The sequence below is a fragment of the Maniola jurtina genome, chromosome 1 (assembly GCF_905333055.1).
Source record: "Maniola jurtina chromosome 1, ilManJurt1.1, whole genome shotgun sequence".
Taxonomy (NCBI): Eukaryota; Metazoa; Arthropoda; class Insecta; order Lepidoptera; family Nymphalidae; genus Maniola; species Maniola jurtina.
Window position 1 is genome coordinate 15,212,755 of NC_060029.1, and position 247,041 is coordinate 15,459,795.

A 247,041-nucleotide genomic window follows, 5' to 3' on the forward strand; every position below is an offset into this window, starting at 1 on the left:
GAATTTTTTTGCTATTGTATCGAGTGGGATGTCAAATGAAAGAGGAGAAAATTCTTAGTTCATAAATATAGTACAATGTTAAAATACACCTAGGGACAGAAAAAGAATTTCAATAGGTAAGTGCTATAATAAGTCTCTATCGCTAAGTATTGGCAGTTCACAGTAGCAGCCGGGTTTTAGTGCTGTTTAATTTTATAACGGACTTTAGGTATTTTTGAAAGTGAATGCGATATAGGTAGAAATACCTAAGATATCTTTTTTGTGAAAATTAATATTCTAAACTAGGTATAATTATGATGCCCGTGACTTGGTCTGCGTGGATTCAGTTTTTTGAAAATCTCATGGGAACCCTTTAATTTTCCGGCATAAATAGTCTATGTATTAAATCAGGGTTTAATTTAAGCTTTGAAGATAGGTAAATGGGCATCATCTGACCCGCTTTGCCAAAAGTGGCTGACATGAACCAGTTGTACTTACGAGTAAGTAGATAAGTAGGTACCTACATCAAAGATAATAAATATTGTAACCAGTATACTTAATTACTTACTTAGATATTTGATTCAAAATCGATGTGTAAAAGTTATTAAACATTGAAAGGAGTGTGCACATCAATATTTTTTCTTTCATTGTACTTATAAAAATTATTTCAATTTTTTCGTGTTTCGCATGATCCACAACAACGCGACCTAAGTAAGTACCTAAGTAGGTACCTATGCCATTGCAGATCAGAGCCATACCTATTTGGTAAATAGTTAATAATTCGCTTGTGTTCGTCACCGTGGTGGGTATGGTTTCCATACTAAAGTGCCCATTTATCATTCAATCAAAACGGTTCGTTATTTTGGCGTGACGGAGTAGGTATTCAACCTTCCAAATATCCAAACTTTCTCATTAAAAATAGTACTATAATTATTATTATTAAGATTTATAGGTAAGGTTGCCTACGGGCATAGATATAGGCAGGTACCTACTAAGTAGGTATATACCTAAGTACTTACCTAAATTACAGGAGGAACAAAATTTATTTTACAGATGTAGGTACCTACTTACCTAGGTAATTACTAACAACCGGTCAAGTGCGAGTTGGACTCGCTCACGAAGGGTTCCGTCAATGCCATCATACAAGATATACCTACCTAAGTACGTACCTAACACTATGTAAGTACAATTTTTTTAATTTTCATGACGGCTGGCCTCTCTACCTACGCCATCCTACGCCGTGATAAGTACGGTAGGTACAGCCCGCTAACAGACAAACGGACGTCAGACAGACAGGCAGATGTGTCTTTCCGTCAGTCTGTCTAAGTACCTACCTATCTCATGGACCGTACCTACTTAGGTAAGTAGTAGGTAGAGAGGACGGACAGACCCACGGACGGACACGGGATTTTTCATGTTTGTGATTACAAACCAATAAAAAATAATCTTATCTACCTACTTATTTCGTAGCCGATCATGAAACAGTTAGCTACGAACCAGAATTACTTAATTAATATTGTTTAAGTAGTAGGAACCTAATCTTATTTCGTAGCTGGCTACGAAACAGTTAGCTACGAACCAGGATTAGGTAATTAATAGGTACCTACTTTTTATTGCATTATCACGTCAAAAACCTTCATACAAGTTTCAATAACAACTGCACAAAGAATCCAACGTAATCGAATGAACGATGCACAAACGCATTTTGCCTATAATGACTAGGCATAGAGTCCAATGCCAAATTGGGAAACTGAAGTTTCGGCTTCGGACTAGGAATAGAAGCACTTCTAGACTGGCCAGAAAGCTGAAGTTTTGGCTTCCGACTAAGCTCTGGCTCCCGGTCATTTCTGAGGATTGGCTAGGCCACACGCTATTGGCCAGCTTCGGCTTTCGACTATGAAAAACCTCAAACTGAGGTAAAAACTAGAAGCTACGAGAATAATATTATGTCGTAGCTTTATCGTAGCATCCATAGCTACACTAGGGAAGTTGTATCTACTATGCTACTTACCTACATACGTACTATACCTACTAGTTTTAATGATATTACCAAGTAGGTATTACCTAGGTATCTAAAGGTTGTAGGATTTCGTACCCGAAGGATGCCATGTATAGCCTCCGCTGTCCATACATCTGTCTGTCAGCGGGCTGCATCTCATGAACCGTACCTAATAAATAGGTAGAGAGTTGAAATTTTCACACTTACTTATTTTGTATTGCCGCTGTAATAACAAATAATAAAAATTTCAAAATGGCCGCCATGTAAATAAAAAAAAATTAAAAGTGTTATTTCTTGTGCGATGGTACGGAACTCTTCATTCAACTCGAACGAGTTCGACTTGCACTTGATCGGTTCTATTTTTATTGATTGATGTAAGTTAACGCTTACCTAATTACCTACTGTGATCTCACCTGGTGGTAAGTGAGGAAGCATAGTCTAGGATGGAAGCAAGCTAACCTGGAAGGGGTATGGCAGTAAAAAAAGGTACCCAAGTAGGTACTGTACTAGGTAGCCTACCAAAAATATTTTCTTAACTTTTAAATCTTAAAAATATTGTAATTTTTTTCTTTCAATAATTTAAACTGACTAAAGCAGCTCATGATTGGTAACTTAGGTACTGATAAGATAACATTAGACATTAGAAGAACTAGATATCAGTCGTCAGTTAAAATTCATTCGATGACTGAAAACTGATTCCATAATTGTCAATTTTAAAAAAATTAGAGTTTTCTTTCAACCATTTTCCTAAAACCTAGCCTACGCCGCTACGCCTCTACGCAGAGGCTACGCTCAAGGGGGGTGCACACTGCACAGTGGGCGGGGCCAGCCAGCCTTCAGCCTTCGCGAATTGGCACCTCCCGCCTCTAACCAGTCGCGACCCGACCGCCGAACGAGTCGGACGTGCCAGTTGCAGTGTGAAGTTTGCCAGGATTTTATCGTGAAGTGTTGTGTGTGACATGTGGGGACAAGGAGCCCGGCGCTAGGACATGTCGCGAAGGAAGCAGAGCAACCCCAAGCCTTTAAAACGTAAGTTCCGGCTTTCCCTTAGGTAACACTAAAGATAGGTAGAGCTGAGAACAACCTTGCTGACTAGTAAAACTTATTGCACATCTTAAACTAAGTTTAACTCATTGCTTAGAAAAGCAATTTAAAATTTTGACAAATTATACAGGAATTCTAGGCAATGGTACCTACCTAGAACTTACCTATTATACCTATAATGAGAATGATTGGTCTTATAAACTACAAGAGAAAGGAATAATAAGTTAGTTCCAAGTTAATAAATTGTGGAAATAGAGTCAAATAAGTTTCAAACTCTGCCTCTCTATCTTTCTCTATTGACGGTAGAGTTTTGCACTGATTTGGGTCTCTACAAAAGAAAATTGACAGGACCAACAGCTGTAGTACCTGGAAATGCACATACACATTTACCTATGCACTCTATTTAAATGATAAGAGGCATGGATTGACACCTACTATCTTCACTCATAAATGTAATTTAATAATTATACCTATCTTCTATACGTCGTCGTCTCCTACGAATAACGCCACAACGGTCGGAGTGGCGTTTTTTTTTGCTGATTTGAAATCTACTCTCAATTATACATCATCAAAACTCATAAAAGTTTGAAAAAATTTGACTTTGTTACCTTGAAATTAGCTTTTGAAAATAAGCCACAATAGTAGGTACTTGCGGAAAATAAAAGAAGAAAAGATAAAAAATAAAAAGAAAAAAAAGATAAAATCAAAATTTAAAAAACCCCCGTCACACAAACTATATAAGAAAACTAGAAAAGAGCTGATAACTTTCAAACGGCTGAACCGATTTTCTTCGATTATAGCTAAGAACACTCTCGATCAAGCCACATTTCAAACAAAAAAAACTAAATTAAAATCGGTTCATTCGTTTAGGAGCTACGATGCCACAGACAAATACACAGATACACACGTCAAACTTATAACACCCTTCTTTTTGGGTCAGGGGTTAAAAACAGTCATCACGGCCGCAGTGTCAGACTTTTACCGGCCAATCAGGCATAGATCATGCTCGAGGTCAGGCCAAAAGCGCCACTCTGTCACTTTTCATTGGATCAGCGTGGGCGTCATTCTTATAATATGCTTAAAATACTCTTATCACATCACACTAATATTATAAAGGCGAAAGTTTGTATGTGTGTGTGTGTGTGTGTGTATGTTTGTTACTCCTTCACGCAAAAACTACTGGACGGATTTGGCTGAAATTCGGAATGGAGATAGATTATACCCTGGATTAGCACATAGGTTACTTTTTATCCCGGAAAACCAAAGAGTTCCCACGGGATTTCGAAAAACCTAAATCCACGCGGACGAAGTCACGGGCGTCAGCTAGTAACTAGTTAAATATTTAGTTATTTCATTTAAGTAGTTGTAATTCAATCTAGCACTTATAGATTTGCACAACTCCGTGGAAAACAGCCGCTATGGCATTTGTGGCTGTTTTTAACCCCCGACTCAAAAAGAGGGGTGTTATAAATTTGACGTGTGTATCTGTGTATCTGTCTGTGGCATCATAGCTCCTAAACTAATGAACCGGTTTTAATTTAGTTTTTTTGTTTGAAAGGTGGCTTAATCGAGAGTGCTCTAGGTAGCTATAATCCAAGAAAATCGGTTCAGCCGTTTGAAAGTTATCAGCTCTTTTCTAGTTACTGTAACCTTCACTTGTCGGGGGTGTTATAAATTTTTAATTTACACTTGTCATAAAAGCTTTTAACACTTTTACGACAGCATTTCCAAATCAAAAAGGACATAACCGCACTTAGGTATGACCCGACAGAAACGATTCGTTTCCGTGGAATAAAGTCCTAAGGGACAATCTTTTAGATTGCTTTCATGTTCATTAGTATTAAAATAAAACTCAAAAATGCTCCATCTGAAAAGTAGGCTTAGGCTAGGCCATAGACACTAACAAATAAGTTCTGTCTATGACCTGCGCAAATTGCCGTGCAACTTCAGATTGGATTACTTATTTTGTGAGCTCTATTATGGAAGTAGAATAGAATAGAATAGATTTTTATTCAAATAAACTTTTACAAGTGCTTTTGAATCGTCAAATAACCACTGGTTCGGAATGCCGTTCCTACCGAAAGAACCAGCAAGAAACTCGGCGGTTGCTCTTTTCAATTATTCAATTTATAATTATATTATTTTTAATTATTAATTATATTAATATTCGGATAATAAGTGTTCGGAATTGGAACTCACAGGATATGGATAAGTATGGAAATAAATTATTATTTTTATTGACGCTGGTTTTAGGCTTAGGCTAGGCCATAGACAGAAACAAAAATGTTCTGTCTATGACCTGCGCTAAATTGCCGTGCAACTTCAGATTGGATTACTTACTTGTTCTGGAAGTGTTCGGAATTGGAACTCATAGGATATGGATAAGTATGGAAATAAATTATTTTTATTGACGCTGGTTTTTTTTTTCTATGAAAAGGCATTGTCCCTTAGGACGGATAATTATCATAGTAAAAACATAACAAAGTCAGTTAAGTACCTACCTAACTTAGATGTTTGCTTAATTTAGCACTTTACAGGAATAGCGATAACCGGGCATCGAACCTGGCCACAATTTCCTCAACGGCGCGCGTGCGTCAAATACGGGCGCTAACTAATCACAATACCTATTCGGTTTCGCTATGACTTGTAGAATTCGAATGAACAACAAAAATCCCCTCGGGATATTATGGAGTCATCTTAAAAACTTTAGTAATTCTATATTTTCCTTTCTTCTTTAAGTTACCTACCTTATATTATTACACCTAGGTATGTATAGTTTTCCTCTCAAACTACTGAGATATATATCATAATATTTTGAAATGAATTATTGTATTTTCTTCTTATCAACATAAAAAATAAATACGTTCTAAAACGATCAGTACCAAGAAAAAGTTGTCCCGTTGTCATTGTTTGTATTGGAAATCTGATAATAAAATTAATTTGGCAATTGAAACAAGACTCATATACAAGCACAAAATTTATTTAATTAAACTAACTTGATTAACACACTATGGCCAAACTTCGTACAGTTTTCATAAGTACGACTTTCATTTGATCTTCCAACCCTAATTTTATCTTCTTAGGGGTGGGGTTTTGTAAAATCTTTTTTAGCTGTTTTCTAGAAAGCCCTACGCTCTACCTACCTTTCAAGTTAATAGTAGCTTAGATAGGTACTTACCTAGCTTATAAATTTCAAGTTTGTAGGCTTTTAAATACCTAAAGTAGTTCCTGAGATTTCGTGAGTGAGTGAGTGGTATTTCGCTTTTATTTATATAAGAAAATAGATTTCCCAATCTTTACAGTGACTTTAAAGGTTCAACAGATTTTTGATCACACTAAATATTATGTTAGTTAGGTACATAATATTACAACAGTATTGTGTTTCCAATATTTTTAAAATATATTCGTCACTGTTTATAAAAGAGAAAGTTCTCTGATAACCGTTTGGCTCTTTCACGAAATGTCAAGGTGATAATATTATAATATTTTACATATATTTTTAGGGTTCCCTTGTTAAACAGTGAACTCTTGCCTATGGTCACACAAATATCAAACAAGGTTAACTAATTGATAAGTAAATTGTCGTATTTAAACCGCTTTTGCACAGGAAATCTATCAGGATTTTGTTTAATTTTTAACCCCCGACCCAAAAAGAGGGGTGTTATAAGTTTGACGTGTATCTGTGTATCTGTGTATCTGTCTGTGGCATCGTAGCTCCTAAACTAATGAACTGATTTTAATTTAGTTTTTTTTTTGTTTGAAAGGCGAGAGTGTTCTTAGCTATAATCCAAGAAAATCGGTTCAGCTGTTTGAAAGTTATCAGCCCTTTTCTAGTTCCTAATGTAACCTTCACTTGTCGGGGGTGTTATAAATTTATAATTTACACTTATAAATTTATAATTTACACTTATAAATTTATAATTTATAAATTTATTACATTTATAAAATAATTTACACTTGTTAAAACTCTCAAAACCTCAAATTTATTCCTCTGATAAAAGTTTATCGGACGATTAAAAAACCAGCCCATAAAAATACCTATTTCTAGTAGTATTTTCAAAAATACTATTTAAATAAAGCTAATACCTATTTCTAGTAGTATTTTCAAAATTTGAAACATGACAGGGATTTTGAAACATGACAGGGATTTTGAGTCAGATAACTGAAAAATCGGTGCTAAATTAGGTATATGAACAAAAATATCACGACGGCAATTACCTACTTCTTATGCAGTGAGAGACAAAAGTTTACGCAATAGAAAGAGAGGCGTTTACTAAATTTTAAGCCGCAGCGCTGTGCGAGCTGAATTGCACTTTACTGCGTCGTAACAAGAGTCGCTATTTATTTAAATGTCTTTGCGGAGCGAGACTTCTGCACCTGGAAGTTACTATTAAGTATTCTGTGCTTGTAGTTTACAACTAGCGGATGCCTGCGACTTCGTCCGCTTGGCTTTATGTTTTTAACATCCCGTGGGAACTCTTTGATTTTCCGGGATAAAGGCCCATGTTACTCTCTAGATGTATAACTATACTCATGCAAAAATCACGTCGATCCGTGGTGACGAAAAGACTAACCAACAAACCAGTAAACTAACAAACAGAATGATACACTTTCGCATTTATAATCAGTTTTATCGCTAGCATGAACACGGAACCCCACCTTATACGTGTTATGAGTTGCGCTTGACCAGTTTTTTAATTGTATGCGGTACGGGTTCAATACACTGTTATCACGAATTAATGTTTTCTCTGATTGTTTGTTTATCACCGGGTGATATACTGAGTTATATATCGTGGAATCCTCCAGCAACGGCTATCTATCGATCTTTGATCCGCTCATTAAGTCATCATCATCATCATCATCATCAACCGATATACGTCCACTGGTCTCTAGTAGGGACTGTCACACGCCACGGTCTTGCGCTGCCTGAATAAAGGTGCCCACTCACTAGAACTGAACTGCAACTGAACTACGCGTGGCGGCAGCGCCCCGCACGATATTCTCTCCAGCCGCGACGCGCGGCAGTGACGTACGCGCGTACGGCTGGAGAGAATATCGTGCGGGGCGCTGCCGCGACGCGCAGTTCAGCTGCAGTTCAGTTCGAGTGCGTGGGCACCTTAAGGCTCCCTGCGACTCGCCTGATGTTGTCTTTTCACCTAGTGGGGAGTGTTCCAACGCTGCGCTTTCTGGTGCGAGGTCGTCATTCCAGCATTTTTGGACCCCAACGTCTATACTCTATCGCTCATTAAGTAATGGGTAATATTTATTGTGCAACAAAGACGAAAAAGAGACGACCCTCCAAACAAACGCAAGTTTTCCTTCAAAATATTTAGTTTCAAAGTAAGGGCTCAAGGATTTACATACAAATCTTTGTATGAAAAGAGGGAGAGTGCTAGGGAGACTTCTCTTAATTCTTTTATGCATAAATCTAAGAGGCTCATTGTTTTCATGCATTAGGTATAAGAGGTTCTGAAAATTCTTCCGATAGATAGCTACATTATCTCCGAATGGTACTTAATATGTGCTAAAAATTTTATCAAGCGAAAGAAGTCGCGGGCAAAAACCAGTCTAAATATATAAAAGGATAAATATATAAAAGGAAAAGATACCTATTACGCAGACGTAGAATCAGCTAAGAAAGGATTTTTTGAAATTCAACCCCTAAGGGGGTAAAATATGGGTTAGTTTGTGTAGTCCACGCACGTTGATGAAGTCGTGGGCAAAAGCTAAAACTTAGTAAATAAAATCTTTAATCTGTTAATCGCAATATCTACATCCTGGATGATAACCTACCTAAGTGTGAACTTACGCCATTTGATGTAATATTTCATAGATGATACCCACCTAGGTACCTATGATGAGATTAAGTGGGAGCAGAAAATATCAAGTCGTTGTTATAAATAGACGATAAGCGGACAAATAAGATATCACAGAGACAATTATAATATAATTGGTCACTGTTTGTTTATCAGACTGTCACTGTCTCTACCTCTAAATAAAAATATCTACTGTTATCTACATAAACATATCTAGGTACTGGTAGATATGTAGGTATGTCTATAATATTATGTACTTTAACATGAACATTGAACATACTCTGTATTGTTACATATGGGAATTTAATTGTATTGGATTCGCAAACTAATATCCATACTAATATTATAAATGCGAAAGTGTGTCTGTCTGCTATCTTTTCACGGCTCAACAGTTTAACCGATTCTGGCGAAATTTGGTACAGGGTTAGCTTATATCCCGGGGATGTAATCCATGCTTCGGAAAAAACAGTTAAATATTAAATACTGACCCCAAAGAACAAATACTAACTTTTAAATTGTACGTACCCACCTTTTACACACTTAAAATTTTGCGAAACGATTTTAAGGTTAAAACAAAAAAATAACCAGTAATTAAAATTTCGAATTTTATAGTTTACGCGGATTTTATTGATCGGGATCGTGAAATTGTCTGATAAACATTAAGAAAAAATGTAGAAAAGAAAGAAAGAAAGAAATGTAGAAGTTGTGTAGAAAAATCTGCTGAAATCACTAGATTAGAATCAAATAGAATCAATAGATTAGAATAAAAGAAAACTTTAAACTTTGTATGCCTTAACCTTCTGTAATACAGGTAGGTATTTCCTAGTGCAGAAGGTAGGAAGGTAGTGCGGAAGGTAGGAAGGTGTCTTGCTGTGTATGTAATCAGACAAAAAAAAAGTACCAATTTGTAGACAAGTCTGAACAAAGTTGAATAAATTGTGAATGATGATGATCTACGATTTTGCCTCAAAAAAAAAACAGAAAACATTTCTGTGAAGGTCTAGAAGATGCCATCACCGTATAGGTTGAGCGGGACTCGCATTGCAAGCATGGCGGGCAATAGTGTTAGATAAATCTAGGATACTTTTTTTGGATTTATACTAGGATTTTTGCTTAAATTACTTTTAGAAACTACTTATTTATTTCAATTATAATAGAATATGTTATGGAAGAGCGGGGCCGCCCGCCACAAGTACTAGTTTAACACTAGTCACTTACTGGGACGGTCCCAATTTCTATGTTATATGTAAACTTGTTTTTTACCGAAATAAATATTTTTGTATTTGTTTTGTAGGATACAAAACGAAAATGTCCTTTCAAAAGGTCTAGACCCTAGAGTCGCCATTACCACGACATTCAAATCTCAAAGACGCGACAGATAACAGCCCGTGTTAGTGGCCTGGTGTAACAGATTTGGTTTGTCGCTCGCACAGATAGTGGCAAGTGCAGCACTTGACTTGAGTAATGCAAGATAAGGGTTCCCACACGCGCACAGACAACCGATTTATTGACTCATCAATCTGTTTCACGCGCTAATTTGTTATGGATTTTACGATTGCCACTTATTATAGATTCTTGACTCTACATTTTTATACAGTGTGTTGTGTTAAATGAACGATTTTTCTTTACAGAAATTTAGGAAAACAGGGCAGATTTAAACTGTTTTAACATAATCATAGAAATGAAAATCGATCCTATTTAAGAATGAAAATATTATTTCATAATTATTTTTTAATTTTAAAATAAATCAATTAAATATTGAAGTAAGGTGTTATTTGTAATTATGTAGTTGTTATTCTAAACACTTTTCTAAGAATAAACCAATTTACCCTAAAATGGTGATGATTTGGTAAGTTTCAAAAGCGTCCAACTCATCAGGGTATATTGTACTATCGTTTTTTATATTATAAAACTTAATGTTTGTCTGTCTGTTCGTTACGTATGCGTTCACACTTCACGTATCGTTCATCCGTCGAGTTGAAACGTTGTGAAGTTGTTGTTGGCACTTGCGTGAGAGTTTCTGTCATAGTGTCATCAACGCACAATAGGTGAGGCGCGGATCGCATTGCAATACATGCTGATTGCTGGGCAAAAGCTAGTATACATTACATCTTTAATAATGTTAAAAAGTGGTAAAGTTTGTAAATTTGTTTGTGGGAAGTAATCTCTGGAACTACTGATTTTGAATATTCTTTCACCACTACAAAGCTACATTATTCCTGAGTGACATAAGCTATAGTTTATTTTCAAAAAAATAGAGATCCGTACAAAAATTGTAATAGGTAAGCTACCCCTGCGAAGCAGAGGAGGGTCGCTAGTAATTTATATTAATACAATGCGTGGTAAATATTTCTCTACTCAGATCTTCTCAATAAGAAGTTCGAGAGGGTTTCTTTCAATGCAAAACCGATAAATATCGCCGATCAACAGATCATAAAGCAACCCACAAAGGGCCATCCCATCCAATAATTAATCCTGTTTAAGGAAATATGTTTAAGGAAATACAGAAACAAAATGAGCAGGAAACACAATCTTCATGGAAAGCATAACTTTACGCACAATAGAACACCCGTCAACAGCGTTTTGCTTGACTACCTCCTGCGCCCGCGCACAATAAACCTTTGATCTCGCCGAGCCGATATTAAAGTTTAGCAACCGTACAGTTCGAAAATAGCCAGAGTCCAACCATGTCAGTTATTAAACATTTCAGAACTCTCCTAATAATACCCCACAAGTGCAATCCGTGGAAGCATAAGGACCTGTTTCATTTTGGCATTAAAATCTTAATCTTAATTGGAAATGCATTTCGAATATTATTTCACAAGTTGCAAATGAATGAAAATCATAACGAATAGTTCTTGTCATAAAATGTTGAAAGTGTGCTAAAGTCCATTTTAACGCGGTACTTACAACAGGCGCAATTATGCAAGCTATTTTGTCAGGACCTAGTCTTGAGTAATGTTATGTGTACTGTAGTTATTTACCCTTAACACATGCCATCTTTACATAAAATGGACCCAATACAACAGATATACAATGTATTTTTTTAGTATCTCTAACAATAAATGTTCTAACAATAATCAAAGTCAAAGTCAAAATCATTTATTGTACTCTTTTTGATGGTCGAAATTGTTAAATTTGTACGATATAGTGGTGATAATTAACTTAAAACTAAAGCTACGAGGGTTCCAAACGCGCCCAAGTCTGAGAAGAGCCCACAACAAACTCAGCCGGGTATTCTTTTAAATATTTCTTTTAATTATTTAATAAACGAAATATCCCTAACAATTGCTATCATTTTGCGGACTTAATAAAAAACTGTGGCACCCCTTTCCATAACGCCCTGTGACTGCAACGCAAAAATACGTTTGTTTCAGAACTGTATGATTGCTAATCTGCGTTACTATCGAATATGTTTACCGTGTCTTGAGTGGTGTCGCCGGCTGTCCCGGTTTATGCAAGACGTTCCGATATACGGGGATCCGATCTGATTTGCAACTCTTTAGAGGCGTTAGTTGCTATGCTATCTAGAAAATTGTACTCGTTTGTCATTATGATAAACGGTTCTGAAAAAGTACCAATAATAAAATTTAAGGACTTCGTCTGTGGTGGCGTTTGCTGGCGCGCGTGTTGTGACTTTTTGGAGTGTTTTTTTTTTGTTAAAACTGACTGGAAAGCGCTCTAAGGGGGTGCCGTGCGTATGTCGGTGAGCGCCGGCACAGACGGGGTCCATACTTGTATAGTTTAACTAACTTGTTACAAATAACTACAAACTTGACATTGGCTAATCATTGTAAAAGCCAGACGAGAGAGAAAAAAAAAAAAATTTAACTATCCATACTAACATTATATGTGTCGTACCTGTGATGGCGTATGGCGCTGAAACGTGGACATTGACAGTTGGCCTTGTCTACATTCAAAGCCGTTCCAGCTGAAATGGTAGTGGGCAGGCCACGTCTGCCGCAGAACCGATGGTAGCTGGGGCAGACGTGTTCTGTAGTGGAGACCGCGTACCAGCAAGCGCAGTGTGGGACGACCTTTAACCTGCTGTACTGACGATCTTGACGATATTGGGAAGTGGGTGGATGAGGAAGGCGGAGGATCGTGTGTGGTGGCGCGCTCTTGAGAAGGCCTAAGGGTATATGTATAGCTGCAGTCGACGCAAATAGGCTGATTGATTGATTGACTAATATAATTATTATCCATAGGTAACGAATAATTCCTTTTTTAAATTGTTCTAGATTATGCCCGCAACTTCGACCGCGTGGTTATAGATTTTATAAAAATCCTCTTAAAATCCTAAAAATTGGGAACTCTTTGATTTTCCGAGAAAAAAAGTAGCCTGTGACGACAGTAGCCCCTGTAGTTCAGGGTATAAGCTTTCTCCATTCCAGCCAAATCATACATGCAAACATCCAAACTTTCACATTCATAATAATGTTAGGATATTTACTTATACAGTTTTATATTATATTGTAATTAAAATTGTATGTACGTACACTCATTGCTTGTAACATCATGATAGCTTATCAGTTACACAGTATTACTGAGTGTTCTCCAAATTATTGCAAAACCCGTCTTATCAGTACATGTTACGAAATGGAGGTGTAATCAGGCAATTTCTAAATGCTATAGAAATGTGGAAGAATTGTTATTGTATTAGAGAGCCAGCGCGTGCAGACCTTGGTGATTTTATAAGCCGAAAGTTTCTCTGCTCAGAGATACTTTCAGCCTATAATAAAATAACGAAGGTCTGGTACGCGCTGGCTCTTAGTCCATATAGTTAATAGATGATGCTTGCAACTTCGTCCAATTGGATTTCGGTTTATAAAAAACCCGAACTGTTTGATTTCTCAGGATAAAAGTAAAAAGAATAATAATTTGAATAATTTAAAAAAATCAAGAGATGAATATCTACTCCATTCCAAACTATCGGCTTGACACCTTAAATGGTATTTAAATTTTAAGCGCAGGCAAAAAATGGCACGCAGTTTTTCTATTTTTTAATTTTTTACATGGATCAAAAAAATATTGCGGCAATTTAATTCCTAAATACAATATCAATCGTCTTGACACCCTACTCGTAAATGGCAATGGCTTTTCCATGCCAAACAACAATCTTATAATACCGACTTGACACCCCAAAATGGTATTTAAACGCAGTCAAAAGTGGCACGCGCGACCCCGTGGGAACTTGCTGCAGAAAGAGGGTTAACACCCCAACGCAACAATATGGTCGCAATGACCCTCGGTGTTAAGCGTTTTGAGATACGTGGGATTAAAGATTCAAAAAGAAGCAGTTGGTTAGGGTTATGGAGAGTCAAATGGATTTGTTTGTTTACTTCAACTATTTACCGGTTAAGTTTTTTAGAGTTCCGTACCACAAAAGGAAAAACGGAACCCTTATAGGATCACTTTGTTGTCCGTCTGTCTGTCCGTCCATACGTCGTGTCTGTCAAGAAAATCTATAGGGTAGGTACTTCCCGTTGACCTAGAATCATGAAATTCGACAGGTAGGTAGGTCTTATAGGACAAGTAAAGGAGTAAATCCGAAACCCGTGCATTTGCGGTTGTATCAAGTTATCGGTTATATATTGCGGTTTATCTGTTGGTTGAACTTATGTGTTAGTCGAATAGTATACCTCCTCACAGCGCCTTGCATGTCGCAGCCCGCGTGGCTTGCAGTCTCCTTGCCGCCGCGTCGCGAGCACAGGCTCATCGAAAAAGGACCCCGGGTGGGTTTGAAACTAATCGAGCAGTTTACTAACACGTGAGTTCAGCTGACAGACAGACATTTATATTTTTATAGTCAATTCACTCACGATAATCCATACTTCCATACTAATATTATAAATGGGAAAGTGTGTCTGTCTGTCTGTCTGCTACCTTCTCACGGCCCAACTGTTTAACCGATTCGGACGAAATTTGGTACAGGGTTAGCTTATATCCCGGGGACGGACATAGGCTACTTTTTATCCCGGAAAATCAAAGAGTTCCCACGGGATTGCTAAAACCCATCCGCTTAACCGATTTGTTTGAAATTTGGTACCGAGGTAGCTTGCATCCCTGTAATTGACATAGGCATTTTATCCCGGAAAATCAAACGTTCCCACGGGATCTTTAAAAACCTAAATCCACGCGGACGAAGTCGCGGGCATTCTCTAGTTAAAAGTATAAACGCTAAAATAAACCCATTTTCCTTCATGCTATTTTTTTTTTCAAAAATGGATAAGCCCTTAAAAATGATGTTTGGTGCTTTATCTAGTGCAGAGATTGACAAGATATTTTTGTTTAATTCGGTCCACCTATCACACCGTAAATCTGTGGTAAGTATATGAAAGATCGTGGGATACCTATTCAAAAATTAAAAAAAAAAAGTGTTTTAACAGTATTTATTATGAAATGAATAATAGAATAGAATAGAATAGAATGAAATTTATTCATTGGATCATCATACAGGTAATACAAAAGACGCTTAAAATATAAAACTTAAAAAATAATTAAAACTTAAAATATAAAATATAAAACTTAAAAACTAACTTAACTTAAACATAGTGTTGTGGTACTACTATATGTTGTGCCAACGAAAAGGCCCGAATCATTGATACTTTGCTAAACAAAATAAAGCAAAATCTGTTTAGGCTTCAGTCAAAAGCTAACGGTAAAGTAAGGTAAGATTACTTATTATTATTAGTAACTTTTTGCGGCTTACCTATATAGATAAAGACAGCTAAATTCCTAGTACCTCAGTATCTGAATTCAATAATATTATTTTATGGAAAATAAAATAACCTCAATTTATTTATCCTTATTCCATATTAAATTGTTGTTAGTCACTAGATGTGTTGATTAATTAATTACTCATGATTTAGTCACAAGTGTTATATATACTAATTATAATTATAACTAATTATAACATGGAGGTTAACGGTTATATACCTATTGCTAATAGCCAACCTATGCAATAAATGATTAAATACATTTTTAGACAAATAATTATGTATTTTATTGTTTATCACATAACTTAAAAAAAAATAGTTATTTCGGTAATTAGAATAGAATAGATTTTTATTCAAATAAACTTTTTACAAGTGCTTTTGAATCGTCAAAATACGTCACTGGTTCGGAATGCCGTTCCCACCGAGAAGATCCAGCAAGAAACTCAGTTTACTTCTTTTGGTTAAAATGTGTGGTAACAGATTTATGTACTTTATCTAAGTTGATTTTTCGGTTTTAGAGTTCCTTAATCTTATATAAGTCGATTGTAATAAGAATCTTAGTATGTAACAATCAACAATCTAAACAATATGAGTTTTCGGTTGTTACACACAAAAATACTTTTCCACAATGCTTCAGTTTAAAAAAAATTATCGTCGTTATTATTATCATCATGATCAACCAATCACCGGCTCACTACTGAGGACAGGTCTCCTATCAAAATAAGAAAAGTTTGGCCATAGTCTACTACGTTGACTAAGTTCGGATTAGCAGACTTCACATGCCTTTGAGAACACTGTGGAAAAGTCTCAGGCATGCAGGTTCCTCACGATGTTTTCCTTCAAGGTTAAAGCAAGTGATATTCAATTTCTTAACCGCACATAACTCCGAAAAGCCGGTGCATACCCAAGAATGAACTCCGGATTCCCCGACTAGCAGGCCGTCGTCTTAACCACTAAGCTATCACCTATAGTGTCATCATAATCATCATCATCATTATAATTATCAACCGATAGACGTTCCTCGTCTCTTGTAGGGACTTCCACTCGCCAAGGTCTTGCGAATTAAAGATAAATAAAGTGTAATAGAAAGAAAGTAAGTTATATAAGAGTATGTGTATAAAACGTAGAAGCTATTTATTTTTATTTATAAAAAAGCAACTAATAACAATTAGGTAAAAACGAAAAGCAAAAATAGCACGTCAATAAATAATACTTATTGTTTTAATCCTACATTTTAATCGTTGTTAAATCGTTGAATAATTAAATATTTAACGCGACCAAGGCCTTACCTAAGTACAAAACGGCATTCCAAAAGCGAAATAAACATGAAAATAAATATGCCACTGTCATCCTTTCTGCTATTGAAATAAGGAATAAATTCGCTTGCATAAATATTGTCATAGTATTCAATTATGTAAAGATAGATTAGTATGTATCCCATCTAGATAAGAGTTTAGCGAACTGATATGGTTATCAAGTGGATTAAATCGCTCGGATATTCTAGTGATAACGATCAGGAGATAAGCTCGCGCTGATACGCGGATTTAAAATTGAAATCAAGTACAGGTACAGGGTACAGCCGAAACAAAAATATAACATTAAACGACATGTTTTTCTAGTCATTACTTTTTTGTTGTAATCATAATAAGGAAAAAATCCATCCAATGAGCTCACGTTACGTTAAAGTTAATTAAACAAAAACACATACAGAACTGCAAAGATTTTGCTTAAAATAATTGTTTTATTTATTTAATTTATTTGATAATTTTTATTGCACACAAGAGGAAATACAGACATATTTTTAAGGAAAAAATAATTTTTTTTTTTCATTTCTAGGTTGTGTTAATCGAATAAGTTGATAACATTTAAGGATAATTAATGATGGGTAGAGGATGATGGTAAGGATAAATAGGCTGATGGTGAGGATTATAAAACACTTTCTGTGTCTGTACGCTCTGTAATCTCAGAAAATACACCAAACACGATTGTAATTTGATCAATATCCACTCCTAAAACTGCGCCAGAAGGGATTTTGTGATAGTCCGTGTGATCGATGTTTTTCGATATCTATTAAGATAAGGAAACTTTATCAGTTGGGGAGATATTACGTTTTGGTTCACGACATTGATATAAGTGCCTGCGTAGACCCAAGATATACAGATTTGCTTGAAAAGTATCCATTAAAAGAAAATTCGGAAAAATACGTGTTGAATTGAGAACCAGCATCTTTTTCGAAGTCTCAAGCAATTACACTGACTGGCAAGCCCAAAATGAAAAAGTTTATAATTATGTTTCTTGCGAAGTAAATTACCTAGTTATTGCTTGTTATAAGAACCTATAAAGAATTTGACTCTTTAGAAGTAATCTATGTATGGGTGGTCAATCAAAAAAAAAAAGCGATTGTGGTAACGTGTTATCATAACGTCGTCTCTACAAAATATTTAATATCGATGGCTATCGATTCCAAAATTCCTGATTCAGGGATTTGGGTGACGTCCGTGAATGATTATTATGCTGCTGCTGATAACATCGAATATCTTATTTTTGGATTAAAATTTTATTAGATCAGAATTTTTGATAACGTAAAAATATAGCTCCCTTCTAGGCTTATCATTTTAATGGTAGGTATTTTACAAAGCCTGCTCATTATTTTAGCCCAGGTTTGGTATGCTCCTATTGAATGATTTTCTGTTTAGAAAATAATTCATAATAATATAAGGTAAAAAAAGTCATCCACAGCACTTAAGTTTTAAATAATTCAATGTAATTCTAGAATAGTTGGATTAGAAACTAACGTATACATACCGACAAAATAAGTAGCACCAATGATTTTTCTATGTATCTACTACACTTCAAATTGAGGTGAGGTGACGTTATAAATTGATCGACGTCCCTAGTTTACCGGCTTATAGAAAAAGATGTTTTAGGAATAATTATTCTATACTTAACGGAATAGCTATTCTATACATGGTTTTCAAAAAGTAGCTTAGAAAATAGGCTGCATTTTTGAAAATGTAATTTAAGCTATTTATGTAGCAAAAGTACTTAGGTATCTACTCAATATCGACACCTTCAAACATATTTTTTAACATAATTGCTTAAGATACAAAAAAATGTTTTTTTTTTTTTTAAACGAGGCGAAAGCCCGAAAAGATCTAACCAATTAAAAATTGAGGGTAAATTTTTCGCGTTAATTAAATAAGGACCCTGTAACAAAATTATATTGCGATGCCAATTAGAATATCGTCCCGATCTCGAGTGCGATATGTATAATTTATTTGTTTCGGTGTGATAGACGGCTTGATTTAATCAGATAATATAGGTCCTGAATTTATTGCATATCCAAAAGATGTACTTACTGAGTTTTTTATTCAAAGATAGATTATGCCATGATTGAGATCTTAACTAAGTAAAGGTAGGTGGAAAATGCAGTCTAAAAAAAACTAGAAAGGCGATACCCTGCGCCAAGATCTTCTATAGGTATAGGGGAAACTTGCCTAATTCGTACCCCCTACGAACAAAGGCATATGATTTCAAATTTATTAATAACTAGAGGATGCCTGCGACTTCGTCCGCGTGAATTTAGCTTTTTGAAGATCCCGTGGGAACTGTTTTTTTTTCTCTCTCTCGTCTGGCTTTACAAAGATTAGCCAATGTCAAGTTTGTACTTATTTGTAACAAATTAGTTAAACTATACAAGTATGGACCCCGTCTGTGCCGGCGCTCGCCGACATACGCACGGCACCCCCTTAGAGCGCTTTCCAGTCAGTTTTAACAAAAAAAAAAAACACTCCAAAAAGGCAGAGCACGCCCGCCAGCTAACACCAACACAGACAAAGTCCTGGGAACTGTTTGGTTTTCCGGGATAAAAAGTAGCCTATGTCCGTCCCCGGGATATAAGCTAACTCTGTACCTTTCGTCGTTTATCAGAATCGATTAAACTGTTGGGCCGTGAAAAGGTAGCAGACAGACAGACAGACACACTTTCGCATTTATAATATTAAGTATGCATAAAGTCTTTTTGTATTAAGAAACTTTATTCTATGAGTAAAAAAAAACTAAAACAATTTCAATGCAAACATTAATTAGTATAACTTTTGAGAAAAAATAAATAAAAAAAGGACGATTTAAGACCAATGATCTTACTCTTACTCCCTTATGCCTAAGTCTTACTTTGAGATTTTATGTTCATTTTCATGTTATAGTAATTTAATTTTTGCATTTTTACTATAGTAATTTAATTAAATACTGTACTGATGGTACTGACAAACGTTCGCATTTATAATATTAGTATGGATGATTTGGTTCTAGAATCTAGATTGAGGTTAGTATGTTACTATTATCGCTATTTTCTATCAATTTATCAGTGATCGATGTGATTTCAAGATTATTATACTTATTTAGTCTTTTGTTTATCTTTTAGCACTTTATTCGACAGTAGGTGCCTACACTATTAACCATTTTAATTAGTAAAAAATAAAAAACAATTTAAAAGTAGGATGCCCGCGACTTCGTCCGCGTGGATTTAGGTTTTTAAAGATCCCGTGGGAACTGTTTGATTTTCCGGGATAAAAAATAGCCTAAAGTCAATTACAGGGGCGTAAGCTACCTCGGTACCAAATTTCATACAAATCAGTTACAGCGGCAATAGAAATAAATACACACACATTAACTCTGTGAAAATTTCGATTCTCTACCTACGTTTAATGAGATACAACCCGCTGAGAGACAGACAGACAGGCAGACCGACAGCGGAGGTTTAGAGCCTCCCGACCCCTAGCTACACTCATGGTTCCAAGTAAATTTGTATGTTTTCCATGGGTTTCCATAGAATGTTCTCAGCTCTATAATATTGTGGTAGGAATCAAATGATAACGATAATACCTTATCAATCATGTAAATTGTTATCAGGGCACCGGTAGCAAGCAATAAACTGATAGAGATCGCACCGAGTCATTACAAATACTTAATGACATGTTTGATGTAATGTTTGAAAGTGGTGAGAACGTGATAAAATAACTGTGGAAGGTTGTGTATTAGGAACTATCCTTTTTAAGGCTCCGTATCCGTAGAGTGCCAACGGTACCCTATAACGTGCTATTACTAAGCCTCCGCTTCCATCCGTCCGTCTGTCTGTCAGTGGGCTGTATCTCATGAATATGTAGAAAGTTGAAGTTTTCACTGATTGTATAATTTTTATAACTGCTGTTTAAATACTTATAAAAATTTAAAAATGGCGGCCAATTTTTGCAACGAGAATAGGTTCTTTAAATTCAGCATCACAACAATTGCGATTGTAATAATGATTGACGCAAGTTTTACAGGTCAAGCCACTTTCCTCGCGACTTTCAACCGCTATGAGAAAAACTTAGGACTGAACAGAGTGGAGGTCTATAGGTACCAACGTTACGAAGACTCGACATTCTGCTTATAGAATAGTACCAAGCAGACAAAAAATTTAAAGGGTCGAAGGTCATGAAGAGACTTGGATACAAAGAACTGTGAACAAAAACAACTAATCAAACAAACAGAAATTAAACAAACTGTGCACAGTTTTATCGACAATCGCTCACCCGATAACACCATGCGCCCATCACGCTAACCCCGTCTCTTTCCCCCCAATTGCAATTAGCATCTCTCTCCCTCTACTTCTACGAATAAAAAAATAAACTAATGAGAGATATCTCGTTATCACTGGACGCCATATCGCACAGCATCCGCTAAGTTATCGCATGCGATAAGAGTACATCTGTCAACGTACTACTCCAATTACTTGGTCGCTTAATTGGGCTCTTGTGTGACCTTTGATCGTATAAAGATTTGGAATAAGATCAATGATCTAATGAAAGTTGGCATATCAGCTGCTGTTTTTTAACCCCCGACCCAAAAAGAGGGGTGTTATAAGTTTGACGTGTGTATCTGTGTATCTGTCTGTGGCATCGTAGCTTCTAAACTAATGAAACGATTTTAATTTAGTTTAGTTTTAGTTTTGAGAACTGAATACGAGGGAACACCTGACTGGGCAAATCGCTTCACTTGATGATGATGATGATGGAGTCCTTTCATTCCTTCGTGGAACTTGGGCTGCAGCAGTTGTGTGTGTTAGACCCATTGACAATATACTGCCACAGTTGATGATGGTAATGATGTAAGAGATAGGTAGGTATGCGCTTCGCTTTATCTTTTATCGTTACCAATACCGACTTATGTGTCTCATTAGTTACACAAACAAATACTATGTAACGTTACATTAGCGATAATTCCCGATAAGCTTGCAACCTAACTGAGTTCTTTGTCTAAGTCGCTGATAGGACACGCTTGCCGCTTCGTGTGTTGCGATCCGATTGGCTCTACTATTTAGAGGGTTCCGAACCTGAAAAGGAAAAACGGAACCCTTATAGGATCACTTTGTTGTCTGTCTGTCCGTCTGTCGTGTCTGTCAAGAAAACTTATAGAATACTTCCCGTTGACCTAGAAACATGAAAGGCAGTTTGGTAGATCTTATAGCACAAGTAAAGGAAAAAATCTGAAAACCGTGAATTTGTGGTTACATCATTAAAAAATAATTAAAATATGTTTCATGGGGACAACGGGACTGATTTTTAATAATTTTATTCCAATCCCGTTGGCCCCATTAATGGGGACACGGATAATGGGGCCAACGGGACTACACGTCGATTTTCAAAGTAAAATAGCTATACGAAGAGGGGTATCATATGAAAGGGCTTTACGGTACATTCTCAAACAGATTTTTATATATTTTTATGCATTTAATAGTTTTTTATTTATCGAGCAAAATGTTGGAAAAATACCCGAGTACGGAACCCTCAGTGCGCGAGTCTGACTCGCACATGGCCGGTTTTAAGTAGAGGATTCCCGCGACTTCGTCCGCGTGGATTTAAGTTAGGTTTTACAGATTCCGTGGGAACTGTTTGATTTTCCGGAATAAAAAGTTGCCTATGTCCGTCCCCGAGATATAAGCTAACTCTATATCCGTCAGAATCGGTTAAACTGTTGACCGTGAAAAGGTACCAGACGGACACATTTTCGCATTTATGATTATTAGTATGGATCTGTAAACTTTTGGCTGAATAAAGGATATTTCATTATTTATATTATCTCGTTTGAATTTTTAAGAGTGTTTGCTTTACGGAAAATACCCGAGTACGGAACCCTCGGTGCGCGAGTTTTACTCGCATTTGGCCGGTTTTTCCTTTTGAGGTATACGGAACCCTAAAAATGCCCAAGATCTTATCGTTTTGCGTTCAATATTTCATTATTCAAACTCACAATACCTAGTATTAATATTTCATGTAACTCGTATCAATATTTCCACATCACAGTGGGTATGGTTATCAGATTATCAGCGCCCATGTTATCAGGGTTCAAGAGGTTATTCCTTATCGTGCATTAAAAATACCAGCTGTGACCATACTGAGGAAATTTCGTTACTGGTTTCAATTGAAATCCGTACTTTAGTCACACTAATATTAAAAACTAGCTGATGCCCGCAGCTTCGCCCGCGTGGATTGGTCAGATCCCCTGCAGCATCAGGATTGAGAAGTTGGACTCCAAATTTTTTATGAAACAATGTCGCAAAGTTCCTCTATCGATTAAAAAAGAAATGACGCAAATCGGTTCAGAAATCTCGGAGAATTCGGTGTACATAGGTAGAAAAACACAACCCTCTTTTTGAACGTCGGTTAAAAAAGTAGCCTATGTTACTCCCTGGTCAATTCTCTACTTGTCTGTGAAAATCTCGTCAAAATCAGTTCAGCCGTTCCCAAGATTAGCCTTTTCAAACAGACAGACAGACAGACAAAAATTTTAAAAACGTGTGATTCAGTTATAGTATCGTTCAAATAACCATATGAGCTTAATATGCGGTAGTTATTTCGAAATTACAGACACACACTCCAATTTTATTTATTAGTAAGTATAGATGCGAAAGTTTCTGTGTAACTTAAAGTCACGCGGACGAAGTCGCCAGCGTCAGCTAGTTTATACTTAATCCTATTACTATACTTAATATTACTAGCTGATGCCCGCAGCTTCGCCCGCGTGGATTTAGGGTCTGAAATCCCGTGGGAACTTTTGATTTCCCAGGACAAAAGTAGCCTATCCGTAATAGCCCGATCCCGGGATGCAACGTGTTTCTGTATCACGTAAAAACATTTAAACGGATGATCCTGCAAAAATCCCGAGGGATCCACCAGGATTTAGGAATGTAATTCTATATTCTCTATCGATTAAAAAAAATTACGCAAATCGGTTCCGAAATCTCGAAGATTTCGGTGTACATAGGTAAAAAAACACAACTCCCTTTTTGAAAATCGGTTAAAAAAGTTGTCTTTGTTACACCCTGGCCAATCCTCTACTTGTCAGTGAAAATCCTGTCAAAATCGGTTCAGCCGTTCCGAAGATTAGCCTTTTCAAACAGACAGACAGACACAAAAATTTTAAAAACGTGTGTGATTCAGTTATGGTATCGGGCAAATAACCATAATATGAGCTTAATATGAGGTAGTTATTTCGAAATTACAGACAGACACTCCAATTTTAATAATTAGTAGGTATAGATTGACGAAATTTTATAACAAGTGTAAATTAAAAATTTATAACACCCCCGACGATCCAAAGTATTTGAGTTTTCCAAAACATCGTTTTCAAATAAATAACATTCATTCATTCATTCATCTAACCTTCTTTTCTACAAGAAAACTAGAAAAGAGCTGATAACTCTTAAACGGCTGAACCAATTTTTTTAGATTATAGCTAAGAACACTCTCGATCAAGCCACCTTTCAAACAAAAAAAACTAAATTAAAATCGGTTCATTCGTTTAGGCGCTACGATGCCACAGACAGATACACAGATACACAGATACACCGATACACAGATACACAGATACACAGATACACAGACACACAGATATACAGATACACACGTCAAACTTATAACACCCCTCTTTTTTGGTCGGGGGTTAAAAAGGTAGCGAATATAATACTTACACGTGTACACACCAGTGTGCTTATAGGCTACTTTTTGTTCCGGAAAATCAAAGAGTCCAAACAATCACAAATAAAACTGTTTTCTAATGGAATTTCGAATATTTTTTTGAAAACATTTTTGAATTGAATTACGAATGTTTTTTGAAAAGATGTTTGTGATTGATTGGTTGGTGACTCAAAATGGTTAACGCCCCTGATATTTTTGTCTCGATCATTTATATGGGATTGCATAACAGAGAGAACACTATACTTCCTTCTTTCCGCAGATAAAGTATAGTAGATACGTACTTAATATTTTTGTAAGTAACATTCCCAAACATCAATCCGACCACTCGAGCGCAGCCGATAGCTCTATTTATCAATAGTTGGATAATTTTAAAACAGAGATTCATTAGCTGCTATCTTATCTGTCAAAACGGAGTCCATTAAGCGAGCTATCTGCCGTTATCGCACTCTTATCACTCGGAGATGAGCGGGACGGCGAAATCAGTCCACCATTTTAAAATATGACGTCTAAATTCGTATTTAATTTATCGGAAAAAATCGTTTAATTAATGTTAATGTTTACGAGGTTTATTTTCCTGTTTATTGACATATTTTTATCGATATGCGTATTGATTTAGATCGTAATTTGTTGTCCCTGCTCCAGTTAAGTTTATTCTACTTAGTTTAATTAGTTTATCACATTGGTCCATCTGGGGACTCGGTCCCGGAAGCTCTAACTTTTCGGAGTTATACTTATGTGCGTTTTTATCAGGACTCTCTCCGTCACTTACTCCATACAATCGTAGTTCCAATTTCATTTGAATACTAAGCAACCAAAGCCCATGAAATTTTGTAGACATATTTTAGAAACTAATATCTGTGCCTGTGTTGTTTTAGATTTTTCTAAAAATATGTAGTTTCAAAATTATAGGAGCTCAAAGATTTGTATGTTAATTTTAAGACCGCGTACCTTTGAAACCGAATATTTTAACAGAAATCTGGAAAACCACAGGCATAGATATTAGTTTCTAGAATATGTCTGCAAAATTTCATGGACTTTGGTTGCTTAATATTCAAATGAAATTGGAACTACGTTTGTATGGAGCGAGTGACGGAGAGACCCCTCTTTTAAGCAATAAGGTCTTGGACTGTAGTAATAAAATGATGTGATGTTTTGTATAGCAGTAGTTTATGGGGCTGGAATTCATTATAAAAAAAGAGAATAATTGAATAAAAATCATGATTTTCATTTATCTTTAACATAATTAATAGCTAACGTCATGCTGTACGGAACGCGATCAATGACCTCACAAGGCATAAACGACAAAATACTTTTCCATTTTTTTAAGGAAATGAGGATAGATCTGACAGGCTCTAGCCATCAGTTTTAGTTCTAAGTATTCTGTACCAGCTATACTGACGTATTATGTCGATATCAGCCCGACTAGTTACGACATTTCGAACCCATCCGTTCAGTTCACCCATCAGTATTAGTTCTCTAGCTAAAATTGACACTGTCCTTAGTCCCTAACCACCAGGTTAACACTGCTCTCCAATTGTAGGTACCTACTAGGTATTTGTTGCTAAACATGGACTGAGTACAAGTTTCAATATCAGTCATATCGCCAGACGGCGCAATTTAAAACGGTTAATTTAATTTTCAATCTATAATGGGATGCCCGGCTGATATGCCGCGTTATCTGTGTTTTAGTTGTAATAGCTTCGATGCGATCCGTACATAATCGGATCGATTCAATTATGTAGCAACGCCATCTGTTGTTAGATAGGTACAATAACATATTTAAATACAAAAAGGTGCTAAGTAATTTGTGAATAATTAGGTAATCTTTACTATATGTAGATTCTGGGCTTTTGATAGGCAACTATAGGCTAGGCGAGAATTTGTTGCTTTGCCGATTTCTTTTACCTTTTTATAATTATTAATTCATGTATCGTTAGGTATCATGACGCATCGCAAGGTATCATGACATTCACATCATCAGGTAAGTATTAGATAACTATTATGTTACGTGTTGTTTATTTAATTTTCAATCAATAAGGGGCTACAATGCTGCGTTTTCTATGCTTTTGCTGTAGGTAATAGCTTCAAGCGATCTCAGAATAATCGGATCGATTCAATTATGAAGCAACGCCATCTGTCGTTAGGTCGGTACCATACGATATTTAAATACCAAGTGGTGCTAATTTGTGGAAAATTAGTATATTTTATATCTTACCAACGATGACAGTATTCGAGCATCGAAATACTTCACGGTTAAAGTAAAATAGACGTTAACCATATTAGTCCATATATTTACAACCAGCGCGCGGTCCAAGTGGAACCATTGCTAAATTAAAATCTATGGCATTCAATTTTGACTTTATATCAAGGATATTTAGGGTTATTTTACTTTGATGTTATTTTGTTAAGACTCTCGAATTCTATCAACTTTGGTGAAACTTAAAATCTCATACTAAGCACACCGGTAGATGTTCAAAATTAGAAACTTTCGCAAAAAGCTAACTATAATCGTGAGTGATTTCCATGATTTTAGAGCCAGTGATTAAATCAAGTATAAACTGTTACGGTTGTATTCATACTAACTGCATCAGTAGAACATATCGTAGGTTTTAACGTGTCTATTGTGCTACTTTTCTTGTTGCCCAACGTAACACAAACATATTAGGAGCTTGATAGCGCGATTGTATCTCGCCTATTAGCGCTGAGATTAAACAATGGGCTGTAATCGAAAAAATAATGCGACCAATACATCTTCCTGGCTACTGTACACTCGGCCACAGAAATGTTTAGCTGGATCATCATCATCATGACCAACCCATCGCCGGCTCACTACGGAGCACGGATCTCCTATCAGAGCGTGAAGAGTTTAGGCCTAGGCCATACTCCACCACGCTGGCCAAGTTAGATTGGCAGATTTCTGTAGAACGTAAAAACATTTTGGTTGTTCTGCCCACCACCAAAAACGTTGGCAATGAGGTAATTTTTTTTTTTGAATGGCTAGTTTTCAAATATGACCTGAAGAGTGACACAGGCTTTTTAATCCTGGAAAATCAAAGAGTTCCCACGGGATTTAACTTTCTGGAGCAGGTTTCTTATTTTTCGGTCTAAAAATCTCAGTTTACTGTACTTTCAAAGGTTTTTGTGGCTGCGGTGAGTAAATGCGTGTGCAGTAATTAGGGTTATTTGTAGTGTCGCTATCGACGTCCGCATCGCCGCAACAATGGGGAATGGCGGGCGGAGGTAATCATTCGATTAAGACGGCTTGATTTGTTCCTGCCAACGATTTTTGGTGAGCTGGGCAAGCACCCAAAATGTGTTTGTGAACTTTTTGATTAAAATTGGGAGTATAAGAGAGTAGAGAGGTCACCTCACACTGGAATCCCACTAGGTGGACAGAGGACATGAAACGAGTCGCGGGGAGCCGCTGGATTCAGGCGACGCGACGCAAGACTGGGGCTTGAAAATCGGACTATTTTTCACCTCCGGAGTCGGGTTTTGATGCTCAGCGTTGTAAGTCCGGAGTTCTGGAATTTTGAAGCTTCCTTTAAAAAATAATGTGTTTAAATAATGGGTTTAATTTTAATATTTCATGTGCTTAAATGAATGTTAAGTTATTTAGTAGTAAGTTATGTCCGCGGGAAATCCAGTTGTACAAATAAACCTGTAATCCATCGAAGCTCCGGAGTTACACAAAAACCGGAACTCCGGAACTCAAGCCCTCTGACCGTGGTGTGTGGAAGTCCCTACAAAAGACCTATGTCCAGCGTGGACGTCTATCGGTCGACGACGGTGATAATGATGATGATGATGATGATGTCTTTGATACTTACTATCAAATGAGAGGCTGCTGTTGTTTATCGTAAATAATATACGACGGAGGGCGAGCAATTTTAATTTGGAATACCTCGACCATATTGTAAAACATAAAATTTATTGCTTTGCGTAGGGCAAATTCTTATTAGAACCAGGAAAATAAGACATTCGTTCAATATAACAAATGATTCACACCTAACGAACATAAAATACTGTTGTACATTGCTTCCCCGCTATTATCTAAACGAAAATCGCCCTGAAGAGAGTCCACAATGTACGCCCAACTTTATTAAAGTACGCTTTTGATTTAATGCAGCACTACCCTGTCTAAGGTACGATGTACGTAACCTAATCACTTGTCCCATCTTACTTAGTGCATTGTTGGTTACAGCCAAATGAAATTCAACTCTTTGACTCCAATAAAAAGAGTTGATTTTCGATCGAGACAAATTTTCGTCCCGACCTACGGCCTCGCGATCCATTTCATCTCAAACATAAACTACAGAACAGGCGTCAATTGTTAACAAGTTTAACAACTCTCGATTCTCGTGAATCGATACCAATCGATTTCGTTTATTTTCTCGCACTAAACTCGATTGTTCCACTCGATACATTACGCCCGCGGCGCGTATAGTATGTCAAATCCTAACTGACATTGCATTCGATTTTACTCTCTAATTGTCGATAGTTTGGGATCAGTTTTGTGGTTATGATTTTGACACATGAATTGATTCATCTATGGATTTTATCTTGAGCAATAACACGCTTTATTTGTCAAGTAATAAGGTTACAATTTGGGTGTAGGTGGGGAGATATATGTGGTTTTTTGTATGGGTATTGTATAGGGACAGTCATTTGTTTTGACAGACTGTGTATGGCCACGGTGACTAAGATCGTACGATTGTAGAGCGTTTTAGATCGGGAGATAATGGGAACTGACACACGAACACACGGCCGCCGCGGAACGGGAGCTGAATTCATCTTCGTGCCTTTTGTTCGGTGATGGAAAGTTGACGCGATTGTTTCTTTGATTGGGATGTGTGATGGGGTCTATTGTTTTTGTTTACATATCGTGGGACAGTGTTTTACGGGAAGATAAAGTGGTGTAGTTAAGATAAATAATGTGTCCTATACGTATCAATTGCAGTAGATACTTATGTAACTTTATAAGGTTTAGCGGGAACAATGTTTTATGATTTTTCAGATATTTTGTGAGTGTTACCGTCGTGGATAGCATAGTGGTTAGGAATTCGGTCTCCTATTCAAGGGTATACCCGGGCTTTGATATCCAGCACGCTCCTTTTTGCGAGTTATGTATGTGCGTTTTAAGCAATAGGTAAGTATCACTTGCTTTGACTGTGAAAATATTCTGAAGAAACCTACATGCCTGAGAGTTCTTCACTGTGTTCTCAAAGGTGTGTGAAGTATGGGAATTACGCTAAGTAGCCGGAGTGGTGGACTACGGCCTAAACCCTTCTCATTCGGGAGTAGATCCTTGCTCTGTAGTGGGCCGGAGATGAGTTAAGATGATGATGCTGATATGCAGCAAATAAATATTGTACAGAAGCAGGCGTCATTTTGCAGAAGTTCATGATAGTTACCTATACTTACAAGAATTCAAAGGCTTAATTTGCTGAACTAGAAATTTAAAATGAGCAAATTAAACTTTTCGTCCCTTGTAAATAAATGATACGTTTGGCGGCGACAAAAATCATCTCTTAATATTCTGTTTTTAACCCCCGACCCAAAAGGGGTGTTATAAGTTTGACGTGTGTATCTGTGTGTCTGTGTATCTGTGTATCTGTGTATCTGTGTATCTGTCTGTGGCATCGTAGCGCCTAAACGAATGAACCGATTTTAATTTAGTTTTTTTTTGTTTGAAAGGTGGCTTGATCGAGAGTGTTCTTAGCTATAATCTAAAAAAATTAGTTCAGCCGTTTAAGAGTTATCAGCTCTTTTCTAGTTTTCTTGTAGAAAAGAAGGTTAGATAACCGTTAGGTTCATAATATTATGTCAATAGACAAATGTCAAGCTGTCAAGATGGACGTTGCCTAAATACATAATTATTTATTTGAAAATGATGTTTTGGAAAACTCAAATACTTTGGATCGTCGGGGGTGTTATAAATTTTTAATTTACACTTGTCTTTTCTTTATTGTTCACAAACATCCAATCACTTGCATTAAATATTCACAAAAAGTTTATGTGAGGAATTAGATTAGTAGAACATTAGTATCTATAAAAATACTAAAGTACTTAATCTAAGCTTGACAAGCATGCCGCCAGTGTGTGCCTAGATTTACATAACGTTGTTTTATTCGGCTTATAATGTGTGTTTGTGTGTTTTTTGTGTGGCTCCGTTAATGGTCCGATGGAGAGATTAGATAACTGGTACAAGCTGTTTCAGTTTAATTATACGTGTGTAATATACACTTTCTACAGTTAAGCGTCAGTCACACAAAAGCACGGTGGCTGCGACGTGTGACGGCAGCGGTTTCAAAGAGTATGCTCAAGAAGTTTTTGACCTGGTTCCTCCTTCTCCTTTATACCTACTATCGTTCCTCTAGGCATCGTCAGGATCCGCACGTAGTCAAAATTCCACAGATATTTACGAAGCGATTTGCCTCCTCGTTTCTAATTCGAACCGCTAGGATATGGAACGCCCTTCCGGCATCAGTTTTCCACTCCACTTTTAATATGGGTAACTTCGAGTCAAGAATGAATAGGCTTTTGCTAGGCAAGCGCGCTCCATCTTAGGCTGCATCATTACTTGCCAGTCGGTCTGCTTGTAGTTAGGCGCTAGTTAAAAAAAAAGTCGCTGCGGTCATGTATTGTGTCAGACCAAAACTTAAACGATCACATAGCCAGAGTTCTTGCCTTCAGAGTTCTGCGTTCAAAACTAAACAATCAAAAACAATCTAGTTGAATAGTTGTTTGTGAGTTGACCGTCGCGTTCACTTTTGTGTGTAGAAATCCAAGCATTGACGGCGATTGAGGTGAACTTTAGATCTAGAACTCTTGCTGTGGGGTTGACGCTTTATAGCTTTTAACTGGAGTTACCTTGCTCTTTAGTCTTTACTACTTATTATATGTTATTATTTTCGTTCCAATAATTATAACAATTGGTAGGTATATGCTAGAGTTACCTACCGTTAGCAAACAAATAGATAAGATTGATGGATGATAATATTTTTTCAGTAATTTGTTGCTCTATGCCAGGTTTAAACTTTAGAATCTCATTTAATGATACCATTAAGTGATGATTAAGTCTGAGATAATAAGCTAATTTGGCACAGATAAAAAAACATTAGGCATTTATCTTAACACTCTTTGAGAAGCTGGCTAATAAGACGGGGTGTAGGTAATTTTGTATGAAATAAAACTTTTACACGAGGAGCAAAAAACTCAATGAAAGTGTTGGAACTTTACCGTAATTATACCGTTTTGAACGAAATCATGAACTTAAGGCTCAATCATAAACAGTTTTGGGCCGTTTTACATGGAGATGCGTAACCGAAATCGTGAACTTTGGACTCAAATTCAGTACAATTTCAGGCAATCTTGCTTGGAAATAAATTCAGATTTATATTCAGACAGAGAAAGAGAGAGAGACAGAGATCCGGATTAAAGAAAATACTTATCAGAAGCGTAAATACAGTTTTACTATATATGTATCGATACATATAAAGAATATTTAAAGAATATTAAGAACTAGAAGATGCCCGCGGCTTCGCCCGCGTGGAGTTCGGTTTTTTGAAATCCCGTAGGAACTCTTTGATTTTCCGGGGTAAAAAGTAGCCTATGTCCTTCCCCGGGATGTATGCCAAGTCTGTACCAAATTTCATTAAAATCGGTTCAGCGGTTGGGCCGTGAAAACGTAGCAGACAGACAGACAGACAGACACACTTTCGCATTTATAATATTAGTATGGATATATATATAAAGAATATTTATCTCTTTCTTGAGGTAGCTGGTCTCTTCCTCGTCGGCAGTGGGACAATGGCCTAAGATAGTTGAAATTAAAATGTCAAAACAATCTTTTCATTCGAGCATAAGCAAAACTGTACGGCGCTATTATGATGCCATACACATTTATTAGGACACACAGTTTTTATTTTTGGACAGCCGTGATAGCAATCTGACCTCACCAACCTATCGAGCGTGAGCTACACGATTGTAATCAATGGATGTTTGATGACAAGCGATGTCGTCGACTCATGGTAGTCTAGTGGTTGGTTACAGCAAGTAAAATAAATAAATAGCTTCAAAACCGAAAAACAGAAAAACTACTAAAAATCACGACTAGGATAGTCGTGATTTTAGCCAAAATCGAAATAAAAGGTAAAAAAATTCACATTTGAACATGGCGCCTTCAGGCCGCCATATTAAAATCACAAAAAAAAAAACCAGTGTCACACGTGATGATGTAAGGACTCTAACGATACCTAGACCATAGTATCTAAATCTGTTCAGGCATTTAGAAATTACGTATGGTAGAGAAACTCACATACATGCACCCTGAAAACATAACACCCCTTTTTTTGGTCACTCGTGTAATTAAATAGGTGCTTGGCTCAAATTTTGGGCATGCCTTTGGGAAAATTTGATCACGGAAGCTCGTTCGCCATTTATTTTTAATCCATTGAAGGTTTGCTACGAAATGTTACTTTTATATCGATTAGCGACGCAGCAATGAAAAACCAACCAATGTCGAATGAGTTAGTTCAGAAATGAGTTCAGTAGCTCGATTGTGGTAGAATTGGTTGACACTCGCTCACTATTGGCTACAATGCGTTGTTGCAGCAAGAATACCATAAAAGCCAATAATAACAATTGCGATTGTAATAATGATTGATGCCGGTTTTACGGAATCGAGCTACAGAGTTAGTTCATTTAGAAATGATCACTGAGTTAGCGAATCACTTCGCTGGACGGACGAATTGCTCTATACCTACTTACTCTAAGTTCGTGTACTCAATAGAGGGGTCTCTCCGTCACTCGCTCCATACAAACGTAGTTCCAATTTCATTTGAATATTAAGCAACCAAAATCCATGAAATTTTACAAATTTTACTATGCCTGTGGTTTTCCAGATTTCTGTTAAAATATTCGTTTTCAAAGTTACGCGGTCTTAAAAATTTGCATACAAATCTTTGAGCCCCTGTAATTTTAAAACTACCTACATATTTTTAGAAAAATCTAAAACACCACAGGCACAGGTATTAGTTTCTAGAATATGTCTACAAAATTTCATGGACTTTGGTTGCTTAATATTCAAATGAAATTGGAACTACGATTGTATGGAGTAAGTGACGGAGAGAGCCCTGTTAAATCCGTTTCGCTAGGTCATATCGCCACGGTAGATTCTACATTCCCTAACAAGATCCAAAGACGTTTGCGCTAATCCTACGCACTATTGTTTAAAACGGTATGCTCATTTCGCATTCGAGATAAAATCGTCTTGCGACAACAAGCGGGAGGCAGTTGTCTTTATAAGGTCTAGACAAGAGACAATATTCTAGTCTATGGCTGCAGAATGTTAGTGAATTATGGTTTGCCTACGTGATGCTCTGGGGTGATTTATTGTAATCTGTGATCTGGGATAGTAGGTACGTTTGGTAATCGTTAGCAAACTATACAGGTTCTAGATAGGTTCAGTTCATTCAGAGATCATCATTATCATCATCATCATTAATCGATAGAGGTACCTACTCTGCTGAGTCCTAGATTTCTTTTAGAGATTTCCACATGCCATGATCTTGCGCCAGACATAGGTAGTAATGTTTGTTATATTTTCTACTAGCCGATGCCCACGACTTCGCCCGCGTGGATTTAGGTTTTTTGAAATCCCGTGGAAACTCTTTGATTTTCCGGGATAAAAAGCCTATGTGCTAATCCAGAATATTATCTATCTCCATTCCAAATTTCAGCCAAATTCGTCTGGTAGTTTTTGCGTGAAGGAGTATCAAACACACACATACACACACACACACACACACACACACACACACACACACACACACACACACACACACACACACACACACACACACACACACATACACATGTGATGTGATGGATGAAATTGGATAAGTTTTATCCTATTTCATACGCACAGTTCATGAAGACTGTACAGTATATGTAAACGCTGAAAAAGCTCAACTTTTTTCTAAAAATATGAAAATGGAAACTCCGGTTATGTTCATGATAACTCCGGTTTCACAAACAAATCTGTATGATCTATCGAAGCTCCGGAGTTACACCAAGCCCTAGTCCGCTCCTGTATAAACAAACCGTTGAGCTATTGAGGGTCTAAGTTTCTAACAGTAGCTATTATCTATATTAGAATTTAAATACAAAGATATTTCGACATAACTTTTTTACAATCATTTTGAAACTAACTAGTAGGTAAATGTGTGCTAGTGTTGTCAAAAAGTGATTATATCTCGGGAAATTATCGAGTAATCGACGTTACGGTGCGCGCGCGCCCGGATGTCAAACTAATGTTTTAGAGACCGCCAAATTCACTGTGTTTGATATAAAATCAACTTTACTGCACAGGTAATAAGGTATAGATATTTAGAGGTAGGTGTAGCGATTAAGTTTGTGATTATGTGTGTTTATAATAACAGTAGCCTGTCATAGTGTCACAATTTTGGGGATCTGTTTCGTGTGAAAAAAACTTTTGGTCCAATTAAAAAATGCCTTTCAGCCATAATAATTGTGGAGCTGGCGAACAAAGCAGTGTAACTGCAAGAATTTTTTTTTACAGGAGGGAAAGAAAATTGAATGAAAGCTTTTGAAACTTTATTGAAGATGTAACATTTCAATCCAAATCTTTAGATTTTAGATATACCAAATATCACAGATTTAGATTATTCCTTAACCTTTTAAAAGGACTTTTCAAATATTTCAAATAATAAATAGGTACGCAGTTCGAAACATCTCTTTTCTCCACGTCTACAGCATATCTAAAATTTTAGTGCAGGTATTATTTTTATTTTTATTCCGTACTAGGCACCCGCCCCGGCTTCGCACGAGTAGCTCATTATAATTTTTGCAGGGATCTCTATTTAAAAAAAAATGGTCTATGTCACTCGCAGGAATAAAGCAGAAAGAATTTTCAAAATCGGTTTGGTAGCTCCAGAGATTTAACCTCTTTATTAATATAGATGAGTCTTTGTTGCACGAAGTAAAGATTTTTTTATTTATAGAATTTTTCGTCGATTTTAGCTTGACATATCATTTTAAATCCTACGGAACCCACATGAAACAATGCCGCTCATAGACCAATTTCGATAGATTTCCGAGATCAAAAAGCAAACGTCCATTTGGACTGGCGATGGTACATACGATAGGGAGATTTATGTTATTTTAATAACACATTATTTTTTACATACAAACGGACAGGCGAGAATTTTTAGCTTATCTCGCTTTAATATCTATGTCGTTAGTGCTGCCATCTCGGTTATCTACATCTGAGTAGAGGTACACAAAAAATTTGGAATGCTAAACAATGAGTGTTTAACTTGTGCCTGGAGTAAAAAATCAAAACATAATACTTATGGATTGACCATAGATGGTAACGTCTTCTATAGATGGATAAGGACTACCATAGATGGATACATCTACCATAAGCAAAAGTACTGGGCGTTGATTGATTAAAATGTACATTTTAGAAACCGGACAGTCAGTACTACTACTCGTGTGAAAAACTAAACGTCTCTGTAAAGGACTCTGTAAGGTTCTTGGTATGATTGTTTACAGTTTACACTTTAATAGTGTTTAGACTGCATCAATCGTATGAGTTGGGGCGAAAGGGTCGTGTCGATGCGTCTGCGCAGATAAATACGGGGATGTAATTAATTTCACTCCGTTCCTTCGGCTGTTTGTTTTGCAGTCGTGATCTCTTAAAGGAATACCTTTACTTCTTGGAATGTTACGTTTTAGAACGATCAACTTGGAAAACTTAACATTCGATTTGACGTCAGTAACTTGTTTCGTAAGCCACGTAGTTTGCATCTTAGTTATCTTAGTTAGACTCACCCAATTTTTACTAAAATAATACGTTTTCCATATATTTTATGTCACGAACTTTAAAGTTACTTAAAGATTAATATAATTACAGTACACTCAAAGATTCACATTATAAATCTTTGCGCCCGTGTAACTTTCAAATCAAATCAAAAAAAAAAAAAATATTCAATTAAACTTTTACAACTTACCTACGTACCTACTTACTTTTGAATCGTCAAATGCACAGCTATCTACACCACTGGTTCGGAAACTAAATACCTAAGTACACATTATTTTTAACCAATTTCAAAAAAAGGTTCTCAATTCGTCGGAATATTTTTTTTTTACGCAAAACTGACAAACTGCAGACATGTTAGTTAGTTAAACTAAGGTTTATGGAAGTCGCGCTGGGGAGTTCTCTCGAGAGTTAATGATAGCTTTCTGTATTCATAATGTACGGAGCATGCGACAAGCTTCCAAGCTTTTCGAACCCTGTAATAGTAAGCTCAAAAATAAACGGAGCTTACAAAGTTCCCAAACTTGAAGTCGACGAACGCGTAAAACAAATAAGAGGCGAAATTAAATTTCGATCGTTCTCAGCCCTCACGCAAAAGTGTTGGAATTTCGAACGGAACAAAATAAGACAATTACCTGTTGGCAAATGTTACCGATACGAACCGCACAATCGCCTGCGCCGCAATCTGACGATCGGTAATTTGGTAATAAAATGAAAATACGCTCGCGTCTTATCTATAATCCTCTATACATATCCTGCACTATATAAACATAACCGACGCGCCCGTCTCGACGGCAAGAAGTCTTAAGAACGCTTAAAATTTCAAGCTAGTTATACCAATACAAGTTTAAAGTTGCAACTTAAGACGACAAACAATTGAAACTGAGCGTAAGACGTTAAGGATTAATTTTCCACGACCGATGTTTTCAATGCTCTTCTGAGTTCGCGGTTTCGTGTCGGATTCGCGTGGCTGCAAATTTAATTTTCTTTAATAAGCTGCTTATGGTTGGGACGCTGAAAATTAAACTTTATCAGTGAAGGGTAGGGTGGGAAGTTGAGTGGTGATCGCGGGGCTCGTTGGAGGCATGTATCTCGATAGTGGAGCTTGTTTCATCGGGCGAGATGCAAGTGGCGATAGGCGCCCCGCCCATGCTTTTTTCGTGGCTCTCCTAAGTAACAATGGGGTGATCTGTTAACTAAATAACGAGTGCGATGTATCAGTGGGAACGATGTCGATGCGTCGTGCTTTTATTTTTCGAGATGTGTTGGCGACGCTCTACGTGTGATGGAAAACGAATATTGTATCTTCGGAGATGCAAAATCAGGTAAGTATAATCCATACTCCAATACTAGTAAATATGTAGATAATATTATAGTCGAAAGAGTTAGTAAGTAGGTACTATATGTGTGTTGTATCTGCTAGCTTTTTATAGCCTATTCGTTAAACCGATTTCGACGAAGACAGCTAGGTACTTATATCCCGGTGCTACTTTTTATCCCAGAAAATTTAAGCTTTACCACAGGATTAAAAAAAACTGGAACTTGCCCAGAGTAGGTAAGTCGCGGGCATCAACTAGGTAATCAAAAATGGATGTCATTTACAATAATGCCTACATAAATCACAAACTAAACTAAATAAATAATTGAATGACCTTAAATCCTTAGCTCAATTACGAAAAAATCCTTCCTTCTTCTTCCGTCTTCCTCTAAACTAAACTTAGTTTAGAGAAAAACGACAGTTCCGACGCCAATATTATCTAGGGTTCGCTAGTCTCCACTAGATTGGCTGTCAGCATCCAAAATTCGGTCAGAAAGACATTATTTAGGTATTTGACTCATTCTTATAGGAATTTACTTAACTATGACTGTGAAGTGCGCATGTTATCTGAAACAGTTCTAATCATCCCTTTTAATGAAGCCAAGCGGCTATTATTCCCGTTACTGAAATCAAAAACCACAATCTGCCACAAACAACTTGCAACACTACAGCGATAGAAACAGGAAAAAGGAATTTTAAGCGTATAATTAAGCTAATATCACAGAGACGCCCGGAAAATACCCAATAATCTAATAAAACCGTGGAGATTCCATAAACAGTAGAGCGGCTATTACACATTTTTACTTCACATTTAAATCACTTATACACCTACGTTCAAATGACAAATACCTACTTACTGAGGCTGAGATCTATGGAGCTTATTTTGACAGACCAGCTTTCTATTTCTACCACCGATTAGATATCTATAGTTATCAGAACAATGAATATTGAATATTCAGAAACATTACCGCCAAACCAAATTAATAGTCAGAAATACTAAGAAAATAAGGAATTTATTTTTAAAGAATCTTGATTTACTAGAGAACTCCGATCACATTCATAGTCATTTTGACTGAGGATTGTGGTTCCTTTTTTTTTAACCCTTTTTACCAGACTTACAAGGTTAATATTATCTATTAAATATGACATATTTTCTTTAAAAATTAGTGCAATTCACAGTGCACTAAATTTTCGCACGTCTATCTTATTCAAAATTACATCTAGCCAAAAGGCCTGTTTTTCTTGACTTATAACTTTTGGCATAGTCCTGTCTACTAATATAAAGTTAAATGTCTATAAATAAACAGTACCTAGGTATCGATGGTTTCGGAACAAGGAAACATATTATTATGGCGGGAATCCTCCAGATATGGGGTTCAGAATCATTGTACTTGTTGGCCGAAGAGATAATGTGAGGAGGAAAACGTTTGGAGTTGTTGATGGGAAGAACCCTAAACCTTGAAATTTTAAGACGCAAAAGCAAACTTTGATTGGACAGACAAATGGGGCCAAAAATTCAGCAAAACAAGCGGATGAGCTAAGCTATATTATGTTAATTTTCTTTACTTATAGGTATACTAGAGGATGCCCGCGGCTTCGCCCGCGTGGATTTCGGTTTTTTTAAATCCTTTGGGAACTCTTTCATTTTCCGGGATAAAAAGTAGCCTATGTCCTTCCCCGGGATGTATCCCATGTCTATACCAAATTTCATTCAAATCGGTTCAGCGGTTGGGCCGTGAAAACGTAGCAGACAGACAGACACACTTGCGCATTTATAATATTAGTATGGATTATACAAGCAGCGAGTAAATGAGCAGCAGGGTCACCTGTGTAAGCTTGGCCCATATTAATTATCTATAAAACGTGTAGAAGTTACTGATTAAATAGTTGGCGCCACTCAAATCATAACAAATCATAACATCATATTAGAAGGCGTCATTGATTGGCTGAAGTTGTTCAACATCTGATCGATAAACGTACTGTATATAAAATTCTTATAGTTTTTAGTTGATGAATTGTAGCATAATAAAGGATAATATTTGTAATCAATATATAAGATGAAAACATCTTTATTACTTAGATGATTTGTTAAACGAGCTTGATGATTTGTATATTAGTCACTAAGTTTATTCATTGTACAATTTGGATTGGCCGATAACGATAAGATAAAAAGGGGAGTGAATAATAAACGTGGAGAGGTTACCTGTAAGAGTGGTTTTAAAACGACGACATTCGAAAATATACTAACGTAAGAGGAACAACATTTATTTGACACAAATGTAAAAGTTAATAAATTTAAATATGAAATAAAAGTGTAATAATTTATCATAAAGATTGTGTTTGTGATTTCGTCAGACCTTACCCAAAAGGTCAGAAGAGGGACATCAAGAAAATATAATATTTTCTTGTCACGCTCACGACTCAGAGAAACAAGTGGAAATATACAGAGGAACGAGAAAGAAGTGGAGGTCTAGTAGACCACAGACATTTTGGAGCACAAGGCCAATATTTGGGCCTCAATATATCAAAGTACCTAGTCATGGCATCAAAGGATTTCTGGATAAACGGGTAGGATCTTTCCATGATTTTATTTTTATTGATACCTATTAATGGTAATTTTTTTTTTTGTGTGGGTTTTCGTTTTGTTTGTTCTACATTTAGTTATCATTTTGTTAAAAAGCTTTGCTCCGAGTTGGAATGGAAATTATATAACGTTATGATACCTAGAATTACCCACATGTTTATAATTCATCTTGTATATTGGTTATACAAATGCGATCGACCTTCAAATTGTGGTTTAAATAACATTGAGGTATTTAGAAGGCTTATTTTACAATGAAAAATGAAAAATGTTTATTTACAAAATACAGTCTTGTACAATTTTCCTGTGTCTGTGTGGTGGTACCCGCACTAGGTTATCCTGTATCGTGGGTACAATGGAATAGATAGTGAACATAGTGTTAAACAATATAAAAAGTGTGGTTTACTTAATGATGGGCGTTATTGTTACTTTTAAATAGTTTTCAGGATGTATCTACTATGTCCTGCCGGGGTTTTATTTCTCATTAAATGATTTCACAGGTGAATATCTCACGGAACGTGGTATTTCAATCTTCACACTTGTAATCGTGTGCCGAATTAGTTTGGTTAAGAGTTACGATAGGGATTTATTTTCACATAGTGGTTTTGTTTTACGGAAGGTAGGTTCTGGATTTAGGTTCAATCGTTTGCTGCACTCATTGTATAGATAGATGTTTTCCTTTTTCTATCACACAGCACTCATTGGGCATCTTGAATGTTGTTTTGTGAAATTATTATTTTTTGTAAACCGCTTTGGGATAAGGTAGTGTAAGGTTATTTTTAAAAATTGATTTGAGTTGTCAAAAATAATATAAAATTATTAATTTATCTAATGCAGGTAGTTTGATAAAATCGATATTTGGCTCATTCGATGTCATACAATCTGTTACTAGGAGGCCGACAAGATTGAACTTGCATAAATACGGGTGTTTCGAAGGTTTTAATTCAGTCTCCTTCCGAGATTCGGAGCGATATCGCATATTTTCGGTATTTGGATTGTGAACTGAATAATTAGATGTTGTGATAGCAATCACGCTCTAATTAAATTATTTATTTTGTCATTAGTTTGTTTAGATTAAAACTCTCGGATAACCTCTACACATTGAACCTGATGTTTTTTGTGTTGGTTTGAGAGGACATTCCAATAATTCGATAAAAATATTTAAATAATACCTGCTTTTCTGAGTGACGCCAATAATTCAGAAGCGGGACGTGTCTCACGTTGTCTTAATTTCGCTTTGGTATCTTTTTGTAAACAACCCACATTTGATTAAAATTTTTATTGAGTTTGATTTGGTGATTAAAATTTTTAGTTTTTTTTTAAGAATTTAGTCTTTTGTGAAGTGGAAAGTAATTTGCAATAAGTGGTTCAGATTTTGTATACATCGAATGAGAAGTTAGTCGTTTGGATTTATTGTTGACTTGATATTAAAACTGAGAGTTCGGCAGTTCAAGGGTAGGTTTTAATGATTTGACGGAGGGCAGGATAGCCCATGATTTGGATTTGACTTAGGGCAAGGAAGCCCGCGACTGACATGACAAGATTGATTAGAAACACGAGGACGTGTTAAATTCAGGACGGCCGAACTGTAAGGTTATTTTTAAAAATTGATTTGAGTTGTCAAAAATAATATAAAATTATTAATTTATCTAATGCAGGTAGTTTGATAAAATCGATATTTGGCTCATTCGATGTCATACAATCTGTTACTAGGAGGCCGACAAGATTGAACTTGCATAAATACGGGTGTTTCGAAGGTTTTAATTCAGTCTCCTTCCGAGATTCGGAGCGATATCGCATATTTTCGGTATTTGGATTGTGAACTGAATAATTAGATGTTGTGATAGCAATCACGCTCTAATTAAATTATTTATTTTGTCATTAGTTTGTTTAGATTAAAACTCTCGGATAACCTCTACACATTGAACCTGATGTTTTTTGTGTTGGTTTGAGAGGACATTCCAATAATTCGATAAAAATATTTAAATAATACCTGCTTTTCTGAGTGACGCCAATAGTAGAAAAAGTTACATGAAATAGCTTTTCGTTTTACGCCTGCCAGTGAAATAATCCGTCTCTACTTGTAATGGTTACTAAGTGATTGGGGATATAAAATGTTAATTGATAAAAATGAAGGTGATCCGTTGTAATAAAGTAATAGTGACCAGGGTTAATAAATTGAGCATTTTGAGAAATATAAATCCTAAAATGGGTGTAAAAGTAGGTTTATCTTATCTGGTTATTCTTTAACTAAATTTAAAATTATGGTAGGTAGGTAGTCAGATAGTTTTAAATACGGGGTGCATAAATAAGTGTTTTTTTTTTACAAAAGTGAGGAGAAATGTTTTCATTTATCTATTTTTACCACTTGAAACGCGTAATGTTTGAGTTTCAAACATAACTTTGCTGATAACAGCTCACCATGAACAACCCATGGCCGGCCCACTACTGAGCAACAAGTGTCTCCTCACAGAATGAGAAGGGTTTAGGCCGTAGTCTACCACGCTAGATAACAGCTAATTTACTTTTAATACTGGCACAATAATTTGAGTACTACGAGTAGCAGGTAGGTATAGTATATGGGCAGCGGGGGGTTTTTTTTTTTTTTTGTTTACCTGTATTCACGCAATTAACTGTGTACTGCCGCATTTAAATACAATATGATTTTGTTTTTATTGGATTAACATCGCTTGGCGGGTTAAATTCCTGGCAAATGTTCTATTAAAATTAGAGTAAGTTTTTTTTAATGGTAATATACCTACAGTACTGCCCTTAGGGCAGGGCGCGATAATAAGTACCTACTACCAAAATACTATTTTCTTTGTTGTACGAAAGAAATTTTAGGCAAATATCTTTGCACTACGCTCGCGTTTGTGGCATGACATTATCCCAGAAATATATTTAAAAAAATTTCACGCTCGACTCGCTTCGCGATAGTTCAGTTTCGATATGCATTTAGTTAACGAAACTCTCAGGAAACCACGTTTGTTGTGCTCTCGAAATTGATCAGTCTGTTTGATAAAATCGAAATGCGGTGCCTTATAAATTTCGCTTAGGAGCGCCGGTAGTATCTCATGATAATATGAATAGTGATCATAATTTTTTTTTTTAGGCTGATTAAGCATTGAAGGTTTTTCGGCTGGTCTGGCATTTCGCCTGATTTTATGTTTTTGCTTATTTAGCGCGTTCAGGAAAGCTTTGACAACGTTTTATAACATGAGTATATATATATTTTTTTGTTTTAGTTACCGAAACAGAAAAAAAAAAGCATTAAAGATGTGGGACCGAGGGATAAATCTAGTGTGATTTTTGGTTGGATTATGAAGTTGTAGTTAGGGTATTTAAAATAGAAAGATTTCAATTGTAGGAAATGATGTAAAACATGTTGAGGATAAGTTGTGTAATAAAGTCGATAATTCAGAAGCGGGACGTGTCTCACGTTGCCTTAATTTCGCTTTGGTATCTTTTTTTAAACAACCCACATTTGATTAAAATTTTAATTGAGTTTGATTTGGTGACTAAAAGTTTTAGTTTTTTTTTAAGAATTTAGTCTTTTGTGAAGTGGAAAGTAACTTGCAATAAGTGGTTCAGATTTTGTATACATCGAATGGGAAGTTAGTCGTTTGGATTTATTGTTGACTTGATATTAAAACTGAGAGTTCGGCAGTTCAAGGGTAGGTTTTAATGATTTGACGGAGGGCAGGATAGCCCATGATTTGGATTTGACTTAGGGCAAGGAAGCCCGCGACTGACATAACAAGATTGATTAGAAACACGAGGACGTGTTAAATTCAGGACGGCCGAACTGTAAGGTTATTTTTAAAAATTGATTTGAGTTGTCAAAAATAATATAAAATTATAAATTTATCTCATGCAGGTAGATTGATAAAATCGATATTTGGCTCATTCGATGTCATACAATCTGTTGCTAGGAGGCCAACAAGATTGAACTTGCATAAATACGGGTGTTTCGAAGGTTGTAGTTTAGTCTCCTTCCGAGATTCGGAGCGATATCGCATATTTTCGGTATTTGGATTGTGAACTGTATAATTAGATGTTGTGATAGCAATCACGCTCTAATTAAATTATTTATTTTGGCATTAGTTTGTTTAGATTAAGACTCTCGGATTACCTTTACACATTGAACTTGTGTTTTTTGTGTTGGTAAATGAGAGGACATTCCAATAATTCCATAAAAATAATTAAATAATACCTGCTTTTCTGAGTGACGCCAATACCTGATATCAAGTGATTACCGCCGCCAAAGAACATTTTGCAACATTTAAGAACCGCCAAATGAGTTGCCAGCTTTTCAGGAATTTGTTGATCCGCCCCTTGAATAACCCCATTTTCAAATGTAGTGGAAACGCCGCCGAAGGGAGTTGGTTCCACAGTTTACATGTGCTTGGAAAAAGCGTGAAAAACTAGCAGAGAGGCAGGAAGGCACACGCTCGCATTTAACTAAGTAGGTAGGTATAAGGTTTTTGCGTTGCCTTTTACTTAAGTATATTTTTTTTCTTACTGTTTATTTTGTTAGGTGAAGAATTTTGTGTTTCTTTTATTTAATTAGATTATAATAGGGCTGACATGTACATAGTTATAAAAGCCCTTAAATAAATAGGGGAGAAAAAAAACTATAAGGTTTGTATGGAAGTACATAATTATCTACCTATGGATTATTATTAAACTAAAATGCTAGGACCATGCTAGGACAATTATAAACCTAGATTGGTTCGGATATCTTGAACCAAACTTTGTTTATTTTGAAGAAAAAGTTCGGCAAAGTTTTTGTTGTCAAATCATCTTCGTAGCAATGCTGCAAACAATATGGATGCCGCGATGGATCAGAACCGGTCGTGACGTCATAGGAGGTGGGGCCGCCCCGCCTATCGCCTACAACTAGAATTCACTATAGCAGTAAAGCTGCTTAGTATTATAAAGAATTTGAAAAAATTAGGTATAAAGTTAAAAAAGACCGGCCAAGTGCGAGTCAGACTCGCGCACTGAGGGTTCCGTACTCGGGTATTTTTCCCATAGACTTACGATTTTTTCACTGATGATTTTTCCAACATTTTGCACGATAAATCAAAAACTATTATTATTCATAAAAATAATAAAAATTTGTATTAGAATGTACAGGTAAAGCCCTTTCATAATAAATGATACCCCACTTGGTATAGTTATCTTACTGAGAAAATTGAAACACGTTTTAATTTTTTTTTAAATGATGTAACCACAATTTCGCGGTTTTCAGATTTATTCCTGTATTTGTGCTATAAGACCTACTTCCCTGCCAAATTTCATGATTCTAGGTCAACGGGAAGTACCCTATAGGTTTCTTGACAGACACGATGGACAGACAGACAGCGAAGTGATCCTACAAGCGTTCCGTTTTTCCTTTTGAGGTACGGAACCCTAAAAATTATACTAATATTTAATTCATATCTACTAGTTAATATTATTTTTCATAATAATATTATAAAAGTGAAAGTGTGTGTGTGTATGTCTGTCTATTACCTTTTCACGGCCCATCTGCTTAACTGATTGGGTACAGAGCATCTGGACACAAAGAGTTCCCACGCGATTTTTGAAGGCCCATCTGTTTGACCGATTTTAACGGTTACAATGATAGCTTTCAGCTTGGAGACGAGCATAGCTTACTTTTATCTCAGAAAATCATAGAGTTTACACGGGATTTTATGGAACGGAAAAATTAAATCCACGCAGAAGTCACTTACATCATAATTCACAGCTTATGCATATCTATTTTTATTTTATTTTATTTATATAGGACAGTAAAAAATTACGTACATATTATGTATTAAAACTATAACTTAAATCTATCGTACAATAGTAGTAAATATATTCAACTACACAGCTTAGCAATAGAACTAGGGCGAAACAATATGAATAAACTATCTACTTAACCTAATAGGTATAAACAAAGAACAGTAGTAACATACCTTATTAGGTAGTAGCATATAAAGTATAAAAGTAGGTTCCTAAGTATCGAAAAGCTTTTTATGCTACCTACTTTTCTAAAACCACTCGCTACACACATTTCCTTTAGAAAAGCTTGAGTTAGCTTTTATATCAACTTCATATTAATCAATAAAAGTTTATTATCCAATTTTTCTAAGCTCGGTGCTCGGGGTACGGACTACGGACCCCCTGTTTATAGCTTAATAGCCCCCGCCGCCTTGGTCGCTCGCTAATTTGTTTACTCTTACAAATCGAAGGCTTTTATAATAAGGATCAATTTCCACAGACTTGCTCAGAAAATTTATTAGCCTTTAAATAAAGGGTAAAGATCTTTAGGGAAAAAAGCGTCAAGATTAACTTAATAAGTTAATACATTTTTAACAAATTGACACTACAAAAGAAATCGTGAAAAGAAACTTGTTCGAGTCAAAAATGTCTGAATGATGTACCTACCTACTGTAGGTGCCTAGCCACGTAAAATTAATAGATAACCGCTAGACGCTTTGTCTTGCGTGGTTTTTAAAAATCTCATGGAAACTTTGATTTTTGCCATAAAAATTAGTAGGTAAGTACATGCCCATGTCCGTACATAGCCTACTAATTTTTCTGCCGGAAAATAGCAATCAAAAATGTACCTATACCCATCAAAATCGGGCGGAAGAGCCGGGAAAATAACAGATAGACACATTAAAATGACAAGTCTAAATGTAAGTAGGTACAGTGGACTCCCGGTAATCCGACAAACGTTTTGCAGGACATTGTCGAACTATCGGATTTGTCGGATTATAGAGTACTGCCTAAGACTCCCTATAGTCCGGAATTTCTTACATAAGAGTACCTTGTAATCCGACAAATTACAGATAAAATGATAAGATTCTATACCTTATATTCTATTGTTATACATACTCTGAAGTACAAATCATACCTTACTATGTATGTCGAATTTAGTAAATTCTTTAATAATAGACATGTCGGATTACAGGGGGTGCCGGATTAGACAGGGGCCGGATTACCTGGGGGTTCACTGTATTAGGTACTTACCTACTATCCTTTTCATAATGCTCCCCTGCAGTAATAAAGGCTGCACTTTTAGAGCCGTCAATTTAGTTTTGCTTAGAATAATTCTATGTGTAGGCACGGGTGGTGTTAGCCACAAAATATGTGTGTTAGTTTTGCGTTAAAACATAAGGATTTATTATTACAAGGAAATGAAACGTAATACTTAGTTATTATAATATTATATACAGTGTTTATTTTCATAAACATTAATGTCAGCCCCCGTTCACACCTTTTTCTGCTGACGTCGGCGAGCTGCTTAAAATTCGCGATGACGTTTCCCGCGCGATTTGTAAACATGGCGTCGCTTCCGGTAAGGCCACGCCGGAAATTCGATGCCCGTCTTTCGGCGCGAGGGCGAGATTATATACGATGGGAAAACAACAACTCTTTGATGAGATTTCAAAATAAACGATCAGACTGACGGAATATTATACCTAAGTATTAAAGATTAACTAAAATGTTTCATAATGGAAAGAATGATATGGCCTACTCTTTTAGGATTAAATAAATATTCTTGGTTGGTATGGCATTACCTACTTAGATTCACTTAAACCAACCAAGAAAACCTATAAGTATGGTACTTCCCATTGACCTAGAATCATGAAAGTAAAGGAAAAAATCTGTGGTTACATCACAAAATAAAATAAAAAATATGTCCATGAAAAAATAGTTAATTAGTATTTTCAATTTTCAAAGTAAGATAACTATACCTACCAGTGGGGTATCATATTATTATGAAAGGGCTTTATCTGTAGATTCTAAAACAGCTTTTTATTTAGTTTTATGCATAATAGTTTTTGATTTATCGTGCAAAATGTCGGAAAAATACCCAAGTATGCTCGTACCCAAGTACCTACCCTGTAGCCAAGTATCCTTAGTGCGCGAGTCTGACTCGCACTTGGCCGGTTTTTTTATTTGTTGAAATTAAAACTACAAAGTTAATGAAATTTTAATGTTAGGTACTATCTCTGTAAAGTAAATCTCTGTAAGTTTTCAATACAAAAAGCACATTATGATTGATGAGTTTTAGACATAAACTTATTATAATAGTTACTTAGTACATGGTCTATGGTCTTATTGAAAGCAATTTAAATACTCAATTTCTTATCAACTGTCAATTATTACCCGGCCGTCAATCGGCTAGACTGTAAAAGAGTGAAAAATGGCAGATTATGTGTAAATCTGTAATTTATATGCGTTGCCGCGGGCTGCGAACCCACGCAGCGGCAACGACCTAGGGTTGTCGATTTATTCCATTACCTAGATTTATTCCATTGAAATCTATCAGTTTGCAGCCAGTTTTACGATTACGCTGTTCAATTACACCTTTTACAAGATACAAGTATAAATCTTGTACAAGAAGGCCTTACGCAAGTAAGTGGTTGTATAATGTGGTCTTACGGAGTGACATATTCCAAACGGAAATAACCTCCTTAAAATAAAGAGTATAAAAAAAAAATTGGTTGTCTGTAAAGTCGGTTTACTGACGATAATTGAACGTGACAACAAAGGCCGATTGTGCTTCTTTGTCGCTCGTTCCGCGCTCTCGCTTGCACTTCAAGCCTTACATGGAACGCCTCAGAGCGAGGTAACGACGCATGAGTCATGTTTTTTCGTGCGTGCAGCCGGCTGTATCGAATTATAAGACGTTGTCACGTCAAAAAAGTATAAATCTAAGTACCTACTAAATTGGTATTAATTGCATACTTAGCTTTAAAGTGTTACAGTAATACGTGCAGGTAAGTGTTGTAGGTAAGTTAGTATCCACATTTAAGTCGACACTTAGGTATGTCGAAATATTTATATTTATTAATGCTTTGGCACGACACAATGCACATAAAATTATCATTGTATTGTCAAATTTAACACACAATATCTTAATTCTACGCAGGTCAACTTAAGGATTTTATGATTATTAATTAAGACTGTAAAAAAGAGCCGGCAAGGAGCAAAAGAGTTGTATACGTTAGCAAAATATCAAATTGGTACTAACTACAATAATTATAATTATTGTAGGTCATCATCTATCCCACCGCCGCGTCGCACTGGATCAGTACTAACTTAGTTGGGGTAACACGGGTATGAGAAGGGTCGCCTACATGATTTGACATCCAGTAGCATCAGACGCTACAGAATTAATTTAAGTAGAAAAACCAGTTCCATTTTTCACGATCACGTGATCAAGAACAAGTTATAAATTGGGGTAGAGCTTGTCTATTTTGAAATGACGCGCCCCACCACCGCAATTTACACATCTAAGTCAACAAAATTATTTAGTGGGGCGCGTCATTTAAAAATAGACAAGCTCTACCAAGTTTTCACTTGTGGCAACCCTATCGATTTGCGCCTAATTTATTTCTTAATAGCACCCCTCGTGTTCGTCTCGGCGGGCGTTAATTTGTTTGTTCAACAGATCGAACACTTTCATTGATAAATGGTGGTTAGATCATTTTAACTTTTTATATTAACAAGAATCGCTTTATTTTAACTATAGTATCGAAGTATAGGCACAGTTCACGACATTTAGGAAACTTCTAATGACACGTCGAGGCTTCAGCTTCAGCTACACGGCCAGGCGTCAAAATCTGTTACCTACATGGTATATTTGAGTTCACAGAGAGTAAATACTACATTTTAGGATTCCACGTCACAATTAGCCTAATTTTTTTAATTTTTTTAATTAAAGAATATTAGCCATGCTGCTTATCATGACTAATACTCCCCTTTCCCCTCCAATTAAGCGTAAAGCTTGTGCCAGGAGTGGGTACGACAATAGTGCAACGGGTGGGGTTTGAACCGGCAACCTTTCGGAATTCAGTCCGCTCCTCAACCGTTGAGCTATCGAGGCTCTAAATCTATTTGACAGATGTTGATTCAGGATCAAATCCGCGAGTTTCCCTTGAGTTTCCTCACTCTAGTTTACTAAATAGTAAGTACTTCGGGGTCTTTTCACAAATTGGCTGACAACGGCACGGCATCGCTAGCGGCGCGGTATGCAGATGGTATATGGCACTCACCATCATCCTGCATACTAGAAGATACAACTTATTTTATGTTGAATATTTCTGTATAAGCATTATATAGATATAATTCGAAAGAAAGAAATAATCTGATTTCTTGCTGGTTCTTCTCGGTAGGAACGGCATTCCGAACCAGTGGTAAATTATTTGACGATTCAAAAGCACTTGTAAAAGTTTATTTGAATAAAAACATATTCTATTCTATTCTATTCTGAAGTAAGAAATCGGCGACACGGTCTACTGCTATTAAAAACAACATATATGCCATATCTGTTACTTTGTTTAGAATTCTGTCATTTATAATTCTAAAAAAAGAAATAATCTGAATTGGGAAATCGCCGACACGCTTTCCTGCGATTAAAAACAACATATGCCATTTCTATTGCTTTGTTTAGAATTCTGTGGTTCGAATCGTTCTGTGGTAAGCCAAGTGACCAAGGAAATCTACCAAATGAACAGCTATAAGTATTCTAAATGTGGCAAAAAGGTAACTAGGTAAGTGACCGAAAAAATTCGTGCTACGGAAAAAATATAATTAAGTTAATTGAAAAAATGCCCGGGAAAGCTACATAACTCACGTCTTAATGCCTGCTTTTTAGTTAAGTTACGACCTAAGGTTAATAAAAACGCTGTAATTATTTTATTTTTTGGAATTAAAAGTTGCTAATGAAGACAATAATGTGGCTGTTTTTCAAAATGAACTCATAAATTGTATTTTATTTACAGGTAAGTGCGGTCAAGTGGTGGGACCTGTACTACAGTAGGTATGAAACAGTATAAATATGGCTGAAATACTATGGTAAGAAGCGCAAGTACCTATATTCTGGTGAAGTTTTATTGCATTCTCTGCAATAAAAATTATTATACCTATATACAAGATGCAGATGCCCGTATCTTCGTCGCATGAATTTAGTTCTTTAAAAATCTCGAAAGAGTTCTTTGATTTGCCGGGATAAAAAGTAGCCTGTGTCACTGTCCAGATATTTTACTATACCCACGCAAAAAATCACGTCGATTCGTTGCTTCGTTGCAACGTGATTGAATGACAAACCAACAAGAAAATACACTTTCGCATTTGTAGTATGGGTAGTGATAATATGAAGATATAAGTAAAAATAATTAGAATATTAATAAGTAAATTTATTATGGATTAAAGACATTATTACTTTGCTAAAATATGCTAAGCATATTTTTTGCTATGTATTTTGCACGTGTGTGAGTGAACTCCGTTAAATAGAGAAGCAAAGAACAAAATAATGATTGAAAAATAATGTATTAACGGGCTACATATTTGTATCTATACGTTATATTATAGATTAGCATAACAATAACATTGGTTCATAAAAACCAGCATTTCCCAACTTCGCTGAAAGGCCGAGATACACTTATTTGTGTTTAGCTCAGCCGCCATTGTCGTAACTTTCAGCTCGCATAATGCGCGCCATTTCAATTGTAGCCACAGATTAAAAAGTTGCCGCTTCCGTATGTACCGCTCTTTAGCGACTGCTTATTGATTCGGAAAGACAATGCACAGAAAGTGCCTACTACGACCTACGTGTGCTAGTATCAGTACAACACCGGGTATTGTACCATTATATGTAATTTTCAATTTAGCTGCAGGCTACGGGTAGGTACTATTTGATTTTGGATTTACAAGTACTTATGCGAACCAGAACCAATCCACACAGTGATAGTTTTGAAAAAAAAACAGCTTTTTTCTAATTTGTGTTTTTATAAACTAAATAAGTATGCCCTTCACTGCTATCACATCAAAGTGGGTGATGAATGATTATGCAACCTAAGGTGGAGCGCACCTGCCTACCTACCTGTAAGGAAAGGCATTCAATATTATATTTTCTAACAATGCATATTAGGAATAAGGAAGCAAACTTCTTCGATCTTGTCCGTGGAATGAAGTTTTCCTTCGCCGAAGACCGCGTAATAAATTCGGAAGAAAACTCAGGTGGTCTTGCGCAAGATCGAATCTGCAGAATGTTGTTATGTTTACGATATGGCATCTCGGCATTTTAAGGAATACCATAATTATATATACTACCTGTAACATTACCAGTTACCACTTACTTTTTCAGAGAAAAATGCCACCAACTGATACAAGTTAATTTCAATGTAGGGTTTTTGTTTGTAATGAATACCTATTTATTATTGACCAATTATTATTTATTAAGTTGTCAGTATAGTTTTTGTAAAGGTAAGTCCATATATAGATTTTTTAATTTATTAAACAAGTCGTTATTAAAAAAAAATTAAAAACGAGACAGCCCTGACTAAAAATTTTCACATTTGAAAATGGCGTCATAGTGCCGCCATACTGATTTTTTATAAAAAAAAAAATTTGGTAATTACCACATAAATATCAAAATCTGTTCAGGAATTTAGAAGTTATGGTAGCATAAATAAAGTCTCAAGAAAATTGAAAACTTACCTACACTGCTTTTTTTGGGCAGTCGTGTAAAAATTATGAAACGTTGATTTAGGAGAAATAGTAAAGAGCAGTTGCTAAAAAAAATTGGTATGTACTATGTACATATTCGTATACATATATTATGGAAATATAATCAGGTAAGTAGGTAAGTAGCTACCTACCTTTTATTTTGGTTTAACTATCTTTTAAGTAGGCATTGCGTTTCCGTGTTCTCGTGGGAATTTATTTAAAAAAAAACTTACTATTTTCTTTTGTAAATATTTGTCGCATTTTTTCTTTTTGGCGGCGAATAAGTAAAATTAGGAACCATATATGGTTGGTACTTTATATGCAGGTCGCGAGGGACCCTTCATTTCCGAAACAGCCGCCTCTCACGCTTGGACGCCTTGCAGATAGATGGTGCTCCGTGGTTCTGCCGAGATTTACACAATCACTAACATTGTATCATGAAGAGAGGTACTACTAATTAAAAATCACGTACTCAATTTCATTTAAAAGTTTATGTTTTTGAAGAACTTTTAAGGTACAAATAATAGATAGAAATAAAAGGTATCAGATTATGAGTAGAATGATGAATGCAAAATTGTTTATTTGTTGGTTTGTCCTTCAAACATGTCGCAACAGTGCAAAAATCATCAAGCCTCTAATTTATTAAAGAACCATGTTTACATTACAAATTTACTAGATTTTTTTACTAAACTAAAAAAAAATTAAGTAACAAATTTTTTTAGTCTAGTAAAAAAAAACGACCGATTTTTGGTTACATTAATCTACTATATCACTAATTAGAACCAACCAATGCCAAAAGAGCTTGATGGCTATCATTTAATGTTGATAACTGAGTTTGCGAATCACCCTGCTCCGTGCCAAACAGTAGTCGCCTGTATTCCTTATATTGTGTCTCTTACAGTTAAATATGTCACAACTCTATGATACAAAAAGTATTGAGAAACGGTTCCTTAAAATGAAAGCCACCTTCGATAAGCAGCGTTCAGAAATATCGAAACGATGACATTGCGATAACTCCGCCGGTCGCGTCGCCCCGCGCCGCTAATTAGCGTGTGGTTATTTACAAATAACTGATAGCGACTTTCTCTTTATCGGCAAATAACAAGTTTATCAGGACAATGCACTATCGGGTAGAACTTGTATCGTCTTGCGTCTAGGGCTGCACTCAAACAAAGTCTCAATTGCGCTAGTTTATTAATGTTCTCCCAACCAAGACATGAAACAATACCGTCTTCATCGTTGTCTACTGATAGACATCCATACTGATAGAATACAGATTTCTAGACTTTCACAAGCCACCTGAATCCAGCGGCTCCCTACGACTCTGATCTCATCTGTCCACCTAGTCTGCCAAGGCAGCGCTTTCCTGCCCGCAACTTCGTCCGCGTGGACTACACAAACAACCCCTATTTTACCCCCATAGGCCTCATTTACACGTCCGTTAAAAAAGCGTCCAAATCGAACAAAATAATATGTATTCCCAAGTAGGTACATGTTCACACGTCAACGCTTTTTTACGTGTTAACAGATACTTGGGAATACATTTGTTCTATTTGGACGCTTTTTAAACGGACGTTAAAAAGCTCTCGTGTAAATGAGGCCTTAGGGGTTGACTCTTCAAAAGTCCTTATGTCTACGTCATAACAGCTATCTGCATGCCAAATTTCAGCTCGATCAACCCAGTAGTTTGAGCTATGCGTTGATAGATCGGTCAGTCAGTCAGTAAGCTTTTCGTTTTATATATTGAGATTAGGTAGGTACGAGTGTGTCCAAACACAGGACATACTCTCTCTATTCCTTTACTGTTATAACCCGCTGTGACGACAATCAATCTGGCAAAACTGGAGAGAGCAGGCAAAAACCTTTAAGTAGTCTCCTATTCAAGGGCGAGTACTGAATACCGTGTAATACCATCAACTTCCCAATTTTGGACTGCTATGCTCAGAATTTCTTGACAGTAAACCCCAGTGACTTTTTTGACTCCCCCCCGGGACTCGAACCCAGAGCCTCGAGGTCTACAACCGAATAACATAGCTCTAAGTCAACGGGATAATAAATGATGATTATTTCTCGATGAAATCATAATAATATGTAAGTATAACCATTAAAATGGATGTACATTTTTTTTTTAAGACTCTTGATGTCGAAACCACCATTTGTTCTGTGAGTGTAGCTAATCTATTAAAATCTTGTAATCATTGTCCATCAATCGTGGCGCGAAGATCGATTTCACGATAGATCGATTCTTAAATCGATGTGACAAATAAGCGCATGCGCTTGAGCGACCGGTCGCTATTTGTTTAGATGTCAATGACGTCTGTTTCTATACTCCATTGATAATGCCGCCTACTAGACTAGCAACCGACTAAGCAGTGATAGGTCGGGGGTTCGATCCTGGGCACGCCTTTAATTTTTTGAAGTTATGTACATTTTAAGCAATTCAATATCACTTACATTAACGGTGAAGTTAAAGCAAGAACTTTCATACATGCAGGTTTCCTCACGATATTTTCCTCCACCATTTAATAAGTTATGTATCCAAATCCATACTAATATTATAAAAGCAAAAATGTGACTGTCTGTCTGTCTGTCTGCTACCTTTTCACGGCCCAATAGTTTAACCGATTCTGACGGGTAGGTACAGAGTTAGCTTATATCCCGGGGACGGACATAGGCTATTGGAAAATCAAAGAATTCTTACGGGATTCCTAAAGACCCATCCGCTTAACCGATTTGTATGAGATTTTGTACCGAGGTAAGTAGCTTGCGTCACTGTAATTAACATAGGCAACTTTTTATCTCGGAAAATCGATCAGTTTCCACGGGATCTTTAAAAACCTAAATACTCTAGTTTTATATACAAGCTGGGAAGCCAGTAGCAGCCCTGCCTATCAAGCGAAAGTGCACGTCTCGATATCGAACAATGTGACACACACGATAACGTGCCGTGATCGCCTCGCTATCGCCGCTCTACACGACACGACGTCGCCACGACGCCGCACCCACTCTTTACCTACTATTAAATAGGAGCTATCTAATTTTTTCACAGAAATAACTCTAGGCGCAGTGGTAAACGCTGTGGTGTTATTAGTGGGAGATCCTGGGTTCGATTCCCGGCAAGAGTTTGAAATTTTATAATTTCTTAATTTCTGGTCTAGTCTGGTGGGAGGCTTCGGCCGTGGCTAGTTACCACCCTACCGGCAAAGTCGTGCCGCCAAGCGATTAAACGTAGTAGTATGATGCCGTGTAGAAACCAAAGGGGTATGGGCTTAATAAGAAACAGCCATACTCCTTCCAGGTTAGCCCCCTTGCATCTTAGAGTGCATCATCACTTAACATTAGGTGAGATTGCAGTCAAGAACTAACTTGTATCTAAATTAAAAAAAACTGTGCCAGATAGGTGGCCAGAGCATGCCCAGCAGTGGGACATTAAAAAGCAGTTACCTCATAATCATACTCATATCTAAATGGCATCATATAATCATAACGCCGACGCTTAGGTTTGGTTGGGAGAGATTTAAATTTTTAATATCGCTGCGATCAGTTAAGAGCGGGAATAAGTGTAATGGCGTATAAATCAGCCCGTATCAATGTTATACCGCCTCTGTCAATAGCTGCGAGGTACGCCGACGGACTACGGTGGATAATCTACAAGGGGAAATAATCTGCCCATAGACTTTCACCACTTGGTCTTTTCAGCAGAATATGCTATGCAAAGTTAGTAAACTAACTATTAAAGTAGGTAGGTACTAGCATTATGTCTTGAAAGTAAGGACCCGAATTATCATATTTAGGGTTCCGTACCTCAAAAGGAAAAAAGGAACCCTTATTGGATCACTTTGTTGTCTGTCTGTCTGTCCGTCTGCCCGTCTGTCTGTCGTGTCTGTCAAGAAAACCTATAAAGAACTTCCCAGTGACAGGATCATGAAATTTGGCAGGTAAGTAGGTAGGTAGGTACATATATTTATCTTAGTTTTATTTGTGCTAAATATAAGGTATTGCTACCTGTCAAATTGCATGATTCTAGGTCAACGGAAACTACCCTACCTAAAATAATGTTCTTGACAAGCAGACAGACAAACAAACAACTAAGTGATCTGATCCTATATTAGTTATTTTCCTTTTGAGAAACGAAACCCTTCAAAGAATAACAATGAGAAAGCAATATTTTGAATTTTGAGTTGAAACTAGGAACTGTCTTGTCCGGTCCACGCTATCCTCGCGCCCATATGAAGTCCATTATCGAGAGCTGGAGATGGGGCGATAGCGGCCATAATTTGCAATAAATATAAGGCCGAGGTGTCAGCGATAGAGCCTTTGTTATCCGCTCCCGGCGATTCCGGACGCGACAAATTCTGCGATACCTACCACCTACCACATACAATTACTACCAATCTATACACACAACTACCTAGGTAGACAATTCAGATAGTAAACCATTATTACAACGTTGAAATCTGTTCTGACGCTGAAAGATAACATTTGTGAGGAAACCTGCATGCGTGAGAGTTCTCTATAAAAGTCTCAAAGGTGTGTGAAGTCTGCGAATCCGCACTTGGGTAGCGTGGCGAACTATGGCCTAAACCTTTGTCTTTCTTAGACGAAACCTGTGCTCAGTAGTGAGCCGGATTTGAGGTCACAGTGGCCAATTGCAATAAATATAAGGTTGAGGTGTCAGCGATAGAGCCTTTGTTATCCGCTCCCGGCGATTCCGGACGCGACAAATTCTACGATACCTACCACCTACCACCTACCACATACAACTACCTATGTATGCTTCAGATAGTAAACCATTATTACTACGTTAACGATTATCACTTGCTTTGCTACGGTGAAGGAAAACATTGTGAGGAAACCTGCATGCCTGAGAGTTCTCTATAAAAGTCTCAAAGGTGTGTGAAGTCTGCCAATCTGCACTTGGGTAGCGTGGCGAACTATGGCCTAAACCTTTATCTTTCTTAGATGAAACCTGTGCTCAGTAGTGAGCCGGATTTGAGATGACAGTGGCTATTTGCAATATATAAGGCCGAGGTGTGAGCGATAGAGCCTTCCGGCGATTCCGGACGCGACAAATTCTGCGATACCTACCACCTACCACATACAATTACTACCAATGTATACACACAACTACCTAGGTATACAACTCAGATAGTAAACCATTATAACAACGTTGAAATCTGTTCTGACGCTGAAAGAAAACATTGTGAGGAAACCTGCATACCCGAGCGTTCTCCATAAAATCGTCAAAGGTGTGTGAAGTCTGCCAATCCTTGCCTACATGCGTAGCGTGGTGAACTTCGGCCCAAACCTCTTTCATTCTTGCAGATGATATAAACAGTCGTTTCAGTGCTTAGTAAACATACATAACCGTCACTGGCAGCAAGCGAACCGTGGCCTAACGGTCACAGATTCGAATCCTGCCAGTACCGCAATTTTCGATATGTATTTAAAATTGTAACATTTTCGATATTAAAAAAAAACAAAACTACGTTTGTATGCAGCGAGTGACGGACAGACCGCCTTTAGCGTTACAGAGTAAAGAATCGATGTTATCACAGTCTCAGCGATAAAAGACGTGTGCTGTTTAAACAATTTGTGCACAGCAGTGCGCGTGCCGTATCTCGGCAGCATCGGGCGAGTCACAATGTTGCTGAGCTAGTGCGGCACACACCTGCGCGTTGTGCCACTTGGCGTAATGGCGATACCGAGATTGTGTTACAGACTGAGCACAAACAATCATTCTTATCTTTAGGTGCCAACTATTCAATGTTATGTTGTCTTAGTACCTATCATTCCCATTGCCTGGGTGTCCACTTCATATAAACTAATTTATAAATAGCCTGACATGAACAGCTATATCACGCCTGGTCGCGTTTGGAACCCTCGTAGCTTAGTTTTAAGTTTACGTTATACAATCGGAGAGCTTGCATCCCAGGGAAGGACAGGTACGAGTAAGTTCTTTTTAACCCGGAAAATCAAAAAGTTTCTACGGGATTTTTAAAAACCTAAATCCACCTGGATGAACACGCGGACATCATCTAGCTGGTACCTATACAGACACCAGAGGTAGCATTCCAAGGATGGGTATAGGCTACTTTTTATCCCGGAAAATCAAAGAGTTCCCTCGGGGTTCTTTAAACCTAAATCCACGCGGACGAAGTCGCGGGATCACTAGTTTTGAAAAAAATGAGTTTGACTTCGATTCCCCAGTCCCCGCTAAACTCAAACTCAAATCAGGGGGCACGGCAGTGCCCCCGCCAAGACGAGCCAAACGGCGGCCGGGGCGCTACGTACCTTTTTCTCGAAGTGTTTCGCCGTATTTTCGACTCGTCATAACTTCGGTCTGGATGACGCTAGAAAGCTGAAATTTGCAGTATAAGGTGTCCTCACCAAATTTATCAAATATACCAAGTATCAAATATCTAGCTTTTATGGTTACAGATTTATTGATACCTAAAATACGCCGATTTCGTCCCTCACTGATGATCATCAAAACCTCTACTCAAAACCTCTAAGGTACTTCCCGAAGTCCTAGAAGACTGAAATTTGGTATGTAGACTAGAAATTGACAACAAACTACAGGAAAATTAAGAAATTGGAAATGCCCCCCCTCTACGCCTCTTATGGGTGAAGCAAATCTGTAAATTCTGTCGCTAGAATGCTGATATTTTCAGGATAAGATGTCCTTGGCAGATTTATTAAACGCATTGAGTATCAATTGTCTAGCTTTTATAGTTTCAGATTTATTGACAGTCAAAACTTCTAGTCTGTAATTCTAGGGTACTTCCCGAAGTCCTAGAAAACTGAAATTTGGTGTGTACACTAGAAATTGCATACAAACTACAGGAAAACTAAGAAATTCAAAATTTTCCCCCTCCACTCCCACGTATGGGGGAAGCAAATTATTTGTAAAGTCTATCGCTAGAATGCTGATATTTTCAGGATAATATGTCCTTGACAGACTTATCAAACGTACCAAGTATCAATTCTCTACCTGTTATGGTTTCAGATTTATTGCCATTCAAAACCCCTCTAGTCAAAAGTTCTAAAGTACTTCCCTAAGTCCTAGAAGACTGAAATTTGGTATGTAGGCTAGGGATTTCATTCAAACAACAGAAAAATAAACTTTTCCCAGTCTGTACATTTAAAAAATGTGTTTCCTGAAGTCCTAAAAGACTGAAATTTGATATATCTGCTTTAAAATTGAGTTGCAAGATTCCACCCAAACAAACATAGTTACATACATTGCAAGTGGAATAAAAGCTTTTAAAAAAAGAGGTAACGATAGAGAGCGGGCCATGAAAATGATGTAGGTACCTACAAAAAATAGATCCAAAAAAAAATCTAGGGCACCTGCCAAAAAGAAATGAAATCCCACCAAAAACATTTCATGTAAAATGTTGCCAAGACTCACAAGTTCATCATGCTTTCACTGTTAAAAAGTTATGAGATCTCTAGTAGAGCCAAGCCCCTAGCTGAGCTTAGAATTGCGCTGCCCATGGGACCTATCCCAAGTCCAAAGTATATAGCTCTTAAATGCTCTTGAGTATATCACATTTATAACAATAAAGAACAAATAACTCTACTTACAAGCTCTGATTTTACAAACCCTAAATCTTGGTTAAAAAAGTACGGCTTGGCCGTTTAATGTTCGTGAAACTATTACATGTCATAACATATTATAATATTAAGGTCATAAGGAATAGTTTGTTCGACAATTACTAATTTATATTATTCTTCATGATTGTCGCACAAGCTATTCCGGGCTTAAATGTCATATCAGATAAAAGTACCACGAACATTAAACGGCCAAGCCGTCCTTTTTTAACCAAGATTTAGGGTTTGTAAAATCAGTGCTTGTAAGTAGAGTTATTTGTTCTTTATTGTTATAAATGTGATATACTCAAGAGCATTTAAGAGCTATATACTTTGGACTTGGGATAGGTCCCATGGGCAGCGCAATTCTAAGCTCAGCTAGGGGCTTGGCTCTACTAGAGATCTCATAACTTTTTAACAGTGAAAGCATGATGAACTTGTGAGTCTTGGCAACATTTTACATGAAATGTTTTTGGTGGGTCATTTATTCAAAGTAGAGGTACTATTGTACTCCTTTTGATGGTCGGAATTGTTAAATTTGTAAGAAGATGTATACCTAGTGGCAGTGACGGATTAACCCTTAATCAAATTAAGCAATTGCCTAGGGCATCACGTCTGAGGGGGCACCAGAAGAAGCACAAAAAAATCCGTCCTTAGGGCATCACGTCTCACTCTCACGTCACCAAAAACCACACCAAAAAAAGTTTTTTGTGTGGTTTTTGGTGACGTGAGAGAAGAAACTTTTCTAGGACTAAGGACTAATTTGAAAATTCGCGCGTTTTAAGTTGACATAGAGTCCGATCTAGAATCATATCCCCACTCCCGCTTGCCCACTCGCTGCCCGACAGTTCGAATGCCCCCGAAAGCCGCAAGGCGCATTTCAATAAATAATTATGCTTTGGTTTTTATTGTTGTCGCACCTACTCCACTTCTAAAGTACGTTACATCTCATCATCTTATTTTACAAAAAACTAATGTTTTTATCACTGTAATGGGACCCTGGGGATATGGGGTCCGAAATAAAAGAGGATCTAGGCTTATTGACTTCTGCTTTGAAAATCAACTCTACATCATGAATACTCACTTTAATAAAAAATCTAAACAAAAGTGGACGTGGCGATCGCCAGACGGACAAACTTTAAATGAAATTGATTTCTTTATTGTTAGAAAAAGCGACGTTCCCTCGATACAAAATATAGAAGTCATTGGCACCTCACATCCAACTGACCATAGAATGATTAGAGCAACATTTTCCGTTTATGTAAAAATACAAAAATCAAGAAAAGCGTTTCGAAAAAAGCAATCCGGATACCTACCCATTGAATGCGAGCATCTAAAAAATACTTTTATAGAGCTATCAAAGGCAAATGAAATCTCAAATGATATTCAAAAAACTTACACAAATCTGATATGCACAATCCAAGAAAGTGTCAATGAACTACCAAAAGTAAAGAATGAAAATAGGACCGAACATATGCTAACAGAGGATATAAGAAAATTGATATCAGAAAGAACAAAGCTCAGAGAAAAATCACTTAAAACAGCTTCGGAAAAGAAACAACTAAAACATTTATATAAGAAAATAAAGAAACGTTTAAAACAAAATAGACAAAACTATAGAATAAAAATATTGCAAGAAGAGTTAGAGAAACGTAGATCTGTCAAACGGGGAAATAAACGTTTACAAAACACTAAAGAATGGATACCAATACTTAAAACTAAAAAAGGCACATCAACTACGAATAGAAACTCAATTTTAACAACAGCTACTGAATTCTATCAAAACTTATATAAACTACCAGAGTCATATAAAATAGACTCTACATTTAGAGAGCCTGACTTGGTAGAGATTCCTACTTTTTTAGAAAGCGAAATCCGACAGGTTATCAGTTCCCTGAAGTCAATGAAAAGCCCTGGAGAAGACGGAGTAACAAACGACACTATTAAAACTATGATAGAGCCTATTACTCCAACCTTAACCAAACTTTTTAACAACATCATGCTTCAAGAAAAAATACCGGAGCAGTGGGAAACTTCCATTATAAGACTACTCTATAAAAAGGGAAACCCCCAAGATATTAATAACTATAGACCAATCAGTCTTCTGCAGGCAACCTACAAGATATTTACTAAAGTCATACTCGGCAGACTAAAAAGAGAGCTCGACTTCCAACAACCACGAGAACAGGCAGGCTTCCGGAGCAATTACTCTACCTTAGATCATATTTTCACTTTAAAACAAGTTATAGAGAAATATGTAGAGTATAGAAAAACTTTGTATGTAGCGTTTGTGGACTACACTAAGGCGTTTGATTCAATTTTTTACGAGGCTCTATGGGCTGCCCTGAGAGATCAGAACATACCTACAAAATACATAAACGTCCTTAAGGAAATTTACTCAAAAAGTAAAGGTCTTATAAAACTCGAGAAAAAAGGTAGAGTTTTCAATGTAGAGCGCGGAGTAAAACAAGGAGACCCGATCTCTCCAAATCTCTTCACAGCTCTCTTAGAACATATCTTTAGAAAATTGGATTGGAATGGCCTAGGGATAAATATAAACGGAGAAAATTTAAACCATCTTCGCTTCGCAGATGACATAGTTATTGTTGCAGAAAACTATGAACAACTTTTATATATGTTAAAAACTCTAGATTTCCATAGCAGAGAGTGTGGCTTAGAAATGAACCCCGAAAAAACTTGCGTAATGACAAACGGATATAAGCATTTAGTGCAAATACAAGAAAAAAATATAACATATGTTGAGGAATATGTGTACTTAGGCCAAACCATATCCTTTACGGGGCACTATGCTGAAGAAGTGGAAAGGAGAATCAAGAAAGCATGGGTGGCATACTGGTCCTTAAAACACATTTTCAAGTCACACTTAGACATGAAACTGAAGAAGGTAGCTCTAGACTCTGTTGTAACTCCAACACTTCTATACGGTTGCCAAACATGGCCAATTACTATGGACATAATACATAAAATACAGGTTACTCAGAGAGCTATGGAAAGAAGTATGCTAGGCCTAAAACTAAAAGACAAAATTAGGAATAAGTTAATAAGAAAGAAAACAAAAATTATTGACGCGGCAAAACTAGCATGTCTCCTTAAATGGCGCTGGGCCGGACACATAGCAAGAGCAACCGATGGACGTTGGACGGAAAAAATTCTGCATTGGTACCCACGTGACGCGCGCCGACCCAGAGGCCGGCCGCGGCGTCGCTGGCACGATGACATTGCAGAGTTGGCGGGAAACACCTGGACCAGGCTGGCGAGAGATAGAGACGTATGGAAAGGGATGGAGGAGGCCTATGCCCAAAAATGGGCGTTCCAATGACATAATACAATTTAATAACTAACAGTGACACTATAAATTTATGACATTATTTTACATGATTAAGTAACTAACTAAATGAGGTAGACACTACAATTTAAATAGCTGACTAATAATAATGGATAATCAATATATTTTATCTAACTTTACTATTTTATTTTAATTTTTTTTGACATAATTTTTTGACATGTACACAATATTTTAAATGTATGACGATGTGATTATTTCATATTTATTTTTTAACTTTTGGAATTGTAAATCTTAATATACTTAGATGCCTCTAATTGTCATAATAAAAACTAATAATTGTAATTCGTGTGATTGTGTATAAAATGATAATTGTAATACATTGGAATAAAGGCTTTATTATTATTATTATTAATGTTTTTAGGCGGTAAAGGTTTAATTTAAGACTGATTCTAGTTGACATACGGATAGGGGGGCCCCACAGGCATGGATTGCTTAGGGCATCAAGCAGTCTTAATCCGTCACTGCCTAGTGGTGATAATTATTATGAAATCGGTTAAACCGGTCGGATGGACCGTAAAAATTTAGTAGACTAACCGACAGACACACTTTCGCGTTTAGGTATAGTATTAGTATGGGTTAGTAGTAGTAGATTCTTCTAATTATGGATTCGAATCTACATTATCGCATGTTACATACTTGACAAGACGGGGCAAGACCGGTTGTTATCGCGTAATGTAACAGGTGGATACAAAGATACAAATGGCGTCCGTACAAATAACGAGCATGTCCACTTGACATTTACACCACCTATCCACGTCCAATGTAACTTAACCGATGCTTGCTAGTCAATTTGTTCGACTATTTGCTTTGTTTAACTTCGGGTGGAAACATATTTTTAAAACGCAAAGCATCCCAGTAAAAAGCAAAAATTTTGCATTGACTATAATTGACACAACTTATTGTATGTGTTTATTATTTACTGAGACCTTTTTTTTTTTTTTGTTATCGCTGGGGAATGCATTTACGCATCCCTCCCCGGAAGCAAGCCAGCCAGCCGTAGACCAACCATCAGCCAGCCAGGCACCTGAGGGAGTGTATGTTTTGATTTACCGGGATAAAAAAACTTATATCTATCCAGGTTTTTATACCCATACAAAAAATCATTATTAAAGGACAAAAATTAACCAACAAACTATTATTATTATTAATATAGTCTCGCATTAATTATTATGGGCAGTGATTTTAATTTATTAGGATAGGTAGGTAACCAACCTTATACTTTTCAACATTTATTTATCATTTTTACCCCTATTTAAGGTGATTGAATTATGATAATTGCTGAATGAAACAAATGCATAAAATTAGGTGATTAATATGAATAAAGATTTAAATATACATGAATATGAATAAGTACTTTAGGTGTTAGGCTAAGTATGTTATAAATTACTAGCTTAATATGCCCGAGATTTCGTTCGCGTGGACTACACATAGACTGATAGACCATTCAGTCAGTCAGTCTGTCAGCTTTTCATTTTTTATTCTCGTAAGGTATCTTACGAGATCAAAGCACGATAGGATATTAACAATTAATAATGTATGTTAAGCTCAGATTAAACTCAAGATGTCAAGAAAAAAAAAAACTAAAAAAGAAATAGATTTCCATTGACCCTTTTACTTTCAATTTCAATTAGTTAATCTATAAGATGTGGACGAACGGGTTTGATACGAGCCAGTCAATAAAACTTCAAATTGTCGTACTACGTATTTATAAGATCATGTTAATTAATTGCTTCTGTCGCAATCTACGCCGATTACTAACACACGCACCAACTTGATTGTACTTAATCAAGTTGGATTAAGATTAGGTTTGTGGGGTTTTGCATATTATACCAACCTACATCCCAATTCGCCATGTCTACAATCTTGAGTTTTGCGGTATTGCATTGCATACTGTAAGTTGCAAATGCTTGACATGCGCATATACAAAGGATTTTTAGAAATTGCACTCGGAGCGGGACAGTTAAAACATTTATTTATTAAAAATGTTATTAGACTCACTCCCCGGTACCCACATTATAAATGCGAAAATGTGCTTGTTTGTTGGTTTGTCCTTCAACTGTCACAACGGAGCAAATAATCGACATGATTATTTGCATGAATTTCGTGACAGTGACGTATTCTACTATTTATAACGGAAAATCAAAGACTTCCCACGAAATTCTAAGGTTGAAATCTATAGAGTGCATTTTGACTTTGCTTAGACTTAAGTTTCAGTTAAAACGAGACAGATTTATGCTAGCAGTATAACTCTTTCTCGTTTTAACAGTGCCTTAAGTCTGAGCAAAGTCAAAAAGCAATTTATAGATTTCAACCTTAGAAACCTAAATTCATACGAGTGAATTCGCGAGCATCAGTTAGTACCTACACCTTATTTTTGGACGCATGATTAAAGACCCGACCAAGTTGGGTGGCCAGTTCCAACTGAATCGGCTCGTCTGTGAGTAGCTCGCCACGTGGGCGGGGTGGAGGGCGTCCACGGATCGGCTTATTAGCATTTCTCAATATCATTCGTCAATCAGAGATATTTCCAGCGATAGGGGGCTTTCCGTGATATAATGCGTGACACACTTATTATATTAATATTATGGGTGTAGGCACAGATTAATGTTGTGATTAAATGCATATTTATTTTATAGGAAAATAGAGGATGCCCGCGGCTTCGCCTGCGTGGATTTCGGTTTTTTCTAAATCCCGTAGGAACTCTTCAGTAGTAGCCTATGTACTAATCCAGGGTATAATCTATCTTCATTCTAAATTTCAGCCCAATCCGTTCAGTAGTTTTTGCGTGAAGGAGTAACAAACATACACACACATACACACAAACATTCCCCTTTATAATATTAGTGTGAAGTGTGATATTATTTATGGCGAAACAAAATATGAAGCAGGTACTTACGCAATTGAATTTTGAAAATGTTGTTACCTTTAGTAGGCTGAGTTTGTTACGGATTTTTTTCAGACCTCGGCGCGTTTGGAACCCTCGTAGCTTTAGTTTTAAGTTTACGTAATTATCATTTACATCATCATTTAACTTACTAAAGGCCGTCTTTTTTTTTTGTAAGATTTTAAAGGAAACCCCAGTAGTACTGTTTCAGTAAGGTGGTCAAACTTTATGATCATTCCCACAAATACTTGCAGCATTTCAGTAAATGCTCATAGTGTCGCGATTATGTCAACTCACCTGTTTTAATTACGCGCGTACTCCACACGAGTGGCGGCTGTATCGGGTTAGTAGCGCGCGAACTGATAACGACCCCCCACGTCAACCCCCCATTTCTTCTTAGTTTAAAATCGATAAGACAAGTAAGCGAGTTAATACTGCACTGATATCCTGTTTCAATATAAAAATATGTTTAAAATTTCAAGCCTCGGGAAGTTAGTTTAAAATCGATGTCAAAATTTGTACTGAATAGACAAACAAATAGACTGACATAAAAATAAGTTAGTAAAAAAGTCTTAATAAAAAAGGGGGCATTTATTTTATTCAGATACAAGTTAGTTAGACTGCAATCTCACCTGATGGTAAGTAATGATACATTCTGAAAATGAAAAGGTGAAGGAGTTACCTACCGTTAGAGAGATGCGCTCAAACTAACCTTTATATAATAATTCGTAGGAATACTTGCAGCATTTCAGTAAATGCTCATAGTGTCGCGATTATGTCATCTCACCTGGTGGTAAGTGATGATACAGGCTGAAAACGAAGAGGTGAAAGAGTTACTGTTAGAGAGATGCGGTGAAACTAAACTTTATATAATAATTCGTAGGAATACTTGCAGCATTTCAGTAAATGCTCATAGTGTCGCGATTATGTCAACTCACCTGTTTCAATTACGTGCGTACTCCACACGAGTGGCGGCTGTATCGGGTTAGTGGCGCGCGAACTGATAACGACCCCCCACGTCAACCCCCCATTTCTTCTTAGTTTAAAATCGATAAGACAAGTAAGCGAGTTAATACTGCACTGATATCCTGTTTCAATATAGGTATGTTTAAAATTTCAAGCCTCGGGAAGTTAGTTTAAAATCGATGTCAAAATTTGTACTGAATAGACAAACAAACAAATAGACTGACATAAAAATAAGTTAGTAAAAAAGTCTTAATAAAAAAGGGGGCATTTATTTTATTCAGATACAAGTTAGTCCTTGACTGCAATCTCACTTGATGGTAAGTAATGATACAGGCTGAAAATGCAAAGGTGAAGGAGTTACCGTTAGAGAGATGCGGTCAACTAACCTTTATATAATAATTCGTAGGAATACTTGCAGCATTTCAGTAAATGCTCATAGTGTCGCGATTATGTCAACTCACCTGTTTCAATTACGTGCGTACTCCACACGAGTGGCGGCTGTATCGGGTTAATGGCGCGCGAACTGATAACGACCCCCACGACCCCCCGCCCCTGCGCCGCCCCCGCTACTATATCAGAAACTTGCAGATCCCATCGGGGTAATTGTGTGGTAATAGATAATAATTTTCACTTTGTTTTCTTTGTGGCCTTAGTTTATTATAAAGGTGTGTATATCTGAGCGTAGAAATTATTTGGTTGCTGTACTTTTGTGTAGTGAAAATTGATGTTTTATATTGTGTAGAGAGTATATGAATTTTATTGCTTAAAATCCAAGTATAGTTAATACTAGCTGTGCCCGCGACTTCGTTCGCGTGGAATAGTGACCGCGCTTTATATAGCCACGGACGCTCAGGCGCGAGGCGTGTAGTACGTACTCTGTACGTTAAAAATGTTCGCCGTGATTCTTTAAATTGACATAACTTTTTTATTTATGAACCGATTGACATGAAATAAACACTTAATGTTAAGTGAAGCTTACTACAATATATTAGTGAAAACCGTATCTAAATCGAATAAGCCGTTTCTAATATTAGCGTGCACAAACACACAGACAAACAGACAAACAGACAAAAAAAAATTAATTACAATTTCGGGTTCGGCATCGATATAATAACAACCCCTGCTACTTTTTTTTTATATATTTCCATTGTACAGACACCACTTTTCTACAATTTTATTATATGTATAGATATAAGTCTATTTTATGTAGAGCACCAGCTATATACTCACGTATTTAGTCGATGTAAGCCTAGTTTCGAAGCCATGCCATACCTATAGGTACATATTATAAGTCTAGTACACATATTGGTCCAATGTACATGAAGCCATAAAACTAACATATCAAGTCTCAACTCTTTGATATGTTTCGTTTTAATATGTTATAGTTATAAATATACGTATTCACAATTTTACTAACTGACTTCCAAATTAACTGATCCAATTAAACAGCTTAACGCTAAAAGAAAAGAAAAAAAAGAATAATTTCCTTATCTTTTTATTAATTCAACTATTCACTACTGAATTTTAGCAGGAATCCGTCGGTGATCCATCACCACGACCGACAGTGGACGATTATTTATCGATATATATTTTCATAATTGATTCATTAGGTACCTACGCGCTTTGCTCGACGGCCCTGGCAGAGGTGCGTGTGTCCATTGTCTAGTAGGAACCGTCCGACGAACGAAAAAATAGTACGATGCATTTAATTAAAAGTACTACTTGTTAGATACTTCGATATTCGCGTAAGCATTATGCGTACGCAACGAAATTTCGCTTCAATTAAATTTAATTTCATACGCCCAAGAATTGACATTAAAAAATTCAAATATGTATTAGGTATTCCGATGGTTTTCTTAGTTACTTAGTTATAATGTATACTTTAGTAATCAAACAATTGGATTTTCATTAGAGTAAACAATTAATGTGCAATGTAATAGAAGTATTTAGAAATTTAATTTTCTTTATTTCGAATTTCTTCTTATGGCAAACAAGCTGTTCTTCTATTAATCTGTATTTGTCCAAATCTATCAAAGTAGTAGATTTTTTTGTCAATAAATCCCTTAAGACATTTCTTGAATAGATATTAAATACAAATATTCTAAAAAAACCTACTTTCTTTGAGTGTTTTATTTTCATATCAATTATAATATTTGCCCCTTTGTAGGTATACATATATGTAATGATGCTAGGAAAAATGTAGCTAACTAGAATCATATAGATAATTTGTATTATATAGGTTGCAAACGCATTAAATTAGGAAATAATATTAAAACAATAGGACGCAAGATTTCTTTATTGGTATTGTAAGTCCATAAGTTTGTAGATCATGAGCCTTCACATAATAAAGACGTACATACACCAACGCCGTCCCCATCATTTAGCAAAGCAAGTGAGTGAAAAAATCGTAACGTAAGCGACAGTGGAAACAGAGCGGGCTTGTAGCTGCGCGTGAAGATAGCTCGTGCTTTTGTCCCGAGATCTTTTATCGCCTCACCGCTGGATCAGCTTCAATTATTATTTATATTTTGCTCCTCATATTATTTATTAACCCCCGACCCAAAAAGAGGGGTGTTATAAGTTTGACGTGTGTCTGCGTATCTGTCTGTGGCATCGTAGCTCCTAAACTAATGAACCGATTCTTTAGTTTTTTTTTGTTTGAAAGGTGACTTGATCGAGAGTGTTCTTAGTTATAATCCAAGAAAATCGGTTCAGCCGTTTGAAAGTTATCAGCTCTTTTCTAGTTACTGTAACCTTCACTTGTCGTAGTTATAATTTTTTTTTAATTTAAACTTGTTCTGAGTTACGTTTATAAAGAAAATATTGAAAAAGTTATTTCTATCAGTAATAAAAGCTCTGCATTGATGAACTTTAGGGTCGATTCACATTGACGGAGAATCGGATCGAAGCAAAATAATTTTGCTAAAAGCTTAATATTACCTCATACAAAAGCTGATAATTCATGCTGCACGTTGTGGTATACAAAATCTGCAGGGTGATTCGCTAACTCAGTGTCTATACTGAATGATAACCACCGAGCTCACTTGACACTGGTTGATTCTACATTGCTGCTTCACTAAGTGATATTAAAATATTTTTTCGTGGAAAACCTTCAGTGAATATCAAAAATAAATATCAAATGAGCTGAGTGGCTATCAATCAATGTGAATCGGCGTATTGAACTGAATTAGCGAATCGATAGGCAGGTTCTATGAAAATGATTGTACTTTCGTGTTCCTTGTGATGGCAATTGCGTTTTGCAATAGCGAATAGCTTGAACTGCTCCTAAAGTGGGCTCTACACTCGCGGCGCGAACGGCCGCGAAAGCCCGCGACAACTGCGAATGACGAGTGTACATGTTGTTCACGCCTTTGCGTTCGCGCTTCGCGCCTTTCCCCGATCAGTGTCGGTTTTTGGTCCGCGACAAAGGGTTTCATCCATAGTCACAAACAAGATTGTAAAGATTTGCGAGTGTGGAGGGACACAGTTCACGCGTGGATCGCGGCATACATTCACGGCGTGAAATAACGGCGCGACTTCACGTGCGAGTGTAGAGCCGGCTTTATGATTGCGACTGCGTTTCGCAATAGCCCGCAGGTGTAGCGCGATATATTTCATAGGAGACTAGCTGACGCCCGCGACTTCGTCCGCGTGGATTTAGGTTTTTCAAAATCCCTTGGGAACTCTTTGATTTTCCGGGATAAAAAGTAGCCTATGTGCTAATCCAGGATATTATCTATCTCCATTCCGAATTTCAGCCAAATCTGTCCAGTGGTTTTTGCGTGAAGGAGTAACAAACATACACACACACACACACACACACATACAAACTTTCGCCTTTATAATATTATATAGTGTGATTACAGTGAGAAGGGCTCAGATTGATCATGTGGGGCGACGTTATCGTGATGCTGGGCGGGCGAGCGATCGCCCATTCTCACTAGCTTGATGGAAACTGCGTATTTTGTTTAACACACCCTCTCGTCATCAAACGTACTTTAATATAATATTAACCTGTTTGAGATTAATCCAACTTTTCTATATCTTATAGGTACTAATATTATAATTAATGTGAAAGTGTGCCTGTCCATCTATATGTGTCTGTCTGCTAGATTTGCCATAATATATACCCAGCTCGATCCGCCCAGTTGTTTGCCCAGAGCTGTGCGTTGATATATCAGTCCGTCAGTCACCTTTCTTTTCATATAATACTAGCTTATGCCTGCGACTTCGTCTACGTGGGCTACACAAATTTCAAACCCCTGTTTTATCCCTTTATGGATTGAATATTCAAAAATCCCTTCTTAGCGGATCCCTTCTTATGTCTACGTCATAAAAGCTATCTGCATGCCAAATTTCAGCCCGATCAGTCCAGTAGTTTGAGCTGTGCGTTGTTAGTCAGTCAGTCAGCTTTTTCTTTATACGTATACAGATTTAGATTATATTAGTAAGTAATTATGGATGTACATTGGAATTTTACCGTGTTTTACCTTGTTTGTAAATTGTTTTACCTTTGGAGGACTTTGATACATAACAAAAGTAACGTTTGGCGTTTTTTAAGGTGCGTCATTAAAAGTGATACTACAGACGCGATAACATCTACAATTCTTTAGCCACTGAATCTCAGTCCAGTGGTTTTAAAAACCCTCCATCCAGGAGGACGGCTGATAACGTTATCGTCACGCGCAATTTGGCCGCTTCAAGCGATCGAACTAACGACGTAGCGCTGATACCGCCTGCCTTATGAAGTGTTACAGATAGACCGCCTCATGCCTGCTATATTCCTGGTACCTTAATATTCCAAGTCTTATCGTTGGTGTGGTGACCCATTTTTAACCAACTTCAAAAAAAGGAGGAGGTTCTCAATTCGTCGGAATCTTTTTTTTAATTTTTTATGTATGTTCCCCGATTACTCTAATAATCCCCTAATGTAAGTAAGGGGATGTAAGTCCCCTGGACCGATTTGGATTTTTTTTTTGTTTGAAAGGGTATACTGTGCAGATCTGATGAATATCTTCGGAGATGGAGAACAGAACTCCTCAATGGATAAGAGCAAATTGCTCGCGATCAGTGTAATAGCTTAGTAAACAGTAGGGTTTTAACTGGGCATAGCTTAATATTATAAGTACAGTGGGGCCAATAAAAATTGTGAAATTAAAAAAATCGGTTTTATTTTTCTTTTGAATTTTTTTTCTGTTGCTGCGGTCCATGGTTTGAGACTTGAGGCCATGAACTCGGGTTTTGTATGTACTTTGTATTTTCAAAACCCTTTATCCAGGAGGACGGCCATCCTTCAAGCGCTCGATCGAATTAATACGTAGCGCTGATACCGCCTGCGTTATGAAGTGTTACAGACAGACCGCCTCATGCCTGATACATTCCTGGTACTTTGATATTACAACTATTTACTGTCTCGTTGACCTAGTTGCTAGATTATTTACCAGCGGATCATGAGGCTCGAGGCTAACCCCTGATCGGGCAAAAAAAAGCTTAGGGCTTTCTGTCAAAAACTTTCTTTAACAACTCAAACCGCTTTGGGTCTAGAAACTTGCCCAAAGGTATGCTTAACTTGGCTTACACGGGCAATTGAAATTCCTAAATTCCAGGCAATTTAGTCAATTATGACGTCACGACCACGTGAAGTAATTTATTGCAATACCCAGTAATTCCTGAAAATTTCAGCAATGCTATGCGAAATAATTGCTCCAGATTGCTCTATTTATTGCTTTAGATTGATCCATACGTTTGCTGAACAACAATTGCATACATTGACAATTGTTTAAGCATTTTTCTTCATTGATCTGGCTAGCTTGTAAGTCGTCCTGGGTTTAAACCCGGGATGGGCCCAAAAAGGTTATTGGGGTTTTCTGTGAAGAAAATAACAAATATATACCTCTTTATGTCTGCTACATTCCTGGATCCCAAGTTCCAAGTTAACTATTTGGCTAATCCTCCCTAGAAATAGTTTTTTTTTTAATTTGCACCTGGAAGACGGAATTAGGCTGTTTCTATTCCCAAAAAAGTCACAGGAAAACAAGAAGATGTGTCATTTAACCTAAACGAAGTCACATAAAAGAATAAAGTAAACTATACTTTCTGCTTATGTAATCAATGTCCAATTTTCAATGCCCTTTTATGCCTCCAGTTAGTTCTGTATAGCTAGTCTTCGAGCTACAATGAACTTTATGCAGTAGTAAATCTAGGTTGAAACTCCCTTGTAGGCTAGTTCTTGCCTGTTGCGCCGGAAATTACCGCTTTCGAGCGCCCTCTGTCGGGAATCGCCTTGTAATTCGCCAAATTACACCCCCAGATCTTCTGTAATTAAATCTTTTACACAAATAAAGCCTTTATAGATTCGAATACAGTTTAGGAATCTTTGATGGAAACATAAACTCAAATCTTAAAATGTTCTATAGGTACGTTTTTTTTTTTAAAGCCTTTATTCCAATGTATTACAATTATCATTTTATACACAATCACATGAATTACAATTATTAGATTTTATTATGACAATTAGAGGCATCTAAGTATATTAAGATTTACAATTCCAAAAGTTAAAAAAATAAATATGAAATAATCACATCGTCATACATTTAAAATATTGTGTACAAATGCATGTCAAAAAATTATGTCAAAAAATTAATAGGTACGAATAGTTAGCCTCATTTTTAACCCCCGACCCAAAAAGAGGGGTGTTATAAGTTTGACGTGTGTATCTGTGTATCTGTGTGTCTGTGTATCTGTGTATCTGTCTGCGGCACCGTAGCGCCTAAACTAATGAACCGATTTTAATTTAGTTTTTTTTTGTTTGAAAGGTGGCTTGATCGAGAGTGTTCTTGGCTATAATCCAAGAAAATCGGTTCAGCCGTTTGAAAGTTATCAGCTCTTTTCTAGTTACTGTAACCTTCACTTGTCGGGGGTGTTATAAATTTTTAATTTACACTTGTGTAGCCTGTGTATAGTGCGCGACAGGTTGAGATGGCAACCGGGGTGGGAACGCGACGTCCCACACACCCGCACAGCCCTCGTCCTAACCTACGGGTAGCGCGGGTGACGTGCGGGTGTCCGGAGCGTCCCCCCACCTCATACCCCGATTGCCATGTCCACCTCTTGCGAACTATAGAAAAGATTACAAAATAAGCGGAACCTTCATCTTAAAAAATCGACCTGATGGATATTACATCCAAACAAGTGTAAATTAAAAATTGATAACACCCCCGACGATCCAAAGTATTTGAGTTTTCCAAAACATCATTTTCAAATAAATAATTATGTATTTAGGCAACGTCCATCTTGACAGCTTGACATTTGTCTATTGACATAATATTAAAAACCTAACGGTTATTTAACCTTCTTATCTACAAGAAAACTAGAAAAGAGCTGATAACTCTTAAACGGCTGAACCGATTTTCTTGGATTATAGCCAAGAACACTCCCGATCAAGCCACCTTTCAAACAAAAAAACTAAATTAAAATCGGTTCATTAGTTTAGGCGCTACGGTGCCACAGACAGATACACGGATACACAGACACACAGATACACAGATACACACGTCAAACTTATAACACCCCTCTTTTTGGGTCGGGGGTTAAAAAGTAGAGTCTCCAAAGCGTAGCTTAATAAATAAAGATTGAGTCGTATAAGATTTTGTTTAATTTTAAATACCCCAAAAATTACAGCATTTCGTCCTGAGGGGGTACGACTTGAGCAACCTTCCCCAGTTTTGAGTTTGGTGCTGTAGTATATTATAAACTAGCCGATGCCCGCGACTTCGCCCGCGTGGATTTAGGTTTTTCGAAATCCCGTGGGAACTTTTCCGGGATAAAAAGTAGCCTATGTGCTAACCCAGGATATTATCTATCTCCATTCCAAATTTCAGCCAAATCCGTCCAGTAGCTTTTGCGTGAAGGAGTAACAAACATACACACACACACACACACACACACACACACACACACACACACACACACACACATACAAACTTTCGCCTTTATAATATTAGTGTGATTATAACTTTTGTTGGCATCTAACAATTAGCCCGCTATGGCCCGTAGTAGGTACTTAGGTAGGTACTACGGGGTTATGCCGGGCCATAGCGCTATCAAGGCGGGTCTTATCGCCAGCTCGCAGGCACACCTTGCGCGATATCATCTTTTTAATTAATTTCAGTAAAAATGTCCTTCCCTCGTCACACACGCCCGAGCCGCGGTAATTCTAATTAATAAACCACCGTATATTATGCACCTACCTTATACCTATACTACAATATAAATGATGACGTGATGGGGGTTGCTTTGTGCCTCACCTGAAATAAAATCCGAAAGAATGTAATTAAAAATATTGTGAGGAAATGTGACCCTTAAATATTTGTTATTAATGAACCAAGAATTGTCAGTGATAAATGAATCACAAGTGTAAATTAAAAATTTATAACACCCCCGATAAGTGAAGGTTACAGTATCTAGAAAAGAGCTGATAACTTTCAAACGGCTGAACCGATTTTCTTGGATTATAGCTAAGAACACTCTCGATCAAGCCACCTTTTAAACAAAAAAACTAAATTAAAATCGGTTCATTCGTTTAGGCGCTACGATGCCACAGACAGATACACAGATACGCAGATACACACGTCAAACTTATAACACCCCTTTTTTTGGGTCGGGGGTTAAAAATAACCGCCACAAGACGACCTGGACGAAGAAGAATATCGTGGGTCAAGAATTTACGCCAATGGTATGGGAAGAGTACCTACCCGACCTTTATTCCGCGGAGCAATCTAAGGTGCAGATAGCCCTAATGGCTGCCAACGTAGCAGACGGCACTACAAGAGAAGAAGAAGTAATAAATGAAGTGAATATTGGAACAGCTTGTCTGAAAGAATAGTTTATCAACTCTATTTTCTGTCAATATTTCTGCGATTTTGAGCAACTCATTATGAATGACTAAATATGCGACAGATTATTGAAATCCCCCTCATAATATTTTTTTATTTTAATTTTTTCCCGTCGTTGACGTAATTACAACTTACGATGATTTTAATTCTTTAGGCAGGAAGGTTAGTATAGTTATTAAGTCCATTCGTTAAAATATTATACCCAAACCCTTATTTCAAATAGACTCAGTAGACCCGAAGAACGTCTATTCTCCATTTCAATAATGCATTCAAACTCGTTAACTCTACCATGTTACAATTTACATAATAGCAAGCACCCTCCACTAGAAATCTACCATGGTACAATATTTATACAGACTTGTTCAACCAAAAGCCTACCGAATGGTGACAAATGATGAGATCTCATAAATTGATCTGTCACCGATGACAGACGAATATAAAAATGCATTCCAACTGGCTGATTCCAACATAAATCCAATTTTATTCCAACATCATTCCCATTTGATGTAGCGCGTAACAGAAATCTTCAATTCATGTTCTCAGTAGAACATATGCCATAGAAACGTCATTCGATAACCAGAAGCGTTAATCCGACCACTTGTAGGTACTTGTAAGCAGTAAGCTACTTTTAAGTAAGTAAGTTAAGTTAAACCAACTTGAATGTTAAGAAAGATGTCATCGTGTTTGCCTTTATATTTTTAACCCCCGATCCAAAGAGAGGGGTGTTATAAGTTTGACGTGTGTATCTGTGTCTGTATATCTGTCTGTGGCATCGTATCTCCTAAACGAATGAACCGATTTTAATTTACTTAGTTTTTTTTTTGTTTGAAAGATGGCTTGAATGAGAGTGTTCTTAGCTATAATCGAAGAAAATCGGTTCAGCCGTTTGAAAGTTATCAGCTCTTTTCTGGTTTTTTGATAGAGGTTTTTCTGTCGGGGGTTTTTAAAATTTTGAGTTATTAGAATTTAGATGGAGGTTTAGAATAGCGAATTATTCAAGACCACTTTTAAAAGTCTTTTTTTGAATTTGAACAAAAAAAATCATACATAAAGTACCTACTGTAGCCAATAGCCGCAACATGCTGGGTATAGGTTGCGTTTTATGTATGGCGATGAACTCTATGCATTCTAGTATCAACATAATTTTTTTTTATTTTTTTTTATTCTAATATTTTTAAGGGGCTTTTATAATAGGTGTCTTATATTATGCCAGCCCCCTCGGTACAATCTAAACTAAAATAAACTAGTCATGAAGCACTCGCTCGAACTATAGTAATATGTCTATGGCAAGGATGAAACAGAGACTTTTGCATTGGGAATTGGGGGCTATAATAATATTTCACCTGTCTTCGTTTTTCGACACACCCTGTATAAATACGAGTAACAGTAATTTGAGTGCCAGTGCTAATTAACTTGTTATTATCATATCTTATTCTCATCTCTGAACAACCGGAGCGGTTAATTTTCAAATTGAATAACCATGTTTTCATCTGTACAGTATAATATTATGCTTAGATGTCTTTGATTTCATCGTAATCGACGGATCAACTAATTATGTATACGTGTCACTCATTTTGTATGTAGGTAGGTACGATTGAAATGTGTGAAAATTTTTACTAAATATGGCGTTATATCCTTCCTCTTATTTACACACTTAGAAAATACATTAATTCAAAAATATTTGTCCAATTTACTCTTAGAGTGGTCGCATATTATTGGATATGTTTTGAACAACACTGTTTTTTGTGTAATTAGTACTTACTTATGAGATTCTAGATTACACCAAGCAATGTTGGTAGAATTCGAGCATCGAAACACTTCAACGGTATATTACACCGCCTGGATTTAGATTCCTCAAAATTTCGTGGGTACTGTTTAATTTTACGGGATAAAAAGTAGCCTTTGTCCATTACTGGGATGCACACTCTCTTTGTGCCTTTCTATATAATCTGTTAAACGGATTGGCCATGAAAAGTTAACAGACAGACACAATTTCGCATTTATTTACTATGGGTTTGTCACTATGTATTTAATGTATTTCACCCGTATATACCAATCCTAAGATCGACTAACATGTCAAGAATATAAATGGCTTAAGCAGTAAAAAGTTGTTTGAGATAAAAGCTGCGTACGCGCATTCTGTCCCTTTCGCGTGATTCGTGAAAGCTGATTGGCTTCAAACCACTACGGAGGTGTTGATAGCTGAGTTTAGATGACATGTTTTAAAACTTAAGCTGGGGTTATACTTCTAACAACCCACGCGATTCTTAAACTAGGATCTGGAAAATAGAATAGAATCTGGAAAACCACAGACACAGACATTAGTTTCTAGAATATGTCTGCAAAATTTCATGGTCTTTGGTTGCTTAGTATTCAAATGAAATTGGAACTACGATTGTATGAAACGAGTGACGGAGAGAGCCCTGTTAACTAAAACTATGATTATTTCTGCCTTAGAAGCCTTGAATTGACTTGAAACAAAGTAAACGCAGGCAGCTATCGAAGGCGCTATCGTATCTAAGGACACCTGAATCATTATCGTCGTTTTAATTATCGTTTAAACTACGCATCATGGAGGAAGCGGCCTTGTAGGTACTGGTATCGCCTGATAAGGCGTTTCCGCAAACATTAATGGGCAAAAAGTTTTAATTTAAAAAAGGTATAAAATTAAACTTATATAAAATTATACTAGTTGGTGTACACACATGCATTCTATTTGTTATGTCCAAAAGTATACCTAATGATTGTGAAAAATTACGTAAAAAAATGAGAATGTGAACCTACGTATTTTTTTTTCAACGTTTTCAAAGAATTATATTCTTAACATGTTATTTAATATTAGTTACGACGATTTTGGTAAGACATTTTAAAATAAGTGTAATAAAACTTTTAAACAAAGAAAGTAAAAATCGGGTAAGTAAGTCTATGGGTAAAATAAACAAGTAAGATCATGTACCTAAATAGAAAGAATACCCTATACGCGGCGAGGAATAGATTCTTTAAAAAACCCATTTGATAAAATATGATACCAAACCTCTGGAGATCCGTTGTGTAATGAGTAGTAGAATGAAAAATAATAAAAATAAAAATTTAGGTATAATATTATATTGATAGTAGTTATACTAGATACAAGTGTACATTAAAAATTTATAACACCCCCGACAAGTGAAGGTTACAGTAACTAGAAAAGAGCTGATGCCTGATAGCTTTCAAACGGCTGAACCGATTTTCTTGGATTATAGCTAAGGACACTCTCGATCGAGCCACCTTTCATACAAAAAAAAAACTAAATTAAAATCGGTTCATTAGTTCAGGAGTATCTTTAAATTATTTTGCATGTCAAACTTATAACACCCCTCTTTTTGGGTCGGGGGTTTTAATTAATTATGACGGATAATTTCACAGATTACCAGAATAAAAGGGATAAAATTAACAAGATTGAGCATAAAATAAAAAGACTAACGTAATATATAGTCTTATACGCGTCGAAGAATAGATTCTTTAAAAAATCCATTTGATAAATGTTAGCAAACCTCCGGAGATCCGCTGTGTAATGAGTAGTGATGGCGTGCGAGTGTGTGCGATGCGATAAGGATGTATTAGAACATTCCGAGCGGCGAGCGCCACTGTATTTATTCTTATCCGGAGCAAGTCAGGTTACACCCCTAGTGACACGCCGCAGATATCGATGAAAACGCGTATCGATTTGTTTCACATCGAACATTTTCTAATCGGCGCAACTTGACACTCCTGATGCCGTGTTTGTATAATTAGACCGACGATAACGCTGAGTAAGAGTAATGTCGATATCGTAAATGTCGACTCGAAGGCATAAATTATAGTTAAATATTTATCAATAAGTTATACCTTGTGACGTGCTATTTATAAGCCGGTTTTAATAGAATGACTCGTTGCAAGTATTGATAAGTGTCATAAAGATATTCTGTTAATGCAACGCATTAGTTTTAATTAACAATATTATCGTTTCATTAGTTTAGTTTTAATAGATAACCCAAACACGGTGAAACAATGAAAATGAAATAAAATACAGGTACTCTATTTTACACATAATTTAATGATAAAATATATAATTTAACGTTAACTGGTCCATTATTATCAGTTTCATTTTTCGAGCAGCATAAAATATGATGCATATAAATATCCATATCCTACATACTAATGCGAAAGTCTGTCTGCTAGCTTTTCACGGCCCAACAGATTAACCGATTTTGAGGTTTGGTACAAAGAGGGCTTACATCTTGGGGACGCGGACGGCCAATAATAGGCTACTTTTTATTCCGGGAAATGAAAGAGTTCTTATGGGATTCTTAAAGGCCCATCCGTTTAACCGATTTATATGAAGTTTGGTACAGAGGTAGCTGGCATCCCAGAAATTGACATAGGTGACTTTTTATCCCAGAAAATCAGAGTTCCCACGGGAGTTTTAAAAACACGCGGACGAAGTCGTGTGAATCATATTTATGATAGTGTTTTTACTTATCAGTTTTATTATAATTCAATATTTCCAACAAAATATCGACACAACGCACATCCCTATATTAACCGAAGGGGGTGAAGCGACGCTTGGCGCTGCGAGATAGCGCGATAGCATCGCCGAGTGGCAGCCCTGATAGTACGAATAATAATAATTTTATTATCGCGATCTAGGGTTCGCAACGCCGTGTTTTGTAAACTTGGGTTATAATCGGGGGTAAAGTTTTTACGTCGTTTCGTGTATGTGGTGATAATAAAGAGAATGTGTTACTTACTACCTACCTGAAACCATTTCCATCTGTTTGTCTGGCTGTGTGTAATCTTCTAGCTTTTCATGGCCCATAGCATCATCTAGTGTTTAGAACAAAGATAATGGAAATATTGAGGTACGGCCGAGTAAATAAGGATTAACCATTTTACATGTTATAAGTAACAAAACTTATTATATTTTTAAAATATACTTAGTTAAGGTATATGTCTATCACTACAATATATCTAGCGTCGTTAGTTGTTATCTTTGCGTCGTTCCTTATTTCTGAAATTCGTCATCCCTGTTGGTTATCTAACGGTATAATAATATAATGGACTCCAGAATGTTCTTAAAAGGATGTGAATTCTGGCAATCCACCCTTAGCCAGCGTGGCTGACGACGGCGTCTTATGAATGCAGATTCTATGGAGAACAGCCATCTCATACTAATAACGGCTTCCCACGGTGCGTGATATTGCGGATGGACGCGGACCAGCCCGCACTGACGCACCATGGGAAGAGTATCGTTCGTGGTAGCGCAGACACGTCATCGTTGTCGTCGTCGGAGCCTTTTTCGCGGTGCGTGGATGTCCGTGGTCGTCGGCCGTGTGTGATAAATGGTAATCTTCAGAATCACGCTCCGTGGGAAGCCAGTGTAAGAGGAGACCCATGCTCGGTGGTTATGGGTTGCGATGATGATGAGCTCCGAGATCTTTTTACATACATATAACTAGCCTATGCCCGTGACTTCGTCCGCGTGGACTTCAAAAATTTCAAACTCCTATTTTACTCCTTTAGGGGTTTAATTTTCAAAAATCCTTTCTCAACGGATGTCTACGTCATAATTATATGCCAAATTTCTGCCCGATCCGTCCAGCACTTTGAGCTGTGTGTTGATAGATCAGTCAGTCAGTCAGTCAGCTATTCCTTTTATAAATATTATTTAGATATAGGTAACTATTTTTACCTCAGGAAGTGCCAAATATCAGCACATTAAAATGAAATAGGTAAATACAATAAAATGGCTTAAAAATGTTCCAAGTAGGTAATGTGCATTAAACAAAGTTAACTGTTGAAGTTAACCATTTAACCAGAAGTAGCATTTAAATAAAGCATTAAAGAGGCAAACGTTATCAGAACGAAATCAGGCGGCTTAGCTTAGTGTGCCTGGAGGGAGGGAAGGTGGGGAGGGGAGGGCTTTTATCTCTGGCGCACAGATTGAATATATTTCATATGTGATTCTAGTCGCTTGGGATTTTTTCTAGACATAATGAAGGTGTATTGAGGTGGTTGTATTTCAATAAGACGATTGGTTTTAAAATAGCGCTTACCTATACAATAATTTATATATTGTATAGAAGCCGGCGTTACTTTGCGGAAGTCCATGATATGATATAATCAAAAGCTTAATTTGCTAAAATCCGCTAAAAAAAGGGAAATCTGTATGGCACAACATGCAGCATGCGACATGCATCACCCGCCCTCCCACTGCTAAGCATGCAGGAAAAGCCAGCCACCAAGCAAGCCCCAAGTACACACTCCACCAGAACACACTCGACGCATGTTTTGTTCTGACACCGGAGCATCCTCAGGAGATGTAAACCTTAGAATGCACAATCGCAAAGCTATAACCATGTTGTAAACACCGACGATGGGAGTTGATTCCACAGTTTACATGTGCATGGAAAAAAAAATCGAGTACCTAACCCCCCCCCCCCCCCCCCCTTACTCCTTAGAAAAGGGGGGTATCCTAAGTTAAGTACTTTTTTAAGGATTACGAAATCTACTCATGTTTTAGAAGACTCCACAGTTAAATCAGACCGGTTGGGACTTTAACCATTTAAGTTTGTGCTTTTTAACCCCCGACCCAAAAAGAGGGGTGTTTTAAGTTTGACGTGTGTATCTGTGTATCTGTCTGTGGCATCGTAGCTCCTAAACTAATGAACCGATTTGATTTTGTTTTTTTTTTTTGTTTGAAGGGTGGCTTGATAGATTATGTTCTTAGCTATAATCCAAGAAAATCGGTTCAGCCGTTTGAAAGTTATCAACTCTTTTCTAGTTACTGCAACTAAACTGGTGTTATAAATTTTTAATTTGCACTTGTATAGAAACAAAATGTATAACGAAGAGACAAACATAGCCGGTCAAAAATCGGTCGACTTAGCGCCTCAGAGGGGGAGGGCTTATCTCCGGCGCGCAGATTGAATATATTTCATATGTGACTTCACTCGCGCGGGCTCCTACATTCTTTATGCGGTTATATTGTACCAAGTTTTACATTTAGATTATACGATATTACTTAAACTCTCACATTCTAAAATGTCCTTCAAATCCATAAGCCTCTCAATATAATAAATCTAGTTCAAGTAAATACTGCTATTTATCTGTGGTCGTATTTATTCTACTTAAGCTTTTTAATTTTAAAAACTTATTAAATAGTTCATATATTATAACTATTAATTTATAGTTTACGTTATTACTGGATGATGTATATTGCTAATAGTAAAAAAAATTGTAAAATCGGTTCTAAATCGGTAGAGTAGTTTGAGAGATCACAAAAACCAAGAAATAAATATTTTCTCTTTGTAATCTCCTCTACCTATTTTAGTGTTTCGCTAGTCCATGTCATGAGTGCCCTAATTATTGTTTCCTAAGTTTTAGCGCTTATTAGGAGCCTTAAATGATTACATGATATAGATTCTAAATTATGTAAAGCTAGCACCTCCCCCTAATCCTACAAGAACCAAAAAAATCATTAAATCTTTGGGGCCATCGAAAGTTTTACTATTAGAAAGGTACACTTTCAAACGTAAACTTTGAATGCCTTATCGCACTGTGGTGCTGTAACAGTGAATAGCTATCTGCTAATGAGCGGGCTCCAAGCCGATAGCAGTATCTACACCTGTCGTGACCTTTCCGCGACCGAGCGTGTGTGACTAGGAGTTAAAAAACCGGCCAAGTGCGAGTCAGACTCGCGCACTGAGGGTTCCGTACTCGGGTATTTTTTCGATATTTTGCACGGTAAATCAAAAACTATAATGCATAAAAAGACGCTTTCTGTCTTCGTGTACAGTGTACTGGGCACTGGGCAGGTACATGAATTTTGAGTTTTTGAAATTGTGGACGTCCACTGTTGGACGTAGGCCTTCCCTAATGAGCGCCACCACACCCGGTCCTCAGCTTTCCTCATTCTATCACTTCCCGTCAGCCTCTTTATATCCATCGGTCCATTGTGCTGGAAGATGCTCCACAATACGCTTGCTTATACGCAATCTCCAGGACTTTTCGGCTCCAACGGCCATCGCGCCTTTACGACAGACATAGCCTGCCATGGAGCATTACGGCTCCAGTTCTTGAGTAAATAATTGTATAATTTATTTCTACTCAGGTTTCCTTGTAAACCTCTTCCAGGCGTCTTCATGCACTAGATAGGTTCCTGTATGAATTTTGAGATTTTTTGAAATTCTCGAATAAAAATGAGCAAAGTCAGCAAACCGTGTCATCTTATCGCGCCATTGCCCATTTATAACGCTCAATAAACCTCGTATCAGCGTATCACTGGCCACCGTCCTATTCTCTACCGCTACCATTGTTTTACTGCAAAATGTTTGCAAAAAACGACTTTATCGAGATTTCATATTTTATTTTATCTAACTAGCGTTTCCGCAATTATTCGTGTGCAGCTTATTAATAACTAGCTGACGCCCGCGACTTCGTCCGCGTGGGTTTAGGTTTTTCGAAATCCCGTGGGAACTCTTTGATTTTCCACGGGATTTCGAAAAACTTAAACCCACGCGGATGAAGTCCCGGAAATTATCTATCTCCATTCCGAATTTCAGACAAATCCGTTCAGTGGTTTTTGCGTGAAGGAGTAACAAACATACACACACACACATACACACAAACTTTCGCCTTTATAATATTAGTGTGAAGTGTGATATTTTGTAAATTTGAAATACATTTCAGAATGAATGTCGTAAAATTCAAAATGAATGAGCACGTTAAGGTAGATAGATCAAAATAAAAACCTCAAAAAGTGTGTTTATGTTTCGAAAGTCCGTGGTACGGACGCAGCGTATCTGTGAAAAACGTGAAAAGTATCAGAGATAGCGCGGTTTTGGCGGGCGGCGATAGCTAGGGGTGCCAGTGCGGAACTCACGTCCTTTTGTGGCGCTCTGAATAGTGACCCTCCTATTTCTGAACATTCACAAAAGGTTATTTTTGCCATTTTTAACGGCCACTTTCAGTTTAGATACCTACACTAAAAATATTCATGTTAGTTAAACTATTAATTAACGCGTCAATCCCTATCTATAAATGCAAAAGTATGTTTCTCTGTTCGTTTGTCTTTGAATCACGTCGCAATACAGTAACGTAACTTTTGCTTAAGTGAACTCCAACAGTTTGAAGTTCAGCGATTGACAATTTTTTTACATTCATTTTTAGAGTTCCGTACCTCAAAAGGAAAAACGGAACCTTTATAGGATCACTTTGTTGTCTGACTGTCTGTCCGTCCATCCGTTCGTCGTGTCTTTCAAGAAAACCTATAGGGTACTTCCCGTTGACCTAGAATCATGACAGGCACCTAAGTAGGTCTTATAGCACAAGTCAAGAAATAAATCCGATAACCGTGAATTTGTGGTTACATCATTAAAAAAAAATTAAAATGTGTTTCAATTTTCAAAGTAAGATAACTTTACCAAGTGGGGTATCGTATGAAAGAGCTTTATCTGCGTATTCTAAAACAGATTTTTATTTATTTTTATGCATACCTAATACTTTTTGATTTGTCGTGCAAAATGTCAGAAAAAATACCCGAGTACGGAACCCTCAGTGCGCGAGTCTGACTCGCACTTGGCCGGTTTTTTTACGCAAGTCAGCGGTGCTGTAGCGTTGTACCTTGTTAAAGCTTTTCGTACCCTGGAAGGGTCTAGTTCATAGGATTTAATACCTACTCGTAATATCTTGCAAAGCTGGTAACGAGAATGCTAACTTTGCTGCTTTTGATTTCCGTAAATCGTTGGACATAGGTTTTTCTTATAAAAAATGAAATAAATTCGGCTAACAACCGTTTCGAATGTTATAATGGCGACTTTCGTGTTAGCCCGACTGGTCTAATTTTTTTAGCAAAACTTTACCGTATTACGTCTATGGTACTTTATCCATCCTTGATATTTTTGCCTATTTCGGTGGCGCCGAGTCATAATTATATGAATATCTTGAACATTTTACATCGATCGTTTTGCAAAAAGCACTTATGTAATACTCCCCCCCTCCAATAAACAGAACATGCCACGGAGCGTGTGCCGGGGTCTAGATCTAACGATACCATCTAATTTGCATATTACTGCAGATTTTTTCAAGAAATAATATATACACGCCTAATATACTAATGTAGATATGTGTGTGGTGTAAGTCAAAAGCGATTTACCAAAACTCAATCGAAAAGTTAAACTTCATACGAATACGAACAAGATTTAAACAGTGTAAAAAATGCTTTTTCGACAAACCGTAGTTAATGTGAAAAAACGTGAAGAACATTATACACATACGAAGACAGCAAATAACGTCATATTTGAGTAACAAACTTGATAAATTCGTTTTGAAGTTTATCCCAAGTTCAAATTGAGTCCAAGTAGTTTTTTTGTTTTGGTATTTTCAAGTAGCATCTGTCCGACACTCTGGATTAGGTACTGAAGTTCCTAAAACAGCTTGAAACTGTGCCTAGGAACAAAAGCAGTTAAATCCACTAAAAAGATGTGTTAATTATCGAGTTTATTTAGGTGTAGCAGAAGCCCAGAATTGTCAGTGCCACCAGGTTTTTTATGGTGAAAACCAAACATTTTATGGTGAAAAGTCGGTACCGCTTATGACTTGCGCCCATGAATTTATAGGTCAATTGCAGTCATTCGAGGTCGTGACTCCTTGCGGGTAATGATATTTTAATGTTATTTAATTTCACCTTTTTTTTCTTGCAGGTAAGTAGGTTATCGGTGCCGGTGCGCTGGGGAAGTGAGTAAGCACTTTTAGTTATGAAAGTTTAACTATTGTATAAGTTGGTAATGATTGACCTTTTGTCTTCCGAGTGCTTTCGATATTATGAACGATTTTGGATGGCAATGAGCATCCTGATTTATCTATGTGAGAAAATTTTGCTATGTATTAGCTATGTATTCTTAAGAAATCTCAGTCACTCAGCGGGCGATGGAGAGAAGTTCTAGGGAGTTTCTCTACGTAGTCAAATCAAAATGGGGGAGACCCTCCCTCCGGAGATATTTCGAAAAACCGATAGACGTTGGGGTCCAAAGGTGCTGGAATGGCGACCTCGCACCGGAAAATGCAATATTGGAAGACCTCTCACTAGGTGGACAGACGACTTCAATAAGGCGATGAAAAACGTGTCGTGCAGATGTCTCTGCAAGAGATCTGAATTACGTATAAATTTTCAGGGTACCTTCCAAACATGAAAAGCGTAAGTTAAAAAAATTGATGTATTTCACCGTTAAGTAGACATATAATCAGGTTTCTTAGACAGTTTCTGGGTTTAAAATCATGATCGCCAAAGCTTTTAGCAACCAGCAAGTGTAACTCTCTCTTAGATATACCTACTCGTACCTACCTACGTATCTTGTGTTCTAAGTACGACATGCACTTTACCGATGCTTATTTCTTTCGACAAGTTCCTACCTTTTTTTTTGCATTTTTAATAACACTTGGTATTTAATAAAAAGGGAAATCTTATCTCAAACTCAGTGGTGGTGGGGAGGCAGGGTAGTGGAGTTAGGGGTTGGGTAGGGTGTGTGGTTACCGGGTAGAGCACAAACAGCAAAAGTTCACGTCCTTATCTCATCTGTTTGACGGATTCCTACCACGCTGCGTATTCATATTCGTCATAGACTAGGTACAGACAGACTTTTTGTTTTTTTTTTTTTTAATTGCATGGCTCCTTATTTGTAATTGTTTGGTTATTCTCCGTTAGAAGGGCATTCAGAACCAGTAGTAGATTTGCTTGACGATTTAAAAGCACTAGTAGAAGTGTATCTTATTTAAAATAAAATTTTATTTCTGTTTGATTCCTTCTGAATTCGAAACTTTGTCTTATCTTAACGACTGTGTATAGAATTAAAAAAATTTGCATGAAGGCTTTCTTTCTAACATAGAACTCGAGCTCAAAAATTAAAAAATATAGTTAATAGCTCAAATTTGTCCATACTCCAAACAAACCCAACCCACTATTTCCCAAATTGTGCGCCCTCACAGCTAGACCTCATGATTGTCTCCGACCCGGACCATGTTAGTGCTCATGGTCAGCTATCTGCTGACGCGTTCTCATATCACGATCTAGTGTATGCATCGTATAGGGTGCGTCCACCTAAGCGTAAGCCGACTATAGTGATGCGCCGTAGTTTTAAAAAATTTAACAATGACCAATTCTTGCGCGATCTGAATGGCATAGCTTGGGATGCAATTTTCGATGCGTCCACGATGGATGAAAAGCTTTCTATCTTCAATTCCCTTCTTATTGAACTTTTTGATATACATGCTCCTTTCCGACCAATTAAGTTAAAACATTTGCCTGCACCGTGGCTCACTGATGATATTAAGCTTGTCATGACAAAGCGTAACTATGCTAAATCAAAATACAAACTAAAACCTTCAGAGGCAAACTTAGTTAAGTATAAGCGACTGCGGAACCGCTGCAATAAAATGTGCAGGGACGCTCAGCGTAACTATATTCACAGTTCAGTGAGTGGTGAAAGTACCTTAAAAGTGTGGAGATTTTTGGCATCCTTGGGTGTTGGACAACAGCATAAGGGCGTTGCCCAGAATATTGACATTAATGCACTAAACTTCCACTTTACGAATGTTCCAACGAATATACTTAATAAATCAGAAACCATCTCCTCCATTAACTCGCAGCCAAGACCAAACTTTACTATGTTTAATTTTAGTCCGGTCAGTCCTGATGAAATTAAAAAGCACATCCTTGCAGTGAAATCAGACGCCATAGGTTGTGATGGAGTTAGTCGCAAGATGATTATTTTAAGCTTAGATTGCATCCTACATATTCTATCCCATCTGTTTAATCACTCCCTTTCCTCTAACACCTTTCCCAGTGCTTGGCGAGTTGCTCAAGTTATCCCTATTCCCAAAATTACCAACCCAACTTTATTCTCTCATTACCGTCCTATTTCCATCCTTCCCTTCTTATCTAAAGTCCTTGAGCGCATTGCCCATTCCCAACTAACATTGTTCCTAACTAAAAATAATATACTTAGCCCCTTTCAATCTGGTTTTCGCAGAGGGCACAGCACTGTTACGGCCTTGACGAAAGTTTGCGATGACATTCGATACGGTATTGATAATAAACTTGTGACGATATTAGCACTGCTTGACTTCTCAAATGCATTCAACACTGTTGATTTTGAAATACTCTTGGCCACCCTCAAATCCATTAACATATCTACAGCTGCTGTTAGTTGGTTTCAGTCCTATTTATATGATCGTTCACAGTGTATCAGAGTTAAAGATAAACTGTCGTCATATTGTCGTCTCAGTGCTGGTGTCCCGCAGGGTGGTGTTCTATCTCCTTTACTTTTTTCCGTTTTTATCAATACCGTCACCAACCTCCTTTCTTTACCATATCATCTTTATGCGGATGATTTCCAACTTTATGTGACCACTCCTGTAGAACAAATTGCTGAAGCTATTAAACGACTAAACTCAGAACTGAATGTGGTGTGCGGCTGGAGTAAAGCTTATGGGCTGTTGGTAAATGCTACTAAATCCCAGATCATTGTTGTTGGTAACTCTAGGCAAATTTCTAAACTTGATTATCCCTCGTTACCACCAGTGATCTTTGATGGTTCTGCGCTTCCTTACAATCACACTGTGAAAAATCTTGGGATTATCATGGATAGCAATCTATCATGGAAACCGCAGGTTTCAGCTGTCAGTAAAAAAGTTTTCGGTGCTTATGGGTCCCTGAAAAGGTGGAAAAATTTATTGCCAGTCAAGACCAAGACTCTGCTTGCCAATACCCTTCTTCTTCCCATCTTAGATTACGCCGATGCTTGCTACCTAGATTTAAATGAAGACCTCTTAAACAAATTAGAGCGATTGCAAAACTTGTGCATTCGGTTCATCTTTGGTCTAAGAAAATACGATCATATCTCTGAATATCGTAAAAAACTGAACTGGCTCCCTATTAGACATCGACGTAATCTACATGTTCTTTCTATCCTGTTTGCCACACTTTTCCATCCCTGGTCACCACCCTACCTTAAAGATCAGTTTAAATTTCTTAGCTCCTTCGAACGTGATCGCGTCCTGCGTCCCTCCTGTGATTTTAAGCTTAAAATGACTAAATGTAATACGCATGGCTACGCGGAGTCATTCACTATAAAAGCAGCCTCGCTGTGGAATGCACTTCCGGTCGAAATAAGACGATCCAAATCACTGGCAATCTTTAAAAATCGTGTCAAGAAACACTATCTATCACTATAAATCTTTAGTTTCTGTCATAGTATATTATGTACACGACGCTATTTATTTAACTATGTACTATTTATTTAACTATATTAACAGATTTAATGTTTTATATATATTTATATATATATATATATATATATATATATATATATATATATATATATATATATATATATATTTAGATATTTATTGTATAGTATGTACCTATTAGAGTGTATGTTTATGTATACCTAATTGTATAATATATAGCTGCACGACGACTCCTCGTCTTATAGTTCTGTAGTTTCGAACATACGGGTTACCTGGGAGAGATCACTTTAGTGATAAGGTCGCCCTTTGCATTTCTAAAATTGTATCATTTATTATCTTTGTATTTTTTGTGCAATAAAGCTGTTTAAATAAATTAAATAAATAAAAAATAGATTCTAGATAGATTTAATCTATGTTAAAAATCCCATTTGAATTTCTATTCAATTGAGATTTTTGAAAAAACCCTAGACGAAGATGTAATTAAAAGCTAGTTATACGAAGTTTCTATCTTATTCTGTTATTTGGAGAGGTTCATTTGTTTACCGCGGTAATAAAATGTCTTTGCTAATTGCAAGTCTCCAAAATATATACTGATACGATACTAACTAATTTATTTGTGCTTGTGTGGATTTTTTTTTTGTTTTGTTAGGTAGGTTTTTATAAAACGTATTCTCTTTGTTGTAGTCATAAGTCATTGTTCTTATTAGCCTTGACTTAACTTAAGTTCAATTTTAATTATTTAACAGGGCTCTCTCCGTCACTCGTTTCCACTCGTTTCATACAATCGTAGTTCCAATTTCATTTGAATATTAAGCAACCAAAGTCCATGAAATTTTTCAGACATATTATAGAAACTAATATCTGTGTCTGTGGTGTTTTAGATTTTTCTAAAAATATGTAGTTTTAAAATTACAGGGGCTCAAAGATTTGTATGAAAAATTTTAAGACCGCGTAACTTTGAAACCGAATATTTTAACAGAAATCTGGAAAACCACAGACATAGATATTAGTTTTTAGAATATGTCTGCAAAATTTCATGGACTTTGGTTGCTTAATATTCAAATGAAATTGGAACTACAATTGTATGAAACGAGTGACGGAGAGAGCCCTCTTAACTAAGGGAAGCAGACTTATCAGTTAATGCCCCTTTGAGTTTTGAGCAGTTATCTCGATATATAATTTTAAACAATTATCTGATCTTTTGAATAAAAAAATATTTAAATAAGTACCTACGTTTAAATTTGTAGTAATTAAGTAAAATAATTAATTATAAATCATAATCATTTATTGTATAATATACGCTTCGGTAAGCAGACATAAGCTGCATTAAAAAATAGCACTTGATATATGCAATGTTTTCAAGACTGGCTCCCACTATTTGTAAAGAGCTAAGTTTGCGAGGTTTTCATGTAGGTACTAAGTATATAAAAAGGTCTGACTGACTGACATACTTACCTATCAACGTACAAATACCCGCTTATATTCATACCTATATTTTGTTTTTTGAATATTCTAGCTCTTAGTAATATAAAAACAGATATCCCTGTATTCTCGCATTACTCTGTAGCCGGGTAGAACCTCAGGGTTGGCGATAAGGCGCGCTATTTAATCAGATCGCATCTCGGGGAGGGAGGACGTTATCAACGCTTATCAGACGGGAATAAATTCTAAGGAGATTGTTATCCACGCGCCGCGCGCCCCTCTAAACACTATTTATAAGGGAGGAAATCAACTTTATTTTTAATGTTTCCACATCATACTTACCTATTAAACTTAGTTATACCTAACCTTTCAGCAAAGGTTGCCTGTTAGAGATTGCTCCAAGCAATAAGGCCGCCTTTGCACACAATTTGTTTTTCTGTTTTCTTTTTTCTGTGTTGTGTTCCTTTACATGTGTTTTTGTGTGCAATAAAGTGTTCTATCTATCTATCTAGACATTAAAATGGTTAAATCTAATGAAGATTAGACATGATTTTGTTTAAATAAATCTTACCTCGTACGTAAGTAATGCTCTGTTCAAAAACGAACTAAAATTTAAAAAAATCACATTTAAAAATGGGGCCATACAGCCACCATATTGGTTTTTTTCAAATTTAAGTATAGCCAGTGTCATTCGGGATTATGTAAGGATTCTAATAATTGCACCTCATATTACATCCAAATGTGTTCAGGCATTGAAATTATGGTGGAATAAAGAAATTCACATAGGTCTATACATAGATACATAATATGTACCTATCCTGAAAATATTTGGTAAACTGCTGTTTTGGGCATTCATGTAAAAACTTGTAATTCCTTTATACTTATTTTCATTGTAGAAAGTTCTGGAAATAAGTGTGTGTCTGAATGTAAAATAACATTTATATGCAACGTTCGCTATCTACCCTATTAATGTGTTATCGCAGCCTTGAGAGTCGCACTGAGGCGCGATACCATCTACGGTAAAATACGGGACCGATAAGGGTGGCGAGAGATACCGAGCTCGATGTACAATGTATTCAAGACATTTCATGCATTCGACTTTGCTTGACTTCAACCTTCCTTCAACCTCAACCTTCAAGTCAAAAGTGAATAGTCATCTGTCTATAGTAGACGACAGGTCAAGATGGCAATCGCGGTATGAGGCGGGGGACGCTCTGCGCTATCTCTCACCGAGTTAGGTCGGGGGTTGTGCGGCTGTGCGGGGCGTCACCACTCAGATTGCCATCTCGACCTGTCGTGGATTATAGGTAAGCGCGCTCCATCTTGGTCTGCATCATCACTTACCAGAACGTCTGATTGCAGTCAGCGCTAGTCTATAAATTTAAAGAAAGACTTAACAGGGCTCTCTCCGTCACTCGTTTCATACAATCGTAGTTCCAATTTCATTTGAATATTAAGCAACCAAAGTCCATGAAATTTTGCAGACATATTCTAGAAACTAATATCTGTGTCTGTGGTGTTTTAGATTTTTCTAAAAATATGTAGTTTTAAAATTACAGGGGCTCAAAGATTTGTATGAAAATTTTTAAGACCGCGTAACTTTGAAACCGAATATTTTAACAGAAATCTGGAAAACCACAGACATAGATATTAGTTTCTAGAATATGTCTGCAAAATTTCATGGACTTTGGTTGCTTAATATTCAAATGAAATTGGAACTACGATTGTATGAAGCGAGTGACGGAGGAGCCCTCTTAAGTACATAACTTCAGGTTCAGGTACATAACTACACAACGTAGGTACATAATTTTAGATGCTGCTTTATTCAGGAGCATACTTTTAGCAGATGTTTAAACTTGTGTAAAAGCTTCTAGTTTGTCTACTAAGTATATCTCCAATTTTAATAGTAAGTTTCTATCTTTATTAATTTTTTTACTCATAAAGTCTATTATTTGACATCTTTTTCTCTTAGAATCGCCTTACTAACTAATCTCTAAAGATCTAAGACGCAATTTCGCCAGTGTTTTCTAAATAATCTACAGTCTACTTACATAATGTTAATGATCAGATTATATTTGTTTACAACCCCTCGCTATCTGTCTGTTTGTCCGCTCCGGCGCGGCTATAAAACTCAATCCCGTATCTCGACTCTGGATAGCGTACAAATACTTTTTATCTGCAATGCAAGTTTAACAAATAGTGCATTATGTTGGCATTTTAAAATGGTCTTTAAATTACTATACTTAACTGATTTTGGTGGGAATAGTTTAACCAAAATCTGTTGAAGTAATTAGTCAGTTTAGGGTAGACAGAAGTTTTTTTTTTTGACGTGACAACGTCTTATAATTCGATAGAGCCGGCTGCACGCACGAAAAAACATGACTCATGCGGCGTTACCTCGCTCTGAGGCGTTCCATGTAAGGCTTGAAGTGCAAGCGAGAGCGCGGAACGAGCGACAAAGAAGCACAATCGGCCTTTGTTGTCACGTTCAACTATCGTCAGTAAACCGACTTTACAGACAACCAATTTTTTGACATATTTTTCCCTCACTTCCATTGAATCTCCAGTAAGTAGCATATGTTATGAGTAGTTGGTTGGTTTTCGGAACTTGGTTATTATCACTACATAGGCTACTTTTTACTCCGGCGAAAAGCAGATTGAAAATCTAAATCCATGCGGACAAAGTCATGGGCATCAGCTAGTAATTTATAACCATCGATGTATTTATAACTTTAAAAAAAATATGACGAGGTTTTTTCATTCAAGCATTTTAACAGGGCTCTCTCCGTCACTTACTCCATACAATCGTAGTTCCAATTTCATTTGAATATTAAGCAACCAAAGTCCATGAAATTTTGCAGACATATTCTAGAAACTAGATTTTTCTAAAAATATGTACGAGTAGTTTTAAAATTACAGGGGCTCAAAGATTTGTATGTGAATTTTTAAGACCGCGTAACTTTGAAACCGAATATTTTAACAGAAATCTAGAAAACCACAGGCATAGATATTAGTTTCTAGAATATGTCTGCAAAATTTCATGGACTTTGGTTGCTTAATATTCAAATGAAATTGAAACTACGTTTGTATGAAACGAGTGACCGAATGAGCCCTCTTAATCAATCATCATAGACATCTTGCAGTGTCCTATAAGAGCATTTATTTATTTTTAGATTCTTTTAAATGTTTGTATTCATTTCTAATAATAATTAGCTCACTCTAACAAAATGTAATGCGTAGGCTATATCCACCTAAAACGGACACACGTGTGCCCGGAGCAGCGAGCTTCGTTAAAAATTAATTACATGCATTATCGTCATCCTGGCGTGAGATACGGGCGATCACACCGTGCTAATTAGGCTTATCGTAGACCAATTATTTATAAGCGAGCCTTATCGGAACGCCAGCCATTGTTTTACGGAGAACGACACACGGTCGCGTAGGATGGCAAGCGCGATAGCGAGCATTTTTTTATTGGTCTGTTTTTAATTACATGATTAGGTTTTACTTGTGAACATTAATTTTATTGCAGTTTTGTTGTTGTCTGGTGTTGATTTTATCTGAGAACTGCAATAAATGGGTAAGCTAACGTATGACGTACGAATAAAGACTAACTTCGTCTTAAATCAATTAAAGTGATTTTTAAACTGATTGTTAAATTCGTTTTGGAGTTTGATGTGTTTTCGAACTCTACTCACTAGAGTTCACTACTCGGTGAATCTTCACTACTGAATACGAGTTTCCTCTCTCCGGTCGTGTCGGATTGCCGTTACACTGGACTGTGAGAGTGAGGGAATATAGCGGGCGCTCCTGCGCATCGCTCGGCGACTGTAAAGAGACCAGCAGTACCCCTTCACACTGGCAGGTTCCGTATGTGATAGTCATTCAGCCGGTATTAACTAGGTAATGTACCTACTTGTAATTTTACATACTTGCGTTATCAAAATTTAATTTGAATTTTTCTTGAATTAGTTTTGCATATTTGATTAGATTTCAAAAATGCAGACAGCCATTTTAGATAAGCTGTTTTAGTTTACCTACTAATTTATATAATTTAACCAAACTTCGTATTAACCCATCATAGATATACCTGCCTAAAAAGTTTTTGCAGTATTTAAAACATAATACCTAATATACCTAAGACCTTTTAGGTATATGTATTTCGCTTTAAATTAAATGTATGTTTGTAGTTATCTTAAAAAATTCAAACAAGGCGTAATTTAAGTACTTTGTAGAAGTAGATGATATAAAAGGAACAGTAAAATTATTTTTTTATAATATGATTTTTGTATAAGTAATAGCATGCGCTATGCAAGCTTCCGTCAAGGAAACAAAGATTCCGACGAATGGAGAAACTTCTCCTTTTTTGACGTCGGTTAATAGATCGGTCAAATGCTAATCAAACTCGTACCTAAATGAAGGGTTCCGATCCAACTATAAGGAATAAGCCCTTTTAATAATTTTCCAGGCGATAATTTTGAATTTATTGTTTTTTGTTGTTATAGCGGCAATAAAAATACGCATTCTGTGAAAATTTCAACTCTCTACCTATTACGGTCCACGAGATACAGCTCGCTGACAGATAGACACCATGGACCGACGGGCAGCGCAGGCTTTACAAATAGGGTTCCGTTGGTATCCTTCGGAAACGGAACCCTAAAAACTATGTAGTAATGTCCTTCTAGAATAACATTGAAGTCGCAATCGTATCGTACCATAATATATAATTTTCGCGTGCACTACCAATGCCTTCATTTCCATGTTCTATTTCCTAAACGGCCGTTTTACAAGAATACTGCATCGACTGGACAGTTACACAGTTGGCGCAATTCATAAGCGGCGCGGGTGGCAGAGCGGAAGCGGGAAATACAAGCACAGTCACAGATCGTCGTAGAACATTGTATTCTTCAACTTCAGCAATGCATTTATTTGGCTATCACCGTTATTTTTAAATTTTTAAATCACATTTATTCCAAAATTCAGCCCTAGTTTTTATCTAGTTCTTCTTAAAAGATTAAGATCTAAAGTGAACACTTTAGATCTTAAAGTGTTCACTTTTCATTATGTCTTAAAAAAGTAGATACTAGTAGATAATAGTAGTACTAGCCTTATCGATTATTATGTTTATTTTTGTGTACCAATAACATAAAACTAAAACATAGATATGTGGTATGCAAGGAAAAACGTGCACAAAGTACATCTTCTCTCTACTGAAAAGATTTCTTACAGCAGCCCTAAATTACGGGAAAATTTTATTTTATTTTGTTCAGTATAATTGTAGGTAAAAGGTAAAAGTTATCACGTCGATGTGTTAAAATATTCTTAAAGAGTTAAAGAGGCTTAAACAAGATTCACAGGTGAGTACGTGCACACTCGAGGTTTTTAAGTTCATTCAAGCAAAATGAAAGTGTGTAAGCTTTTAACTTTGAGCGATTGCTTCAAACAGGCTTCAAGTATGCTTACCATATGAAGCTTGCTAGCCAGACATGCTTTTACGGGAATGCTCATGGATTCCGCTTTTAAAATCGCTACCGTCTGTAAATTATAGTAGTACTATAGAACATTTTTCGTTTTTAAAAGTGGCAAATTACACACATAAGGAATGTGCAGTTACATTACAGTATTAACATTTTTATGGGCGATATTTTCGGCGGGACGTAGCTTTGGCAAATTGATGGCCGTTCTCAAAACGATTTAATGTATTTTTTTTACTTTGTAGAGCAATAAATGGATAATTGCAGGCATTCTTGATTTAAACGTATCAATCAACTAGATTTATAGGAAAGTTCAATATGGTGTATGAAATACGTCATATTCCTTAAATTTATAGTCAACTAGAAGATGCCCGCGGCTTCGCCCACGTGGATTTCGGTTTTATAAAATCCCGTAGGAACTCTTTGATTTTCCGGGATAAAAAGTAGTCTATGTGGATATCTATCTAGGATATTATCTATCTCCATTTCAAATTTCAGCCAAATCCATTCAGTAGTTATTGCGTGAAAGAGTAACAAACATACACACACACACATACAAACTTTCGCCTTTATAATATTAGTGTGATGTTTTATTGTATCTTAATCAACAAATTAAGAACCTTGAATTAATTAGTATAATATTATTTAAATAATAATAAAAATAATTTAATGACTGACTAACCTATCAACGCACAGTTCAAACTACTGGACGGATCAGGCTGGGCATGCAAAAACCTATTATGACGTGGGCATCCACTACGAATGAATTATTGAAAAAAACCGCTAAGGGGGTTAAATAGGGGTTGAAAATTTGTGTATTGCACGCGGACGAAGTTGCGAGCGTCATCTACTGGTTTATATCGCGCCAGTGTTATAATAATCCGTTTTTATTTTTGTTCACCCATTTTACTTTTCTCTGTATGTTCTAAAACCCCTAGAGCGGGATTTAGTCACATATATCTAAGCTCAGAGGTGCGCGTAGTAAATATCGCGGCGCAATCGGATCGTCTAACTTACGTGCCGCGCGTATCGGTTTCGCTGCGACGTGCCAAAATGTGCCAAAACTGGACGCAACTGCCAATTCCGCGATGAAAACCTGCTGCGCTATTATTGGCACGTTTTAGACTATTGGAGTCCTAGGATTTTAATATCATCTATAACCTATACATATTATTTTTTCTTATATCTAGGGGGCTGACTTTTTGCTGCAGGCCTATCGCCCCAATTTGACAGCTACAGTATGTAAGTTACACGAACGCGATCACCTTTGATTGGCTCGCACTGTCTCCCTATTGGCTGACGGACGGGCGGACGGACGGGCGGACGGACGGACGGACGGACAACAAAGTGATCCTATAAGGGTTCCGTTTTTCCTTTTGAGGAACGGAACTCTAAAAATTGAAAATATTTGTCGTTTACTCCTTATGACGTCATTAATCGTTTTCCGTACAGCGTTAATTTTATAATTATAATTTATGTTAAAAATAAAGAAAAATATTTTTTAAAAATTTTTCTCTATTAGATAGAGCCCCATAAACTACTATTTAAATTTTTATATATAAATATTTTTTCTTACGAGAGTATGTTAATAAAATATTTATTTAAATTTCGTCCATGTCCATTTTTAAACAAAATATATATTTAAATTTCGTCCATGTTAATGATTTTTAAGAGATTAAGAATTGCTTTATTAACTAAAATAAAAATTCAATGCAGGATGCAAATGATTTACGATATGGAATGCGATATAAGAACCTAATTAACTATCCACTTATAATATTATTATGATAACATCTTATAAGACACTACAACTACAAAAAGTATACGTAAAGTAGGTACCCAGTAACACAAGTGCAGTTTATACAAGCGTAGATATACTATTATAATATTATCGCTTAGGGTGCCCATTCACGACCAATTTCAGCAGATGTAAACGGATATCTCAAGCAGTCATGTTCACTGCTCTAGCAGTCGTTTTCAACCGCATGAGCAGTTGACAATTCAACTTCAAGTTATTGCTAAGGGCTGGCCAGAGCAATCGACTGTTCAAGAAATATAGAGCAATCAATGGACCTATATCTTGTAAAAAGATACTCACAAATATTATTAATACGTTGAACTAAATGCTGCACACCGAACGGCAATATTTTTAACCCCCGACCCAAAAAGAAGTACCTATCTGTCTGTGGCATCGTAGCTCCTAAACTAATGAACCGATTTTAATTTAAACAATCGGTTCTGCCGTGTGAAACTTATCAGCTCATTTCTAGTTACTGTAACCTTCACTTGTCAGTGTGTGTTATAAATTTTCAATTTACACTTGTATACTGACACGTTTGACATCAAACTAAAGCTCCATTCACCCAGTGTAATTTAATTGATCCGAGGTAAACAAGCTGGTCGATTATGGAAAAGTTTCATCAATCATTATTACAATCTTCTTTTCTGTGATTGGTGGAATTCATGGTATTTATTACTAGCCGATGCCCGCGACTTCGCATGCGTGGATTTAGGTTTTTTGAAATCCCGTGGGAACTCTTTGATTTTCCGGGATAAAAAGTGGCCTATGTGCTAATCCAGGCTATTATTATCTATCTCCATTCCAAATTTCAGCCAAATCCGTCCAGTGGTTTTTGCGTGAAGGAGTAACAAACATACACACACACACACATACACACATACAAACTTTCGCCTTTATAATATTAGAGTGATTTCTGCAACAGTTTTTTAAGTGAACGGGGTATAGAAATGACTGCTCGTGTATTGCCGCCCTTATTCTCAAACGAAAACAAAACTAGACGCCAGCTGATAACTGCCAGTCGTTAAGATGACAGAGATAAGATCCCGGAGATAAAGCCAAGGATAATGTTGTTGTATATCATTAGATACCGTCTATGTTTCCAGTCTGGAGCTATGTCGTGAGTTCTCTATTATGTTTCTTTGTACGTGGAAGGTCAATTACGAAACCTAGATCTCAGTTAGTTATTTTTACGTAAAATTCAAATTATAGAGAGATTCACATTGGACAAAATTCAAATAAAAAATATTTTTTAAATAAAAAATAGTGAACAAACGAGCAGGTGGGTCACTTGATGTTAAGTGATTACCGCCGCCCGTGAACATTTGCAGCACCAGAGGAACCGCCGATGCGTAGCCGGCTTTTCGGGAATTTGTTGGTCCGCCCCTTGAATAACCCCATGTTGTAATCTAGTGGCGACACCGCCGATGGGAGTTGCGATGTGAGATTGTGGAAACGCACCTCTTTTCGGGAATAATGTGTGTTTTATACCATTAAATATCACTAGCTTTAACGGTGAAGGAAAACGTGAGAAACCTGCACGCCTGAGAGTCCACCATAATGCTCTCAAAGGTGTGCGAAGTCTGCCAATCCGCATTCCGCACTGGGCCAGCGTGGCAGACTATGGCCTAAACTCTTCTCCGAGAGGAGACCTGTACTCAGTAGTGGGCCGGCGACGAGTTGATCATGATGATGATGAAAGAAAAGGCTGACAATCTCTGCAAAATAAACCACCAACAATAAGCCAGCGAAATGGCTTATAAAGTTTATATAAACACCCACAGATAACATATTAAAAATTCGTTACACTTATAAAGATGACGCGACATTCTTTACAAGAGCACGCCATACTTGGACGCCACTGATACACTAAACTTAAGATATTCAGTCTTTCCTGCGGGGTGATTCGCTAACTCAGTGTCTATTGTCTAACACTAAATGATAGCCACCGAGCTTATTTGACATTAACTTTTAGTCCAGTAACTCGATGTACTTTATCAGAACTTAAACGGACGTTTTTGTAAGAATTTGTGTGTGTGTCTGTGTAACGCCCACTTGCACAACTGATTTCATAGTTTACGACAGTTAGCCCTTCTTCGCACGAGCATTAAAAAAGCGTTGCGTTAAAACCCGGCGTTGCGCTGGAAACACAACAGTGCGTGATAAAAAGGCGTTAACGTGTCAACAGATACTTGGGAATTTGTTCTATTTGAACGCTTTTTCAACGGGCGTTAAAAAGCTCTCGTACGAATGAGGCCTTAGGGAACTTCTACCATAACGTCGAGGTTTCGACGTCACTAGCAGGCGTCAAATGTTAGTAGGTACATTTGACACAGGGAGCCCTAAGGTAGCCCTATTTTTCTTTGATTTCACGTCACCATAGCCTAATATTTGACACATCGTCGATTCATGATCAAACCGATCTCTCACTCTAGTTCACTCTGCTGACTTACATTCACATTTCTTTAATTCTGTCACTTTTTGGCAATCGCATTAAGCTGTTTATTTATTTATTTATTTATTTACTATAGTACCGCCCACAGAGTTACACATTTAGATTAAATACATGTTGTTCCTTAAAGTCTAGGGCTCTTATGCAACTCCACTTACGGGCAGTCACAGCATGCATTAACATAAACATAAGTCGTACAGTAAAATATAAAAAATAATATAATAGCTAACCTAAGGACTATGAAAAAATACCTAAGTTATAAATTTTAAAAGAATATAATAAGATGGAAATTAAGTTAAAGTTAAGTTAAGTTAAACTAAGCTAAATTATCTAAATCATCTAAAATACAATACAATATACTTACGGCTAGGGACTGACACTAATTATCGTTATCCTATTGAGGAATCCAATGATTTGAACAACTGTTGCCAAAAAGTGACAGCATTACAAACCAAATCTTAAGTTTGTATGGGTCTTTCTTTGGTGTTTTTATATCAACGTTAACAACATTTGTACCGGCCATCCAGATCCCAATCTCCTGATCCGAGAACAATATTATCGGCTGAAACAAAAAATAAATCTAACAAAAACCACCGACGGCTCCACAATGGACAAACAAATGGGTGTGACAGAGATAAAAAATGTAAAAAAGAGCTACCGATGTGTTACCGGCCACCTGTGCTACAGATTACAATCGCCTTTTTGTGATACATTGCTCCTTTAATACGTGTAAAGGATCCGGTGGTTTGTGTTTAACAAGCAATGGGAAGCAATAATATTAATAAGGTTTTCTCATGTGTGTGCGCATTCTTGTTAAAGCATGGTTGTATTGATGTTCCTGTTTTATTAACTTTTAAAGTAGATTTAGAGCTATGCTAGTGACACATTCTTTTACAGTGCATGTAAAGGAAAGCAGTTTCTTGAAATTGTATACCGTGTTTGATAAACCCTACAACATGATATTAATTATAGTAGTTAGTGCCATACCTAGATTCTTTTGCTGTCTTTGCTATTTGACAAACGTCTTAACTTCCAACAGTCCTTCGAGTTCACAATTTTTTTTAAGAATTCATAATACCTACTGATAGTATGTAGATTTACCAAATCTGGATGGTAAAAGATAACGGAAACAACCTTATTAACCCCCGACCCAAAAAGAGGGGTTTTATGTATCTGTGTATCTGTCTGTGGCATCGTAGCTCCTATTTTAATTTAGTTTTTTTTTGTTTAAAAGATGGCTTGATCGAGAGTGTTCTTAGCTATAATCCAAGAAAATCAGTTCAGCCGTTTGAAAGTTATCAGCTCTTTTCTAGTTACTGTAACCTTCACTTGTCGGGGGTGTTATAAATTTTTAATTTACATTTGTTATCTGTGTGAAAACCCGATTTTTTACGAGCATTCACTTGTTAAACCTTAGGTGACCTACCTAACCTAAGTAACATAAAAAGTCCGAATAATAACTAAATCAGTTCGAAATTTAAGCACCCCGATTCCATGCAATCTAACTATCCCTAGAATGTTTTTGTAAAGTGCAAAGTCTACTTTGTATCAATATCCATGTATCATCTCCTATGACCATCAGTTCTGGTAACACGATACCACGGTATCAGAATACAGCAGGCATGTTGGGTGGGCGCTGGCTTGCGACTCATTTGTTACCCGCACCGCTTCCACAATACGCTGCGTGTTTGTAATGTGATTCTGTTCGTAATACTACTACTGTTCGTAATATTACTAGCAAGTAAGACTAGTTATTAGATAATAAGTGCAGCTTTTCAATGGGTCCCGTCGCTTGTTATGTCTCTCCACCCTTATGTCTTCTTGGTCTATTGAACTCTATTGTAACAGAATGTAACAGCATCAATTGAGGATTTGTAATTGTACCACGATACTAGGATATCATAAAACAGCAAACTATCTACTGCTTAAGTTTTTGCAACCTACTGCCATCCTTTTTAACCCCCGACCCAAAAAGACGGGTGTTATAAGTTTGACGTGTGTACCTCTGTCTATCTGTCTGTGGCATCGTAGCTCCTAAACGAATGAACCGATTTTAATTTAGTTTTTTTTTTGTTTGAAAGGTGGCTTGATCGAGAGTGTTCTTAGATATAATCCAAGAAAATCGGTTCAGCCGTTTGAAAGTTATCAGCTCTTTTCTAGTTACTGTAACCTTCACTTGTCGGGGGTGTTATAAATTTTTAATTTACATTTGTGCTAAAAAGCGACTACTGGATTAATCCCAAATGAGAATTTAGAAAATCTGATGTTTTTGAATAAAAATAAAAAATCGGTCAAGTGTGAATTGCACTTGCACACTAAGGGTACCGTATCATCGTAGTTACAAGAATTAATAACCTTTTGAATTTTGAAATTTTTATAGCAGCTTTGAATTTTTTATTATTTGTTGTTATAGCAGCAATAGAAAAACATGAACATTCTATGAATATTTCGACTCTACCTATTACGGTTCACGAGATACGGCCCGCTGACAGACAGACAGACGGACGGACGGACAGTGGAGGCTTGGTATTAAGGTCCCGTTTGGCACCCTGGTATAGAACTCTAAAAAGTATTTTTTACAGGCAACAGAGGTTTTCTACATCTCCATTGTAACACCATCCAAGATGAGGATCAGTCCTGGTAACGCGATACCAGGGTATCAGAACACAGCAGGCGCTCTGGGTGGGCGCTGGCTTGCGGCTCATTTGTCACAGCGGCTACCACGATACGCCACCCTTTGTGTGGCGCGATGGCTATCGAACAATGCCTTACGCCTGTTTGTACATTTAAACTGGTTAACACATTTGTTACTGAGTCTCCGAGGCCGGGACTTAAGACTTCATTGAGGGCAATCACTGGACTGCTATTAACAGGGCTCTCTCCGTCACTCGCTTCATACAATCGTAGTTCCTATCGTAGTATTAATTTCTAGAATATGTTTGCAAAATTTCGTGGACTTTGGTTGCTTAGTATTCAAATGAAACTGGAACTACGTTTGTATAAAACGAGTGACGCAGAGAGCCCTCTTAAAGGGTTGAACTAATATGACGCGCAATCAAAACTAACACAAGACGACTCCTAGAAGTTGTAACTAAGAAACCGGGTAGCATTTGCACTTCTGTCACTTCTGTAGTTGAGTGCCTGCAGGGAATGCAGTAGGTACATGGCATTAAAATTTCAATCCCAATATTAGCAGGATTGATGATTCTCTATCCCTCGCGATCGTAGTGTTTGTGGGATACTAAAAGTCTAATGAAAGACTTTGTACATCATAATAATAAGTTTATTTTAACCCCTCACCAGCCCACTACTGAGAACGAGTCTTAAGGGTTTTGGCCATCGTTCACTACACTGGCCAAGTGTGGATTGGCTGACTTTATACACCTTTGAGAAAATTATGGAGAACTCTCAGGCATGCAGGTTTCCTCACAACGTTTTCCTTCACCGTTAAAGCAAGACGCACATATGAAAAGTACCCAGTGGCGTGCAGCTCATAGAGGTATAAAAGTACTGCCTACCCTGGTTGTGATAAATCAACACTTATTTTCTATTGTGACCTGCCAGCTGTTCACGCTACTGTTCGTACCCGGGATAGAACCCCCGACCACCCGGGTAGAAGGCGGACAACGGCTCTAAAATCGCTTTAGGACACCACAAAATTACTATCTTTTTCGCAATCGCTCTACAAAGTTGCTATCCTTATAGAAATTGCGCTACAAAATACTGCATACTCGATTACACCCATTGTTGCGCAAGAAAAATGTTAGAGCAGTATCACGTGCAGAGATAGGTTCCATGGCAGAGCAAGATTCGTGACCGGCCGATACTATCCCACCCATACACGCCACAAGAACACCTATTTAACCCGAGTTTATTTATCAAGAGCTCGATTACCTAAATGGCCTGAACTTTACATTTAGGAGCTAATAATAATTCGAAAATAATAGAGACTAGTTGATACCAGCGACTTCGTTCGCGTGGATGTAGGTTTTTTAAAATTTCCGTGGGAACTCTTTGATTTTCCGGGATAAAAAGTAGCCTATGTGCTAATCCAGGGTATAATCTATCTCCATTCTAAATTTCAGCCCAATCCGTCCTGTAGTTTTTGCGTGAAAGAGTAACAAACATACACACACACATATACAAACTTTCTCCTTTATAATATTAGTGTGATAAGTATCTATCAACTGAGTAAAATCATCATCATTATCATCTTAATTCAATGTCAGCCCACTATTGATTACGTTGTGTCTCCTCTCAGAATGAACAAGCCCTCGGCTAGTCCAACACGCTGGCCAAGTGCAAATTCTGCATGCCAAAATTCAGCCTGATCTGTCCAGTAGTTTGAACTTGGCGTTGATAGATCAGTCAGTCAGTCAGTCCTTTTTCTTTTATATATTTAGGTGATATTGCCTGTAGACTGCTGTGTTGCAGGCTCAATAACATCATAATACCTTTAAATAATAATTAACTCATGGATAAGCATTAAATCAACAAACACCTTCTGCAATTTCGTAGGAAAACCACAAAGTATGACTAGTACTTATACAGAATCACAACACAATATAGGGAAACTTTACATTCGTTTTACGTACCCGATAACCTTTGCAATTGACCTTATGCTGCAATCATTTTTTCAAACTTAGGTGTCAAGTGATAGTCCACTAACAAGACGTAAACTAAAAATTTATAACACCCCTGACAAGTGAAGGTTAAACAGTAACTAGAAAAGAGCTGATAACTTTCAAACGGCTGAACAGATTTTCTTGGATTATAGCTAAAAACACTCTCGATCAAGCCACCTTTCAAACAAAAAAAACGAATTTAAAATCGGTTCATTAGTTTAGGAGCTAGGATGCCACAGACAGATACACAGATAGGTACACACGTCAAACTTATAACACCCCTCCTTTTGGGTTCGGGGGTTATGGGGGATGGAAAATTATGTAGGTTGGATTAAGAAATATCACTTAAACCATAGCATATAAGATAATAATTAATTACTGTTATGTCCATAAGTTTGTTGATCATGCCCTCAACTGATAAACACGTATATTACAACACCGTCTTCCGTCATTATCCGCAACAACCAAAAAGAGATATATTTCACCGGCCTCCTATTTGGAATGTCCTTGCTAACTTTTCAGAATTAAGTAGCTTTGATTCTGATAATTTAAAGTCGAGGAAACTTGCATGACTTATAATTCTGCATTTAAAATGTGTAAAAACTACCAATCTGCACTTGGCCAGCTTGGTGGCCTGAACTTTTCTCATTCTGAGAGGAGATCTATCTGTACTTAGTAGTGGGCTGGCGCGGCGATGGAGGAGAATCGCAGGGTGCCTCTTACCGACCCGCCCAACCTAACAGGTTCAGTTCATCTTCCAAGCTACTAAATAACTCCGTAGTTAGATGCATATCTTCCATCACGATTCTAATAGTTTTATTAACGCATAATAATGAACTACCGATAGCGCCATGTAATATCAAGTAAACTATAAAATAACGCCAACGCGACTCTACGAAAATGGTCTAACCCCTAATTTGGAAAAGTTAATTAATCATGGTCTATCAGGGCCTTTTTCCTTCTGTTGTCTGACATACGTAGATTACCTAAAGATTATATGTTGAAATTCAGGACTTATCAAGAGTGATCTATTTTTTATGAAAATTTGTCAATTTTCAGCATTTTAGCCATTTGTAAAACCAGCAAAGGGATTCGGCATTGGTTTTTCTTGATAAATTAGTCAGTCCAACGCATAATTTATAAACGTTCGCAAATTTTTGAAAGCCAGTGTGGTTTAATAAATAAATAAGTAAAATCTATGCACCAGAGCGGAGATCTAAAAACGTGAGCTTATGTCCATATTCTGTTTGCCTGTGACATTGTCCGCGTTGAGTTAGATTTTGAAAACCTAGAGCCGTGAGGACTCTATGAATTACCGGGACAAAAGTAGCCTATATTCGCCAGCCCCAGGATGCAATCTATCTCTTTACCTGATATATCAGAATACGTAAAATTTACCACAGATAGACACATTCATTTTCATTTCCCATTCATAGTATTATGAGTATGGGAGAATTATTATATTAATTACTATATTTGCATGCCAGAAATGGTTGAATACATTGGACTCATTGTATGCTCTTTGTACAACTTTTTTTACCTGTATTCAGCAAATAAAGAATATGATTATGATTATGATTATGGATTAATTACTATGAGAAAAATATAAAAACTTGAAATTTATGAGTATGGATTAATCCATACCTAAGGTTATAATTATAAGGTAATTAATTACCTACTGTGAGTACAATGTATAAACGTGTGATTTACCAGAAACGAATTTTAAAATTTCGATGTCCAAATTCTTGTTTTCACAGTTCTTTGCGGTTAGGCCACTTTCACATCGGAGCCTTGAACATCCCATTCATTATGTGTAACACGTTTACACCTGCAGGTGATTTGCTATTTATGAAGTGGGAGATAATTATTGATACGTCTTTTTAAATTACTCCTGTTTTATCTATGGGCATCAAAATGGTCGTATATTTTTAGCGTTTGACCACGATCTATCTGATCCAGTCTTATATAGAAATAAAAACACACGTACTATTGCTATTTTGTGTCTTTTTCTGTATAACACACCACTTAAACTATGGTAGGAGAAACTATATAGTACCTATAAGAAGAATGACCTATCACATTTTTAGACATAATAATTTTTAAGAAATATAGCTCCAAAGGAGTAATAAAAGCAAAAGGACAATTTGTTAGCACTTAAAAATAATGATAAATAACTTAATCCACTAATTTTATAAATAAAAAAATACAATCGGAAATAACAATTAGAAACCAAAAACTGAAACAGAAACTGAGCGACTAATCTTTTAAAAATCTCTATCGATAGTTGACTTTGAAATGAAACTGCCGGCAAGACATTTATATTGAGAGTAAAAACAATAAGAATACTCCATGTTGAATCAGCAGTGCCAAGATTGGTAGAGTATCAGATCAGGCAAGAGGCAGGGTTCAAGGAATCTCCTTCAGCCGTAAGACTCGATCGGGACCAATTTCGCAAAAACTACACAACGCGATACGTTGTACTGATCGCTGATAGGCTGTGTGTACCGACAACAAAAATATTATACATACAAATTTTACATGAAAAAATATGCTTTTTGCTTAGAAAACACAATTTTCGCTGTCGATTAGTTTTGTTTTGGCGTGATTTATGTATGTAAATAATAAGTCCCAAGTTCAATTGGTCAATTAAGAAAATATTTTCACATTATTGATTGTCGAGTAAGACTTTACGTAAACAAAACTAATTCACTATATCGTTTAAAGTTTGTTGCACTTCAAGCAAACGTAGTTTTTTATCCTTATTTGAATTTAAACCAATCAAAATGAATGCTAGACACGTGCTAGAAATTTAATACCTACTTATTTTTGTGTCTGTTGTTTTCTAGATTTCTGTAATAATGTATTAAAATTCTGTATTAAAGTTAAACGGGCTCAAAGATTTACATACAAATCTTTAGAGTTGCCTTGTAATTTCAAATCAGTGGCCAATCAGTGATTATTGCGATTGTCACGCGCGCTGTAACGATCAGAATATGAATATAGATCTTCTGGAGCTTCTAAACCAAGGACCGTACACCCCCGATTATGAGTTAATTCCTTCGAAAGGGCTACCTTTTGATAGGGTTAATCTGAAAGAAGGTTCACCTCTTGAATTTGTAACCTCCAAAACACTAGTGATAGGGTAAATCTATCAATAAGTTAATCAATGAACGGAGATATCTTTCGTTGAGGTAAACACAGCGTTTTCCACACAACTATTTTAAATATTTGATCCATATTCACCTACACAATGACGAGTGCATTTTTTTGCTGTCCGTCCACACACGGGCGTATCGTACCATCTAATATTATTCTGAGAACGACCTTAATAAGTCACTACAGAATGTTATCTATTCCATTTTATCGGGCCGCGATAAGCATCTCTATCCAATTAGCTCCACAATGCAATATGGGCCGTCGCTATTATGACGGAACATACGCTGGATATTGTGATCCGACCGCTCGATGCGCTGTTGTTTTACAAAAAACCACTTTATACTGTATCGGGATGCATAGTTGAAGCGCTGTCTACTCTGTGGATGTAGCCTTGATGTACCTAACGTTCCTTTACCGTTAAAGCAAGTAATAATTTATATGAAGCTCCGAAAATAGAGGTGCGTGCTCGGGATCGAACCCCTGACCTCTCGAATCGAAGGCGAATGTATTAACCACTAGGCTATCACGGCTCCGACTGTTTACTAGCACCACCGCAATCTAAAAGCACGGAAGCCGCCATCCATACCTCAAATTCATAAGGCAGATAGTCTTGGCGCCACCTACATCTCCCACTGATAACAGAACATAAATCAAGGGTACTCAGCTGATAAGGCGCCCTTCTGATAAAGAATTAATAAGATTTCCACTCTTTCTAATGGACTCTTAATGCGGGACAGCTTTGTTACCTTTTTATTGCCCTTTTAAAACTATAATTTTGGTTGTATGTGTTGGTTTCATATAGGTCCCTACCTTGCAGGGTTTTAGGAAATGCTGTGATAATATCACTCAGACCCTCGAACACTGAACTCTAAGTAAATGGTTTCTGTGCCTTCGGGTCTTATTAGTTTTTAAGTGAAAATTTGTCACCTTGCGTTACAATTAAAAGCCAATAATTTGGTTATGTATAAAAACTTAATAAACTTGTGGTTAAAAATTGATAAATAGTTATTTTGTGCGAGCCTTTGATGAAAAACCTTCAGATCCTATCTTTAGATATAAAAAGGATTTCTTATAGGATCACTACGTTGTCTGTCAGTCTGTCCGTCTGTTGTATGTCTGTTGTCGGTTTGTTTCTCAAGATCCGTCAAGGGAATCAAAGCCTATAAGATACTTTTTATTGACCTAAAATCATGAAATTAAGCAGGAAGCAATTTCTTACAGCACAAGTAAAGGGGAAAATCGGAAATCCGTGAATTTGTTGTTACTTCACAAAAAAGTTTTATTTATATGGAACCCTTCGTCTGTGAATCCGACGCTCACTTGACAGTTTGTTTATTTATTTTAACACATAATTTACAGAATATTTACATTTAACAGTAAGTTTACATTTGGTCGACCGAACTACGTCGGTGGCGGTGTAGCATAGATCTACGCCTAGCGTAGACGGCATTAGTGAATAAATTTAGCTCAACAAGTGTAAATTAAAAAGCTTATAACACCCCCGACAAGTGGAGGTTAAAGTAACTAGAAAAGAGCTGATAACTTTCAAACGGCTGAACCGATTTTCTTGAATTATAGCTAAGAACAACCTCGATCAAGCCATCTTTCAAACAAAAAAAACTAAATTAAAATCGGTTCATTAGTTAAGGAGCTACGATGCCACAGACAGACACACACGCCAAACTTATAACACCCGTCTTTATGGGTCGGGGGTTAAAAACTTATTTCAGCTTCGTTGATCTTGATTTGAGCACGATGGAAAACCACCCTTGCCTACCCATGTCGAGGGTACGCAGATATGGCAGATACGTAGATAAGCATCGATTGGCGCGCTATCGGCGATCGCGAATGAAACGGGCCGTATCGATGTAAACTCGTCCGATTATTGTGTTTTCCATTTCTGTTTCCATTAACTTTAATGTGAAAATATATTCGTATAGCCTATGGGTTTCTCCATTTTTTTGAGGTTGGGTCTATTGATATTTTCTGTAAGTAAAAGCAACCTCCAAGTTTCTTGCTAGTTTTTCTCGGACGGCCAAGTTCATTGGTATCGAAAGTATTTTTAACCCCCGACCCAAAAAGATGGGTGTTATAAGTTTGACGTGTGGATCAGTGTATCTGTCTGTGGCATCGTAGCTCCTAAAGTAATGAACCGATTTTAATTTAGTTTTCTTTCTTTGAAAGGTGCCATGATCGAGAGTGTTCTTAGCTATAATCCAAAAACCTTCACTTGTCGGGGGTGTTATAAATTTTTAATTTACACATGTGTCAAAGTTTAATTGTTTCTATAACGACATGATGATGAGATGTCAGAAAGTAATTTTGCGCCAAATAGCTACAAAAAAAAAAACAGTAAATAAAGGGGGTGTTTATAATTATTTGAAAATGCTTAATTTATTTCATGTTGTTATAATTGCCAGTCTTCATATAGGTACCCACAAGAAACATTAAATTTTCATTAAAAATGTTTCTCAAATAGGTTGATTTAAATATATGCAGCTGCGCGAAACTGATTTCGATTGTAGATAAAATTATGTTTGTAATTACTTATTTATTCTTATATCGTAAGAAATAATCTAACGTGCGATGGAACTATTAGATAGAATAAATTAGAAAATGTTTTAAATTAAGGTATTTGCATTTTTCCTGTTATTTCTTTATGTGCTTTAGGTACAAGCTTCGCCACTAAGTTCACAACGAGGTAAGGTAATCTAACAAGTTGCTTTTGAGTTTTCACCAGCGATATTGAGTTTTCACCCATTCTTTAGGGTTCCGTACCTTAAAAGGAAAAACGGAACTCTTATAGGATCATTTTGTTGTCTGTCCTTCTGTCCGTCTATCGTGTATGTCAAGAAAACCTACAGGGCACTTGACCTAGAATCATGAAATTTGCCAGGTAGCTAGTCTAATAGCACAAGTAAAGGAAAAAATCCGAAAACCGTGAATTGGTGGTTACATCATTAAAAAAAAATTAAAATGTGTTCACGAACAAATAATTAGTATTTTCAATTTTCAAAGCAAGATAACAGCTATACCAAGTGGGGTATCATAATTATGAAAGGGCTGTACATATTCTAAAACAGATTTTCATTTTATCGTGCAAAATTTCAAAAAATACCCGAGTACGGAAGCCTCGGGTGGCCGAGGGGTGGCCTCGGTGCGCGAACCTGACTCGCACTTGGCCGGTTTTTTATTTCATTGTGAGATAGGCTCGCGCTTGACGATAATCATGTTAATAATAAAAAGCAATAAGTAATAAGTCTAGGTTAAAGCGCTTCTTTAAAGAAATAAACATAATAGCAAAACATGTTTAGAACAAAGAGTAGTAAAGAGCAAATGAGTCTCGCATGTGAGATGACGATCAGATCGCGGCGACCACCTGTTCCATATCTGGTCATCATAACGTGGCGGCTATCGCGGCATCGCTGTCGGCCCCAATCTAACTATTATTACATTATGCTAGCCAGTTTTTATTTTAGATGTCTGTTATGGAAACACTCTTTGTTTTTTACCCGACATCGGCAAAGCCAAAAGGAAGGGTTGTGATTTTAGCAGTCTATGTATGTATGTATGCATGTATGTATGTAAGTTTGTATCAGATTCTGTGTGTTCCACCATAGCAATTATCTTTCTTCAATGAAATATGCCTAATAGCAAAACATGTTTCGAACAAAGAGTAGTAAAGAGCAAATGAGTCTCGCATGTGAGATGACGATCAGATCGCGGGACCACCTGTTCCATATCTGGTCATCATAACGTGGAGGCTACCGCGGCGTCGCTGTCGGCCCCAATCTAACTATTATTACATTATGCTAGCCAGTTTTTATTTTAGATGTCTGTTATGGAAACACTCTTTGTTTTTTACCCGACTACGGCAAAGCCAAAAGGAAGCGTTGTGATTTTGGCAGTCTATGTATGTATGTATGCATGTATGTATGTAAGTTTGTATCAGATTCTGTGTGTTCCACCATAGCAATTATCTTTCTTCAATGAAATATGCCTAATAGCAAAACATGTTTCGAACAAAGAGTAGTAAAGAGCAAATGAGTCTCGCATGTGAGATGACGATCAGATCGCGGGACCACCTGTTCCATATCTGGTCATCATAACGTGGCGGCTATCGCGGCATCGCTGTCGGCCCCAATCTAACTATTATTACATTATGCTAGCCAGTTTTTATTTTAGATGTCTGTTATGGAAACATTCTTTGTTTTTCACCCGACTACGGCAAAGCCTAGTCTTAGGAAGCCTTGGCTAAGGAAGGGTTGTGATTCTAGCAGTCTATGTATGTATACATATATGTATGTATGTAGGTTTGTATCAGTTTATGTGTGTTCCACCATAGCGCCTATCTTTCATCAAAGAAATATACTTATACTAATAGAATAATTGATAGAGCAAAGATTTATCCAGATATTTTTTGTCATGCAAACATCAGTCATTGCATTGAACATTATACGTTAGATTTATCAGCAGTGTCTAAGGTAGCAGATGTTTCTTATCTCAAACTTATTCTAAAACCTTTTTTTTTTAAATTAATTTAGTCCTTGATAGCAAACAGCTGGAAACGAGAATATATCGATGTGTCAAGAGCTAAAATCGATTAGATAGATGTTGTCCGAGCGATTGCGAGTTTCCCGCGGCTCAATCGATTCAGAATCGAGTATTTGTCGATCGTTCATCGAGATAAAAGCGAGAAGTGGCTCAGAGTGTGCTAGATACGTATCAGTTCAGGAATTTCATACAAAATTATCTTTACTGTTGTTTCATTGACAATTGCACTTGTTTGGATTAGTCTAATGACATTTCCTGTATAGAATATTCTGTCTTTTTCTGTATATTACATTGTGATAAGGACGGCTGTATTTTTTAATCGATTACAGAAAAGGAGCTTACGGTTAGTTACTTTTGCTTAGGCCTCAAATTGTAAGTAAAAGCTAAGTGAAGGAATTATTTGTATTTACTACAATATAGTAAACAAAGTAATTAGTACAAAATATTATGTTGTACAATAGCCTAACGTATCGCTAAAACAGCTATCTCTTCCAGACAACCTTAGGGTAGAGGATACAATTAATAAATTTAGCGGAAGGGATGTAGGTATCTACTAAAATATAAATAAAGTAAAAGTTACTTACATAAAAATATGAAATACTTAGATGTATTTATTTAAAAAGGTGATTAGGAGAACAGTGTCTATGTGTTTTCATTAATTCCCTAAAAGCTCTACATAATCTTCTCTAAGTCTATTAATTTAAATCCTAATCCTAATAGGTATTAATATTATAAATGTGAAAATGTGGATGTTTGGATGTTTGTTACTCAATCACACAAAAACGGCTGAACGGATTTGGATGAAATTTGGAATGGAGACAGATTATACCCTTGATTAACACATAGGCTACTTTTTATCACGGAAAATCAAAGAGTTCCCGCGGGATTTTGAAAAGTCGCGACTACGGACGAGCGGACGAAGTCTAAGTTTGTTTTTAAACAGTTCAACAACTGGTTCAACTTGTAAGTTGATCGCATATTAGAACAAGACTAAACGGATGCGCCGTTATGAACGTATTTTCAATGAAAATTCAAAGAACATACCTAATATCTTCTTATCGATAGGAATCGTATATTAAAAGCTTTAGCTAAAGTATGTTTTGTTTTGCGGATCGGTCGGAGCGTGTATAGTGTGTGATCAGCATTATCCACAGACCAAAGTTCCTAACGTTCCACCAAATCTTACAAGCCGCCTTCTACGTTTACATTAGCATCACTCTATGGAGTTGGTGTTTATTATTAACAAAATCTCATACTTAGTCGTACATCGTCTTCAAATCATCGATGTATAAATATAGCCTCGATAGCTCAATAGTTAAAGGAGCGGACTGAAAACCGAAAGGTCGCCGGTTCAAACCCCACCCGTTGCACTATTGTCGTACCCACTCCTAGCACAAGCTTTACGCTTAGTTGGAGGGGAAAGGGGAATATTAGTCAGCATAATAAATGTGGCTAATATTCTTTTTATAAAAAAAAAATTCAAAACAAAGTGACGGTGTTTTTGGCCAAGTATTCATCGTCCGTATCGAAATATCGCCCGTGGATACGACTTATATCGCGGGGTTAGGTATTAGGGTTCCGTATTTATTTGAATTTATTTAAAGGTAAGTAATTTAGTTTATGCGAGTAGCACGATAACAGCGGAGTCCTTTTCAATGCGACTTTTAATGCATTGATCCAATCTCGGTCATACACAGGAAATATTAGGTATTATGTGGTCATATTATGAGCAATAACCATGAATATGAAGCAATAAGCGTTTTTAATTGTCAAAAAGACAGCGAGAGAACTGTATCACTGGAATTCTTAGTCAAGATAGGGGCTTCTTACTTTCTTTTTCTTTGACCTAAATGCATTGCATAAAGGTTGAATATGACACAATATGTGGTCTGAACGGTCCCCTAAAGAGGCCCCTTTCTTTACTATGAATTTCAGTGCTTAACATACACAACTTTTGTCTCGCCGTAATATCGGTTCGGATTCGGTTATGGGTATCGTCTTTCGCCGTGAATTCCGCGTCCGTATCGAAATATCGCCCGTAGATACAACTTATAAGGCGGGCAGCTTTTTTATTTGACATTTTATACAAGTTTATTCAATCAGTGCGAACATTTATTGGCGACGTTATCTATTAATGCCATGGTCAATGCCTTGGTCATGGCCTTGGTCACTAGGTTTCTCGTGACAAACCCAATATCGCGAAACTCTATGACATCGACACAAGATATATTATAGGCATTTTATTTAACAAAAAGTCATGAGGCAACTAAAGCCTATGAAGAATTAGCATAGGGGGGCTAAAAATCATAATACACAACTCCTTTTTGTCTCGGCACAGTCGGATATCGCTTTTCGCCGTGAATTCCGCGTCCGTATCGAAATATCGCCCGTAGATACGACTTTTATGGCGTGTAGCTTTTCAATTCGACATTTTATACAAGTTTTTTCAAACAGTGCTATAAAATTAGTGGCGACGTTATCTATTAATCCCATGGTGAATGCCTTGGTCACCGTGTTTCTCATAACATACCGAATAAGGTGGAACTCTATGACATAAGATAGATAATATGAGCATGTCATTTGTCAAAAACTAATGAAACAGCTGCGGCATATAAGGAAACTAACTTAGAGTACTAAAAATCATAATACACAACTCCTTCTTGTCTCGGCACAGTCGGATATCGCTTTTCGCCGTGAATTCCGCGTCCGTATCGAAATATCGCCCGTAGATACGATTTTTATGGCGGGCAGCTTTTTTATTTGACATTTTATACAAGTTTATTCAAACAGTGCGATACAATTATTGGCGACGTTGTCTATAATGCCATGGTGAATGCCTTGGTCACTGTGTTTCTCATAACAAACCGAATACGGTGGAACTCTATGACATAGATAGATAATATGAGCATGTTATTTGTCAAAAACTAATAAAACAGCTGCGGCGTATAAGGAAACTAACTTAGAGTACTAAAAATCATAATACACAACTCCTTCTTGTCTCGGCACAGTCGGATATCGCTTTTCGCCGTGAATTCCGCGTCCGTATCGAAATATCGCCCGTAGATACGACTTTTATGGCGGGCAGCTTTTTTATTTGACATTTTATACAAGTTTATTCAAACAGCGCGATACGATCGGCGACGTTATCTTTCAATGCAACGTTACCGCGAGCTGGGGCTCGATAGGATCTGGGGCCATTGCTAGTTAAACCAACCTGATAAGGGATCGGGTTTCGCTGTGTGCGTGCCACATCCGCACGTCGCTACACTTGTGTGCGGAGAGGGGAGCTGTACCGTACGCGAGCCAGTCACTAAAATTACGCGGCAAAAGAATGACGCCGCAAACCAAAAGTTGTGCTCTGCCTTGAAAAGTTGTGGTGTTGTGTTTTTGGACGTTTGTGATGTTATTGTGGTTGAGTTATTTGAGGCAGTTGGAGCTAGCGTGCGCCGGTGCGGCCGCCCTGCCGCCAGGCGGCGCTGTCGGCGGGAAAACAATGTGTATGTTGGACTTCATCTCTTATTGTTGACAACCCTTTGTTTTTATTAGGAAATTTACTTTATGTGCATAATTATAACCTAAATTCGGCCCGCGTGGTTAAGTTTCAATACTAGTAGCAGAACTGAGCAGCTTTGTTCACTTTTGGCGCAGTTTTCCTTGTTTACAAGTTTCAACCCCTTATTTTTCCTGTAAACTTTAACTGTAGCTTAGTGTCTACTCATTTCGTAGCAGCCAGGCTGTCAATTTCAGGATAAAGTTCACTTTAGTTAAATTTGTTTAAGTATTAGTTAAGTACATGAATTACACTAAAATAAGTAGGTAGGTGCTCATAGATAGATACAACAGCTGTTTGTTTATTTGTCACTGATCCACATTTTATGGATACCTACCTATGGGACAAGATCTTGAACTAATTAGGAAAACTTATACCTACCTAACCTACAATAATAAAGACTTAGGTACTTAATAATTTCCTTATTAGGTATAGTTACATTTTAATGTAGAATCAGGTGATAATTACATTCATTGTCCGGTTAATTAAATGTTTTTATTAATTTATAAAATAACGTTAGTATAATGCATATTTCTCAGAGTAAGTAGGTACAGGACCAAAGTGTTTTTTGTGACTTCACAAAAACGAAAAGGTTCTTAATAATAAGTAGGATACATTTTTTGTTATATGTATTAATTAAGTTTATCCTTACCTATAATTTATAGAGCGGCGATGGCCTAGTGTTGGGAAAAAATAGAGCTAAGTATAGAGATTTTTATTTGGCTCAGCAACAATATAACATAAACATATTAAGACATATTTTGGAGATGATTATAATCTAAAACACCTAGGTACTTAGCCGACCTATTATACACTCACTCACTCACTCAAATCCAATTCATAAAATATAATATAACCTACCTAAGTTGACTATTATCTACCTAAGTAGACTTTTCTACTTAAAATTAAAAATTAATAAATGATTATATAAGCACTATAAGAACCAAAAATGTTTAAAAAGCTAGTGTAGGTAATTTACAAAAGTTAAGTTTTACTAAGTTTTACCTAACTATCGTTTAAGCAGTGTAACATAATATGAAACATTGTTATTTATGTTAACGACTCGACATTCGGAGGATCGCGATAAGAGTAATGATTCAAAGTTTTTTATCTTGTTTGTCTTCCTGATATATCAACCTACCTACTAGCTAACCACTACTTAGAACCGTGTAAACATTACATGTAAACAGAGCTAAGTTCTACGACTTGATATACAAAATGTACCTACCTCTCCTTTATATGGTCCAAGAACCCACTGTCGCCAGACGTTCCTTATTTTCTGAAAAACAAAATGTGTGGGATAGAATAGGCTCTAGAGTAGGTATACTTTTACAATTTTTCAGCTCCGGAGTCGGTTTTGATGTGGTTCCAAGTCCGGAGTTCCGGAGTTTCGAAGCTTCATTTTTTTTATGTGAAGAAATAATGCGTTTGATTTGAATAATACTTCATGCGCTTGAATAATTGCCCAAGTCTGTTAAGCATGAAATAAAACAAATCAGTTAGAAAAATGTAAAGGAAACTTTTTTTAAATTGGTAAAATTAATTAGAAAATTTTCCTTTTAGATTTTTTTATTTTGTTTTTCATACATAAAATTGGATAAATGTTATGCTACTTCGTTTGTACAATTTATGAAAACTCTGTACTTGTAAATGTAAATGCTGAAAAAGCTCGATTTTTTGACGTGACAACGTCTTATAATTCGATACAGCCGGCTGCACCCACGAAAAAACATGACTCATGCGCCGTTACCTCGCCGCAGGCGAGGTAACGCCGCGATCGGCCTTTGTTGTCACGTTCAACTATCGTCAGTAAACCGACTTTACAGACAACCAATTTTTTTCCAAAAATATGGAAATTGAAACTCCGGCTATGTTCACGATACTCTGATTTTACACACGAATCTGTAATCTTTCAAAGCTCCGGAGCTACGCCAAAACAAAACTCCGGAGTTCAAGCCCTAGTAGGCAGTAGGCACCCCTTACAACTACTAGGAACACTCTACGAGTTTTTTCCTGTGACACCTATTTTACGTTTTCAGTTTGGTTTTTTTAGTTTTGAGATGTTCTATGATACGATACAAGTAATGGAGTGCAAGTCATAGAAACATAAAAGCACTGCTTACCCTGATACAAACAGCTCAATGCCGATTCTTTATTATAACCTGCCAGAAAATAGGCATCTCTTAACTACGTCACTAATACCTACCCTGGTTTCGATACTTGTACGCCACTGGATACAAAATAAGTTACTTTTTGACCGTCGCGGTCAACTCCTTCAGTATGCAGAGATATCGACTGTCACGAATAACGATTGTGAACTAATTGATGCCCGTGACTTCGTTCGCGTGGATTTAGATCTTCAAAAATCTGTTTGATTTTTCGGAATAAAAAGTAGCCTATGACACTCTCCAGGTCAGAAACTATAGCTACCGATGCATAAATTCACGCTGATCTATTGCTCCGTTGTAACGTGATTGAAAAACAAACCAAGATAACTTTCTATAATATCGGCAGTAGTGATGCTGAACGCAGAACTGAATTCAGACCGTTGACAGTAGGATCGATGCCTTACGAACTCAAACTCAAAATCAGTTATTCAAAGTAGATACTACTGTATAGCTTTTGATAGTCAGAATGGTTTGTAAAATGATGTAGACGTAAACTTAAAATTAAAGCTACGAGGGTTCCAAACGCGCTCAGGTCTGAGAAGAGCCCACAACAAACTCAGCCGGGTATAATACGACTTACTATACGTACTGTTCGATAAATATACAGATAGATAGGTATACTTATTTATCGTTATCTGTTGTCGGTGCTGATAAAAAATGACGTGTGCGTTGTGAATGGGAACTCGAGATGTGCTGATAGGGCTCGAGGGGGGGAAGGACGGAGGGAGGGGGGACGTTATCTCGCGCCGAGATTTCACGTTCATTATCACAGATCGAGGGTGTTGCATTGTTGAGACGGTTTACATATACCTATAGGACATAACATAGCGAGGCGCAAACGGTGATTCGTTCTTTTATAACAGTGGTAATTAAAAAAATTAAAAGAAAAAATGCCGGTCAAGTGCTAGTCGGACTCGCACACCAAGGGTTCCGTACCATCGCACATTTTTTTAATTTTCATGGCGGCTATTTTGTTTTTTAACACCCGACCCAAAAAGTTATAAGTTTAACGTGTGTATCTGTGTATCTGTCTGTGGCATCGTAGCTCCTAAACTAATGAACCGATTTTAATTTTTTATTTTTATTTGAAAGGTGACTTGATCGAGAGTGTTCTTAGCTATAATCCAAAAAATCGGTTCAGCCGTTTGAAAGTCATCAGCTCATTTCTAGTTACTGTAACCTTCACTGGTCGGGGGTGTTATAAATTTTTAATTTACACTTGTTTTATTATTTGCTATCATAATAATATAAATACACGTTCTGTAAAAATTACAATTTTCTACCTATTACGGTTCACGAGATAAGTACAGCCCGCTGACAGACAGACGGACAGACAGCGGTGGCTTAGTAACAGGGTCCCGTTGGGCACTCTTCGGGTCCGGAACCCCAAGAAACATTTACTTAAGGATGCACTCCACTTATAATTTACTTATTTGGATAACTTTCACTGTTGCAGTCATTTGAGTTTTGTTTAATCCAATTTGTTTTTAGGGTTCCGTATCTCCAAAGGGTATAAGAAACCCTTATAGGATCCGTATGTTGTCTGTCTGTCTGTCAAGATCCTTTAGGAAAAACCTAAAGGAAACTTCCCGTTGACCTAATATCATAAAATTTGTGTGTGTTACAATCAAAAAATGTCTTATAATGCATGTCATAAGTAGAGAGAAAATCCGAAACCATTTTGTAGTTATATCACATTAAAATTTGCGAGGACATAATTTAAGCAACAAAATAGTTACACGTATATCTCCATGATACGGAACCCTCGATGCGCGAGTCCAATTCGTACTTGGACGGGTGTTATTTTAGTTTTTGCTTCAATTTTATTTTTGGGTGGTCATTAGACGTTTTGTGCAAGTACCACTTCAATCAGTGGAAGACGTAGAGAAAGCTATTCTTCGAGTTTCTCTACGGGATCATACAAAAATGAGGATATCTGTAGGAGAATCAGAGTTACTGATTTAGCGGTTTGCATAGATATAGTTCTCTCTTTCGCCAGTTGAAATGTAAATCAAAGAATTCAACAAGTATAAATTAAAAATGTATAACACCCCCGACAAGTGAAGGTTACAGTAACTAGAAAAGGGCTGATAACTTTCAAACGGCTGAACCGATTTTCTTGGATTATAGCTAAGAACACCCTCGATCAAGCCACCTTTCAAACAAAAAAACTAAATTAAAATCGGTTCATTCGTTTAGGAGCTACGATGCGACCGACAGATACGCAGATACACAAGTCAAACTTATAACACCCCTGTTTTTGGGTCGGGGGTTAAAAATTACAGATAAAACCACGTGAAATTACCCGTCTCTATAATAAGTAATCAAAGCGTCCATCGCACCGAAAGTTCCCAAAACAAACATAAAGACGCTAACTAGTCGTCCCCACTGCATTTAACGGTTACACTCCGAATTCTATTGTTCAAGTTAATGTAGAATTTTTCCCAAAACACGTGGTTATCTGGAGGAAGCATCGCGGCGGGAATCGAACCCGCTATCTGTAGTTAGTATCGCCAGCGCCATGCTTTAGCGTTATCACTGACATCTCGCCGGTTTTTTGTGCGGCATAAAAGATGACTAGGTACCCGAAATGTATTGCAGGCTTGTTCCCATAATAGTGGAGGGAAATTCTAAGGCCTGATTAAAAGTGTGGCATGTGTTTTGCGTTTTTTAACCCCCGACCCAAAAAGAGGGGTGTTATAAGTTTGACGTGTGTATCTGTGTATCGTATCTGTCTGTGTATGTATAGCTGAAAATAATAAGCATAATCCATATAAAATGAGAACTCGCTCGCCATTTTAACTCTATATGTCAATTGTTAACCCCCGATCCAAAAAGAGGGGTGTTATAAGTTTGACGTGTGTATCTGTGTATCTGTCTGTGGCATCGTAGCTCCTAAAATAATGAACCGATTTTAATTTAGTTTTTTTTTTTGGTTGAAAGGTGGCTTGATCGAGAGTGTTCTTAGCTATAATCCAAGAAAATCGGTTCAGCCGTTAGAAAGTTATCAGCTCTTTTCTAGTTACTGTAACCTCCATTTGTCGGGGGTGTTATAAATTTTTAATTTACACTTGTTTACATCCGTGATAGGTGGTACGCAACTTTAGCACAGTTTAGGGCCAGCGCAAACGCACTGAGTGAAGTCTTTTTCATCATTGTCGTCATCGTATTGTAGGTCTATGTCACACTAATACTAATATTATAAAGGCGCGCATGTGTGTGTATGTTTGTTACTCTTTCACGCAAAAACTACTGGATGGATTTGGCTGAAAGAAATGGAGATAGCTTCCTAGCGATAGATCCTAACTTAACACACGAAGCTACTTTTTATGCTGGAAAATCAAAGAGTACCCGCGGGATTCAAAAAACCTGAATCCACGCGGACGAAGTCGCGGGCATTGGCTAGTAGGTATAACAATAAACGAGACTAAGGCTGAAATCTATAGAGCGCACTTTGACTTTACTCAGACTTAAGACACTGTTAAAGCGAGACAGCGGTATACAGCTGGCATAAATCTGTCTCGTTTTAACTGAAACTTAAGTCTAAGCAAAGTCAAAGTGCGCTCTATAAATCTCAGTATAAGTGGCACGGAAAAGGGAATTAAGTTCAGGCCCTCAAACTCTGTCATCCATCCATTTAGTAACTTAGATCAACGTAGCTTAACCAGCACTGTCGATTAATTTGCGGAACCAGGTATAACTCTAGGTATCCATGTATCTAGTTCTAGACAGATAGGTGTATGGTCTAAGATGAATGGCCCTAAAAGATAGACGTTTCCTTCTACGCAGCACATATAACAAAGTGCCGGTTTGATGTCGATAGCAGATTCCTTTACTGCAACATTTATCCGTCATCTCGACAAAATGCACACTCGTGTTAGACGTACGCTAAATAAGAGTGCACCTTTCTGTATTCACTTTTCACAACATAAATTCGTTTTTCATGTATTTATAGCAGGTGAGAGAACTTTTATTAACGTCTACCTACTAAAGGACATGGATTATTTTCGAAATTTCAGCAAAAGTGTTTGCCATATTTTATCATACAGATTTTAATTGCAGATGGTGATTCCATAGAAAACCTAATTACATAAAAACAGAGATCATGAAAAAATGCTAGTCTTTTTCTCCAGTCCTCATGAAAAAATTGCTTTCAATATTTTTACTAACTTGTTACTGCGTGTAATCAACACTTTTATTCAACCGTAAGCTTTTATATATTTGCCACTTTGAGCTACTTAAGTTAAGCTTAAGTTAAGATTTTAAAATGTGATCGGAATCTTTAGCTAAGCTTTGGTAGTGACACCGTCACATTATATCCGATTGCTATACGTATGTAGCATCAAATCACGTTACTAAAGCGTTTTGCTTTGAAATACGATAGCATGATTTCTTGAAGAGCATTTTATTGCCACATTAGTGTTGCACTATTCTAATAAACTAAAGTTTAGCACTGGTATTCATAGTCAAGATAGGGAATTCTTTAGGAAGTATTCGGACGTTTAATATTTCAACATGCGTTATGTTTAACCTCAGTGCATTGCACAAAGGTACTTAGCGCTTTTTGGAGTGGCTTTTGTAAGGTATAAAATAAAAACAGTGAACCATGGTTCGTCGAATGCTTTGCACGAGTGGCATCTCGTTTAACAAATTTATGCGAGTGGGCCGGCCGGATCATGCACTGTCTAATTGATTCGCTATCGAGGCGGAGCGCTGAAAGGTCGCCGGTTCAATGCCTGGCGAGGTGACGGGCTTTATTGATGGCACCACTGATCATAGATTTCTCCACTCTAAATAAATTTTAAAAACCGGCCGAGTGCGAGTCAGACTCGCACACCGAGGGTTCCGTACTCGAGTATTTTTCTGACATTATGCACGATAAATAAAAATCTATTTTAAGAGACAAAAAGAGCTTATACAAGTTCATTGGGCATATTTTCGTTGTTTAAAAATAACAATTATCTTACTTAGCTCCTAATTAACTTACCCTGTTTTAAAATCCATCTTTAACCAATGCTATACAATTGACATACGTTTTTCAAAACGGACATTAAAAATGTTCTTGTTTATCTAACCAAAAAACATGAATAAAAAAAAACTAATTTAATTAATCGCTCTAGAATTCAAGTTTATAACGGCAAATGCAAATAAGCTCCTAGTGTATAATGTGCCTATATAAAAACTAGTAATGAACTAGTGCTATCAGCCCGCATATTGATATATTATCTGTTGCATTCCTTATCTGAATACCTATGTTAAGTGATAACTGCCACCCATACCCGCTCCCGCACAAAAAACTGATTAAATACCTAGAATGAATCTATAGGTACACACTGTATAGGCGGATACTGTAAAACTGATAATTATTTCAACTGAAGTAGCTATTCTAAACTAGATTTTAAAAATCCCGTGGGAACTCTTTGATTTTCCGGGATAAAAGTAGCTTATGTCACTCTCAGATCTTTCACTATAACCATGCAAAAAATAACGCCAGTCGATTGCTCCGTTGCGGCATGATTGAAGGACAAACCAGTAAACCAATAAACAAACTGGCAACTTCATGCCAGAGGACCTCAAAATATAAATGTTTAAGGGTGTCTGGCAGAGTGTACCACGATACTGTCTGGCAATGCATGACGTGATATCTATACTGCTCCGAAGAAAACATTTAAAAAATAGGTTTTATACTTTAACGTAAGATTGTCTACGCCTTTGTTACCTGTTATCTCCCAAAACCACCATGATTCAAACTTCATAGTCGCTGTTGCATGCAACTTAACTAAATTTTCAGTTCTCACTCGCCATTTTAACTTTATGTATCAACTGTCATGTCAAAAGTACGATTTTAGTCCTTAATTTGAAGGTTAACCGTACTTTTAACATAACAAGTGTAAATTCAAAATTTATAACACCCCGACAAGTGAAGGTTACAGTAACTAGAAAAGAGCTGATAACTTTCAAACGGGTGAACCGATTTTCTTGGATTATAGCTAAGAACACTCTCGATCAAGCCACCTTTCAAACAAAAATAAAAAAACTAAATTAAAATTGGTTCATTAGTTTAGGAGCTACGATGCCACAGACAGATACACAGATACACACGTCAAACTTATAACACCTTTTTTTTGGGTCGGGGGTTAACAATTGACATATAGAGTTAAAATGGCGAGCGAATTCTCATTTTTTACGGATTATGCTTACTATTTTCAGCTAGTATTTTTTTACGTTGTAATTTACCTTCTATATCCGTTAAGAAAGGGTGGCGGGGGGTTAGCGTTCTTTTATCGCAGCTTCAAATCCTAGGGAGATTGCCTCGCGATAAGCTGTTACGTGATGCTAGACTGATAACATTGTGTATACATACCGATTCTACCATTACATATACATATACCTTGCAAGCTATATCGCTCTCTGTGGTACAAGTATATTCCTCATGACTGAAGGTTGGAACCCCTTCCCATTAATTACACAATGGTTGGGGCTATCTTGGTATAATAATGAGGTGGGTTCTCAAACCAACAGGCCAACCCTTTTTTACCCGACTATAACGGCAAAGCCAAAGAGGAAAGGTTATGATTTTAGCAGACTATGTATGTATGTACGTGTATTTTGTAGGTTTGTATTTATGTGTGTTCCATCGTAGCACCTAAACTACTGAGCCGATTTTGATCAATGAGATGTCAATCGATTGGTTATAATAGTCCGGGTGACATAGGGTACATTTTATACGAAAAAATCGGCCTAACGGATGTTACATCAAAAAAAGTGGGTTTCAAAAAAAAATTTTTTTTGTCTAAGTATCGAGTGGGATGTCAAATGAAAGAAGAAAAAATTCTGAGTTCATATGATAAAATATATAGTACTATGTTAAAATATACCAACAATTTTATACTATATCTATCGGCAGGTCTCGGGTAGTAGTCGGGTTTAAGTAGGTATTGTTAAACTTTTTAGTTTTTAGCAATTAGCATGACTACGGAACCCTTATTGAAAAATTAATTAAAGTACTTAAATACGTATTTATCAGTTAGGTACTTGCAGTTTATATTGTAATATGCTTTATGTAGTGCAGTTTATTTATTTTTGAAATAACAAATAGGTGTAAGCTTAATTTAAATGATAACTTATTAATATTGCAAAATAAAAAATATAGAGTTTATATAAACGCTGAAATAAATATCACAATCTAGAGATAAATTGCCGATGATAAAATAAAATTACCATTTTAATATCTGGTATTTTAATTTTTATATTTTGTAGAATATCTGGGCGCTAATTTTAAACCTAACCTAAATTAGTAGACGATAACACAATCTGATCAAAACTAATACAACCGAAAGGCGAACCCATAAGTGTCCATAACCTCATACAGATTTCACCAATCACACTTCACACTAATATTATAAAGACGAAAGTTTGTGTGTATGTGTGTGTGTGTGTGTGTGTATGTTTGTTACTCCTTCACGCAAAAACCACTGAACGGATTTGGCTGAAATTCAGAATGGAAATAGATAATATCCTGGATTAGCACATAGGCTACTTTTTATCCCGGAAAATCAAAGAGTTCTCACAGGATTTCAAAAAACCTCAAGTCCACGCGGACGAAGTCGCGGGCGTCAGCTCGTAAATTAATATTTTTACAGCCCCATTTCACACTATTACCATAAACATAAATAAAGATATAACTATGAATATGTCTGCTTCATTTCACAAGCCAAAATATCTATCTGACTCGCTTTTGGCTGATTTTTTGGATTTTTTCCTTTGCTTCTGCTATAAGATCGTCCTACCTACCAAACTTGATGATTCTTGGTTAACGGGAAGTTATACCCTATAGGTTTTCTTGACAAATACGACAGACGGATGGCGAGACAGACGGACAACCAAGTGATCCCATTAGGGTTCCTTTTTCCTTTTGAAGTACCCTAAAAAGTGAAAAAAATACCACGTCTTAAAGTATTTTAAAGATTACACAAAAAGTTACCTTCTATATCTTTTAGAAGGCGTGGGAGGGATTTCGTGGGGGGTTTTATCGCCAAAACTCCCGATCGCGGGGCGATCCGTCCTCGATAAGAGATCCACGGATAGGCGATAGGAGGGCGAGATAGGCCCGCGTCTATACAAAATGGTTCCCTCCTAATCGCACCCAACATCTTTTTATGTTGATCGGATTTTTAGATTGGAATGGATTAAATTTTTTTAACTTTTTTAGGGTTCCGTAAAAGGAAAAATGGAACCCTTATAGGATCACTTTGTTGTCCGTCTGTCTGTCTGTCGTGTCTGTCAAGAAACCTATAGGGTACTTCTCATTGACCTAGAATCATGAAATTTGGCAGGTGGGTAGGTCTTATAGCATGAGTACAGGAATAAATCAGAATACCGCAGATTTGTGGTAACATCATTTAAAAAAAAAATATGTGTTTCAATTTTCAAAGTAAGATAACTATACCAAGTGGCGTATCATATGAAAGGGCTTTTCGTATACATTCTAAAACAGATTGTATTTATTTTTATGTATAATAGTTTTTGATTTATCGTGCAAAATGTTGGAAAAAATACCCGAGTACGGAACCCTCTGTGCGTGAGTCTGACTCGAACTTGGACGGTTTTGTATTTCTGTTCTATTTAAGTTGACTCGGTTATAAAAGTTTTTTGTACGATTGGTTTAATTAAAGTCTTGGTTATTGTAAACACCAATGTTTACTATTTACATATTATAGACTCATTCCATTGGTCTTTAATTTGGTCTATTTTCTTGTAAAACCTCGAATAATTATAATATTTAATAATAATTAAATAATATTTTCTTACCATTTTGCACGATAACTTAAAAACTATTGTGCATAAAAATAAATAAAAACCTGTTTTAGAATGTACGAGTGAACCCCTTTTATATAATACCCCATTCGGTTTAGTTGTCTTACTTTGAAATTTCTAACCCCGATTTTTCTCCCTTTTTCAACTAAACTAAAAAAAAAACCTTTTTTATTTCAATGATATCGGACCACTATTATACGCAACTGTTCCACATTGTATGTCAAGAGCTTTAATAATAATTACTGAAATAATCGACTGTGACAGACGGACGGACGGACGGACGGAAAAAGTCGTACCATAAGGGTTCCGTTTTTACTATCTGGTACGGAACCGAATAAAAATGTATGTAAAAATAATGGCACCTGTGGCCATCTAATTTTAGATTAGATGTGATGTCACATCTTAGAAAAATTCAATTTTTTGTCGTGAATTTAGCGAAGTTATCGGACGGGTTTTAAAATTAGAGTTTGACTTTTTATATGAAAGATACCTAAGTAGATTATGTCTCATAGCTCATGCACCTATTTATGGAAAAGTACTGACAAAAGCTCGCAAAAAGCTGTCTTTCTTTGCGGCACCTAATTACATAACAAAGTCCCCAGCCGCGCCACGTTCGTGTTTTTAACCGACTTCCAAAAAAGGAGGAGGTTCTCAATTCGTCGGAATCCTTTTTTTTATTTTTTTATATAGAGCTTCACTCTTGGATTTCTAATTTTGTTGTAAAATTATGCTCGCCCGACTTCATACCTAGGTACATTACACGTGTAGCTAAACAAAAGTTATTTTTTACTTTTTAGTGTTTGTGGTTTTCGAAGTCGGTTTTATTTTTCTTTTGAATTTTTTTTTTTCGGGCTAATCTTAGAAACTACATGTATCTACATGTAACTACATCTATGTACCTATATGGATTTTCATACAATTTCTACCAACCGAAAGAAAACTTATCGAAGAAGCTATAACGCTATAATTTATGAACATTTTGTGAAAATAAGCCGGTCACTTGGTTCACACCTTGTCACGCGAGCGAAAAGCAATGATGCCGATAGTAGTGTAGTAGCCCATAGGTCGAGATGGCAATCGGGGTTTGAGGCGGGGGGAACGCCCTGCACACCCGCACGTCACCCGCGCTATCCCGCACCGGTTTAGCGCCGGCCACTCCGATTGCCATCTCGGCCTGTCGCGTACTATAGCTTATTGCTTACGTATAGTGTTGTCCTTCTCCCGTTTGATTGACTTCGCTCAGACCTCATTCCTGATGTTACCCACAAACACACAAACGTGTGCGGACAGGCTGGTGTCCCGGGAGTAGTAATAGGTAATCCAGTGACGAATTTTTCTCGAAAGCTTCAGTGATATCGCAGTCAAGCGCAAACTTGTCAAACACAAATTAGTTAGGCGATACATAAAATTTCGAGTAACCTACATAGGCAGATAACTCATTTGTTATCACCGTGCCACATACGGGCTCTATCGGTATAATAACAGTCTTCCCCCACCTCCCGTATGTTTCACCAATAACTTATCAAATACCTACCATTATTAGATAAAAAGGGGCGCTTTTAAAATTACTTTAATAAAGATTTAGTCAGGCTAAATCAAGCTAATTTGTGAAATTAGTCAATTAGGCACCTGTCCCACCGCGGACGAGAAAACGACTAGCTATTGACTATTTTCTCGCTCCAGTTACTTCCAATCGATGCATTATTCTGTTTTGTAAAATTACTCGTACCTACAAGATTATATTTTTGTTACGTTTTACAAAAGATGCTACATCTTTTGATTTATTCGAGTAAAAGTTAATGGTTGAAAACTTGGTTCTATTTTTAGTTTTATGTATTAATATTTAATTAAAATAACATATAAGCCGCGATGTGCATTAAAATACATTCGGAGGTGCCATATCTCTACCCAGATAAGATCTGAGAACTCTTCATAATTGTATATTTATACAGATATCCATCTAAATGACCTATGACGTTGGCATTCATTAAGGTGCGATCATAGTGTAGGTAAAGCTGCGTCCACACCACACGAAATTTCCTTTTTTTTATAAGGGCGCTTTTTTATAATTTTTTTTTATTTGCGCTTGACTGCAGTCATACCAAACAGATGATGCAGCTTAAGGTGGTGTCTGGCCAGAAGGTACCTATTCACTTTTCTTTTGAAGATAGCTAGCGGGAAAAATGGAAGCCGAAAGGGCACTCCATATTCTAGTGAGTATTAGAAACGAGGAAGCAAATCGCTTCGTATGAGAGTCCGTGGGAGTTCAACATTGTAGAGGTGCAGACTGCAGACCTTGGCGATAGTAAGCCTAACCTAACAAAAAAAACCGAATTCAATAGAGCCTCAATAGCTCAACCGGTAAAGGAGTGGACTGAAAACCGAAAAATCGACGGTTCAAACCCCGCCCTTTGCTCTATTGTCGTACCTACTCCTAGCACAAGCCTGACGCTTAGTTGGAGAGGAAAGGGGATTATTAGTCATTTAACGTGGCTAATATTCTTTAAAAAAAAAAATCGACAAACACTAAAAAGTAAAATATTTTTTTTGTGTCTACTCGTGTAATGCATGTATGAAGTCGAGCGAGCATATAAGAAACTAGAAATCGAAGCGTGGAGCTCGCTTTTTTTTTACTTTTTAGTGTTTGTGGTTATTGAAGTCCCTCCTCCTCCTTTTTGAATTGGTTTAAAAATAAATAAGCGTTCCGCAACGATCATAAATTCATATATTCATTCGATTTTCGATCATAAGCGCAAAGCAAGTTGCTTAAGAATAAGAAGTATTACAAGATCATTTCCATCTGTTCTCGCCGGGAATCAAACCCAACTCTTTATCTAACAACAGCGTTAACATTGCGTAAACGGCGTCATAAACGATTCCGATTTTTTTGGCTCAATTAATAAATCAAAGGAAGACTCGAATCTCATTGGAAGTCTAGATAGTTATCACGATTTATCTCGTCTTCATGTAAATCCGAGAGCCGATAGAGATCTCAATGGCTTCTGCTAGGAGATTTGTATAATAGCACCAAATAAAGTCTATATAATGGCGAAGATAATAAAATATATTATTAGTGATAGATTGGACAAAATTATCATCTACTAGCTGCTACCCGCGACTTCGTTCGCGTGGATGTAGGTTTTTAAAATTCCCGTGGGAACTCTTTGATTTTCCGAGATAAAAAGTAGCCTATGTGCTAATCCAGGGTATAATCTATCTCCATTCTAAATTTCAGCCCAATCAGTCCAGTAGTTTTTGTGTGAAGGAGTAACAAACATACACACACACACACACACACACACACACACACACACGCACACACATACAAACTTTCTCCTTTACACGAATAAGTTAAGTGCATGGTTCAGAATAGTAGTTTTTTGAACTAATAGTCGTTAGGGTCTTAAGGTGCTGGAATGACGTTCTTCCACCAGAAAGCGCAGCTTTGGACCTCCCCACTAGGACCTAAGTGGACTGACGAGTGACGACATCAAACGTATCGCAGGTAGCCGCTTGATGAAGGCGGTCGTAAGATTGTGGAGTGTGAGAGACTTGTCTTAACAGTGAACGTCTATGAGTAAATGACGAATCGGTTAGATTTTGGATGTGTTTTGCTCTCATACAAATTTTTGGCCTCACTTTTCTAAAATATCTGTACTATTTTGTCATTTTGATTTTCCATCATAAACTGATTAGAATTCGGCATTTTTAACCCCCGACCCAAAAGGAGGGGTGTTATATGTTTGACGTTTGTATCTGTGTATCTGTCTGTGGCATCGTAGCTCCTAAACAATTTTTTTTGTTCTGAAGGTGGCTTGATCGAGAGTGTTCTTAGCTATAATCGAAGAAAATCGGTTCAGCCGTTTGAAAGTTATCAGCTCTTTTCTAGTTTTCTTATAGAGGTCTGTGGGTCGGGGGTTTTTAAATTTTGAGTTATTAGGTGTGTTTTGGGTACATGTGGCTACTCAGTTAAACTGAAAAATGACTTAGTTAGAATTCTTAATCTAAATATAATAATCTGAGGTGATACCTAGTACATTTTTCTTCACGGAAAACATACCGTTATTTTATTTAAGTTTTAAATATTATTATATAAAATTAAAATAGCAATTGTTTATTTAAGTGTATGCTAATTGTTTTATTATGCATCAAATAATTAATATTATTCTTATTGTAGGTAATTTTGCATAGCGCATTTCCTACTTCGAGGAAGCAGATTAAAATGTTGCTCAATCAAATAGTAACCTGTTGCGAGAGTAAAATAATGTAGAGAGTGGAAATATAATGATTGCTTGAACTGTGGGCGTAGTCACTATGCGATACGATAGCTATGGGGTTTAGGCTAGTACACACATATTGCAATAGAGTCTGGGCCTCTTAGAACAAATCTTGTGATGTAATTTTGCTATTTCGCAAATCGTTTATTTTGTTGAATTTATAGTAACCAAGTTAAAAGAATCTATTTTGCGGACAGCGTTAAAAGAGTGCGTGTGACTGTTGTTTGATAATACTAGCTTATGCCCGCGACTTCCCCGTAGAATTTTCAAAAATCCTTTTTTAGCAGATGTGTACGTCATGAAAGATGTCTGCATGTTAAACAGCCCGATCGGTTCAGTAGTTTGAGCTGTGCGTTGGTAGATCAGTCAGTCAGTCACTTTCTTTTATATTAACTGATAATAATTTTTTTAACGAATATCAGCCGTGATAATCATGACTAATGCTCCCCATTCCCCTCCAATTAAGCGTAAAAGCTTGTGCCAGGAGTGGGAATAGTGCAACGGGTGTGGTTTGAACCGCCGACCTTTCGGAATTCAGTCCACTCCTCAACCGTTGAACTATCGAGGCTTTAACTTAATCTCGTATTTTATGACATTTTCAGTATTCTATCTTTAGCTAAAACGACGGTAAATTCAATCATTTCGGCACTGGCAGTAAGTAAACCGTGGCCTAGTGGTCAAAGGTGCTTAGGAGGCGATACCCAGGGGAGACGCAGGTTCTAATCCTGCCGTTTCCGCAATTTTTGATGTCCTCATAAAATTTTACTAGTTACTTTTTGCATGGATATTAGGTATACAAATAACTGAAGATTGACATACATTTTATCCCAGAAAATCAAAGTATTCAACGGGATTTTCGAAAAGCTTAATCCACGCGGACGAAGTCGCGGGCATCAGCTAGTTATAAATAATTTTCCAATTTGAATAAGTGACTTTGACTTTGACTTTCATAGTGCGTGCAGTGTAGGCTAGTCCTAGTACAGATCAGGCGTTAACAAGCGAGCGTGGTGCAGACAAGCGCGTTGTCGCGATGCCATCTCCGCCAATTTGTACGTGTGTCCGCGGGATTTATGGGCCACGCGGGCATCGTGCATAGGTGGCCTTAGCGAGCCTTACTGGTAGGTATGTGTGCTAGACTCTGGACTCAAGATGATTCAATGACTTTTTCAATAATATAAAGAAACTTGCTGGCATATTATCTTAATGGGGGTTTCAAAGAAAATAATCCGGGTGCCATTTTTTTTTTTTAATTTATAGAATAACGCTTGACTGCAATCACACCCGCTAGCAAGTGATGATGCAGCCTAACATGGAACGCATTTGCCTAGAAGTTACCTAAGTCCTTCTCCGGGATGTATCCCATGTCTGTACCAAATTCCGCGATTGGGCCATGAAAACGTAGCAGACAGACAGACAGACACACTTTCGCATTTATAATATTAGTATGGATTATAGAAAGCATACCAAGGTACTTCGTCGACTGGTTCCATTCAAAGTAAGAAACAGTCTTATTACAAAAAAAAAACAAGAAGTATTTTCACCTGACGTGATAAAACAAAACTGGCAAAACATCAATTTAATCATCATAAAACTTGTTATTTTTTTTTCAGGCAAGACCGTTAATGTTTGAAACATTGAACTAATATAAATACATAACTTTCAATTAAACAAATACCATTAAACGGTTTCCTTTTCCGTTTGTAAGGCGTGAGAAATGCAATAGCAAGGGTACTTTCTCACGTTTTACTAATACCACTACCGACATAAATACAATGTTATTATTTATGTAAAAAAAGATACTTACAGAGCTTTCAATTTTTAGGGTTCCGCACCTCAAAAGGAAAAACGGAACCCTTATACGATCACTTTGTTGTCTGTCTGTCTGTCCGTACGTCCGTCGTGTCTGTCAAAAAACCTAAAGGGTACTTCCCGTTGTCCTAGAATCATGCAATTTGGCAGGTAGGTAGGTCTTATAGCACAAGTACAGGAATAAATCCGAAAACCGTGAATTTGTGGTTATATCATCCAAAAAAAAATTAAAAATGTGTTTAAATTTTCAAAGTAAGATAACTAACTATACCAAGTGGGGTATCATATGATAGGGAATTCCTGTACATTCTAAAACAGATTTTTATTTATTTTCATGCAAAATAATTTTTGATTTATCGAACAGAATGTCAAAAAATACCCGAGTACGAAACCATTGATGCGCGAGTCCGACTCGAACTTGGCCGGTTTTCAGTTTTTCAGAAGTAAAATTAGTTCAGAAGCTAAATACTTGGACTTAGATTTACTTATAGAGCGTAATTAGATTTGTATTAAAAGGTTAGAGCCCGTGTAACTATAAAAGTACAACTGCCTATTTTAAACGTTATCAAAGCATTTAAACAATATGTTTTACTAGCTGAAGCTCGTGACATTTTCCGCTTGGATTTACTTATGTTTTTGAAAATCCCGTTGATACCTACTCTTTGATTTTCCGGGATAAAAAATAGCTTATATCACTCTCCAGGTCTTTAACCAAACCCATGCAAAAATCACATCGGACCGTTTGCTCCGTTGCGAAGAGATTGAAGGAAAACTAATAAACTTATAAATCAACAAACAAACACATCTTCGCATTCATAATATGGGTAATGATACGAAAGAAGTCAAATAGTATTTCCAACAAGTGTAAATTAAAAAAAATTAACACCCCCGACAAGTGAAGGTTACAGTAACTAGAAAAGAGCTGATAACTTTCAAACGGCTGAACCGATTTTCTTGGATTGTAGCTAAGAACACTCTCGATCAAGCCACCTTTCAAACAAACTAAATTAAAATCGGTTCATTAGTTTAGGAGTTACGATGCCATAGACAGATACATACGTCAAACTTATAACACCCCTCTTTTTGGATAGGGGGTTAAAAACTCAAAATCGTCCCATGACGTACAAATTGCAATCTCCCGGAACATAAACTACAAAAAAAATAAACAAAAACAATTGCGTTAGGAAAATAATAAATTTATCACTCGCCGGGCAATATGTTTCCTTTTAAAATATGAGCACAGATTAGAAATCCACCATTCCTCATTCGCCAATTAAATCCGCGGGGAAACAAGAGCTAGCCTCACGCTTACAAATATAAACCTAAAGGGAATCTTTACTTTTCAACACTTCGATACTGCACGCTTGACTTGTGGCCTAGGGATGTGCCTACACTATATCGATAATGTCACTTTAATGTAGCGACAAGAACAAGTAGCGCATATTCATTGCATACGTAAATTTTACTTATTCGGTATATTTAAAATGGCTTATAATGAATAATTTCACTTGCTTTAACGGGCAAAGAATACATCGTGAAGAAACCTGCATGCCTAAAAGTTCTCTATAATGTTCTCAAAGATGGTGATGTCTGCCAATCTGCACATAGCCAGCGTGGTGGACTACGCCCCATTCCATTTCGAGCCTGTACTTGATAGTAAGCCGGCAATGGGTTGATGATGATAAAGAGTGACTAGGACATTTTGGTTGGCGATTTTATCCCTAAAACAATTTTCAAATATGAGTAGAGTCCATTATATTATTCTTATCAAACATACTGTCAAATTAAAGCATTTTGTAGCTAAAAAAAAATAATGAAGTCGCAATTCGATGTCAAAGAAAGCTTAACAAGTGCACGTCACTAAAGCAAAACTATCATCAGTCCCGATCGCGAATATCATTATTGTATCCCACTGGAGAAGAGATAAGAGCTTAAAATGTAAATGAGACGTGCGAAAAAGTATGCGATTATCTCACTATTAGGTATAAATTAAGGGACTTGGGAATGAATGCGGGACAATTATATTGTCACGAAGGTGGGTTCTGTCGCACCTGCGCGGGGGCAATCGGTAGACCGATCTGCGCGCGCGCACGCCACCTCAACAGGGCTGCCTTTTATAGCCATCGATATTCCGTTAATCGCTCTTCCAATTTGAATATCGATTTATTATACATCGGTATATAATTATTATTAAACGACAGCAAATGAAGCGCGATTCTAAATTTAATTTTGATGTCGTTTAAAATATATCTCTTGTATCTTTTAGGCCCCCTTGCACAATGTACAAAGATGTTTAAACTGATTTAGTTTTTTTTAAAAATAATGACACTATTTTGACAAACGCCTGCTCTTGTGAAAAAGTGACAGCACTAAAAACATAACTAAATCACTTTGATGACCTTGTGCAAGTGATTTTCAATGTCTTGTGAGTTGTATTTGTAAATGCACTCAGCAGCATACTTATGTTCCAGTTATGGGCAGTAGTTTTTCTCGAATAGGAATATGTTACCAATATAGTTATTTATTTAAGAACTCCTTAACTCCTTTTAACTTTTCTTTAATCACATATTTTTTCAAACTTACATTTTTATTTTTTATCGATATGACATAATAATCTATTGCGACGCGTGCAACACTATATTTTAAAAAGTATCGACTTAGCGCTTCCCTATTCCCTTGCAATCGATACGGGCCGGCCACGGACGAACATACTCACATTTTATTGTGTGCCAATTAAAATATTCCTTCCTCGCCGATAGCGCGAATAACTTCCAACAACTAAACTTGCTTCGTATGATTTAGTTGTTGCAACTATATCGTGAACGCTGCTTTTCGAAACGACTTATTGTGGGATTAATAAAGCCAGCCTAGGATCCTTAGGATCTCACGCTGCTTCCGGTGGGGTATGTGGGACTCGCTGGCAACCAGAATACCCACTAAAACCCAGCGGGGCCGTCTGCTTCCGGGAGGGATGCGTAAAAGCATTTCCCAGCGATAAAAAAAAAAAAGGATCCTTAGGATCTATCGGATCCTTTTTTATATGACTGCTCAAAAATGAATGTACCTAATGTTTTCAGGGTTTGTATGTGAGTTTCTTTATCACACTAATATTATAAAAAAAATATTTCGACGAATTGAGAACCTAATCCGTTTTTAAGTCGTGCTCGCCTGTGTGTGCGTGCGTGCGTGTGCGTGTGTGTGTGTGTGTGTGTGTGTGTGTCTTACCACCATAGCTTCTGGGGTATAATAATGTATGAGGTATCGTTAGAATCCTTACATCATCCGGATTCTCGAGTCTCTACAAAAAAATTCAACATGGCAGTGCAGTTGCCTTTTTATTTTTTAATTATTTATAGTTTTAATACACTCATATTTGCTACTAAAACTTCTTTCTTAGAAATCTAGTTATTTTAAATTGAATTTTTTGCAAAAAAAAAAACAGATCTCGTCAAAATTATTATCTTTATGACCCATTTTGATTTAATCTTAGATCTTTGATATTTGAAGAAGAATGAAAGATCACATAGTTAAGTTAATAAACATATCAATAAATTATTTTAATGTTTTTAATATCATTAAAATCTATATAAATTCAAGAAGATAAAGATCTCGAGAACACTAGTATGCATTATTGGCATTATTATAGACACTTTCGTTTTATTTATTGCAAATAATGTTTGGAGATCTTGGATTTAATGGTTTTATTATGCTGACTTATATTTTTCATTTTCAAAAAATAAACGATCTTATGCAATTTTGTGGCGTGAAATATTAAGACTAATTTTAATTACAAAATTATGCATTTGTATTTAAGTATATATTTGGTAAATATTTTTACCTACCTGTATTTTCATTTTTCAATATTTTTTTGTAACTACATGTTTAATCGTAGAACATATTTTTTTTAAATCTTGTATGTCACTTTGTTTCTTCATTAAGGATCGTTTTTCAATTGCCAAATAAATTAACAGAAGTTAGGATTTAGGTTTTAAAAAATCCAATGGGAACAATTTTCCGGAACCAAAAGTAGCCTATGTTCTTCCCTGGGATGCAAGTGTCAAAATCGGTTAATAAACGGATGGGCCGTAGAAAGCTAGTTGACAGACCGACAGGCATATAGGTACACTTTCGTATTTATAATGTTAATTGTTTTTTGTAGACATAAACATAAGAGTTTTTTTTAATAAGATAAACTTAAATCTAAATTAAAACTAAAAAAATTAATAATCAAACAAATCTAAAACCTCATCGAGACCACCGCATGCGAGGCATTGTACCCAGATGCTGGCAAACCAAACAATTCAAAATTTAAAAAACCCCCGACACAAACACCTTTGTAAGAAAACTAGAAAAGAGCTGATAACTTTCAAACGGCTGAACCCATTTTCTTCGATTATAGCTAAGAAAACTCTCGATCAAGCTCCTTTCAAATAAAAAAAAAACTAAATTAAAATCGGTTCATTAGTTTAGGAGCTACGATGCCACAGACAGATACACAGATACACACGTCAAACTCCTCTCCAACCCCTCTTTTTGGGTCGGATGTTAAATAGTATATATAAGTATGGTAGTCTGATTTTCAGTTAAATTCGAAATTACAAAAATATTTTCTAATGCCTCTCCGGTCGTCATTTCACGGCGGCGCACCACTAATGACTGCGCGATAAGCGATAGCGCGCGATAACGAGCGATAATGACTGATAACGTTCCACTGGCGCGCTGCTGTAGCGATAATAATAGAGTTTGTTATTTTCTATTCCAGGGCGATGTACTTTCGAAAAACATTCAACAAAAATTGTGATAAAATAAATTAGCGTATGAAATATGCAAAGCCCGAAGGTAGAGTTTGACTGCCAGATCGTTTGAGCGTTCCTACTCTGACTTAAGTTTCATTCAGATTAAAACGAGACAGATTTATGCCAATGATATAAACGCTCTTCCGAGAGGGGTCTCTCCGTCACTCGCTCTATACAAACGTAGTTCGTCTCTCATTGGAATACTAACCAATCATACTCAATGGAATTTTGTAGAAACGTTCCGGGAACTAATATCTATGCCTGTGGTTTTCCAGATATCCGTTAAAATATTCGGTTTCAAAGTTACGCGGTCTTAAAAATTCACATACAAATCTTTGAGCCCCTGTAATTTTAAAACCACATATTTGTAGAAAAATCTAAAACACCACAGGCACCGATATTAGTTTCTAGAATATGTCTACAAAATTTCATGGACTTTGGTTGCTTAATATTCAAATGAAATTGGGACTACGATTGTATGGAGTAAGTGACGGAGAAAGCCCTGTTAACAGTGACGTACCTAAGTCTGAGCAAAGTCTATAGATCACAACCTAAACGTCGGGGAATGCACGACGTGATTTCTAATATCATCCTGAAGAAAATATTAAAACAAAATTATTAAAAACTTTATCTCCCAAAGCCACCGATCCAAACTTCCTGTGTTGGGGACAATACGAGTTGTGTGTGCCCGTAAGTGGTGTGTCACACTGAATAAGACTATACTATTGTATTTTTAAGTGTTTTGTGAACATGCTGTGGGCGTACCTTATAATAATAAATAAATAAATAAATAAATACGCAGAGAAACTTTCAGCTTTTATAAAATAACGAAAGATATACGAAATCACTACATGTTTTGCTCAAGCTGTGTTTTTTATAAACTACTGTATAATTTGAATAAAGTTTCCACAAACCGCTACGATAGGAAGACGCAAACGTGCTCAAACATTCAAATATCGGCATTTTTAACTCAAAAAGGACGACACGTATACCGTCCCGTTAGAGATCAGGAATCGATACGATCAATCAATTACCTAGTCATATCACGAGGCCTGGCCTTTTGCAATACATTTCTGCAACACTTAATTAAATTCCAAAATAAATTAGACTCTAATTTTAGAACTGTAGGGTCCAAATTTCGGTGCGTCATATTCAAAGTGCATTCGATATGAAGGTTTATTAGAATAAAATTTTCCATGCACATTCTCCGAAAATTGGACATTGTAATTTTTGTCTTGTTGTGTAGATGTAGAGTTTAGTTTGCATTGTCATTTGTTTTGTTACGAGTGTGTGTATTGCGTACACGCAGATAGCCATGCAGGGGTGGCTAGACGTTCTATAGACTATGGTCTGGTTAAGTAATATCCACACTTGAGACTATTTGTTTTAAAAAAATTAATCGCCTTACCGGCATTGAATTGCTTTTGGTCACAATACAATAAAAATAACTCCATGTCCATTTAATCCAACAATGGAAGAATTTAATCATAGAAACAGTCGTTTAATCTTAAAAGGAGAAACAGGCTAGCTATTAACATCAAAATTCTTTCAGCCTAAACTGCTAGGTCTAGAAACTCGAGATTTTGCACCTAGGTTATAGCTATGACGTCAGATTCCCACAACCAGAAAGAATTTTCAGGGATTCAATCCGAGCGTTGCAGGGGAGGGTCAAATAAATAAAATTTAATGATATTTATTTTCTGAATATAAGTCTTGCAATAGTTTCGCGTCCTGTATTTTCTAAAGTAAAATTCTTTAATGATAACAAAAATTACTCTTGATGAGATAATTAATGGAATCACTAAAATAGAAAATGTATAATATACAAATAGCTAGTCTGTATAGTGTATGTAAGGGGTAATCTCTTTATTTTGAAAATTATTTCACTGACAGATGGCTACATTATCCCCGAGTACTACAGGCTATAAATTATATCACGCAGACGAAGTCACGGATAAAAGCTAGTACTAAATATAAGTTGATCAGATAAATTAAAGTATGATGCTTAAAAGACCTAGACAATCTGTCCAAGAATGGTTCTATCGCTTCAATAGTATGTCATCTAGATTTTACGGTTTTTTAACCCCCGACCCAAAAAGAGGGGTGTTATAAGTTTGACGTGTGTATCTGTGTATCTGTCTGTGGCACCGTAGCGCCTAAACGAATGAACCGATTTTAATTTACTTTTTTTGTTTGAAAGGTGGCTTGATCGAGTGTTCTTAGCTATAATCCAAAAAAAATGGTTCAGGCGTTTAAGAGTTATCAGCTCTTTTCTAATTTTCTTGTAGAAAAGCAGGTTAGATAACCGTTAGGTTCATAATATTATGTCAATTGACAAATGTCAAGCTGTTAAGATGGACGTTGCCTTGATATATAATTATTATTTATTTGAAAATGATGTTTTGGAAAACTCAGATACTTTGGATCGTAGGCGCGAAATAATCCAAGAAAATCGGTTCAGCCGTTTGAAAGTTATCAGGTCTTTTCTAGTTACTGTAACCTTCACTTGTCGGGGGTGTTATAAATTTTTAATTTACACTTGTTATACAAAATGTCATATAACATTTTATCAAACTACATGTCGGTTGTCTGTTCTTACCCTAATTCGAACCGGTATCAAGTTTGCAAGTTGATACCTTTTGTGACTTTGGATTGATTTTATCAATCACTTTCGAAAAAGGTAGGCTTGCCTTATTAGAGTTGTTCTTTCTTGATGCATATTCAGTATTAGGTATATTACTACTGCCCTTTTCGGATGAAACATTAAGTTAAGTGGGTAACTGGATGGGTGACGGACCTTTTTTTACATTATATCGTAGTTATCAACGCTGAATAGTTTAAATCAAAGTATGTGATGCCTATGGACTGCGCCTGGTTACTTCCAATAATTGTTCGATTGAGTTGAAACTTGGCATACACGACACGGTTTGGATGACAATAGTAGATTATGGTAGGTTCCACTGATGACGAGTGTTATTAGTTTTTTCTGTGGTACCATTAGGTCCCATCTCTATCATCATAGTCGCTTAATGATACCATTACACTTATGGTATATGGCATACCACTGATATATGTATATGTCATATACCATAACACTGATGGTATATGGCAGGATAGGTCCTTTGCTTCGGCTTTCGTGTTTCGTAATTGGTAGGAAGCACAGATCGCGGAAGAGTAGGTACCTATTCCAAACCTTAGCCATGCGTATGAGGAATGGTGACGCAAAACGTTTCGTGCGTGTACATGGAATATCGACGACACAAGGATAGAATAAAATGCTTAATATATAAGGAAAACACCTCATAAATGTCCACCAAATCTGCAGCCATTCCCTGTATCACAGTATCCATCGTCCCATAACCGGGGCCCGCCATAAGTCTTGCATACATAAGATTTTAATATAGCGATAAGGCGCCACCATCTGAGACGTATGCGGCGTCACGGCCGCGCCAATATCCGATCTTAAATTGAAATATCTGACCTCATCCCTCTGCCAGCTACCCGATACCCGGTATTCCTCTATCGAGCTCCGTACAATCCATATTAAAATAGATATTCGTATACTAAAATACTAGGCTACTTTTATTCGCTACGTAGAATGCTACTTAGATGAAAACTTACTAAACCGGTGAAAGTCTAGTGGATCACTTTTTGCACGTCATTTCTAAAGTTTATTACTGCCTGACTAATATTATCTCTGCATAGAACCGAAAACTACTTATAGGTATCTTACTTTGTCCGCGCGGACTACACAAACCTTTATTTATGAGTTGCAAAAATGGTTTCGGATAGCGGATGTTAACGTTATAATAGTTACCTGCATGCCAAATTTCAGCCCGATCCGTCCAGCTAGGTGATTTAAAATAGGGGTCCGAAATTTCTGCAGTGCACGCGGGCGAAGTCGCGGGACATAAGTTAGTCTTTCATCTATACTTCTATACTAATATTATAAAGAGGAAACCTTTGTATTTTTGTATTTTTGTATGTTTGTATTGAATAGGCTCAAAAACTACTGGACCGATTTCAAAATTTCTTTTACTATTACTTAGAGGGATTCTTCCGAATCCGTATAGGCTATATTTTATCCCGGAAAATAGATAGGATTTTTCGTGGTAGTGAAAATTGTAGAGTAAGGCGTCGAAAAAACTGCCGTACGTTAACGATTCTCGCGAACGCTGCCTAAGCCCTAAATGGTTAGAGATGTATGGTTGACTTCTATAGAAAAGTTGTAGAACTCAATAATGCCTACAAAAAAGTCCGGAATAGTATAAACCAAACATTTATATTTTATCCATTATAACCACTTTTCCATAGAATAAAAGTAATTAAAATTATTAGCCTATGTTTATTGATCATATTATCGTCCAATACTAATCCTTATCCAAATAAACTATTTATTGAGATAGGCTACTTTTTATCCCGGAAAATCAAAGAGTTCCCACGGGATTTCGAAAAACCTAAATCCACGCGGGCGAAGCCGCGAGCATCGGCTAGTATATTATAAAGTTCATATATTAAACAAACTATAAAATTACGACAATCTATTAATAGATAATATCCATCTACCCATAGCATATTCATTGCATACTTAGTTATTAGAATATTATAGAAGCTTGCGTAATTTTTTACACACAAAGGGTTGGATGAGTCAAACGCATCGTGAATCAGCGATGCGCCGATAGCTGTCTTCCTACACAGACGAACGAACCGATAGCAATTGTTTTAAATACTTACAATGCATAGTAACCCAATAAATCATGTGTCGAAATTGATATTAAAGTTCAAGGAGATTGATAACTTTCATCAATAGTGATATATTTCTAGGGTTCCGTACGTCCGAATGAAAAACGGAACCCATATAGGATCACTCATGTGTCTGTCTGTCCGTCCGTCCGTCTGTCACAGCCAATTTGATGCTCTACTAGATGAATTAGGTATACCTACACATGAATTTCTGTGACTCAAACACGTACGTGTAATGTAAGTAAATAAATGAATTTTGAATATGGCGGTCATTTTTGGAGACAAATTAGAAAATTGAAAAAAAATAGTTTAACAGTTACCTAACAATATGAAAATACATATGAAAAAAGGTAAATAAGAAGTCTTAACTTTCATTTTCCTCAGAAAGAACTCCAAATTCTTAAAAAATATCCTGTAAATCAGACAGAAGTTTCGAAATCAAAATGGCAGTCATAAAAGGCAATCAGCGTGGAAATATATTCAATATGGCGACGACGACGTGACATGGTCCCGGCCGCAATTTCCTATTATGTCTGTCACTGTGTCACGCTCCTGGCGGACACTTTTTATTTAGAAATGTTTATCTGCTACATGATGGGATTTTTTTGTAAATATTCAGATTTATGAAAGCTTTTCTTTTAGCAAAAGATTCTGCGTCTTTAGGTGTGAGAAAACAGCATTAATTCCTGCTCGAGCCAATCCTTGCAAGAAAGAAAAATAATTCTCTAATTCACTGGTCTTTTAATTCTATGAAAAGCTTTAGAATAAAAGACTAAAGTTAATCAGTAATCACCCTTGGTAGTACAAGAGTAGAGCCAAACAAAACATCGTGAAGAAACCCGCATCGGCCTTTTCACACCAATTGCGTACACGTGACACGTGCGTAGTGAAGCGCGTAAACCCCTAACGCTTCCAAGCTTTACGCAAGCGGTGTGCTATGTTTCATACAGTTCCATACATTGCAACGCAATGGTACGCGCTACGTCTACGCTTACGCAACGCTTACGCAGCCTGTGTGAACGAACTATAACTGTTCTCCATAATGTTGTCAAAGGTGTATGAAGTCTGATAATATGCACTTGGCCAGCTGGTGGACTAACCCTTCTCATTCTGAGTGAATCATAGTAGAGCCAACGAAAAAATCTTTCCTAATGTTAACCTTACTTATTACTATCCACATCCACACTATTAATGAAATATTATGTATGTATGTCTGTCTGGTACGTTTTCACGGTTCACCCGATGACTGATCTTGACGGAAATGTACAAAAATAGGTTGCATTCCGGAGACGGACATACACGGAAGATACTTTTTGTCCTGGAAAATTGAGAAAAACCTAAAGCTAGTTATTGAAAATAACTAAATCCCTAGTAATATTCGTACTTATTTTAATCTGTCGCTCAAACTTATTCTAAAACAAATAAATATTCCCATCTTATTTCGATTATTGTATTTTCTAAACAACTATCGCGTACATCCGCACCCGATAGGTAAATAAATCCCCCGAAACAATCGGGAACGTGAAATCAATCGGGGATTCAATAAGTAGTAATGTTGTCTCAACTTATTCGAGCATAGAGATTCTGTTTTGAATTTTGTTCAAACGTTGTCTGCTAACTATGGAAGAGGCATTTTCTCTACGTTTTCAATCTTTCGTAAAACGTCCTCTCCATAAATACATGTAGGAATGCTAATTATTTTTTCTTTATTATTTGTGTGTAAAAGTGGATGCAAGTTGCACGGTGATTATTATTATTAATTTACTTCTTTTTTTTAAAGTTTTTTTTAATATTACTATCCTTTGTGTAAATAGGGTACTAATAATGTATTAGAAAATATTTAAATTGTGAGTTAGAATATTATTTCACATAATATAAACAATTTTTTAAACTTTTTTTTAGAATAAAGTACTTGAAAATATTTAAATTGTGAGTTAGAATATTGTTTCGCGTAAATAAACAATTTTATTAACTTTTCTTTAGAATAAAGTATTTTGCCCTTTCGAATACCGCAGTCTATTTGTCAGGAACAACATGGTATATGGGCGAAATATGGTATGGACGAAAAAATGTGCAAATCTACGTATGTATTTGCTTACAATTTGGCAGTTCAATGGAACTAATTGATGTCTTATTTTTAATATGAAAACCTTATGACACATTCAATCCAGAAAATTAATACAGCTTACTTAAACAATCAAAGAATAATTTTACAAAAATAAAACAGTTTCGTTCCACCCTTGTTTATCACCATAGACTATAAAGCAAAGTTTAAAATGGCGAACGGTAAACGACTCACCCGATCTCTTTCAGGAAATTAGCAGAGCTTCCTACGCGGGATTATTGCAAAATAAGATATTGTTTACCCCCATCTATTTCATTCGCTCATTCGTTCACTCGTTCATTTGTTCAGTTTGTCTGAATGATGCGCCTTTGTCTCTGTTCGGATTACTTCGAGCGAAAGTGTTGATACTGAATGTTTTGATTAACACTTCCTGTTTATTTTTAATGGACATATCTCTATAACTGCTTAGAAAATTATGCTTTCGAATATCTTACTCTATAAACAATTAGATAATGCCCGCGACTGCGTCAGTTTTTCCAAAAATCCCGTGGGAACTCTTAATTTTTCCTTAATTCCGGTACTCCTTAATCTTAGAGCCAGTGTCACTTGTGATGGTGTCCTAAGGATTTGAGTGATACCCCATACATCCAAATCTGTTCAGATATTTAGAAGTTATGGTGGGTTAAGGAAACTCACATACTTACATGAACCCTGAAAACACGTTTTTTGGGCAGTCATTGTAAAAATCGGCATTTACTTTTCTTTTATTAAATCAGCTGATTCACGAATGATCTCCCAGAAAAATGCTACCTATCAATCAAGGCAGGCAAAAGTTTCGTAGTTAATTTGTCAGATGTTAATAAAGTGGCTAGAAGACGGTCTTTGTGGAGGATTTATCGCGTGCCTCCACCGGGTGCCGCTTCATTTCCTGCGCTTGCCTCTTGTCGAACTCTTTACCTGGCTCAAGTCACAAGCGACAGCGGGCAATGTATCAAGTGTGACTTTTTGCAAGTAATAAATGAGAAAGAAGACGGTCTTTGTGAGGGATTTATCGCGCGCCTCCACCGGGTGCCGCTCCATTTCCTGAGCTTGCCTCTTCTAGAACGTTTTACCAGCCCCACGTCACAAGCGATAGCGGGAAATGATCGAGTGTGAATTTTTTGCAAGTAATTTGTATAAGAAAGATGTAAATATAATAATAAGATAAAGTAGAAAAAGACGGTCTTTAAAAAGTACCGCTTCAATTTTGCGCTTACCTCTTGTCGAACTCCTTGCCGAGGCCGAATCACAAGCGACAGCGGTAACTACTAGATACGACTTCAACACTTCTTTTGTTTAACGACCACCCTTCGTTCACATTAGGGTTTCTTGTTTTAATTAATTAAATGATCTTGTGCGCATTTTTTTTTAATTAAGTAGTACGGAACCCTCGGTGCGCGAGTCTGACTCGCACTTAGCCGTTTTTTTACATAACAGAATTTTAAGATACCGAATCTTCGACAACTGATCATTAGAATAATAAATAGAGACGTGTTTTTAGCTGATAACGATAAAATATTCGTAAAACTGTTTTCCTTAGACCTAATCTAGATAGATAACAAATGCTTTTAAGGTTTATCTAATTTATAGTAAATAAATTATAATGAGCCAGTTTAGGGGCCATTAAAATTAACGAAATCGCTAAAACCCGATATGGTATTTCAAAGTTGTTGGTAAATTATTATAATTATACGTATTTTATTGATTTCTGTTGCAGGTTGCTATAAGTAAAGCCTACCTATTTGTGAATTTATTCCCTTGTGGGATGGTTTTTTTCAATCGACAGTTACTTATTTTCAACCTAATCCATATCCATTTGCTATAAATATTATTATATTTTGAAAGAGTGTCTGTCTGTTACCTTTTTACGGCTTGTTTAACGGATTTTAAAGTTTGATACAGAAATACCTTGCATCCCAGAGAAAGTATTCCCACGGGGTAAAAATCTTACGCTACGCGGAAGAAGCCGCGAGAATTATCAAGCATATGATAATGCGAAAGTGTGTCTGTATGTCCCGCCTATTACCTTCCCATCATTTTAAAATTTCGTCAAAATTGGTTAAACAGACTCATAGGCTGCTTGCTTAACCAATTTTGACGTATAGTATATTTTATGCTTGCATCTCGGAATATCATAGTGTTTCCATGGAATTTTGAAAACCATGCGGACTAAAGGTCTAAACGCATTTGCGCGACGCAACGCGACGTGGCAGCGCCTTGCTCTACAGCGCAAGCGTTCCGAAGTAGTCATAGAACTATTTGTATGGTAGCTTACGCACTAGCTCCGACTTCCTTCATCCGAGTTTTCTCCGTCATCCGTGAGAATATCTTGGATGTACCTCGGATTCAAATCGGATAATGATGTACATAAATGTAAAAGATATACACTGAATAGGGATTTGGATCAGATATCGGACTAGTGCGTAAGCAATATCTGAGTTCGGTCCGAGTTTTTATTATCCGTATTTTCACGGACACAGATCGGATGAGTGCGTAACCTCTCTAAGGGCCGGGGCGCATATGGCGAAGCGCAGCGCAGAGCATTTTTCACAGTCAAAATACTATCGACATTATTCTCATTGAAATAATATCTAAAATCAATTGTGCATCCGGGCGGATACTTGCGCACACGCAGTCCCGCGCGTGCTCGCGCATTCTCTGGTACGAATTCAAGCAATTAGAAAACTTCACGGGCATGCTCTGCGCTGCGCTCCGCCATTATATGCGCCAGCCCTTAGTCGTCAACTAGGTACTAAAATAAAGCTCACTTCATCCTATAACTTGTCCCGTCTCAGCAATAGCAGAATACGCGAGGATAATCACATTGTTTTGTTTTTGATTCATTGCCGTTTGCTATTCGCAAAGTTTTGTATTTATAATATTTCTTGGTGGAGCTTCGCATCGCTTAAACATTGTATCGTTACCACTATTATGTGGTTGCGACTTCATCGAAAACTATTTTGTAATTTACGCTGTTGAAATAAAATGACATTATATCAAATAATATTAGTTTCTTTCTTTACTTAATTTACAATTTTGCTCAAGTATACACACATAATATAACCACCTTTTTTTCTTTTCAGGTAAGTTATACAAAATTCAGTTGGCAACATACAAATTCCTAGCTACATTGATCTATCACGCATACTTGTCATACGTGTACCTATTGTAAGTTTTGGATACATTTAAAAAATTAAGCACGCTATTCTAGGTACTCCTTATTTAGGTAGGTACTTACTCCTTATTTTCGTGAGGAAAATCCGGCATGAATACCACTGGCCACAGTGTTTATTTTACCTATTTACAGCGAAACACTAGAATTATTACAACAAATATAGGTCCCAGACCAAGTTGTCCGCGAAGTTGTTTAAGCTTAATTATACTATTGAACTACAATACCCATCAGTAACTATTTATTTATCTAGTGCCAAAGAAATCGCCAGTCTTCATAGGTAGTCCAGTCGTAGGCACTTGCAACTTGTCCTCCAATCTGGAGTGCTTCAGCTGATGTCGGTGAACGTGAAGACTTTCACAGGGCGACGGCGAAGGGCACATAACTCGCGTTAACGAGCCGTCGATGTTAACACGTTCCACTCCGCGAGACACGCCCTCCGACGTAAATGCGAGTCAAATAAACAAGACACGTGTTCCGTAATACCCTTTTAGGGCTTGAGCACACTTATTGACTTTATTTTAATTGTTTGAAGACCTGCCTACTAATTTGTTAACTCAGAGTCTAACACTGAATGACAGCCACCGAGCTTTGACTTATATTTTTAATCAATTGAAGGTTTTCTAAGAAAAAAATTTAAAATCTATTAATGTAGCTGCAATGTAGTAATAACCAGTGTCAAATGAACTCTGCAGCTATCAGCAGCTATAATATGTTAAACACTGAAATAGGCAAGCGCTTGACCACAATCACACCTGATGGAAAGTGATGATGAGATCTAAGATGAGACGCGCGTTTACCTAGAAGATTCACTCTTGTTTTTTCAAATTCAAATTATTTTTATTCAATTAGACTTTTACACGTACTTTTGAATCGTCAAGAGCATCTACCACTAGTTCGGAATGCCTTTCCTACCGAGAAGAACCAGCAGAAACTTGTTTTAAAGATACTCGGATTGTAATTGGTAGGAAACACATTTTATTTTGTGCTTTTTTCTACACCGTTTTGTCGTAAGCTCCTCAAATAACGTCTCAATGAATATACGCATATCGTTACGAAATCGTAAAATCCGTACAGCACGCAGAATACGCGCCAGGGCACCTCACTGGCCGGAGCACTCTTCAAGATAAATCAAAAGAACCATTCGAGCTTCGCAAAAAGGCCGTGATGATAGATTAGCCCTCACTCCCCACTCAGCCCTTAGTTCCTTTGTGGACAACAACTGCTCATACACTCCAGCCAACGTGTTAAACGCCAATTCTGCTGATTATATGATTTCAACTTTACAGGGGAATACGACATCTTGGTTTTTTTTAAATTGTTATAACGGCAATACAAATACACACTGAAAATTTCAACTCTCTACCTATTATTACCTGCTGATGCATATACCTGCTGATAGGCAGACGGACGGACGAACGACAGAGGTTTTGCAATAGGGTCCCGTATAGGCACCGTTCGGGTACCTTAGTAACCCTATCAAGGTTTAAGTGCGGAAACCAGCCCAGAGAGAAGAAGAACCCTATCAAGGATCTTTAGCAAGGACCTCTATGTCTACGCACTATCAAACAAAAATTTTTGCGAGCTGCAACTCGTTTTTCTTCACCCAGCCCAAGCCCTTGAAACTAGAAAGCAGAAATTTTGCACATAAGCTCTCTTTATAATGTAGAAGATAAGAAGTAGTAATTGGTTAAAGCATCATTCAAGCATTTATCATTTCATTGATGGAAATTATAGAATTCCCTTCCCTTAGCTGTAATTGTGGAGTAAGCTGCGATCACTTTTCTCGGGCAGATTGTCCACGCTCAGACTCTCAGCTGCCTCTGATCATATCCCACCTCGTTTCTTCCAAGCCACTGAGCCTCTCGAGGACTTGATACGCCACTAGTCGAATAAATCTACGTTTCAGTTCTTCGTAATCTAATTTGTGCTTACTATGTAACATCTCAATTCGCATGCAGGTGCTTTTTTCCAGGATTAACTTATGGTTTATATTTTCGAGTAATAGTAGTTTTTTAGGGTTCCGTACGTCAAAAGGAAAATCCGAATCCTTATAGGATCACTTTGTTGTCAGTCTGTCCGTCTGTTGTGTCTGTCAAGAAACCTATAGGGTACTTCCCGTTGACCTAGAATCATAGCACAAGTACAGGAATAAAACTGAAAACCGCGGATTTGTGGTTACATCATTGAAAAAAAATTAAAATGTGTTTCAATTTTCAAAATAAGATAACTATACCAAGTGGGGTATCATATGAAAGGGCTTTACCTGTACATCCTAAAACAGATTTTATTTTTATTTTTATGTTTAATAGTTTTTGAGGTATCGTGCAAAATGTTGGAAAATATACCCTAGTACGGAACCCTCAGTGCGCGAGTCTGACTCGCACTTGGCCGGTTTTTTGTATGAATAGTTATTCGCACCACCTATTATCATTTGAACTACTAAAGGAACCATCAGATGATAAATTAATATAAATATCTACTTGAATACTTGCTATACCTACTATTTTTTTTTTTTTTTGAATGATTTAAGTATACAAAGAACTGTAAGTAGGTATATTTTTGCCACTCAGTGTGGTATCAATGGCTCGAGAGGTCGCGGCGTGGAAAGGGCGCGCGCGAGATAGGATCGCGAGGAGTGCCTGGGCGCGGACAATCTCTCTTCGCGACCCGATCGAGGCTTATTCGACAATTATTGCGATCCATTCATAAGCCAAGATCGTCTTACTATGTTGCTATGTGCAGTAGTTTGATTTATTAGTAACCCCCGACCCAAAAAGAGGGGTGTTATAAGTTTGACGTGTGTATCTGTCTGTGGTATCGTAGCTCCTAAACGACTGAACCGATTTTAATTTAGTTTTTTTTTTTGTTTGAAAGGTGGCTTGATCGAGAGGGTTCTTAGCTATATTCCAAGAAAACTGTTCAGCCGTTTGAAGGTTATAAGCTCTTTTCTAGTTACTGTAACCTTTAATAGTCGGGGGTGTTATAAATTTTTAATTTACACTTGTAATAATATTAACTTACATCTTACTTACTACAAATATTATAAACGCGAAAATTTGTATGTATGGATGGATATATGGACGTTTGTTACTCTTTTTTATCCCGGAAAATCAATGAGTTCCCACGGGATTATTAAAAACCTATATCCACGGGCATCAGCTAGTATTAAATAAATTCTCGTAGTCGTAAGATGATGATGGCTATCGATTTGATGCACCATTAAAATACTTCTATCAGCCCGTTTGTGCCCACTGCTGGACATAGGTCTTCCCAGGAGCGTTACTATACGATCCTGCGCCTTTCTCGTCTTTCTACTTCTTTCCACCTTCCGTTAGTACCGCTCTACACTCGAGGAGGCTTGGAAGCATACATTTTCGTAGTGTATTTTCGCGTCAGCTTTCGTCGAACATGTCAGTCGCTTCGACCATTACTGACGGAAATCCACTCTATGGTGTGGAGTGTGGATTGTCTATGGTTGTTTCGCACCGTTCAAGGGGTATTCACGTGCTTACCTACTTGCTGTGATTCGCATGCGAGTGAAGAACAGGCATTAGAACTGATCAAAGTATGCGGTAGTCGATATTACCAATCTATCTAGGATACTACCTACGTTTTAAAGGAATTACTGTCAATAATAAATAATGAAAGGGAATTACAGAACACGGAATCCGGTAGATATCGAAAACCGATATATTAACGTCTCTATCGGTTGCCAGATCAGCATAAATATGCAACTAATAAGGAGAATTCCGAGATACAAACGTATACGAATAATTCACTTCGCAACCAAAATAACATTAATTTTACGTAAGAACTCTCGCCTCGATTCCGAACTATCTTCGTTGGATGCTGCAATCTCCGTATTATCTATGCGACTGCAAGGCTACAACCAGTTGACAAAGTGCACTACGTGATATTGCCGCCATTACTCCCGGTGATTCATATCGGCTCCCCAGCCCCCCTGGGCCACCCCCGCCTTGCCTCAGATAACGGTCCGCACGTTGTCCAGATATACCTATTAAGGATGCAACACTGTACGCCGAACACACATAAATAACCCAACTTGTAGACTCCAGTGTTAGCACTCCGTGCGATGAACTGCGCTGCGGATAGCCGACATAAAAAGATTTTAGGCAAAAGAAAAAGTCTATGCCTAGAACATCGCACTGTACTTATACGTGTCTGTGCTTTGAAGTAGGTACAAGAAAATGTATATTAGACTCAAAAGGGCTAGAACCCAGAGCCGTAAAGCCAGTTGAAAAAAAGAAGAAAATGTATGACACACACTACATAGGCAGCAGCGCGATTCCGACGTAAATTCTACAGTAGGTATAGATGCCTTCATTAAAATATTAAAGTCGGGGAGCGTCCATAAAATAGCTTGAAGCAGTCATGACTGGCCGCTTCAAGTTATGAACGACAATACTCCTTTCAATACATACATAAATTAACCACCCCAATATTATGCAGACTCAAATGTTAGCTCTTCTACTACTATGAACGGACGGAACTACGAACGGAAAGTCGACACTGAAAACAACTTTCGCCCCAAAAACAGTAGGGTCGCCTCCGGAAAATCTGCATCAATCAAATGATTGATGCAGATACAATCGAAATTGTTGTGATTGGCTGAACTCATGGGCATTCTTGTTGCAACAATGCATTTTAGCCAATAGTGAGCGAGTGTCAACTGTCAACCAATCAGAATTGATTGCAATTGTCACTTTAGATATAGCTGTCATTTTACCGTAATCGAGCCCTTGTATATCAAACTCAAGGTGGACTTCGTCTGTGAAAGGTGTTAGCTGGCGGGCGTGCTCTGCCTTTTTGGAGTGTTTTTTTTTTTGGTAAAAATGACTGGAAAGCGCTCTAAGGGGGTGCCGTGCGTGTGTCGGCGAGCGCCGGCACAGACGGGGTCCATACTTGTATAGTTTCCCTAACTTGTTACAAATAACTACAAACTTGACATTGGCTAATCTTTGTAAAGCCAGACGAGAGAGAAAAAAAAAAAACAAGGTGACAGGAAGAAAGCGCGAGAAACTAAACTAGCGCAACAGAGCACACGAATGAGTATTGAGTTGGAAGTTGAAACAATCAACGAATTAAAAAAAAGCAAATCGGACGCTTATTGTCCAAGTTGTCTGCTATCACACTGTTCCACCTCCGTTGCTTACAACAGAGACGCCCAATTTGCTCCAGAGAACTTTTATCTTGGCCTTTCTTTTTTCTACACGCCAAACAAAGAGTCGATATGACAGGTTGGTAGCCCGGTATCAGTGGCGGGGCAAGCGAAAAACGAATATCGAGTAATCGAGCAATCGAGTAAAAACAAGACCCAGGCGGGAGCGCCCGCCTGTGACAATTGCATCTGCACTCAAATACCCGCCGCCATGTTGGATTATTGCGACCCTATTTTGATTAAAAGTCTCTTTGGTAAATCGTTTAGCACCCATATTCCTTGTATCCATCCTACGTTGTAAGGTTGTAACATCTGAATACTGAAAAGCATCTTAGAAGTCTATAGAACCATAAGTTTTAGAGAGAGAGCCTGCAAGGGTCAGACCCTCGTTATTCTATAAAAGCTGAAAGTTTCTCTGAGTGTTGTCCCCAACACAGGGAGGAACGATCAGCGGCTATGAAGTTTGGATCATGCTGACTTAAGGATATAACAGGTAACAAAGGTGTAAAAAATCTTACGTCAAACTTTCAGCTTTTATAAAATAACGAAGGTGCCCTCGCGTACTCTCTCTTTATAATAGAGACAGGAAAATGATATAAGTAGTTTGAATAGTACAAAAAATTGTAGAGACGCTCTGTCTCTAAAATGTAGCTAAGTACATATTTCTTAACCAACATTCGTGGTTAAAATATATTAGAAATGCATTACAGAATGAAAAAGAATAAGTAAAAATTTTGTAGGTAACTATCTAAAATATTACAAGTCCTAATTTAAACATGGCCTTCAGAGTTTACCTTAAGAGGGCTCTCTCCGTCACTCGTTTCATACAATCGTAGTTCCAATTTCATTTGGATATTAAGCAACCAAAGTCCATGAAATTTTGCAGACATATTCTAGAAACTAATATCTATGTCTGTGGTTTTCCAGATTTCTGTTAAAATATTCGGTTTCAAAGTTACGCGGCCTTAAAAGTTTTCATACAAATCTTTGAGCCCCTGTAATTTTAAAACTACATATTTTTAGAAAAATCTAAAACACCACAGACACAGATATTAGTTTCTAGAATATTTCTGCAAAATTTCATGGACTTTGGTTGCTTAATATTCAAATGAAATTGGAACTACGATTGTATGAAACGACTGACGGAGAGAGCCCCTGTTAATGGTCTTAATAAATTAATTATCTCAATCGTTACCTTCAAAACATCATCCAAAAAACAAAGTTCAATATCAAAACACGTGTAAAACTGTTCACACTCCATAAGCACGGTGGTATCGCATTGCAAACAAAACATTCTCGGAAGTGCACCGGCCACACAATAGTGTTGTGCTCAAAATATTCTTATTTCAATCGAGAAGGCGAGTATCGAGCTCTGTCGTGCGGAATGTAGATATGACGGACGCTGGTTTGACTCTTGAACGACAAAAATACACTCTTATTTTAAAATATGTGCCAAAAGGAGGTTCCGTGTCTATGTTGAAACATAGACACGGAAATCTGCTTTCCCTGAATTAAAAAAATAGCAGTACAACGTAGTGAATTATCTTTATTGTTAAAAAAAATGTAAGTACATACTCACTTATTTTTATTTAAGAATTATTGAATTTTACAATAAATAAAAATTGTAACTGAGTTTAAAAACAAAAAAATAATACAGTTAAGTAAGTACTTAGGTAAATACTAAATATCTTTTATTACAGTCATAAGAAAAACTGTTAAAACTTGGCGAGTCAATATTTGAATCACGCTTGAGTACCAGACAAGCAATTCGAACTCACGTCAATCAACGCCAACTTTGCCGCTTTAAAAAATGAGAGGAGGAAGCAATCAGGTTTCCGATTTGACGTTTGCAACAAAAAGCGCGGGAAGCGACGCGTCAACCGCGGGATGGATTCGAAAATTAAAATCCCGTTCGGTATGTTGGCAGCTATGACGGCTGTCGCCATGCAGTGCTGCCAACATTGCCAGCTCGATTTCAGGCTTGTTCTAAATATGTCACCACATCTTTGTTATCGAGCGACGTGCGCGCGGAAATGAAAGCCCATAGAGTAGATGTTATTATCAACGCATGTATCGCGCATTTTAAAAAGTGCGTTTTGAATAAGCACTTGAAATTCTTCATAACTGAATTTTCATCATCATCATGTTCAACCCATCGCCGCCACTACAGTACACGGGTCTCCTCTCAGTATAGAAGGGTTTAGCCAAAGTCCACCACGCTGACCAAGTGTGCATTAGCAGGCTTCACACACCTTCAAGAACATTATGGCGAACTTTCAAGCATGCAGGTTTCCTCACGATATATTCCTTCACTGTTAATGCATGTATTGGATTCCTTAAAACGTACATAACTCCGAAAAGAGGTGCGTGCCCGGGATCAAATCCCCATCTTCCCGAATAGTCGGCCGATTTTTTAACCATTAGGCTATCAATGCTCACCAGAAATAATAATAAATATTTCAAAATGTAAACGATATTCAAAGACCTTGAAATATGAATATCGGGGGGTTTCTTGGGGAAAAAATCTTATAGGGAGACGCTGCAAAAGTCTAATGAGGTAGAACCTTCGGCCATGTGGCTAATTACCACTCCACCGTCAAAAATATGCTGCCAAGCGATTAGGCTGTCCAGTACGGCGCTGTTTAGAAACCGATTATATAATGTATAGGTTTCATCTAAACTACCTTTCTCGTATTTGTTAATTTGCTGCCATCTTACGGCCGGTTCACACATGTCTCCGTTTTACTGTTCCGTTTTATCGTGTACTTTTTTTTTCGTCGATGGCGTATGTAGTTGTATGAGCGACTTCACACATGGCACAGTATTCTGTATACAGTAAAAAATATCGTTCCGTAAAAAAATGACATTCCGTTTTGTCATCGAATACTGGACGGACGGAACGGAAATATACGGATACGTAGAATTTTAATGGATAGATCCATCCTTGTAGAATAGCGGCGGTAGACTGCGAGTTTTCTGTTCACACATCGCATCCAGTAATGACGGATCCGTTGAACGTTATACGGTGCCTATGTGTGAATACAGCATAAATTTATGACGTATCCGTTAAAAACGTACCAGTAAAACGGACTCCCATGTGTGAACGGGCCGTAAGGCTGCATCTTCACTCAGGTAATTGTCAATGAAATCAAGACTCTATTATAAGTATTAGTTGTTACGGCTATGCTCACGTATTTAGTCGATGTAAGCCCAACTAGTTTCAAACCCAGCCGGGGTCCTTTTTCACAGGGACTTTACATCGACTAAATACGTGAGTGTAGCCGTAAAAACCTATACAATTATAATGGAAATCACTCACGATAGTTTAAACGTTAAAGACTCTATTATCTTGTAAAACTATCAGATCTTCTATGAAACATAAATATATCACGTCGGATCCGCAAAAATTTGCAAACTGTAAATCAAAGAGGGAATATAAACGATGAATATAAAACCGCTTTACTTTCGCCACACATAAATCTCGGGGAAACGAATAGTCAGTTTTTCCTGCATAAACCTCAGCGAAGTTCAAATAGCACCGCTATCTGGCGTCGCAGTCGAAAACTTTTTCAACTACGCAGTGTGAGAGCCGATGAATAGAGCAAACGGCTTAGCCTGACGAGTGAGCGACAGTCGGGTGAATATGTATGTATCTCTGCCTGCGTCGACCTGATACGTCACTCAGCCCGCCATAAGTTTTCTTGCCGAGTGAAGTTTCAATTGGAAAATGGAATTTACGTTTTTTCTCCATCACGTTGTGACGTTGCGCTTGTGTGTTCGATTTTCAAATAAAATTAGTATCGGTCCTATGTGATTTTCGAACTTATTATGAGGATATTTTTTTGATGTATAGAGTCTCCGCACTGAACAATTATTGAATATTGTCCGTAACTAAACACTACATTCTTATTCTGCTTATATTAGTTAATGGTTTAGCCTGACGAGTGAGTGATATTCGGGCGAATATGTATGTATCTCTGCCTGCGCCAACCTCATACGTCACTCAGCCCGCCATAAGTTTTCTTGTCGTGTGAAGTTTCAATTGGAAAATGGAATTTACGTTTTTTGTCCATCACGTTGTGCTTCTGTGTTTCGATTTCAGGTTTTCCTAATTTATTTTGACACTGGATGGTTTTACCGATGTAAAGAATATTAGCAGATTCCAAAAAGTTAGTGGTGCGTGCCCGGAATCGAATCCCCAACCTCCCGAATAGGAGACGGACGCGACGTCTTAACCACAAGTCTATCACGGCTCAAAATAAAATATTCCACTAAAATATTACCGTAATAACAAAAATATTGGCGTGGTTTTTTCTCAATGTATCGTCACGTCACCTGTCCGCGGATAGATTGGACTCGATCGGGCGACATTATGTTTGTTTAATCGTCGAAAATTCTTTTGTCCGCGTAGATAACTTCGCGCGTTGGGGTCTATAATCTCGTTTATCTAAAAGGTTCGCGATGCGAATATGTACGCAATTTTTCTACGCCTAAAAGAGACTAGGTAAATAATATTATGACCTATTTATCAACCCCCGACTCAAAAAGAGGGGGGTTATAAGTTTGACGTGTGTATCTGTGTATCTGTCTGTAGCATCGTAGCTCCTAAACTAATGAACCGATTTTAGTTTAGTTTTTTTGTTTGAAAGGTGGCTTGATCGAGAGTGTTCTTAGCCATAATCCAAGAAAATCGGTTCAGTCGTTTGAAAGTTATCAGCTCTTTTCTAGTTATTACTGTAACCTTCACTTGTCGGGGGTGTTATAAATTTTTAATTTACTCTTGTAATTTGTGTGGTAGTGTTTTGACTCACACTTCAAGTCGCTTTAGTACTTACTGAATTTCAAATTTCGCCACTGGCAGCGATTCCCAGGCTCACGCAGGTTTGAATCCTGAAGGTTCTATGATTTTTGATAGGAAGTGTATATTTAAAAATTATTCAGAATATTATGTACTACAAAAATATGTTAAGAATAAGAATATTTTTAGCATATTTTTGTAGTTCATAGTTCTAACGACCTACAGAATATTTTAAGACCTAAAAAAATAAAAAGAATATTTTTCACATATTTTTGTGGACCGTAATAGATATTCTGTCTAAGTAATATTTTGACCTACATTAGGTTTCAGATATAATTTATCTCTATAATAAGTCAAAAGTTTGAGGCCATCTTGGTCTGACCAATTCTATGTACATATTTACCTAGAAACCCAAAACTCTTTCATAATTTATTTATACAGATTTTTTTATTGAGTTTAATGTAGTATATTTTTACCGTGAAAAAAAAAAATCGCGTGTCCATGTGCTGATATTAGGTAAATTGCCTATTTAACATAAAAATATTTTTCAAGATTTTTTATGAAATCAATTCCGCTGGTTTCCAATATTAATTATATTTTCAATATAATTTTTATAACATACTAAACGTAGCTCTATATGCTTTTAATTTAATCATATTATGTTTGTTATATCATACTGATATCTCAAAGATAAAATATCAACCGGTTATCGCGTCTAAATAAATATTATTACTTCTGTAAAATCAGTAATCGAGTTGTGTGTCGAGATAAAAAGATATTTCAATAAACAGTTGAATTCAATGCTCAAGAAAATGTTTCTATGATTACTTTATACTTTTAGGGTCCGTAGTAACCAGGATTTCTTATAGTTTCGTTCTGTATCTGTCTGTGTGTTACAACCATTTTTATAAATCGACTTCAAAAAAGGAGAAGGTTCTCAATTCGTCTGAATCTTTTTGTTTGTGTTTATGTTAAACACAAAAAACGTTTCAGTACCAGTGCATGTCCGATATAAACTTTGAATCCATCCAACCAAGCCCAAGCCGATTTCGTGAGAAAGGCAATATTGCGAAGGTGGTTTTTAGCGTAGTAGCACACGCCGGGTAAGTATAAAAGCACAGTTATAGAAACCTGTTATTGTTACCTCGAGGCATATTTAAATTTTGAAGAAAAAAAATCAGGGGATAGGAACATGAAAAACAAGAGTCGAAAATAATGGTTTGTGTGTGATAAGGTGAAAAGCTAATTCAGATTATTATGAAGTTTTTTAGACAGTATTTTTACGAATTAGTGTAGTAGAGTGCGCCGAGTCCTGTCGGGTTCGATTCCCAACAGGAACCACATTAGATAGATACAATGAGTGGCTTCGGCTGTCGCTACTTACTTACCACTCTACCGGCAAAATCTCATTAAAAAATCAAACAAAATCTATACTCATTCTTATCATATTATTATTATTTGCCATATGTATATTATCAACTGCTTATCGTGTCTAAATATTGTAAGTCAATACACTCCCGTAAAATCAGTAACGAAGTTCGGTGTTAAGATACAACGATATTAGGCTGCCTTTCCACCAAATACGTGCGATGTAGCTAAGCTATGAAACTGTTTATTTCCACTAAAGCTATGGTGCAGCGAAGCGGGTAGAGCAGGTAATGCTATGAGGATGAGCTTTGAGGTAGCTGTGTGAAGAAGATGCATGACGTGAGCTAAAATACGCCTAGTTATTAGCTATGCTCTATTAGCCCAGTTACAGTCTCCTGTTCACTAACATAGTACAGTCGCACTTATTATACTGCTTTTGTTTTATTGTTTTTTACTGTTCCTTAATTTCTATTGTAAGAATTTTTTTTAAACTACTATTTTATTCTAATGATTATTTTAATAAAATAGGAATATAAATAGTAGACTCAGAGGCGATCGTATCCAAGCGAAAATACTTTATACCACTCGAGTATCAGCATAGCTTAGCAAAGTAGCACAAGTCTTCTTTTTTTTCCTTGTCCCATTTCATTACACATCCTTTTACGTTAACGTCAGATTTTCTGTCCTGGATTTTATCATTATCAAGGGTTTTAATGCTCTTCTCTAAGATGACTGTATGATGATAGACTAAGATGCGTCAATGGATAATATTTTGGTATAGGTATAAGATAATTTATAAGCTTAAGTTAAAATTAAACTACTATGACTTATAGTCATAAATTATGCTAGATCTTAGTACAATTGAGTAGCTTATTGGCACTTATAATAAGAAAGAAAATGTCCTTCTCACACACACGTAGCAAAGTAGCTCACCTCTGGTGGAACGGCAGCCTTAGCTAAGTGCTTACAATATACGTAGGTACATATTACAATAAACAGTTGTATGCAATGTTCTTGATCGTTATCGGGTGTAATCCGGCGTGTCGATTGATAAGAGCTGAATCGTAAAAATCGCGCCTGATTAAACCTTATCGCTGCCAACTGATAAGCGTATAGTTCCAATGCTAGACTCAGTCGGTGCGTACGGATAGCAGTCGTGTTATGGACTTACTTCATTATTAAATTGTGTTTTGTGCTTTGGATTTTTTTTGGAATGGTTTTCGTTTTTGGGTACGTATATTCTATTGTTTATGATGTAATATTAGGTAACTTATTAATATTTAGTCATAAATATCGAGATTTTGTAGAGAAAAGCGTAGAGTGATATAATTGTATGATTTTTGAATCGCATTAGATAAATTGCAAGTCGATTCCGTTATTAATCAATGAAAATTGATATTTTGGTTTTCGGGTAAAAATGAAGTACGTCGTTCAGGATTTTTGTAAATTCCACCCTTTCATCCATTTTAGAAAATGATTACTTTCGAGCGAAGTCATCTAATTTATTGGTTTTTGATTAGATTTTTTCCGTAAGTTAGACATTACAAAATAAATAGTTTTCTTGCGTAGGTAGGTATTGTGAGATTTTGGTTTGGTTCAATTTAATTATTCCGAAGAGTGTTAAAAATGAATTCTAAGTTCGAAGTTCTGTACCCGAGTGTAAACAAATTGACAAGGCATTCTTTTATTACGTAATGGCAACGTGCCAATATCCATTGCATCCTGGTAAAACTAAAGAGGAAATTTCCTTGAAGTGTAGGTGAAAACACTATCTTCAATTAATTATGTACCTATCATAGAAAAGTGACGACAGAAAATACTTATACATTCGTAAAGTCCAAATTTTTCTGGTAAAATAAAATGAGTTTAAGAAGTTATTACCAGTGGAAAATTATTTTGACAATTCAAAGCACTTGTAAAAGTTTATTTGAATAAAAATCTATTCTATTCTAAAAAATCTATTCTATTCTAAAAAATCTATTCTATTCTATTAAACAAAATAATGATTAAGTATATTAATAATCAGTGGCGATCTTATGTATTTTCTATTGCCATAAATCATACGCTTGCACATTTTCCGCATTTCACATACACTGATAAGGTGCTCTTATCGCCCTTATCGCAGTTACGGTGTGTTTTCAATCGTAACGATGCTGTAACTGGTTGTTACGTGGGGTTCAGTAAGTTTTGTATGTTTTGGTGATAATGAAAAGAATACCCGGCTAAGCTAAGATAGGCGCGTTTGGAACCCTCGTAGCTTTCGTTTTAAAACGTAATTCATTATTACAAATCCAACAATGGACCATCAAAAAGTGTATAGTAGGTACTACTTTGAATAAATTATATTAGACTTTGACTTTGTTATGTTCAACCCTATAATTTTTTTTTTTCTTTTTTACTCAGTAAGTAGGTTTTTGATGTTTCCTGATTTTTCTTGTTCTTGTATAAAGTAGACACTTACTTGGTTTTAGTTAAATAGTGTAAATGGCAATAGTAAAATGTTGTACTTTCTGTGTTTTTAAAAAAAAATGTATTAGGTACTTGAAGATGATTTTATTTCATAAGTGCACCTGTAATGGACAACCATACTGAAGTGAATTTGTATATTTTATAGTCATAATTTTATGGAAGTTGTCGGTGTAAATAAATACATTAAAAAAACCGGCCAAGTGCGAGTCAGACTCGCGCACCGAGGGTTCCGTACCCGGGTATTTTTTCGACATTTTGCACGATAAATCAAAAACTGTAATGCGTAAAAATAAATTAAATATTACAAATTAGTCCTTGACTGTAATCTCCCCTGGTTGTAAGTGATGGCGCAGTCTAAAATGGAATAGGGCTAACTTGGAAGGGGTATGGCAGTTTTATCAAACCCTTATCAGTTCCTACACGACATCGTACCGGAACGCATAACTGCTTGGCGGCACGGCTTTACCGGTAGAATGGTGACTAGCCACGGCCGTAGCCTCCCACTAGACTAGTTTATAACACTGATAATTTTTCAGAATTTCTCCAAATAACAACGTCAAAACGCCAGTAAATTGGTACGAGTTCTTGTACAATGTTATGCAATACTTAAACTATACAAGAGTTTAAATCCTGATATACTTTTCATCCCGGAAAACGAAGTGTTCCCTCTGGATTTTCAAAAAAAATAATCCCCGCAGACGAAGTCACAGGCATCATGTAATCATTATTAGTTATCATTATTTTGTCATGAAAGACAGCAAATTGCATTTTACCTAAGTCCCAACTATCTATGCTAGAGTCAAAAGCAAGTCTTAAATATTATCTTTGCCATATAAATCTCGTGATTAAAACTTCCTGTTTTAAAAATCTGCTTATCTAAAGCAGATTTTCGAGTTTTCATAAAAAGTCTAAAATCTTTGACGACTCTGATTACTCTTTATCTATATTGCTGATCATGAATTATACAATATTGCCATAGCAAAGTCAAATATAGCGTCTGTTATCGGTTTTCTTTACAATTAGCCCAATCTAATATAGATAATATTCGTAATAAAAATGTAGTTAACAACAGTTAGATAAAAATTGATATTCTTGAATTTATCTACATGTTTAAGGATATGATGATATGCTAATGCAGTTATATATAAAACTTCTTAAGTAATAAATGAAATAGGTTTACGTACTGCAGAGATCGAAGATAAATAATATAGATTGATAAATAATAAATATGAAATTTATCTTTGTAAATAGTACTGAAAAACAAAGTTTGAGCTTTAAACAGCAGTAATGTGTGCCATTTAAAAAAGCTGTAAGAGTTGTGAAGTTTGATATGTTGTGATATCTATGACCTAACACCAATCATTACATAATAATTATTATTATGAGGCTTACACATTTTTGAAAAAACTAGGTTCTGTCTAGTAAATAATGATCGTCAAAGTCTTTACTCTTTAGCAAAGTAGCATGGCTTGAAACTCTACATTGGCAGTCTCAAATCTACGTAGAACAGTTTAATTTTTACTTTACTAGAGCTGAAGCCTGAAGTTTTTAAAAATATATATATAAATATATAAAAAATATATACTTAAATCGGAGCCAATTGGGAATATCCTAAACTGTCAATTACTTTTAATATATGAGTAAAAAATGGAATAAGAAAAGCAATGAGTATAATAGAATTTGAGTTTTGGAGAAACGAGCATATAGATATGCTCGTTTCATGAGATAAACAAAATTTAAAAATAGAACCTCTTTTTTCGCTGTCGTAAAAATTAGAATTACTGATGAGCATAATATAAATATGAGTTATTGAATATTATCTGTCTAGCTACGATGATATATTGGCACATTATCCCAACATTTTACATATAAATGACATGTTCTACAAACCTTTAGATATTAATACATATCAGATGACACAGATAGCATCTGACTTCTTGTTTTATTGGATTTCGATAGATAACGACTCTGTTATAGCCATTGAGTTGGATCTTAGAGTAGGAAACCACATACAGAGGTGAAAAGTGCCCGCTCCTAATGATAACCAAGGCGTAAGTTTATCGAACAGACTTTGCATATGCGGTTAAAAGGATTTGACAGCTGACAGACATAGAAACTGCCAGATTTATGTATTTTAGTTATTTTCACAATATTATGTCATATGGTATATTATTATAGCATAATGCTGCTGATGTTAATTCTATTTTCGTGCTATAAAAGGAAAAACTAACGGACTAACTGACTGAAACTACTGAACTGATTGATCTGAAATTTGATATGCAGAAATGATTATGACGTAGGCATCCACTAAGAAAGGATTTTTGAAAATTCAACCCCTAACTCGGTAAAATAGGGGTTTGCATTATTTTTGACATGACAACGTCTTATAATTCGGTAGAGCCGGCTGCACGCACGAAAAAACATGACTCATGCGGCGTTACCTCGCTCTGAGGCGTTCCATGTAAGGCTTGAAGTGCAAGCGAGAGCGCGGAACGAGCGACAAAGAAGCACAATCGGCCTTTGTTGTCACGTTCAACTATCGTCAGTAAACCGACTTTACAGACAACCAATTTTTTTAGTTTTTTTGGGGTTAACGGAAAAAAAACAATGTGTGTATTGTGTAAGTGTTTTGAGGACAGACAAGCATCCAGCGTCAATTACACCAGTCAGGTCTAAACAATTATGAGAAACATTGCTTCTCTAGCTACGACAACTCACTGGCTACACAGCATTCTCCTGTAGATATCATATTACCTAATCGCGAGATGTATTATCAAAAAAAATGTGTAGCGAGTAACAGAAGATACCTAATAATAAACAGCCATTTACATAAAATTATATTTTTCTCGAATACTATATTTTATGAGCCACTGTTGTCCTACCTACTGTAATTCTACCTACTGAGAACTCAAAATCTTCAACTATAAGGAGTCATATCATATCAACTGTAATATTATAACTATAACTGACTTAGGGCGGTTACGCACTGCATCCGATCCGAATCCGTGAAAATACGTTCCGAAGTAGTCATAGAATTATTTGTATGGTAGTTTACGCACTAGCTCCGACTTCCATCATCCGATTTATCTCCGTCATCCGAGTCCCGTCATTCGGGAGCATAGATATGTACGGGAGAAATTCGGATCGAAGCAGCCGTTACTGTTTGTCTGAACGCTTTCGCATAACCTCGGATTCAGACAGAATATCCGAATCCGGTCCGAGTTTTTTATATCCGGTGGTCCGAGTTTTTTTATATATTCGGATCGGATGAGTGCGTTACCACTCTTACTGACATTAATCAACGTATCTACTCAAACTGCTGCCTAGATATTTGATATTTTACATGTAGGTTTTATTTGTAAGATAGTCTATGAGAGAAACCTACATGCAAATTCGTGAAGAAAGCTGCATACCTGAGAGTTCTCCATGCTATTCTCAAAGGTGTGTAAAAACTGCTAATCCACACTTGGCCCGTTATCTATATTTATTTTAGCATTTAAAAGAGCAACCGCTGAGTTTCTTGCTGGTTCGTCTTTGAGGGATGGGCTCTCCGAACCATTGCAAGTGGCAGATTTACATGGCGATTTGCAAGCATCTTACAAAAAATTATTTGAATAAAATCATATTCTGTTTTTAGGGTTCCGTGGCCGAAGAATGCCAACGGACCCTGTTAAGCCTCCGCTGCTCGTCTGTCTGTCTGTCTGTCTGTGCGACACTGATTCGACTCGCACTTGACCGGTTTTTAGTCATTTTCCATCAACAAGTTCGTTTCATTGATTGCGTATATTAACATTTGACTAAAAATTTAGTCATTATCAAGTGAGGTACTTGCATTGTTATCAAACCCAAACCACCTCAAAGTATGGGCACGTGCTACCAATATAGCTGAAGTAGAAGCAGGAAGTGTACAATGTATGGAGAGCACCTTGAACACAAAAGGCGGCGCACGCGCCGGCTCTCACAGCTTCCTGTGTCATTGGACCACCCCTACGTGCAGGTAGGGCGATGTAGGGTCTAAACACACTTGATGAATAGTGTATAACTTTAGTTATCCTTAGATTTTTTATTTCATTTATTCTTGAATTTTGAAAAAGATTTTTCCTCAAATATGTCTGTTAGAGAGAGAATCAGCGCGTGCCAGACCTTCGTTGTTCTATAAAAGCTGAAAGTTTCTTTGCGTATTGTCCCTAACACAGGGAGGAACGATCAGCGACTGTGAAGTTTGGATCATGGTGGCTTTGGGAGATAACAGGTAATAAAGATGTTAAAAAGTGGCAATGCCCTGCCACTATAAAGTTGGCAGGAGGCTGCCACGACTCTAAGCCCTAATTCGCACGAGCGTCAAAAAACCGGCCAAGTGCGAGTCAGACTCGCGCACTGAGGGTTCCGTACTCGGGTATTTTTTCCAACATACGATAAATCAAAAACTATTATACATAAAAATAAGTAAAAATCAGGTAAAGCCCTTTTATATGATACCCCACTTGGTATAGTTACCTTATTTTGAAAATTGAAACACATTTTAATTTTTTTTTAATGATGTAACCACAAATTCGCGGTTTTTAGATTTATTCCTGTACCTACTTGTGCTTTAAATTTTCAGCTTTTATTAATTACGAAGGTCTTGATGCTTAAAGTGTCAAGAGATCTAGGAGTTGGTTCTAAGGCCCTCAACAACATTGTATGTTATTATACTTATAGAATTAATTTATTTAATATCCTCTCCTTTATCTCCCTGTAGCTTCTTATCTTCTATATTAGCATAGATTTAGCATACACCTACATGTATTAGGCCATTTTATCGCCATAATGAATTACTCAACATTTTATATTGTTTTTATTAGGGTTCTGTACCCAAAAGGATGCCAACCCTATTACTAAGCGCTGTCCGTCCGTTTGTCTCTCTGTCAGCGGGCTGTATCTCACAAACCGTAATAGATAGAGAGTTGAAATTTTCATGGAATGTCTATTTCTATTGCCGCTATAACACCAAATAATAAACCAAAATGGCGAATTTCAAAATGATCGCAATGCAAATTTAAAAAATTATAAAATACCGACCATCATGGTACCATCATCATGGTTGGTATTAGGTATATCTTGTGCGATGGTACAGAACCTTTCGTGTACGAGTCAGACTCACACTTGTCCGGTTTTTAGTTATTATCCATCGACGAGTTCGTCTCTTCGATTGCGTATTGACATTTGACTAAAGATTTATTAATTCAAAGTTCAATCAGATAATAATTGTAGGTAGGTACCTACTTAATTTATTACAAACACAATTATAATACCCATTCTTAGGCCCATTATCAATATAATATGTTATTCGATCGGAAAATTAGAACCTTCATAACTAACATCGAATACGAATCGAATATCTACCGAAAAACAATTCATTATTTTTATCGATTTACAGTAAATCAAGTCGGCCGCTTTAGTATCGATTAGAATAATGAAAGAGAGTAGATTAGTCGGATAAGTGAAATATTTATAAATGTAGTGAGTCGAAATCGATTTTTAGATCGATTACGAGTGAAATATTCGGGTGGGCCCGTAATGGCAGCTAGGGGCTACAAATTAGTCGTTACTCGTTAGAAAGCGTGCATGCATGATTGTTGCATTCTCTTGATTCAAAAAGATTATGGTTAATTAAATGAAGGTTATTTTATTTTGTTTCTGTTTAAAAAGTAACCTAAGATCACATACTAAATATTTATTGCAAGACGAAAACCTTTAACCTTCTGATTTTCTCCGCATCTGATTTTCTCCGCCTCTAGTTTTTCTTACCAGCCTTAGAATAAAAGTCGGCGGAAATATCTGAGTAAAATCTTACCAAATTCGTTCCGATTTTTGACGGAGAGATGGAAAATAGGTACCTATATTTACTTGAGTTTTTCTTTGCTGACTTGAAAGATAAACAAATCTCAGAAACGCGTAAGGGCAAATTGCGTCCAGGAGGTCCAAACTCGCCATAGGCCCATTTAATAGCGCCGCGGCGCTTTGGACCTTCGCCGCGTTTTTGGGTTCCGTATTAACTCTTATCATAATTTCATTGCATCTCAACAGCAATGTTACCACGTATAGTGCTTTTTACGCATTTCAGCGAGAAGCTACTTGTTTACCTTTTAAGCAAACTAAGGAAAACTAAAGTATACTTAGCTCATAATTTTCCATGCACACAAGTGTAAATTAAAAAATTATAACACGCCTGACAAGTGAAGGTTACAGTAACTAGAACTTCAGTAAATACAGTAACTAGCTGATAACTATCAAACGGCTGAACCGATATTCTTGGATTATAGCTAAGAACACTCTCGATCAAGCCGCCTTTTAAACAAAAAAAAACTAAATTAAAATCTATTCATTAGTTTAGCAGCTACGATGCCACAGACAGATACACAGATACACGCGTCAAACTTATAACACCCCTCTTTTTGGGTCGGCGGTTAAAAATAGGGTGTAGCTTCTTAATGTCTAGCGACATGTATGTCGTTAGTGTGAAAACGCTAAATCAAAATCAGGCGTACGGTTTCGTGGAACACCCAGCCAGCTATTATTTGGGTATCAATTTTCAAATAAATTTTCTTTCTTTCCAGGTAAGTGCGCATTCATCACGGGTATCTACTCGCGCGAGCAAGGGGCGAGTAAGTAATGTGTTGTGTCATTAGAGCAATCGACGTCAAATAAGATGAATTAAGGATACATTAGCACGTTTGTTCATATGTGTTCGGTAGGGGTGAAGAAATACTTCGGTGCAGACTTGTTTAAAAAAGAAGAATGGAAAAAAGCCTTAAGAAAGTAGGTAATTTAATACTAGTAGTAAGTAAGTAGGTAAATTCATTAACCCCCGATCCAAAAAGAGGGGTGTTATAAGTTTGACGTGTGTATCTGTGTATATGTCTGTGGCACCGTAGCTCCTGAACTAATGAACCGATTATAATTTAGTTTTTTTGCTTGAAAGGTATTTTGATCGAGAGTGTTCTTAGCTATAATCCAAGAAAATCGGTTCAACCGTTTGAAAGTTATCAGTTTTTTTCTAGTTACTGTAACCTTCACTTGTCGGGGGTGTTATAATTTTTTTAATTACACTTGTTTTGTACATGAGATACGCCCAAATTCGATGTTTGCCGGGCCCTGTCACTGTTTATATTATGAAGAATAAATTAAATATTGTGGCTAATTTAGTTTACAAAATCTCTACACTAAACAAAAATAACAGGCCCTCTTTCATATTACTCCCCGTGGAAAAGTACCTTTTAAACAAGGATTTAGATCTGTCAAACTTTAAGGATTATGTAGGTAAAACAAAATTACACACATTGTACTAGTACAATTATTATACTTAAATACTTTATTTGATGAATAAAGTTTGAGCAACGGCATTAGCGCTTTTAACTTAATCTTAGCTCTAAGCTAAAACTCTTCATAGTTGCAAGCAACTGTGCTTATGAAGCTTACGTCGAAATGTTTGCTAAAACCCGCGCGATAGACTCCTGCCTGCATGTGATAACGTACATTGTGATAAAACAAACGCCATGTGGCTATAGGGTGGCTGCTTATTATTTTTATGCTTATCAGTGATTGATAAGAGACATTGAACCAAGTCGGTAACTGGGTGGGTACTCAGCAGTGGCGTGCACAGGTTTGAAGTCAGAGTAGGCATTCAATAGGTAGGAACTTACCTACTGAGTAGCAAGTCAAATTGAAAATGGGCAGGGCTGTTACAACTAGGGTAAGCAGTGCTTTTATGCCGCTATGATCTGGACGCCACGGTAGCCGACTCTAGGTGTCCGATTTTGGCCTCTTCGTTTCCTCCATACCTGGAATAAGTACGTTAGAAGTCGATCTCAAATAATCACTAACATCTCTCGCTAATAAATCGGCCTAAACGTCAAAATTTCATACTTAGTAGAATCGTTTGCGGGAGGATCTACGTATTTGGGTTCGCATAGATCCTTATTATAATCCAAAAGAACCACTACAGACGCATGCAGATTGAAGAAGCATCACTGCATAGGGAAATCGGGGGTTCGATAGTGTGGTTTTAAGCAATTAAACATTACTTGCTTTAACGGTGAAGGAAAGTATCGTGAAGAAACCTGCATGCCTAAGACTTCTCCAAATGGTTTCAAACAAAACTTTTCAATGTTGGTTTCTTTACGAGGCCACAGTTTAAAAGGTACACAGTGTCCGAGCGATGTAGGTGGCGAGGGGTGAATAGGGGTGCGGAGGGGGTAGCGCGAGGGGGTACAGTCAACAGCGCGTTATCGCGGCGAGAGATAGAGGCGTGCGCGAAGCCGATAACAGCGCCTCCCGTATATTTCACACCAGACGCGATACGGGACAAGGTATGAGCTTCCTAGATATGCCAGAGTCCTTAGGGTTACGTCAAAAATTTCAAAAGTTGACAAATTCTATGCATATCTACCTAAGAGCGGTGCAGTGTAAGGAACGGATGGTTCTCAAACAAACGGTCTTGGTCTGTAGTAATACAAGTGTAAATTAAAAATTTATAACACCCTCGACAAGGTTACAGTAACTAGAAAAGAGCTGATAACTTTCAAACGGCTGAACCGATTTTCTTGGATTATAGCTAAGAACACTCACGATCAAGCCACCTTTCAAACAAAGAAAACTAAATTCAAATCAGTTCATTAGTTTAGGAGCTACGATGACACAGACAGATACACACGTCAAACTTATAACACCCCTATTTTTGGGTTGGGGGTTAAAAATAGCTATTACATAGCTATTTTTAACATAGACTAGATACATAGAAGTTTGCACTAAGTAGTACTAGTTTCATAGAAGTTTGCACTAAGTAGTACTAGTGCTAGTAATAAGTGTTACTATTGTACGCGACAGGTCGAGATGACGATCGGGATATGAGGCGGGGGACGCTTCACACACCCGCACGTTACCCGCGCTGCCCGCACCGGGTAAGCGCGGGGGTTTTCCGGGTGAAATTGGCGCCCTAACCCCGATTACATAGAAGTAGCTACTAAATTGCCAAGATAATATGAACCGAATAACAGATAAGTTTAAATTGGTTGCATAATATATTACCAATGAAATTACTCTTGGAAAGTGGCATCCGCCTGTATCTTACGCCATAACACGTCAGCAAAGACTAATAAAGCGATTTAATACCCTCTTCCGAAGTCCATGCATAGCTCGAGACTCGTACAAAGATCGCGGGATGCAATACAGTAAAAATAGTTCGTCCCCATTTCATTTGCATAGCGCAATAAACCTATATTGAGTTGGAACACAAAAATTAAACTACTTTATATCTGTAGTGAGTTAAAATGGACTCACATTACTTAAAAAAAGGAGCCCAATAGTCTAGTAGTCAAGACATCCGTTTCCTATCCCAGATGTCGGGGATTCAACCCTCCCACTTTTTGGAGTTATGTGCGTTTTCAGTAATTAATCCCTTGCTTTAACGGTGAAGGAAAACATTGTGAGAAAACCTGCATACCTGTGAGTTCCCCATAATTTTGCCAAAGATGTGTGAAGTCTGCCAATCCGCACTTGGCCAGCGTGGCGGACTATGGCCCATATCCTTTTCATTTTGAGAGGAGACCCTTGTGGACCGGTGATGGGTTGATTATGATGATTCGAGGTATTGCAACAAACTGCTTATTATTCATCAGTCAATCATGAAGGAATCATATACCCGTCCACTTTTGAATAGATACCTACCTATCTTTAAGTCAAGACTGAATAGTGAATAGGCATTTTCTAGGCAAGCTCGCTCCATCTTAGCAGCATCATCACTTGCCAGCAGGTATAATTGCAGCCAAGCGCTAGTTTAAAAAAATTCACTTCCTTTTGTTCTTGGATTGAGAAATGCTGCACTAACCTCAGTCAATCATGAAGGGAACCACAAAAACTATAAAGCAGTGCGTCAATATAACAGTGAATCAGAGTGCAAGCGCCTTATCAGGCCGCAGCAGCCGCCTATCCCGCCCGCCCAGCGCCGCCCAGCGCCCGACCGCGGCTTGCGAGCTTTGAACAAATATCATCTCGCTATAATCTATACTAGTACACTATAAAACTTGTTTATGTTATAATGTTGAAAACCTGGTAAATACATGCCGTTATAGGATTATTTAAAAAGTTCTAGAGAGATTTAAGAAACACGAGATCGTTAGCGTGGATATAAGTTTTTATAAATGCCGCAGGAACTCTTTGATTTTCCGGGACAAAAAGTAGTTATAAGTATAGGCTATTTTTTATGCCGGAAAATTAAGTTATTTTATCGCCACATTGGTCAAGTCAGTTAGAAACATTCATGCATTTTATTAGGGTTATAGATTTATATTTTTACTTACCCATACTGAAGCTATAACTTGTGGAATTTCACCTGTTGCGGTAGACATTAAAAGGTCTCTGCTATAATAATAATATAGATACATTTTATTTTATGGACTCTTCACCTTGTGTATCGGCAAGTTTATTTCATTGAACCTCCACTGGTTTTGAACCTTGGCATAAAGAAAAATAGCCTGGAGTATAGGAAACGGCTCGACAAGACAAGATTGATGAATGTCCCAGTGTTTAAACACACGACAATTATATGATATAAATCCAGCTAAATGAATGACTGCGCGACGCGAATCGCGGCGAGATCTCGCCGTGTGCGACGACGCGACGATCGCGCGATATCGCATGACGTACGAGCGTGATACGACGATACGCGACTCAGCCGCGGGGTGGCCATGTATTCTTTACGACTATGCATGTAATTTATGTCTAAACTTTTTGTTTGATATATTTATACAAATCGATGACCTGAAGAAGGTTGGTAGCGGGTGGGTGAGAGAGGCGGAGGACTGTGTTAGTTAGTTGATGTGCCTTATAACAGTAGGTACGTATATAATGTTAAAAAGTTGGTAAGAACGTTCGACGTAATGTGTGTGAATGGCGTGCTCTTTGAAAGGCCTAGGGCCAGCAGTGGTCGCACACAGACTGATGTCTGTTTGATTGATATATTTGTACAAATCGATGGCCTGAAGAAGGTGGCGGGGAGCAGGTGGATGAGGGAGGCGGACGACTGTGTATGGTGGCGTGCTCTTTGAGAGTGTCCAGCAGTGGTAGAGGTTCATTCGTTTAGGAGCTACGATGCCACAGACAGATACACACGTCAAACTTATAACACCCCTCTTTTTGGGTCGGAGATTAAAAAAATACTTGTTTATAAAAAATCTTTCTAAATATTTTTATATTTCTATAGGTCAAATCAAGTAGACAATCTACTTACATGAGATTTTTCTGATCAACCGTTTTCTAATTCCGCCTAGCCGGAAATCTGTTCCGGAACGCGTTTGTGAGGCGGCTATCCGTCCCATCCGTCAGCACAGATAGATAATTTTAAGTGATTTCTACCTGCATTTACAATCTAAGTAAAATCTCCCCGCATGGAATTTTACGAGTATCGGGCGAGATTTCACGTAGAATTATAACTACTTTTTATCTTAATATATGTCAATAAAAATAAGCAGCGAATTTATAAATATTTATAATACCAAATCATTATCTTAATGGTTGGTGTGGATCTATTCACGATCGGCTAAGAATTTTCGGCATCACTTCGGCCAAAACTTTTCTACACGAAAACCTTTGCTACCGACTAATACTGAGATTGATTTAATGTCTAGGGAATAAGGTTCAAAATTCCGGGGAAAAGTATGAACAAAGTAAGAACGACGCTGTCTCAGCTGCAAAGTTACGCACGGTGTGGGGCCCTTAAAGCTTTTTCTAACATACTTGGCCACCCTATCAAAAATGCAACAATGACGCGCGAGCTGCTCGGTAATATTTTAAAATCGATGTTTTTATGAATCGATAATTTGTTCGGCCCGTTTTGGTGCGACGTTTCGCGAGCCAATCGATCCTTATCTCGATGTCACAACGCTTTGTTTTCGATTCGGGCCCCAACATCGACCATGTTTCTCTTGAAATGTGTTTCTTGCTAACGTACGAATCGATGTTATCTCGCGCACCGTTGCAAATTTACTTATGCAGTTTTTGAATTACAAATTATGCGATCTGTGATCTTACGCACACGGAATACGGGATACGTTGTGGAAAAAGTGTGTTTCGTGTGTGTAAGGTGCAGTTTGTTTGTTTGGGTCCGTCCTTCTCACACGCATGCCAGCCTGTCTGCCTTCAGGTGTGTTCGATGGCTAATATTTGATACTTTCTTGTCGGATCTGAGGAATTCACTGCGGCAGCGCGTAGTCATTATACAGAGTGATGTAGTCTGTAGATCATACCAAAACTATAGTTTTTATTCGAAAAGTTTTCGAATAATTTGTTATTGTATACTTTACTTTGTGCGTTACTTTGTGAAAGTCCATGATATCCAAGGAATAAAAGCCTTAATTCGCTATAATCCGTTGAAAAATGCCTCTGTATGATATACCTAACATGCAGCAAGCGACATGCACCGTCCGCCCTCCTACTGCTAAGCATGCCGGAAAAGCCACCGAGCAAGCCCCAAGTACCACCACGCAACACCACACAAATCCACCAGAACACATTTCGCGTTTCGCTCCGACACCGGAGCATCTCAGGATATGTAGACCTTACAATGCACAATTGCAAAGTGATTGTGCATTGTAATTGTTCTTAGCAATTGTGCATACTTTACGATTTTGCAACTTTATAGGTGATTTTAAAAACGGCTGTGACACAAAGATTGACAAACAGACTAGACAAAATCATAAGTTTATAAAAAGGCACGCGTTAAAAAATAGATTGTTTGAACAACTTTTTATTTTAGGATCAAAATAAGAACCTACCTACCTAGAAAGAATTATAAACACACGCACATTTTGTAAATCTCTATCAATCTATCTAACAAATCACTGCCAAGCACAGTCAAGTCAAAGGCAGAGAGAATTATTTTATCGATGACTAATATCTCGGCAGCCCCGATATTTTAACGGGACGGTATCGCATGCGATACGTGATGTGGGCGTATGTTAATAAATCGCATATCGCAACATCACAAGATAGGAGCGATATCTATAGATTCACCTAATTTATAGCGCGCTAGATATCTTGGCAATAAATAAAAAGGCAGAGATGATCGCTATCTGCGCCGAAATTGGATGGTTTCAATACGAGTTTGTTTATAGATGTAGATAATGTACTTATTTAAAGAACATATTAATAAATGTAATGTCTAGGCAAACCAAGATATAATATACAACCAGCTGAGTTTGTTATGGGATTCTTTTCAGATCAGCCCGGCTAGCATGGGCAGTAGATAAAAATTATATCCCCCGATTATATCCACTGATGTCATACAAATCAGTGGATATAATCGGGGATATAATATTTATCTACTGCCCATGCTAGCCGGGCAGGACGCGTTTGGAACACTCACAGCTTTAGTTTTTAGCTAACGTAATTAATAATCACCATTGCCTTCATTATTATCTTAGAAATTCAACAATTGACAATCAATAAGACACAAGTGTAAATTAAAAATTTTCAACACCCCCGACAAATCATTTTCAAATAAATAATTATGTACCTATATCTAGGCAACGTCCATCTTGACAGCTTTACATTTGTCAATTGACACTTGAATATTATGAACCTAAGGGTTATCTAACCTTCTTTTCTACAAGAAAACTAGAAAAGAGCTGATAACTTTTAAACGGCTGAACCGATTTTCTTGGATTATAGCTAAGAACACTCTCGATCAAACCACCTTTCAAACAAAAAAAAGTAAATTAAAATCGGTTCATTCGTTTAGGCGCTACGATGCCACAGACAGATACACAGATACACAGATACACAGACACACAGATACACAGATACACACGTCAAACTTATAACACCCCTCTTTTTGGGTCGGGGGTTAAAAAGTGTAAAATGGTTTACGTATCTTTTTTCCATAAATATAATATCATTGATTACCTACCACAATGTTTATAAACTATAGGTAGGTGGATATAAATTTTATTTAGATTTTGGATTTACTTACTTTATCTATAATATATAATGCAAAAATTTACATCCTATTATTCTTCCAAGCAATATTTTTAACCGATATCCTGTTTTTTTAGTTTCCTCACTACTTAAATGGTTTTATAAAGGCGATAAAAGCTAATAAAAGATCGCCGATATAGGTACCTTTTGAAAGAAGCGGATATTGTTAATTTATCATCGATGAATCACCTGAATCGATCACCCCTAGTGGACTAGCTTCTGTCTAAGTACCTATATTTATGATATGTTTGATGTGGGTGCGAGTGTGCGATTTACTACGTACCTATTGATTTTTAACTTCATCAAGTTTTCTTGAACAGTTAGTAGATCGTTTTTTATCTATATTTTTATATAAAGAAATACTTTCAAAAACATCAAATAAAAATAAAAACCGTACTCGGGTATTTTTTTTTTCGACATTTTGCACGATAAATCAAAAACACCTCATATGATACCCCATTTTGTAGTTATCTTACTTTTAACTTAATTCCTAAGATATAGGTAATTTATCCCAACTCTACCAATATTATTATTTTGATTTACTCTTTTATTTTCACTATTTTGACTAATTAACGCCTAGGTCATCAATTAAGCGCCCCCATTTAATTCTTTGATATTGGGTGCATAAAGGAAATCTTTCGATTAATATCTGCCACGATAACTGTACTAATCTTAAACTCCAGTTAATATATCCTCCTCGTTTAGCGTTGACTTATAGCGTGGCCATTTAACCGCCTGTCCCGAGAAAAGATGATGTAAAAAGTTTAACAAGCCCCCGCGGCGAAACATACGCTGGGGGAGATTAGGGGTTAACTGGGGGACACCTCTAACCTAGATTTAGGTAAGAGTACCTATCTCTTTCGTTAATTTGACTGAGTAATTAGATAATTAGGTTAGTTAAACTTTACATTCATTGAGGTGTAATATGTTTTTAACTTGCTTGCATTTTGACTATTTATATGGTTAATTTTATAGTTTCTTCTAAAACAATGAGACAAAAAAGGTTAGGTAAGAACTCTAGGAGATCCGGTTATTTTTTTAAGGAATAAGTACTTAAGTTTTTTTAAAAGTTTAAGTTTCATACAAGTGTAAATTAAAAATTTATAACACTCCCGACAAGTGAAGGTTACAGTAAGTAGAAAAGAGCTGATAAGTTTAGGAGCTACGATGCCACAGACAGATACACAGATACACACGTCAAACTTATAACACTCCTCTTTTTGGGTCAGGGGTTAATAAAAAGGATACGTACAACCATTCAGAATTAATAAGATACGAACGTAGATCATCTTAATAATAAATAATTAGTAATTATTAAACAAGATATAGGTACATTCATAACAGCATAGGGAAAAACTTATCTAATAACGCATTAACGTGACCAACACAAATAGAGCAAAAATGAAGAGCATCCCCGAAACTTCTCTTATCAAGAATTAACTTGGCCGAAATTATCCCAGGGAGATTACCGAATTTGTCTACTATCCAGACTGATGAATACTTCACCAAATAATATCGCGAAAAAATACAGGTATAACCAATGCATGCACAAAAATACTGGACTAAGAGCCTCATTATTTTATAAAAAGCTGAAAGTTTCTCTGCGTATTGTCCCCAAAACAAGGAGGAACGATCAGCAACCATGAAGTTTGGATGGTGGCCTTGGGAGATAACAGGTAATAAAAGTGTAAAAAATCTTACGTCAAAGTATCTATAAACTCTAATTTTTATATAGTTATTTCGGAATAGTACAATCATCACATTACACTAATATTATAAAGGAGAAAGTTTGTGTGTGTGTGTGTGTGTGTGTGTGTGTGTGTGTGTGTGTATGTTTGTTACTCCTTCACGCAAAAACTACTGGACGGATTGGGCTGAAATTTAGAATGGAGATAGATTATACCCTAGATTAGCACATAGGCTACTTTTTAACCCCGGAAAATCAAAGAGTTCCCACGGGAATTTTAAAAAACCTACATCCACGCGAATGAAGTCGCGGGTATCAGCTAGTTAATAAATATAATGGGCAGACTATAATAACACGGGTAGTGCATGCAATTATCAAACAAAACATAAGTTGTTATCTATATTTTAATGTAAAACATGACTAACACAGACAAAACGAAAATGAAAAACATCCCTTAAAGTTGCCCCAAAAGTTCCCTTATCACGAATTAACTTGGCCGAAATCATCCCGGAGCAATTACCGAAGTTGTCGCATCACGGCTGACAAATACCTAGTCAACGTTAACAAATACCGCGATTTTTTCGCCTCCCGCTTATCGGGCCGCCTCAGGGCGACCGACCCTTGGTACACAATTTTTCAGCGCGATATACCAACGACCAAGTACCGACTGTGCCAACTTGAGTCTTTAAAAAGTTTATCGTGGAAGTTCGCACACCTCGTCCCGTCGCGAATGATATATCGGGCCGCATTAATCTTCGTGAAACGTTAGTTAGCCTTGTTGGTGCTTGCCGGTTGCCGGTTGGTGTGGCAAGCGCATTTTTTATCCCGGTGAGGATAAAACACTCGGGAATACCTATTATACTTAGTCTCATTACACGAGCACCAATCTATATTCGACGTTTTCACGTCTATTAAGTATCTACCTACCGTATTTATCGTAAGTATATAAAATTGTTAAAAACAGTACTTAGTGACGATTAGCTATCGAAATCCTGCAGAAACTCCAACTTGTATATCAAATGTACAATAAATTAATGGATCATTAGACTCGTATCCATGTAATCAGGTACCATCGGGGGTGAGGAAGACAGGTTGAGAAATCGGCGGAGTATCCTAGCCGAGCTAGTTACCCCGCTTTATGGATCCTGGCTGAATACGAACCATTCGCAGATAATAATGACGGTTTCGATAGTTTCAGTGGACACCAAATGCGGAAACCACCATTAGGTATGGCGGAAACCTCGTGAGCTAAATCAAGACACTATTACGTTTTTTCGCCATCACAGCTCTCACAAGGCTTTATAATATTATTTGCTCTCTCATTTTTAAAAAAATGTTTACAAAAATAATATATCAGAAACAACAAAAAATAAAGTAATAAAAACAAAAGAGAAATAAAATAACAGAAACAACAGAAAACTAAAATGACGGAAAAAACATTGTTACCTGTTAGCTATTTTCACCGATTTTAGTTTTCACGTCTTACGTGCATAGGTACCTAGTCACACTCGTGTACTATAAAAGTATCTCAATACTTATAGTATTTATACATATTATCAATACATATAGTATTATACATACATATAGTATTTTTATTCTAAGCATATAGTATTTTCAGCGATATTCGTGCGGTATCGCGCGCCCACACGTAGTCTTTGTGCGCACTATCGCAGCTTGTTTTGTCTGCTTGTTGCTAGAATATCTTTATTTTTCCCGCGAACCAACGTTCTGTTGCCGCTTTATCTCTACATCTTGTTGCGATTGTGATGTTTTAACCAAGGCTCGATTTTAGAATATGAGTTTTAGTTGCTTTTATTTTGAGAAAAATAATGAATAAAAATAATTTGAGAAATCGTATTGAAAAGACGAATGAACTAAAACAATATAGGTGAAAAAGTTAAATTGGTTTCACAATTTTTTTTTATGGTGAAGATTTTTTTCTAACTTTTATAAATTAAAACAATATAATATATAAGCTCTTAAGCTGACATGTACCTACCTTCTTCTATTGCTGCTATAAACAATTTTTTTATCAAAAAAAATAATTAAAAAGTACATAGTGTTATATCTTGTAGGTACGATAGTACGGAACCCTTCGTGAACGCGAATCCGACTGGCACTTGATCGGTTTTTCTTACTCTGTATAGGTTCGTATAAGAATAAGTACAGTAGCTATTATATTTCTGTATTCGAGTCTATTGAATAAACTCCCAAGACTATCGCTCGCACCACGTTCCTCGAGCGTTGATGTAAAAGACGCTTATCACGGCGCGCGGAGATTCGTCGCGGGACGATAGACGAGTGTTCGCGAGAGATAACGTCCCGACTCCCGCCGCGCCGTCCCGCTGTCCCGCTGCAGCGAGCGTTAGGGTTGGCGACATCGACTGCGAAAGACAAAATAAAGTGTAAAATAAATGTGTTCATTTTTTAAACATAAGATAAAATAAATGTGTTCTTTTTTTAACATAAGGTTGAGCATCGTTGATGTTAACGCTTATCAAGGCATGCAGAGATTCGCCGCGGGACGATAGACGAGTGTTCGCGAGAGATAACGTCCCGACTCCCGCCGCGCCGTCCCGCTGTCCCGCTGCAGCGAGCGCTAGGGCTGGCATCTACTGCGAATGACAAAATACAGTGTAAAATAAATGTGTGCTTTTTTAACCCCCGACCCAAAAAAAAAGGTGTTATAAATTTGACGTGTGTATCTGTGTGTCTGTGTATCTGTCTGTGGCATCCTAGCTCCTAAGCTAATAAAGCGATTTTAATTTAGTTTTTTTGTTTGAAAGGTGGCTTGATCGAGAGTGTTCTTAGCTATAATCCAAGAAAATCAGTACAGCCGTTTGAAAGTTATCAGCTCTTTTCTAGTTACTGTAACCTTCACTTGTCGGGAGTATTATAAATTTTTAATTTAAACTTGTTAAATACTTGTTTTTGTTAACACCTTATGTTGAACATCGTTGATGTTAAGACGGTTATCACGGCGCGCGGAAATTCGTCGCGGGGCGATAGACGAGTGTTCCCGAGAGAATGTCCCGACTCCCGCCGCGTTGTCCCGTTGTCCCGCTGCAGCGAGCACTAGGGTTGGCGACATCTGCGAATAACAAAATAAATGTGTTCTCTTCTAGTGCGTAGAACATCGAGATCCTTGGATATTAAAGTTTATTATAAGGAGCGGTTGTCAACCCTAGCTATCACACTCTTGCAGTTATCACGGCGGCGGCTATCACGGGCGCGCAGCTATCACGCGGCCGTATCACGCGCGCGCAGTCGTATCACAACTTCTATCAAGCTGAGGATGTGATTTATGCATTTTTATGCGACCTCAGCGAACGAAATCTTTTTAAAAGGCATTGTTGTTCCGTTTCTATACTTTTGTCGACTGTCTTTTAAAAAAATAAGTTTTTCCAATTTTTCTTGAACGACCCTTGTAATAAGTAGGATATTGGATCTATTTAACATCATCATCTCAACTCCTAGACCCACTATTGCGCACAAGTCTCCTCTCACAATTAGGCCATAAACCTCCATACTGGTCCAGTGTGGATTGGCAGTCTTCACACTATTATGGAAAATCAAGTATCCAGGTTTCCTCACGATATTTTCCTTCACTGTTATACACTGTTCACTGCAATGGATATTTAACGCACATAACTCCGAAAAGTTAAGAGATGCGTGCCTTGGATCGAATCTCGGACCTCCTGAATAGGATAGCCAAGTGGTTAAGAAACCACTAACTAGGCTATCACTGCTTGATGTCGTAAAACCAATATTATTTGAAGGGAAACGACCCCGCACCAGAAATAACAACTAAATCCCCAACTAGGAAGACGGATCATAAAAGATATGTGCAATATCTTTTTTTTTATAATTTTTTCTATTAGTAATTTCCACGTAGACACAAATAAGACTTACAACTGCAATTAGGTAGACCTAAGGTGTTAAGGCTCAGTCGCCTTTCCATCAAGAACCGTAACTAAGCTATGGAACATAAAACGAAAACCCAAACCGAGATCGCCGATGGAGAGAACTCATGAAAGGCTTATTATGGCCTCAAGAATCTACGCTTACATCTCAATTGCAAAACAATGTTATCTGTACAAACGACTGCTCTGAACCAGAACAAACAAAAATAACTCTACAACCATTTACATATAGTTCAAAATTAATTACATTCCGAATTTGCATCATACACTCTCCAAAGATTGATGAAAAAAGATAGACTGGAGCCTGTGCGAATAAACCTGTTCATAAAAGTGAAGTCAGTTGTGTATGACTTAAGTATATACTTCTGCTTCGCGTAGGCGTACAAAGTTTTGAATTTTGAATGGTTTCAGTATGTAAAATCTGCGAAAGTAGCTTAAAGCTGGAAGATCTTCCACTAAGTGAACGGACGATATCAAACACGCAGTGTGCAACATATGAACACCATCGGGCCTAGATATTTCTATGGAGATCCTTGTAAGAGACTTTTCTCCAGCAGTAGACATCTAAAACTTGAAATGACGACTATGGATCTCTAGAAGCGTTTGTCAATCATCAGCTTTACCGCTCGCGACATTTTTATTGATCTTCTTCAATAACAGCAGTGATGAATTATAATTGTACGTAGTTCATATCACGCAAAAAGCGTTTCTTCGCATAATGTGTCGGACAATAGTCCCATAAAAATTAAGACAGTAAAAAAAGTGTATGCCAACTGGTAACAAATCAGCCAGCCAGTGGTAATCAGCCTTTTTGGTGCAATTATCTCATCAATACTTGCTTCATTTGTTGACGGCCCGATTTCTATCTATCTTTTAGTTTAGTCTATGTTCCACTAACATCAAAAAATCGTAAATACAACAGCTGGTACAATGAAAAAATAACTCTGTGTATCATAATACATAGAGTTGAGACTTGCTTGAATGGTTCATAAAGGTTATTTATTAGGTTAAGGGTGGTATAACGCCTCCATAGCCGTGGGTCTGAACGCAGCCGATAGTATCGATACGGAGTTAACTAAATACGTGCAAACTTGCCTTGCAGCGGGTATTGTGTGGTCGAACTCCTCGCTAGCGTAGCTTATGATCGATGGGCCTCGTGCGCAAATATTTTTGTGGCGATTTGATTTTCCTGTGAAAGAAAGAGATAATAAGAAAATGTCTCTATTTTATCGTACTTTTTAGATCGGGAACTAGGGAACTAGGCAGGCATGAAAAATTGTGTCAAAAAAGACTAATACAATTCGACGCTTCTAAGAAGAAACCAGAAGAATATTGTATAGACCTATACTTAGTCTTTTTCGACACCATTTTTGGTGAACCAAAATAATTTTTGCCAAACACGGCGCAATTTTTATTGACGCGACTTTATAAGTACCTACAGTCATCTTCTATCTGACAAAATTTTCTAGAAGTCTGTTACCTTTTCATGGCTCCAATGCAGCTGAATCGTTCGTAATTTAGCTCAGAAGTAGCATGCATGCTGAAAACCAAAGTAGGATAGGTTTTATCTTAGAAGATCAAAGAGTTCCCACATAATTTCAAAATCTAAACCCACCCGGACGATCAGGTTTGTTTCCTTCTCGTACTCCTGGAGACCGACGTAGGATATTTTTTATCCCAGAAGATAAAAGAGTTCACACAGGATTTTAAAAAACCTAAATCCTCACGGACGATCACCTTTGTTTCCTACTTATCTTAAAAGAGGTAATTTCCTTAATCTTAGGTAAGTAGGTACATACGAGCAGCACAACAAGCATAACTATCTCCCCTGGGTATTGATAGCGGAATATTGTCACAATTACCGGCCAAAGATAGGAGACACAACACTGTATAAGATAATACTTAGATCTTAAGATACAAAATTTTTAAGTTAACCATGAAAACTATAGTTTTAAAATCTTTGTAAACCTCCGCCGTCTGTATTTAGGTATGTTAATTAATAATTATAATGAAAACAGGAAATTTACAAGTAGATCGTTCGTATCATTATCACCGTCAACTGTTAGAAATACCTACTTAAAATAGGTCTCTTGGTTAGGGACTTCCACAAGCCATGGTCTTGCACCGCCTGAATTCAGCGGCTCCTTTCGCCTTGTTTGATATTGTCTGTTCAGCTAGTTGGGAGTCTACTAACGCGACGCTGCTCATTTCATAATTATCACAGTATTCACTACAGAGCACGGGTCTCCTCTCAGAATTAAAAGGATTAGCCATGGTCTGCCACGCTGACGAAGTGCGGATTGACAGATTTCACACACTTTTGAGGATATTATGAAGGGAGAATACTCGATGTTTTCCTTCACCGTTAAAGCAAGTGATATCAAATAGCTTAAAATTGGATTTCATAGTGAAATACAAAAAAAAAAATTGTACACTGAAATCCTATCGTGATCTTTTCACTGATATTTTTCATGTTTATTTCGAAATCGAGATAACACTTGTTTCATTTTTCCCAAATAAAAACGTCCGCCGCAGGATCATAACATCATAACATTTATCACACACATAGCTTTGCCTTATCTCAATTGCCGCACACTCTCATTTCGCATGGCGAAAATCACTAATAATTCTTTGTATTAGTTTGTTTGGGCGATATGGTTCAGCTGAAACATGGATGTTGAGCCGTGCTGGATACGTCTGGTTGGCGAATAGAAACAACGGTAAAAAAATATTTATTTTTATTTCTTTACTAGCTGATGCCCGCGACTTCGTTCGAGTGGATGTAGGTTTTTTAAAATTCCCGTGGGAACTCTTTGATTTTCCGGATGTGCTAATCCAGGGTATAATCTATCTCCATTCTAAATTTCAGCCCAATCCGTCCAGTAGTTTTTGCGTGAAGGAGTAACAAACATACACACACACATACATACAAACTTTCTCCTTTATAATATATATAAGTGTGTTGCCTGTATGCCTGCACTTCATCGCAGTTTTTGTGTGAATTATTGATTAGTACGGTAGTAGGTAAAAATGGTGAAGACATTAAGTTTTCCTTTTAAAAAACATGCCATTTTTTTTAAATAAAATTGGAAACTGTAACCGTTAGTAAAATAATACCGAATTTTTCTAATTATTATAGTAATTTGTAATCTTGTGTACAAGTGCCTGTGCCTTCCAAAGCCGTGGAACAAAATGAGTTAGCTCCAACTTCCACTAGCCAAAATTCAAGTTAAAATCGCGTCGTCACGTCGCTCTTGCTACTTACTGTCTTAGAATTGTCTTTCTATTTTGTTCAAATATATAAATATTTTTTATTCAATTAAACTTTTACAAGTACTTTTGGATCTTCAAATGCATCTACAAATGGTTCGGAATGCTTCCGAGTTCGATTGATTAACCTTTCTACTGCAACACTTCGAGCTGTAGTAGTTAGGAAGGCTTTTTTTTTTATTCACTATAGGTAAGCGCTTGACCACAATCACACCTGATGGAAAGTGATGATGTGGTCTAAGATGGGACGCGTTTACCTAGAAGGTGCCTATTCACTCTTGTTTTAAAGATACCCGGATTGTAATTGGTAGGAAACACAGATCGCGGAAGAGTATTCCAAACCTTAGCCATGCGTATGAGGAATGAAGACGCAAAACGTCTCGTGCGTGTAGATGGAATGTCAACCTCAAAGGATGGAGGATGGATAAGGATGGACATAAGGCTATTGCAGCATGCGGCATCCAGCGGCTCTACACAAGTACGCTTACGTGCCGTATCTCTGCCGCCGCTCACGCCGCGCTAACGATTTATTTAGCGACGTCGTAACGACGTTTGCCCGACCAACGACACACGTCAACACTCAACACTAGTTGCGCGTTTTTATACCACTGATGATGCCATGAGCCACGATAGCCTAGTAGGTAAGACGTCCGCCTCATATTCGGGAGGTCGAGGGTTCGATCCCGGGCAGGCACCTCTGACTTTGTGTTGCAATCACACTATAATATTATAAAGGCGAAAGTTTGTATGTGTGTGTGTGTGTGTGTATGTTTGTTACTCCTTCACGCAAAAACTACTGGACGGATTTAGCTGAAATTTGGAATGGAGATAGATAATATCCTGGATTAGCACATAGGCTACTTTCTGTCGCGGAAAATAAGAGAGTTCCCACGGGATTTCGAAAAACCTTAATCCACGCGGGCGAAGTCGCGGGCATCGGCTAGTAATTAAATATCACTTGCATTAACGGTGAAGGAAAACATCGTGAGTCGTGACAAAACCTGAGAGTTCTCCATAATGTTTTCAAAGGCGTGTGAAGTTTACCAATCCGTACTTACTTGGCCAGTAAGGCGGACGATGGCCTAACCCCTTCTAATTCCTAGAGGAGACCTGTGCTAAATACTGGACCGGCCATCGGTTTATGATGGTGCTGATGATGATAACATAATTAAAGTCCAAAGGAGTTATATAGCTACTTTTTATTCATAAAAATCAAAAAGTTCCCACGGGAGTTTTAAAAACTTAACCCATGCAGATGAAGTTGCAGGCAAGAGCTAGTCTGAAATAAAACTAAATAATATCTTTACTCTAGTTTACTTGTAGAACCCTTCTTATGGGGTGCTAAATACCCCGTAAGCCAACTATCCCCCGATGCTATCGGCCCTAATTGAATACGGGGACACATCGGCTGAGGTGAGTGGCCCGCTAATGGGCCGTGATACCGTTCTGCTATCGCTGAAATTTATAATTTTGCCCCGTGAAATACTGCTAGATAAAACTTATATTGCTATTTTTGTATCGATTATTATTATCGATGTTATGGACCTGCTAAAATCACTTTTTTTTATCGATCATAGGATCGAAAATCAAGACACTGAAAAATCGTTTTTCAGTGTTTTGATTTTCTGTGACATTGAAATCGTAAATAGTTCATAAAAAAATTGTACCATTATTTATACACCTTCTTACCTTATAAAATGAACCCATTTACTTCTTTTGAAAAGAGAAAAAAAAGAGGTCTTTTAACCGATTTTGACGAAATTTTGCACAGAGTTAGCTTGCATCCCGGAAATGGACATGGCTATTTTTTAACCCTATAAATCAAAAACTTCTGATAGGATTTTTAAACATCTAAATCCACATGGAAAAAATCCCGGGCATCATCTACTTAGTTGATAAAAGAATTTCAGGCCAGAACTCCCTATAGGAAGCTAACAAAACTCCGAGTCTCCGATGCATCGATGGTTAGCCCAGATGATGGCCATGGAGCTCTTCCCGAGGGAAGCAGTCTAGACGTACCTAACGGTTTTATCTATACGTTCCAGGTTACCGCCGAGTGCTTGCTGCTTCTTCCCGATAGGGACAACGATCGATATGAGATATCGTATACCTCTCTAGTAAGAGGGGTCTCTCCGTCACTCGCTCCATACAAACGTAGTTCCAATTTCATTTGAATATTAAGCAACTAAAGTTCATGAAATTTTGCAGACATATTCTAGAAACTAATATTTATGCCTGTGGTTTTCCAGATTTCTGTTAAAATATTCGGTTTCAAAGTTACGCGGTCTTGAAAATTCACATACAAATCTTTGAGCCCCTGTAATTTTAAAACTACATATTTTTAGAAAAATCTAAAACATCACAGGCACAGATATTAGTTTCTAGAATATGTTTGCAAAATTTCATGGACTATGGTTGCTTAATATTCAAATGAAATTGGAACTACGATTGTATGGAATAAGTGACGGAGAGAGCCCTGTTAAATTTTTTGGTTTGAAGACGGATTTTGACATCTTTCACCAAGCGGTGATAGCCTAGTGATTATTACGTCGGTCTCCTATTCGGAGGACTCAGGCATCAATCCCGGGAAAACTCACGCACTATATTATGTTTCAGAAACAAACATACCTACATTCAGTAGGTATCTTTGTGGTGTGCTTCAGATTTCCGTAAAAATGTGTAGTATGATTTACATGAAATTTTTGAGCCCATGTTACTAAAAGATTACACAGATATTTAATTCTAAAATATATTACGTCTAAAATTTCATTGAGCTTGAAACGAAATGAAATTATTTAAATCAATTGGTATAGTTTGTATAGAGACCGATGGGGACACTTCTTTTAATCATACTGCCATACGAATACAAGTAAAGTGACTGTCAAGAGTAAGTTTTCGATCCAACAGATTTACGATCTGCCACCGATCTACGCTATCACAAAAGCCGTCGGAAGCGGCCGCCTCTAACGGCGTCGTTACGGCCGCTAACGCCGGCTAACGGCTCTTAACGCCGGCTAACGGCTGTTAACGCCGTTATCAGCGATCCAGGGCCGGCGGAAGGCCACCTGCGGCTGAACGGTGTACCCCGCCTTAATGCATCCGCACTTATTTATTCTCGAGTTATAGCCTGATACGGTTTCCTGATCTCTATCGAATGGACACGCTTGACACAAAAACAACCTTACCCAAGCCTTTTATTCTTGTTTATAATGGTTATGGGTGCATTATTTCTTAATGGGTTACGGTTTAAATGTGAAATTAATGCTTGTATATTTTTCTGTCCCGTCGAATTTTTATATTCCTAAGAATGGTATGTCCACCGTGTTTCCGCGGTTTAATTGTGCTTCAAAAGGTATCATTATCATTTCGATTAGTTACCATTTACGTTAACATACTAGCTGTCCCATCTCAGCTTCACTTGGGCGGAATTTCTGAATTTGGGAGGATCTACGTTACAGAGAAATCCTACATATAAAAGCTCAAATTTCTACACCCAGCGAGTTGAGTTGTAGGTACCAGAGTGAACTAAGTAGCAACTCGTTGATATGTCAATCAGCGTTTGCGAAACGTTTAAGTGCGGAAACCGGCCCAGAGAGAAGAAGAAGATGTCAATCAGATCCTCCTTTATTATATTAGGTACTAGAATAGATGATTCCACAACTTGTTCGTTTAGATATAGATGTTTTAAAAATCCCATCTTTTAATTTTTTGGGTCTTTCCAGGTTCTAACTACTTTATGCAAAAAAAAACACTTCGACCTGTTGCTCTATTGCGATTATATTATAGAAGGACAAACCAACAAGCAATCACTTCGCATTTATAATAATACGATAGATAACATTTTGTTTTATAAAAAAGTACTTGAAATTTTTTTTATTGCTGAAAAAATGCAAACAATTTTTTATTCACGTACCTACCTTTGGGAAAATATCACCCAAAACGCAGCGCGTCCGTGCCTACCTTTTAGTTTCCACAGTAACACGTTATCTGTGAGGAAAAATGCACACCAACAGTTTATAGTTGGGTTTTAGTTTAAAATTTCAGTGGCGCGATACCGCGGTATCTGGATGCAGCAAACTTTTACTTTGTGCCCGGCTCCGAAGATACGCCGTGATATATTCTGCGGAGATAGCTACTTCAGAACTTAGAGCCAGCTATCGCTATTGTTTTGAACATTTTTAAACAAATATATCAGATAGTTTCGGGCAGATACATGCCAAAATTAAATGGAAAAAATTCTAAATATGCAGATCATTGGATTTGATTACTAGAACAACAGTAAAAGAAAGACAATTCTTACAGATACACATATTATTACAGTGCAGTAGCACATAAATCAATAATTTTACACATAATGGAAAATATATGGTCTTTATGGTACAACACTAACGCCTCAAATAGATTTTTTCATTGACATTTTCAAAGCGCATTAGACCCACTCAAAAACTACATTTTTAGAAATATGACTAGTGAGTATTTTTGTGGCCTTATAAGCATATTTTTTGACGGCCTCCCTGGCGAAGTGGTAAGTACTGTGCTCTTATTAGGAGGAGGTACCGGGTTCGATTCCCGGCAGGCAATTTTAATTGTTTTTTAAACCCAACATAAAATAAAAAATGTTTTTTAAAACCAACATAAGATTTATTGTTAGTTAATTTTAACTTTCGTTGTAGCTAAGTTTAACTTTTTGCTTTAAAGAAAGTATTAAGTAGAAAAACAGTTTTAACGGAAAATTATGTTTGTTTTTTATTTGTAGAGACCCAGTAGAGACAGATTAATCTTAAGATAAGAGATCTTATTAAGATACACGCATAAGAACACATTAAATTAAAGCAATAAATAGAAAAAAATGACACTATCTCTCACCATCGCAATCTTCAGAACAAATTCACCCACAAGTAAACCATTACTATGATTTGTGGCGTCATTTGTTTTGTATGTCGGTTAAGCCTACATACGTTGTTACGCAGACTGTCCAGGATAATTTTTAATATTACAAGAAATGAATTGAATTGAAAAATACTTAATTGTTAATGACGTTAATCCATACTGATATTATAAATGCGAAAGTGTGTCTGTCTGTCTGCCACCTTTTCACGGCCCGACAGTTTAACCGATTCTGACGAAATTTGGTACAGGTTTAGCTTATATTTTGGGGAACGGACATAGGTTACTTTTTATCCCGGAAAATCAAAGAGTTCCCACGGGATTCCGAAAAACCCATCCGCTTAACCGATTTGTATGAAATTTGGTACTGAGGTAGCTTGCGTCACTGTAATTGACATAGGCATTTTATCCCGGAAAATCAAACAGTTTCCACGGGATCTTTAAAAACCTAAATCCACGCGGACGAAGTCGCGGGCATTCTCTAGTTTAAGAACAAAATATAAGCTCTCTATTTTGTTGTTTAATTTACTAAATTTGACATATAATAATGAAGTATGATTTGTACTTCAGAGTTATAACATATAGAATCTTATATCATTGGATCTGTAATTTATCGAATTACAAGGCACTCTTTTGTAAAAAATTCCAGACTATAGGGGGGTCTTAGGCAATACTCTATAATCCGACAAATTCGATAGTTCGACACTGCCCTGCAAAACGTTTGTCGGATTACCGAGGGTGCCACTGTACTGCGGAAAGTATTTTCACGGATTCGGATCGGATGCAGTGCGTAATCGGCCTTACAATTAAGAGTCACCATTGTGACAGAAAATTGTACAAAAAAAAAAGAAAATGTACTGGTATATTTTAAATCACGAAACGTTCATCGCATAGTTGCGATTGCGATATCTAAATGGCAGCTTAAAGTGCACTAAACACCACAGCAATGATTATTACACAGCAAGTGTGCTAGCAATACTCAAAGACAGTAAGTACGGCGATACGTGAGGTGATACCAGAAACTTTGCCAGATCCAATACAAGAACCGACCGAACTTATTCTGCCGTGTGTGGTACAAGACACAAGAAAAATATTACGGGTAAATTTTTTGCTACCCTAATTAATTTTGAACCTTGGATTTTTTTGCAGACTTAATAAATTAAATGAAACTGTCAATATGTCCAAATTATTTCTCAGCTAGACATTTCTTTGCGATTAAAAAATTAGCCTACTTACTTATAAGCTTAGTATCTACGAATAATTTGAATTAAATAAATTGAAACCACATCCAATATATTCAAAATAATGAAAAAAGAGTAAAATGTGATGACTTTTAAATTACATGCCTATTAAAAGAACTAACCTTTGGAATATTGTTTTGAAATTCAAACTTGAAAAATATACCCATTGCAAATTCCTATTTTCTGTAATAAACAATTTAAATCAATCTCTGCTAGTAATTGTATTATTTCTCTGTGTGAATATAGCAAGACTTGTAAGTTATAGAAATGGATCTTATTTAAATCAAAATGAAATCGCAGATTTTTCTTATCTTTTTCTTGTTTAATTAATATAGCCAACTTTTTTGAAAATGAGGTTTAATTTCGGTGAACATAATCACAATATTCACGAATACTTAAATATAAAAATTACAATACAAAAATTTCATCCAAATCCCTGTAACGAGGCAGGGTGCCCAGAACGCTGGCTGTGTAAGCTTGACTATGCAACCACCCTAAAATAAATAAACCCGCCTCAGCTCATAACTTAAGGCACGCCGCAAGCGTTGCAACTAATACGCTTTAGATGTTCTTCTAATTAAACTGTTATGTTAGTTGCACGTCTAATGTCGCGGCAATGTCGCGCGAATGTTGCACGAGTGTTGCCGTCGCGATAAGATTGTGCTTCGGAATTCGCGCATATAGGAACTACCGACTACGTGAATGGCTGTTAAATGCTGATACCAGCGTTGAAATATTGGCACTTAAGCTGTTTGTTTAAGAATAAAGGGGTAAAGTTGCGCTGGTTTTCTTGACTTGAAGACATTTATTGGGCTTAGCAAAGATATGACTTTATAATAAACTTGACTTTAGGTATTTCTTATGGTTTAGTGATAAGGTTAAGCCGTCCGCCTCCTATTAAGGAGGTCAAAGGTTCGATCTCGGGCTCAGACCTCTAACTTTGCGAACTTATGAGCGTTTTATACACTCAAATATCACTTGCTTTAATGGTGAAGGAAGATATCGTATTGCTCTGTAGGTATGTATTGTCATTTAAATTTATTTAGCATTTCTTATGAAAGCCGTGGCGCCAAGTGATCTAGCGTTCCGGTATGATACCGTGTAGACACCAAAGGACTGAGTTTAATGAAAACTGCCATACCCCAGGTTAGACTTCCCGCTTCCCTCTTAGACTGCATCATCACTTACCACCGGGTGAGATTGCAAGGGCTAACTTGTATTAAATAAAATAAACTGAATTTCATACAATAGAAGAGGTTTTTTTAGAAAATCGGGTGCATCGAAAAGTAAGAAAACATCTTTAAGACATCTAAAAAATATGACAAATGTGTAAAAATATCACTTTTCAATTATTATTATCACTTATCTACATGTCCGTACATCACCTAATGGCGTGTTATCTGGATCACTAGAAACTGTGGAAAATTCACTCCGAGCTATCGCGGGATAAGCTAAAACACTTGCATAAATCACTTCACTTCACTTGTTCATTATAGTCGACAATTATTATAAGCACCGAATCACTATCCATACCGATAAATGCGAGAGTGTGTTTGTTTGTTGATTTATCGGTTTTTCCTTCAACCACGCCGCAACAGAGCAACGGGTCGTTGTGAATTTGATTTTGTGAGAGTGACATAGGCAAAGTACTTTTTATACCACGGGATTTTGAAAAAACTAAATCCATGCGGATGAACTCGCGGGCCTCAGCTAGATTCTAGTATTTAACAGTAAATAGTTACAGTTATTTTAATTTTGATCGCAGCTTGTAAAATTAAATAGGTATTTTACAAGATACGTAAGATAAGCAGTAGGTACGTAAATGCCAGATGTATTGAAAAATAAAATAAATAAATATTGGATTTACAAAGGAAGGTCCAAACTTCGATTCTTGGTTAAGAGTACGCATAGAAAAGTACGCGAACGCATAAAAACGTGAATTTTTGCTGTAAATGTTCATGGGAGTTGGTATTCACTTAACATCAGCTGGAACCGCCTACTCGTTTGCTCGAAATTTAAATAAAAATAAACTACATTGTACTTATACGTTTATCATATTGATTATCATACATGTAGCTATAGATAGCCCGTAATGGCCGTTCACTTGGAGCTATCGGGGGCAGCTGAAATATTCGGATAACGGGAGACAAATGAATCACTTTGCCATTATGAGATAAGGGCGACTTTACACGTATCCATCAATTTATTGGTCTTCTTATTTTTCCAGCGTAAGAACTGTAAATCGATTATCTGTATAAATGATGCTCACTCTTTGTTATCTATTCATCTAAGTATTAAAACTTAAATGTGTTTCGGAGTTATAAATAAAAGAAGGCTTTAAAAGATCATCGACCAAATTTTTTATTTGAAAAATAAAATATACAACATCAAAGTCATACTCATTTGCTTTAAAGTGAAGGAAAATATTGGAAGGAAACCAACATGCCTGACTGTTCTCCGTAATATTCTCAAAGGTGTGTGAAGATTGCCAATCCTCATCAACCAGCGTGATGGATTATAGCCTAAAATCCTCCTCAATCTCAGTAGTGGCCCCGCAAAAACCCGCAAGTCATGAAAAAACAATATACCTAAGTTCAACGACTAAAAAACATCAAACCCATAAAATATCTAAACATTTACTGAATAAAGAATTCATAGATATTTATTTAGCTAGAAGACAAAACAAAAATCGAAGTTATTTAATCTTATGAACTAACAAAACATACATAGTACTTAAGTTCAGTCCTTAAATAAAACCGTCAGTCTTACGAGGTTCCATATTTTACGCAGATAAATAACGATATGCAAACATTTGAAGCATCAATTAGTTATATTAAAGCTATCGCAGTCACTCCGTATGCGGACAGCCTTAGAGATAACGCCCTAGCAGATAGGTGGGAGTGCTTTCGGCGATAAGCGCGGGACGAAATCGGTATATGATTCGTTGCACGATGCATCGGCTATCTGTGTTAGCCATGTTTGAGGCTAATTTCCTATTCCGACCGAGCAATCCATGTTTACAATGTTGTGCTAACAGATTAAAAATTAATTAGCATGTTTTATTATGATATAACAAGTGCCGATAGCCTAGTGGTTAAGTCTTTGGCCTCCTATTCGGAGTCTAATGATACCTCTAACTTTTCGGAAATATGTAAGTGCGTTTTAAAGCAATTTTCACTTGATTTAACAGTAAAAGAAACACTGTGAGGAAACCTACATACCTGAGAGTTCTAAATAAATTTCTCAAAGGTGTGTGAAATTTGCCAATCCACATTTGTCCACCGTGGTAGACTATAGCCTGAATTCTTCTCATTTTGAGAAAATTCCGTCCTCAGTAATGAGCCGGCGATGGGTTGGCATGATGGTTACATCTCAGAGTTCAAATTGTCAACTGTTTGGTAAAAATATTTTATGACCGCACGTTTCAGTCGTAAACCTACCTAGAACCTACAATAAAATCAATGAAATGGAAGGTGCATACTGCCTATTCAGTATTTATACTCCTAATGGTTCTTGAGCAATTAAAGTTTTGTTAACCACGATACGGCGTATATAACAGAATTACCAATTTTTAGGAACTGTTAATGTCCGAAGTGTTTCAGATATTGACTACTACTACTATTAGTATTTAAGTAAAATGTTAAGCTAATTACAGCTCACATATTATAATCACAAAAAAAATTAATAAGTGACTTATAAGAAATATTAATATTGTAAACACGCTTTCTGGTTTGGCCTCTTGGAGCTAGTTTTTATATCTTTTAGTCTTTTAGTTGTCAGTTAGTTGCCCTTACTATCGCTCCGTATGCGGGGGGCTTTAGCAAGATTACGTCGCAGTAGATAAGCGGGAGTGCATTCGGCGATAAGGCCGGGACGAAATCGGCGTATGATTCGTTGCACGATGCGTTGTTATCGGTTTTAGCTATGTTTGAGCTAAACTGGAGGTCCGACGACTAAATTATTATGTACAGACACCTACTTGCACGAGAACCCATAATTTTTAGGATTCCTTACCTCAAAAGGAAAAATGGAACCCTTATACGATCACTTTGTTGTCTGTCCGTCTGTCCGTCTGTCGTGTCTTTCAAGAAACTATTAGGGTACTTCCCGTTGAGCTAGAATTATGAAATTTGGCAGGTAGGTCTTATAGCACAAGTAAAGGAAAAAATCCGAAAACCGTGAATTTGTGGATCACAAAAAAAAAATGTGTTCATGAACAAATAATAATTAGTATTTTCAATTTTCAAAGCAAGATAACTAACCATACCAAGTGGGGTATCCGGTGCAGGATAGTGACGTCCCACACGTCACCGATGACATGATGCGGGGCGTCCCCCCGATTGCCATGTCAATCTGTCACGAACTATAAGTTTGCATAGAAAGCTGGTTGATATTCAAATGAGTTCCAAAGTACGTATGTGTGGAAAGGGCTGGGGAGTGCTCTAGGGTTAAAGAAAGAAAGAAACGTTTATTTTTGAAAGCTGTGCCACACATTACCAGTTATACCTACGGAAACCGTAGCCTACGGATTAGGTTATTCCGGCGCTCTAATAATTGAGCATTAAAGGTTACGTCTCGCGTCCCCCCGATTGCCATGTCAGTCTGTCGCGAACTATAAGTTTGCATAGAAAGCTGGTTGATATTCAAATGAGTTCCAAAGTACGTATGTGTGGAAACCGCTGGGGAGCGCTCTAGAGTTACTTCTCGTAATAAACCAATGTTTCTGTAGGCTCTGCCTGAGCTAGGTCAAAATAATTCCTGTGTCCACAAAATCAATCTCTCTTCGGAGCACCACAGACGCGAGGCTCAAAGCCGGTATCAAGGTAACGGATCGCTCTATCGCACTTGCAGTTTGCACTACGAATGTTTATGCTCCACACTTTTTACATTGCTTTCACTGCAACATGTATGTTTTATAAAAATAATCAGGTTATATATTTTTAAATAATATAAAATAGCGAGCAAACGAGCGGCGGGTCACCTAATGTTAAGTGATTACCGCCGCCGATGAACATTTGCAGCACCAGAGGAACCGCCGATGCGTTTCCGGCCTTTCAGGAATTTGTTGTTTTGTTTTGTAATAACAAAATAACAAGTGTAAATTAAAAATTTATAACACCCCCGACAAGTGAAGGTTACAGTAACTAGAAAAGAGCTGATAACTTTCAAACGGCTGAACCGATTTTCTTGGATTATAGCTAAGAACACTCTCGATCAAGCCACCTTTCAAACAAAAAAAACTAAATTAAAATCGGTTCATTAGTTTAGGAGCTACGATGCCACAGACAGATACACAGGTACACCGATACACAGATACACACGTCAAACTTATAACACCCCTCTTTTTGGGTCGGGGGTTAAAAATACCTCATTTTTTGTTTTGCGTATGTAGATGCAAGAAAGTAAGAATCGTCCGCTATGCCAGCCTCCATATAAAAAATTTCAAACCTCATGTATGCCTCATGTTGTTAAACTTTGTGTTTTGTGTTTTTGGTAAAATTACAGCGGGTTAAACAAGTAGGTACTGTATCGTTCATTTTGAAGCACATGTCTCACAAAAAGTTTCTAACCCCCGACCCAAAAAGAGGGGTGTTATAAGTTTGACGTGTGTATCTGTGTATCTGGACCCAAAAAGAGGGGTGTTATAAGTTTGACGTGTGTATCTGTGTATCTGTGTATCTGTCTGTGGCATCGTAGCGCCTAAACGAATAAACCGATTTTAATTTAGTTTTTTTTGTTTGAAAGGTGGCTTGATCGAGAGTGTTCTTAGCTATAATCTAAAAAATTGGTTCAGCCGTTTAAGAGTTATCAGCTCTTTTCTAGTTTTCTTGTAGAAAAGAAGGTTAGATAACCGTTAGGTTCTTAATATTATGTCAATAGACAAATGTCAAGCTGTCAAGATGGACGTTGCCTAAATACATTATTATTTATTTGAAAGTGATGTTTTGGAAAACTCAAATACTTTGGATCGTCGGGGGTGTTATAAATTTTTAATTTACACTTGTAAAGCTTGTAAATGATTTACTTTGAAAAGAGTCTGTACTGTGTAGGTAGATGGTAGGTACGCGAACACATCGCGTAAGTCACTCGTATATCTGCTGGGTTCATCCATCAGGGGGCGCGCGTTATCACCTCCTCACCAAGCGCCTGTTTTATTTTGCACTCGGTTCACTCTCTAACCCCGCTAGCGTTTAAGCTATATAAATTCTACTCTTTATTTAGAGAATTATGTTTAACTAGCCGATGCCCGCGACTTTGCCCGCGTGGATTTAGGTTTTTCGAAATCCCGTGGGAATTCTTTTATTTTCCGGGACAAAACGTAGCCTATGTGCTAATCCAGGATATTATCTATCTCCATTCCAAATTTCAGCCAAATCCGTCCAGTGGTTTTTGCGGGAAGGAGTAACAAACATACACACACACACACAAACACACACACACATACAAACTTAGTGTGATAAGTAAAATACATGGGATTTATAATAAAAATACTTTGAATTGCTGTTTATTTTGCAAAATATCTGTGCTAGATAACTAAATAGTAACTTTAAACATGCTAAGGGTTAGTGCGTATGATCGAAGTCTTGCACTTGTACGCTTAGGCAGTGGGAACCCAATTAAACAGTTTATTTAAAGGAACCAGTTGAAAGAATTGTATCAAAATTCATCTTCTTAAGTCAAAGTCTCCCTAAAAATACTCATGACAAACGGATAAGCGTAAAGACATTCCCACAAGCATTTCGTTCCAGCATTAAATAAAAGATAATATATCGATACCGCACTCCATAAGGCGAGTTACACACTGTATCGCATAACGCGGCGATTCGCGGTTGAACGGAGCAAAAGTTTTTACAGTATAACTTGAGTTTTTTCTGTAGATACGTAGTTAGATAAGCTAGATGCTCATGCTGAAGCTAAGATCTATAGAGAGTAGTTTAAATATGCTCAAATTTTACTTAACTTAAACGAGACAAAATCATCATGACTCTGACGTAAATCTGTCTCTGTCTCTGTGTTAGTAAAGACCTAGGATCTAAAATCTAGAATTTAAAATCTTTCATTGTCGGCAAAGACAAAAAAAATCAAAGTGTGTTCTGTATCTCAGCCAAAGACTCGACTCATTTATACCTACTTGAATGCAGTACGAAATCTTGCTTAGCTTGACCACACACCGCTTGCGGTAGTCGGTGCTGTGTGCTATCCGCCTAAAGTACATCTCATTTGAATCATCTGCTATTAGCGATAAGGGGAACTTTATCTGCCCGGTATAAGGTCGGGCACATTTATAAATAAATAATAAATGACTGACAATAAGGTCTGGTAATTAGGATATAAATTTCTGACGGAGATATGAAAGATACAAGGTAAAACAAACCTGATTCGCTTACGAGACCGACGGGTACGCGTTTCCGTTTTTTTACATAACGTGAGCGTAGTAAACAAAAAACGTTCACGTCACGTATTTTTTGGGGTGGGTGTATTCAATGTGCATAGGAAAGTGAAACGTGCAATAACAATTTTAAAATCTATATGATAATATTAACTGCGACATACAAGCAACACACCTAAAAAGCAAAAAAAAAATACCTAAGTATTATAATAGCGGGCACCACTTTTAGCTTTTCTACTAAAAATAATTGACTTTGATATAATTTGAAATATCTTTTTTTTTGCACTTGACCACAATCATACCTGATGGAAAGTGATGATGTGAACCAGACGCGTTTACGTAGAAGATGCCTATTCACTCTTGTTTAAAATATACCCGGGTCGCTTATCTTAATATATCTTCACTGAATTGTGCGATAATATTCCCAAGACGTAAATCTTTTTCGGAAAATTAAGTTAAGTAGGTATGGTATCGTGATAGCATAAAATTTTTACTTGATACCGATGAGTTCGAAATTAGCCGGTCTAACATCGACTAAATACGTGAATATAGCCGTTACATTCTATACTTAAACTTTACCTTGTTTGAAAGAACCGTGTCGTAATCTGACAATGCGAACGGACACTCTCAAAAGTTGCGATAAGACGCTTTCAGTTTTATATTTGCCCGCGATAAGGCCGGCCGCGAATCGATTAGCCCCACATTAGCGATAAAGGTTTGTTATCTATAAGTGCTCGCTCTTGGCTCCTATCATAGCTTTGAAGTTTCATGTGGAGTTGGAACTTGGCGACTGGCGAGATGGTTTGATGCGAAGGGCACTTCGATAGCAAGGTCGTATACCTGAGACGTATTCTGTAATCTGTAGTAGATAAGATTGCATACGATTTATATCACACTAGCTTATGCCACGACTTCCTCCGCGTGGACTACACTAATTTTAAACCCCTACTTTACCCCCTTAGGGATTGAATTTTCAAAAATCCTTTCCTATCGTATGTTACGACGATACCACGAGTCATAGATGCAAGATTATCTAGTCGTAGGTTGATAAGTAGGGAGGTACTTTACTTAAAAACCGGCCAAGTGCGAGTCAGACTCGCGCACTGAGGGTTCCGTGCTCGGATATTTTTTGCAACATTTTGCACGATAAATCAAAAACTATTATTCATAAAAATAAATAAAAATCTGTTTTAGAATGTACAGGTAAAGCCCTTTCATATGATACACCACTTGGTATAGTTATCTTACTTTGAAAATTGAAACACATTTTAATTTTTTTAATGATGCAGATGTAACCACAAATTGGGGTTTCAGATTTATTCCTGTATTTGTGCTATAAGACCTACCTACCTGCCAAATTTCATGATTCTACGACAACGGGAAGTACCCTATAGGTTTCTTGACAGACAACAAAGTGATCCTATAAGGGTTCCGTTTTCCTTTTGAGGTACGGAACCCTGAAAATCATATCTTGCTGTCCACAAAGACCATCTTTCACCACGACAAACGACTTGCAAATCTTCACGCCCTTTCAATTCCCTGACCTCAGCTCTAGCCCTCAATCATACATCAAGATACGCGCGGTAAGGCCGCCCGCCCACGTCACAGATACCGTGGTCCGCTGCTGAAGAGTTGAAGATACCGCGCTGTCGCCGCCCGCCGCCGCTTGTCGCTAGATGTCCGGATAAACCCACGCGGCATACGTTTGCTTTTTGGTAACATGTATGCACTGTGTTGCTTGAGAAATTCTATGGAGATTGAGAGTTTTGAAGAAAGAAACTAGTAAGTGCATCATTAGGTACAACTTTTCCATTTGAAATTATTACTTTCATGGGATTTGTTCAAAATTATATTTATTCGAGGAATATATTATGAGAGGAATGGCGTGAGAACAATGCATTAACAAAGGCTAAAGAAGAAGAAGAAGAAGAAGAATATTTATTCGAAAAATATACAACTAAGGAATAATATTACGATTGTGTACGTACCTATGTTGTCTTTAAGTTTACCTTTAAAAATTCTTTTAAATAATAACTAGCTGACGCCCGCGACTTCGTCCGCGTGGATTTAGGCTTTTCGAAATCCCGTGGGAACTCTTTGGTTTTCCGGGATAAAAAGTAGCCCATGTGCTTATCCAGGATATTACCTATCACCATTCGGAATTTCAGCCAAATCCGTCCAGTGGTTGTTGCGTGAAGGAGTAACACACATACACAAAAACTTTCGCCTTTATAATATTACTAGCTGATGCCCGCTTCTTCGTTCGCGTGGATGTAAGTTTTTTAAAATTCCCGTGGGAACTCTTTGATTCTCCGGGATAAAAAGTAGCCTATGTGCTAATCCAGAGTATAATCTATCTCCATTCTAAATTTCAGTCCAATCCGTCTAGTAGTTTTTGCGTGAAGGAGTAACAAACATACACACACACACACACACATACAAACTTTTGCCTTTATAATATTAATTATAGTGTGAAGTGCGATGTGATGTGATAATTGTACAATGAAAGCGACTTTACTTTTCTGACTGCTAATTAGCACTTAGCGTGGTTGATTATGGCCTAAACCCTACTAATTCTGAGAAAAGAACCGTGCTGTAGTTGGAGGATGGCGATGGATTAGTACTATCAAGTAGTAAGCTGTTGCTCTTCACCATTAAGTACCGAATTCTGAACACCTTACTTCTAAAGTAGGTAGTAGGTCAGATAAGGTCGTCCAACATTTGCACGTCAAGATGCCGTGATGGACGGTTCGCAATAAATCCAAACAAGACAAGCAACAAGGTACAAGTTCGATATGGGAATCTATTAACTGACCCCTGTAGGGTTGCCCCTCACATTTTTAACATTATCGGGTCCTATTGTACTTTTACACTACTAATTTTAATACCGCTTGATAAAACAAATCCTTTACATGTTTATGCAGTTTAAAAAAATTGCATCGAGTTAACTAAAATATCCCAAAAAATAGTACTGAACAAATTGGTCAAAATACTATTAGCGTTCAATAAAATTCGGTGCATGGCGTTGCCATGACAGTTATTTGTGCCGTAAATATATATACGGCCCCAAAACAAAACAAATGTACTAACTTTGTAAATTAAAGTTGCAAAAAAATCCCATTGTACATTAAACAATAAACCTTTCCTGTTGCCTTATTCCTATTGAAACCACTTGTCCGCCTGCTCGTTCGGCTGTTTTTGTGTAAAAAAATTAAGGAAATATTTTGATAATTCATTAAGTAAAATTAGTAAGGATTATATTTATTATTATTAGTTAGTATAAAGTTAAACAAGAAAGCACCGTGAACAGCTAACTTTTAAGAGATTTTCGAAATACAATCTAAGTATATTATAGCATAATTTAATCTTTCTGATGTCACTAACTTGACATTTATATAATCAACATTTAGCCTTACAATATTATATTTTATATTTATTTAAAACTGCCAAAACGTCCGGTTAAACATTACTTGGCTATTGAAAAATCCGCTCTAAACCTTTACTTTTTACAATTTTTATATTTTCGTGTGGTAACCCTATGGCTAAGGACCCTAGGCGCGTCGACAATGCCTAGATGGTTATCAGTTGCACCCACGTCGTTGCTGTCTGTACTTCACTGTACTGTAGAATGTATGAAATTATAATAATTCTACGTCAGAACGCTTTGTTACTAAAGTTTTGTAAAGAAACTGTTTAAAAATAAAAACAATATAAAATTTCTACGAAACATATAGTCCGGTCAATTCGAAATATTTGAACGATTGGAGTAGAATTTGAACGATTTCACCAATTTTCAGCTTGTTGTTTTATGTAGCTTCACTCTTATTAGGTCCGTACCTCGAAAGGAAAAACGGAACCCTTATAGGATCACTTTGTTGTCTGTCTGTCTGTCCGTCCGTCCGTCCGGTTGGAAAAATACCCGAGTACGGAACCGTCAGTGCGCGAGTCTGACTCGCACTTGGCCGGTTTTTTGGTTTAATTTGACCGGATTAATACATACATTGTGATACATTGTAGCTAGGTTATAGGTATGCAGTAGGTAGGTAGGTAGTGTACGCAAACCGCATCTTTATCGGAGCACGTGTAGCCAGATGCCCAGATAGAGAGATTAGAGCTTTTAGTTCCACTATCGTAAGTTCTTGAGATATCCCGAACGGGATAAACAACGCACGCGTTATACTTTATAAATAGATAATTGGATCTCTTTGCAGCGTATTCGTTATTACTAGGGTCGTGACCCCTTTACACTAATCTACACTTCCATAGGTACTAATTTAATATTGTAAATGTAAAAGTCTGTTTGTCTGCTAGCTTTCCACGGCCTATCTGCTAAACCGGTATTAAACGAAACGGTTTTGAAGATCTTGGCCTAAGTACCTAGTAGTCCGGCATATTCATTTTTAGGGTTCCGAGTTTAAAAGGAAAAACGGAACCCTTATAGGATCACTTTGTTGTTTGTCTGTCTGTCTCTCCGTCAGTCCGTCGTGTCTGTCAAGAAAACCTATAGGGTACTTACCGTTAACCTAGAATCATGAAATCTGGCAGGTAGGTAGGTCTTATAACAACAGTAAAGGAAAAAATCCGAAACTCTTGAATTTGTGGTAACATCACAAAAAAATTAAAATGTGTTCATGAACTAATAATAATTACCTGTTCATGCCAAATAGATTTTTATTTATTTTTGTGCATAATAAATAGTTTTTGATGTATCGTGCTAAATGTCTAAAAAATACCCGAGTACGGAACCCTCGGTGCGCGACTCTGGCTCGCACTGGCCGGTTTTTTTTAAATAGGTGGTTGCAAAAGGTCCACGCAATGGTTAACGCCTACCAAGATTTTTATCTCTCTCATTTGTCTGGGATTACGTAACAGAGAGAGCGCTATGCTAACTTCTTTCCGTGGATAGAGTATAGTAACATAGTAACTACAAACTATTCCATATATCCCATGGTATTAGTACTTAGTAGTATTATATGTACTAGAAGGTAGGTACCCCATTCTCTAGTTAGCGATTAGTATCTACATCTAGTACGTAACAGCGCAGTATCGGGATGTGGAGCGAGCATCGATCGGCTATTGAGCGATACGCCGGATTTATGTGCGCTATCTGGCAAGTCTTAATTTACTGCTAAGGCCACTGTCATACCGCTGGCGCAGCGCCGACGTGCTATAATATATAACACACCCTAATATTGAGCAGTTATAATAGTACATTGCCACAGAGTAAGGATACTATGTTATTATACCTACCAGAGGTTCAACGAAGCCTAGAAGCTAGAGAAATCGTGCGATAAGGGAGCGATCCGAGACGGCCTTAGTAATTCCGGGACCTTCAGGTGTGTGGCAGAGTCGTGACATAGTCGTTGTGATCATTTACCAAGAGATCAAAGGCGTCGAACGGTCGAAGTATCTCCTAATATACTGTGGCATTACTCTCCAGGCCGAAAATAAAGCAATTATTTACAGCCGATTAATATTGGAAGGACGACGCGAAGCCGAAGACTTCCGGTGATTATAAAAGGACGAGGCTCTAGCTGAGTCGTTAAAACTAAAAGAAGCTGTTTCGACTTTAGTACTCCAGAAGATCTTTGAGCTTTAGATTAAATTAATGTGCCCTCCATCAGATTTTAGAGATAAATTATGACATTGCAAGTAATTTTAATTTTGTAATAAGTAGGTAATCAACATTTCATGTGTAGCACATAACCTACCTACACACAAATTTCAGTTTGATCTAATTTACGATATGATAATAATTTAATCTAGCACGACATTTCTGGGCGAGGTTTGGGTGTGCGCTGCGCCTAATCTACGTCATTTCATTGTTTCAACTATGTAAAGAAAAAAATAATGGAAAACCTCAGAGTCATTCATTTGTAGAGTGGAATATTTTTAGTGTGCAAAATGTAACCAGCCTATAGACGTACCCCACCAAGAAACGGTCATAGACATAATATTATGCATTCTACCAAGTCTCACATAAATGGTGCTCAGACTTGGTCCTTGGTCCTCAAAAGTGCAAGCTCAAGGTTTGCCAAAAAATGGAACCCAGCTCTATATGGATTAAAACTAGCAGAACGCGTAAGAAATTCTGCTAGGTAAGGTTCCAGAACGTTCGTACGTTGAACACGAATATCTAGCCTACGTTGGCACTTGGCAGCAGCCACTTTACTTACATGGGACTGTGCATTATGTCAGATGGCACAGAATAGAAAGTGTTGGAATAAAAAAAAAATCAAAAGAAAAAAAACCGCCTTCAAAAACCACAAGCGCTAAAAAAGTAAAAAATATTTTTTGTTTCTACACGTGTAATGTATGTATGAAGTCGAGGGAGCATAATAATAAAAGAAACTAGAAATCCAAGTGTGAAGCTCGCCCGACTTCATACATACATATAAGCTATATTACACTGATTGCGAGCAATTTACTCCTATCCGTTGAGGAGTTCTGTTCTCCATCTCCGAAGTTATTCATCAGTTCTTCATCAAATTTATTATATGGGACCATAGACGTACAATTTTCGCTTGTATGGGACCACCTGCAAAGTATACTCTTTCAAACAAAATAAAAAAAAAGCAAATCGGTCTAGGCGTCTTTGAGTAGGTAATCGGGGAACATACATAAAAAAATGATTCCGACGAATTGAGAACTTCTTCCTTTTTTTGAAGTCGGTTAAAAATTAGAGGCATTTGCCCAGTAGTAAGACAGTACAGCCTAATTGATATTAGATTAGACCAAGAGACGACTCCACAAGACCCGTAGGCCATTTTCTAGGCAAGCGCGCCTCAATCTAGCCCACATGAAATGCTAGCACAAACTATAGTTTACCACCTACCGAGTCCTGAGACAGTTCTCTAAATATTTCATTGTTGAAAAACTACAGGTTAGGCATAGGTTAGGTGAAATTAGCGTGACAGCAGGCTTTTGTTATCTGCGATCTATGCACGCAACATGTGGTGCGTGCTAGTACGCACTTTATACGCCACCTTTGACAACACATTTTTTGGATAAGCATTTGATAAACATCGCCGTATCTAAACGTCAGAGTTATGAAATACTTTTAACGCTTCATGTCTGGTAATAAAGTAAAGAAAATGAAATATTATATTTTTAAAAAGCCGTGACATATCCAGGAATAGAAGCGAAACTGTTATTCTGTTTTGTACTCTCATAGGGGCAAATACACGTTACACAGCCAGCCAGGTGTTTCAAAAGAATATTCTTCTTCTTCTTCTTTTTCGTCTTCTTCTTCTTCTTCTTGTAGTACCGTCTCCTATGGGAGAAGGTTGGCAATCATTAGGGCTAACTGCACCCTGAACGCTGATGCGCAGAAAGTCGGGTACTGTTCCCGTACCATTGGCGTAAATTCTTGAGCCAAGATGTTCTTCTTCGGCCAGTAAATCTTCTGCCGGTTATTTTCCCTTGAATTGTGAGCTGAAGAAGGTCGTATTTGCTAGGTCCATAATACGCATTTTTACTTTTTCGTTTTCAAAAGAGCGTTAGAGTTAATTTTAAACTAGGTTTTTACAATGTATTGGCGTCACTCAGAAAAGCAGGTATTATTTAAATATTTTTATCGAATTATTGGAATGTCCTCTCCAAAACCAACACAAAAAAACACAAGTTTAATGTGTAAGGTTATCCGAGAGTTTTAATCTAAACAAACTAATGCCAAAATAAATAATTTAATTAGAGCGTGATTGCTATCACAACATCTAATTATCCAGTTCACAACCCAAATACCGAAAATATGCGATATCGCTCCGAATCTCAGAAGGAGACTGAACTAAAACCTTCGAAACACCCGTATTTATGCAAGTTCAATCTTGTTGGCCTCCTAGCAACAGATTGTATGACATCGAATGAGCCAAATATCGATTTTATCAAACTACCTGCATTAGGTAAATTAATAATTTTATATTATTTTTGACAACTCAAATCAATTTTTAAAAATAACCTTACAGTTCGGCCGTCCTGAATTTAACACGTCCTCGTGTTTCTAATCAATCTTGTCATGTCAGTCGCGGGCTTCCTTGCCCTAAGTCAAATCCAAATCATGGGCTATCCTGCCCTCCGTCAAATCATTAAAACCTACCCTTGAACTGCCGAACTCTCAGTTTTAATATCAAGTCAACAATAAATCCAAACGACTAACTTCTCATTCGATGTATACAAAATCTGAACCACTCATTGCAAATTACTTTCCAATTCACAAAAGACTAAATTATTAAAAAAAACTAAAAATTTTAATCACCAAATCAAACTCAATAAAAATTTTAATCGAATGTGGGTTGTTTACAAAAAGATACCAAAGCGAAATTAAGACAACGTGAGACACGTCCCGCTTCTGAATTATTGGCGTCACTCAGAAAAGCAGGTATTATTTAAATATTTTTATCGAATTATTGGAATGTCCTCTCCAAAACCAACACAAAAAAACACAAGTTTAATGTGTAAGGTTATCCGAGAGTTTTAATCTAAACAAACTGTAAGGTTATTTTTAAAAATTGATTTGAGTTGTCAAAAATAATATAAAATTATTAGTTCACCTAATGCAGGTAGTTTGATAAAATCGATATTTGGCTCATTCGATGTCATACAATCTGTTGCTAGGAGGCCAACAAGATTGAACTTGCATAAATACGGGTGTTTCGAAGGTTTTAGTTCAGTCTCCTTCTGAGATTCGGAGCGATATCGCATATTTTCGGTATTTGGGTTGTGAACTGGATAATTAGATGTTGTGATAGCAATCACGCTCTAATTAAATAATTTATTTTGGCATTAGTTTGTTTAGATTAAAACTCTCGGATAACCTTGCACATTAAACTTGTGTTTTTTTTTGTGTTGGTTTTGGAGAGGACATTCCAATAATTCGATAAAAATATTTAAATAATACCTGCTTTTCTGAGTGACGCCAATAATTCAGAAGCGGGACGTGTCTCACGTTGTCTTAATTTCGCTTTGGTATCTTTTTGTAAACAACCCACATTTGATTAAAATTTTTATTGAGTTTGATTTGGTGATTAAAATTTTTAGTTTTTTTTTAATAATTTAGTCTTTTGTGAATTGGAAAGTAATTTGCAATGAGTGGTTCAGATTTTGTATACATCGAATGAGAAGTTAGTCGTTTGGATTTATTGTTGACTTGATATTAAAACTGAGAGTTCGGCAGTTCAGGGGTAGGTTTTAATGATTTGACGGAGGGCAGGATAGCCCATGATTTGGATTTGACTTAGGGCAAGGAAGCCCGCGACTGACATGACAAGATTATTTAGAAACACGAGGGCGTGTTAAATTCAGGACGGCCGAACTGTAAGGTTATTTTTAAAAATTGATTTGAGTTGTCAAAAATAATATAAAATTATTAGTTCACCTAATGCAGGTAGTTTGATAAAATCGATATTTGGCTCATTCGATGTCATACAATCTGTTGCTAGGAGGCCAACAAGATTGAACTTGCATAAATACGGGTGTTTCGAAGGTTTTAGTTCAGTCTCCTTCTGAGATTCGGAGCGATATCGCATATTTTCGGTATTTGGGTTGTGAACTGGATAATTAGATGTTGTGATAGCAATCACGCTCTAATTAAATAATTTATTTTGGCATTAGTTTGTTTAGATTAAAACTCTCGGATAACCTTGCACATTAAACTTGTGTTTTTTTTTGTGTTGGTTTTGGAGAGGACATTCCAATAATTCGATAAAAATATTTAAATAATACCTGCTTTTCTGAGTGACGCCAATAAAACTAATGCCAAAATAAATAATTTAATTAGAGCGTGATTGCTATCACAACATCTAATTATCCAGTTCACAACCCAAATACCGAAAATATGCGATATCGCTCCGAATCTCAGAAGGAGACTGAACTAAAACCTTCGAAACACCCGTATTTATGCAAGTTCAATCTTGTTGGCCTCCTAGCAACAGATTGTATGACATCGAATGAGCCAAATATCGATTTTATCAAACTACCTGCATTAGGTAAATTAATAATTTTATATTATTTTTGACAACTCAAATCAATTTTTAAAAATAACCTTACAAATGAGAGGTATGTTTTAGAGAAAATGTACGGATCATGTTGCACTTAATTGGTTAAAAATCATCCCATATTTCTCAACAGGTAGACAAATAACGTGAATGTAAAACGACCTCCAAAATGCTTGAAGTTCATTAAAAACCATACCTAATGTATTGCAATACTGCAAGTGATCGAAACTGTATGCTGTAAACCGAAATTTTGGGCATAATTAAAAGATTTCTAGTTGGCCAATTGAAACTCAAGAATTTAACCTAAAACCCAAATTAATATCACGCTGTCAAAATATTCAGAAATAGGGAAATAAACAATAGATATTGCGTGATCCGAAACTAAAGGTATGTGCCTTATTATCATAAGTAGACCATTTGAGCTGTTTCGTCGTCGGTTACGAAGGAGTAAGATAAACAATGTTAGGTTGCTTAGAGATGATTTGCCTGATAACTAATTATAGTTTCCTGTACATCCTGTAATCAGCATACTATATTTGTAGATACCTATTAATTTGACATAGGTGGTATTTCAAAAGTATCTCTGAACAGGTCATGAGTTTTTTGTTTCTTTTTTAAAAGAATATTAGCCATGCTTATCATGACTTCCTCTCCAATTAAGCTTGTGCCAGGAGTGGGTACGACAATAGTGCAACGGCTGGGGTTTGAACCGCCGACCGGGTTTGAATCGGAATTCAGTCCGCACCTCAACCGTTGAGCTATCGAGGCTCAATGAGATATATGTAACCAGTTCAAATAGAACTCTTTAGAACTTTAAAAAGTTCTTTCGAATCGTCACTGGTTCGGAATGCCCTTCCTACTGATAGAAACGAGCAAAGTAAGAACCTACTCTGCGGTGGCTTCTTTCAAAAAATTTAAATAATAATAATTATATAATTTACCAAGCCATGCATATAATTTTATTATGTAGCTATTTCATTTCCGCGCATTGCTGAAGCGTTTCAAATCCATTCTTTTACATATTACACTTTTCGATGATAGATGCTTTTTATGATAGATTAACCATAGGCAAACCTATGTGACTATATTTTACACAGGTACATAATAATAGTTATGTCTACTGATATGATCATGGGAATTCGAATAAAAATTGAGGCAGAAGAGTTTTTAGATGAAATTCGTCACTCATATTTTATTACATAGAGCACACGTTGACAAATTTTCGAACATTGTTTTTCATTGCAGATTTATCTCGGTTCGTCTGAATTTTGTTACAGTGAATTTTCCAAAAAATTGTGATTTACATACGGAGGATTTGCTTATGAATAACCAATGCAATTTTGAAATTACATATAAGGTAGGATTATCCTCTCTGACTCAAAGCTTGAAGAATCCATCCATCCATCTATCAGCCTGTATGCGTCCACTGCTGCACATAGGCCTTTCCAAGAGCGCGCCACCAAACACGGTCCTCCACCTTCCTCTTCCAACCAACTTATTTACGACTAAACGAAACTTGAAATCGACTGTTCGCTGTTTGGTGTATGCTTAATAGTTTCCAATATTTTCATAGTATTTTTATTTTAAAAAAGCATTGATCTTGAAAGTGCTACCCCTAGAAAAAAAGAATAGTGTAACTTTTCGCACTCGCTTGACAAATTTTCGTAATTTTTCATTGCAATTTTTCACGGTCGGTGTAAATTATTGTGATAGCAAAACTTTCCAAGAAAACCGGTCAAGTGCGAGTCAGACTTGCGCACCGAGGGTTCCGTACTAGGGTATTTTTTCCGACGTTTTGCACGACAAATCAAAAACTATTATGGATAAAAATAAATAAAAATCTGTTTTAGAATATACAAGTAAAGTCCTTTCATATGATACCCCACGTGGTATAGTTATCTAACTTAGTAAATTGAAAATACTAATTATTTGTTCATGAACACATTTTTTTGTGATGTAACCACAAATTCAATCACAAAAAAAAATTACTAGACCACATATAGATGGCACAGTCCGTTATGAACTTCCAGTGTTCTACATAAAAGTGTTTAGTTATATCTTGTACGATGGTCAGGAACCCTTCGTGTGGGAGTCCAACTCGCACCTGGCCGGTTTTAGTCATTTATGCAAGTCGTGTTTATGCAATAGATACTTGCAATTTTGACATACATTTTTTCACCTTCAAAGCAAAAAAACTTGCTACGGCGTTGACAGACGGGTGTCGCAGGGCGCGGCGTGCGTGCGCCTGATAAAGATCTGGCTCACATAACCTCGCCTCTACAGTGCCTCTACTGTGTGCCACTGTGACTATTTTTAACCCCCGGCCCAAAAAAAGGGGTGTTATAAGTTTGACGTGTGTATCTGTGTATCTGTCTGTGGCATCGTAGCTCCTAAACTAATGAACCGATTTTAATTTACTTTTTTTTTTGTTTGAAAGGTGGCTTGATCGAGAGTGTTCTTAGCTATAATCCAAGAAAATCGGTTCAGCCGTTTGCAAGTTATCAGGTCTTTTCTAGTTACTGTAACCTTCACTTGTCGGGGGTGTTATTTTTTAATTTACACTTGTTCATCATACTCTATGATAAATACTCAAAGCATCACTTACTTAGGACAACTATCGCTATTAATCATATTTTATTTTCTCTTTCCAGGTAAGTGTCCAGCCATGAGTCTCCGATATGCGAACTCCGAGGATAATATTTTATGCAGGTACATTTTATGCAAAGAGCCAACCCGGCATACGTCCGGAACACACATCCTTAACGACCACAGAACGCGTTTTAAATTCCCAATAGCCTTTAAGTCGCCTTTAAGGCTGCCTTTCCACCAGGGATAGCGGTGAAAGAGAGGTAAGCTAAGCTGAGAGACGATGTCTTTCTACGAAAACGTAGCGATTGGCACCTACGATCAATAAGATAAGTATGAAAAGAAGCAATGCGTAGCACCGTAGTTCGTAGTTCGTATAGTACCACAGAGTACCTACTATTACTTTGGAAACGAAATGTAGGTATAATTTTAACACTGCTTCTGATCTACTGGGTTTATGGTTTCTATTCAAGCGAAGCGGAGAGATGTGTTCAATCGACCAAGGGGGAAAATCACGACATCTTTAAAAATCTGATTTGTCGACTGAATACTCCGCACCTCTCCGCACCGCTTTGGTGGAAACCATACCTTAGTCGGTGCTAGTTACCACTATACCGGCACAGCTGAAGCGCCATACCTCGTCTAGGTTATTGCGCTTTCATCATTAATTTAAAAAAAAAACCCCTTCACTGAAACCTCATACAAAATAACCCAATTCTTTTTCTCGCCAAAACTAAAATGAGCTAAGTCATAAAAATGAAGAAATTTTATTGGTTAGTTTAAAACACATCCTTGCTGGTGGAAAGGCAGCCTTAGTCGCCTTTAAGAAATGCACCATTAATGGACAAAGCGGTGCCGGCGACACGATATTAACCATAATACATGAAAATGCGAGCAAAAACACGTTTTACAAGACAACCCAAATAAATATCGATTCATAACTAATGTGACCAGATGATCTGCCTTTTGTGGGACTGCCCCACTTTTGAATCACAGCTCCCGGTGTAGATATCCTCGAAGATTGACGGAGGCTAAAAAATTCAGTATGAAAATCTCATTAATACAATAAATACTACTACTTTTATGAGTCACGTCGATGTACCTGCGCAGAAATCTTGTTTTCGAATGGCACGAAAATATCTCAGCCAATCATAGCGAGCGTTCGTCTGCAATTAGTTGTTGCCATGTTTTGTACGCACGAATTATGAGCGAAAAGGCACGAGTCTCTGTTGTTCTTGTGTTTAAAATCTTAACGTCAAGCAATAAGGTCTATATTTCATTGGTGTACATTTAGTTATAGTCGGCTCTATGCGCCTTTAAGCTTACAGGTACACCTGCCTATGAGCCTTTAAACTTATATAGGTACATCTTTTTCAGGATTGCTTTAGCTGCCTTCAGTTAATCCGCAGAAAATATTGTAAATTAAACTTTAGAAAGAGATAACGGTTTCAAAGAGCATTGTCTCTGTCGTCGAGACCGACCAAACGGCTTCATAGGTATGATAGAGACGACGCTCTACGTATCCGAAATCTCTTTCTAAAGTTCGATGTGCAATATTTACTGCCTGCACCCATGTACCAACCATCGCATAGTGCCTTCTTTGCCAAGCGTATTAACGTTCAGGTAATTATAGTATACCTATTACCTATAGTATCTTTTTCTGTATGGCCAAACAATAGTGTTCTTGGTACGATGTACTGAACCATAGATGCCATGTAAAAACCGATAAACTGCATGGTCACTTACATGTGGGATGTCAAGCTCGCAGTCTAGCGCTAACTTGTCACCGAACAAAAAAAAAGGACTGTCCCGTTTCGAGCCATCAAAAACCTGGTCACATTATTCATAACACAATACAATCTATAATCGAATGAATCGAGTAAAAAGTAAGGGTGGCCACACATCGATATCAGCGGCTACATCGGTGGCCTGTCCGGTTATTGTCATTCGCGTGGTATCGCGCGGCCGATCGCGAATTCGCGAGTCGAATCGAATGCGAAGACAGCTCGAGTACTACGCTCCACGGTAATGCCATCTGTCACATTTTATCTGCACCGGCCGTGCGGGGATGACGTGTGTTGTCTATTTTTTTTCTTTCAAATTCTAGACCGAGTTAGGTTGATAGGATATACCTACGTTCTGGATATCTTCATGTATTCCGTTGTATAGAATCAAGCGTTACTTAAGCACTTTGTGGTAGTCCATGATATACAAGGAACCACAAGCTTAATCCATACTTACTTACTAATATTATAAATGCGAATGTATGTCTGTCAGTCTGTCTGTTTGTCTGCTAGCTTTTCACGGCCCAACAGTTTAACCGATTTTGATGAAATTTGGTACAGAGTTAGCTTACATCCCGGGGAAGGACAAAGGCTACTTTTTATCCCGGAAAATGAAAGAGTTCCTACGGGATTTTTAAAAATCTTAAATCCACGCGGACGAAGTCGCGGGCATCGTCTAGTTTGCTATAATCCGCTGAAACAGACAAATCTGTATGATGCAACATGCAGCATGTGATATGCATGTAAGCAATAAAATCTTCAAGAAGTCGTTGAGATAAAATGTAAACGGTCCACAAGACGTGTGGAGGCAAAGTGTACGAGCGTATTTATTTGCGAACTGCGATGTCGCCGACGCGTGCTAAGATATTTACGTGAAAGCCTAGCTGTGCAGAGATTTGTAGCCGATTTGTAAACGCGGCTTCAACCCGCCTTGCTCTGTTAAGGAACAAGTTGTTAAGTGGCTTTGGTTTAAAGATTACTCGTTTTATGTTGATAGGATTCGAGTTAAACGAAGTGCAGAGAACGTATTTAAATTAGGTGAAGTTATTTTAGGATTCCAGGCTGAGATCTATAGAGTGTACTTTAACTTTACTGACACCTTACTTACAATTAAAACGAGACAGAGTAAAGAGAAATAAATATGTCTCGCTTTAACTCTAAGGCTGAGATCTACAGAGCGCAATTTACTTTGCTGAAACTTAAGAGGGCTCTCTCCGTCACTCGTTTCATACAATCGTAGTTCCAATTTCATTTGAATATTAAGCAACCAAAGTCCATAAAATTCTGCAGACATATTCTAGAAACTAATATCTGTGTCTGTGGTTTTCCAGATTTCTGTTAAAATATTCGGTTTTAAAGTTACGCGGTCTTAAAAATTTTCATACAAATCTTTGAGTCCCTGTAATTTTAAAACTACATACTTTTAGAAAAATCTAAAACACCACAGACACAGATATTAGTTACTAGAATATGTCTGCAAAATTTCATTGACTGTGGTTGCTTAATATTCAAATGAAATTGGAACTACGATTGTATGAAACGAGTGACGGAGAGAGCCCTGTTAAGACACTGTTAAAACGAGACAGCGTTATATCGCTGGCATAAATCTGTCTCGTTTTAACTGAAACTTAAGTCTAAGCAAAATCAAAGTGCGTTCTGTAGATTTCAACCTAAGTCTGAGCAAAGTCAAAGTATGCTCTATAGTTCTCAGCGTAAAACTTGTGACACTGAAATTGGTAGTCTGTGGCGCGTATCGGCTAATGAGACCGTGTCCATTGTTTTCTGATGCGATAGTATGCTCGTATTATCTGTGTCCTTAGTACGAGATTGTACGTCTCGCCAGCGATGATAGAACTCTAGCGTCAAAAGATTGAAGCGTTTAAGTAAAATGGAATGTATTTATTACCTCATTTTAAGGCTCAAGTTTGTACATACAAACAACAAGGAAACGTTGCTAAATTAAAATAGGTGGTAGGTACATAAAAATTACATTTTTGACGACAAATTAAGGGGTTTTAGGTCCGTTTTACTTTGACGTTGTCGAATTTCAATTTGTTTATTCGTCTTAATTCTTAGATCCATAATATTATAATATTACTAGATGATGCCCGCGACTTCGTCCGCGTGGATTTAGGTTTTTTGAAATCCCGTGGGAACTCTTTGATTTTCCGGGATAAAAAGTAGCTAATCCTGGATATTATCTATCTCCATTCCAAATTTCAGCCAAATCAGTCCAGTAGTTTTTGCGTGACACACATACAAACAAACTTTCGCCTTTATAATATTAGTGTGATGTGATGTTTTACTATTTAGTAAAAGTACTTACATAGCAACTATGTTACTACTTTAGGACTAATAGAGATTAAGTCCTTTGAGTTTCCTCATCAGAGGACTTTTTTCTAATATTTTTAAGGGGCTTTTATAGGTGTCCTCTCAGAGGACTTTATCATCACGATGCTGTGGTTACTTCCACAGACTAGGCACTCGGCAATGTAGCGGTTTTCTTGTGCCAGACTGTTTCAGATCAGAGATCAACTTACTATCAACGTAAGATGTAAAATCTCATACTAAGCCCTCTGTGTATTTTTGCGTTGTCCGAGTTTATCTCGCCGCGAATAGCCCAATTGTTTCGGTTTTCGTCATCTTGTTATTGTTTCGCGATCGATGTCGGATTCGTATCGAGATAATCGCGTTTCGATTGTTTAGCTGGCATTGTAGGCTTCACATTTGCATTTGATTTAATGGATACTCTTCTCATCATCTTGTTTCGGAAATTAAATACGTGAATTGGACGTCATTAAGAAATAATCATTGAACAAATATCATTAGACTCTACTTACTGCCGATTCGGAATATTGTTTCTCAGATACAAGCCCTTGACTGCAATCTCACGTGGTGGTAAGTGATGATGCAGTCTAAGATAGAAGCGGGCTAATCTGGAATAAGGGCTGTGTCAGTTTTTATTAAACCCATACCCCTTTGGTTTCTACACGGCAACGCACTGGGACGCTAAACCGCTTGGCGGCACGGCTTTGTCGGAAGGGTGGTAACTAGCCACGGCCGAGGCCTCCCACCAGACCCAGACCAGTGAAAATTCAGAAATTATAAAATTCTAAATTTCCCCTGCGGGAATCGAACCCTGGACCAAACACTAATAAGATCACAGCGGTCACCACTGCGCCAAAGATACTTAGATAAGCGAAGAACTGTTAGTCAAACATCCATGATGTCCACAATAATTTTATTTTCATGGCAAACAAATCAAAAGCAAAAACCACAAGTCAAAACAATCCAAAACTTATGACATGACATCCGAAAAGACAATGTGGTGCAAAACATCCCAAAAAAACCCCGAAGAAAGCCGAAAGAGCACGAGTCTGTACCCAGCATCCCATCGTATCGGCATCTCGTGTTCTCACATCATTACCCGCGCCGACGGCTACAAATTTACATCCAGCACAATGGCTATCCGCCATCGAGGCATCATTAAGGTGATTCCGATAGCGCCACTGCCTTTATCCTTCCATACTGACTTAACCTCAACCAACCACAACCAATTTTCTGCTCTAAGTTATATAAAATAAGGTTTCATTTCGCTTGAAAGCATTTCCTTACTTGCGTTAAAAAATCATTGCCTTCGTACCATTATACTGTCTTTTACTCACTAAATTTTGACCTTAACAGTTAATAAATAAAGTAACATTTCGCTTGGAAGCATTGCTGTAACATACGACGAAAAGTAAACTACGATTTACTTGACAGAATGTCATATAAGTCATTGCAATACAATCTATAATGAACTCAATAATTGTATATTTAGAGTCTAAAATCTATTGTGGTGTTTTATAAGGTTTGTTTGGGAGAGGATCAGTTTGAGCTACAGGCTATCGCCACAATGGGACTTATAAGGTCTTATAATAGGCGATCGTGAAAGTTTGTAAAGAAAAATATGGGTACCCAAATCCGCCCGCCGTGGTCGGAGTTATTTAATTTATTAAGCCATTTTGGTGTTAAGTAGGGAGATTGTGAAATGTTTAGGATCTTTATTGACTGCTTGTTTTGTTTGTGACATTAAAGGTTTGGACAAACAAAACGAATGACGAGCAATGGAAACTGTTCAAAGCGGCTATTAAGGGCCGGCGCAGACGAGCGACTATAAATTGTCCGCGGAGGACCAAAATAACACACGGTGGACTTAATAGTGGGTACGGCGATGCACAGACCCATAATGATGACCTCCCTGGCACAATGGTTAGCGCTGTAGTCTTATCAGTGGGACGGCCCGGGTTCGATTCCCGGCAAGGGAAATTTGGAATTTTACAATTTATTTTCCTCTGGTCTCGTCAGGTGGGAGGCTTTGACCGTAGCCAGTTACCACCCTATCGGCAAAGCCGTGCCACCTAGCGCTGTAGCGTTCCGGTACGATGCTGTGTAGAAATACACAGCATCGTACCGTAAGGAGTATGGCTTTAATAAAAATAGCCATACCGCTTCCATGTTAGACTGCATCATCACTTACTACCAGGTGAAGTTGCAGGCAGGGGTTAACTTGTATGTGAATTTCAACAAAACAGTAGTAAAAGTTGACGCACTTTTGTCCTCCGCGGACAAGGCTCCCTCGTCTGCGCAGGCCTTTATGTGTATGATAGAAGAGGCAGAGATGTGATGTGTATCGCGTCGACGCGTCACCGCGCGTGCGTCAGCGTAACGACGCGCATTGTATGCAAAGCGCATGCTGCATAATATGAGGGAACTTATAGTATAAGGGGATCGGAAAAGAAGACGTGGGTTATCTGTGAGCCTTGCGAAGACAAGGTGCGACGGTAGTAACGCGGCCCCTACGCGCACCCTGCAGTGTGTCTGCAGTCTGCACTGTCCTTGCACTTTTTATCCCAGAAAATCAAGGAGGTCCCAAAAACTTTTCAAATAACTAATTTTAGTAAAGTTTCCCAAAAGATTCCGATGTATTGAGAATCTCCTCCTTTTTTTAACCCCCGACCCAAAAAGAGGGGTGTTATAAGTTTGACGTGTGTAGGTATCTGTGTATCTGTGTGTCTGTGTATCTGTGTATCTGTCTGTGGCACCGTAGCGCCTAAACTAATGAACCGATTTTAATTTAGTTTTTTTTGTTTGAAAGGTGGCTTGATCGAGAATGTTCTTAGCTATAATCCAAGAAAATCGGTTCAGCCGTTTGAAAGTTGTCAGCTCTTTTCTAGTTACTGTAACCTTCACTTGTCGGGGGTGTTATAAATTTTTAATTTACACTTGTTGAAACTGTCGGTTAATAAAATATAATAAACACGATAACGCAAAGTGTCAAATCACGAAGTAGATTCACGACAGTTATAAAACTTCAAACTTGTAACTCTCGAGGCTTCACTTACCTACACTGGCAGACCTCAAAATATGTAGGCTATGAAACGATTAGATATTAGACTAAGAGCCCGCGCGGGCTCGACCTTCGTTATTTCATAAAAGCTGAAAGTTTCTCTGCGTACCTACCTATTGTGCCCAACACAGGGAGGAAATCAGCGACTATGAAATTTAGATCGTAGAGGCCTTGGGAGATAACAGGCAACAAAGGTGTGAAATATCTTAAGTCAAAGTATAAAGTGTAATTTTAAAACTTAAACTCCTCGTAAAAAGAGCTTCCTCACTCTCGATCACTCTGGTTTAGTTAAAATAAAAGTTACTGATATAGGTAGATAGGTGCAGACTGCAGGAGACCATAGTTCTTCAATAACATTGCAATTAACATATAATGAGATGTAAAACGTTACACTGATCGTATGTGCCAAAGTACCCACGGAAATCAATTATTCATAAGTTTATCTTCTTAATGGTTCGTAGCTGTTGCAGCGATTAACATACAGCATGCCATGTTACTGATAAAGCTAACCTATGTTATTCTCTACGAATACCTCTTTGTTTACACACTATACGAATGACAAGTCAAAGCCAAAGTAAAAGTTCATTTGTACTGCGGATTTTTTGATGAAAACCGGTCAAGTACCGGTCCGGGTATCTTTAAAACAAGAGTGAATAGGCACCTTTTAGGTAAACGCGTCCCATCTTAGACCACATTATCACTTTCCATCAGGTGTGATTGTGGTCAAGCGCTTACCTATAGTGAATAAAAAAAAAAGTATGTGTGCATGCGTGTGTGTGTGTCTGTAATATAAACTAGTTACTTAAATAAATTACAACGTTTTGTATGACTACTAAGAGTTTTTTTTATTATGCTATTACGATAAAAGTTATACAAAACTAAAATTATCTTTCACTAGTCATTAAACACGCCCATCTATTTATATTAAAACAAAAATAAAGCAACTATAGAGAAGAAAAACGGCACACATTGCCCTCTTTAACCTAACCCATTAGGACGCTAACTGCTAAGCATAGACAAAACGTTCCAAATTCAAAATGGGCTAAACAAAATGGCTGCTACGTTCATTAGCGACAGTTATCACACTATTTTGTCGAATGGACGAAATTTTCAGTCTTTCAACATAATGAGTGCGGTATAAAGGAAATTTTGAGGGAAACGCGATAAATAAAGGCAAGCGACGTTGATGAAAAACGACGCGCGATGCGGGCACTTAATTTTGGCGGGAAATTAGGCAGCCATTTTGTAGTTACTATCGCGAGTGATGACAGTTTACGTTCAGGAATATAAAGACGAGGATACATTATTTATTTTAAGCACATCCCCACAGACTACACACCACACAGAAACGATCTGCCAAACATATCTATGTCTGCCAGTCATAAAGATATTAGTATAATAGGTCCATGCTGCCAATAGTGGTGCGGGGTTTGTGGACACATCCAATAAATAATCCTCCATACCTTCATACTAGGTATAATATAATAATCTGTCTGTCTATTAGCTTTTCATAGCCCATCCGTTTAAATAGTTTCACGAAATTTGGTAGAGATAGTTTGTATCTCGAGGACGGACATAGGCTACTTTTTCTCGGGAAAATTTAGAAAAAAACTTAAATCCACGCCGAAAAAGCTAAAGCAGACTGGGCTAATTGTGGAATTTCACAAATTAATTGACATAATATTGGTGATAATAAGGCGCCAGCCAGGTAACCTCCCAGTGTGCCTGGATGCTGCTGGTCCCTTTTGGATGCGTCCGAAGGGAAGAGCACTGTTCGGGCCGGTGCGCCCCGGTAACATGGCTAATAATTTCTCTTCGGAGATATTGTTGGCTATGGCTAATGACCTGGCAGGGGGGGAGGTTTCTCCGCGTGTCCCTCTGACTAGCAGAGGGCACAGTGGACGAAGCGGCGGATGGGACGCGGGCGACGTGCGCGTCCCAAGGTCGGGGGACGCACTTCGTTGGTGCGTCCCGGAGGTGCGGTGGTGGGGACCGAGCAGGTCCCCGGTGGAGGGTCTGCCTCGGCAGACGTCGCTGGCTGGGTCGCGATTGTTTGCTTCGGCCGTTCCCGTGACCCAGTCGCCAGGCGACGCGCAGTAGCGCCGCTGGGGTTTAGTGGGTATTCCGGTCGCCTCTCGGCCGGCGAGTCCCACATACCTTCCCTCAGCTGGCTGGCGGTCTCACGGCTGGCTGGCTAGCTTCCGGGGGGGATGCGTAAATGCATTCCCCAGCGTCAACAAAAAAAAAAAAAAACATATTGAGTAAGTAGGCATATCCGGTAAAATGTTTGGAGTTATACGTAGGTTACAAAAACCAACAATACTCAGACATTTAAACAAACATACACACAACATTTCCAAACACAGATCAGATAAAATCGATACAATAACAAATCGAACAAATACTTAAAACCCCCTTATCTCCGCGCGTACATTACATAGGAATCCACAATTAAGACACTTAACCGCATCGCGGCATGACATCACTATCGGTAAGGAATCGATTCTTTTTCTTTTATATCGAGTAATCGAAATCGAGCGTGGCGCCGGCCGATCAGCTTTATCGACGTGTTATCGAGGACTAATGCATTCTTCCTGATAGCGAGCCATAAGAGCGGGGGCAGATAAACCCGGTGTGGTCATGTTGAAAATAGTTTACACGCATACTTTATTGTCTATTTAGGGTTGTACCTATGTTCAGTAAGATCTGTAAATCGATATCTCAATAATTCAACCGTAAAAGCCTAGAGTCGGCCTCTCGGGGGTCCAGTGTATGACCCCGGGTTCATTCCTCTTTCAACTCAACTCAACTCTTAACTTTCAGAGCCATGTGCTTTTGAAGCAATTAAATATCACTTGCTCTAACGGTGAAGGAAAACATGAAGAAACGTGTATGCCTGAGAGTTCTCCACGATTTCATCAAATATATGTAATTCAATCCGCACTTGGCAAGCGTGGTGGCCTATAGCTTAAATTCCTCTCATTCTGAAAATAAACTAATATCAATTCCTAGCATCAGACATACAGGTATAAAAGGGATAGATATTACTAATAATAATTATTTTAAACTCTCATTTATTTATTTTTCACATTTTACCCTATTTTTAAACAACAAACAATAAAATAACAGCAACAACAAAATCAATAAATAACAGAAACAAAATTGAAATACAATAACAGAAACAACAGAAAATTAAAGTAACGGAAAAAAAATAAAAATTATTATTATTACTAATTATAATCGTCTGAAAAAGCAAAGATGCGCAGAGTTCACTAACTGTAGTAAGTACGTATCTTAAAATGCCCAATCAACATTCAATATCATTTAAAAGAAAATTAGGCGTTTCAAATGACACTTCAAGGGATTCTAAAAACCGATAAAACCGCTAAACCGATAAATTAACCAGCACAACTCTAGTACCCATTTTTAAAATTCGAATTCCACGCCACAAATTCTTTCCAATTTTATCGACAGCCGAAAGGAATACGTCTTCCTTATTTAAATCGTCATTACGAACTCTTTCCCCGGCGGTTATCGTCCGCGGCCAACGCCGAAGAGATGGCAATAATAAAAATTATCTATACAAATGGGCTTGGATTACTCGACGACATAAATTCAGCTCTGGTCCAATGAGCGAGCTGCCACAGAAGATAAAGGGTCAACGGATTTTAGAGCTGTGTTTTTTTCGCTAGATGTTTGATCCTCAGTCAATTAGTTGAGCCGCGTGAGTGTAGTGAGGAGTTTAATCTTCACGTCGAATTCCAGACTTTTATGTTGTCACTGATAGACACGATTGGTTCGTTGTGTTTATTTTGTTGGAATTACTTACCTATTAGGGCTTAAAGTTTATAGCTATTTTAATGACAATCTTAATAAAATTATCATCTTGGTCATAAGTGGTAAAAAAGTAGTCACTTTTAGTTTATGTCGAATCAAAGATATAAAAGTCCAGATAGGCAAAGCTTATACGATTGTATTTTTCAAGCAAAAAAGCGTTTTTTGGTGTGAGGTTTGACAGCTATGAACATGCTTTTGACACCTTTTGACACCTATGAACATGCTTCAAAAAATTGCCAAATATTAATTAATTCTTTGATAGAATTCATTTTTTTTATACATAAATTTTAAGAAGATTATTGCCCACCATTGTATGGCAGTAAACTTGGTCGTAAACAGGCAACAAGCTTTTACAATCAAACAAAACAACCAAAACGCAATTAGATACGGAAATACAAAGTTAATGGGCGCCAATAAAATTAAAAGCTCATATTTCAGTGTTCTTTTGCCGAACACTAAAAGACTTTGGCAGCGGATAGAGAAATATTTTAAAGTCCAATCCGGTTAAAAAACGGCGAAAAAACCCCGTCCCGGCCGCCGCCCGGTATCGGGCGCTTACCGAGACACCGCGGCAGAGTTATACGACAAAAATGCTAATTTTCAAATCTCGAACTTTGCTCGCCCGCCACAATCGGCACTCGACAACTTTTTTACGATCCGATGTTTATCCCCACATCACTTTAGGTGTTATTCGAATTTTAAAACTCGAATGGTGGCCGCGACCAAAAAATATTTTCGCTACAACTACAACCCAAAATAATCTCCTACTTCTTACATTCAAAGTTGGCCGAGCCCGGGTGTGAGGATATAGTGGACCTAGAAAGAAAACGAGAGATAGAGAGATTAAAGCCTAACTTCAATCAAGCCAACTTAAATTGGTAAAACCATCGGGGAAAACCAGCTGTAAAACTACTTTTTACCACATCCACAGATGATAACTTTATTTCAGTTATGTTTTCAATTTTTTTTTTGCGATCTCTCATTAATTAATTAAGTAGTTATTTATTTTGATGGGTCCCTATAGTAAAATATATTTTTTAGAAATGTTTATGTAGGTACCTACATTAATAACATTACCTACATAAATAATATTTTATCTTGTGGCACACGAAAGTAAAAAATGGTTTTATAAACAACCCAATTAAAGCAAAGTTAATTCGAATCGTAAGGCCCCCGCCGCGCTATTAATTTTTACCGTCAAAATTAATGCATGTATCGCCTCATCTCGATTAAATCGGTTAAATCGCATCCGATTTCGATCGCTCACTCGCGATTTTCTTTAATTATACAAATTACATTGTGAAGCCGTTCTTGATATCAGCGCCATCTTGCGGGCGCTAGCAATTTCGCGCGATAAAAGCGGCGAGCGATTAAATTCGAATTTATTAAATATAAATAGGTACCTACCATTGATATACAACTCCGAAGATGGTGCTTGAATGGCAGCCCCCCACCGGAAAACGCAAAGTTACTTTTGGAGACCACCCACTTGGTTGGCGGACTATCTCAAACGGTACTTGCTGCCATTGATATACAACACCGAAGATTGTGCTTGTATGGCAGCCTCGCACCGGAAACGCAGCGTTTGGAGACCTCTCACCTGGCTGACGGAATATCTCAAACGAGTCGCCGAGAGCCTCTGGGCAATATTTGTAAAAACGCTTAAAAAATTCTCTACAATCCAAAGCAACGTTAATTAAACTGTAACGCTATGCAAATAAGTCTACTTTGATAAATAACGCGACATGGTTGCAAACTTGTTGACAAAAAAAATTAAATTAGAAGTAGTTCGTAGGTATCTATGATTTTTATATCAATGCGATCGAACGATTAAATTCGAATTTTAAATATAAATAGGTACGTACCACGTAAAAAACTCGATATCGATAAATGTCAGACGAGTTGGTGATTTATTCTTGGAGGCAACAGTTCTTTAGCTGCTTATCAGTTGGATCGGTTATTGTCGTATGTTCCGTCGCGTTATGAAGGGTGTCGGGTAATAAAGTTCAATAAAAAACTATTCGATTCCCATCGATGTTGAGAATCGAGTATGTTTTATAAAGATGGTGGCGTGTCATCCATACAAGTCATTATATGGTTAAACATTTTTTATCGATAACTGGTTTCGTCGATAATAATCCAATTATTTGAGTGTCTATATGCCATCAATATTAAAAAAAACTCCGTAAAATATTATATTCTAACAAGTAACAACGTATAATATTATATCCGACCCTAAAGTATAACCATTCACTTTTCATTCAAGTGAATGAGACACTCATTCCATATTTGAAAATCAGAAGTGACATTAAATTAAAAAAAAAAAACATTATTCGTAACCAAAGAGTACAACTACGTAACTATAATATTATGTGTATTGGACTCTTTATAGTTCGTATTAGATCGTACCCTGATCCATCAAGCCTCGTTAACACGTTCACATGCATTGTTCTTTTTTCAAACTGGCCGGGAATAGTGTTGGCCCGTTTTTTCTCCACAATCGATTGTCGGTAGTAATTGGTATGGGAGTAGCCGATGTCGAACACGATGTTTGACGGCGAAGCTCTCGTTAATTATTTTCATGTCGTAGGCGTGCGCTAGAGATGGTATCCTTTATCGAGATAGTGTTGTAACAAAGATCATTTGACGTAACCGTTCTGATGCAGCGGGTTTTTAAAGATCGCTACAGTGATTTGTAGGTAGATGTGCTTGGGAATGCGATAATTGACTATTGTCGATGTGATTATAATTTGATTAATTTTATATTCGCCTGTAAGTGTATTTAATATTTTATTATCACTAACATCTGATACCGTTAAGAGAGCTCTCCATAGAGTAAGTTGAGCGTGAGCACACGTTGTTCTAGACAACTTTTCCGCGTGATACTCAAAAGTGATCAAAGCTGTGATAGCCTAGAGGCTAGGACGTCTGCCTCCTATTCGGGAGGTCGGGGGTTCGATCCCGAGCAAGCATCTATCTTTTCGGAGTTGTTTGCCTTTTAAGTAATTAAATATCAGCTTTGATGGTGAAGAAAATCATGAAATCTGCATGCCAGATAGTTTTCCATAACATTCTCAAAGGATTGTGAAGTCTGTCAATTCACCATTGGCCAGCGAGGCGGACTGTGGCCTAAACCCTTCTAATTCTTAGACAAGACCTGAGACCCTTATTTTCATCATCGTGAATTTAATTACAGTTTTAAACTTGGTTTCAAATTTAAATCAATTAAAAACTCTCACATCAAAACCGCAAAACGGAAACCGTGAATTTGCAACCACTCCGTCACGACTCACGCATAGGTAATGTCTTGTTTCATTTTTCCCAGTTCCCTATCTCCCATCTTTTGCGGAACGTTATCGCCGATCTTGTTCGCGGAATGTCGCGACCGTCCGCATCGTCGAATTACGCATTTTACGCACGCGAATTTCGTACGAACGCACGTAAACGAATCAAAGAACAACGCTATCGCAAAGTTCGCAATCGACATATTAATATTCGATAGACCCGACTCGATGTTCTCGATTCGTATAATTAAAATCGAGATCCGATCGCGATTGGATGCGGGATTCCGTCACGTCGCGAGTCAGAAGCACCGCCCACTTTTGACGCCTCCAGCGTTGCGTGTACGCAACTTTTACCGTTTATCGAATCGATATCTACGTACTCGAATCGATATCGGCCCATCATTAATTTAGCCTATCTTGTGTTTTTTTCCCATTTTTAGAGTTTTAGGAACACTCAGTATTTGTAACATATTATTTATTTGCGTAGATATACAGATACGTATCCAGTCATTGAACCAAATTAGTACCTACTACCTACTATTAAATCCATACTAATATTATAAATGCGAAAGTGTGTCTGTCTGTCTGTTTGCTACGTTTTCACGGCCCAACCGCTGAACCGATTTTAATGAAATTTGGTACAGACTTGGGATGCATCCCGGGGAAGGACTTAGGCTACTTTTTATCCCGGAAAATCAAAGAGTTCCTACGGGATTTAAAAAAATCGAAATCCACGCGGGCGAAGCCGTGGGCATCCCCTAGTACTACATAAAGCCTAGGCCCTAGAGGACTCGAATTATTAGAGGTCGTTAGATCCAGTGATAAATATATATAGACTTATAGAAAATCATATTGGACAAAAAAATATAAAATTAATTTATATTTAATTAGGGAGATAGATACTAGGTAAAAACTAAGTAAAATTAGAACTTACTTCAGAAAAATCATTGAAGAACATCTTAACTCGAAGCACGATATTTTTTGGCTGAGTTTTCGAAACACAGGCAAAGAGCTATAAAGCGCATTGCGTGAAACGTGTCGTACAAATATGAGTGTCACTTAGCCACAAAGCTACCCCGCAATTTGCGGAAATAAACGCTAAGCTGCCGCACAATTTGTATGCAAAATAAATTCCCTGAAAAACTGCCTCACATGTACCAGTCATGCGATCGACAATCACACAATCGCGAAACGTTCATATTCTCGTATTGAGCCGAGAGCTGGTGGGAAATCGTGAGTAGAAGCTTATTAAAAGCCATTAGTATCGTAATCACCATCATCACCATCATCAGCCTGTGGATGTCCACTGTTGGACATAGGCCTTCCATAAAGAGCGCCACCACACCCGGTCCTCAGCTTTCCTCATCCAGCCACTTTCCGTCAGCCGCTTAATAACGTCGGTTCATCGTGCTGGAGGGCGTCCCACACTATGCTTGCTTAAACGCTGTCGCCACTTAGGACTTCCTGGCTCCAACGGCCATCGCCTCTACGACAGGCATGGCCTGCCCACTGCCACTTCAGCGTGGTAATAGTTTGCCATTAGTATACCTATATATAAATATTATATTGGAGTGCACAATAAATTCTCTAAAAAATGCCTCACATGTACTAGTCATGCGATCGACAATCACACAATCGCGAAATGTTCATATTCTCGTATTGAGCTGAGAGCTGGTGGGAAATTGTGAGCCTGTGCTTGTGAAAATGTTGTTCAAATTGATATGATTTGAGTGTACTTACTGAGTCACTTAGTCGCAAAGCTTCACCGCAATTTTGGGAGAAATGCGGTGCTTATTAAAAGCCGTTAGTATATTATAATTTTCTATGTTCATTCTCTACGCTGTTCCCGTAGGCAAGGGTCTGCGGTGCCGTAACACAGAAACAAGCAAACACAACTTTTTATTCAGCAGTTATCAAGCATCTCTCATCAACTTCCCACTAGCTCTTGAAGTACATTCTCTGCGCTGTTCCAATAGGCGCGGGTCTACGGCGCCGTAACTCAGAAACAAGCAAACACGGCACCAGCGCATTTGCATGACTATCGACTTTTTATTCAGCTGCTATCAAGCACCTCTCATCAACTTCCCACCGGCTCTTGAAGTAGATTCTCTGCGCTGTTCCGATAGGCGCGGGTCTACGGCGCCGTAACTCAGAAACAAGCAAACATGGCACCCGCGCATTTGCATAACTATCGACTTTTTATTCAGCTGCTATCAAGCACCTCTCATCAACTTCCCACCAGCTCTTGAAGTAGATTCTCTGCGCTGTTCCGATAGGCGCGGGTCTACGGCGCCGTAACTCAGAAACAAGCAAACACGGCACCAGCGCATTTGCATAACTATCGACTTTTTATTCAGCTGCTATCAAGCACCTCTCATCAACTTCCCACCGGCTCTTGAAGTAGATTCTCTGCGCTGTTCCGATAGGCGAGGGTCTACGGCGCCGTAACTCAGAAACAAGCAAACACGGCACCAGCGCATTTGCATGACTATCGACTTTTTATTCAGCTGCTATCAAGCACCTCTCATCAACTTCCCACCGGCTCTTGAAGTAGATTCTCTGCGCTGTTCCGATAGGCGCGGGTCTACGGCGCCGTAACTCAGAAACAAGCAAACATGGCACCCGCGCATTTGCATAACTATCGACTTTTTATTCAGCTGCTATCAAGCACCTCTCATCAACTTCCCACCAGCTCTTGAAGTAGATTCTCTGCGCTGTTCCGATAGGCGCGGGTCTACGGCGCCGTAACTCAGAAACAAGCAAACATGGCACCCGCGCATTTGCATAACTATCGACTTTTTATTCAGCTGCTATCAAGCACCTCTCATCAACTTCCCACCAGCTCTTGAAGTAGATTCTCTGCGCTGTTCCGATAGGCGCGGGTCTACGGCGCCGTAACTCAGAAACAAGCAAACATGGCACCCGCGCATTTGCATAACTATCGACTTTTTATTCAGCTGCTATCAAGCACCTCTCATCAACTTCCCACCAGCTCTTGAAGTAGATTCTCTGCGCTGTTCCGATAGGCGCGGGTCTACGGCGCCGTAACTCAGAAACAAGCAAACACGGCACCAGCGCATTTGCATGACTATCGACTTTTTATTCAGCTGCTATCAAGCACCTCTCATCAACTTCCCACCGGCTCTTGAAGTAGATTCTCTGCGCTGTTCCGATAGGCGCGGGTCTACGGCGCCGTAACTCAGAAACAAGCAAACATGGCACCCGCGCATTTGCATAACTATCGACTTTTTATTCAGCTGCTATCAAGCACCTCTCATCAACTTCCCACCAGCTCTTGAAGTAGATTCTCTGCGCTGTTCCGATAGGCGCGGGTCTACGGCGCCGTAACTCAGAAACAAGCAAACACGGCACCCGCGCATTTGCATAACTATCGACTTTTTAAATCTATGCAAAACGCGACGATACGCTCGCGTCGGGCTCACGAGCACCTACCCTCACATTTAAAAAAATAACACATGCGATTCCATTATAACACTACGCTGTGCCACTTCTGATTGATAACTAGGTTCTATTTAACGATGACAAGTCAGCCCTTGACTACGCAATGTTAAGTAGGTAACAGTGATTTTGTGAAGTTGTGATAATAAAAAGAATACCCGGCTGAGTTTGTTGTGGGCTCTTCTCAGACCTGTGCGCGTTTGGAACCCACGTAGCCAGTCGTAGCTTTAGTTTTAAGTTTACGTAATTAATTATCACCACTATGTCATCTTACAAATCTAACAATTCTGATTACCTACTCATCAAAAGGTGTTCAATAGCACCTACATTGAATAAATGATTTTGTATTTGAGTTTGACAGGCGGTAAGCACATTTGGAAGAGGTAGATACCGCATTTTTCACTCGGAGAACTTGCAGTGCTCAATGATATCAGCAGATTTAACAGCTAACCTAAAAACAAGTAGATAGGTCTAAAAATAACATAAGTAAGACGGAAATCATGAAAATAATGTATGGTGGGAGGCTGCTATATAACACACTACCTGCAAAACGAACCAATCAGGGGTACCTACCTATGGTTTTAATAAAACTACCATACCCCTTTAACGTTATTGGCTTTTCCATCTTAGACTGCAACATCACTTACGACCAGATGATATCGAAGTCAAGGGCTAACTTGTATTGGACTAAAAAATAAATGCTCATCTCCCGCTCCACCCAATACCTAGTCGTTGAGAGCTTTGTCAAAATTGTAGACGAGTGTAATTAATAAGCTTACTGGAACAAACAGTCCAGCTAAGTATGTGAAGGGCTTTCGGGGAGTCTATCGTCCGACAAGAAACCAGTCCTCGAGTCGGAAGACGCACCTTTGTGTTCGTGGTGCACCTCAGACGGTGTGTAGGGACTATGTTGGTCCCCTGAGGAGGGAAGGGTCCTTAGCAGGCGCCGCTGGCTAGGTTGCACGAACGTGTTTGGCCCCGTAGCCCAGCCACCAGGCGATGCGTGGAACACCGTGGGGTTTTACGTATAAGAAAAAGGTAAATTCATATATGGAGAGGTCGCCATTCCAGCACATTGGGACACCAACATCTATCTACTTATCGTTCCCTTCGAATCTGGTTCTGTTGTGGATCTCCTCATGTCAGACTAAGGAAAATCCGAGCATAGCTCTTTCCATCGCTGAGTGACTGAGCTTTTTTATGAAGTGACCAAAACTAAAAATCTTTTCAACTTTTGTCAATATCAATAGATTTATTTTTGAAAAGTTGACCCACAGTTGACCTTTCTTCTGAAATTATTTTTCGATTAATAGGCTACTATCGTTCATATTATTTAAGGGTTCGCTTCGTCAAATGTAAAAGCAACCCTTTCGAAATGAGTGGTGTGTAATCTCTGCCGAGATCTCGCGCAGTATGATTGATGTAGAATGCAACTTATTATTCATAAGGTGTTGCCACATGTAACTATAGCGTGGATGTGAGAAAAATGACTACGTATAATGGATGTGGGAGTACAAAAACAAAAATAATAAGGCCTCAAACCATTGATATAAGTAGAATCATGCCTGAAACCTATTCATGTAACGAAAATCTTATTCTAACACGTAGAAAAGTACTTAATTTAGTAAACAGCAGTGCTAATAATATCTACTAAGTACCAAATAGAGACAGAAAATAATGGAAGTGACACTCTCACTTTCTTATTCTCAATTTGGCTTTAAAAATGTTAGAGCGTATATCTTCAAATTAACAAGGAATAAACGTAGGTATTTAATATTTGATTTTATTAAAGTGTGCCATTAATTGAAATCAGCGCTATCCCGGAAAATTCAAAGTACTCCCACGGGGTTTTTAATAACCCAAATCCACTCAGACGAAGTCTAGTAAGAATTAAAACTAAAAAGTAAAAAAAAAAAAACTACATAAAACCGCATCTATGCAACTAAACTGTAACTCTTCACACATCGCCGTTAAGTTTAACTATTCGGTTATAATTAAAAAGGAAAAATCCTTCCAACGCACATGTGAGATGGCGCGATAAGAAAATTAAAGAGTTTTCCGTAATGGACTGCGAATACCGACACGATATTATAACGTTATGCTAAATAGCACAAGTGTACCTAAATTAAAAATTTATAACACCCCCGACAAGTAAAGGTTACAGTAACTAGAAAAGAGCCAATAACTTTCAAACTGCTGAACCGATTTTCTTAGATTATAGCTAAGAACACTCTCGATCAAGCCACCTTTCAAACAAAAAAAAACTTAATTAAAATCGGTTCATTAGTTTAGGCTATTGGCGTCACTCAGAAAAGCAGGTATTATTTAAATATTTTTATTGAATGTCCTCTCCAAAACCAACACAATAAAACACAAGTTCAATGTGTAAGGTTATCCGAGAGTTTTAATCTAAACAAACTAATGCCAAAATAAGTAATTTAATTAGAGCGTGATTGCTATCACAACATCTAATTATTCAGTTCACAATCCAAATACCGAAAATATGCGATATCGCTCCGAATCTCAGAAGGAGACTAAACTAAAACCTTCGAAACACCCGTATTTATGCAAGTTCAATCTTGTTGGCCTCCTAGCAACAGATTGTATGACATCGAATGAGCCAAATATCGATTTTATCAAACTACTAAAAATTATTAATGTATCTGCATTAGATACATTAATAATTTTATATTATTTTTGACAACTCAAATCAATTTTTAAAAATAACCTTACAAGGCGCTACGGTGCCACAGACAGATACACAGATCCACAGATACACACGTCAAACTTATAACACCCCTCTTTTTGGGTCGGGGGTTAAAAATGATGTAACGTGTATAGCGGTAGTTTATGGTGGGTAGATTTTTTTAAATTAAAAAAAAATGATTTTTAGATTTTATAAATACAATTAATTATTACTAACGTCACGCCGCGGCGCTGTACGAAACGCGATTAATGACGTCACAAGGCAAACGACAAATATTTTTCAATATTTTCAATAAGTACAAAGATAGAGTAATTTCTGCGGGAAAATATCATTTTGATACATTATTATAATTTTTAGTAATTTTACATAAAATGTTTAAAAAATTATGTATTAACTTAATACATACTTGCCTATATTCATATTTAATCCATGCAATAAATTACATGATTAGTGATTTGACGAATAAAAACATATTTACAGTGGACGAGTTTGTTAATATGTTAGTGTTATCGCCGTGTGACGTCACGACATCTAGATTTATATGTCGGAGGGCGAGGAAATGTTTATCTACCTTCGTGAGGCGAAGTTTTTGCTCCACACTCCACCTGCCTTTCTTATGCACTGGTGTGGACAATGATAAGCTTATGTACACCTTCTCTATGGAGAAGAAAACTTGCAGTAAAACTAATTTATTTGATTAAAATATTACAAGTTACTGTAATTGTGTTACTGTAAAAAGTGTTTTGTAATCAAAAATCGTCCCAATTTTGTTTGGTGGGAGGCTAGTTACCACGCCACCGGCAAAGCCATACCGCCAAGCGATTTAGCGTTCCGGTACGATGCCACGTAGAAACCAATGGGGTATTATGGGTTTAATAAAAACTTTTAGCACTAAGACTCCATGGCTCAAGGTTTCCATGGCTAACAGATTATAAATCAATAAGAGAGGCATACTTGCGCCGCTTGCCGTTTTCAGCCATTTCTGCTTCGGCTCCCTGTCTTGATGCTGTCTCCCTGATATGATACGCGGCCAATGTGTCAACGCATGTTGCATCCCACTAGGTATCTTGTCGGACGACCTCCACACGTCATGGTCTTGCACCGAAAAGTTAGATGCTCTGCTGTGCTGTGTGTGTGTGTGTCTGTGTAGTGTTGAACGAAACCCCCTTAACCTCCGAATTGTATATTGGATGAAGCTATAGCGCTATAGAAGCTGGGTGTCAGTTTGGAGCATTTTGTTGATTTATGCAAAAATGTTTCTACATATTCGCATATACTTACATAACCAAATTGATTAATTGCATGTTCATTATCGTCTATAAAAGCACGAGTGTAATTAAATTTCTCTATTTATGGCCACACTACTCCCCACATTTGATAGTGAAGGCAGAAAGCTAAACCATTAAAATATACAGCTTACAAATAGCGGCGTAGCTCGATAGTGGAATCGAACCCGCGATATGTAAATGTCCGTCCGATCGTGACGCACGACGTCCGTCCTTTCGCAGACACTTGCTGAAGATCACACCGGGTGATAGACAGGGGAGTGGTTTTTTTAATCTGGAGCCACAATGCATGGTGACATTTTGCTTAGATTCTGCCACGAAGATTAGTGCTTTCCAACTTTGGTAGAAGCTTTGAAATAGTTTTGTTGATTGCTTGCAAACTTAGAATTACCGACAGATGGATGATGCCCGCGGGTCAAGGTTTTTTAAAAGTTCCGTGGGAACTCTTTGGTTTTCTGGAACAAAAAGTAACATATTTTATGTCCCCAGGAGTCAGAACGCAAGCTATCTCTGTACTAAATTTCATCAAAATCGGCGAAAGAACGGACGTTTCGCAGACACTTGCTGAAGATCACACCGGGTGATAGACAGGGGAGTGGTTTTTTTAATCTGGACCACAATGCATGGTGACATTTTGCTTAGATTCTGCCACGAAGATTAGTGTTTTCCAACTTTGGTAGACGTTTTAAAATAGTTTCGTTGATTCATCATCATCATCAACTGGTACAGGCCCACTGCTGGACATGGCCATACTGGTCTTTTGTAGTGACTTCCATATGCCACGGTCTTGCGCCGCCTGAATTCAGCGGCTCCCTACGACTTGTTTGTTGCCGTCTGTCTACCTAATTGAGGGGTCACCATTTTAACACCTTAAGACCCAAGTGACCCAACGTCTATCGATTGTTCAAACTACGTATTATGTACCTTGCCCATTGCCACTTCAGCTTCGCAGCCTGTCCATAGGATTACTCAAGGATTTTTATATTTTTTAGTTCATTTGAAAAGTCATCTCTGCAGTTGATCTTTCAAATGGGTATCATGAATGCTTGTACAATTTTAAAAGGCAGGTATGGGTGAGTAGTGAATTGATGGCGTAAACCGATAGAAATGGCATTAAATGCCAGCATCGGTGCGCGATACACACGCGCCGGCAGATTGTGTTAAATGTTCCCACTCTGCGACGCTAATTATTTATTTATTTATGTGAAACCGGTAAAGATTCAAGTGTGGTGTAGAGCGGATATTTCCATCATTTTCATATCAAAATTCTGATTTAATGGGCAAGGTGTCAAAGAATATTAGCCATGCTAATCATGACTAGTACTCCCCTTTCCCCTCCAATTAAGCGTAAAGCTTGTGCCAGGAGTGGGTACGACAATAGTGCAACGGGTGGGGTTTGAACCGCCGACCTTTCGGAATTCATTCCGCTCCTCAACCGTTGAGCTATCGAGGCTCTAAATAATAAATAAATACAAAGTTTTACAGAATCACAAACCATGAATGATAACTGATAAGTAATATAATAATTGTTTTTGAAGTAAAATTTTCGTTAGGCGCGGCTTGAGAATAACTCTGATCTTTTTTTACGGATGTAACGGTCAAATATCTTGCCAATCATTCGTTCTTCATTCATTTGTCTATATTTGACGATAGCTAATTAGCTTCCTCGGCTTCATTCCTGTAAATTCCATTCATTCCTAAAATATAAAGGGGAATTTCATTGCGAAATTTCAGCTTTCTAGTTCCAAGGGTTTGGACTGGGCGTTGATGACTCAGTTAGATAGGAATTTTCTTTTTGTATATTTAGATTTCTGTATGGATGACTAAAATGTCCTTCAATGATATTTGATATTTAGTGTCTGTTTTATTTACCAAAAAATATAACAAAAGTAAAGTTTTTACCCGGTCGAAGCAAGGGCGGTCAAGTAGATAATTTCTTGCAAAAACAGATTATTATCTCAACGCTTTTAAAAGAATATCTTATATCTTTAAAACTGATCATCTGGGTTTTAGAGTTTTTGTATTTTTTATTTTCAGAGTAGGTGATTTGTACCTAACGAAGGTAATCCATACTAATGTCAGAATCTGAAAGTGTCTGTCTATCTGTCTGTTACTCATTCTTGGCTCAATATTTAAACTGACCGTGACATTTTTTCCTAAATTGCAATCTTTTCTTTACTCTACTTACATAGGTAATTTTTGTCTTGGGTTAACATCTTAGTTTAAAAGAAAAATTCAAGATGGACGAAGTCGGGGGCAGCAGCTATAATTTATACTATAATTATAATTTGACAATAATACGATATACAAGTGTTGTCGAGTACGATAACATTATTTCGAAAACATTTTTTCGAAACATTTTTGCCTCCTTGTTTTCTGATTAGTGATTACCTACCAATATATTTTGTCACCTATTTTAGTTATCAAAAATATTACTACATTTTACACCAATAATATAATTAGTGGTGCACCACAAACGCAACATCGATATTACAATATTCAATTCGATAAATATTATTTGAATGACGTAATCGTAATCGTTCGATAACATTTAAATGTTTTCGAAATCACAGGTAGTGAGTGAATGATATAAGATATCGTTCTCTAGGTGATCGCTCACCGGCGTCACAGTACGCGATCGTTATCAGCGCCGATTGTGACTGCCTCGATGCACGACTATTTTAATTGGACCCTGATCTCTGATCTGATAAATGTAAGGACAAGATGGTGGCTTTGTTTTTTTTTTTTATTTAACATGTAAAGGCACGTGTTCGATGTTAGTACGGGATTTTGAATGACTGTTTAATGGTGCTTATGAATATATTAGACGATTGATTTTGTTTTTTATAGACATCATTTTAGTAAATAGCTGATATTATAGCCTTGATAGAGCATTAAAGAATTTGCATTAAGTATAAGTGTTAAAGGAAATAGTCAAATTCAATTTTAGAAAACAACACAATAGCTTTGTAAACTTTAACGTTGCATTTCATTCAAACCATGAAATGATATCGTTTGCTAAGTCTCCATGCTTTATAAAAGCAATGCGGGCACTAAGTAGACATTTCAAACAAAATAGTTATGTCAATTGCATGCCTGCCCCCTCATACAGAAGTCGTTTAAGCCACATTATTTGACGTGTTTATAAAGACAAAAGGACGCTGATGAATATCATTTAACGAATCGACATTCGGTTTCGCGAAAGTTGCTCAAACGACACCAAGTCACGCCATCTATCTGATTGAACATTCAACCTTTCTTAACAATCACAACTTATAACTTACTTAAGGAAAAACGGGAGCTCGAACGCAACTAACGAACTGCGATAAACTCGCGTTCGCTATGACGACGACATTAACCGCCGGATAAATCGCGCACTGACGGAGCCAATCGAACGTCACCGCGGAATCGCAGCAGCCAATCAAAATGCGCTGTGACTAGGATAGCGTGACCCGAACGCAATCCGATTCAATTGGCATTCGTTACCGCGAGATGGCGGTCGGCGCGCACCAATCGTCGCGTCCATCTCGCTGTCGTGCCCATATAATGATCTTCACAGGGGCAGGAGAATGAAGTTGAGCCTCTCATTAATTGGCGTTTTGAGCTGAGATCGCTGCGCGAAAGATAGGTTAATTCCTCGCCCGCTCGAGATCGTTGTCGCTCAAAAAGGAAGGTGAGCGAACGTTTTCTGGAAATCAGATCCAATTACAACAAGGCCCGTTAACTTTTTGTTCTGTTTGCCAGTGGTCGAAATACTCACGCGCAATGTTGACGGACGGGGTTCGCGTTATTGGATCGGCTGTTTTATTCCCTCGTTGCACGGAAACGTGGCAGAACATTGGTCGCATAACTCAAAACCCTACACCCCACCCACGCAGAGGCATTTACATACAGCGAGCACGTCTCAATTAGGAGCGCTAATGTATGCCTCGACCAAAGACCTGATCTGTCTGACGTCGACAGATAGCAGTGAAACGTGACGAGTGTCGACTATCGCGGGAAAAGCACTGCCAACTTACCATCGCTCTACTATTAACAACACTAATAAGAACTGATATTGCCGATTCTTTTTGCTCCAATCGGCTACTCTGAATTCCATTTAGGTATCGGTAATGGCCCCTTCTCGATAATGAGAGATTTATTTTTGTTTTCAGGTGAGGACGAGGAATGGGGAAACGAGAGCGAGGCGATGTCAGGAGAACCTCGCACGCCGAGCTCTGGTGGGGAGCGCGTCGCCTCCAGTGGTGGGGCATCGCCGGTTTCTGAGGGTTCTACCGCTGCTTCTCCGCCACGATTACGTCTTAACACGAGTCTGGCGACTGATCCCGCTCTCGCACCGCAAGCTACATCTCTGAAGCATGAACCGCCCTCTCCATCACCTCCTCCGCCACCGGTCCAACAACCGAGAGATTACTTGGCTGGCCTCACGGCTGCAAACTTTCCAGCGCTGTTTCCCGCAGCGGCCGCAACACCCCCGGGATATATGTGCCAACCTTGTGGAATACGATATTCTTCACTAAGTACTCTTCAAGCACACCAAGAACACTACTGTTCCAAACGGAGAACGAAACCTGATGGCACGGAGACGTCTGCAGATGCTGCAGCTGATGAGTCGAGTGGAGACTCCAAAACGCCGCGACCTTTAGGCAAGCAATACGCCTGCACCTATTGCTCATATAGTGCTGACAAAAAAGTTAGTTTAAATCGTCACATGCGAATGCATTCCTCGTCGCCTGTTAGCAGTAGTACTCCGGTACTACCTCCCACCTCTAATGGCGAAGCTGTGGAAGGTCAGCCAGCACAAGACCGATATTGTGTAGACTGTGACATACATTTCACTTCAGTTAAAACTTTCCGGGCCCACAAAGCACATTACTGCAACACGCGGCAAGTCGTCAAACAAGCATTGGCTGCAGCCAGAGCAGGTTCAGCAACATCAGGGTCGGCGCCACCATCTCCTGGGGCAACTCCTCCTGCACAGAATCAATATGCTTTGGCGCTACCAACAAATCCAATTCTCATAGTCCCATATTCGATATTAAGAAGTGCTAGCACACTACCTGGTACTACCTTGCCAGACCCTGATACACCGTGCTTTTTATTACCAAACGGAACATTCCAACCCCTTAGCAGAGCGTTACCAAATTTAAATACAAATGAAGTCAAGGAGCCCGAAGTTTTAAAGTCTGCGAATAGACCGCGTGAGCAATCTCGTGACGGCACTACGCCATTAGATCTGAGCGTGCGGCGTTCTCCGGAATCTGTAACGCCAGACGAACATGAAAAGGAGAATAGAATTCGTTCCACAACCCCTGAGCAAATTGTTTGCGCTCCATCGTTACCCGGCTCTCCTGGAACCCCATCTCCTTCGAGGCGATCATCCTCTCCAAGCGGGGAAAGCTCTCCTAAACGAAGTCGACGTAGTTCAAGAGGGCCGACACCAAAACCGCCGAGCATACCTTCGCCCCCTGAAGAAAAATTTCCTCCAGTCGTGCCAGCGCCAATCTTACCTCCCGGTTTGGCGTTAAGACTTGCCACAGACTTACCTGTAACGGTGCCACCCCAAGTACTGGTTAAGCAAGGGGTTTCGAAGTGCAAAGAATGCAACATAGTGTTTTGCAAATTCGAAAACTATCGGATACACAAACGGCATTATTGTTCCGCTGGTGGAGGGGAGGAGAGAGCTAGTCCTGCGCCCCCGGAGCCTGGTCCGCCGCCGCAGTACCGACAGCTCATTTGCCTAGCGTGCGGCATACATTTTAGTTCGCTGGATAATTTGACAACTCATCAGGTGTATTACTGTACGAAGAGGGAGACTCGGTCACCGCGCAGCGTGCCCGAGACGCCGAGGCCAGCTTCTGGTTCCGACGGTGGATGGAAATGCCCTTGCTGCGACGTGGTGTCGCCGACGGCCGCAACAGCACAGCGGCATATGGAAGCACATGCTGGCGTGAAAGCGTTTCGCTGCACGATCTGCCGGTACAGGGGGAACACGCTGCGGGGCATGCGCACTCACATACGCATGCACTTCCGGGAAAAGCCTGCTGATCTACAGGTTAGTGTTTAGGTACGACAAATGTTTGAACAGTCTACTGAAATCAGTAAATTCTATCCAATTCTTTTTTTGAATATTTGATTATTCTTTTATATAGTTTTGTATTTTAATTTAATATTTGAGTAAAGTAAAATTCTACTGTAGACATAGTAAAGATTAGATTATTATCATTAGCCGAAACGTAGATTGACTGATTTATAGCAATACATTAAAGCACTTCGCTAGCGTGATAGACTACTACCTCAAACTATTCTCGTTCTGAAAGTAGACCCGTCCGCAGCAGTAATCCGGCGGTAGGGCAGTGATGATGGTGCTGATTAAAGCTTCGTTTACGCACGATGTTGTCTCTGCACTGAAATCTAAATACCGCATGCCGCAAAATTAATATTTAGCTTTGCATTCGCTAAAGCATTTGTCGCTTCGGCGTAAAACTGCTTTAAATCGTAATAATTAAAATGCAAAAATAACCTATTATTCTCATTTTCCAGGAGGAGAGCTACATCTCATGCGTAGTCGAGGAAGAAACTCGCGAGACAACATCCCCAGCCCCAGCCGTGGGCGAGAGAGTCCATCGATGCAGTTCTTGCGCTTACACCTCCACGTACCGAGGTAACGTGGTACGACACGCGCGATTAGTCCATGCGACCGAGGAACCAGAATCCGAAGACACGACCTCCCCGATCCCAACTGTGGACATAAAAAAGGAGCCAGACACAGAGGAAGATTCCCCAAACTTCTGCAAATTCTGTAACATACCATTTAAGTACGGCAACTCTTATAAAGCTCACAAGCAATTCTATTGCAAAGCTAACCAAGAGGCTGCGGCTAACAATAATGTGCCGGCAAGGGTCAATGATGCGTCGGTTGTATGAAACGGTGGTTCTAAAAATATTAGCGATGTTGTTGTGAAATTATTCAAAACTTTCTTTAAAAAAAGTATTTGAATATTACCTTAAAAATATTAACGAAAGCTCTGTAAATGACTATGAAATATAAATAAATCAAAAATCTATCTTAATAATATTTAAAATACGTACTAGGTATCTGCCTGCAACGTTGTCGTAAAATCTAGGTAGCCTATGCCAGTTTTTGGGATGCAAGCAATCTCTGTATCTCCTTTTCGTTAAAACGGATAAGGGTGAAAAGACACAAACGCACATTTGCATTTTTATAAATGCGAAATACTAATATTACTATTAGGTAGTATGGACATATTAAATTAAATTTACTATAATTTTCCGTTTGTTTGTATAACATGGAAACTGACTCATCTAAAATGTACAATATATAGGATACTTACACATGTTAAAATGAGTAGTTCAAATACCATTCCATAAAATTCAGAAAATGGTAAATGTTAAAGAACAACCCAAAAATATTTTCAATGTAGGTACTGAATGCTCAGAAAATAATTTCACAAAAAAATCGCCAATTTTACTAAACCACTCTTACCTTATAGGTTTTAATCGTCAATCTTAGCTTCCTTCGCTTCCGAACGTTTAAATGTCTCTATAATATTAACACGTTATCGGAACTATTCGAATTATGTGCAATAATTTATCAAGTTAAATGTAAAAAATATCGATATCGATTTAAGGACCTTAACTGTACTGCATATCAAAGCCAAATCGATGTTTTGACATTCAAGTGACAATTCACTGAGTGAACGGAACGAATGAAATCTCGGCAAATGTAAATACAGCCCTATTTAGATTTTGTTATATCGTAATTGTTATTGTAAATCATTAATTAACTAGTTAAAAAAAAGTTAACCTCTTTCGTCATTTGTATTAGTATACGTTAAAATACCAAATTGTAAATATATTCTGTAAAGATATTATTATCGCATTATTATTGTAAAACTAAATTTTATTACCATTTGTTCTAAGTGATTGTTCTTTCTTTGTTGTTATTGTAATTTTTGTTTATTATTATTGATAATAAGGTATTCTTAAGGCTCCAATACACATTGGACTAATGTGTTCGGAGAGTGCCGACCAAACGTGTAAGGATGCGTTTCCACTAAAGCGGGGCGGAGATATGTTCCAACATGTATTATCACGACAAAATGTGATCACTTGATAAATAAAATCTCTGCTTCAGTTGATTGGCATCCTTAGGATGCGATTTGGTTTCGAAGACGAGAGAAGCGAAGCAGACTTGAGTTCTTTGACCAATGAGATTATTAATACATTAGTGATAAAATTATCAAGTGATCAACCATTAATAAGATCATTCCTCAGCGTCTCTATTTCACTTGTCTCGTCTTCAGTGGAAACGCACCCTAATCGCTGTTTGCGATATGTAACAAAACCCTTTGATGTTTGAATCAAACCCCACAAAAGTTGGCTAACCGACTCGCGCTGGCCGCACGCTGAAAATGTACGTCAAGTGGCCCTCTGCACATTCACCAAATGCATTGGCCAATGTGTAATGGACTCTTTATATATGAACTTTACCGAACTTTGCTAAGCAATCGAATGCTCATTCCATTTTTTCCGTGCTTTTACAAAGTTTCTGCCGATTTTATTAATTTTTTTATTTTGGTGACACTACATGGTAATATTTTACAATTAACTACTAACTAGGTAGTCTATTATCAAAATATTGTCATTTTTTCTTTGAGTAGGTACATTATAAAATACAACAAATTTTATTAATACAATTTTTACGCCATTTTCTTTAAATCAATAAATGGTTACTTCATTTTATTTATACAATTTTTATTTTCTTTAAATCAATAACTGGTTACTTGAATAGGTAACTATTTGATGGAGTGATTTTATTAGAATTTGCTACATAAATATCGTGTAGTGTCATTAATGTAGAGTTCTTCCCCAAAAGCTGTAAGCTTTTTACCTAAGTTATAATGTAATTTCACTACACGAATATGCTATTATGCGGATTTTTATACTTAATACGGTTTTTTTATTCAATGCCTATTTCACCATTTGTAAAAATGCCTATTCTTTAAATTGACTGAATGTTATATATATATACTTAATTATTTTTTACTATTTGGATGTTTTCGACTGAATAAATATTTATTCAAATTGATATTTTGTGAATTCGTAATTTGTCATCCAAAAGCAGTCATATTGAATAAAAAGACACAGCCTACAGCGGCGTAATTTTCCGCTAATTGCCCACTAAAGAAAAGACTAAGACTGCTAAGAGCGCGTTTCCACTGAAGCGTAGACAAGCGGAGCGGAATAGAGGCGATTCAGCCAATCAGATTATTAAGAAATGATGTGATACAATTATTAGGTCATCTAACAATAACTTGATTAACGTGTTAAAACAAGTCTGCGATTGGCTCCGCTTCAGTGGAAACACATCCTTAGACTTTTAAATCAACTAGTGGTGAAATAGGTGTAATAAACCATTCATAAATTTTGTGAACTTAAAAAATTTGAAAAAGTGTAAAGTTAGGTTTTACGGAACTTAGAATTTCAGCACTACAATACAATAAATGACGCGTTTTAAGTGATGTAAAGTAAGGATGTCCCTTTTCTAGGTATACATAATTATATAGGAAAAGTTCTAACTGCGTACGTAGACTTAAGAAAATAGATAGGTGGAGCTATACCATACATAAAAGTGAAGCTAATCTGTATGTCACGCATCTAGTGTTCTCTATTGCTAATTCCAGGGGTTTTTAGTAAGTATGGTATTCAAATCTGCTTTTTGTGACGTCAAAGACGAGGAGCCTTTGCAAATTATTATTGAGGCTGTGTAAAGATTTGAATGATATAAAAAATAAGGGCATAGATTGTTTCAAATCGGCTCCATACCTATATCTATCACATTTCGGGCTAAATTGCCTTTCTTTTTTCTTAAGTCTATGACAAATAAAATATAAAGTTCACGCAAAATACCATGTTTTGTCAATGCCAAAGCATCGCTAGATTATTGTAATTTGCATTTATAGGTATCTCACTAATTATAGTTATAGTATTAAGTGAATACAAGACTTATTCCGTAGATATACACTATTGATATTAAAAACAAAGATCGGTATAAATGTAGTCAAAGTTCTTTAAAAAAAATTATAGGTAATTTACACCAGATGTATAATCTATTGCGACTTCCAGTCTTCCAGAAGGAGATATATAGTCCATTTGTGACCTTACCCACGACGATAAATAACATGATATTCCAATGCAATAGATAAGAAACATTTTTCAATTAATAAACTTACTGAAAAGCAGTACCTTTTACGAATTGCGTGCTATTCATTCCGTATTTAACTGCGTATCTTGGTTATTATATATCAATGGTATAACATATAAAATTCGTGTATTCATATTGTGTTTGTAAAACTTTGGAATAAGTCTCGAATTGAAAAGTTTCGAGTAAAAATGGCCGTATCTATATTTCGATGGTGAGAATCAAAATCTGCGTAAATCTATAATTTCTGTCAAGTCGTAGACAAATCGTCTAAAACCTTGATTCTTTTTATAGCTAGACGAGCATAGGTACAAAAACTCTGTGAAATAAATTAGATATATTATAAGGTATAAAAACAAAAAAAAAATAGTTTATTTTACTCTCAGATTATATTTTTTTTAAATGTCTTACGAAAACCATCTAAGTTTTCGAGATGTGCTAACTAACTTTAAAAACTTTTTGTTCACAACTTTTTGTCTACGACTCTGCCAGTCCCTATGGTCCTTTCATAAAAACGTATCATGACATTTGTATTCGTATACCTTCACCAAGCATCTGATGTGACGTGCCATAATCAGTGTTTAATTAAAAACATATATAGTTATATTAAGGTGATATTCTCGAATAAAATTATGGCTAAATGAATTAATTCAATCTTAAATGAAAATTGTTGTGCGTGTCTATGAAACATTGATGAGACCCATTTACCTGTTTGTAAAATCGAGAGATGTAGATTTGTCACAGTTTTTGTCACTGCATTTAAAGATGATGTCATGACATCATGTAAATTTCAAGATACCTAAGTGCATGTAGATACATAAAAATGGTATTTTATAGACATTAGACAAACGGTTTACCGATTTTCGGAATCGCAAAAGTCAATTTCAACTTAAAGAGCCGATCGCGTAAATTCGCAACTGTCTATCTTTTTTACTCGGTCTGTGATACTTCTACCATCTTGTAATCTCACTGGATTTAACCACCATTTAAAATGCGAAAGTGTGTCTTTCTATCTTACTATTGTCTTCTAACACTAAACAACTGAATAGATTTTGAAGAATTTCATACAAAGATACAATGCATTGAAAATGGAAAATAACGTAGTAGGTATAAAAAAAAGTCATAGAGATTTAAAAAATGTGACGGTTTTTTTTATATTTCTGTCACTCTCGATTATAATATTTGTGTATAAGAGCCGACGCATACAGACAGGGTGAAGTGGAACGTTCTTTTTGGTAATAACTTAAACTCAGCCTTATGAATTGTTACATGTATGGTTGAAATTGGTATAGGTACCTACCTACTGAAAATATAAGTTTACTTTGAGTTGTTATCAAGAGAGATGCCGTGCCTTGACTTAACTCTACTCTGCGGGTGTGCGTCGCACTTAAGAATGGGTCTTTAAGGACTTGATATAGCAAGCGTTCCGGATTCATTAATGCGAAGCGGTGAAGACAAAATGTTTTGGCGCTATGGAACGAAGCACAACAAGTACTCGCCGCGCTCGCTTTTTTTAATTCAAGTTAGGCCTTGACTGCAATCTCGCCTGGTGGTAAGTGATGATGCAGTCTAAGATGGAAGCGAGCTAACCTGGAAGGGGTATGGCAGTTTTTATTAAACCCATACCCCTCTGGTTTCTACACGGCATCGTACCGAAATGCTAAATTGCTTGGCGGCACGGCTTAGCCGGTAGGGAGGTTGTGGTCTTTGTTCCATAGAGCCCCATACATTTTGTCTTCACAACGTTCATGCGCCCGGGGCGCTTGATATATCAAGGTCCTTAGTATATAAATTATTCGCCACTTACTCGTTAACGATAACATTGTAACCATAGTGTTTATAAAGTGATACATACTAAACGCGCGATGTACGCGTTACATTGATATTGTATAATACGCCAGACAATAAATTATTATTTATCACATATTAAAACCTCTTTGTTATTATTTGGTACCTTTGACCTATATGAAATAGTACAGTCAGCAACAAATCTAGGTTTGCACAAACCAGTACAATCGACTATGGGCGGGCGCAAACCTAGCATTGTTGCTGACTGTACCTAATACAAGCAAAAGACTACTGCAAGGCAATATCAATCAAATAAGGGCTTCAAACAGCTTTGGGCTCTGGAGGGCATGTTACTATATGGATAGTACTCGGGTACTCTCTTTTAGAATGGCTTCCTCATTTCTGATATTCACTGCTAGAAAATACAGTGTTTTTTTTTAACTGGGACAGTATGGGGAAATCCAAAACCATGGGAGATTCAGGCAAAGTCTTAGGTTTAATTTGACCAACTTCTGTTGTCCCGATTTTTCCTTTCGATACAATGAAATAATCCTTACATGAAACTTGAGTCTATCGTCATTGAAAAATATTTTAGTCAACTTCATTGATTGCTATGGAGTTTGGTCACACTTGACCAAAAAATTAACTCTGCCAAAAGTGTTTTCACAATAAAGCCCTAGATTCCCTGTATCTCCTCTGGTTTTGGATTTCCACATACTGTCCCAGTTAAAAAAAATGCACTGTAGAATGCCCTTC

At 37.3% G+C, this 247,041-nt stretch overlaps 1 protein-coding gene and 4 long non-coding RNA genes across 11 annotated transcripts; 4 read left to right on the forward strand and 1 right to left on the reverse strand.

The window, feature by feature from the left end:
- The first annotated feature begins 2,865 nt into the window (after window positions 1-2,865).
- On the forward strand, window positions 2,866-243,028 carry LOC123866471 (zinc finger protein ush). Of its 7 annotated transcripts, none has more exons than XM_045908087.1 (4): window positions 2,969-3,007; window positions 212,592-212,649; window positions 238,427-240,327; window positions 240,816-243,028. In XM_045908087.1, exons 2-4 carry the CDS (start codon window positions 212,619-212,621, stop codon window positions 241,197-241,199), a joined length of 2,316 nt encoding a protein of 771 aa, XP_045764043.1. In that variant the 5' UTR covers window positions 2,969-3,007; window positions 212,592-212,618; the 3' UTR covers window positions 241,200-243,028. The 7 variants fall into 7 exon arrangements, with proteins under 7 accessions (XP_045764026.1, XP_045764043.1, XP_045764018.1 ...); XM_045908096.1 differs by lacking the exon at window positions 2,969-3,007 and adding an exon at window positions 117,696-117,781; XM_045908078.1 differs by lacking the exon at window positions 2,969-3,007 and adding an exon at window positions 162,203-162,298.
- On the reverse strand, window positions 51,357-73,381 carry LOC123866679. The gene is made up of 4 exons (XR_006796244.1): window positions 73,214-73,381; window positions 63,695-63,698; window positions 63,362-63,365; window positions 51,357-51,367 (listed from the first exon to the last, which is right to left on the reverse strand). It is a non-coding gene; the product is annotated as an uncharacterized LOC123866679 (long non-coding RNA).
- On the forward strand, window positions 92,825-110,169 carry LOC123866684. Its single transcript, XR_006796246.1, has 3 exons — window positions 92,825-92,883; window positions 104,012-104,021; window positions 110,158-110,169. It is a non-coding gene; the product is annotated as an uncharacterized LOC123866684 (long non-coding RNA).
- Window positions 133,742-144,038, forward strand: LOC123866671. Its single transcript, XR_006796239.1, has 3 exons — window positions 133,742-133,844; window positions 136,486-136,488; window positions 144,024-144,038. It is a non-coding gene; the product is annotated as an uncharacterized LOC123866671 (long non-coding RNA).
- Window positions 180,311-194,796, forward strand: LOC123866665. Its single transcript, XR_006796237.1, has 3 exons — window positions 180,311-180,362; window positions 187,072-187,078; window positions 194,786-194,796. It is a non-coding gene; the product is annotated as an uncharacterized LOC123866665 (long non-coding RNA).
- Window positions 243,029-247,041: the final 4,013 nt, after the last annotated feature.

Coding starts and splice junctions, on each gene's coding strand:
- LOC123866471 (XM_045908062.1), top strand. CDS start 117,685: ATGTTATTGTGGTTGAGTTATTTGAGGCAGTTGGAGCTAGCGTGCGCC. Junction 117,782..238,426: donor TGTCGGCGGGAAAACAATGT/GTATGTTGGACT, acceptor TTTTGTTTTCAG/GTGAGGACGAGGAATGGGGA. Junction 240,328..240,815: donor AAAAGCCTGCTGATCTACAG/GTTAGTGTTTAG, acceptor CTCATTTTCCAG/GAGGAGAGCTACATCTCATG.